The sequence below is a fragment of the Thunnus maccoyii genome, chromosome 4, assembly GCF_910596095.1.
Source record: "Thunnus maccoyii chromosome 4, fThuMac1.1, whole genome shotgun sequence".
Lineage (NCBI taxonomy): Eukaryota > Metazoa > Chordata > Actinopteri > Scombriformes > Scombridae > Thunnus > Thunnus maccoyii.
The window spans coordinates 3210023-3466348 of record NC_056536.1 but is presented as its reverse complement, the minus strand read 5'-3'; the positions used below and the strand labels follow the sequence as shown (position 1 = coordinate 3466348).

At 40.8% G+C, this 256326-nt stretch overlaps 14 protein-coding genes across 19 annotated transcripts; 4 read left to right on the top strand and 10 right to left on the bottom strand.

Moving 5' to 3' along the window:
* Window positions 1–22735: 22735 nt before the first annotated feature.
* LOC121895054 lies at window positions 22736–28726 on the top strand. Its single transcript, XM_042407873.1, has 5 exons — window positions 22736–22903; window positions 25694–25793; window positions 26701–26865; window positions 27713–27844; window positions 28334–28726. The coding sequence occupies exons 2-5, from the start codon at window positions 25694–25696 to the stop codon at window positions 28465–28467; spliced, it is 531 nt and encodes a 176-aa protein (XP_042263807.1). The 5' UTR covers window positions 22736–22903; the 3' UTR covers window positions 28468–28726.
* Window positions 28727–33647: 4921 nt separating this feature from the next.
* On the bottom strand, window positions 33648–59390 carry bcl2l1 (BCL2 like 1). The gene is made up of 3 exons (XM_042407872.1): window positions 59253–59390; window positions 55049–55814; window positions 33648–34670 (listed from the first exon to the last, which is right to left on the bottom strand). Exons 2-3 carry the CDS (start codon window positions 55601–55603, stop codon window positions 34527–34529), a joined length of 699 nt encoding a protein of 232 aa, XP_042263806.1. The 5' UTR covers window positions 55604–55814; window positions 59253–59390; the 3' UTR covers window positions 33648–34526.
* Window positions 59391–60621: 1231 nt separating this feature from the next.
* Window positions 60622–88313, bottom strand: arfgef2 (ADP-ribosylation factor guanine nucleotide-exchange factor 2 (brefeldin A-inhibited)). The gene is made up of 39 exons (XM_042407848.1): window positions 87752–88313; window positions 85326–85356; window positions 84781–84904; window positions 82830–82976; window positions 81463–81642; window positions 79886–80192; window positions 79636–79782; window positions 78576–78703; window positions 77844–77977; window positions 76491–76725; window positions 76286–76385; window positions 75564–75703; window positions 75188–75296; window positions 74854–75043; window positions 74589–74700; window positions 74286–74491; window positions 74034–74118; window positions 72595–72766; window positions 72280–72431; window positions 72066–72194; window positions 71812–71970; window positions 71548–71695; window positions 71111–71207; window positions 70978–71018; window positions 70717–70886; window positions 68635–68786; window positions 68239–68411; window positions 67875–68035; window positions 67637–67767; window positions 67029–67158; window positions 66684–66819; window positions 65724–65862; window positions 65421–65478; window positions 65106–65214; window positions 64839–64978; window positions 64540–64717; window positions 64300–64438; window positions 63162–63279; window positions 60622–62456 (listed from the first exon to the last, which is right to left on the bottom strand). The coding sequence occupies exons 1-39, from the start codon at window positions 87921–87923 to the stop codon at window positions 62292–62294; spliced, it is 5544 nt and encodes a 1847-aa protein (XP_042263782.1). The 5' UTR covers window positions 87924–88313; the 3' UTR covers window positions 60622–62291.
* A 2297-nt stretch (window positions 88314–90610) lies between these two features.
* pard6b (par-6 partitioning defective 6 homolog beta (C. elegans)) lies at window positions 90611–111247 on the bottom strand. Its single transcript, XM_042407861.1, has 3 exons — window positions 110862–111247; window positions 108926–109148; window positions 90611–93727 (listed from the first exon to the last, which is right to left on the bottom strand). Exons 1-3 carry the CDS (start codon window positions 110922–110924, stop codon window positions 92796–92798), a joined length of 1218 nt encoding a protein of 405 aa, XP_042263795.1. The 5' UTR covers window positions 110925–111247; the 3' UTR covers window positions 90611–92795.
* Window positions 111248–126439: 15192 nt separating this feature from the next.
* adnpb (activity-dependent neuroprotector homeobox b) lies at window positions 126440–135406 on the bottom strand. Its single transcript, XM_042407851.1, has 4 exons — window positions 134713–135406; window positions 131709–131825; window positions 130301–130393; window positions 126440–130143 (listed from the first exon to the last, which is right to left on the bottom strand). The coding sequence occupies exons 2-4, from the start codon at window positions 131814–131816 to the stop codon at window positions 127138–127140; spliced, it is 3207 nt and encodes a 1068-aa protein (XP_042263785.1). The 5' UTR covers window positions 131817–131825; window positions 134713–135406; the 3' UTR covers window positions 126440–127137.
* A 1322-nt stretch (window positions 135407–136728) lies between these two features.
* On the bottom strand, window positions 136729–139858 carry dpm1 (dolichyl-phosphate mannosyltransferase subunit 1, catalytic). The gene is made up of 9 exons (XM_042407871.1): window positions 139681–139858; window positions 139393–139492; window positions 139100–139133; window positions 138935–139011; window positions 138703–138728; window positions 138412–138507; window positions 138217–138285; window positions 137994–138108; window positions 136729–137225 (listed from the first exon to the last, which is right to left on the bottom strand). Exons 1-9 carry the CDS (start codon window positions 139809–139811, stop codon window positions 137121–137123), a joined length of 753 nt encoding a protein of 250 aa, XP_042263805.1. The 5' UTR covers window positions 139812–139858; the 3' UTR covers window positions 136729–137120.
* Window positions 139859–140688: 830 nt separating this feature from the next.
* Window positions 140689–177420, bottom strand: LOC121895044 (collagen alpha-1(XX) chain). 2 transcript variants are annotated; one of them, XM_042407850.1, is made up of 43 exons: window positions 177278–177420; window positions 177072–177176; window positions 175483–175617; window positions 173156–173260; window positions 169846–169989; window positions 166009–166191; window positions 165117–165314; window positions 163464–163631; window positions 161951–162070; window positions 161701–161865; window positions 161239–161397; window positions 160919–161091; window positions 160301–160430; window positions 158879–159024; window positions 157735–157864; window positions 157130–157269; window positions 155326–155452; window positions 155008–155147; window positions 154793–154925; window positions 153947–154092; window positions 153632–153761; window positions 152161–152277; window positions 151883–152029; window positions 150926–150982; window positions 150199–150237; window positions 149927–150065; window positions 148819–148961; window positions 148063–148172; window positions 147246–147404; window positions 147037–147114; window positions 146644–146730; window positions 146479–146532; window positions 144951–145046; window positions 144750–144803; window positions 144618–144671; window positions 144439–144492; window positions 143570–143641; window positions 143445–143480; window positions 143257–143323; window positions 142928–143116; window positions 142684–142761; window positions 142318–142479; window positions 140689–141497 (listed from the first exon to the last, which is right to left on the bottom strand). In XM_042407850.1, exons 3-43 carry the CDS (start codon window positions 175601–175603, stop codon window positions 141469–141471), a joined length of 4779 nt encoding a protein of 1592 aa, XP_042263784.1. In that variant the 5' UTR covers window positions 175604–175617; window positions 177072–177176; window positions 177278–177420; the 3' UTR covers window positions 140689–141468. The 2 variants fall into 2 exon arrangements, with proteins under 2 accessions (XP_042263784.1, XP_042263783.1); XM_042407849.1 differs by lacking the exon at window positions 177072–177176.
* Window positions 177421–178191: 771 nt separating this feature from the next.
* slc35c2 (solute carrier family 35 member C2) lies at window positions 178192–185646 on the bottom strand. Of its 2 annotated transcripts, none has more exons than XM_042407864.1 (10): window positions 185544–185646; window positions 184322–184531; window positions 183951–184101; window positions 183477–183540; window positions 183287–183359; window positions 182514–182682; window positions 181879–181962; window positions 180973–181148; window positions 180513–180642; window positions 178192–180063 (listed from the first exon to the last, which is right to left on the bottom strand). In XM_042407864.1, exons 2-10 carry the CDS (start codon window positions 184430–184432, stop codon window positions 179930–179932), a joined length of 1092 nt encoding a protein of 363 aa, XP_042263798.1. In that variant the 5' UTR covers window positions 184433–184531; window positions 185544–185646; the 3' UTR covers window positions 178192–179929. The 2 variants fall into 2 exon arrangements, with proteins under 2 accessions (XP_042263798.1, XP_042263799.1); XM_042407865.1 differs by lacking the exon at window positions 185544–185646 and adding an exon at window positions 184829–185217.
* A 26-nt stretch (window positions 185647–185672) lies between these two features.
* Window positions 185673–186499, top strand: taf13 (TATA-box binding protein associated factor 13). Its single transcript, XM_042407875.1, has 2 exons — window positions 185673–185752; window positions 185893–186499. Exon 2 carries the CDS (start codon window positions 185894–185896, stop codon window positions 186263–186265), a length of 372 nt encoding a protein of 123 aa, XP_042263809.1. The 5' UTR covers window positions 185673–185752; window position 185893; the 3' UTR covers window positions 186266–186499.
* Window positions 186500–186906: 407 nt separating this feature from the next.
* Window positions 186907–190342, bottom strand: LOC121895055 (troponin C, skeletal muscle-like). Its single transcript, XM_042407874.1, has 6 exons — window positions 190236–190342; window positions 189277–189328; window positions 188696–188839; window positions 188135–188249; window positions 187870–188006; window positions 186907–187420 (listed from the first exon to the last, which is right to left on the bottom strand). The coding sequence occupies exons 1-6, from the start codon at window positions 190236–190238 to the stop codon at window positions 187389–187391; spliced, it is 483 nt and encodes a 160-aa protein (XP_042263808.1). The 5' UTR covers window positions 190239–190342; the 3' UTR covers window positions 186907–187388.
* Window positions 190343–191435: 1093 nt separating this feature from the next.
* On the bottom strand, window positions 191436–211841 carry LOC121895051 (troponin C, skeletal muscle). 4 transcript variants are annotated; one of them, XM_042407869.1, is made up of 8 exons: window positions 211756–211841; window positions 206909–206985; window positions 206628–206768; window positions 195868–195922; window positions 195394–195537; window positions 194698–194812; window positions 193650–193786; window positions 191436–192486 (listed from the first exon to the last, which is right to left on the bottom strand). In XM_042407869.1, the coding sequence occupies exons 2-8, from the start codon at window positions 206960–206962 to the stop codon at window positions 192455–192457; spliced, it is 678 nt and encodes a 225-aa protein (XP_042263803.1). In that variant the 5' UTR covers window positions 206963–206985; window positions 211756–211841; the 3' UTR covers window positions 191436–192454. The 4 variants fall into 4 exon arrangements, with proteins under 4 accessions (XP_042263803.1, XP_042263800.1, XP_042263801.1 ...); XM_042407866.1 differs by lacking the exon at window positions 211756–211841 and having other exon boundaries at window positions 206909–207200; XM_042407867.1 differs by lacking the exons at window positions 206628–206768; window positions 211756–211841 and having other exon boundaries at window positions 206909–207200.
* On the top strand, window positions 211544–212719 carry LOC121895261 (olfactory receptor 14A16). The gene has a single exon (XM_042408260.1). The coding sequence runs from the start codon at window positions 211544–211546 to the stop codon at window positions 212717–212719; it is 1176 nt and encodes a 391-aa protein (XP_042264194.1).
* A 6630-nt stretch (window positions 212720–219349) lies between these two features.
* si:rp71-17i16.5 (phosphatidylinositol 4,5-bisphosphate 3-kinase catalytic subunit gamma isoform) lies at window positions 219350–236674 on the top strand. The gene is made up of 12 exons (XM_042408259.1): window positions 219350–219571; window positions 220236–221515; window positions 221887–222550; window positions 223822–223887; window positions 225260–225485; window positions 228413–228507; window positions 232528–232671; window positions 232787–232877; window positions 234299–234429; window positions 234811–234922; window positions 235099–235256; window positions 235703–236674. The coding sequence occupies exons 1-12, from the start codon at window positions 219350–219352 to the stop codon at window positions 235958–235960; spliced, it is 3447 nt and encodes a 1148-aa protein (XP_042264193.1). The 3' UTR covers window positions 235961–236674.
* A 6666-nt stretch (window positions 236675–243340) lies between these two features.
* On the bottom strand, window positions 243341–254415 carry dnase1l1 (deoxyribonuclease I-like 1). The gene is made up of 9 exons (XM_042407914.1): window positions 254348–254415; window positions 250101–250294; window positions 249734–249822; window positions 249490–249579; window positions 249256–249368; window positions 249041–249153; window positions 248753–248910; window positions 243657–243753; window positions 243341–243522 (listed from the first exon to the last, which is right to left on the bottom strand). Exons 2-9 carry the CDS (start codon window positions 250266–250268, stop codon window positions 243409–243411), a joined length of 942 nt encoding a protein of 313 aa, XP_042263848.1. The 5' UTR covers window positions 250269–250294; window positions 254348–254415; the 3' UTR covers window positions 243341–243408.
* Between the last annotated feature and the right edge of the window lie 1911 nt (window positions 254416–256326).

Below are 256326 nucleotides of genomic sequence, written 5' to 3'. Positions count from 1 at the left end.
TTAATGCATTATTACTAATATAATTATATTGGTTAAGTATTTCACATCTAAATAATCAATATATGACCAATAACATTAAACGCAAGTTCAAACCTGGGTGCTTTACTGACTAAATACAACCCAAAACAGCCCTTTATATTGTTTATTTATTTAATTATTCATTTATTTTATTTGTATTTATGTATTTATTATTTACATTTATATTATACTAAATTTATACAACATTGTGGTAAATGAAATGTAGTTTTTATTTACAGTTGTTACTTTATCTGTTTTTTATGAACATGATATTTCATGCTGAGATCTGATGCTTAGAATCATTTTGTTAGAAATTGCTTGTTAGAAATTTTGTACGACAACAAAACTGCTTTTGTAATCTGAATGTTGAAAATGAAGTGAGTCTCATCACACCACACACACATCTTACCACAATATAGACATGGTGAATACATGGATGTAGTCTGAAATAGTCAATCAACTGAATCTGGTAAGTGTAAAGTCTGTTCATCCTATTAGTCCTTTGTAATCTTCAATGCTACTAGTATACTCTCACATAATTTCTACCATAATATTGTTATACCTGTAGGGATAATATGTTTAATACCCATAATATACCAATAGGGAAGCACACTGACTTATTATAATATTACTGTAAGCCTTGATGAGTGAAAACTCATTAGGGTATGCAGGAATAAAACATGTTTCAACCTATAATAAAACAAATCAAAACAAAAAATCTAGAGCTGAATGATGGGCAGGAAAGGTTACAGATCTCCTGCAGTTATTCCTAAGTGAAGGCATGATCTGTCTCCTTCATGTTCTCCTTCTCTAAAAGAGGGGGCCAGTGGAGGGGCTTGGATTCAGCTAATGACAAAACAAGCTGGGGGATGATCTAATGTTTTGGCAACAACCTGCTTTAATTAACTAATTCAGGATGACCTCAGCTCTAAGAAGAGAGGAGTGTTTTTCTCTCTTTCTCCACGTGTGTGCAGAGGAGGATGCAACACTTAATGCACTGTTCCCAGGAGGACAATAATTGTTTTCTTCTCAGAAAACCCTCCGCACATCCTCCTTTGAGTCAAAGAAGAGAGCCTAAACGTCTGGATAAGTGTCGATAAGAGTGAGAGTGATGAAATGAGTAAAGTTACCACACATCAAAGAGCAGCCAAGAGCTGCGTGTGAGGCGGTCACAGCACCATCACATTATAACTGCGAGTGTTGTTTAGTTTCCATGGATTGAACGGAAATATGTTCAAGTGTGACAAGGATTTTGTTCACTATATGTAAAAAGAAAACAAAACCTCTGACCTGTGAATTGTTATCCTTTATCCTGTGTTATTATCTTGAGAAAACGAGCATGTACAGTGCTGGAAAGATATATGAGAGGAGAGAGACAGACTCAGTTGATAAGTAGTATCAGTAGTACAGTATCACTTTTCCTTATTCCTTGTTAAGATTGAAAGAACATTAAACCAGATCCATTAAAAATGTGTCCTTCTTACACACAAATCTTTTTGTGAATCCATTTTTGTACTGGTGGATTTAGCACACATCAATATCACTTATTTCAATCAACTTTCAGAGTTGCTTTACTCTGCCCACCACTGTGTGTATGGTAAAGAACAGGCAGGTGGAACAATAAGGTGCAAAGTTCAAAGCACCTGCCCACCCACAACCTGCACTCCCTATAAAGCTCAAACACAGAGGCCATTCTGCCTTCATAACAAGTTATTTTACTTTTGATATGAGTACTTTTAGCTAATAATAGTAACACTTTGGGCTTCTACTTGTAGAGGAGCATTTTTACATTGTAGTATCGCTACTTAAATAACCATTCTTCAACAACAGTGTAATTCTATTGTTATCAGAGAAGTAAAAACTTTCTGGATCAGATTTCATCCTCTTGGATGGCACCTGAAACAACATGCAGCCAACAATGTTTAATTGAGTGGATGTTCACACTGTCAACATATTTAAATGACTGATCAACAAAAGCTGAGCCAAGTTCTACAATTTTTGCCAGTTGGTTCTGTTTTTTTGTGTCAGTACCTCTTTAATTTGAAATTAATGAGGGGCCAATGTTTTTTCAGTGTTTTTCGCAGTGCTGTTGTGTTTCTGAACGCAGCCTGAGGTACAGTCACATTACACCTGAGAATATTTGCTTCATCTACTCACTTCAAATGAAATCTGCAGAATGACGATGTTTTTCCTGTTTTGGTGCGAGGCTCTGGCAGACTCACAGTTCAGAGTTCACATTTGTTCAACTTTGAGCATGCGGATGTGCAAAGTCGAACAATAAAACACTGATATACCTTTTTTTATAAATGGAGAAGTCATTATTCTAGCATACATCATCAGACTGTTTAGTACAATATTACTCTACTAACCGCAACATTGCTCTCACACATTGTTTACAGTTTGTGATCACTTTGATCAATATATATTTATTACCCATGTCTGAGACTTTTTCAGACTTGGATACAGGTTGTAAGATTATGACACACAGACAACACTCTCATGCGATGGTCACACTACAAAGTGACATTCACTCATGAACACAAAATAAGTGGGGCTAGAAGCTTAATGTAGTGACTACTCACAAGGCTAGTTGGTGAGCTGCTGTAGCTGTCGAGCTAACTACTAACTCCCTAGCTAGCCTGGCTGGGCTAGCTCTGGTCAGTCACAATTGCTCCCAGAGCTTCTCTCTATTTTTTTCTCTACTGTTCTGGATTTTTGTTCATTGTCCAAAGGGTCATTTGTCTATTTTGTTCAATGAAAAGTGATTGAAGAGGGACAATAAAGCTCTCCAAGCTAACATATTTGTTAAACGTCGGTTATCAAAACCATTAGCTCATTAGCTTGGCTCGGTTGCTAACAAGACAATAAGCTCATACAGTTTATGCAATAGTCATATTTGAACCATCAACTTGTGTCTCATAACTTTCTGCAAACTCCCTGCACTTTTGTGGAACAATTTTTACTCTGACAGAGGAAGTTAAGAATGGTACAACACAGCTAAGCTCATGGATATATTGTAAAAGCTGGATACCAGATTCAACATGGCACCCATTCAGTCCTATAAGAGTTGCTCAGCTGGCACATACACCAAAAAAAGTTTCTGGCTTCTGGGTTTGCTTCTGCGTTGTGCAGCCCACTGAATATGCACAGTAGTGTTTCCCCCACTGGTCCCGCCCTCAAGTTCCCGCTTGGCCCATAGGCTTTACATTGTGATGACGTCACAGACTTTTTTCAGCTCGAGGAAAGTTTTACAAATATAAAACCTCCATGGATAAAAAAATCATAATGGAAAGAGTCATAATTGATGTTGTTTACAGTTCGAGGTGTCCTGTCAACAGTTTTACAGATGTCTCTTTTACAATGGTGGTCTATGGGGAAAATGCTTTTTGGGCTGCAGGGGGATTTTTCGTTGCAATACTGCGAGTGGCCACTGGGAAATATTGGCTGCAAGGCTGAGCGGTGGCGCCCTATCTTATAATACATTCATGGCTAAGCTACAATAGCTTCCTCCATTTTGTTCTCCGTCCACTTAAAAGTCAGCACTGTCAAGATGGCTTGCTATAGGAGGTCAACAACCCATATTTACAGGTCAAAGTTCATCAAAGGTTACACAACAATTTACTTTGCTGCATATTCACAATGTTAAATGCTGGTGTGACCAAGCCTTGTGACTGATGTATTATCCATAAATGACTTAGACACTCATACACAAAGATGATTTGAAAACAATACTGCTTTGTCTTTCTTTTCTGCATATAGCTGGCTGTGTTATTTTGAAAAAAAAAAACTTTCAGCACTAAAGTCCAAAGTTATTATCAGATGCCTGGAAACACAAAACCAGCATTCAATCCAAATATCAGACATAAAAAGAAGTGAAATGAATACAAGGTAGATAAAGCAGTCTTTTATATTTCTGCTTTATACACAGTCTATGGTGCTAAAAACAAAGCCTCAGAAATGAATTCTTTCACAAAACAAAAGCTCTGGTGTCTAACTGCAGGATTCTTTTTTCAGTAAGTCCGGAGGAGGGTTGTGTACTTCCTTCTAACTTGTGCACTGTGGGGGCTGGTAGGTCCTCATTTCTCTGGTTGCATAATTGCCTTATCTCTTTTATCTGCTACCTGAGCCCTGGGCATCAAAATACACCCCCATACACCACACCTTAAAAACACAGACTCTCAAAGTGCATGTATTTAGAAAGTGAAACAGCTCTGAGCACTTGGCTTATCTATGAATGTTCAGCTTGAGCATTTGCCAGAAGGCTAGTAATTACTTTCATAAACATTGCTGTTTCTCTTCTTATGTAACGCAACAAAAATTTTTGGAGTCACATATTTTCCATAACGTCACATTCAATAAAGAGTCTGTTAAACAGAAGGCTGACTTTGTTTACAGCACCTGTGCCACTTGATTGTCCTTTCAATGACTTCCAGTTAAGGAGGAGGAAGCTCATGATGGTTCAGACTCTGACTTTCATTCTAACCACTGGACTTCAGAGAAGAGGAAATCATTCAAGGAGCCCCTGGAAGACACAATGGCATTATTTGCTAAGGTTGTTTTGGTTACGCAGGGTATAACACACAGTAAAGCAGGAAGTAGAGCAGATGAGAAAGCTTTTACAGTTTATTCTTTAATTAATTTTTCTAATCTATCAACACCAACATATTATCATATATATCACATATTATCACTTTGCAAATATGCTATATACAGTATAAACTTACTAGCCAACAGTTGCCTTTTTTACATCTCAAGCAGACAAGGAGCAACATTATCATTCATTTGGAGTTGTGCTTCTTGCCACCTGACGATTGTAAATCCAATATTCTCTCTCTTTTTAGCTCTGGTTTACTTTCCACCAACTCCTGAGAAAAATATCTGACTTTTTAAGTGTTAAATGTGTCACTATGTTCACCAGCTAGTCGCTAACCATGTCTGTGTTCGGTTCGGTGCTGGGCAGGTAGTAGACAGTGGGTTTTTAGAGCTTTTTCGATATAAACAGCTGATAAGAGCTATGAGAGTGAACCGAAAACCAAAACAATGAGCTGAAAGACACTAAAACACTTTGTAGAGCTGAGAGGAACTGCAAAGTTGGCTGATAATTCTCTTAGCGTTTATCATTACAAGTAACACCTTTCACATGCATAGTCATTTGATCCATTTTTAATATAAAAATATTGATTAGGGCAGCTTTAAAATAGCATGCTAAAAGCTCAAAATGACCTAAGACTTTAAGTAGAGCATTACGATATTTATATATATATTATATATATATATTGATTCATATTAGTTCTTATCTTCACATCTTCATCCCAGTTTCAGTTCAAACTTGTTTTTAGTCTTTAAATCGAGGTCTTCTCTAGAATACAAATGGAAAAATTGACAAAGGTTTGTGGAAACTCAAGGAAGTAAACAAGCTTTTCCCTCTGAGAGTTCAATTCTTAGAACTGTGAGGGAGGAAAACGCCATCACTACATATGACACACAACTTGCCCTGGTAATTCCTTGGAAGCACTTAAGGAGATTCCCGACAGCCAATTGATGCCCTAACAAGCAGGAACAGCACTATCATTTGTATTAGTCAGGTGAGAGATGATATCTCACCGTGTCACAGCAGTCTAAATAAAGCTGCTCAGATGCTGATTTGTTTTTATATCAGTACACTTCAGACAATAAAAAGTAAGTTCTGCTGATGTGTTGGAAATGTCCAATCAGCTTCTTTTATGGCAACATATAACATTTTCTTTGTGGCTTGACCATATATGTTGATTTGTGTTGTTTTTATCAGCTCTCTCCATCAGGCATAAGACCATAGAGCTGTTTATATGACTGGTTTCCTGCTATTCAGAAGCAGTGGAGCTGTTGTTGGAGAAAGCCTGGCATGGATACAGGTAGTCTGTCATAGCTGACAGCTCCACTCTTCCACTTAATTCATCCAACTCCTCATCTCACTCCTCATCAACACTGCAGTTTCCTTCACAGACCTATTTACGGAACTTGTTAGGAAGTTCTAAGTTCAAAAATAGTACCACATTGATTTTGTTGACTTCTTATTGGAAATCATGTAATCATGTTATTCAAACAGATTCCCCATTTTTCCTGGATATTGTTCTGTTGTTGTTGTTCATTTGACACATAATAAATCAACTACAACTATATTATTTACACACAAAACTAAAAATGGAAACACTGTAAGGCAAAACCAAACCAGTGATCCAAAAGAAAAGTGAGAAAGTGATGAACCCCTGTTGCAAAATAATGACAGCAAAAGGGGAGCAATAGTCACAGAAACAGGATCGGGTGAAGTCTCCAGCAGCAGGATAAGTCTGGTTTGCCTTGGCACTCCAGTTAAAACGTGAGCTGCGGACAGAGCAATTGCCCGGGCAGCAGACGTGACTTCCAGCTAAGCCAACCACAGCGTTCCTCTGGGTTTTATAATGGTAGTGTACAGCTGTGTTACCTCCACTCCCTGGAATGTGAGAAAAACGGAAAAACTGACACACACGTATAAAAAGGCAGTTGCTAAATAACTACATTCAGCTCCTCCGTGAGCCCGTGATAAAGTCGACAAGTTTCTACTCACATGTGGCAACAACCACCAAGGTCATTCTGGACATGCTCACATGGTGCCTATTATTTACTGGGTATAAAACACATTTTATTTGAAGACATGATTACAATGGAATATACTGCATATTAAATATAAAGTATTGACAGAAACCCACAACGCATTTATGCCCCTTTTGACTTCCCATCTTCCCAAAATGTTTCTTTTGGAAAAGCCCTATAAAGGGTCATTTCACACAAATCACACCAAAAACATGTTCTCTCTTACTCCTCTAGAGATAGCAGTTAGTTTTGAGATACCACTTCTGAAATACAGTACAGTGCCATGGAGGCAAACAGAATGGTTATGCTACTGAGCAGCACAGCCTGAAATTTTACATTTGAAGACCAAGGGTGTACAGCCACAATGGCTGCTCTATGAGGCTTTGTAAATGAAAACAATGTAATAACTGGCAAGAGAGTTGTCTTGGAATAGTGTGCTCTAATTTTGCATAACTCATGCAGAACCTTTTTATCTTAACTTAAAATTCAATTCTTGTTTCAATAGTAATCCTTACATACTTACAGTTAATACATAAAATGAATCTTTTTTATTGTTTATGTATTATTTATCACTATTTTCAATATTCAGTGGAAGGTGTTGAACGCAAGCTCTGAGGACTAACTAGTGACCAGCACATTGTTTATGGAGAGAAATATAGCTGTTGACATTTTCAAATGCAAATATATTTGCTGATATAAGCTCCATTTTCTTCCATTGTATTAGGATTTTGGAAGAAGTCTCGTGGTGAATATCTCTAAACCTCTGCATGGCTAGATATCATTAGTGGTGAGGGAGAGCATTTCTTAAGTTCTTTTCTTTTCTTCAGTTTTTTTTTTCTTAAAGAAATTTGAGTGAACCAAACATTTTAACTTAGTGGAAAAGTGGAAGGATATATATGGAGGATATATAAAGGCAGTAAAATGTAACTGGTGGCAGATGTCAAGCTGCCAAAGCTGTTAATGAAAAAAACAAACAAACCCTGTGTCCTCAAGAGTACTCAGTAGAGAGTTAGAGAGACGGGCTTTGAAGTTCATATGATTATATATACAATTAGTCTTCATGTATAGGCTTATGTGTTCAATATGTTGTGCATTTGTCTGTGTGTGTGTTTGTGTATGTGTGTGTAGGGTAACAGGCCAGCGGGCACGTGTGGGGGTGGAGGGCTAAAGGTCAAGTTTGACAATTTCAGGTCAGGTGATCACACAGTTGAGACAGATGGTGATTTACCACCGTTTGGCAGCAGGTTCCCTCAGGGACTTCACAGACACTCTTGGGTGGGGGGCGGGTGCAAGTCAATGGGCATAAAGACATGAGGGAAAAAGAGCAAAATTGTGAGAGAAGATTAGGAAGAGATAGGAGCCAAAAAATGAGTGGCAAATACTGAGTTTATCTAGTATAGCACCTTTCACAGAAATAAAATTCACAAAGTGCTTCACAGGAATAAAAACATACATACAGTAAAAACATATGCCACAAGTTGAAGTTAACAAAAACAAAACACAGGCAGCAGGGTACCTCAAGAAGACACAAACGAACATCACACATCACACACAACTCAAGATGACACAAAAACCAATTTAAGAATATGGGTCGATAATTGTTTTTTAAATAAGAGGAGGAGGAGGGTTTTCCTCTTCTTTTTCTTTTGCTGGCATGTCTCATTTATATGACCCATTTGAGTTGACAGGGATATTGATAGACTTTGATCATTGCACTCTTTACTATTGGCTGCTTGTGATGGTCACATTTGACCGTGTCATGTTTAGGAAAGTATGTGTCGCAATTGATGAGTAGGTCGATACCACACTCACGCCTGTCCATTATATATGAAGCTACAACCAGTAGCTGGTTAGCTTAGCTTAGCACAAAGACTGGACAGAAACAGCTAGCCTGGCTCTGTACAAAGGTAAAAAAAAAAAAAAAATGCAGATACTAGCACCTCTAAAGCTCAGTAATTACCAGGTTACCCAGTATCTTGTTTGTCCAATCCATATAAACAACAGAAGTGTTGAACTGGAACCATGTCTTAGTTGAGCCAGTTCCTTACTTTAGTCTTTTTAATAGTTCTACTATAGACAAACAAGACATAACATATTAATTTCTGAGCTTTAGAAGTGCTAGGTAGGAAGAATATGTTGCCTTTTGGATTTGGATTTTGTACAGAGCCATGCTAGCAGTTTCACCTCTTTCTAGTCTTTGTGCTAACTGGCTAACTGGCTAGCTAACTGGCTGTAGCTTCATATTTAACGGACAGACATGAGAGTGGTAGTGATCCTCTCACCTAACTCTCTGAAAGAAAGCGAATAGCGAATAATATTTCTCAAAATGTCAAATTATTCCTTAAAGTAAAAGAAAATGACAACAAATTGATGTTTCTTTTGTAATGCCTATTTGTCACTGTGATATTAAAAACACACACTAGCAGTTGAGTGTACAGAATGGTAATAAATCTACAACTAATTTGCCAAAAAGACCGCTGAAGTCAAAGACATCTGACAATAGAAATCTGTGCCAAAGGTTACAGAAAACTCATAAATAAGATCAATTTTCCATTTTGTACGCTTCTCTCCCTCTTCCCTACATCCACGCCTTTACCAACTCCACTTCCTTTCTTTGCAGACAACCAGCTGCTGCTCCACACCTCCATCTGAGCGGGGGATGATCCCCAGAGAGGAAAAGAGGGGATGGAGGTAGATGAGAGGTGGAGGAAGAAGGGCTGGCAGGATGGAGGGAGGGAGCGGATGGGCGCGACTAGACGCTTTGGGTCGTAGGTCAGGCCTGCATGTGCCGGGATCTTTTGTGTTGAATCCCCCTCCGTCACCACCACCGCTGTTGTTATAACACACACTCATCGTTTGGCGTGAACACACACACGTTTTCTAATGGGCTCTGGAGGTCTCTGTCACACACCCACCCCCCTCTAACTGCCTTTGGGGGTCCCAGTCCAACAGACCCCCACCCATACACTCATTACGAGGTTTAACCACAGACGTATGATATAAGGTTTGGGTTTAAACAGCAGAGTTGGGGTCAGAGCCCAGGGGAGAGAAAAACTCCCGACCCCAACCTCTCCACCCTTGACACACACAGGAGATAAGTCATAATCACTCTACACCATCAGCCCTTCTTTCTCCAAATACCCCCACTCCAAATACACCTGAAATATTCCTCTTTCTCTCTCCTCTCCGTTATCCCTTTTAAGGTTGTATGCTTTTTTTTTTTTTTTTAGAAAAGTGCTGCCTCAAACACATTTTATGCAATTACAGAAAAGCAGGTCACACAACTTCACTTTGTTTCTACATGGGGCCACGCTGCTGCCATTAGCAAATGGTAATAATGTAAAAACACTTACAGAAATTTCCAGAACACCGCACTAGGATAACGCTACTGTTTGGCACATTAAAAAGAAATGGCCTCATAAATGTATACTTCTGGGAGAAAGATAACAGATTAAATTGCTGTATAGTGGGAGTGAAAGAGGATTTAATAGTTTGATAAAAGCATAGTACTGTCAACGCATCGTTTATAAAGAAGAGGGCAGGGGAGGTGTCACGCTCAAGGGAACTTGAGAGGCTGTTGATGGAGACATTGCAGGAATCAAAATTGTGATATTTGGGAGAGTAAAGGAAAGACATTCTACTTCTACTTCTTCTACTTCATGAGCATACAAAAAACTATACTTATGTCATTGATATCCATAATGTTAACCGACACTTTCCTCTAATGTATTCTTTCCAACTTTTTATTTCCGCTGTCTAAAAACGTCTACATCTAAACAAATGGACTGAACAACGCAACATATTATTGAGAAAGGCTCTGTTCCAAGCCTGCACTTTTAGTTATTTGAATCATTACAAATGTCAGTGGGATTTTGAATGAGGTTTTCTTACTTGGGGAGCAGAACCCAGAACTTCTGGTTTGACTTCATCTGAACAATCCAGCACATAACCCCTGTAACACTACAACTTGTCATTTTTACACTTTGGTTTTTGTATGAATTAAACATAAGTCATATAAGGTGTTACTTAGTGAGCTTTAGAGGTGCTGGTAGGGGAATATTTACCTTTAGACAGAGCCAAACTAGGTGTTTCCCCATGCTTCCAGGCTTTAAGCTAACCAGCTCCTGGCTGTAGCTTAATTTTCAACAAACACATATGAGAGTGGTATCTATCTTCAAACCAGGGACGTGGCAGTTACGTGACATGTGCAGTAACCATTCAGCTACTCGGTTGCTCCTAATCATTGCTGTTGACATTGTCAGGCTCATTTCCGCTGGTCTCTGCCTCATCAATAATGTTCTGTCTCTTTATGTATCACAGCTCTGCAAAATCACCCCCTCCCACCACTAAATCAGCACACTCATCACTCACTCATCACCCCCAACCCCATCTTTCTCCTCTTTCCTTCATGTTAACCCCCCCAACTCCTCATTCCTGATAATCTGGGACAGATGATGCAGAGTGTGGCACCAGTCAGACTGCAGCAGCATGCAACCCCCTGCGGACTCTCAGCTGTAAGCATATAGAAACACTTCAGCAAAATATGAATTATGGATCATATGGAAATGAATAATGAAAGGAAGATAATAAAGCTAGCTGGTGCTGGAAATTGTGCAACCAAGAAAAAGGAGCAAGACATGAATTATCCCAACAAGGCCGTCATTAGATTTGACACGATTGTGATCTCAGTGTGTTTCCCAACAATCCCACTTCAGCATTATCAGCAAAAAAGTAAAATAATTTGAATATCTGTGGTTTGATAGTCTTTACTGTAATGTCCCATGTTTGAAGCCCTGTCTACTGATGATGAATCAGATGCTGTTATGGGGATATGATACACTGTCATCATTGTCAAATCAAAATGATCTCAATATCAATTTAAAAAGTGTTATAGATGTTTTGCACAGAACAAACTACTGAATACTGATACTGAACTTACCTCTTATCTTGCCATGGTGAGTACAATATAAATAGAGCAAGTTATTTTCGAGGTTGTCTGCACCATAGGAAAAAATGGGAGTGTGAAGTAAGATAAAAGAATGTAGGAGACAGGAGGAAGTAGCACGAACGAAAATTAACAAAATACTTGCAGAATTGGCAAAGTTGACATCATGGCAAGTAAATCACCAGAGGTCAAAGAAAGTTTAACAGGTTATTTGTGAGAAAGCAGAAAAGAATCACTTCCATGTTGAGCCAAACAGTTCTCCGTATTGCTTAAATAGAAACCTTAACCCTATGAAAACAATCACATGGATGAATTGCAGAGCTGCTATTAAGTCTTTTGGATCAAGTCCAAGTCAAGTCTCAAGTCTTTGAGATGTGACTTGCAAGTCAAAAAGTAAATCTTTCCTGCCTGTCAATGCTAATTATGCCGCAATGGAGAAAATCACACCGAATACTTATTTTTTAATAGAAATAGCGCATTTAACATCCAAGAAGTGAGTCAAAGCATCTCTATGTGTCAAATAATTCAATGAGACCTCTCAGAACAAAGGTATAAATATGTTTAAAAGTGCAAAACCCCATGCTGAGTTTCTGTCTGTTTGGAACATTGTCAAGTTTTTTATACATCACTGCTCCCGGTTTTCACCTTAACTCATCCCTGCTTCACTTGAAAACCAAGATCAATAATTGATCGTTAATAATTAAAGCTTTTATAGCAGAAGCTGTAATTATTAAACATAGTGCGGGAGGGATCAGACTTGAAACTGTTTTACTAGTGAAAAGTTCAACATAAGTCGAGCTTAACTAGCGCAAACAGTTATTCAACTAATGAATAAATCAAACAATTTTAGTGGTAGTTCAGTTAACTCAAAAAACATCTAAAAGATCAGGGCCTGTATTCATCAAACTGCTCAAGTAAAATTTTGGTTTAGTGAAAGATTTAAGTAAAGATCCTTCATTTTACTCCTAATCAATTATTTTAACCTAAAAATGTACATTTTAAGTTAAAATAATAAAGAGAGCTCCAGAGGTCTATTAAGTTGGTTAACAGTACATCGTGCATGCAGCCAATCATACCCTCTCTGTGTAATTAGCTTAGCTAGAGCAACAACAAGGCAAAGTAATTCTGAATCAATCAACTAGAGGCTTTGTTTATTTAATATTGAACACTTTGATTTCAGTGTTTGGAAGTAGGGAGCCCCACATACTCAATCAATAAACAGGCTAATCTAATCTTATTTTTCCCATCTAATTATGTAATTGTATTTATTTACTTTTTTTGTCTGATGAAACAGTTATTAACTATAAAAACAGAGATACACAGAGACCTGGGGTAACTGCACTCCATTAGCAAAATATGTATCTAGATTAGAATCTGTATCTATCAGTGAGGACGTCCATACTCCTGTAATCTTCTAGTATGACGTGTTTCATCATGGGAGGTTTGATATGAAGCAAGAACACTGCAACATGTTAAAGGAGGTGAAATCTAACTGGTCTCATAGAGCTCCAACAACATTAGGCTGCTCCATCCTTCACTTATGGCTCTCTTCAGGTCATCTGATTGGATACCAGGATATGAAGGCATTCCTTTAGAGAAATTCTGCTTCTTTTCCTAGGGTGGGTTTTGAGAGTGTGTGTGTGTGTGTGTGTGTGTGTGTGTGTGTGTGTGTGTGTGTGTGTGTGTGTGTGTGTGTGTGTGTGTGTTTGCTGAGTGCTAACATGTGTCTGGCTGTGTTGAGAACTGTGGATTAGTTGGATTCACTTCAGAAACACACACTCTGACATGTCCTGGGGTTCTGCCCTGCAGCAGAGTTTACTTCAAACTGACAAAGTGCGCAGTAACCGTACATGTCCTCTATCTCCACAGGGTTGTGTTTGTAATTGAATCAACCATATTGTTCCATCTGTGAACTGTTGCCCCCTCGGAACAGGGGTTTATATACACTCCGAGATGAGTCCTCAAAAGTAGTTAAGAGAGGAATTTTGATGTATAAACACTCAAAATGCAGCATATTTGACAACTGACACAGGATTAAATCTTAGAAAATGTACTCTTTACTTCTTTGTGTCTTTAATATCAAATTATAATTTAAGAGTGGATAAAATGCTATTGTTCTCATCATTTGTTATGTTGATTCCTTTAAGGTAACTGCCATATTACCTCAATCAATGCAGTCTTTGGCTGATCACAATATGTTGCCATGATGCTCTGACCTCATCTACCTCTACAACTGATGAGCACATCTGGAACAGCTAATGACTAACCAACATTCCCCTGTTTGTCTGTTGTCTATGGGAGAAAAATCATTAGCACCAATTAAGTAGAATAGGAGCTGATTCATTCCTGTCACGTTTGCTAGAGGCCCTGGGCGATTTAGGCCCCTTAACAAAATAGACAGAGGTGACAGAGGAGAGCACAGTTTTGTAGATAAATTGGTATTAAGTTAATTAGTGTGTTGCTGGGAACGCCAACGGGTTGGGACCCTGGTATTGTGTCTACAGGTGATCCATCACAGGAACTGAGGCCTTCCTGACAGACGGAGGAAGGCTCACAGCTTTCAGGGCATTGACTAAACCGACACTTCGCTGCCACGGTAACCAACCAACACAACAGAGCTAAAAACAACCCCACAAGAATACTAACAGAGCAAGGAGAAACAGAGAAAACCAGCTAGTTTGGAGTCTAACTAAGATGTCTAGGTACTTCAGTTCCATCTTCCACCAGTGTGCAAACTTATATGGGTTTTTAAAGTGTTTCCTATTCATGTCAGTTGTAAAAGTCACTTTTACTTTAGCTGAAGTTTTTGAGACAGTAAGGACGGGGTTAAATGAGGCCTCCTTGTTGCCTTGGGTTTGGTTAGACTAACAGTATCACAACCAATGTGCTTAATCAAATGAATTATTGTCAGATAGTAACAAGATTTTCAGGATTTTCCCCATCATATAAATGAGAAACTTAGTTTCTTTGATCTGGGTAAGGGATGAAAAGAGTTAATACAATTACTACTTACAATTGACACATTAAAAGAAAATCCTGAATAAATGAGAAATGCAGATGCTTCTATACAGGGCACCAGGTCACTGAATGTTTTAATGAGTATGAAAAAGATGTAAATCATTTGCTGTAGCCTTCGCAGTCACCACATCTCAACCCATGGAAGGTTTTAGAGCCTCTTGTCAGACAGAGCTCTCCACTATCATCATCAAAACACCAAATGGGGGAATATCTTTCAAAGGAATGCTAATTTTTTTTAAATTATTTTATTCATTAGTCATACCTTCCATCATCACTAATCTGTAATTTCCTGGCTGTGTATACACTAACTTGGATTCTGACAGGATTACATTAGAAATATTTATGACAGGGAATGTAATCCTGTGACGGTGTTGAGGGACAAAGACAGGATCATGAATCATAGCGTCATGTTCCTCTACAAAACAAAAAGTCTAAAACTGAAACTGAAATGAATTCAACAACGCTTTCCTGGATGAAGGAAAATACCAAAACTGCAAACCAGGGGTGAGACATTTTACCCAGTGAAAACATGTCGAAAGTCTATAAAAACATACAATGTTATCACACTTCACCAGACCTCTACTACAGAAACTTACTATCAGTAGAGGAACTGAGAGGAGACATGAGAGGGAGAGAGAGAAAAAGTGAGTGGGACAAAACAAAGAGGAGAAGCCTCAGTGCTGATTGAGCACATATTATCCAGGTCAGCAAAAGAAAAACAAACAGTGGAAGTCTTTCTCCGGGTGAATGGACATATGGAATATGACTTGATAATTAGAATGTGTGCCACAGGGTGTTACTGAACAACCTACTGATGAACACGATTTCTAATCTAGAGTTCTAATCTGGAGAGTTACGCACACAGTTTGCCAAAGTTTATCCAAAAGAAAATTCCAGAGAATGTTTTTCATTCCAAAACTCAATCAAATGTTCATCCGACGAAAATGCTGCAAGACGTTAAAACTAAGATGAACCACTACGTGATATATAGCCTTCTCCTGTGAAAACTCATGCCAGGGTGCTGGAAAGGAGATGTCGCTCTATTGCGGAACCTCAGATTCAGGAGGAGCCTTTACTCTTGCAAGGGTACTGGAAGTGTCATGGGAGTTTGCCAATCCAGTCTACATGTGTTTTGTGAAATTGGAGAAGGCTTATGACCATGTCCCCTGGGGTATTTTGTGAGGAACACTGCGGGAGTATGGTACTGGGGCAGTTACTACAAACTATTTGGCCCTCATATAACCTCTCCAATTCTGTGGGATTTTTGGGAGGGTATGGTGGCCTCAGGATTGCATCACCTCTTTTTGTGGATGACGTGGTCCTGCTGGCTTCATCAGACATCCAGTGCACACTGGGACAGTTTGCAGCCAAGTGTGAAGCTGCGGGAATGAGAGTCAGCAACTCCAAGTCTGAGGCCATGGTACCCTGCCAGAAAATGGTGGATTGTTCCATTTGGATTGGGAATGAGTCACTGCCACAAGTGATGGAATTGAGGGAGGGTAAATGGGAGCATGATATTATATACAGTACTAATGGGGAAGGTGTACCAGACTGAAAGCTCTCAATTTACCAATAGGCATAACCCCCAGCTATGGTCATGAGCTATGGATAATGACTGAATGAGTGAGATCAGGGCTCAGACATCCAGAAGGAGCTCAGAGTAGAACCAGTGTTCCTTCGTGTTCTAGGAGTTACTTGAGGTAGTTCAGGCATTTGATTAGCATGCCTCATGGACGCCTCCTTGTGGAGGTATTCCAGGCACGTCCAAATGGAAGGAAACCACAGGGCTGACCCAGAACAGGACGGAGGGGTTACATTTCCCATCTGGCCTGGGAACCTTTTAGGATCCCCTGAGAAGAGTTGGAGGATGTGGTTAGGGAGAGGGACGTATGAGATACTTTAGTTAGCCTGCTGCCACTGTGACCCAAACCCAATTAAGCAGTGGAAAATGGATGGAGTGATGTATTATATACAGAATTAAGCATAATGAAATGGTGAGTATTCTGCATGCACTGCAGTAAAAGATCAAATAATGACATGTAGGCTGTATGTTTGGCTACTATTATGGATTATGCATGCAAACGAGCTCTTGAATCACAACCACTTCCCAATCCCTTTCATCCTTAGTCATGCATCGGTGTTCTCTTTGAGGGGATGCCAATAAGGGGGCGAGGGCAGAGGACCCACCAATACAACACAAAGCAGCAGAGCAGAATATGGCAGGAGTGATGGGGAAGAGGATGAGGAATGATGAGGAGGAGAAGAGAAGAGGAGGAGGAGCAACATCGTTAGCATGGGAGTGACAGGAGCATGACCCAGTTATGCACAATGCCTCAAGGGTGGAAGCGGAGGGGACAGACAATCGGGCAAACTCACATGCCAACACACACACACACACACACACACACGTACACACATACAGTCATATTCTGCCAAGGTGCAGACAAGATTTACAGGAGGGACAAGGCCAAGTACAACAAGCCCGGACATGCTGAGGTTAGGAAGTGACAGATAGAGCCAGGCGCAAGTCTGAAGCTTTCATACACACAAACACACAAGAGCATCAGGCCAAGCGGTGACACAAAGATCTGAGGCCACACACCATCCGGTTGGGTTTTTGCTTTCTGTGACCTACATTCACCATGTTAGAGGAATTAAGGGTTTGTTACAGACGCTTTCTCGTGACTGACAAGCACACGCTCGGTCCTGCCTCCTTCTGTTTCTCTGCCCTGCGGTTTCCCCTCAGCTGAGTAAGCTTTAGCACTGTTATGTATGCTGTATATGAAGAGATGAAAGAGAAACTTGAGAGAAAAACTTTCAAAGCACAGTGGACTGAAAGGAACTAAGTCACCCTCAGAATCACTTTCCTGCAGGGCACACTAAATTTAATTTATTAAAACGACGTGACAAAGTGTTCATCTCAACAAATGAAGTTGGTGAAGGATGGAAAAGCACTCTCTAAGACACTTTCTTGGCTGCCATCAATACCGACAGGCATCAGTGTCACTGTCAGCAAGCAGTGGGCTGAATCTGTCTTTTGTCGGGATGTCAGATGGGGTACATGTTCGAGTAGGTTGCTGAGAGATCTGCCGTTAGGGCTGTTTTAAGGAGGCGTATTGCTGTGTGTGCGTCGTTCAGTTAATGTGCCAGATTGACTCCAAGCTGACACTCGGAGGGCTGATTCCCTCCCTTCAATCCTCAATCCTGCTGCTTTATTGTATAAAAGGGACGATGGGTGAGCACTGAACAAAGGGGAGAGGAGAAATGACGGATGGCAAACGTTTCCTCAAGAGAGATGGAGAAACATCTCCAATTCTAATGGGACAGGAGAGGGCAGCTGGGGGTCAAAGTGGGGTGAAACACTGCAGGGGATTAAGGACAAAGTGTGAGGGCAGGAGGAGGGAAGAGGTTGGTAGATTTGGGGTTATTTGCACCGTCACGGTCCTCACCTAATTTCCATAAATGAATCAGGGACGCGTGCCCTCCTGGGCTTGTGTTGTACTGGCAGCTGCTGTCTTGTTTGAAAGATGCAAAGTCTTCACTGCATGTCAGCAAGGGAAAAGGTTCAGAACATTTATTTCTGTCCAGGGAGATAATGCATTTCATTAAGCTTGACTTTCCATAATTTAATTGTTGGTGAGGTTGCTTTGGATGTATTTCTGGAAAATCTGCTGCGCGCCAATCATGTTTGTGTTTCTTTGCATCAGATGCCTTCTCAGAAATGAAAACTGAAACTCAACTGGTCGAGCAGCATGCGACTAGTTAATGATATTGACAGAAAATGGCTCTCACAAGAAGTTGGAGTGCTCACTGACGCATCTGTGTTAACCATTAAATCCATGTAGAAAAACAGGACAGGCAATGTGCTTTGAGGAAACATTTCACTGAATATTTTTGAGTATGTATTATTAGAGTTCAGGAATTATCAACCACCAACATTTGAAGTCTCAACTATGCAGTAAAAAGTTTACTTTAATAGGTCTAGAGATAGGTTTAAGCAGTTACATTTATTTAATTTTGATCCATTGTGCAAATGGTCGTACCTCCAATACCAGATGTACACCCTGATTATGTTTTATAGCTTCTTATTTTTCATAAATATGTTATTTGGCTGGTTTCTACATATTCTGTGGTCAAATTATGTTGTGACAGACAACCTAAAGCCTGATCATCACTGTGCATGCCTGGGTGTTAGAGGCAGATTGTTTCATGAACTGGTAACATGGCAGTTATGATTTTTTTTTTAAAAAAGCAAATGTCCCATCCCAGTGAAATATGGCCCGGACCAGTTGCAGCAAGATCAACGATTGGCTTTGTTTGGACTCTCACTCAGTTTCAACTGCCAAAGATATTACTGTTTAGTTTTTGGATTGCTTTCATTTTTTCAATGTGTTGCAATCTGAGGAGATTTTGGAGATTTTCTGCCTGCCACCAACACAAAACATTGTCTGATACTGCCATCTAGTGGTAATATTGGTACTTTCAACTGATTGAACGTACCCATGTTAAAGGGTCAGTCCATCCAAATAAAAGTTTCTCATTTACCCCTCATAGTATCTAGCCATGAAGAAAGTTTTTGGTATTTTTGTCAACAACAATATTTTTGTTAACAGTGGCTCAAACAACTAAACATAGCATGAAAAGTAAAGAAATTTGTGTTTGGTAGATTATTTCTTTGTTGTAACAATGCTTTTTGGCAATAAATCTTATACCGTTGGAAAGCCTGTTTAAATGGTGCCACATTTGTAAGGAACATGCATTTATGGGATGAGCAGCAGAGCTTAGTATATGGGTTGTGCCCATGAAAAATTTACCAAATCTTCTCTGTCAATGCCAAACAGCTTATTTTGTCATTGACTCTTGTTTGGTGTTTGGTGGATTGGATGATTGAAGTTTGAAGGAACAAGACATATTGGCAATTTAACAATTTATTCATTTAACAAACAGGAGCCTCAGTAGCGTGTGGAAGAACCATACACAGCCACAACAGCCTGGCACCTCCTCCTCATGCTGGTCACCAGCCTGGTCACACACTGCTGTGGGATGGCATCCCATTCTTTAACCAGCATTTGTCGGTTTGTGGGGTTTATCAGAGTACCTTCAGAATTTGGGAGTGGAGAGGATGGAATGACCTGCCAGCAGTCCTGACCTCAACCCCAACCCCCAAACACTTGTGGGATCAGCTTGGGCGTGTTGTTCATGCCAGAGTGACCAACACAACCATGTTGGCTGACTTGCAACAAATGCTGGTGGCTGTGTATGGTTCTTCCACAAGCTACTGAGGCTCCTGTTTGTTAAATGAATAAATTGTTAAATCGCCAATATGTCTTGTTCCTTCAAACTTCAATCATCTAATCCACCAAACACCAAACAAGAGTCAATGGCAGAATAAGCTGTTTGGCATTGGCAGAGAAGCTTGGGCATATTTTTCATGGGCGCAACCAACATACTCAGCTCTGCTGCTCATCCCACAAATGCATGTTCCTTACAAATGTGGCACCATTTAAAAGGGAAATAAACAGGCTTTCCAACGGTGTAAGATTTATTGCTAAATAGCATTGTTACAACAAAGAAATAATCTACCAAACACAAATTTCCTAACTTTTTTTGCTATGTTTATGTAATGCAATGTGAAAGGGGTCACTCCTCTTGAACCCACAGAGCAATACCACCGACTCTGCAGTTCCTCTGAGTTCAACTGAACTTTTTTTTGCCTTTTTTAGCTCATTGTTTTCTCTGTTTTGGTTCACTTTCAATGCTCTCTTCAACCCAATTTCCAATATCAGACCTTTTATTAAAAAAAAAAAAAAAAAAAAAAGGCTCTGATAAACCCACTACACACTACCTGCCCAAACAAAGGTAGAAACTAGCTGATGAACATTTAGGAGCTAAAAATATTTCCCACAGAAGCTGGTGGAGTCCAAAAACTGGATTGAAAGGAGGGTGAATATTAGGGGTGCAACGGATCACAAAACTCACGGTTCAGATCGTATCACGGATTTGAGCCATGGATCAGAATCATTTACGGATCAGCAAAAAAAAACGGGGGGGGGGGGGGGGGGGGGGGAGCGACAAATAAAACTTTGCTTTCCATAAATTCTGTCAAGCACTTACAGCAAGGAACTTATGCCCATGGTCTTAAATGAAAACAATATTCAAGATGTCCAATGTTTAAATAAAAAACTGAAATATATAAAATATATAAAATATTCAATGCTCAATTGTAAATTAAATTGCAACATGAGGCCTGATACCTTCCTCTTTTAAACATGGTAGTGAATGAAACAATAGCCTGTGCCATCAAAACTTGATAACTTACAAACAAACATGAAACATGAAATGAGACATTAAATTTTGCAATTAATCCGCGGTTCACATGCGTGCCGAACCGTGAGGGGCGATCACGGATCAACTACGATCCGTTGCACCACTAGTGAATATGGGTCTTACATTTATCAGATGGACACAAACACAATCTCAAATGCTAATGTTGCTCTGAGTCTACTAGGTGTGTAAATAGTTTGTTTGCTACAGTCACATGTCAGTCATATCAACTTTATAAGTTGATAATATGTCAATGACAGACGTTATCTGAAAAATATACTTCATTATCAAAAATAAAAGTTTTAATTGTAGGCAGAACAGTCCCTGTCATTGTTATAATAGTATACTATTGGATTGTTAATACTGATTATATGTTATTCAGTAGTTTAACTTTTTTCTGAGATGAAAATACACCAACCATCATTTTTAGAGAGATGCTGATTAAACTTAATGCTTACTTTGGAGGCTATAGTTTGAGGTGCTGTTGAATTGCAGTACTAGGAACTTTTTCTAATATTTTGCCCACCCCATTATTATCAATGAGAATAGACTGCATTAGTTTAGTATAACTAGCTGTCAGATAAGTGTAGTGGAGTGATATAGTATAATGAAAAGTACAATGGAAATCTCAAAGTACAGTACAGCAGAACTGTAAAACATACTTTATCTGCTTAGATGCAGCATAAAAAACATAAATGAGATGATAATTTACAAGCATTTGTCTGTCTTTGCCAGATAAAATTGTTATTCTGAATGTACTTTGGCCTCTGTTGGAGGAGGGGAAGCAGGTGAATATGCAGATTTGAACGCAGGCAGTGTTAGTGAGCAGTAGCACATATTTTTAAGGTTATATAAGTGTTGAATAGTGACACAAAAGGGTGACAAAGCGGCTGCAGTCTGCTACATTCCCCTCTACATATTGAATAGTACAAGCTGAATACTGAGAACTAATTTTAAGTGGAAAACCAGATCGCACACCTGCTACTTGTATGACAGCATAAAGTTCTATTAATATTTAGAAAAGTCACAAAAACAACATAATAACGAGTCAAAGAACATTTGTTTGAGCTTGCTTTGTGTCATGTCTACAGAGTTATGGGATTTAAGTTTAAGAGTGTATGAAAGCTCAAACTAAACGAGTACTATTAATAGGAGTTTTTTTTCTCCCAACAATTATAACTGAAAAATGTATTTTTATTCTAAACATTTTAATTCTTTCCAATGAGTGTTTTGGGAAGCTTTCACAAACAGTCAACCAGTATGGGGTTACTGTGAACAAGTGTGTCCTTATCCGACCCCTGGAACTCTCCTCCCTTTCTCCTCCTCTCTCTGCTGTGCTGCTGATGACCATTGGCTGCCTTGTGCACCACATATCACCCACAGGCAGTCAGCTCCTGGGCTAAGGGACAACAGTGGCCTTGGGCCAACCTGCAATTGTGGAAGCTTTAGTGAGGATAAAATGTGGCAACTTATCTCTAGTTGTGTCTCTGTCATTTCCACAAACCTTCGTCTCACCACACACACGCACACTCCCCCATTTCCTGCCTACTGTAAAATATAGTCCTCTCCTCGCCCTAATGTAACCTCACCTAAAGTGACCCTGACATATCTGCTCTATCTGAACAGTACAGCTTCAAAAAGAGCATGGAGAAGAATGAGGAGAAGGGTGAAAGGAAGGGAAAAAAGTACCTTCTTTCCGATCTGCAGCTAAACTTAACCCAGTCTCTCTAACTCTGCCAGTCCTATCACATGCTTTGCTAGATTGTTTACTTGCACTGGTTTGGTCTATATCCCTTCTGAGCTCCCTCCCTCTCTCTCTTTCTCCCATCCAGCTTTCCTCTCCCGCCCACTAGTTGGTTCCTGCTTAGTGTTTGGTGTTAAGAGCAGAGACGAAACCAGAAAGAAGGTCTCAACAGCCCTTTTCTCTCAAGATTTGGTCTTTTGCTGTTGCAACTTCTAATCCTGCAGTTTCACTCTCTTAGGACAACCGTGAGTATCTGTCTTCGCCGAATCAGACTATATTGGTGTTTGGCAAAAAGTAGTTGAGGAGCTGACGGAGGGATAGACCCCCCCCCGATTAACCCACACAGCTAGGGAGAGTGGCGGACGTGCAGAAAAGACAGTTAACCATAACACAGATCGAGCAGAGAGATTTCTATCTCTGTGTAAATGTTTTCATCCGCAGCAGTTATGTTAGTATGGGAAGCTAAAAAATGCTTGTGAGACATAATGAAGTACGTCAAACCTGATAGTTCTACAGTATATTTACAGCGGAATAAAAAGAATGATAGAGTAGTCTTTACTCATATATTGCCATGCAATTTTCATCCTTCTGCAGGAATAAAACAATTTTCATCACCCTGCGGGAAAAAAAAATTAAAGCACGTAACATTAAGGCTGAATGATATTCCTTGTCATAAATATTGCACTTTCCATTACCTTTTCTTATGCAAAAAAATGGTTCAGAGCAAAGTCTAAGTGTTTCAAAGTAGGTCACTTTTTTTTTTTTTTTTTTAAAGTGGAATTAATAAAAAAGTTTAAATGTTTCTGTTTGCTTCTGACCCTCTTGGAAGGTCAGCTCGGACTCTTAATTTGTCAAACTGCCAATCTCCGCCATTTTCACTCGCTGTGTGTGTGTGTGTGTGTGTGTGTGTGTGTGTGTGTGTGTGTGTGTGTAATAAGCCACAGAGCGACAGGTAAAAGGACAAACACAAAAGCAATATGAGACAAACTCAATCTTCAAACATACCTTAAACATTATTCCTCACTTCTTAAAAACTTAAAGCAGAACAACTCTTTCCAAAACCAGTGCCAGCTTAATGCAGCGTTGTACCTGTTAATTCTCAAATCCATCTGGTACTTAAACCCAGGATACATTTTTGCTTTTATACCTAAATATGCTTCATTTTACTGTAATACCAATATCACAAAGACCGAGAATCTGTCTGTGTCCCTGCAAAAAATCACCTGGTAACTATTACTGTGACCTCAAAGTGATCTTAATTTCATCTATAATGGAGCTACATCAGCTTAATTTTTATATTTTTTGAAGGATTTGTTTTATATTCATACTTAAATTTTATTGTAGTGTCCTCATTTTCATTTTATGTTGCACTGCAGCATATTTAATAGTAGAAGATAATGAGGCGGCCAGACTGGCAAGAACGGATTTGGCATTGATCCAGGCCACCTTCATAAAACTAAGCATAAAGAGATCTTTTGATTCACTGTTGTGAATAACAACAAACACAGACATAATATGTCAACTGTTTTCTTTTAAAAGAGCATCAATGTCCAATTAAAGGGCCAGTGTGTAGGATTTAGTGGCATCTAGTGGTGAGGTTGCAGATTGCAACCAACTGAATGGTCCTCCCCTCCCCTCCAAACATATAGGAGAACTACGGTGGCCACAAAAATCACAAAAGGCTCTCTCTAGAGCCACTGTTTGGTTTGTCCGTTCTGGGCTACTGTAGAAACATGGCGGTGCAACATGGCACCCGCTGTGGAAGAGGACCCACTCCCCATGTAGATAAAAAGGGCTCATTCTAAGGTAACAAAAACACAACAATTCTTATTTTCAGGTGATTATACACTAATTTAAACATACTTATTAATATTATATTCCATTTCTGCGAAGCCCATTTCTACACACTGCACCTTTAAATTTTCAGACTAGTGCCAAATAAAACATAATGTGCAATAGATACTTACAGGTGAACAGCTATACGTCAATGAAGTGTGCGCATATTTGTGTGTGTAGATTTTTTCAACAATGGATCAATGTCATATTTCTTGACTTGAATTGTTAGTGTGTACTGCTGCCTTTAAGTGCTGTTATGTGAGTGTTAAACACTACTGCTGTGCACTGGAGTGTGTTTGTCCTGCTAAACAAAACAATTTACTTTGTAACAAAATAATACTGCCTGTGGGCTTCGCATTTACTGACTAAAGTTAGTAGCTGTACAAGTTAGCAAAACTATAAGTCAAACAGACAGCTGGAAGCAAAAAATAGTTAGAACAATACAGTCTATAGGTACTTTACACTGATTGGGCATTTGCATTCAAAATAAGCCCCCTAAATTGTACATATATATTACAACTATTTCCAAAGTGGTCTCATTGTTCCCAGTAAATTAGTGTTGATATTAATTTTATTTTTGTTTCAGTACCTACAGTTGAGTGCCATGGAAGAATGTACAAGCTACAATTTAATAATTTAAATATATGTTACAGCCTTTGAAGGCAGCATAGTGGCAGCAGCTGACATTAATTACTTAATTAGTCCAAATAATCGTTAATAACTTCCAAAAAGGATGCAGATTTTCTGCTAAAATATACAAAAAAGAAAGAAAGAAAGAAAGAAAGAAAGAAAGAAAGAACTATCAACCCCTGTCAAGGAATTTGCCCCAACAACACAGGCAGGTTTATTTGTCTTAAATTTTTTTTATCCTTTGAGAAATCTTTAACGCCATATCCAGTAATCATTAAAAGTGGGTCACAGCTTTTTGGCTCGAGGCTTGGGAATTATATGCAGCCCTGGTTGTTTTTTCCGTCCATCTTTGATAGCAGTAAACATTTTTAGTAGGTGGGCCCACCGGTATTTATATGTCCATGTTTTTTTGTGTTTCTTGTTTATACTACATTAAATGACTCATGGCTAATTGTGCTAATTAGAACCAGTTTTCCATGGTTACCAAGTATTACACAGAGAAATGTCTGGTTGTTTTTTTTTAAATATGTCATAAAGTTACATTTCTGTGACCGTTTGCTTGTTCACAGATGCTCCGTTTGACTGCAGGACGCGTGAGAAGCCTCCTGGCCGGGCGCGCGACAGCCGCCTTCTCCACCAGCAGCGCGAGGATGGCGAGCCACGATCACGGTGCCATGGCATTAAAGTGTTTTTCATATGCGCCATTTCTCTGACATGCATACGTTCCTCATGTAGGACAGTCGTTCTTTACTCAAGAAACTCTGAAAGAAATAAATAGTATAGTAGTAGCAGTAGCAGCAGTAGTAGCAGTAGCAGCAGCAGTAGTAGTAGTAGTAGTAGTAGTAGTAGTATAGTAGAGGCCAACTGCCCCTCTGCAGGTGTTTCACCAAATTCTGCGACCCATCGGATTCTGTGACCCAACAAGAATTTCGGCTAAATTGCAACCGCTGAAGTTTTTAATCATAGACCTTATCAGAAACTTGGTTTTGACCGCAGCTGTTACCAAAGCTGGTGCCTCCATAGTTTTTAGATATTTTGATAGCTGTAAAGAAGAGATGACCAAATACAGGGTCACGAATTTCAACGTCACTACGTGTATACGAACTACACTTGTGACTACCTGGTCGACCCTTATTGGTATTTTTCATAGGTTATATCCTCTAATGTCACAGAATCTGGTGAGTTACAGATTTTGGTGTAACGCCTGTACATATTTTCCAAAATGCTTTCCTGAATCTCGCTTATGTGGACAGTTTCTATATTTAGTACAAACACCGAAAATACTGCAAAGCACAGTACATTAGTTTTTTGTCCAGGAAAAGGTCTCTGTCCATAGAGAACTTGAACCAGCAGATGGCGCTGCTGTGTCATCATGAGAAGACATTTACTCATTTTTGCGGTTGCAGCAGTTCACTTCATTTTTTTGAAAGGGTTTGTTGCCTTTTCATTCTGATGTATGAACATGGTATTTGACCATAATTATAATGAGATTAAACAAATCGTTTCACTCCAGAAGTGTCAGGTGGAAATATAGCCTGTGTTCTCAGTCTTTAACCTTGCTGTCTCTGTCCCCCAGAGGTGGCAGAGTCAGTGGACATGTCTAAGCCATTGTACTGGGACCGTCTGGATACACCTCTGCCTGACAGACCCTACAAAGAAGACCTGACCGCTGCTGACAAGAGCCTGAAACAGAAGGAGAAGGGACCCTGGGGCCAGCTTACTAAAGAGGAGAAGATTGCCTGTAGGTTGAGCTATCCCACGAGCTGCTGAGGTGGCACAAAATAATGCCAAAAACACACATTAGTCATTTAGGATTAATTTTTTGTGCTCAATATCCAGACAAGATCATAATTCATGATAAAGAATTTTATATAATCTAATACATTACATGTAATTTGATCTTGTACAATGTGGTTATGGGGATGTTGACAGCTTCCACTGAGGTAAAATTATGCTTGGCATTAATATTTTTGGACAACACACCAGAGGGAGTAATAGTGCACCTATTATGAATGCTGTGTTTAAACTGTATCACGTCCTCTGTTTCATTCAATATGTTAGTGGTTATGCATGCAGGAATTAAGGAATATCACTGCCACTATACATAAAATAGAGAAAGGAGTTTCATTTTTCATTAAAGGACTGGTTCACAATTTTTCAAGTTTGTCTTAAAACAACAGTCAGGTGCCCAAATGAACATTGAAACATGATTTTCTTGTCATAGTCATTCCTCCTGTTCACACTGACCAATAGATGATCCCTTCATAATGCACTTACAATGTAAGTGATGGGGTCCAACATCCACAAGCCTCCTTCCTTGCAGAAATGTATTTAAAGTTTATCTGAAGCTAATATGAAGCTTCAGCCGTACAAATGAGTCAAATCAAGTCAATGTCTTTCAATGTTACAGTCTTTTAAGTCCCTCTTTTTTCTTATATACTTCCACCGCAGCTCAACAAGGAAAGACTGTCTGAGGAAACACAAAGAGAGAAACCTCTTTCAGTGTTCATATGGGCACCTGACTGTTAAGACAGGTACACGTCTCACCCATCTCTCCTGTCCTTCACTCTTTATCTCTAAACCTGCAGTGTATCGGCTAATGTTCTGCCAGACCTACTCAGAGATGAAGCAGCCGTCGTCAGAGTGGAAGACTGTCTTTGGGGGTATCTTCATCTTTTTGGGGTTTACCGGCCTGGTGGTCTGGTGGCAGGCGCTCTATGGTGAGTCTGCCTTTGTACTCTTTATGCTTGAATCCATCACTGGGAAGTTTTCTACAAACTTGGGGAAATCCCTCACAGGTATTTTTTGAGTCATGTTTGGCTGTTTATGGAGCTGAAAGTGGCTACAAAGAATCTCAACATCACAAAATTTGTGCCACTGTCTCTTATTTGGAACAGGCCTTTTTTCACAGCAGACATTTTGACTTGTCATAGCAGAAAAAGCACAGCTGTAACTAATCACATTAATGATGGCTCTGTTCTTTTTAAGTGTACTGGTAAAGCCATACCAGTTAGCTAGCATGCACAGTACTAGAGCCCTGGAACTGGCTGATCTAAATGGATTGCAGGTTTTATTGATGTTATGAGTCACATACTTTAATTTTCTTTGTGGAGCATCATAATAATGTACAGACATGCTTTTCTATATTGATTGCACCACAGAGTTCTTTGACATGCTATGTATCTCTCCTTGTTCCTTCTTTGCTCTAGTCTATCCTCCGCGTCCCAGGACCTTTGATGACGAGTGGAAAGCCAAACAGCTAAAGAGGATGTTGGACATGAGGGTCAACCCCATCGAGGGCTTTTCCGCCAAGTGGGATTATGAGAAGGGCCAGTGGAAGTAAAGAGACTGTGGCTGAAGCGGTACAGAGGTTGGACCGGTCACCTCAGAGCTGTGCAGCTACTGTTGAAGTAGAACTGAATTTGAATGTTGTATTATCAATGTCAAAACCACTACAAAGATTGAGTTCCACTGTCAGCAACTGTGCTCTGTGCCACCTCTGACTTGGTCAGTAGCCTCTTGTCCAATCACTGCAGCCTTCTGTCATGGTGATAACTGTGTCAGTCCTGTTGTAACCACATATTAATAAAGTTTTGCTTATGTCTCTGTTTTCACTTTTATTATGCGGAGTACGCTCTGCTCAGCTGCCATACTGTTTACTGAATTTTTTTTTTTTTAATCATCATTAAATCAAAGCTGAGCATGTGACCATGACGTCATTACATTTCCCTAGTGCTGTAAAATGACTAAATACATTTATTCAAGTACAATTGTGATGTACTTGTACTTTACTTAAATATTTCCATTTTACGCTACTTTTACTCCATTATATTTCAGAGGGAAAAATTGTATTTAATAGTCCAAAACATTTATCTGACAGCTATGGTGTAGTACTGAGTACTTTTGTTTTTGATACTTTTAAGTACATTTTGCTGACAATAATTCTGTACTTTTACTAAAGTAAGATTCTGAATGCAGGAATTTTGCTTGTAATGGAGTATTTCATAGATTGTTGTATTGCTACTTTTACTTCAGTAAAGGATCCAAATACTTCTTCTACCACTGTATTACACCAGCCACAGTGCTGGAAAGTGCATATAAAAAACATCCACATAAGCACACGGTGAAAAAACATGACAAATAGTAAATGAAAACATTGTAATGGTATTAATTCATAATTATAAAAGTAAACCAAAGAGCAACTAGTTTTGAATAATAACAGGTTTTGAATTTAATGTGTGATGGTAAATTATTATGGTTAATTATATTTAAACAGAATGCTTTTTTACCCATTATATGGCTGTAAAAACATCTTAAATGCATTAAAAATTAATTCATTTAAAGATTAATATAAACCAATGAAATTGTCCTCTGGCATTTGAAGACAGTCAATAGCCTCATACATACATAGATATCAATGATGATATAAATGATGGGTATGAAATGGACATTTAAAAGTAAATTGACAAAGTATTGTAAATAACATTTGAAGATCCCTTCATAATGCACTTACAGTGTAAGTGATGTGGGACAAAAGCCACAGTCCTCCTTCTGTGCAGACAAACAAAAATTTATCTGAAACTAATATGAAGCTTCAGCTTCCCAAATGAGTCAAATCAAGTAGATATCTTTCAGTGTTACAGTCTTTTTAGTGCCAAAGTCCCTCTTTTTGTGACTATACTTCCACCACAGCTCAACAGGAAAACACTGTCGGAGGAGACACAAAGAGGGAATTTGATGCTAAAAAGACTGTAAATGTGTCAGATATCAATTTGATCAGTGGATATCCTTGAGAAGAAAAACATATTTTTGAGTGGAGGGGGACTTGAACTTTTAATTCCCATTTCCTCTCATCAGTTGAGCACAAAATTAACTTTCTTCTGGCTGATTTCAGCTTCTGGAAATGCCTTTAATATTTAAGTAATGTCTTAATGGGCAACTCTTCATGCATGCGTGCCATCCAAGACTTTGAAAAAGACAAGACAGACTCAATACATCTTCCAACATGGGCTTTATTAGGTTCAGTGTAATTTTAAATGTACAATGGCATTCTAAGACATACAAACAGACCATTGAATTTGGCTGTGATCTTTAATTCTGAATTCCAACAAAAACGCACCAGAGACCTAACTTTTTGAAAATATCCTCTTGATTTGTTTGCATTTTCTTGTCTAGTAGCAGTCCAATAATCCTAAAAAAACAAAACAAAACACAACGAATGACAATGCACATCAATAAAAAGATGGAATTTAAGGCCATTTGAAGGGGCACAATTATGCTTTTTACACCAAATATAAATAATGTTTAAAAGCCATCAGTTCTATTTTTCTTAAATATGTTACTAAGCTAATGCGCTATTCTAATCAGTTTAAATAACTAGCATATATATATACATATATATATACACATATACACACACACACATATATATATGTATATATATATATATATATATATATATACATACATATACACACACACACACACATATATATATGTATATATATATATATGTATATAGGTATAGGATCGTGCCAATGCTATCACACTTCCTTCATTTGTGCCTCCTTCAAGAAACATTTTTACTAAACAGAAATTCTCTCTCTCTCTCTCTCTCTCTCTCTCTCTCTCTCACGCACACACACTCACACACACACACACACACACACACACACACACACACACACACTCACATATGTGTGGGAAGGGGACTTTCAGTTTCAGTGAGGGCCCGGCAGCTTCTTGGTGGGGGCATACACTAGAAAAATATATATATACTGTACTGGAATGTACGACAGAAGACCTTGGCTAAGAAGATGCTGAAGACACAAGCATTAAGAGGATGATATTCATGAATAGTCATTGCAGTCTTTTTTTATTTGGTGAAATATATGTTCCAAGGATGACAATGAGGACTTTAGAAAGAGAAATCCATGTATGTAAATGTCTGCAAACATACATGATTATATGAACTGTGAGGATGGAAAGAAGCAAAAATCAACACTGATGAAAAGAGATGAGTCCTGCTTTGAAGATGGAGGCACAGCTGGCAGCTGGACCCTCTGACTTACAATGCAGTGATGGATGTTTCACGCGTAAATCCAGATTTTTTTTTCTTTTTATAGACCCCATCCCTTTAATGTTTACTCTCTGTGGTTTCACATGGCTCAATTTGGTGCCGAATCCTTCTTTGATGAGAAAATGGCACCTGCGTGTACTGCACCAAGGTTGTATTGTGCTTTATTGTGCTGCTGTAACACACATGAATGGAACCTAGGGTACACTGGAGTCAGTAATTGGAATAAGATCAAGATGGGTGGGGGGCCCTCCCTCCCTTCCCAGTAAATCAGTTGAGCTGCCAGTTCTCTGTGCGTGAAACACCAGGCGACAAACATTCCTCCGACTCCAGCTTCAAATTAAAGATGGAAAGATGTTTAGAGACAAAGACGAGGTCTCCTTCCTCTTGTCTCTTGTGGACTACATCTGACTGGCAGGTGTGTATGTTATAAGTGTGTGCGTGCGTTGAGGTGTGTTTGCGTGAAGCAGCAGGTGGGCCAGCTGTGACTGACACACGTGACTAGGTGCACTGACAGCCAGGGGACTGCAGAGGAAGGGGTGGAGCTGGGTGGAGAGGGAGAGAGGAGGAGAGACGGATGGAGATTTGACAGATATGAGGTGTCTGGGGAGGAAGGGGAGGAGAGGTGGTGGGAAGAGGGTTTGACTGTGAAAGCACTGCATGGATAATGTGGAGTGAGTGTGTGTGAGATAAGATATGAAGGTTGGGGTGTCTAGTTTTACGGTCCTACAGCTCCTGACAGTTGGTGATTTGCTCAAGATGGTAAACAGAGACAATATGACACATCTCGAATCAAATTGAACTCAAATAACTTCTGATGCAGAACTGCATTTTCTCCTGAAAGACAGCTGCTCCATCAGTTTGCTACATAAATCTTCAAAAGGCTATGTTGTTAACTGTGATGGTGACAACATGAAGCATGATAAATGCTGTTGATAAATGTCAGATTGGACTAATGGTTCAAAAATAAGGAATGATTGTTCGATTAGCAAAGTGGGAAAAAAAACTGTTAAAATAGTTTTGTTTGAACATTGCAGCACATGATTAGGACTTTATTGCAAGATGATCACAGAAAATGACTCAAACACTTTATTTTAACCTCCCTTATTGAGCAGAACTGTATATAAACAATTTATTCTCTTTTTGATTACTCTGTAAGTCTTTTAGTCTTTAAAAGGTTGGAAAATAGAGAGACATGTTTGCCACACAAAGCAAGGCGATGTCTTGTTTAGTCTGATTAACAGGCTAAAGCCCAAAGATATCTCATTTATGATTACAAAAGAGAAAAGCAGCAATGCTGGAACCATTTTTTTGGGTAATTTTTGATTGATTATTGATAATAAACAATCAATTATCAAAAGTCTTACAGCTTAATTTTATTGGTCAACAAATTGTCAAATTGTTGCAGGTCTGAGTTAAAAAAAAATCAGTTGTTTTGAAGACATTATAATGTAGTTGTTAGAGGAGACGACATTTTCAAGTGTTTATTGATGAATTTGTCAACAATTACCAATAATTCCTCCTACAGAGCAGCCGTAGACGTGCATGAACACAAAATGAACTGCAATCATATAAAATATATCTTCACATTCATATGAATATGAAATAAAAAGTGTTCATGTAATATATCTATTAATGAAGTATTGGTAACACTTTCCTTAAAGTCCCCCATTTAGCATTTATTAAGCAGTATATAATAACAATGTAGTTGTAAGCAGATATGAGGCCATTTGAAGAGTTCATTAATGTACAGTATTTGTCAAAAATTGAAACTTCTATGAAGACATATTTCTACTTTATAGTGTGTAATAAACCAACTATTAATTGTTAATATATTGCTTATAAATGTTTAAAGTGGGAATTTATTTCCAACACCTCCTTTACTCTCCATGACAACTGAGAAGGCCATGACACGCACCGCAAAGCTCTGGAGGAACCTTGAGTGAAGATTGTGTCAAACTACTATTTCTGGGGTTCATATTCAACATGTATTCATGAGTTCTGAACATTTTGAAAGCTACCTGTGAATGATTTGTACATGTTATACACATATTTTAGAACACACTGGAAGGATTTCTTAATCTGCATCTTTAATGTGTCATAAACAAGTTATTAAGTGCTTATATACTGCTTGTAAATCTTAAATAGGGGGGTTAAAGTAAAGTGTTAACACAATGACAACTTTACATCCAAATATCCAAATCATAAAACTGAAGATCTGGTTTTGTGCTGCTCTATCTGTTGCATGTGTTGCTACAATATTTGCTGCATTCTTCAGCTACTGTGTGTAGTAAACATGGATGGTCTGAGCCATGGCGCCCTGCTTGTATGAACTGCAGTTTACACAGACTCTGAGAACTTGCCACACACAGTGGTTTGGCAGTCAACAGGCTGACTAAACACAAACGGGATTAGAAATCAAGGCCGAGTTCACCATAAACCACAAATCAGCGGGAGCAGTGGGGTTTTAATGGTTCAGAAATCCAAAACCAAATGCAAAAAACAATCAAGCAACAACAAACAAGCAGAGGGTTTAGTTTCCCATTGGGTTTTTAGTTTAAGACTCCCATGATTCGTTAGCTAAAACATGTTCTTAATTCACCTTTCATACAAAACCAATAACATGAAGGACAGGCGAGACAAAACAATCAGTGTATAGAGTAATGCAGCATGATGTTATACTGTAAGTGTTGATTTCCAGAGTGGCTGGCAGGAAGTGGGAACTACCAAAGCTGTCGAGGGGCAGGTGCTACATCCTCCCCTGCTTTCATATGGCACATACAAAGCTATTGTGGAGCTGACTGTGGGACCAAGAGCCTGGCAACAAAACAAACTTCAAGACAAGACATGTAGAACAGCCCAGGCCCCGCAACACACTTGACTCATTATATCAGACGGGTTTGGGGTAAATCGTAAGACCAGCATCAGTTTTAACCTCTTTTGAGGAGGAAAATGGGAAAAGAAATTTGTTAAAACTAATATATACATACAGAACGAAAAATGATACAGGAACCAGTGGAGAAAGGAGTAAAAGGAACAAATGGTTGTCTCGCATTTTTTATCAGGCGTGAACAAGGTGAACACATGAATACTCCTCCTCTTCTCTGTCATTTTCCCAAAAGTTCAACTCGTGAGGATTCTCAGTCCTTTGTAGGATGCGTGAACGGGAAGAAAAAAAAATAGTAAACATCATCAGCAGTTCCGACGAGACAAACAGGACCTTCATTTTAATTTCCGTGGTTGTGTGTATGTTGAGGGCAGTGAAGGAGGCAGGTGGAGAGGGGCCAGGGTGCAGAGTGTGAGGAGGGTTGTCTCGTTATCTCCCCTCACAGGCGTTTCTGGGCGATGAGCGACCCCACCACCACCCCGGTCACCAGGGTCATCCCCGCCAGCAGCCACTTCTTGAAACTCTCCTGAGACCGCCTGCTCTCTGCCGCCGCGTCCTGCCCGAAGATTTCAGCAAAGCGCTCCTGGAGAGAAAAAAAAGAAAAGGGAAAAGGAAAGGTTAAACACCGAAGGCGCTTTTTGCTGACTATGTGAGATGTATTCAAATCTGAGAAAACCCACATGAATGTTCACTTCCCAAAATTCCCCATTCAAAAAACAAAACAAAACAAAACAAAACGAAATTAAAAAAAAATAGAACAAAAAGAGAGTCAGGTAGATTCCCTTCTGTAAAGGTCTCGAGGCCTCAAACAAGCAGACTGCTGCTTTGCCACCCACAGCTGGGTATCCGTATGACTGTCAGAGCCCACACGGTCACATGTGGAAATTTCCATCCACCACAGCAATCATACAGGTAAGGTGACATCATGACCACAAAAAACCCCAAAAGCCACCTGCATCCACGCTGTGCACAGTAACAACAAGATCTGATTGATTAAAGGAAAAATCCACATCATTAAAGCCAGTGTTAGAACCCTGTCACGGCACATCTCACTTTAAAAAAAATTTCCAACAAACCCCTCTCCTCCCTCCCCTCCCCTCCCCTCCCCTGCCCTTGTCAGCATCCCACCAGTTCTGCAGCAGATTCCTGTTGCTGCTGACATTCTTTCCCACTGTTGTCCTCAGATTGCAAAGCCTGCGTAGCCGCCCACTGAAATCATTTCCTGGAAATGAGCTACAAGGAAAGCCACCAACAGCACACAGTGTTGTGTGCTTGCACCACAAGGAGGCGCCAGCACACTCAAATCTCAAATACAACAATACAACAGATCAGCTGAGATGGACATGGCCCACTGAGTCATGATGATGATGCTCAAAACTGTCAAAGCTTTAACTCTGTAAACATGATCTGTAAGCCAGGAGGGGGGGGGCTGTTACTGGAAACTCTGTTGATGAAGGGGACAGACAGGAAGAAAGTGAAAGTAACCACTGAATCACAGAAAGAATGCAAACAGGGAGGGAGAGGTTGGGCTGTTGCTAGAAACAGTAATTAAGTAGAGGATACGATCGTAGGAGTATAAAAGGAGTTATTGGAAGCTGGGGGTCTGTTCCGGGAAGCAGGTTTATCAAAATCTGAACTGAGCTTGAACTCTGGGCTGACCAACCCTGACACTTTTGAGTCCAGAACAGCGTTCAATCAACTCAGTCAACAGAGTCTTGACTTTAATCCAGTGAATCCAGTGTACACATATGAAGAGATAAAGTGGAGAAAGAGTCAATAAGTTAACACTATGGTCCACTCATCCATCATTTACCAGACATGGATTTCTTTAATGGATGATTTACTGTACAGTTTAAAATGTATTTATTTAGTTGTAATCAAATCTGTATCCAATATTGGATCTAATAGAGCGACTCCAGTAATAATGATCTACAGTAAGTTGGGTTTTAGTCTGAACTTAGGAAATAACTCCTGTCTCAGCCAATATTTACTGGAGCTCCAGAGGTGTAGAAGCTGTTAGAAGTCCATAAAGGTCATAACTAGGCTCTCCATTTGATATTAACATACATTACAGCTCATTTATTTGTTTACAGCAAACATTTTGTTGACAGCGTTAAGTAGTTTCAGTTCTGTGGATGTGAAAGGCAGTTTGAGGCCTCTGAGAGGGCCAAGCCCCCGTCTCACAGTAGCTCTTTTCATTCATGGTTTAGCTCTAAATAAACACACATGCTTCTACTGTAAAATACTTGCAGAAGAGAGCAAACATTTGTGAGGGGCTGTTACACTTGTGTGTTGTTTCCTTGTCAATGAAAAGGGCCTGAGGAATCTGTAAATATGTAACTTTGAAAAGCCTCTTATACAAGGTTCACTCAAGGCGAGAATTTTGCCTTCAACCCACATCATTCCTCATCTGTTACTCACCGGGACAGTGTGATCTTACTCTCTGACTCTCTGTCCTGCTCCAGCGAGGCCTCGCTCTGACTCTGAGGAATCAAAGACTCTTTTTTAACCGACAGCACGTGAGGAAGCTGCCAAGAAAGAGTAAATGTTTGCCTTCGACCTCGCCTTGACTTCCTGAAGGCCTTGATACAGCACATGAACAGAAAGAAACATCCGACCAAAATGAACCATCCCAGTAACTTATGACATAGTTGGAAACATGGACTGATACACAGAACTCAAAGTGAGACAAAACAGATCAGAGTCTGTTTATAACAAGAGGCTGGGTTGAAATATCTGCTGCTTTGAAGCTCAGTGATGACGGAGCTGCGTTAAGCAGTTGAAACTAGCCACAGGGGGATTGATAAATGGTATTAAAGTTAATAATGAGATAGTTTTATTACGCTGCACTGTACATCATGTAATCTGAGTCAGTGTTTTATTGCGGCCTGACAAAAGGGGCGAGTTGACCACCGCCTATCCCTTCCTGCAAACAATGTGAGGAATGTGGGTGTAGATGACATTACAGCACCTTGTGATGATGACTGACATCTGTACAAAGGACAAGTAAGGACATGTTATCGTTCATGTCGTTCCTCATCAAGCAAGGCATATTGATTATGTGGTGATTGAGTGCCGAGGGATGCAAAGGAAAAGCTCTTTCAAAAGCAGTGGAATGTTATGTGGATGCTTATATTATATATTCATGATAGATGTAACAGCCAAGCAGAGACGCTCACAGCTAAGATTCTGCTTATTAAATAAGAATTATATAGCTGCTTTAATGATCATTTATCAACAGACACTTAAGGAGATGCTGTAGTTTTGCTAATTTACACTTTAGCTGAAAAGTTTAAGGACGAGTTCACAATTCTTCAGGCCTGTCAGGTTGCCAAAAGAGCACTGAAACAGGTTTTTCTTGCTATAATCATGTTCATGTTCATACTAAACATTAGAGGATACCTTCATAATGCACTTCAAATGTTAGTGATGTGGGAAAAAATCCACAGTCTTCCTACAGTTCCTCTTTTTGTTAAAATACTTCTACTGCAGCTAAACAGGGAAAAACAAAGAGGGACTTTGATGCTAAAAAGACGGGAAATGTGTCAGATATCCACTTGATATGACTAACTCAGACTGATGAAGCCTCATATAAGCTGAACATCAACTTTTACATGCATTTTGGCAAAAAACTTTAAACCTATGCTTTAATGTCTACACTTCCTGTATGCAAGACCAAGACTCTTCTTAATAATATCTGAACAAAGCATGAACAATCTCTACCAGAGTCCACAACAAATGTGTCTGTTAGAGGATACATCTCTCATGCTAGCAGGGCTAAAACAGTCCACATAGACCAAAGGATACATAATGGCTTTAAGGATCAAGCTGGTGATTATCTATGTTTTTGTTATTGTCAACAGGTCACATAAAAAATCCAAAAAAAAACAAACAATCTCCTTTCTCTTTGACCTCCCCAGTCTGTCTCTAGCACTTGAACATTTTTAGCAAACATTACTCAAACAGGAGTAAAAAGTGAATTTACTGGGGACTATTTTCAGCTGTGGATGAACACACATATGGTGCTCTAGAGAATATTTCCAGAAGCGGTTGAGAGGAGTGTGTGTGTGTGTGTGTGTGTGTGGGATTGATTTCAAATAAACTACAGTGCCCATGTTCATCTTAATGAAGGAACATGTCACCCAGTGCAACAGCTCTGCAGCTCAGAGGAACAAGATCTATCAGACATCGCATACATTAACATCCTAGAGAGGACATGTGATATTAGTTTCCAAAGGGACATATCTGTGTAGTAGTGATTCCATGTGTTTGTTTCTCTTCACACTACCTGTTCATGTTCATGTTGTATCCAGACTGTTCCTGACACTGCCTTGTTTACCATGCAGGTGATGTGCTTAAAGGCTACACATGCTAACATGCTAAATCCAATGGTAGGGATGATCTTTAGCTTTGATATCTATTTCCAGAGCCAGTTTTTTTTTTTTTTAAATATATTTTCAGATTCAAATGAGATGTCTCACACAAACACAAATCACTCAACGCTGCCTGCAGCTTTCCAGTTCCACTCGCGCTTCATTTTTTTGGAGCATTTGTACACATAATTCAAAATAATAAAAAAAAGAATCACTTCTCCGTTTCATTACCTCCATGCTATCTGCTCATAAATTAACTTCTTCACTTGGGAATGCCTGAGGGGGCCTTCGCTTTATTTCTTTACCGGCGTTACCAGTCAGTTCAGTATCTGCATGTCAAAGCAGCACAGGTGGTTTTGATACACTCAATCTCCTTTAGTCCCACCTGGCAGGTAAACCCATTCTTTATCTACCTTCCACCTTGCCTTTTCCCTTTCACACGGTCACGCCTTTATTTCTTTATATCTGCTCTGTTCCCAGAGGAAATCAGGTAGTCGGCAGCGGCCCGGAGAGCTCTTTCAGGCCTCGTCTCTGTTCTTTTTCCCGCTTTTCTACGTCTTAAACTTTCTCTTTCTTCGTTAGCCGGGGAGAGAAGAAAGAAAAGGACGAGGGACGGATTAGCTCATGAAAGCCAAAGGTTGGAAAGAGAAATAGCGAAGGGGGCACGGGGAAAGGAGATTCTGCAGTTGGTTGCCATGGCTACCGGAAAAGCAGCTGATTAGCGTGTGTGATGTGTGCGCGAGTGTGTCTGGGCTTGAGCATCTCTGTGGCTGATAAATGGCCCGATGCTACATGTGGAGAGAGGAGCGCATTGTAACCATCATTAGCAGGAGTTTCCCATTCATCAGCTCTGACTCGTTGGTTGCGCTGGTGTTGCACCATAACAAGCTGCAACACTCAAATCCCCTGATGGTGGAACCCCCTGACCACGTCGCACGCACACACACACACACACACCTATCATTGATTAACATCTCACATCCTTTTCAGCAAAAAAGGAACAGAAGACAGATTGAAATTCAATAAATTAGGGACACTTTGAAAAAGGACATTGTGTTAAAATGAGCAATTGTATGTGTAATCATGATGTCACACTGGATGTGACAATCATATATCAGGATGTGTGAGCAAAATCTCCTTAACTGATCTCCTTATTGATACATTTACATCATGTATTAGACAAAAAAGCCAAACATTAGCTGGTTTGTTCTGAAGATTTGTTGCATCATTGTGAAGACTGTTTCGTGACAGAAGCAATCTGAAGCCTCGCGGCCGATATTTGCTTATCATAATATATTGTATCTCCATATACGTCAGCTGATGTAGCCAGCAATTGCAGAATAGTCAACAACAGTCAGGTGTCCGTATGTAGCTTTGGCTTGGCGTAATCATTCCTCCTCTTCATACTGAACATTCCTAACATGCTTCTCATGTAGGTGAAGAGGACAAAAATCCAGTCTTCACTCTGTGTAAAAATGTGTTCCAAAGTTTATCTGAGGCTGATAGAAACTTACAGTCGTGTCAGTTAGACAAGTCAAGTCATTTTTTAAACTCTCAAATAAGAATATCATATCAGTGAGGGTTGGTTATCATGCTTTGCTTTCAATAATAAAAGGTAACATAACAAAAAATGACAACAGCGACCTGATATGAGAAATGTTGTATCCATCCTCCACTGTCTTATCTGTGATTTCTGTGTACTTCTAGTGTCTTTTAAAAGGAGATCAACTACAAATTATTTTATTTTGTTTAACTAGAAAGTAGTCCTAGAAAGTCCTGAGTCTACAGTCTTCCTCTCAGGGTTCTTACATCCCATCAACTGATATGACAGGCTGATAAATAAGATGGGACAGTCTGTACGGTGCCTGAGAGAAGAAATCCTCGCTGCTGCTGGTAAAGCTGGTTGATGTGAGCGCACAGTAACAACAGAGTATATCAAACTGAAACTGTAAAGATTAATATGTTTTGTTAAATAAATAATTTAGTTTATTTAGTCTAAAATAAACACCAATATTGCTAACAAGAATACTCTGATATTTCTGTCATTGGACGGGTTTCTGTCTCTGTGTCTGTGTGAAGATGCTGCAACATCTGATCCAGACAGCTTCCTTTCAACAGACAAAAGACTGCTTACTAGCAACCCACAGAGCACATGACATTCAGGCCACACTGGCCACATGCAGATGCTGGAAACTGCCAGAAAGATGCAGCGACCGTTGCTGTGACGAAACAGCGCTGAAGAGAACCATCGATGTCCCCATTCACATGCAGAGGAGAATCCAGAGGCTTCAGGAAAGTTCTGCACTCTTGTTAGAAAGCTGACAAAGGCTGTTCACCCCGGACACACATGCACTCTCACACGTAAGCCTCTTTGAGTGAGAGTGTGTGTGTGTGTGTAACACTCCCTCTGAATAGCAATGAGTTGACAAAAACAATCTAGATCAACCAGCTTTGAACCAGTCTCATCCAGAGAGAAGGGACAAATGAGCACATGAGGTTGTTGGATCTGTAGGTCATGTGGGGAGCCATGAATCATGAGAGAGAGATAAAGAAATCATTCAATGATGGCAGTATTTTTCTATGATGGGACGGAGAGATGTGGGAAGTTTGTAGCCTTTTAAAAATATCTGATTCTGCTTCTTGATTCCACAAACACATCATCTGTTAGGGGAGTGAATCTTTGGGAATCTCACCATTCAATTCTGATTCTTGGTGTCCATTCAGTATGGTATTATCAAGTCAAACCTGATTCTTGATTCTTACTGTGTGCAAAACCAAATACAAAATGAAACATAATTGGCAGATAAGATAAATGGTCTGCAGCCTTTTTATTTTTAACAAAAGTTACCTGCATTAATTAATAAAATAATTCATTTGAAAGCATCTTACATGTATGTGAATAAGAGACTGAGGGGGAGGCAGACTGCTCCGCTGTGTTATTAACATCATGTCTCCAGCAGTTGGAGAGCAGCCTCTCTGCTCTCTGCACCGTTAGCTCTGGTGGAAGCCATCGCTGTCCAAGACACTGAGCGGATGCAGGATGTTTGAGGTGAAACAGACTGAGCACCCAGTTATTTTCTTCACCTCAGAGTTGGTTTAGGTTGTTTTATGCTTCAGTGTGTCTCGTTTGTTACTGCTGGACTTTGCTGCTCCGCTCCACTAAACGTCTCTGAGTGACGCAGTAGAAAGTTCACAACATACTTCACATTCATCTCGCAAAGGTAATTATTTAGTCTTTAAATCAAAAATGCTTGCAACCGCTGCCTTTTGACAAGATGAACTACAAGAGGAGCTGCTGTGTTCAGCTGCATAGATAGGAAATACCTTGGCTGACAGGATGTACCACTCTGTTTTTGGTTTATAACAGCAGTTGGCAACCAGTGCATTAGCTTCATTACCGTCACCTTCTGCTGCAGAGTGTGGACCAGAGATGAAATCCCAGCCATGAATAAACTCAAAGCTCCACCCACTTGGCAGGTTCATTAAAGTTCTAATGCTGAGCTCCCGAACTCCAGTCTTCCGATGTTCTTCCTTCATATTGTCTTTCTTCATCATACTTAGTACAATCACGACTATTACACCATTGTACGTGTAATAGTCTCCTCAGCCAGTTGGAAAACAAAAGCGTGTACATATATCGGTGTCGACATCACCACCATATCAAACAAAAAATCCAATATTGTGCATCCTTAAATTGTTTTATCCCTATTCAAGTCAGCCGAAGGGCTAAATCGGAAGTTAGCGGTCTTGGCTGGCAGAAGTCACTAGTGAGCACGCTCTATGGGCGTATTGGGCGCATTGGGCCCATAGAGCGTGCTCACTATGTTTTCATCCGGGTAATTTGTTATAGCAGGAAGTGGCTTTTTTTGGCTCCATGCGCCATTGAGCAACTTTCATAAGAATGAACAGGGCCTCGCCTCACTGTATCCAGTTCTCGTTATACATCCATGCTTCATAGGGAGCGTCAGGAACATGACCCTGAATGGGATCCTTCAACTAAAAAAAGCTGTCTGTGGAATTGCCTGATTTAAAATCAGGATGTGGTGTCACACCGGAGAACATGGTTGTTCAGTGACAACATGTATCAAGTCCCTGTGCTTTTAGAAACATGTGGATGAAAAATTGATTTCCATTTACTAAAAACAGACATTGTAAAATTATGCCTGAGGTATTTATCATCATTTTTATGCTTTTCTTTTTAATTTATAAAAGTTGTGATTTACTTGCTTGAGACAGTCACACCATAGGTTAATGATGACAATACTAATTATATTCATTTTTATCTTGTGTGACAGTGAAAATGTCATGTCACGTCAACAATCCATTTTGGTTTCAATTCGGAACCCGTTCGATACCAAACCCTGCATGTGAAACTGTTTCAGTGTTCTGACACATCTCCAAACTGCACCCTGAACATTTTTTGAATTCCCCATGCCTGAGTTATGAAAGGCCATATCTGAATATCTATTCAGTGCGAGTGTGCTGAGTCATAACTAAGGTCACATCCACATAATCAGTCAATGTCCCGACAGAAAAGAAGGTAAGGAAAGGGAGAGATTAAGTTGTCCGGTTTTCTTTGAGGGCAAAATCTAAGGAAATCCTAAGTAGCAGGAAATGACGGCTGTGTTTATAATGTACTGTAGTCTGTTTCCTTGTACGGACAAAAACTGACTTTAAAAAAACCCCTAAAATGTAGCAAACATCGTCTGACGCACAATGGATCAAAATCCCCACAACTGTTTTGATAATTAACTAATCATTTAAGACATTTTTTTTAGAAAATAAATTGTATTGGTCGAGCTGTAAACTGACTGATTTGGGGTTTTGGACTGATGGTTGGACAAAACCACATGTGATGACGTCCACAAAGACTTTTTTTTCTCTCTGATATTTAATAGACCAATCAATGAATCCATTGATCAAGACAATGACCTCCAGTAGGGCCCTCAAATAATATCACCATATTTCAGGATATTTCTGTGATAATGATATTTGTATAGTTGTATTGCCTCCTTTTGATTGGGTTGTTCCAGTCTTCTTCTTCTTACACATTATGGTTTGTTGTACATCTGATCTTTTGTAACCAAACCACTTCCACACCACTGAAGTCGCTCCTCTTTTTGGAACTAACTCCTCCAGCGTGGAGCCGGTACCGTTGTTGTTGTTGTTGTGTGTAATGGTATGACGTCATCAGATCAACAAGTCAGAATATTGCCATTATCATGATATGAGTTTTTTTGATCATAATAAAAATGATACTGATATTATGGTGAACAATATGGCACACCCCTAGCCTCCAGATGAATGGATAATGACAGTAATTGTTAGTTGCATCATAAAAAAGTGGAAGACAAGCACTGAAGGATGCTCTGTTCAACCCCCAGCCAGTGAGGAGTTTTTTTGGATGATTAATTTACAAAAAATTCCAAAAAAGACACCCTAAACAAGACAGATTAGACAATGCTAGCCTTGTTCTGAGCACATTAGGAAAAGAGAGAGCAAGATCACAGTTCAGGAGTTCATCAGAAGCCAGTGACCTGGAGGCTGAAGAGTCTCTGAGAGTCACAAGGAGAAGACGCTGGTTCTTAGTACACTTAAAAATGTAAACTGGCTGCAGCTGAGCAACACTTCCTGTAAGTTGCAACACTTGGGATGTGTACACACGAACGCCGCATGGCTGACGTGCACACACACACACACACACACACACACACACACACACACACACACACACACACACACACACACACACACTGTGGTGTCCCTGGGCCCCGAGCGCAACGTGGAACACGCTGTGTTTTTGTTTATTGAGTCAACTCGCTGTTGCATCCGTGTGACTGATGAAATACTGTTTACGGAGCAACACGGGGAGGTGACAACATGATGTTCTGGCTGGTGAAATGAGATGATGTCACTAAAGCAAAGAAGCAAGTATGAAGTTCCAAGAACACTGGATGTTGTGTGTGTGTGTGTGTGTGTGTGTGTGTGTGTGTGTGTGTGCGTGTGCGTGTGCGTGATTACCTCTGCCTTACACTCTTCTAAACAGACCATGTGCAGATCATCAGATCACAGTGACTCAGCAACATCAAGGGAAACTGTAGATTCACTTCTAAGATGCAGATAAACGGCCTGAAGAAACACTCATTACCACACAGTAAAAACCTGCGTCAAGCTGGATGACAGACTGGATTTGAGATGTGAAATACAACATTAATGACAGCATGAATGACCTTTCTAGAGAATGAATATCGTTCACATCGGTATCCAGACTCAATCTGAGGTCAGGTGCATCCTGTTCGCTGCTTTGATTAATGATTGATTCCTTTAAACGTCATGCTTTGAGTCCACCTGTGGCAAATTCTCTTTAAAAAAGACAAGCGCTTGTCAGATCAAAAACCAAGCCAAAGGAATTTAAATTGTCTTGAGGCAAAGATCTGAACATTTCTTCTACTATGAAATAGAAAAAGTTTGGATCCACGAGGGCCAGAACTCCTCTGCGGAGATGGAAGAACCTGCCGGAGGGATGAGCAGAAGTTATTCCGGAATAAACAGGTATATGACAGCAGGCCTGGAGTTTGTCAAAAAGGCGGTCCAAGAGTATGATGAGAAGGAAATGTAACCTGAACTCCCTCCAGTGAATCCTGGTGCTGCTTCTAGTCAGAATGAAGGAATATGTAGAAGATCCTTGAAGAAACCTTTCTCCATGACTGGGGTGAAGGTAACTACACCAGAATCATACAGCCAAGACAGCGCTACAGTCGATTCGACTTTCTGAATGTTCGAACCTCTGCGGAGGGATCTGAGGACGGTGGTTCACAGACGCTCCTCATCCAATCAGACTGAGCTGGAGAAGATCTGCCAGGACGAATAGGAGAAATCTAACATGTTCATATGAGTGTAGAGTCTTACCCAAAAAGACTTGAAGCTGTAAGTTCATCTGCAAAGTACTGAATAAAGAGATTCCAGTGTTTTCTTATAAATGTGCAAAAAAAAATCTAAATGTGTGGATGTTTTGTAGCCCTCTGCTTTCAATGAATGAGCCTCCTCATTTATCCAATACTAACGTCAGTCTCACCACAGCTTCAAAACTTGCATGATGGCCTGGTTTTGATCCTTGTAGCATCGAATCTGTGTCTAGTTAAAAAAAAATAAAAGCAACAATGCGATTGCCTGTTCCTCCTTATCAATGTCCTCATCGTCTCCACGAGGTCCATCTCCACTTCCTGCTCCTCCTCAAGGCCTTCCTCCCTCTTTTTTTTCCATCCTTTTCATCCTTATCACAACCGCCATGGCATTTTCAGCAGTTAAAAGGGACACAGGCCAGCTACTAGAGATCCCATATGAGCGGGACAGGATGGAATTAAGGTGGAGCTGAGTGCTGAGTGGACGGACGACTTCACGGTTCGATCTTACAGCTCAGGCGTTTATCTGATGCCCTTTTATGAGCGACTGTGGTAGTTCACAGATTACTTCAGCTGGTGACAAGGGTGCTGGAAAAGATGAAAACGCAGCCACTGTGCGAGGAAAATATGGAAAATACGTATTAGAATTGCTGATGGCTGAAGAAGAGGGCGACCGTTTGAATCGTGTTGCTTAAAATGTGCATGTTTCATATAGCTGAAGTTCTTCTATGTAGCTATTTTATATCTTACGCTTGAATAAATAGGCTTCTTTGTGCTGGATGTGGTTCCCCTCTACTGCTAGGAATAATAAAACATTTGAAATGACGAGCTGACAGGCTGTCACTGGCTTTGAAATAAGTTCAGGGTCAAGTAGAGTTTTACAGAGAGAGTGGTGTGATCTTCATTTTTGTGACCTTTATGGAAAACTGGAGTTCAGCCAGAAAGCAGGACTTGTGAAAACTGTTCCAATCAGCACCAGGAACGCTTTGTTGCTAATCAGTAATTAAGCTATTTCCCAGTCCTTGGCTACATCACCACCACCCAAAGCATGAGATCCATGCTGGTGTTTAAGGGGGAGGGGGGGGGGGGGAGTGTGGGGGCAACAGAACTGTTTTGAAGTGTGATGGATCATTTCCAAGCAGAGAAAAATTAGCAAAATGAATCATTAAACTTCCCCTCAGTGGTGACACTCGCTGGTGTTCGTGCCAACGTCGATGTGTCTGAAGGTGGACTCTTTGGTCTTCTTTTGGACCTTGGAGCTGCCTCTGTAACTGTGTGTGTGTGTGTGTGTGTGTGTGTGTGTGTGTGTGTGGAAGTGTTGAGCCGGCGGTGAGGCCATGAATTAAAGAGGAGATTAATGAGTCAGGACATGGAGGCTCAGACTCCAATCTGTTCCCTGCCCCACTCTGGGGGCTGTCTCTCCACAAAACCCCATTCTGTCAGCACACACACACACACACACATATACATATACATATATATATATACACACACCAGGAAGTCCAAGCACTCAGAAGTGTGTGTCTGGCAGAGAACACATGCTTCTGAACGTGTAAAGACAAGAGAACTGGGTGGATAACCCTCCGCCCTGTAGGCCATCACCCCACCCAGACACCTCACCATGACCCCGAGACCTGCCATCTGTCTGGAAGAGAAACTCGAAAGAGAGGATTCAGAGAGACAGAATAAGTAAAATGAAAGAAAAATGAGAGAAAAGTAGAACAAAAGAGCGAGGGTGAAGCAGGCTGCAGGGTGGGGGGGGGGGGGGGGGGAGAGGCTGACGAAAATGACTGGAAACTGAAACTGGGGTGAAACTCAAGAGGAGCGAGCAGGGTTCCTCTCTCGCTCTCCATCTGTAGGGAAGTTTTCCTTGAAACCCTGCTTCCATCGCTTTACCCTACGTTTTCCTGACTCCGACGACATGAAAGAAAGTGATTTAGGAGATGAATATCTGGCTATATCCCACGCACAAGCCCTCTTTTTCTATCACCCCCCCCCCCTCTGTTATTGCAGAGCAGCTGAGGATATCTATCGTCTTTATTGCTTTACCCCTTCGGCCATTCAAACAAGCCTGTGATGAATATAACGATGATGGCCTCTGTGCTCTTTATCATCATTTAGTCCTTGTGCTGTATGAGATCTGGTGCAGCATTACCATGAAATACTCATCAACGCTCTCCATCCATCCCTCAGCTCTCCCGTTTTAATACATGCCATGAGACTCACTAATCCCATGATATGCCTCATAATCTGATCACAGATATGAGCAGAGAGAGAGAGAGAGAGACAGAGAGAGAGGAGAGAGACAGATGTGTTGAGAAGGATGGAGAGGGATGAAATGCAATCAGAGAGGAGGGAGAGAGGTGCAGGCAGATGCTCGGGGTTTGTGCTCGGCTGCGTTAAGACAGAAGGTGGGGAAGATTTTTTTTTTTTTTTTTTTTTTTTAAATGTGTCGCAAGAGAGAATGGGTAAGGATGTGGGCTGGAGAGAAGCAGACAGAGGGAGAGGAGAGAATGGAGAGGAAGATGAAAGGAGGAGGGGGGGGAAGACTCGCTTGTGACCTGATTTCACCGCTAAGCCTCCGAGAAGTGGAGCAGCACACGAACGCAATGTCTTTACGCCGCAAACATACAGCTGCTTAACATGCAACCAAAACCGCACCATACATGCAGTGGAAACTATTGACCTACATGCTGCGCACACACATCTAGCTGAGTCACTAGACTCTCTGTCCACCGTCTCGGCCGTCTGCGTTCACCTCTATCCTGTCGTCCCTCCTCCACGTGAAGGTGCGCTACCAGTCTGCAGCGTGCTGGCACTATAGACACACTCATCTATAACACAGCTGGATATCTGGCCTGTATACATAAACAGCATCTGGCTATGAAACATACACACATCTAGCTGCTGTGTGTGTGTGTGTGTGTGTGTGTTTCTAAATGAAAGAGAAGACACACATAGAGACTCAGATGCTGTCTAATAGTCACTACAGACTGTGTTAATGCCTCAATGTGTGTGTGTGTGTGTGTGTGTGTGTGCATACTGGATTTTTATGTCCGATGTTGATGATATATCAGCTGATAATCTTATATATATACAGAACATGTAGATGTTAATGATCCATCACATGTGGTCACCAACACTTGTGACAAAGATGTGAACTTCACTGATCATTATAAATAACTAGAAATAAAAATATGTGTACATATATGTTACACTTGAATGAAGAAAAAGGATCAAATACACATAAAATGCTGCCTGTATAACTTTAAAAAAAATTTAAATATATATCGGCCATATTGGACAATATGTACCATATATCTGTGATTGGCCAATATCGGCCAATAATATCAGCTGACTGATACATCGGTTGGGCTCTAGCGTGTGTGTGTGTGTGTGTGTGTGTGTGTGTGTGTGTGTGTGTGTGTGATGCTCCAGGGCTACAGGTCTTGTCTTGTCACATGACCAGCTAATGATTTGACAGAAGCTGTAAACACTCACACTCAGCCACACAGGGGAGTTGTTGTCTAAAGCCTAAAGATTTCCTGAGTGTTGTTTGTTCTATTGGCCTTTACATCAGTTTGTCTTAAACAGAGTAAAAAGCAGACCGGCTGACCCGGCGGGAACGATAGAGCCCAACTTCCCTCAAACGTGAGCATGTATCCACCTCCTGCAACCGTACAAGAATGCTTTGGCCCGGTCCGTCTCCTTGAAGGCAAACAAGAGTCTCTGTGCAAACACGTCGGACACATGTGTACCTCTAGGCATGAACACAACAAACACACACACACCTAAAAAAAAACAAACACGCAACCCTGATGTTCTCGTCATGGAGCCGGAGGCCACCGAATCACACAATCTGTTAGCTACCAAGCTGTTAATCTGACACACGCCATTAAGCACAAACATATACGTACACGCGTCGGATCTCACAGATAATGACAAACAAATGCATGAGCTTAAACGGATGCATGCATAAAAAACAATAGAGAGCCATCCTCGCTTGAACAACCACATTCACATGAAAACATTCAGAGATCAATCGGCATGGAACCGCCCACCTCACAGAGGCACTTATTGATGGCGCTCCAACAAAAGTGGCCGCCATTGATCCGATGCAGAGAGGGTTTGGGGGAGCATTGTGCGTGTGTGTGTGTGTGTGTGTGTGTGTGTGTGTGTGGATTTTATTTGTCAGTTAAAGAATGAGACAGTGACTGAGTGGCTTTTAGATCAGCGACAGTTCTGTCTGTGAAGCAACGACACACCTGTGGGCACAACTAAAAAGCCAGTAAAGCAAATTCCTCTGTGTGTGTGTGTGTGTGTGTGTGTGTGTGTGTGTGTGTGGCCACAGGTTCTTTGTCTGAGATAGTCACATGACCAGTCTGACTTGGTGGTGCCGCCCCCTCCCCTCTGCAGCACGCCACCATACAATAAAACCTTAACATATGGGACGACGACGACAACAACAACAACAACAACAACCCGTGCCACATGTTTTATCACTTCATGGAACTTTGCTGGATGAGCAAAACAGCCACCTTAAAACAAAACAAGGAAAACTACAAAAAAAAAACAACCCACCACCTCTGTTAATTAGCCACACGTACGCTGTTAGTGATAAAGGGAAGAGGAGGAGGAGGAGGAGGAGGATGGAGGCTGATAAGGAGGGAGGAAGAGAGGGATGAAGGGAGAAGATGAAGGGACATCTGCAGGGATGGGGGTGCGGTGGGGAGGGAAGGGAGGGAGCGGGGATCAAGTCAGAGGGAATCGATAGCGATGATGACGATGTCACGGCCGATGTTTGTGCCTGCGCCTTCGGTAAACAAACACAGGAGAGAAGCACGGGTACGCGGGGTTAACGGCCACATCCACGAGGCGTGTGGTAGCATGTCTGGTGTGTAATATGTTCAGCAAATAGAGTCTGGGAAGGAAGATGGATGGATGTAGACGTGGAGGGAAAAAGGGATGAAAGGGAGAAGGGGAGGAAGGGCGGAAATAAAAGGAGAATGATGAATAGAGCAGGAGGGAGGGACGAGGAAGAGAGCTATAAAAAATAAGGGACAAAAAATCGATCGGTGGCCGGGGAGGAGAGCGTCTAGAGGAGACATGTATAGAAGATGAAGGGTAGAGAGAGAGAGAGAGACAGACAGAGAGAGAGAGAGAGATGGAGGCGGACTGGATAGGTCCCAGGGGTGAGATTTCCTCCTCGTCTCTGGTAGGGCAGTCTGACAGACGACTCTGTGGATCTAACTGCCTATCCTATGTGCATGTTAATTACAGAGAGAGAGAGAGAGAGATAGAGAGGAGGAGGGGAGAGAGAGAGAGAGATAGAGAGAGAGAGTACATAAGTCAGCCAAGGAGAATGGCACAAAGGAAGCTCAGGTGTTTCCCTTGTCAAAACAAGTCAATGGTCTGGCCTCCGTAGGCCTTTAATTACAGCCTCAGAGTCTTACTCACTTTACAACACAGCCAGCCCCCCCGACACGCCCTTTATAAAACACCTTTATGTTACCTTTTCACTATTCTACACCACCTTAGTCCATCTCTCAATACTTTCCAAGTTCCCCAACCCGTCTGTGTCTCAGCTGGCCACTGTAGTTTTTACTAAATGTGACTTAAACAGGAGGAAAGAGAGAGTTTATTGGGGACTATTTTCAGCGGCGGAATGATCCACATTTGGTGCTTTAGTGAGTACAGAGGAATAAGATATATCAGGCTTTTAATAGGATTTAATGATAATAAGAAAAATATGGGATGTCAGCAGACGTGTTCTTTAAGTGCAGAAGTAACAGAGGTGATTAAAAAAAAGAAAACAAGGTGATGTCGGATGCTTCAGGACATTTTTCTTGTAGTTAACTTTCCTCTGACCTCACAGAGACCGTTGACAGCACGAAGCAGAGCAACCGGGCTAATGGTCTCTGTTTTTTTTTCCCTTTGTTTCTCTCCTGAATCCTCATCCAAGCTTCCCCAGACCGTGGCAGCGGTGCTTCTTCTAAATGAGTTTAGCCTTTATTAGTCTGTCAGAGGGGAAAAAAACATTGTTTCCCCCCAGTAGCAGGTTGAGATATTATTCATCTATAATTGGTAATAACCCCCGTACCCCCACCTTCAGGCGGCTCAATCTCCACTGAGTAATCACTGCCATCGCCCGCTCTGCTGGAAACAGCCTTATTATTAGGTGGATGGCAGCGTCTCTACCTCCGCTGTCTGCCGAGGAGGGTTTATTATCCGACGATATATGAGCGCTTCTTTTTTAGAAAGCTCAGGCCGCGGAGGGAGAATCCAGGCTGAGCGTATTTATCTTCTAACCCGAGCTACTAACAGATATCTCAGCATCCCGCAGCCTCTGAAATAAGCTCCAGAGGGATCGTTTAAGCTGAGACGTTATCAGTTTTTATGACGGCGAAGGTTTGCTGCGCTGTGCAAAAAAAAACACCTTTCAGTATTTGACTGTCACTGTTGTCAACTGTTTCACCAGTTCACCAGGCTGAGCAGGTGTGAGAGGTTACAGGGGATAACAGGTTTTCAGTAGCATGAGCTCTGCTTAAAACTGCTCTGTACACACATTTATTGAACGGCTTTATCATTTTACTCAGATTAGTAGGAGTATGAGTCATTTTCTCTATGATTCTTTGACATATAAACCCTGAAAAAACCCTGAAATGTCCCTTTATATTTTCTTTCTAATTCTGTGTAGATGTAAATAAATCTACACAGAGACGCAGACTGATCAATAGAACTGTGACTAATAATAATTTTCATTATTTACTGATTGAGGAAATAATTGGCAGATTAATAAATCAAATGTTTTGTCTGTGAGAAATAGTGAAAATGTCAGAACATTTTGAAAAATATTGACTATGATTTCACAGAGCTCGAGCAGATGTACGATGATGATGATGATGATGATGATGATGATGATGATGATGATGTACCCAAACCCCATCAGCTCCGTTTCATCGTTTTACTACAATATAAAACAAAGAAAAGCATCAAATCCTCACAGCTGAGAATTTGAATTTTATTGGCAGTTTTGGGATGTGATTCTGTTTTATAGTCACTTCGAAAGTGTCAGATTGTGCCACAAACTTTGTAAATTCCCAACATCTGGGAAAAACCCCCAGAGCTGAAATCTCTGTGTTCTACTCAGGTGATGTCGACACTTTTTTTTTGACTTACTTGAGAAAGTGACCTTGACCTAATATTTCATCAGCTAACACTAAAAAGGCACACCTGCCTCACAGCTACACCCAGGTTCCCACATCTGCCAACGGCTCTGAGCTTCATTCCTGGGAGGAGGCGCCGGGGGGAGGGAGGGAAGGAAGGAAGAAAGAGAGAAAAAGAAGTAAAAGAAAAACAGAGTCTCATGTGGGTTTACTCTCGGAGACATTGGTGCATCTCAGGGAAAAGTGTAGGTTGACTTTGAACAGACAGACCACAAAAGAGAGAAAGTGAGGCAGGGTGATATTGTGACATAAAGGGGGAAAGCAACAGAGTGATGGTAAGCCATGATAAGACACCTACTGCATCGTCTATTTCAGTCTGCCGCCGCAGCTCGGGACTACCCCTGCGGCAGGTGCGTGCATCGAGATGTGAATAACCAACATGAGACGCATATCGAGCCGCTGCTGTGTGTCCAGCAGCAGGAAACTGGATCCAAAATAGCAGAAAACTGAATTATACACAGAGAGGGAGGAAGTGGCATCATGTGCTCGAGACAATGCGATCTGTCAGGCAGGAGAAGTGAAACCGTACTAGTGCAACATCTATGCACGCTGATCCATTCAACAATTCAGATGAAGTCATTCACTTCTCCAAGTCCAGGTTACCCTGACATGCAAACTGCTAACCGCTAGCAGCTAAGCTGTGTTGACTGCTGCTATCAGTCCAACTTGTTAAGCTAACTTAGTCTGGTACAAGTGTGTAAAATGTGTGTGTGTGTGTGTGTGTGTGTGTGTGTGTGTGTGTGTGTGTGTGTGTGTGTGTGTGTGTGTGTGTAGTTGCCTTGGTTATTTTGACTATATGAGATCATGGAGATCAACCACATGACGGATGTGTTGATGACGCTGTTCTAATGACACTGATGGTAAAAATATGTATTTGTGGGCAGGATGAGAAATGATGTGTCTTCACTGTGAATGTGCCTCCAGTTTGTGATCAACACTTCAAAAACAGCAGTATCAGGACAAATTGATTCATTATAATTCATTATTTTAATCTCATCTCATCTCCCCTAGAACATGTGCAAGAACCAAAAACATCCGCTTCAGAGATCAGTAGCCTGAGCAGATACTGCTACTAAACATCAAAATGTCTTTACTATCACATCTCATGTCCCGTCTCCTGTCTGCAGGTTTTAGTCCAACACTGACGTAAATGAAATCTAGCAACAGCAACACCACAGTCTACCCAGTGGGATTTCCCTCTAGGTGTGCTTTTCAGCCATTGGGGTGCCAGTTTCCATAGGATTGACCTTTGACCTGGCCTTATACAGAGCTGGAGTGAACACAAACAGCCCCTCCCATCCCCTCACTCCCGCTCTCCTTCATACCATCAAATTGCCTGCACAAAGGAAGAGAACTGACATTAACTGTCCTGGAAGCACACACACACACACACACACACACACACACACACACACACACACACACACACACACACACACACACACACACACACACACACACAGACTGGGACTGTCAGTACCAGGATGGCCCACTTTGAGCTCACCCCAGAGAACACAGGGCTTTCATCTGCAGGCAGCAGCCTTGGTGAAGAACATAACAGAAGAGAGGACAGATAGTGGAAGAAAAAAAAAAAAAAGCAAAGCACAGAGCCAATCAACTGACCGGAGCAAAACAAAGGGCTATCTGTAAAAGCCCTGGACTTCATCCCGCCCTGTGATGAGAGAACTTCGATCCCCAGGCAGGCGGGCGGGCTGCAAAGCCCTGATGTAGCCTGTTAAGCTCCCTGTTCGATTCAGCTCATTGAGCTCCACGCTGCTGATCAATTAGAGAACAGCTGAACCAGCTGCTGACCACACAAACATTCTGCTTTTACTGCTTTTCAGCTCAGACGGTTCTTGTTTGTTTTTTTTACACTATAGGTGTGTGCTGCCTTTATCTATGTCTGCTCTGTTTTATCTTATCTTAAGTCTTTTGTCCCTCCCCTGGCTGTGCCAGGACACAATCTAGCAGAGGTTGATACGGAACTGTTGGCATGCTGGCTTATCCAGTCACAACATGTATATGATGGAGTTATTAAATCACCTCATCACCAGAGAGACAGAGAGTCTCTGGAGGTCAGGTCAAGATAGAAGCTGACCCACAGGCACATGATAAAAGCAAGATATCACTGGTCCACATCTGCACCAGCACATCTGCACCAGAGACGCCATCACATCAACAAAAACCTTTGCATCCATATTATATTCCAGAATTTATCCTTATTTTCTGACACTGACTGCTGTTCTCTAGTGTTGCATCTATCCTCAAGTGTCCACATAGACATTTACCATCCAGGTGAGCTCAGCTTACTTCACTCATCTAATTGAACCCAGTAATTAAAGGTGCTTGTATGAAAGAGGCAACACAAGGAAACAGCATCACACTGAAAGCACTCCAACACACTTTTCATTGCGTGTTTCTGTGTGTGTGTGTGTGTGTGTGTGTGAGAGAGAGACTTACCCATCCTCCTTGGCTCTGGATCCAAGGCTGAATGTGGTTGTCCAGGTAAACCGTCATCCACTCTATGATCCTGCCCACGAGCGGACTCATCTCCTTCTCCACGCACTCCACGCACAGCGCCCCGCCGAACGCAAAAAGCCCTACGACGCGCCCCCAGTTGACGCCGTCCCGGAACACCTCGTCCATCACGTTCTCGAAGCTTTGGTAGGCGGTGGCCGGCGTGATGTGCAGCTGGTTGTGGAGATCGCTGAAGGCGCGGGCGTACCGCAGCTCAAACTCGTTGGCTGAGTCCCTGAGGGCCTCTTTCACCGCGTCAAGGCTCGTCGTTGAAGGCAACCGTTGTTCTCGCAGCGGGGACGCTGGAGGGGTCCCGGGACTCGTGCCGTTAAAAGTCCCGTTGGCGTGCGTCGCTACCCGCTGCTCCTCACCCGACCCCGCCTCCCCCCCATCAGTCCTGTTGGGAGGCTCTATGAGTCCCATGTGGTTGAGAGGATAGTTTTTCTGGGAGAGTTTATAGTTAATGTAGAAAACCACCAGTTCTCTGTTTTGAGACATTTTGAATTCAAATCAGCTTCTTCTCTTTGCTCCGGTCCGTCTCCGCTCTCTCTCTCTCGGTTGAGCCTTGTTGTGTTAGAGTGAACACACACTTGTGCCAGGCTTTCTCCCCGCGTCCCCTCTCTTCAGACCACCATCGTCAGCTGATATCCAGAGGACACTTGGGGGGTAAAAACCAGACCTATACAAGGCTGACAAATCAGCTCAGGCCCTGTAGAGAGACAACAATGAAAGGTCAAAGTCTGGAGAGCCTATAGCACACGATATGTGTGTGTGTGTGTGTGTGTGTGAGAGAGAGAGAGAGGAAGGGGAAGTGTGTGGGGATGGCTGCAGATTTTCAAATTAAATTTGGACAGGTAGGGTCAAAGTGCATCTCTCTAATTGGGCTGTTACATATGGAGCAGATGGCGAGGATATTAATGAGACAATAGTGGAGCGAGCGTGTGTGTGTGTGTGTGAGACATAGAGAGGATGAGAAACAGTGAGAGAGACAGAGAGGAGGAGGTGTGAGGAAGGTGAGGTTTAGGTGAGAGGAGATCAGAGAGACAGTCTGGCTTAAAGGTCCACACAGACAACCACCATGTCCTGATCAGTGACCTCTTACCTTCACTCACACTAACACACGGCCTTGAATCTCATACAAAACTGACTTAACTTTGATATTTTACAAAATCCAACAAGTTATTATCTCATTATCAGTGTTGGAGGTTGGCCTGAATGCGGTGACTCACTTCATACTTAAGGCTTCACATCATTTCTCACATCCTGGGTTGAACACTGGTCTGACACTTCTCGGCATTGCGTTTCATTATTCTAAGATTACTATGTATAGATATTAGTTCTGCTTTTCCTCTCAACTAATTTGACACTTCAGTCTCATTCAACCGCCACTGAATGACCACGATATTGTTGAATTCCATTTCACTCAATAGAATGAAGTCTTGGAACGAACTCAAAGTCAGATGATCTATTAGCAAATAACAATATCTTATGTAATTCTGTGGTTCAGCAGTGATGTGAAGGAAAGCATCATCGCAGACTGTAATCAAACGGGGTCAAACGCAGGTTCATATGTGTTAAACAGCGTTCATCTGTGGATGTGTTATAAGTAACAAGAAATATATGGATACAAAATCATTGTCAAATTACAGTCGTTAAGAGATAAAAAGGATAATAATAACAGGAGAGAACAACAGAAGAGGTATGGTGGTAAAAAACACATTAAATCTACAATATCTACAAATACATTCATATTAGAGTTACAGTTTGATAACTGATGAATCGTTCTTAATCGATCTTTTGAGTTTAGAACTGTAAATAAAGCAATTTCAACACATCTCCTTGGGATGCTGGAGGCATTTTTCACTATTTTTTTGACCAATCAAATGATAATAATTTCCATGTTGACAAATGGCTCTGAAGAAAGTTATTCTGAAAAACATGGATTAATTAGTAGTTCTACTCTGCCATCTGCCTGCTGACACTATCTAAAATATGCTGCTGTTGTTCCCAGTGATTATTATGAATAGAAGATGCACTAATGTTACCTTCAGACAACAGCTTGATATTAATATGATGATCTACACTAAACATTTACTTCATTAAAGATTCATGTCAGTATCCTGTGGCCGGTAAACTCCTGAAGATAATGTGAAAGAGCCAGTCAGTCTGACAAAGACCACATCCCTCATCTTCGGCTGTCACCATCCCATTAACTGTACCAGTCACACAAAACCATGTGGGAGGAGTATGACCTACTGGTGATCCAAAGTGAACCTGACCTTTCCTGTAACAATACTGACATTTAAGCTGATAACTGGTTGAACCTAATAATAAGTGTGTGAGGCGGATGGAAGGGGAGCTCCATGCAAATAGTAGCGCAGGTGACATTACATAATACATGACTACTCCTCCAAACAGCACAATGGAAGCCCACTACAGTCAAACCTGGCTGCTGGCCAAACAAGCTGTAGTTTAACATCGAGCCCACAACTTCTTAAACACATATCTTCACGAGACTATTTCACTATATTTCGCGGTTAAAGACGCAGAAACAGACTCGTATAGTAGCTAAAAAAGACCCACAAGGCAGCAGTGTTTACAATGGCCACATGGTCCCCAGCAACCAGCACGTGGCTCGTGGTGTTTTACAAACCTAGCAGCACTGATGTAAACACCACACTGCTCCCGGAGCAAAAAAAAGTAGCACCTGAACGCCTCATTTCTACATAACAATCGCTCAAATATTAACTCATATAAAGCGAACCGGAGGCTGCATCGGTGTTTACCAGGGTGGAATCTGGACTGTAACTAACAGATAAAGCGACACTGTCTCTGTAAGGCTGCTGGTGTTGTGAGCTCGATCTGCGTACCGATGGAAACCGATGTAAACATTCACTTACATTGTAATCTGAATTCCAATTTAGAGTATATGAAGACTGAAATCAGCGTCTTACCAGCAATACTGAATAAAATCACATGGAGTATAATCCTCGCTTCGTTCACCGTTTCCCTCCGTCAAAATATCCCGAAGCTGTCAGTCAGTCAGCTAGTCTGTCGGTACAATAAACTGTCAAAATCCAAGAATGTAAGACATCCACTCTGTGTACAGCAGTGTACGTGTGTGTGTGTGTGTGCTCGTGTTTGTGTGTTTGCACGTATAATCCGACCCCCCCGTCCCTCCACCCCGTGCATGCCCAGCCCTCTATTACGTAACACGACGCCTTCAGAGATGTTCTTGGAGCATATCGAGACTCCTCATCTAAAACACCCCTACGATCAAATTCTACATAAACTGAGACAAAAATGATACTGTTTCCTGTGCTACACTACAGCACGCAAACAACCCGTGTAAGGAGACTTCATTTGGCAAATTATGTGTACAAAACTGGTGCGAGATGTATGTCTGTATTTTCACTCTTTGTTCACATTTAATCTGTCACAGGGCATATTTTGTGTACTGCATGACGTGAGATGTTAATAACACGCCCGATGCACTCCTCTTTTTTATGAAGCCTGTCACTGGTGTTCAAATGATCCCTGCTTTCATTCCACATCCACATTAGATATCTTGGTATTTCTAATCAGAAGCACACCTCTCCTACTAGTCGTTTGCTAAGGGACGGACTAGTTTAAAGAGCCTGAAGGCAGCACAAGCCCTTCTCCTGTCAGGGATAATAAGACCTTTAACCTCAACACATAAAAATGCCTCAGCGACACCACCCTCTGAACAGACTTCACCACACTTAGTAATCATCATTACAAAGCATTACAGACACAGCAGCTCTCCCTCCGCCTGCATTCACGTTACTGTGGCTGGCTGCTGAATATGGCTGTCACTGTCATTGAGGCGTGTTTGTAGTCGCATATTCGCAGACTGTGAAGCAACAAAGGCGTATTTATAGTGGAGAAACCATCTGATGCAGCTTACGAGTGTTTCTCCGGATCGAACAGAATGATATTTGGGAGGAAAAAGCTCGCAGGAAACATATTTATGGTTAAGCGTTCTTCCAAATCTGTCGAGCTCCTTCCTCTCTGGATTGAGAGGAAAAGCCTCCCTCTCTGTTTCTCCCTCTCTCACACCTCGTTTCACCAAGGCTACGAGCGCAGGCATCACAATTACATTCACACGATCACCAGAGACTCTTACTTGCAGGGTGGTCTCCATAAAATCATGTCTGGTGGTTCACAATCCACGGCACGGCAGGGATAAATCCAGCAGTCATTGCTAGCCTGTCAGGCTAAAACGCCGACGTAGATCACGCAGCGACTACTGGCTACATCCGATCCGCCCACAGCTACGTTTTCTACGTAAACTGTTCACTGTTCACTTCACACACACACACACACACACACACACACACACACACACACAGACACACACACACACACACAGCAGCGGCCCCCAACCTGAAAATAAAACATAAAGTCCATCGGGGACCCCCCCTCACATGTTACATTGTCCAGTTAAATTACGGATTATTGTCTTGATTCATGTGGTGAACGTTTTGTCCATAAAATGTCAGAGAATAGTGAAAAATATCCGTTAAAGTTCCCCACAGTCCGAGGTTACATCTTCAAATGTCTGGTTTTGCTTGACAGTCAAAATATTCAGTTTATCAACATGTTCCACAAAGAAAAGCAATAAATCATCACACCTGACAGACTGAAACCAGCTCTAAAACCATTATTCAATCATCTAGTTGATTAATCTTCTGTCGATCGACTAATCGAGGAATCGAGTTGCAGCTCTAGAAAGAGCTTATTTTGTTTTATTTGAATCACTTTTAGGCTCGAGGCGGTAAAATACAGAATTCCACAAGAAGTAAAGCAAAAATTAGAAAAAGGCTTGAAAAAAACAACAACACAAATTTGTGTCAAAATGTTTTTTTCCTGTATCATATCATCTCGCGACCCCTTTGATTAATCCAGCGAGACTTTGTGAGGGTCACGACCCCCAGGTTGACAGCTTCATCCGACCCGAAGAGCTTAGAATAAATGAAGCTTCACGTCTGACATAAACGTGAATTATTAAAGGTGCTGCTTGTTTTCATTGTTACCAGTTTATCAATTCGGGTGTTTTTAATAACAGGGGTCTACGTAGCAGCTGTCAAGCAGCTTTCCACGTTATTTGCCAAAACAAAGGATGCAAGAGGTCTCCATGGTAACCTTTGTTACCCCAAAACCCAGCGCACTTAGGCTGATTGTGAGTGCAGTGTGAGTGCAACGCCACCCTGTGGACATGTAATAGAAAGACACTGGAAATCCCTCTTCCAACTCAGCTATTTTACTTCTTTTCAAATAAACATGAGGGTCAGTGAGGCAGACTGATGAACAGATCAAATTAGCAAATATACAGGACTAAAACTGTCTTTAGTGCCATTGAGCAAGTCACTGAACCCTCACCTGTAGCTGACAGGAACAACTCCCAACAATAACCCATTCAGTCTCTTAACAATCATTTCATTAATAACCACTCATGACATGAACCGTTTAAATGACTTTAACTGAATCAATAATCAATGGAGTGGATCAGAATTCAGGTTTATTGATTACTTCACCAAATGCTTGGAAGATTACATCACAATATTATGTATAGAACCGTATAGCGCTTTCATTTCTATGTATCTTACATTGAAAACTTTACAGTCTGCATTTTTTCATTTACTGTATATATATATATTTATATGTTCCCTAGCGTTAGGGAAGAAAAGTAGACATCCATAGTTGCGAGGGAAGGAATGCTTCTCAAAAAAAAAATATTTAAATGCACTTTAAATAATTACATACATCCTTCTTTAAAAAAAAGGCATGAAATAAACGAGGATTCAGGATGCGGAGATTCCACTGTCTCTGTAGATGTGAGCTTTGGTTTGGCTCCGTTCCTGAACCCTTCCGTGGTTGAACTTTTACTGTTGAATGTGACACAACACTGATGGGCATTCTGACTATCCCGAACAAGTCGGTACACTGAGCGGTGTTAATACAAGACTGTCTTAACACAGTCAGCAACAGATGTGCAAAAGAGTGTGATGGAAATAGACGACTACTGTGTGTCACCTTATAGGGCCAATTGATGGATTAGTGAAGCGTTTTATGAGCCAGCTGTAATTCTGAAAGCCGGGAAGAGTTGACACCATGTTCAGTCCTTCAGTGTAAGGCTTACTAGGTCAACATACAAAGGAATGCATGACAGAGGGAAGTAACCAGTCTTTCAAACAACCTTTCATTGTAAACCAGCGATTATCCTCAAAAAAACAACAAAAAAACAAATTAAAGCGAATGAGCGAAATAAATAAGTAAAATCTCGTTGACAGGCAAGACTGATAAAGATGACGGGACGGTTGTGTCACAGAGAGCAGAGACGTCACAGAGTCAAAGCCGCGGCTGATCTTTGATAGTGTTGTAGGACATGCAGATTCTTGTCACCTGCAGCTGAGAGTTTGCCAATAGCCCGCTACCTAATAACACAGACATAAGAGGGAACATAAACATTAAAGTGACAAACAATGCTTTGGGATGGACACTGATACATGAGGGTCCAGATATTACAACATACTTTGATTAGATCACCAAACTCACAATAAGGGCGACACTGATGGTGTCATCATTTTCTAACAGGCACAGGTGGCCAATAGAGATTTTCACAAAGGGCAAATGTAAAGTTCATCCGATTCAATGGTGTTGTTCATTTGCTTTCAGCATTTTGATATACTTTTTTTTTCTTAGTTAAGTATTTAAAAAAAAAACAAACAAACAAAAAACAAAACCATCAAAATCAGATACAGGGTTTGCAACAATTTCAATAAATTATTTGTTTACAGTTCGTTTCTAGTTATTACAGGGGGGATGATGAATGACAACAGTCAGCAGAGAGCGCTGGTCACAGTGCTGTTCATCCCCGAGAGAAAGAAGGAAGAAAGAACAGGAAAAAAAAGACTTTTCTACAAGATGAACGCAGTAGAAAAGCTGAACACTTTAACGCTGAAGTCCTGAACTGAGACAGAAAAGCTACAGTCTTCATCGTCTTCCTCCTGACAGTGTAGCCCCCCCCCCTCTGTAAACTGCTTCAGTCCAAAAGAGGGGATAAGTCTCTCATCAGTGTCCGCTGTCATCCCCCCCCCCCCGTTTCTCCCGTCCTTCCTTCCACCTGTTCCCGCACACACACACACACGCACGCGCGCCCGTTCTAAGATGCGGGAATCCAGGCGGGCGGCCCGTCGGGAGCCGCGATGTGGAAGACGGAACCGATCCGCAGGAAGAAGCGCCTGAGGACGGCCCGCAGCTCGGGGATCAGGTCAAACTGCATCATTTCACACAGGTGAGGGTAGTAGCAGGAAGCGTGGGGCTTGAACTGGAAAAAGGAGGAGGAGAGAAAATGTAAATCAGCACCACGATTCAACCAAGTGACATATTGTACGTGCTTTAATCCCACTATTTGGAAATATAGAGAGAGTTCACAGCAAGGTATTAAAATAATGTCCTGAGAAGCCATTTTTGTCTTCACTGATCTATCTTTCAGCTGTATTTTGGTGTTTTTAAGTGCAATTTTATTGAATTACAAAATCGCATTCAGGCAAATAAATTTAATTTGTACCACAAAATTTCTTTTAACAACTTTCCCACAGTGTGAACTGTACAAGCAGACCTTGCACAAGAGAACGGTGCCAGCTGGTCCACTTTTACAATACTGTTGTGATTTCTGTTGATGCAGTGGTTTGTGTGGTGTTGGCATTTTCTTTTGAAGATGGCTGCATGGCGCCAATATTTCCTACTGCTTCGAGCTACGTGCCGGGTTGTTTTCGGACTGAGAAGCTGCTGTAGTTTGACACCCTGGAAAGAAACCCTGAGTAACGGGCAGCTATGAGTCATCGTGAATAGTGCCATCACACAGAGAATGTGTGATTCATAGGTGACAGCTCAGAGATGTGTTTATAATCACAAAAGAGGAATCTAAAGCGTCTTTTGAAGAGTTTCAAGGTCCTGGTTATGATCCATAAAGCTCCGTCATGTTGTAAATATAGATTGTGCGTATGTGTGTGTGTGTGTGTGTTCCTGCCTTGTCGTCAGGCAGCCGTAGCGTCCTGGTGAGCAGCAGCATCAACAGGCTGTTCCAAGCCTCTCTGTGGCTCTCCGAGGTCAAACTGATGAAGTAGGCCAGAGCTTCACTACACACCCTGAGAGAGACAACACACACACACACACACACACACACACACACACACACACACACACATTAGACTATTGTGCAATACTGATGTCTCTCCGACACTGAACAGACAGCATCGGTCGACCTGTATCAGAGCCGTGACCACACAATTATTATTATTATTATTATTATTATCATAGACGTGCAGGCCGAGGCAGCACATCCTGAGCTAACACCGGCCATTTAATCATTAACACCACACATACGTATTCTTGATGTAATACATGAGTCAACTGCTCCACTGCAGCTGCTCAGTGACAAACATAACAAGGTGATTTGTGCTCTCACATATTCTATGAATCACACACACACAGTGTACAGTTCATAAATATATACCGTGATGAGGTACGAGCCATGTGTGAGAACACAGCTCATACTCCACATGAACAAACAGCAGCACTGCGCTTTCTGCTAATGACACAGTTGCTGCTTCTTTATCTAAGGTTTAACATTTAACCAGGCAGTGACATACTGGAAACATTTGGAGGTAGTAGAGATAAGACTGTCGTCAACTGTGGATCGTTACTGTGCATTGTCTGTCTGTTAAGTTTGTAAGTCTGGTGATAGTCTAACAAATCCCAAGAAAAGACCAAAACCAACCATGAAGTATTGTGTGTTTATATCATTCCTCTGTGTCGTTGAGCTCATTGTTGTCTAAAAATGATCAAAAACATATTAAAGAGCCACAGGCCACACTGGGTGACATTCATTACCATGAACACACACACTGTTGTTTATTTTGAGCCAATCTGTAAAATGCACTTTTTACTTCCCACCTTTTTTTTTTTTTTTTTTAAATGAAAACTTTAGGAGCTTGTGGCTGAAAACCACTAACTAGCTGTGGAAGGCAGAAAGCATTAAGATACAGACAAATGTGTTGTTGGTTTTAGTCTTTTCATGAGATTTTGAAACAATGACAAAACATACAACATCCTTTAACGCAATGCTGTGGTGATGAAGTTGAGCGTGTTGAGTGTGTTGGACTCACAGCAGCAGGCGTGTCTGGATGTCAGGCCATGAGTCCTGCAGCTGACGATCAGAGTACATCCTGAACAAAATCCTCAGGCTGCAGGCGAGACTGCTGGTCTCCTGCTTCAACAAGTTGGGCTTGGATTTCCCTTTAAAGCCTGAATCAAAAGAGGTTAACGTTAGGTGGTCTAATGATACCATACAACTGGTCATACCCCCCCTCTCTCTTTCTGTATCTCTACTGTCTCTTTTTATTTACCTGCCCTCCAGAGCGCTGTCCTTTGTTCGTTGTTGGAGTTGAAGTCCTTGGCGAAGGTGTGCGACTCCAGCAGACAGTCCAGCAGCTTGAAGAGGTGTGCAGAGGTCATGTGTCTGTACATACCCTGATCTGGACCCGGCTCTCCTCCTTCAGCTTCCGACTCTTCCAGAGCATCTCGCTAACAGGAGGATGACGTGTTATTCAGATTAGTGAGCACAGATTCAACTGTGACATTTCCTTAAATACAAACTAAAACGGTGATGTTGAAATAAAGACTGACAGCAGCTGTTGTTATCTACCTGTGCCGCAGCCATGTTCTCAGCATCCTCTTTCTTGCTGGTTGTCGGGAAGAAGACGATGTTGTCTATGGTCTGGATCAGTTCGAGCTGTACCACGCATTTAATCAGCAGTCCCGCAAACAGCTTCTGGTCTGAAACTCCTGTAGCACAGAAAAGCACAAGAGGCGGAGAGATGTGAGCAGATAGGTGACATGTGAAGGTGGGATTTGAATTGACAGCAGATGTGAATGATATGTGTGTGTGTGCTTGTGCATGCTGTGCACTCACTAGCGTTGGACTTTCCCTTCCAGGTGTCGTCGCTGGACATCTGGCTGTGTCCTCTCTCAGACAGAGCTCTGTCGTAGCTGCTTTGGGACTGGGTGTCAAAATCAGCATCCTGGAGACGTGACAGCGACAAACGCCATGAACATTCACATGTTAGTGTCATTCTTCTTATATGGCGGAAAGATATTAAGGAAATATAGCAGTCCCTTTATTGGCTACATGGCTCTTATCATGTTTAAGACCAAGTATGAAGCATCTGCTGAGCTGCTGTTGTACATTATTACTGTTTAGTCAATGAGTGTCTGTTTATTTTCTTACAAAATGTTTGCCATCAGCAGCTTCCTCCTCCTGTCCAGCCGGCCGCCAAGTCAACAAACTGATGTGAAAAGCAAACAGAACAGCAGATCAGGGAAAAGTGTTGTGATAACCAACATCCGGTCATATAATTAGCTGTACTAAAGCAACTCATAGCTTTGACATGCATTTGCCTTAATTCCTTAATTCCCTTTGATTCCCTCTGAATGTATGCTATCAAGAAGACTTTCATAAGCAGTTTCATTAACATTTTTAAAACTGAATTGAGCTGATCTCTGGTTCGAAGTACACTGATTGCAGACGTACACGTGAGGGCTGGTGTTCTGGAAGATCTCAAGCATGCAGGAGCAGGTGATGTTCCAGACTGAGGGGCTGAACTTCTCCCCGTTCAGAATCACCAGGTTCTCCAGACAGTTGGTCCCCGACCGAGCCAGCTGCTCGTTGTCTGTAAGAGAAAAGTAATCAGCTGCTACATGCAACTTCACTGAGGGTCATGAGGTGCTTGCTGGAGACTGGAATCTAAGAAGATCCTGTTCTATCCTGTTGCTGAATGTTTTGCTTGCTTCATTCTTCATATTTTATAGCACAGTCCTGGAGGATAAAATTGTGTCATGTCTAAATTCTAATCCAAATCTGTTATTCAGGATTTCTTCTTTAATGTGCATTCATAGAACTATCACCAGGGTGTCCTCCTGGTGGCCTGAGGGGTCACTGTCCATGGTTTGAGTCTAGCTGGGACACCTTTATTACATCTCATTCCCCTTCTCTCTCTGCCCTCATTTTCTGTCATCTCTCTGCTATCTAAAAAAAGGGCCAAATAATCCTTTTTTAAAAATCTATTACTTAGGGACTGTACATAAACTATTAGAGGGGGAAAAGAAGATCAGACAAGGGATTGGGTTATGAATTTTTTCTTTTTACTTTTTCTTTTTTGGCAGAGTCTAAACATCTGGAATCTGGGGTGGGGTCTTATTCCCTTAGCTGGCCCGTCATAAATTCAGTAACAGTGATAAACATGGTTAATTTACTAGTGTTTGGTTTAAAAAAAATAGAGTAGCTGGTTAACATGGTTAACCTCTCCACTACAGTAATTTGTGTACAGCCCCTTACTGATATTGACATCCTCAACTACAAGCTAGCTGTTCAGCAGAGCACCAAAATTGTTTGTAACGTCACATCGGTGTTCCCTCTCTGTTTAAAATCTGCGTGTGTGGACAGATGAGTATCACAAGCGCTGTACTTGTCTACATGATTTTAAACACCCACCTTGCCTGACACACCACTGTAACTGTGTGAAAATGTCTGCCAGCAGGATTTCACTGAGAGGCTCGTAGAACTGGGTGAACACATCACAGATGGCATATAGTGCATGGTTGCATGTTGTCGTCATCCACTCAGTTTTCTGGAAGAAAGAAACGAGCAGATGTAATTTAAGTCACATTTAAAAAAACTCCTTTCCATCACTGTATGTGCACATACATTTTTGACAGTTTTTCAGTTATTCTGCCTCTTCTAGATCAGAAAAGAGGATTAACCCTCTCATATGTAAGTGACTTGTCACAATATAAAACAACTATGGGACTTGATGGCCTGCCATCGGTGACCTCTGACCTCTGTCTGCTGCTCAGGGAGCTTCATGTTGTCAAAGATGCGGAAGACGATTCTGAAGAGGTCGTGCCACCAGTGCTTCTCAAAGGTGTGGCCGTAACTCTTCATGATCTCAAACATGACTGTTAGACCTCTGCCAGAAGCAAAGACAAACGGTTTAGTCATCAATCTTGTTGCATTACGACTCAGCAAGAACAAAACAGGTACAGTATGGGATTACTAGCGATACGTTATGATGCTGCAATATCATTTCCTCCTCAAGTTCAGATTTTAGAAGAATTTGTTGTGTTTTGCGATTATTTGTGTGAAATGCAGGAGGGTAAAGCACAAGAGGAGACGAGACATTTTGGAAACGTGTGTAGTTAAAACTGTACTGAAAAACTGCACAGTAAAGTGTTGAACTCTTTGAACTCTTTGGTTTTCTTCAGTTTCCTCTGCTTTTATTTACAGGCCTGTGACACTACACGCCAAACTACACATGCCATGTGTTGTTATTTTCACAATCAGATGGGCTACTCAGAAATGTGACTGAGCTATGACTGAAATAAAGGGTGCAGCATGAGTTGGGTTTAAACTGTTCAGCTAAACTCCATGCTGAGTGGTTTTGCTACCTGGTTCGGACATCCAGCTTGCAGCGGTTGATGATACAAGAAAGCTCAAACAGGATGGGAAACCAGCCACGAACCCACACCCGATCGCCAGGGGCAACGTTCATGTCATCGCTGGTGTATTCCCTCAGCGCCTGGACAGAGACACAGCAATACACAATATACACATACCATTATTTTTGATTTTTTCATTATTTCTATTTTATTGAAACCAGCACTGTCACAACTCTGCTGTTCCCACCTGTGGCCTTTCGGAGACGTATTTAGCGCAGTGCCGTATGAGTCTGATAGCCTCCATGCTAGTGTCAGGAAAAGCTGCGTTGCACACGAACTCTGACAGACACTTCACTGCATCCTGGAACGAATCGATAGCAGCTGCAAAGTGCTCCTGGAAGGTGTTCACTGAAGGAAGAGTGATGAAGAGGAGAGAAGGAAAGTGAGAAAACAGGAAGGAACTAGACGTCGATTTGCAGTCTTCAATCTCTCCTCATACAGAAGCTACCGCAGTATGAGAATCTGTCTCACCGTCAGCTGAGCAGGTTGACAGAACACAACCTCTGTCACTTGGTTTTATCATCTGAGGGAACAGTAGCGCTCATACTCACTGACAATGTGGCCGGTGGTCTGGAAGGCTAGTTCCACTATGGTCTCGTCGTGGTCGGAGGCTGCCTGGTGAAACACTGAGAAGATGTTCTTCCAACCTGAACGGATGTTGGCTGCCTGGGAGTTTACCATCTGAGCCACACACCTGATCACCATGTCTCTGATAGTGGGGGACCTAAGGGAAGGGGGAGTCGTTACCATGGTGTAACGCTGCGTATCTTTGAGAGTTGATATCGTTCTTCTTCATATGTCTACTGTGTAACCCTTTTGTGCCCCAGTATTCTCAACCTTTCTTACTCCTTTAACCCTGTAGCAGTGTTTCTATAAATACCCCTGGAACACTTTTGTACTGAGACAGTCTCTCATCTTGTAGTATTTATTCTCACAGTATTCTCTACCTGTTTTTCTTCATGATGTGCTCAAAAGGTCTGAGGAAGTCTTTCTGGAAGCGGAAATTGGCCAGCTCTCCTTTCTCCAAGAACTTCATGGAGAGCTGCCTCAGTGAGTCCACAGCAAAGATGGCCACATCCTCATTGGGGTTACAGCCCACCTATAGAGAGACACAACAGTCATGAATTGGGGCTCAGCAATGCATTAAATTCACTCAGTTTTACTAAAGACAATCACGTTGATATAGCTTCTTTTCAGGACAGTTTGTTAAAGGATATGTTCACAATTTTTCAAGTCTGTCTTAAAGGGGCCATATTATGATAAACTCACTTTTTCAATGCTTGTGCATATATATCTGGGTCTCTGATATGCCTACTAACACACAAACTGTGAAATAAGACCTCAAAGTCAGTTTGGTGAGGGCTGGCTTGTTCTGTGCTCTTGTGATTCAACAAGCCATTCAGATTTGATGCCCCTTCTGATGTCACTTGGGGCTTCATTTAAACTACAGAATTGTACTGCCCCTCATCCATGCCTCTATCTGAGTCTCCACCCACTAAGTTTCCTGAGGTCCACCATGTTTTTTTCGCAAGCGCCAGCCAGGACCAGGCTAAAGTAAGCTAAGGGCGAAAAATTCACACGTATCGTAGGGCTGGACCAGGGGACCAAGCCGGAGCTAAGTTAACACTGGAGTCACACATCACCTCAGCTGCTGTCATCAATAATAATCATCTTAAATAGCAGTAAGTTTATATAATTTCAAAGTTACACAGTATGTAGATAGCTATGTGTATAAACAATAACGTCGCTGCCATATTTATGCCTTTAGATGACATTATTTTGAGTCTGGATGAGGCAGCTACAATGTTAGCATAGTCCTAATCAATCTGAACTTCATTCAGAAGAAAAGCATTTTAAAAGTTGGTTGTGTGTCATGTTGGGGACAGACCTGACAAGGCATGAATTCAGACTTTTTAAAAAAATCAGCATTATGATGTAGTTATTTCAGCATCCATTTGATCCATTTATTGTAATTAAATTACAACAAAATTTAAGTTTATTTTGGGTTAATTCAGACTGAGCCTCAGTAACATCACCATGCTGGTTGGGGACTAGTCGATGCCTGCTGTTGCTCACTGGCTGGCAAATTAATCTTCTAATGGTCAGTATGAACAGGAGGAATGATTATGGCAAGAAAAAACAATTTCAATGTTCATTTGGGCTCCTGACCATTGCTTTAAGAAAATTTTGAAAAATTGTGAACCTGTCCTTTAAGTTTATGTACTCAATACTCAAATCAATAATTAAAGTTTCACAAATGAAAACTACTGCTATGGCTGTAAACATTGCTGATGAGAGCAGTGAGAGTGAATCAAAACGGTAAAGTTGCAGGCTGGAAAACCAAAACAATGAGCTGAACGATGCTAAAATGCTACAAAGAAATGAGGGGAGCTACAGAGTTGGGTGATAATTCTCTGTGGACTCATTACCTTCACATTTCATCCATTGTTGATGTAATAATATCAATTATAGCAGACCCATAATATTGGGTCTAAAATGGCATTACTGACTGATGACCCATATAATACTGTGCCTTTGGGAAATAAAAAAATTAAACTGTCCACCTGTGCTTTCAGTGATACATGACAGTTTCAGTTCTAATTTTTTTGGGGGGTCCAAAACATACCCTACTCATGTACAACAAAATAAATGACAATGTCCAGTCTGCATTCTGCGAACACATAGCCTGTGTAGACATAATTTAAGAGCCTTCTTATGTCCTTGTAGCAGTGATAAATCAGAGTCCAAAAGGAGGCAATACAGGACAAAACAAAGTGTGTGAAGCGGCAGAGAGCACAACTGAAAGAACACAGCTTCATCCCACTAGTGCTTGCCATACCACCCTTTGCATGAGACTGTAGCTAAAACTTCTTCCTAGTTATACATTTTCAGGTGATATATTTTTAGAACACAAACTGTGAAATCAACTTTGCATAGTTTGCATACTCGCACGCAGACTATGTAAAAGGCCTATAGAGCACAGAATGCAAGATATTTGCCTCCTACTGTAGACCTTTTGGTCCACTGACCTTGTTGAAGTGGTCGCCTATGACCTGCCAGATTCGAGACCACTGCAGCCTGATGCGGTTCATGTTGTAATAGGAGATTTCCACAATCTTCTGCAGGCTGAACATCCTTGGCTGGTGTGCTGAGGCCAACTCATCCATTGACACCGCACACAGCCACCGCACAAAGTCCACTGGAATCAATTAAACAGCAGCAGTCTATCAATAACTTTCTTTGCAACATAAGACGAACAGAGACATGTGAGAGAAAGGTATAACACCAACCGATTGCATTTCCATCTAGTCTGGTGGAGCCAGTGAAGATCCTGCAAATATTAAAGCAGTTTTAGTATTTGTAGGTTACAAAAAACATTGACAAAGTGAATAAGCAATGTCCCGTCAATGTCCCGTATCTCACCTGTCCACAGCTACCACTACACTCTGAGAACTGGTCTCTCCTACTGACTCCTGGATGTGAGCCATCTGTCTCTTGTCCTGACTTCCCACCAGGTTTCCTGCAAAACACATTTAACACAAGCTGATGTACACAGACAAATGTATGTGACTTTTAGAAGCACAATGAAGTGGGTATAGATGTAGAATTTCTGTGTGATGTTATATGTGATGACTTATTTTCAGAGAGACGTAAAGAGGGAACTGATGTGGATTTTAGTTTTTACAATAAACAATGGCTGTTTGAGTTCATATTGAATATTCAATGGCCTGAGAAAGTTGACATTGACTAAAACTGTAGAAGGAATACAGCAGTTTTGATGTGAATACTCAGGCTACGGACAATTTTTGCAGTTGATTATATGAGGTAGGGGTTAAACTGTGAATAGTTAAGTTTCCTACCTAGTCCCAGGGGCATGAACTCTTCTGTGCCGGTGGGTAAGCCCTTGATGCCGCCGTCTTTGTCCCGGACCACCCCCGAGATGTAGCGTGTCTTCACCCCAGTGCCAATCAACTGGGCAAGCTCCAGCTGACTGATACACCTCAGGATCTACAGCACGTAGACATCAATCACAAAACAGTTCAAGTAAACACTGATATGCGGATGGTGTGGCTTCTTCTCTGCTACTAAACTTCATAAAATCATATTAGCATGTAGGGAGTCACCTCATGCCAGGAGTTGCCCAGGTAGTTTCCATCAGTGTGGGCCACAGTGATCAGGGTCTTGATGGTATCAATATTCTTCTGTTTCATCTCTGTGATGCTGGAACTGGCTGTCAGGAGGGTGAATCTGGCCAAGGCCTGGACATACGCATCTCGTTCCAACTACAGAAAGGCCAGTTAATACGTGCACCAAGAACACTGAGTCAATGAATAAATAAAATATAACTGAAGCGATATGTGACTGGACATCACTGTACCTGCATGTTGAAGATGCAGGCGATCCTGATGGCACATCGAATACCTTCCAGACACAGTGAGGCCACTTCTGGGTCATCGCAGTCCTGCAGTCCCACGCTGAACGCTGCCAGCAGGGGGGTCCACGCCAGCTGGAACATACAGAAATTGGAACCTTTTAATTCATTTTTTCATTCTTCCAAATACTTGTTATTCATATTTTGTCTGACATCATACCTTGAACATGGGCCTGACATGCTCCAGGTGCGTAGCACTGAAGAAGGGGGCCTGAGCGTGGCTGACGGCCTCCATCAGAGCTTTAGCCGTCTTCGCCATCTGCTCCATCTCCATGTTGTACAGCAGACGGCGTTGCTTCTCGCTGGCCACGCCTGATGGAAGGAGGACATCAATGTGTTTTTCAGCAAACAGAGAACAGTGTCAGGAAGATGATGAGCCGAGAGGACATCAGGCAATATGTGACGGACGGTGAAGTTCAGAGAGACGAGGAGAAAAGGTTTTATTGGAGCATTTTAAGCAATAAATGAGACTCACTCTGCTTGGTGGACTTGGGGGTGATTGAAAACTCTTTGCTCTCCTTCATGGCAATCTTCTTGCCTGCGATCTCATCATATATGGAAGATAGATACTCTTCCGGCAGGTCCTTACTGTCATTAATACCACGGTTCATCTTGATGTACTGCTCCTTTGTCATTTTGTTCTTCACCTTCATCGGTGAGGAAGATGGAAAAAGACATTTGGGAGTGATTATTAAAAAGGGAAGGACTTAGGTAAGGAAATGAAGAAAAACATTTTCTGTCAAGCTATTCAAGCGTTGCCTGAGTTTGCAAAAACCACACACATAAACTGCCCGATGTCTTTTCAGATGTTAGTTTCTATTCTGATCAATGTGGGGGAATTTTGGTAAAACTTTAAAGCTCCTGCCAAGTATTACTGGCTCCTCATCACGCTGCGCAGGACTGGAGCGGCTACACACCATCAAGTCAGGAAAAATACATATTCAAGCAGGAGAACACAGGAAAACAGGAAGGTAAAATGTAGGAAAATGTTGCAGTACAGGGTACAATGCATCTTTTAATATACTGTGATATTTTTTTACTGCTGTCAAGGAAGTGTTTTCATTGCCTAACGTCCACCATCCCTCTCTGTTTCCTCCCCAGCTATAGTCAGTGTGTGTGTGTGTGTGTGTGTGTGTGTGTGTGTGTGTGTGTGTGTGTCACACAGAGATCTGCCTTTCCCAGACTTTAAACTTTGGGCGCAATTTCCCCCGTCACAGTGGTCTGTCAGCCATGATAAATCAGCTGCAGCAGCTATTTGTACAGAGCTGCACTAAGACAGATAAAACCCCCTCGTTCATTTAAATGGGGATGAAAAAAATATACAAAAAACAAAACTAAACAAAAAAAACACGCAGGAAGTCTGGCAAAAAAAATTTTGAAGTGGCTCAACCTTTGATGGAATGCAAAGCAATGTCATCCGGCGAGGTACTGCTGCGGCAAATAAAGTAAGTGCAAGCACACATTCCTGGAAGATTACTTTGTAACATGAAGGCTGTATTTCAACTGTTTGTCTTAGGACTGGCTGGCAAAATATGTGACGGTTCCTGGTTACTCAAAGTGGACTTCCTGGATCGTATTTCATTGTCTTGAACGCCACACCTGAACGCCACCACCAATGCAAATGTTTGCATCTAAAACATAATTATCTATTTATTTTTTTTACATAGAGCTGTTTTTGAACTGAACGCCATAAAATACATATTGCCTGAGCCAAAAGACACAATTTTTATTTCCACCAGCCCAAAACCTTGGTGTGGACAAGCACTCTTTGACTGTTGTGCCTAAAGAAGGGCACCAAATCCTTAATAATTATCCCACTGACAAACAAGACACAAGTTAGATCCTGGATGGTTCAACGGCCCAGATATTGTGATCATAGTGACAAAACATAAAGTACTAATGAAGAGTTCTCACCTGAGGACTGTGCAGGTCTGTGGTGAGCATAATGATGGAGTATGCCAGCACGTAAGCAGTGTCTGCACTGGCAAACAGAGTCTGTCTGTAAAAGAAGAAGCACATCAGAGCGACAGTTAGCTCGACTGCTCATGCTGTATCTTTTCTTTTTAATGCGACATTAACTCTTATGGCTAAAGATAATAAGATTACCCGACTGTTGCTCTCATATTTCAATAGGAAATCTACGGGAGGAGTGAAGACGAGCCTTACCCCTGGTTGCACTCCAGGTATCGAGCAGCGAACTTCTCCATCAGTCTATCAATCTTCTGTGCCTCCCCCGGCAGCCTGAAGCCTTCCAGGAACGCTCTGAGTGCCGAGACAAAGTCCCGCCCGCAGAAGTCCAGCTGGTCCACGTAGCAGTACATCACTTCTTTGTTGAACTTGATGTTCTCACCCAAGAATTCACCCACTTGGGTCTGTGGATGCAGACGTAGCACGGTCGCTAATCAATTTTTCTGTTAGCATCGCTGGAGAGTACAGCATTGTATAACTGAAGCTTGTGTGATCCCTCACCGTGTCCAGCCTGTCCTCCTGGTGTAGGAACTGGGCGATGTCCTCAGCTGTGGAACCCAGCATGCCCTGGTCCTGCAGGTACTGGATACCTCGCTTCGGCTTCTTGTTGAAGCTGGGAAGAGAACATAAGAACAAATCTATCCTGTCGTCTCTAAACAAGAACAAACAGTCCCACGCTCTGAACTCTGAGAACTGTTACCATCAATAAAGACAGATCCTAACTAATCCTGATGTAAATCCTAACCAGAGGGAGAAAAGGGCTCACAGTTCGATGCCGTGCTCGATGATGTCCTTCTGCTGTTTGATAACCTCATACTGCTCCGGGTGGTCGGCCTGGGAGAGCGCAACACTGGAGGAGACGGTGGAGTCCAGCGAGCTGATGCTGTCTCGACGTCCCGCCAGCTGCTCTGGGAGCTTCAGCTCTCCTCCCTCGTTATCAGACGGATGCTCCTGGCCTGAGAACACATCACACACACACACACACACACACACACACACACACACACACACACACACACACATCACAATAATGATAGGTTTAGATTCTACCCCTCTCCTGTGCATTGTTCACATACATAACACACACTATACACACTTACCCAGGTTAGCTTGAAGGTTTGGATTGACATACATGTCTTTGCTCCACTCCACCATACATTTGAGGATTGACACCAGACACTCCAAACCCTTCTTACGTAGGCTCAGCTCCTGTGCATATTACAGCACGCACACACACACACACACACACACTTGTAATGGTGTAACACGCAAAACATAACTTAAGAAACTGTGCAATTTATAAGCTTATGTAGCTTATATCTTATTCTTTTTCAAAAAACTGTATTTAGTGAACAGCTTGATGAAGTTATTGTCTGTCCCTTACCAGGAAGATGTCCTATTTAACAAAGATCTGTGCTCCTATAGAGTCAGTCCTTACAATCTGCATCATAGTGACAATGGGGGGGGGTCCTCTACCTGTAGAGGAGTCATCCCGAGCTCCTGACCACTCCTGCCCATAGCAATCTTAGAGAGGTCGTTGACAAGGCGTTCAAAGATGTTGGCAGCGTTTAAGTCGCAGTCGTAGTTCACATAGATGTCGACGACACACTGAGCATCTGGAGGAGGAAAGAATTTCATCAAAAAACTGGATCACGAGGAAGAACATTTTTAAATGATACTGAGGAAATAAAATCCTCGGAACAAAAAAAATAACTATTTCACAGAGCTGAACTGATAATACACTGTTGGCTGAAGTGATCAGTTAATTACAATACAGCATCCATACTGGATTACTGGACACACATAAGTGATTGCTGAAATGTTCCTAACCTAACCAAGCTGGCGAGAATAAAATGCATCAGTGCCAACTGAAATAAAAAGAGCAGAATCACTGCAGGGCTGCAAAAAAAAAAAAAAGAAAAGACAACATGAAGAGATGATACACTAGCCGCTGCATCCTCATACCAGCCAACATCTGCCAACATTTGAAAAACCTTTTTGGAACGCTCTGGTGTTCAGTCAACAGAAATGTTTCACGTTGTTGCTTTGCTCTAGTTGTGGATGTGACTCATGCTGTGCTACTAGAGCAGTGCCAGTACAGTGATGGTAATATTTAGTAGCAGCTACAACTGGGAGAATTAGTGTGACTGTGTTTTTAACTTTGAGTGAAAAAAAGAGGAAAATGTGCATCAGCGGACCTGCGCAGATGCGTGTTAGTGTCTGGATGACCATCCACTTGTGCTCAAAGGAGCTGGTCGACGTCTCCAGGATGGTCAGAAAGATCTCCCGAAAAAACACCTGCGGCAAAGTGGAAGAGAGATTCAAGTCGATGTGACAGATGTTAAATATATCACAACTACCAGACCAACATGCTGACACCGTCTGTTAGTCCACATTCTGTACCTCGATCTGCATCTTCAGGTGGACTTTGAAGTGGGAGAGCAAGGTGAGGAAGATGGCAAGCGAGAGCTCGAAGACCTCAGGCACGGAGGAGACGCCGTTTTTAGACAGTGCCACACAAAGATACTGTTTGATTGCGTTAACGAACATCTCATGAGTGCGAAACACTGGCCCGGCGCCCTGCAGCACAGAGAGCAGCAGCTGCAGGGAAACGATCTTGGACCGCAACTCGTGGGACCTGCAGAGGAAAAAGGATTGGATGGGCATTAGTTATACTGGCTAAAGTGTAAAACAAGACAAAATACACAAAGACACTTAAGAGCCATATATAGCGACATGCACAGTAGAAATGAATGTCCTGTCTATAAATAATGTTCCACAGTCAACTGAATAAAAGATACTTAGGTATAATAGTGTTGCATGATGGTATTTAATGTAGGTCATTATGTGAGCTTCTATCAGGGCTCAGTTTACTCTGGTCTATTCACACTGGCTGGTCCAGGGTTTAATGTTACAGTAACTAGAGATGACAGGGCCACACCGGGATGGAAAAGGGCACATTAACCTGTGGAAACTGAAATTGAGTGCTGTTTGTGAGCCAAGGGCAGCTATGTGTGTTTTGGCAAATTGTAGTATGATAAAAACAGGAAACCAAATAAAAGAGAGAAACTGTATCAAGGCAGGTTTTCAAAACTGGAGAGCTGATGATTAAGGACTTATGTTACCATAGTGCAGTGGTAGGCAAATAGTGGCCTGTGGTGCAGAAAAATATTTGGCTCCATGATGAAAGTTTTGACTTTTACATAATTTTCACGAACCCGCTCTCAAACAAAGGCTCCTGTAAATCCCAATTAATGCCAAAGCCATTAAAACTATAGTTGCGCCATGTTAGTTGAACATTGCATGGTGCTGAAATAAACCTACCAGATATTATAGTTTAATGTGTGAATTCTAACACTTTTACTTTGTTCCTCACAGATACAAATGGTTGGCATTCAACCAGAAATGGTGTATTAATGCCATTTCCCCCCTCAGATGAAATCTTCAGTTCTGTAATGAATTAAAAGAAATAAGCAGAACATATAGGTTTGTTTACACTGCACTGGTTAATGGCCCCCATTGAAAAATCCTGAAAAAAACGGACCCCTGGTTGATCCTAATTGCTGCCATAGTGGTTTGTACAATCATCCTATGAAATGATTCTAGATCAAAATATCTTTGTGGTATGATTTTTGTCAAAACACATGCATCTTACTAAGATAAGTAAGACATGGAGGACTTGGAGAATTAGCTGGTTGTGCAATCTATCATGTATTTAGAGTTGGGGATAAAAAAATTTAAAAAAAAACCACTCACTTTGGGTCTGGAGGTCCATCTGCAAGGGGCTTCATGGAGAGTTTGCACAATGAGCGAAACACCAGAAATGCATCCTTCTGCAGGATGTGAGAGAAACGGGCGGCGTTGTGGGGTCCCTGCAGGGCCTCAGCATCCTGAGACAGATGAAGAAAGTCAGTCTCACTTTATGTGCAAATGGACAAAGAAGGAAAACAGCCTCTCTCTGTGGCAGGACACTTCCATATTGATTGCGGTTAATGGCAGAACTCCAGATGTGGAGTCAGGAGTTACTTAAATAACTCCTTCCTGCTGCTCACCTGCACTTATTGATCCCACTCTGTAGTTCAACAGTCTTACCAGAAGGGTCATTTGTGTCTCATTTTTAAATTCACCGCTTTACTCATCACATGTATTTCACTACTTTTCCATCACATTCACAGAACTTGAGTCGGCATTTCTTTCTAACCATTAAAATATTTCATTTGCCTTGGCTATGTACAAGTGTAACTGATGAGAGGAACTAAACAGTGTTGGTATTTAAATGTTTCTTGGTATAAATGAAGGAAGACACAAGTCTACACAAAGGAAGTAAACTTTCTGGCCATGTAAGAAGCGTACCACAGTAGGGGAGCTGTTTTTAAATTATTCAGCTTCCACAGAAGAGGCTGAGAACAAGACTAAAAAGGTCTTTGCATCAGTAGTGTTTCATGCTTTAATTCACTGCACTACAAGTTAATAAGTCACACTGCTCACCAGCATATCAGCTGAAGAAACAGAAGAGCGGTCCTCGATGATGCCGTTCATCTGCTGACCCTCGGCTCTGACTCTGGAGGGAACCACATCTGTCTGCTCAGTGACAGGGTGGGCTGGGTAATCGCCTCCTGGAGGAGAAACCAAAGCCTCTTTCACACATACTTCCCATAAATCTCTGGGATAACCTTTTAGACTGTTCACACATGCAGCTACATTCAGGAACATTTCCATCTTGCGCCTTTTCACACATGCCATGGCAATGCCGGAATAGATGGGACAGTGGGTGAGGGGAGGGGGGGGTGTAGGTTAGGTTGTGTGCGTAGCGAGTGTGGTCGACAGAGATAGAGAGAGAGAGAGAGAGAGGGTGTGTGATGGTGGCTGCCAGACCGGAGCAGAGAGTATGAAGCTAGCAGTATAACGTTAGCTGTGAACATCAGTGCCACGTGTGTACAGTTGAGGCTGTTTGTCAGTAAATAAATGCTCTTACTGTCGCTACATTTAGAGATGTTTCTGGTGGAGTGGCATGTCCGCCCGCTGAGCCCCGTTAATCAGCAGGAGCGACGAGTGAATTTTAAATCCTTAATTACAAACCAGTTTGCCGTCTCTTTTCCATGGATCTGACACCCCGCATCTCCTCTCTCCACATGCCTGCTCACCAAAACCTTGCTCTGTGCTCCACAAGAGTAGTTAATATTATGGATATGATTTGGATTGTGAAATGGAACATGCTGTGATATTATCACACCAAGCACACACACACAGACTTTTAAAAAGGGAGTCATTGCTTGAATAGAGGAGCTATTTTTTGTGTTAAATATTTTAAATAAAATGTTCACATTCTTTTGGAAATGTTTATTCACGTAACTATATTGCTGCTCTTATTCACACATGACCCCATGCAGGAAATGTTCCTGAACATTTCAGGGATAGACTGCATGTGTGAAAGGGACTCAAGAGGAAAATTTCAAGTCACGACTGTGAAGTAGAACACTGTCGCTGACATTTAGAGAAGAGACAGAGAACAGAAAAGAAAAGATAACTGAGGCCAGTGAATTCTGACCTGTTCCAGTGTGAATCTGTGTTGGTGGTTGCTCTCCCTCGTCTCCTTCAGGCGCTGCTGACTCTGCTGGATTGCTCTCTGCTTCTTCAGCCGGCTGAGCCGCTACAACAGGAGGCGTCTCTGCACCTTCATCTTCAAAAACTGAATCTGATGTAAACAAATAGCAAAGAGAGATTTCATGCTTCATTTCAAAACTGAAAACTGAAAGCTGAAAGTAAATATTTGCCTGAAATCTGGAGATGACAGATACCTCTTGATGGTGTGACTTGTTCTGCTCCTCCATTCATTGGTACATTGCTCCCCTCAGGCTCCCCATTAATTGATGGTGTGTCTGGCGCTTGGTCCTGGTCCAGGTCCGGAGCTGGGGGTGGGGGCGTGGAGCTGGTGGTGGTAGTGAGGTCTGGAGTACTGGCTGCTGGGGATGGGGAACTCTGGGGCTCTGGAGTAGGTGTGCGGTCAGACCGGGGGGAGCCGGACCTCCGGCTACCTGGGACTGGGGACGGGTTCTGCTGGGGCAGACGCAGCCGTTCCTTCTCTTGCTCCTGGGCCTCCAGAGCCTGTAGAGGCAGCGGGTGGTAAAGAGGAGCCATGTAGAGGAACAGTTTTATACAGTGAAGTGTAGCTGTAGCACTTAAGAGATTAAGAGTCAAAAAAAAGAGGTAGAACGCCTCTGAATCTCAGTTCACATCTCACATTTGTTCAGCTATTCCAAACAGGTCTGGTGATCATCATCCTACATACAGCTAGCTGGCTGAATGTGTAAATAAACAATTAGCTTATTACACATATGGAGCAACGTTAGCATTCATTTGGAGTCCTGTTTCTGGCCACATGACAACTTTTAGCTCTGTTTTGGTCTCCACTAACTCCTGAAAGACACATTTGTTCGTTAGCTGCTAAATGGACCACAGTGTCCATCAGCAAGTCACTAACTTTGTGTTTCTTCCGGAGTGTACAGTGGGTTTATCAGAGCTTTTTCACTCAATACAGACTGAAAACAACACTGGTGAAAGCAGTGAGAGTGAACCAAAGAGTACAGATTGTTCTAGCTAGATTGTTTTTATCTCAAGTTTGGCTAGCTGAGTTGCGTTAGAAGGCTTGTGCAAAACATATTATAAACGACTGTGATTCAACACTATTTCATATAAAAATGACAGAACTTAATCACTGAATGACATGTTCCTTCATTTTGAGTCAGTGCTGCCAACTATTTTCAGTAGGAAGTAGCTAAAGCCTGCAGGAAAAGTCGCTAATGTCGCTAGATGACGACACGTGCTAATTTGCATATCTATGACATCATGATGTAATAACATACAAGATTTTTAAAAATTTAAAGAAAATTGAGTTAAATTCATCTAAACAGACTGTAAATAGCTATTTCATTAGCTATTTTTCTTTTCAAGCAGCTCCTCATGTACATCTAAATCTATCTCTAATAATGATATTTATGCAGACTGTTGTATCAACTCTAACCGAAGTATCATGAATAGAAAGATGATCATGCAATGAAATAAATTCACTATTGTTCATGCTGTCTATTTTTGACAAAACAAAATAGTAGATAGTAAATTTACTACTTAGGGCTTAAATAGTAATTTATGTCCTGAATAGGAATGACTTGGTTTGGAGGTGAGTGCCATAGACAGAAAGTATTGAGAAACAGACTATCACTTTCAATGTTTTGGACTTTTCGTGAGATTTGTTGACAACAAAAAAAATATAGAATATTATGAGAGGCAAAAGCTATAATTCTCTAATATTTTGCCATCAGTTGTATGGATAGATGCCATGCAGCAATGTATCATAAAAACGTCATATTGGACTAACAGCCTGGTTCTCCATGCGTGTGAAGATAACGTTGAGCATCTGTGTGAGCGTGGCTTTAGCGGTGGTCTGGTTGATGAGGTTGCGGCTGGCCAGGTAGATGTTGTAGCAGGTCCTGACGGTGAGGAGGATTGTGCCCTCGTGAATCTCTATGTGCGGGGAGGTCACCGCCGTCAGCAGGGCCTAGATCCAGAGACAAGGAAGTAAAGAGTTATCAGACAGGATGTCTTGTTTAGAAGATGAGGCTGGCTGCAGCTGCTGAATCACCAACCAACTTCCCTACTTCTGTGGTACGTTAAAGCCGCAGATGTGTAGTTCTCATAATCTGTTACTGCATGCTTGGTGCAGAATTCAAGTGTAGATCATAATCAACTTAAAGAAAATGATAAGGCTGATTCATTTCAGTACTCTATTATATATTATAGTCGGTTTAGTATTAGTCAGCCTAAATGGACTGCAGTGACATTCAGGTCTCCTTCAGAGGTGAATGAAAGCCAAAGCAGATGTTAATAATCTGTCCTGTAAATCTTATGTCAACAGTCATAAAAGTCGGTGCTTCTTAAAACAAGAGAGACTTTGCCCTTCCAGCCAACCAGAGTGTGTATTTTATTCACAAAGAGGAAACCATTAAGATGCCAACTGCACAAACACAACTCAAGTTTTGAAGCCAAAGAAGTGACCAGGAAATGTGAATAAATGTGATGAGAAGTCAAAGAAAGATGGTGCAAGTGTGCACTCATCAGGACGTATTAAAGGGCGACATTATAAACTAAACCATCTCTAAAGATGCAAAATACTGGATATTAGATACTTTTTAAATATGACAGATATCTTGAAATAATCTTTGCAGATTTTCATGCCTTTGGATTCATACAGATGTGACAAATGAAGAATGTTAGTATGACAACCCTTCATTTCTGTTTTAAAAGAAAAACTGATACAAGAAATAGCAGAACTGGTTAGTGAAAAAAAGTGTCTTTTGTAACAGAAACCCATAACGTGGTTTCATTTTATGCTAAAAATGTTTGTGTGATCATAGACATCAAATATTAAATGATGGACATCAGTGAAATGATTCAGAAATATTCTGTTGTAGAATTGCAGGTTGTCAATGTGATCAAGGAGCAAAACAAGACATGAATACATGTAGTTCTATTTAAACATTCAATATTATATAACTTTTCCTTCCTGTTAAGTCACTACTCTTCACTGAACAGACACGGCATGTTGAAACTGATTTTTGCCACAGCTGTGAACCATGACTGAAAGCACTCGAGTATGGAGGAGCAACTGTTTGACCCGATAAACAACACCGATGACAGCTGGAGGATCTGAAGGCTGCCAGATGACGGGAGAGGCACCGGGCGTACCTTGATGATCTGTAGCTGGACTCCCTCATCAGTCTGTGGGCCCTGGAAGCAGTTGCAGATGGTTTCCACCAGCCGGTCGATCAGTCTCTTGCCTGGGGTTCTGCTGTCAGGGGCGTTGCCTGTGATGTGGCCGTACGCAATCAGCTTCTACGATCAGACAGTGCACAGGTTAGGGCAGCAGAGGCAACGTGGGTGTGAGTCACTTTTGGAGTAGTTTTGGGTTCCTGTGTTATTTGAGTCATTTTGAGGGTAGGTGCAGAATTCGCTGTGAATGTGTGTGACTGTGTTTGTTACAAGGTGTGTCTGAGTTGTTCATTTAAGCACTTGTGTGTTTTGGGATCATTTTGAAAAAAACGAAGTGCGTACGTGAGAAAAAGAGGAATTCTGGGTTCATTTGTGTGTGTCTAAAGCCCTATGAAGACTGGATCTATGTCTCAAGGTGAGGTGGAGTGATTTAATATTACCTGCTGATCAGTGATTTTATTACAGTCCAGTGCACATATGTGTAATTTCTCACCCCAACCGGAGTAATAATTTCAACCAAAACAATCTGTTTTTCAGCAAACTCGCTGGTCCTCCTGTAATTTAAATAACATTCAGAGCCACATCCTTGTATTTTAAAGTAGTATTGCACTTCCATAAAGTTGGAGAACAAAGAGATCTGACAAAGAATCGTTAAAATCAAAGCAGCAGGCACTGCAATATCCTGTTGTTTAGTCTTAAGTATAGGTCCACTGCCAAAAACACTGGATCCTACATTTCCCATAATGCAGCTCAACAGCATCCTTTGTTAGGTGCTCTGTTGGGGTCAATACAGTCTATAGTGCCAATATTGGGTTTTTATTTGGGTGAAATTATGTGGCCATTTGAACTCCAGGCCAGTAGGGGGCAACAACATGGTTATGGTGGTGGCCCTCATATTCCCTCTATATCTGGTGTTTGTGTGTTTGAATGGCGGGTGGCACGACAGTTCTTACAAGCGAAGACTACATGAAGAAAATGAGATCCATAAACAGAAAGCCTGTACTTCAAGAAAACATCATCACACATATGGTGTCTCAAGCCAACTCAACACCACCACCAACGGTCATCTACTCCAGGTCAGCGTCAACGTAAACAACAAACCAAACTGCCAGTTGGTTAGCATAGCTGAACAATAAAAATGTTGTTGTCAATTCGGCACCACATGTTCCCTGTCTGGTAAATTCCCATGTCGTTCAAACTCTGTGCCCCCAGTTTGTAACACAGCTATTCTATCAAAAATGTGTAGTCTCCAAGCCTAAACTAAAATAACTCTGATGACATCATCAGGGTCATTTTTTCAGACTTTGAGCAGTTCCCTCTGGAATCACAAAGGACATTATGCAACTGTTTTCACAGGCTGAGTATTACTCTACAACTAGTATACTGAACTTGATGTGTAAGATTCAGTGCTCCTTTAATAATAATAAAAAAAAAAAATCTACTTTATTTATTTTATTCATTAAAAACAGGAACAAGGAGAGAAGTAAAATATGGCGATTAAGAGTACAAAAAATTAAATGAAATAAAATAGATGAATAAAAATAAGTTTAAATAAGTTTTTTTAAAGTGTGTGTGTGTGTGTGTGTGTGTGTGTGTGTGTGTGTGTGTGTGTGTGTGTGTGCTCCTCCAAGATTTACTGACAGTCTCAATTGGCTTTTCATCAGTAGTGCACATTCAGTGCACTACTGATGAAAAGCCTCTACTGGGGGGGGGGGGGGGATGTAGAGCCATTGTTGTAACTGCATGTTAGACATGTGAAACAGGTGTTGCAAGATTTCACCCCTCCACCCCACAGGGGTAATAAAACCAAATAATACCTGCTGTGAGAAAGTGAAGGAGTAATGAAGGAAGCAGGAAATGTTGAGTTTATTTAACTGCTCTATATGTATGTGTGTAAGTGTGTAAATGTGTGTCAGCATATATTAACCTGCAGACAGTCCAAAGAGGTGCTAACTATCCGGGGGGACTTTGACTGACAGGCCAACTCGAAGGGAAGCACATATTTGTCAGCCTCGATGTAGTTGGCTCTAGGTGGGACCACTGTTCCATCCCTGCAGTGATGAGAGGAGAGCAAACAACATCTTATAAACACATCGTTTGTTCTAATATTAAAAAACACTGGAGCTACACAACTCCAGGATGTGATGTTCATAAATCAAATGCTGTGTGAAACATTTTACTGTACATTTTTATTTTCATGGTGCAGAATTTTACAGGGCATTGAACCTTTACATGTAGATCTTAGAAAAGCATTATAGCATATTGTTAAGATAACAGCTTCCTTGTAGGCTGTCTGAAGGCTGTTTGAATGACACAGTGAGCAGCGCAGAGGTTTACAGCACACGTCTTCGGGGCAAATCTTACCTCCACGTCTTACCTCACGTCACAAGACGAGGACAAAAAGCTCAAATCTACTGCTGTATGTTCACTCATTCTGGGTAAAAAAAAGGGTGTGTGCACGAGCATACTTACTTTTGTTTCTCAAGCTCGGACTTGATTTCATCTATGAAGGGAAACACAGGAGATCAAATGTTAGTCAAGTCTGAACTTCGACCCTTGCAGCTCACAGCAGCGTGACGTGATTTGACTCCATATCTGGAGGTTACTGGGCCAATCTCAAACCTGACCGCAGCAGGCTGTTTTGTTTGTTTTCTTGCGTTTTAGTCGGGAGAATATTTTCTATCCTGTCCCTGTTTTATTGCTGTTTACTTCAATTGAACAGCCTCCTTCTGATTTTTACTCTTTGTCATCCCCTGCATTCACCATTCCCATCTGCAACTTAAAATCAATTTCCATTTCTTCATAATTTTTTTTTTTTGTCCCACATTGATTTATCCATAGCTACACACACACACACACTACTCAGCTAACCGGTGTTGTGGCCCAGGCTACACAGAGAGTAACGGTTTATATTCAGCCAGCCAGATGTGACCAAAGAAATTGATTCGATTCAATGTGGCGGTGAATACCACAACTCTAACGGACTCCCCGTATCACAGAGCTGCACAGAGGAAATCAGCTTATGCAATACTCACAAGAAATGTCACAATCACCAGTGATGATCGAGTAACTACCAAGAATGTATGACCAGTCATTTTGATATCATATACTAAAAAGATATGAGCTTGCTTGCTTTCTCCATGGTACTGTATCAACACATTAGGGAGCTAAATACAGAGAGGCATTAATAACACCCATGCCCTTTTTATTTAGGTACCTGGCTAAGCTCTGATGTTTCACTGAAAAACAGCCATTAACAAGTAATCTCTCTTTCCGCTGCATGCTTAATTAATTAATCATGGATGCAACAGATGAAGGAGCCTGCGATCCACAGCATAACAACTTCAGTATTTGAACAGAGAAACAAATCAGCTTTCGGTGCTGGAAAGATGAGATGTTCATGGAGCTCACTTAAGTTTTAACCCAGTCACAGCACACAGTTAGTCAGTATGAGAATGGGACAAACACAACATAGTGCTACATCAGTAGTGTGAAGAGTCAGACGGAGGGTTGTGTTCTCAGGGTGTCATGAATAATGAGAGAGTGTCACTGGCAGACAAAGCAGCTTAAACACACTGACCTGTTTGCTCATCTCTCTGTGACATTTATCTCATAGCAGTCAACCTTATGCTCCCTTCACACATGTCTTAAAATATATATAAAATATTCTACGTTGAATAATGTATCTCATATGGTTTTTCCACAAACTTGTTAAAATCTATAAAATGGTTTCGACTCCTTCTCCCTCATTAAGAATTCCAGAATCTATAATATGCAAATATATTTTATTTCAGAAGTTTAACCTCTGAACACAGATGTCACCTACGTCACTGTAAAATCCATTCTCAGTGTTTGTGCACTAGAAGCTTCATGTTTCCACATCACACTTGTGTAAATTGAATATATGACCAGGATTGGCTTCCAAACTAGTTGTGATGTCACAAACTATGCTCCTAAGCCCGCCCCTTAAAATTAGATTTTCAATAAGCAAAGAGAAACTTTCCACTTTCAGCAGATGAATGTGAAAACAGCCTTCTACTGTCAAACTCTGCACATACGTCATTCTGCACAGTGAGGTTCAAACATTCAGCAATAGGAACAAGAGGAAATCATACTTTTGAATGGAGGAGGACTTCAGTAATGAAGCGCAACTTCTTGTTTGAAAGACAGAGAGGGAGGGGGGAGGAGGGAGGGAGAGCAAAAACACCCTGTGTGTGCCTGAGCAGGTACCCGTCAACTGAGAATCACGTGTTTGAAACTTAAATATTGTGCACCCTGATTTCCAGCTGTCAGATTCACCAGCCCCAACAACAATGTCACAAGGAGGGAGGTGGGTCACACACACACACACACACACACACACACACACACACACACACACACACGGGCAGGGCAGCTTGAGCCCAATATAATAAAAAACACACACAATGAAGTGAGCAGCCTGGTGTGTACGTGTGTGTGTAACACTATCTGTGATTGTGTTGAATGGAAAAGCATGGACGTCAGAGTATCCTGGAGTTTAGGTAGCCTGTGTGTCTGGTTGGGTGACAGTGATACGTACAACACAGGGATTGGTCTGTTTAGCCAGCTAACGACAGCTACCTGTTAGCATGTTCACCTGCCGTCGTTAAGAGCGGTGACTGCGATGTGATGTGAAGGCACAATAAATATTAGCACTGCTGAATGAGCATGATGCTGTGAAAGCGATGCCAACATTTAATGAGCTAACGCTGCCTGTAACGTCAACGGGCAGCTGAGCAGGCGATGAAGGCCAATTCACATGCTAACGCTAACTAGCTCTCCTCTTTCTCCAACAAGACAGACACGACAGAAATGTTTTAGTGAAGCTCCGCGTAGAGCATACTTACAAACCGACACACAAAAACAAACACACTCACCGAGAGCCACCTGACAGGCTTTACGCAGCTGGCTGTGCTGGCTCCTCTTCACCTCCTTATCCGAGAGGATTTTCTCCAGCGCCCGAGAAAGAAACATGCTCTTAGTTTTACTGTTTTCTGCCCTCTGCTGCTGCTGCTGTGGAGGCCCGTGTTGTTGCTGCTGCTGCTGCATCTCTCGGTCTGGTTCCTGCTCCTCTCTCAGGCCGTCATCTTCGGCCTGGCCCTGCGGATAAGCAGCAGGTAACAAGGAAAGCTAACGAAACCCAGGCTATCGATGTCAGTCCCGTAGTAGAGCTGCTAACCTCAGCTCAGCACCGCCATGCTTGGTGACACGTCATGTCACGTGATTCTCAGCTGTCTGGGGTGTTTTGACTACAGCACCCAGAGGAGTCATCAGAAACCTCCCAAACGGGGTCAAATAATCATATCGGTGATTGATGGCAAATTAAAAAATAGTTTCAAGCCCACATTGCAGAACGTGTCATAAATGTGCTCGAAACATTTCTACCGTGGAAACGTTACGAGATTTGAGCAACAGTTCTGTTTTCACCGTGTGGCAAACGGTGGGAAATCAAGCGCTCCCGAGGAGAAGAAGCGCTGTTCATGAAATGTCCTGCGGGTGGCGCTAAAGCACCATGAAGCAATAAAGCTAAAGCACGGGTTCACAAATTTTCAAGTCAGTTTTGAAACAGTCAGGTGTCCAAGATAACGTTGAAACAGGTTTTTCTTGCTGTTGTCATTCCTCCCTACGGAAGCCGAGAACGGCCGTGTTTGCAATTATTCTTTTATGTAGTTATGTCGAGATAACAAAGCTCGTTTTCTGGTGATAACAAGTTCATTACTCGGGATAACCACTTCTAGAGATTATGGGATAATTAAGGAGAACTCGAAAATGAATGAGTGATCACTGTCATGATTCATCCCTAATTCATCATAGATTTTATAAAAGTAGTAAGGGCTGAGGGTATATTCATACACTGAGACAGTTTTTGGTAAATAACCGTTATTAAATAAAATATGACGGAAAACATAAAACAGATGACAGAAGTGAGTTTACCTTATTTTGTCTTTTTCAGGACATCTCGCCCCGAATCCTTACATATAAAGTTGCCCAGCAGATGTCGCAATTTTGACTATCAAATGCTTCGAAACAGTGAACCACTGTTTCTCCCATCACTAATGCTGGTATAGTACCCCTGATCTCTGATAAAAAATTATAAGCAGTAAGAGTAAACTATCTTTTGTTTTCTCCTGATAACGGGTTGATTATCTCCTTATCTCGAGATAACAAGTCTCGTTTTCTCGAGATAGGCGTTAAAAAAATTATTGCAAGCACGGCCTAACTCCTGTTCATACTGACTTCATAATGCCTGTAAGTGACGGGGCCAAAATTCACAGTCCTCCTTCTGTACAAAAATGTATTTACCTGAAGCTGAAGCTGAAGTTTATCTGAAGCTAATAGGAAGCTTCAGCCGTCCAAATTAATCAAATCAAAGATATCTTTCAGTGTTAGTCTTTTTAATGCCAAAGTTCCTCTTTTTGTTACTATACTTTCACCGCAGCTCAACAGGGAAACACTGTCCGAGGAAACACAAAAAGGGGATTTGATGCCAAAAAGGCTGTAAATGTGTCAGATATCCACTTGATGTGACTACTCAGACTGATGAAGCCTCAGATAAACTTCAGATAAACTTTTAAATGTATTTTTGCACACAAGGAAAACCTCTTTCAGTGTTCATATGGACACCTGACTGTTGTTTTAAGACACACTTAAAAAATTGTGAACCTGTCCTTTAAATCAACCACTGTTTATATAGTATAGTTATCCAGGTTTGTGTCTTTTGACATCAAGTGCAGTAATATTAACACCAGACAGTGAAGATTGCTACATATTAGTTTATTTTATCCAGCTCCTCCAAATCAGCAATTACAGGTGTACATCTATTTATTCATACATATCTTCAGTTGAATCTTAAAACATCTTCATTATGTGATAAAAATGTACATCATATATAGCATCAATATGAAAATACTGACAATCTTCATTACAAATCTATACCATAGGATTTATCTGGCAAGCAAAAGTCGTTGCTCGATCACTTATAAAAACAAAAAAAAAATTCGGACTCAAAAGGAAAACATGAAGCCTGTTTTGAGGTTCTGCTGATAAAACCGTTTCTCTCCCACAAAATTATAATTCACAGTATGGAAAAAAAATAACAAGTGTCATGCCTTGCACAGACTTTCCTGTTGCTTTAGCCAGAACAACAAAAATCATCTACTTAAATCATCTCTAATGGGCAATAACATCTATCATGAGATTTATGACGAAAACAACAATCATGAATAAACAAAAACATATCAGTTATAAAAATAAAGTAATAAAATGTGTACAAAGAAAGAAAATATGCGGACGCATGATTAGAGAATAAATAACACAATGTTGCCGTGGTTACAATCCCAGTGTCCTGTGGTACAGTTAGAGAAAAAGAAAATAAATTAACATTGATTTCTAAAATGCTTCCATTCAGATTACCATTCATTACTGGGTTTAATGCAGGGAATAAAAAAAGAAGACAGAGTCCCACCAGTACCTGCTGTACCATAAAAAGGCCAAAAAAAAAGACAGTACCTCATACATATACAGTAGCTTGAAACACAATAGTGGACGCTCATACACCAGCTGTGGGTTGAAGTCGTTTCCAGTCATAGATATTCACTGTCTGATAGGCTCATCACATATTCAAACAATAAGCAGAACAATTAGTGTGATGGTGATCTATATGAATATACTGTGTGTTTCATCACAAGTGCACAGAGGCTCAAATGAAGCCAATAAACTAGGAGAGTGTCTGTGAATGTGTGTCAACCGTGTTTTAATGAGTGAGCAAAAGTCGCTTTTAACAGAAGGGCAAACGCTGAAAATCAATAAAAGAAATAATAGACCATCTGCTCTCACTTCAGGGAGGCAGTTAGCAGCAGCATGTGAGGGTAATGGATATACAGTCTACCTCCAATAAATGTTACTATCCAAGGACTAAAACGGTGCCAGAATTACTTCTTTCACACACATTTCTGAGTCATTTCATCATCAAATTAATTGAGGTTAAGTGCAATTTAATACAATTTAAAGCTGCAATAGAAAAAATTACATGATAGTGGATAAACTCCACTACCCAAAATGCAATCAAAAGTCAAATTGTATTTTTATATAGCCCAAAATCACAAATTTGCCTCTAACAGTTGAAACATTTCAGGGTTTTGTTGGGACTTTTCAAGGGAAGCAACAGCTTCAGTGGAAATGCCAAATCCAGACAAGAGCCCAGAGAGACATTGTACATAAGACAGACCAGCCTCACCTTTATCAAATATAGAAACTGAATAGATTTGTGTGGTTTGCGTACCTGCATGTGTGTTTGTTTCAATATGACTCAGTCTGACCACGACTTACTTGACCTCACAGGTGGGTTTCTCTTACATCGCTGTATGTACCAGCTCACTTCTACGGTCGATTAGTTTTACTCTCTCAATGTGTTACAGTCCAGCTATTGATGTGCAATTTAGGCCCGTAGTCAATATCTACTAACTATTTAGAATACAGTTATTGTGTTACATTCTTTCATAGTGTGCCATTCATTGAATTTAAGGAGTGAAGATATGAAAAGGACACGGTGCAGAAATACTGGAGAACACTTTTCATATGTGAATGTCTCAGGACACATCCCAGTGAACTCTGGACCCGGCTGGAAAACAACAGAGATGAATATACTGTGCAGCACTGAGATTAGATATTGAGTCGTGGTCCAGAAAGAATGGAGAGAGAGAAAAAACAAACAAACAAACAAATGAAATCACATTCACATTTTGTCATTTGTACACATGCAGCAGGGGAAATAGCCCTTGTCATGGAAAGGAGAGAGAGTGCAATATGAAGGAAATATGTGAGGCGAATTCATTCTAACATGTCCCATTGTCCCAGGTAGGATTAGTGACTCGAAGCTTGCCATTGGTCAGATGGAAGCTGGTCATATAAATCAATTGTGAGATACAAGAAAAAAAAAAAAAAAGAATCACAAAGTATTCAAAAATAGAAAGCATATGCCTAATGGTAAAGGGATTTTACAAGAGAGACAAGCTGCTCCCACAAATGATTCAAATCAACCATTCATGATCAGACAATCATTAACACAGCTAAGAACAGTGGTTAAAAGCATCTGAGCCGACGCAAAAAAGACCCAGACTTGTTTTAAAGGTGGTTTCTCCTCTAATAAAAAAAACAGTATTATTGCAGATCTCAGCATTTGGTAGATTATTTCGGTGCCTCGTTCGAGTACCGCAACTGTTTACCGGTTGCATGCTGTGGTCACCTGGGGGGAGGGGGGGGGAAGGGGGGAAGTGGTCAGAGTGTGGTGCAGAGGTGGGGGTGAGATACAAGGCAAAAAAAAACAACTACAGATTGTCAATGAGAGCTCGAGCTAAAATCCTGTTTCAGTGTGTGTGTGTGTGTGTGTGTTGTGAGGGAAGAACTCACTCGTTCACTTGTACCTTCATCTATTCATAGGACTGATTAAAAGAATCATCTTCATCCTCTAGTGGAAGCTCATGTTAACAAGAGTTTTTGGAATAAAAACAAGTGCTTCTAATTTTTTGGAAATAAGGTAGAGGGCAGGGGGAGAGAGGTTTTTGTCTAATGACATTTTCTTTCTCTGACGTTTCTGTGGGTGGGTGGGGGGGGGGGGGGGGGGGGGGGTGTCACCGCTATGGCACACGTGCAGGGTCACTGGCATGTAGAAGAGCGAATTCTTGGGTGCAGTGTTTTACGTGTAAATGTTAGGACGTACAAACATTTTAGTGTCAGTGTTGTTGTTGTTGTGTTGATTTAATATGTACACATATTGTGCTTCTCAGGTACAGTCACTGTATGGATGAACATGTTTGATGGAATGGGATGTGTCTCATCTGGTGGTCCATGACTCCCCCAAGTGTGTGTCAAAGTATTTGAGTCCATTTCAGGTTTCCAGTGTTTAGTGTGTGAACGCCCAGTCTAGAGGGTTATAACAGTGCCGTCTTCCTCCAGACTCCGCCTCTCCATTGCTCTGTCTGGCGACGGCGTGGTCGACGTAGCGTTGGCGTTGCTTAGTGATCCGCTGCTGGCGCTGGCCGGCAGGGTCCCGTTGGCGTTGATGGAGATGGAGGACGTGGATGTGGTGGCAGCTCGGAGGTTGAGGTGCGGCTCGTAGCGAGGCAGCGAGGGCATGCTGTAGTTGGAGGGGGCGCGTCTGATGGGCTCGGCGTCGCCTCCTGCCTCGATCACCAGGTCCTCGTCGTCCTCGTCGCTCTCCAGCTCCCCGACGGGGAAGTTCTGGATGATGTGCGACGGCATGGAGGCTGCTGCGCCGACCGTACCCTGCGATGAGTAGCCGTAGTAGCTCGCACCACTGTCCGATGAGCGCCCTGAGCTACCGGACGCCGCACCCCCTCCTCCGCTGCGGACAACATTGTTCCGCTGGTTGGCAGGCTTGACGGTGATGATGAGGTTGTGGCTGTTGGCGATCATCATGTCCGTCACCTGGTCCAGAGATTTCCCAGCCACCTCGATACCGTTCACCTCCAGCACCTCATCGTTTACCGCCAGCAGGCCGGTGCTCTCCGCCAGCCCGCCGGGAACCATCCGAGAGATGAATATGCCCGGGACCTTCTCCAGGCCCTGCGGTGTGACCCGCACGCTGGAGCCGTCGCGGATGTAGAAGCCCAACGGCTTCTCCTGGCCGTGCTTGTACAGGCGCACACGTCGGTGTGTCTCAGGCAGGATGTCCACATCAATGATGGAGGAGACGGGGCGGAAGTCTCTCGGGAGACTGATGATAACTGGCGGTTTTTTCCTGTTGGTGTCAGGCCGCAGAAGAACTGCCGAAAGCACCGTGTTTTTCTTCCTGGTCAGAGAGTCGGTACCAAACGTTGAATAATCAGCTTCCTCTGCAAAATAAAAGGAAGTAGAGAAAGAGAAGCAGAGAAGAGGAAGGCGTGACAGGGAGACAAAATGGGGAAAGGGTGGCAGAAAGAAGGGGAAGAAAGAAACAACACGTGTTATCAAATGCTGGTTAATTTTCCATTAATAACATGCTGGGGCTCATTTTATATCAAGTCGTTATTCAGGCTGACATTCTGTTGCATCATGTACTATCAGGAGAATGAACAATACTTTGCAATGGAACAGCTCTCAGCCGGAGGCATCCCTGCAGGGTGTCTGTGCTGAACACACACACACACACACACACACACGACGCTGATCACCAGAACTCCCCTCAGGTTGGACTGATGCAAAATGCCACACCAGCCAGGCACTCAGTCCAATTCTTAGTCCTTCATCAGCGCTCTCTGACATGCTGCCACCCACAAATTAGCCTACATATGCTGCATACAGCCTTGCAGGTGCATATGGCGAGCAGAGATGCTGTATTATAGATTTAATGAACATATGGTTGCTGTCAGATTGTTCATTGTTCATTCTCAGAAAAAAAAGGCCAATGAAGACCTTACTGCTAAATGAAACCAACTGCCTTTAAAGGAATAGCTTGACATCGGAGAAATACGCTTATTCGCTTTCTTGCGGAGAGTTAGACGTGAATATTGATGAGCTAGTAGACAATTAGCTTAGTCTAGCAAAAGACTAGAAACAAACAAGTGTGTTTCCCCAAATATCAAACTATTCCATTTAAAGATTTTTTGCCATCTCTATTTCAGATGAGAAATAAAGTCGAGTTGACATGTAACAAACATTTGAACTAAGAATATTATGGCCACATTTTAGCTGCATGAGTCAAAGGGATGCACACTGCCCTTTGTTATGTAGATTGTGTTCTTTACACTGTGTGAACACTAGACCGAGGGCTGGGCAGGTAAGAGGGGGAAAACCTGGAACTTTGGTCTTTAATAGTTAACCAGTGAAATACAAGAAGCTAAATATTAACATCTGTGTGACATTCATTCTATTTTTGCCAGTATCCAGCCTGTTTTTGTCTATTTCTGTTGTTATTTTTGACAACTTTCTATTGAATAAGTCTTCAACTTTTTCACCTTTTCCATATTTTGCTGTTTTCAAAGCACTTCAAACTCTTCTGTTCTTGGATGAAAGTGCTCTATAAATAAAGCTCTGGCAATCTTACAATGAATACTTCTCCTCTCGCTATTTGTCTCTCTCTCTTTCTCTCAGTGTGTGTGTGTGTGTGTGTGTGTGTGTGTGTGTGTGTGTGTGTGTGTGTGTGTGTGTGTGTGTAATCTGGGAAAATATCCACTCAGGTGGCTGATAAAGATTCCAGCTCTCAGGTTCTGACAGGTACGCACCCCACCACTCCCCTCTCCATCCCTACAACCAAAACAAAGGATCAATTGTCCTGAGAAAGAGCGGCGGTGTCGCGTTTCAGTTCCCATGGGGCACCAGTCTAGTGTATACACACTAACTATATCTTTGCCAGCTCTGACCTTACAGGCCAACAACACACAAGGAAAAATATAGAAACAACAGCTTCACAAGAGTCTGTGAGGTCAAAAAGAAAAAGTTTCATCAAGCTGTTTTCTCTCCATGCCGTGCTCTTTCCATGCACATGAACGCTGTTATAAAAAGGAGCGTTATGCTAAAAAGGGCGTACAGGTGGATGTTTCAAAGCACTTGCGCACGCTGACACGGGGCTTGTTCTTGTGGTGCAGTCATGCATAGACTTCTTTTCATCTAAACCATCCCTCCATCTGCAGCATATGAAAAGGCCAGACCTGACAATAGAGTTATAGTTGAGGAAAGAGAATAGGACGGTCCCTGAGGGCCACTCACTGGCTCACACACGGCAAAGAGATGCGGTTCCGGCAGCAAACGCTACATGTAAGCATGCAGCTTCCTGATCACAGCACACGCATGGAAACAACATATGCAAGCATCTGCAGAGCACACACATGCAGACATTCATTTAAAACACACACACACACACACATATGTATTAGGTTTATCTGTGGTTAGAGATGAGGCTTGTGCCCTAATGAACAGGAGCACAGAGAAACTCATAGCTACATTATAGCTCGTTAGAGCACAGAAGCCAAGCTCTCACTTTAATTGGCTACAAAGGCCTATAGGCAAGTCACAATATAAATATTCACACTCTTCCTCGTTTGTTGAAGTACAAATGGCCTTCTTTTATTTCCACTTTTCAAATTTAGGGCTCAAGAATAAGCAGCTGAGATGAATTGATCATGGAGGCACAAATGGTTCAATAGATGACATATTAGACCAGTGATCTTAAAAAGTTAGTTCATATTTGGGGTGGTCCTGGGACACAAACGTTAATGTGAGGCCTGCTGCACATGAAATATAGTAGACTATGGTCACATGCAAAATAGAACATGAACCTGCAGTATACTGGTGCTGTATATGATGTATGCTCATACAGTGTGTGGGTGTCATTGTGACTGCTATATAAACGAGCCTCAATAACAGTCACAAAAAATGTAAATAATTCTAAAATCTGTTCAATCTTATTTATTTATTTTGATCAGTTATTGCCATTTATATTTAACATTGTAATATTGATGCTTATAGCATCTGTAATAAGACACAATGATGTGCACACACACCAAGTGTTTGACCACTGTTGCAGTGTGAAAATATCAAAGCACCATCAGTGGTCTGTAAATGAAACCAATGGTGTAATAATCACAGCTGGCTAGCAGAGAATGGCTGCTTGTGGTCCATAATAGTGAATGACCAACAACCAGCTACCAGGCTTTGGAACAATATCAGTTACTCATTAATGTCAACATTTTAGGACAGGTTTAGCACTTTTTCACCACACAAACATGCCAACAGGACAGAAACATCTCAAACTGAGCCACTAAAAAAGCTACCTGGCTAATGGTTGAAGCTACAGGAAGCTAATGTCTAATTGTTTGGGGCCTATGAGACCTAATACTACATCCCACTCTTCCGGCAGTTGTGAGGTTATTTGGTGTCTGCTGTTGTGTGGGTTTGCGTATGTAGCACATATAATATATATAACATATATCACTTTTAATCCCTCACTGCTCAGTAAACACATGAAGCATGACTGACGTATGCTGTGGCTACAAAGCGTAGATGTATGCAGCTGGTTCAACTAATGATTGAAACAATCAGAGGTCAACTGTGGAAAGAAGATAGAAAAGTTTTATAATGCCAAGATTTGAGAACTAACAATTTATGGACCAATTTGCAACAAATCAATGCCAATATGACATGTCAGTGTGCTCTTACACAACAGCTTTTCTGTTAATTATACTTTTTCTTCGCAAAAAGGTGAAATTCTTCACAATTCCTTAAAGACATACTATGCAGGATTTTCCTAAAAAACAATGTATAGACAATGTAATCCCTCTCAATCATCACTTACGACCCACTAGAAGTGTGAGGCGGTGTCTGTATCTACAGAGACCCTCTGCCTGTATTTTCTTATTATTATTTTGCTGTGTTTGGAACATTTCTGGACGTCAACCTCTGGGCAGTGGGTGTGTAGCCCCCAGCCAATAACAGCACGCAGGGTGCACACCAACCAACAAATCCTGCATAGTACGCCTTTAAGTTCCCTCAAAATGACCCATGGCCCACATGTCCATTAAGGGGGACTCCAGGAGCCCCCCTGGCCAGATGGTTGCTGCACATGCCACGTGGCTGCAGCGTCCCTGGTTCAGTTCCAGCCAAGGATCTTTGTTGCATGTCACTTCACTGTGTACTGTACGATAAAAGGAAGAAAATGCCACCGATTGCCTGTCAAACTTTCTATTCTGGCATTTATAATAGTAACAGTGGCAGATTTACCACTCAAGTATTTCTCTTATTCCAGCGTCAATTTGCCAGGTGAAATCAAATCTGCTAGCAACAGTTGCCATCAGCTCTAATAAGCTAACGTTAGCTCCATGAGTTGGTTAAGAAACACTCTTTCCGGCTAACTTTTTTATGCGTCCAGCAGACCCGTTATAAACTGAGAACCCTTTGCAAGGCTTGTGAATATACACTTGAAGGCTACATGCATGATATTGTGCTAAAAGGCTAAAGCTGCACATCTCTGGCAATATCTTCACCAGTTGATGATTCATGAAGAAGACACATTTCTTGTGTATTGCAGTATAGAGCTAGTTGCTCCTATTATTATAAGTATGATGAGGAAAATGTGGGACTTTCTGAAGTGTAAAGTTCCCCCACAGGGCTGCTGACATTTCCCTCGGCTGGAAAGGGTTTAAAATGCTTCTTGGCCTTGGAAGGATCTGAGTTAGGCTACTACTGTAGGTAGAAAGCTGCCAAGCAGGACATGCTAATGTTTGCATATTTGCGCAAACAAACACACCGTTTAATCTATTTCTGACAGCTTTGCTCTTCTATTATTTGATGTTGAAAAGGCTGAAAAAAGAAACACCACCCTCCAAACTCTTGAGATAGAATCTCTCTTACTGCAGCTCTATGCACACTTTCTTGGCACGTTGACAAAGCTTGACAGGCCTGCAGAGCAAAGTCATGGTTACTAAGCTATGATTGGACAAACTCTGTTCGGGGCAGAGGTTTAGCGAACAGTCAATTTATTAGACATTGACTGTACTAAACATCCTGTGAAAACAGTTGAATAATCTCTTCAGTGGCTCTAAGGGAGCTTTGTCTTCTATGAAGACGTCGTAGTGATGTCATCAGGGTTATCTAGCTTGGGCTTGGAGACTATACATTTTTACAGAAAGCAAACTGGGAATGTGGAATTTGAAAGACAAGCACAGAGGGTCCAACAAAAACATGTTATTTGTTGCATTATGGGGAATGTAGGATCCCATGGTTTATGCTTGACCCATACTAGAGACTTCAGGATATCTCTGCCTCTGCTTGTTTTATTTGGACCTTTTCTGTTTTAATCTGTCCCTTGTGAGCGTCCTAACTTAATGGAAGTGCATTTCTAAATTACTGGAGACCCCTTTAACCACTGATACAGATTCTGTATCTACATCACCAAACCAAACACTAGCTCTGTTGGTTATCTTTTCCAAAGCTGCTCATCTCCTCAGATGACAACCAATATTAAAAGACACACCTGCAGTATATCGAAATCAGTGTTCAGGCATGATTCACAAACCCTGAATAAAAACATAATCCCCTGCCCAACACTTGCCATGGCTCTGCACAGGTTAGGTATTCCAACTATGCAGTTACTTCTTTGATTTCTCACACTTTGAATGGAGTCAGTGAGGAGCGAAAAAAGCGAAGCAATGGAGGAGAAAATGACAACCCAACATACACCAACACATGTGAGGACACACACACGATAATGCTTAAGTCATTCCTCTCTCTAGTATATAACCAACACACACATACACACACAGGGTGAACAACTAATGCATCTCCGTCACGACATTGACTTCACTCTAAGACAATTCCGCCTAAGGAGAGGAAACCACTTGAGCAAACCGGTAAGCATCGGTCGAACACGTCATCTCTCTCAGTGCTCTATTCTTCACACTCTCTGGGTGCATCGTGCTCCAACTCTGGACTCTGGCTTTTAAAAGAGCCGATGCTAATGGCTCAGAATAAGTGGGATGTGCGGGCAAAGCTATTGACACCATTATCTCTGTCGGTGACACTTCCTGTTTGCTTCTGCCAAAAACGTGAAGTATGCTTTTTACACACAGAACATCAACGTCTTTTACAATCAACACTAATATACTTCCTTCTATCACGCCACTCATGCACACACCTGCTCCAGCACTCATTAACAGAGGATTATTCATAGTACTCTACTACACCCACTTCTTCAGTAACCACTACACCCTAAAAATTACACTGATACAGGATGACGAAGCTCCGGCTTTCCTTGTAACAATGATCCCTGACGACAACGATGACTCCAACAATCCATTACTTCCTGGTACTTGTCCTGGGCGCTGTGTCAGTGAAACCTGATACTGTGTGCAGGTGACACAACACGATCAGGAACGAGCTACATGACAGTCATCAGCACTAACACTATCACTACTACTTCTAGTGTTACTAACACTACTGCATCCATATTTATATTCCAGCTGCTCTAAAAGGGATACAATGAATGTAAAAGTAGAAAAATCTTGAATTGTATGGTCACAAAATTTAAAGGGACAGTAACTCAGCATTGCTGTAGCTATTACTAGGCCCTTATAATTACAGCTACAGGGATAACAGTGACTGATTAGTGAGTATTATGAACTAGGTCAGAAAAATTAATCACTGGAGAAAATCTAATAATATACTGTACAGATGCATAAGTGCTGACCCCGCTAAAAGCCATTTATTTTTAATATAGTATATATAATATAATAATTGCTGTCCATGAAACCAGTCTACAGTATCCAAACATAGCACGTCTCCAGAGTCTGAGTAAGAAACAAAGAGAAAGACATGAAGTTGAAGGTTGTGGTGTTCTGGAAATAGTCAGGTTTACTGATGACAAGCCCACCACACAGTCTGTGCCACGGTGTTCCTGACACAGAACGATACAAGGAGGAGGAGGAGGAGGAGGAGGAGGGGGAATGAGTGTGTGTCAATGTGAACTTTTGTAGATGAGAAAAACCAGGGGTGGTGTAAAACAAAAGACAAGAAACAGGCAGGAAAGACGGGAATACAGCAAATACGGACAGAGTAGAGAGAGAGAGAGAGAGAGAGAGAGAGAGAGAGAAGAAGAAGAAAGGAAAAGAGAGGAGGAGGTGATAAAAAAACTTCAAACGAGTAAATTCCGGAGGGTTACTATTCCTGGTGTGGTGAGCATACCTCCTGGCACAGCCCAGATAAAAGCGCCTTAATGCTGCTGATAAGAGAGGGGGAAAGAAATGGAAGGGGTGGGGGGGGGGGGGGGGGTCAAAGGGAGAGCGTTGAGCGGAAAGGACGGAATAGGGACAGCGAGAAAACAGAGAACAGTGTACTGATAGGAGGCGTTTGGGAAAGATAGATGCTGCGGTGTAGAGACCTGCAGAGGTGTGAGGCAGAGCAAAAGACCGAGCCTTGATGTGTGATGCAGCTGACAATTTGAAGAATTGCTTATTAAATCCATAATTCAGAAGACTCTGGTTCATGAACATTAAGCCTGCTTCTAGGGCTCCTCATATACCTCATCTCACTCATGAATTCTCTATCTCGCTCATCAGTCCTGCTTTATTACCCTGTCTTGACGGCAGCTATTCATCAAATTATACAGAAACTAAAATCTACACTGTAGTTTTCATGTCGCTGCATGCAAACAATGAACACAGCTCACTACTGGACTTGATTTGTATATTTTATTTGTCTACACTCATGTACAGTACTTTCCTGTGTGCGGTGTTTGCATCTCCTCACTGCAGTATGAAGCAATTCCATCAATTCCTTTTTGTGCTGACACAGACACCTCTCTCCTTCCTGTAATACCTCCTCTCCTCACCCTCCCATTTTCTTCTCCCCTGTGCCCTTCACTCAATCTGTCACTTGGGGTCCATCTCTCAGCAGGAGCCTTTTTTTGTCTGTCCCTCTTGGTCTTGCGGTCTTTCCTCTTTCGGCCTCCGATATCCTTCTGTTTTTGCTCCCGGGCTAAACTGTCTGTCCTCTCTCTCTCTCTCCTGCGATTTTTCAAACCACAGCTGCTACAACAGGTTTATCAAGCACAGGACTCGGCGTTAAGACAACACATGTAGCACGTGGTTTGGAAATAAGGGTTTGTCTGGGACAGGAATGGTAAAACAAGTACAGATCTGATGAGGGAGTCATGCAGCTAAGAGTCAGCATGGGACATGTGCACTGGACCGGTAGTGGACGGACTACGGCTGGTGCTTGGACTCGGCATGTCTCTCGGCGTAGCCATGGGAACAGAGCTGGGAGCAGGGATGTGCCTGGGGCTGAGGCTAGCTTTGAGCTTGGGACAGGGTGGGGTAGGGGAACGGGGCAGGTCACTTGGGGATGTAGGTTTCAGTACCAGGTTACAAGAAGGAGGATGAGTCTGGGGTGGGGTGGCTAGATCTGGGTCTGATAAGCGGAGCATTCTACGCAGCCCCGCTACATGTAGCCTCCAGGAGGAGGAGGAAGAGGAAGGACTAGACGTTGGGGAGGGCGGGGGAGAACAAGGGAGGGAGGAGCAACCGCGTGGGTTGGGGGAGCCCAAGTCTAGCCTCACAAGTCTGTCACTCATGCGTCTGAATAGGGACTTTACTGGGGATGGACGGGCAGGGGGACTCTGTGCTTCTGGCTCTGTCCTGCCTTCAGCATTTGACCCTGGAAGACAACACAGCCAACCTGCAGTTAGATCTGGACATTGAGGCGTATTTCACATTGCCAAGGTGAACTTTTAGTCCACTGCACTAAAGCTCGAGGCACCAAAAGCCTTTATAGAATGACAAGAGTTGAAAGAAAAACGCACCAGTGCATCACAGAACACATTTTGACGTGTCAAATTAAGAAAAAGCACAAGTGTAAAAATTAATGACGCCTGAATTCCATTGAGCTGCGTCACTTTCAGGCTCCTGCTGTTGTGTATGCTGGCTCACTGTCACACTGTCGTAAATGACTGGGACGTCTGAATAGAACAGAGCCATTGTTAATGTTATTAGTAACACCTGCGCTTTTCCATCTATGACGAGTCAAAACGTCTGCTGTCAAAAGGGCTTATCAGTGTTTATTTAATCTGGCAGGGCAGTGTCAGGAGATTAAGTCGAATTGTTTAGCTTAAATTAGCCTGACGAACCTTGTGTTGATCATTCACTTAAAGCCTCAAATTCATTACTTCAAATCTGCACTTTATTGTTTCCAAGACAAACAGTCAGGAGACTTTTAACCTTGACAGTAACTCTTTACTGAGAGTCCCTCTATGTAGCATTCAGAAGCTGTATAGAAACATTAAATACATGCTAATAACACACTATAATGTTGTTGTAGGCAGATAGAAGGACATTGTTAAGTGTTCATTCATAATGTGCAGCATGTTGTCAACAATCTACATTAATTAAAACTTACACCTGCTTACAACTACATTACAGTGTGTTATAAACCATTTATTGACTGTTCATATAATGCTTAGAAATGCTACATTTAAAGTATTACCAAATTAACAATTTTCTATAGTTTCATGAAGTTGTAAAGACTGAATGTATGGCTAAGGAGCAAATACACTCGGTACAAACAGTAGTTACGTAAAGGCAAACAGTGTTTGGGAGCGGCGTGTCAAAGCCTGCTGACTATGGTGCATTGCTAGCCAGGGTAAATACGTTGGAATGGCATGCTGGAAGAAACTCACAGATAAGCGTATCAGTTATCATGTTTCATATCGATATCGCTGGAACACCGAGCCCAACAGACAGAAAGAATGTGTTTTAATTACAACACCCAGCAAGACACGCATCCGTCTGCTAGCAAAGCCAAAATAAAAGATAGGCCCGGTGTACGGATCGCACAGGTGGTGATAAGAAACATGAAATATTCATGTGTTTATACATGACTAGATACTCTTCTTTTTGTTAGGGGAAAAATCCATCTGTGGTCTTGTGGAACACTTTCAAAAACCAGTGACATGAACTGAAATGGTTTAATACAAGGCTCTTTGTTTGTGACGGTATGGGGGGGGTGGGGGGGGGTTCTCCAACAGCAGCAATATACTAGCAAACATTTATGACATGTCTTTTGAGTATCCAGCTGACAAAGTTCAACAGTCTCCGTTACAGCACATCACACCTGACCTGAAACAATGTGTGTACACTCCTTCCTTCCTTCCTTCCTGTTGTCCAAAGTACAGCTCGCTCTCTACCGTTCCCTCTCTCCATCCCACCCACCATCCTTCTTCTTTTTCAGTTTAACCGTTCAACCGTTATAGTCTGTAGTGGTCAAGAGTCCACTTTCTTTTTTTCCTCCCACTCACTTTGCCAGTTTGCACCCTCTCTTTCACCTCTCCCTTTCTCTCTGTCTGTCCAAAAAGTGTTGTTTCTTTCTCATCCAGTCTCTGTTTTTCTTTTTTTTTTTTTTCCAGATCTCCTCCTGTTTTCTTCCCTCCCTCTATCCATTCATCTTTCCTAACCGACTCTGAGCTGAGAAATTCTGACAGACTTTATAACAGAGAGCCTGGACTCCTACCATCCCCCCCCACCCCCCACCCTTCTATCCGAGCCACCCTCCCTACATCTTCTTGCAGCGAGTCCAGCCAGGTTTGGAGGGGTAACGAGTGATGTTTCAGCTTGCCAGGCTGTGCGCTCTCTCTTATTTTAAAAATGTTCTGTGCTTTCTTTCCATCTTTCTCTGCTGTTCACTCTCTCTTCCTCTTGTCCGTCTATCCCCGTTGTTGATCGAGCCGGGCTCTGTAGCGGAGGGTCCGGTCTGAGCTGCTGTCTTGTCTAATCTATCCAGCAGACGTGATCAGAGGCTGGCCACATTCCATGCAAAATGCCCCCCCCCCCATCTCTCTCTCCCTCTCTTTCACTCTCTCTTCATTTCTTTCTCTCTCTCTCTCCCACCCTCCCCAGCTAGGGCCTCACTCTGCATTCCTCCCTCACTAATACTATTCCCACTATCCTCCTCTCTCTCTCTCTCTCTCTCTCTCTCTCTCTCTCTCTCTCTCTCTCTCTCTCTCTCTCTCTCTCTCTCTCTCTCTCTCTCTCTCTCTCTCTCTCCCTCTCTCTCTCCCTCTCTCTCCTCTCCCTCTCTCCCTCCCCCCCCCTCTCTCTCCTCTCTCTCTCTCCTCTCTCTCTCTCCTCTCTCTCTCTCTCTCTCTCTCCTCTCTCTCTCTCTCTCTCTCGTTGCATTCCTATCACACTTACATGACTCCCTCTCCTTTCCCCGCATCTCTAATTACATGCCTTGCCTAAACAATGCCTTATACATTACTCCCTCTTTAATACTGTTTACTCTCTCTCTCTCCCTCTCTCTCATCCTTCCATCTCTCTTATTAGGCCTAAGATATGTTCATCCTCAATGCATTCCTCCTCCGGTGGAATCGCTCCCTCACTCATTACATTCAGCATCTCAGGGAATAATTCATGCTCTGTGGAAAACTTGAGAATCAGAGGAGGGGAGGCTGATTTCTATTGTTTTCACTGATCACGCTCCTTATCTTCTCTCTTGGGGGAAAATGACATCCATAACACCTGCCAGCACTACTCCCTCTAAATCCTTTCATCTCACGCCCAACATATAAATCTCTCTTTTCTTACATGTTGTGTCTTCTTCACATATTCTAACTTTTTATTCTTTGTCTCTTTAATTCAAACCTTTTTTTTCTTCTTCCTCGTTTCATCTGCCTCTCTGTATCTGTCAGACAAGTCATCACGCTCACATTCTCACCTACACTGTCTCTCCCTTTCGTTACATTGCTCAGTCTTACCACCGCTGCGGTTATCCTGTGCTTACTTTGCAGGGTGGGTAGACTTTGTCTGTGTTGTACTTTCACACTGCACATTTCCTTTTCTCTGACTGGATGACTCATGCGCTGGTTACTAATTTCTAAAAGGCAGTCCCTGTTGGGATATGCAAATACAAGCATTCCTGTCCCTCTCCATCTACCTTACTGGTGACTGAAACTGCGTACACAACATCACCAAACAAACCCACGCCCTGAGAGAGAATGAAAAGCTACCTACCACCACCGCATGCATGACAACCTGGAAACACTGTGTATGTGTGTGTGTGTGTGTGTACAATTGCAAAGAATGTTCTGGATGACTGATACAGGCGAACACGGTGACTTTCAAACCCAGGAGAATCTCTTCTGACAGCCATGTTTACAGCCAATCAAACATAAACCTGGGTGTGAATCACAAACCACACCTGAGGTGCAATAATCGTCATTTTCTCTCCAATCAAAGTCCACATTCATGACTGATTATATCACATTGTTTTTATGAGCAACAACACAACCCCGCTGAGTTCTTGTAATCCAATAAAAATCTGTTGCCATGTACGATGTCATATACAAATATAAGATGATTTATGAAGCACCCAAATCAAACACTGCACGGGGAGAGCATCTAAAACAGCTGATCGCTAATATGAGGATGATGAGAAAAAAGATTTTACAGACAATCTGATGTCAACATAAATCAACAGACAGTTTTGTCATCAACAGCTGATTGTTGTTTTCTATTTACACTGAGCTTAGCAAAGTGTGGCCCAGGAAACGGCTCCTAACATCTTTCATCTGTCAGTGAACGCTAATGTGCTTCCTGGATAGGATATCATTCACAACTTATTGATTATTCTAGTGTGTCTGACACATACACTGCTCAAAGTATGCACGAGAATATCAGACACATCCACATGTCAGATGAAGTTGTAGTTTTAAGTCTGAATGCTAGCAGCACTGCTCCCAGCATGCTTTGCAGCTCCCCATCAGCCTTAAAAAGAGACTCCAGTGCTGTTAATCCACCTATAAGCTGGCCTCTCTTCAGTGTTGCCGTGACAACAAGTAAACAGTGGACACCTCGCTGCCAGCTCGATAGTCATCGACACATTGTTCACAGATGTGGGGGCGGGGGTGAAGGGGATGCCCGGTGCACAGTGCTATTGGTGTGTGTGTGTTGAAGCAGTTTTCCGGTAGTCGCTATCTGACGCGCGTCACAAACACTCAAACACAAACACCCCGTTTTTCTGCAGTGACTGGTCAGCGATGTAGCGTTGATGCAGAGACAACAACAATGTGGGCCTTATTCAACAACCAGACCACAACAATACAGCGACAGACAGTCACAGCCTCACATCCATCCATATGTGATGGTACACGGTACCTTAGTCATCTGTGGCTTGTCTTACTATCTTTGTCTGCCTTGACAGATCACCACAATGGAAATAAAATATCTTTTAACTGTATTGTGTCCTCAACATTTTAAATGAATATGTATTTGTTGCAGTGTTTGACATTTTTATATATATATTTGTTTCGATATGTCAAATAAATCTAATCAAAGTCCAACCATCTGCACAACACTGTGAATGAAGCAAACCCACAGAGCACTGAGCCTGAAATAAAAATAGCCTATATTTAGTCTTCCAGACATATAAAATGCAGTGCTAAAAATAACCTCACATGACACTAGACACTCTTTCTTCTAACACACACACACACACACACACACACACACACACACACACACACACACACACACACACACACACACACATTAAGTCAAGTGAAATTGTCTTTTGTAAACCTTTACTGGAGGCTGAAGATCCAGACACATTTCCCGGATATACATGTATTACAGTTTCACTGAATCATTCCTGCAGGCTGAGGAAGAACAAACATTGGCCCACACAAGTCCTGCTCTTATGCAATAACAACCATTCACATCACATCTAACCACTGACCATCTCAGACATTTACATAATCGCTCTGTTCCGGTCTCAAAGCAGCCTCGTACCATTAGAAGCCAGCTTGTGACGACACTACAAACTATGCACTGATACGTTTTAGTGCTCTAACCACAAACTGGTTTAGTGAATTTACTCAGCAGTCAAGAAATTTGTGGTTGTGTAGCACAGGTGTGACCCTCCCACTATAACCTCCCACTGTAACCTTCCTCCTGTGCTGCTGATAACATGGAAGAGTTGGGACTTAACTCGCCTTGTCAAAAGAGGGTTTTAACAAAGGAAACGGCCAGGTGTAGGGTCATTAGTGCAGATATCACCATAACAACAAACAAGGTCATGAATGACTCATTATCATTTAAAAGATATGATCACTTTATCATTTACTCTACATTCCAATACTTTTAAACAAACAGCCCCGAGCATTCAGTGTTCAAAAGACTCGGAGTTGGCGTGACATACCTCGCTTGACCCCAACATAGAGAAGCCATTACCTTGCTACAGAGTCATCACTATTACTGCTGTCTGCAGATACATAATGGTGTATAAGCTGCCGATTTGCTGCATCTGCACACCGCAGAGCTTTTTAAGCTTGGACCAACTGCTCCCCACGCTTAGCAGTGAGGTACGCGGGTAAATAAATCAGGAGGGGTGATGGGGTGTGTGGGGGGTTGTAGCTGCGTGAGTGTGTGTGTCTTCTGAGTTGAGGTAGTGCTTATCTGTGACTGATGTGTGATGCCTGCTTGCCTGTGTTTTCGTGTGTGTGTGTGTGTGTGTGTGTGTGTGTGTGTGTGCGTGAGCAGCAGTGAGCACAGCGTGGGGCTAGTGTCTGGAGCGTGTAATTGAAACACGGTCCCATGCAGCGCAACACAGTGACCCCACTAATCTCCTCCTGACAAAGTGGCTTAGCTTCTATAGGGTCATATGGCACAGCGAGACAGCTTAAACACAACAGAGCGCGCGGCCTGAACTGCCCCGGCCAGCAGACCCCAGGTCCCCCCCCCCCAGCATTCAACAGGTCAGACTCAGCAACTCATTAGTTAAGATTCCCTTCAAAACCTACAGAAACATTTTTTATATATGCAGCCTGACAGAAAAGGACTAATGCTAATCCCTAAACATGAACAAATGATGACCAAAATGTCTTAGCGCTACGACTAACATCATCCCCCAACCCTGAAAAGATAAGTGATAGCATGTAATAGATAATGATTACTGGTAACAGCAGTGAGGAAGTAAAGAAGACACACAAGTAGTGAATGTGTTGAACTCGAAAGCCTTATTTCCTAAAACTGACCGTCAGCAGTCAGAACCCACCTCCCATCAGCCTGCCGTGCCAAAAAAACAGTGATAAGTACTGAGTGTTTATCAATCTGCTGAGGAATCTGACCATGTTTGGCCATGGTGTGATACTGACTATCTGTTTTTTTTATGGAACATAATTTGAGAGGAGCAAAACAGCAAAAATATGTCAGTTCTTTACAGCTCGTTATCCTTACTTTTTTGTTTTGTCTAGCTCTTGCAGTGAGATAATCTTTATAAAACACACACTGCTTCCCAGCAAGGTCACTGATCTGTAGATATACCAGTCAGAAGTAGGACACCAAAGGACGTGGCTGAGTAGTTTCCTTGCAAATACATAAGCAACATGCAGGCTAAAGTTTCATAACAATATTTAACATAAAAGCTTGTTGGACTTTTTGGATTATGTAGACAACATTTAACAGCATATCCTCCTGTTCAACAGCCTATCCCGTATGTCTAAGCTGTACTATTCTCAGCTAACAAACTGGTGGAAACTAGAATGCATTGTTCAAACACATGTTCTCTGCACTTACCTTTCCTCTGCAGGAACAGCCTGAGTAGAGGGCTGGCAGTGGAGATGGCCTTGTGGTAGTTGTCATCGTTGTTGATGGGCAGCAGGTCGCCGTGCACGTCAGCATAGCCCACCAACAACTCCACGTTGGGGATGCGATGCACGTGCTGTAGGAGGCCGTAGAACTCATCGAAGCGGCCCGGCTTCGAACGATCCAGAGAGAACCGACGAAACTCTGCACCAAACTGGTGGTGTGGCACAGTCATAGACAGAAATACACATGTGAGCACTTGTTTGAGGGAGATGGGGAAACTGATTTAAGAGACAAAGAAACCATCAGATAACTGAGATGCAGTAAAAAGCTTACACCTGCAATGCATGCACACAATATAAAGCAACATCTCCTTAAAGGGTCTGAGATTTGGGGCTGTGATTGATAAGCATACACTGGTACAGTAGCCTAGATGGATCCAAAACCACTGTAGGCTGTATGTATCTGTCAACCAAGCTAACACACCACATGTGATGAATTATTAATGAAGACTTTGAGATGCCTGTGTATCTCTAAGTTTCTGAGTTTGTGGATGCAGTATGTTCAAGACTGAACAGTGTTGTCTACTCCCGCTGCCTGACAGAATGTTTGGTATGCAGTTGTTGTAGTAAAGACTATGTGTCTTCAGCACAAATGCATTTCCACAAAACACATTGTTGGCTTATGAGTAACGTAGTAATCACTGTGGTCTGACTGGATCAATGGCTGCGCATGCCTAATCTGTAGGTAACCGTGTAGCCGAGACTGAGCACAATGTCCCATTGGTGGTGTTGATGAGGAGTACAAAGTGTTGTGGTTACTGTTGCCCAGCACTGACAAAAGATGATCTACAATCCACTGCCAACCTGGACACAAACCATCTTAAACACTGGTGAAAAGCTGAATTATATTAATTATAAGCTGGGAAACAAAACAGGCAGTCTGTTTCTGGTAAACATTAGAACATGAGCGGACAAAACATTTAAAATGACCCCAGACTGCTCAGTTTGGGACAGAGCTGAACAAAGTAAAATAATGATCATATGCTTATTTTATATAAAGTGGTGGGAAAAACTTATAGAGCTGCAGTGATTAGATTAGTTACTGATAATTAAATTAACCGCCAACTATTCTAATACTCAATTAATTGTTTTGAGTAATTTTTTTGAGGAAAAAAAGTTCCAGCTTATTATATGTGAATATTTTCTGGTTTATTTAGTCCTCTATGACAATAAACTTAATCTTTGGGTTGTGGACTGTTGGTCAGGACAATATTAGACATTTGAGGGCGTCACCTCGGGCTTTGGTCTACATTTTTCACCATTTTCTGACATTTTATAGACCAAACAACTAAACGTTTAATCGAGAAGTTAATCGACAGATTAATCGAAAATAGAAATAATCATGTTATTGCAGTCATATAATGTTATATTGTTTTCTTGAAAGGTTATAGCATCAACACATACAGTACGTTAAGAGTGTCAACATGTGCAGGTCTAAAAAAAAAAACTAGTTTTGAGCAGCAATAAGCGCCCTGAAGCTCCATCCCTCAGACTCAAACCTTGAGTCAATATTTGGGACTGAGCAGGGGGAGGAGGCTGTCACAGGTGACACTGGCTCACTGCGGCGTCAGCTGATAATAACCTCCACCTTCAAACTAACGAGCTAGCTGTCAAACTTACCAAATTCACGGTAAACATCACTGTTTTAAACACGGAGAGCCGCCAGACAGCGAGTCACAGCAACAAAACATATGTTGACCAAATGAGTTTTATCTGTTTGTATCTATGTAGGCTAGCTAATTTGTGCGACATCGTAACTTGCTACCAAGCCACTTAACAGGCTAAATTAGCCAGAGTGGCCATCACACGGAGAGGTGAGACTACAAATATAGCAAGTAAACAGGACAAAAAGTTGTCATATGCACCTTGCTCTTCACCTCCACGGCACTCAGAGAACGGTTGCTCGGCACTCGGTGGTTTTTGTTCATGTTTCGCCGCCAAAGCACTCACACACTCGCCCTGCTGCTCCTGCCGCCGCCGCCGCCGCTCTGTATCCAAACTGTACGTGTCCACCAGGTAATGTTACTTTGGAAGTAAAACAGGCTGCACAGGGATTTCTCGACGTCCAGCGTTCTGCGTTGTCTCTCCAAGTACGACAACGGCTGCCAACCAGCCTAGCTCAGCCTGTAAACTTGTCTCCTGTCATACTTGCCGCTGTGTGTCGGACTCTCCACCGCTTCTTCTGCTTCTGCTTCTTCTTCTTCTTCTTCTTCTTCTTCTTCCTCTTCTTCTTCTTCTCTCTCTGCGCCTGTAGAGCTGCCTGGCGACGCGACATTTCATAATAAAAGTCTCAGTCTCTGGTTTTCCCTCACCCTTGACTTCAAAATAAGAGCCCTCTATTTTCCAGTCCCATCAGATTCTTTATGTCAGTTGTTCTCAAAGTGGGGTCCAGGGTCCTTGAGGGGATTCCAGGGGGTTCCCAGCAAAAAGGGGAATAATTTATTTTCACTATAATTCCATCCATAAGTAACACAATGACAGAATGTGTGACTGTTTTGGTCATCGGTTTCATACACTTTGTGTAATAAAAGTAAATAAAAAGCAAAAGCAAAAATATTATCAGATGGGGGTCCATAGTCTAATTTGTGTCAGTTTAGGGGTCCTTGACGTGAAATAATTTGAGAATCAAAAAAAACAAATTGAATTGAAAGTGAATAAAAAATAAAGTGAAACAAAAAAGGCAAAACTTACAATAAAACTATACAAGAGTAAAACATTTGATTACAATATACTTTTTCTTTCACTGATCTGGATTTCTCTTTTGCAGTCACTTTTTTTCAATTTCACTGCTGAATTTTTGAGTTTCAGTTCTGAATTTTCTGTAACCAATTGGTGGGAGGAAATAATACAGTCATGAGTCATAAGTTGTACCACTGGTTCCAATTTGGACCATTGACCTGTTCCCCCAAAAGTAATTGGCCAATGCAGACGTAACACCTGTCCTCATGAGAGCATTGTGTCAGAACTGAAAAATTTAGAACTGAAAATGTTGTTTTTGAGTTTCTTGAGTTTTTTGAGGTTGTTTCTTTTGTTTCAGTTTATTTTTATTCAGTTTCAATTAAATTGGTTTTGTTTGATTCTTTTGAGATTTTGTTCAATTATTATGACACAAATCTAATCCCGTAATTCTGTGCCCTGACAGGAGCTAACAACTTCGCTCCAAATTGCTGGGTCAATACTAGAACAGGGAACATGTGAGATAATTAATCTAATATCTCATCTCAGTGGGCTATTTCCATAATTTGTTAAATAAATGCACTACCATCAGTGAAATTATTATAAGCCCTTTCAAGGTCTCCTTTAGGAATTATTCCCTTAACAGTTGATAGTATTACTAAATAAGAAATACCGAAAAGATATGCATCATTTATATGTGACTCACACTTCCATCATAGACTCCCACTTTGTAGCCCACCAGAAACCTCATAAGTTATTTTCTATGACTGTAAATATCCTAATTGTGTGCCAAAATCTAACAAAAATACACTTGGTTATATTTTACAATGTATGATATCAATTGCATATTGTTTACATGTGATTCAGGGTAAGTGTTTATGGTATGTAGAAAGCATTCTACCTTAAATTCACTATTTAGATGTCAAATGTAGATATAAAATGTATGTGGGTAGTAACTGTGAAACGTTACAGATGATTGTACCTTGTTTCTTGTTGTATAGTGACATCTTCTGGCCAAATGACATATCGGCATACTGCTGCTTGCTCAGAGTATGTGCACACTTCAAACCCTGCACATAAACCCTGTAGAGTGCATATGGTGGCACACACTGTGCTGTATTAGTACATAAAGGACAGTATTAATACAGTATGTGCAGTGATCTAGTGGAAGATGAAATTAAATTTGAACTATGCCCTACAGTCAGTCAGTGGTCATTATAAGGCACTAATGAAAATAAGTTCAGTGGATTAATGTTATCTTTTTCTTGAATAAAATATCATTGCAAATGAGATCAGTGTTATCTCATGTTATACAATGAATTAGACTTATGGCAGTCAGTCAGAAGTAGGTAAATAAACTGAAGGTTATATTAACCATTTCATATCGGGCAAATGATCCCAAACTTTTTCATGTACGGGTCACTAAATTGATACTAACGAGACCACAGAACCTCATTTGATATCATTTTATTTTTGTGTGACAGAAATTTATGATTAAAAGTGGTTCTTGTTTCATTTACCAGCAGCCTGGAGACTGAAATATCAGTGAATTTAAAGTGTACCCACACAGGTGTTTTAACTCAAACTGTCTGGTGGGACAGCATCATTCTTCACTCCATCATTTTTAAAACTTGAAATTTTCAAAATAAAACAAAACAAAACAACAAAAAACAAAATATTAAATACAGTAAAAAAAAAAAAATCAAAAAAATCCAGGAATTACAACAAAACAACAAGCGACATTGTATTTCTGAAAGAAAACACAGCATTTGTGAGTATAAAACTTTCACTGTGTTCCAATTGACAATGTGCTGAGATGAATTATTCTTGTGTCAGAAATACAGTTATGTCAAACAAACAGTATCCAACACATTAATCAAACTAAGAATGTGGGTAGACAAAACATTACAGTGAAAAATAGTGAAAAAAGGAAGAAAAAAAAGCTGAACTCTTTCTGTTGACAGATGTTTTTCACTGACATGCACAGGAGTAAATAATAAGTTAATGACAGATTAATACTATGATTTAAAATGGGATTTGGCAGTGTTTAACAAACCTGAAATGACTTTATTGACTGAATTAAATGATCTAAAAGGAGTGGGTAATTCAAATCTGAATTCAAATCAAATCAAATCTGAACCATAACATAACAAAATATGTGATCAATACATTTTAATGGCATATAACATGGCAGATGTTGCGAGCTAACAGAGCTTGTTGATAAAATAGTGACTTAATAACAGGTAATTTACTTGGGAACAAAACTAAAACCTCCAAATTTGTTGAAAATATGTGAAGCTATTAAGTTCCAGATAGGATCAGGATTGGCCAGATATTTCTTGTGCCAGTTTATCTTAAACATGTAGTTAATCTTATATCATTGTTATTAGTGTATGGAGATTGATGACATCATCCCAGCATGGCTCTTCCAAGCTTTAACCTGAGCAAAAATCCAATAATCCAGAATAAGAGTAGAAACACCTGTGAGGGTGTGTAGTATATTTAAAATATTCCTTATTTTGTTCGGGACACAGAACGCCCAGACCCCTGTTGGTCCCTGGACACCAGTATGGGAATCACCGCTGAGAGTTTGCAAAAGAAGGTGAGCAGTGTGAGTCAGATTTGATTGCACAGGGCCGGCGTTATCTACAGGAATCATAGAAGGCATTTTGATATGTCACAGGTGTAACTAATACAATTAATGATGGCTGAATTCCATTCATCTTCAGTTTGAAGGTCCTGGTGTTGTGCATGCTGGCTCATTGTCACACTGTCATGACTTAAGGGGACATTTGAATAGAACAGAGACATTGTTAAACATTATTAACACCTGTGCTTTTCCTTCTATGACAGGTCAGAATGTCTGATGTGAAAACGGTCTATTTCTACCCTGCTGGCCTATAGAGGCAGCATAAAAACATTGTGCATTTACTCGAGTACTGTACTTAAGTACAGTTTTGACTTACTTGTACTTTACTTGAGTATTTACATTTGATGCTGCTTTATACTTCCACTATATTTCAGAGGGAAATATTGCACTTTCTGCTCCACTACATTCATTTGACAGCTTTAATTCATTTTCAGATGAAGATTTGACACAATGGATAATATAACAAGCTTTTAAAATACAACACATTGTTAAAGATGAAACCAGTGGTTTCTAACCTTTTTGGCTTTTGACATCAAAAAGCAGTGTGTAGTCGGGGTCACATTTCACATGTCTATGAGTTGTTAACAGCTCCACCAAATATTGATTTTTCCCTCTAAACTTCTCACATGGTTTCATTTCAATAAATGTTCAAATGATCCAATATTTCAGCAAAAATCAAAGATTAGAGAAAAAGCCCAAAAACTGAAAACAGATTTGTGTATCAGAACTTGGTTTTTTCTTCTTTCCTCTCCCATTAATCATCTCACGACCCCTCAGATTTATCTGCTGACCCTTTGTAGGGGCCCGACCCCTAGGTTGGGAACCACTGGACTAAACTAGCTAACTGTATATAAAGTAGTGTAAACTAGCTCCACCTCCAGCAGCTACAACAGTAACATGCTGCTCTAACACTGATGCTTCACTATTAATAATCTAATGATGTCATATATAATAATATAAACCACTACTTTTACTGCAATACTTTAACTATATTTACTGCTAATAATTATGTACTTTTACTTAAGTAGAATTTTTCATGCAGGACTTTTACTTATAATGGAGTATTTTCACATTGCTGCTGTATTAGTACTTTTACTTAAGTAAAAGATCTGAATACTTCTTTCACCACAAACTACAAAAATAACTACACAACATACACAGGTTAAGACAACTGTCAAATGCTGCTAAAGAGTATAGACAAGGTAAGATGGATAAACAGTTATGAATTTCCAAAATGATCAAAATAAAAACAATACATTTAGGAGCAAAAACATTTATGAAGAGTAAAGTTTTCCAGATCTTTTAAAACTGACTGAATTCACCAAAAGCTATCAGCTCTGAAAATATCAAGTCCTTTTGTTGATTGTTCTAGGAGGAAAGGGCAGCATATTTAAAGTTGTTTTTTTTTTAAAACTATGTAGAACACTGTGAGAATGAAGGGCCCATTGATTTTGATTTATACCATAAACTGTATGTACACAGGCAAGGAGCAACCAGCCAGGAGAGATTTACATACTATATAAAGGCCAACCATCACAAGGCCCAGTAGTTTTTACCCCACTTGTGGCCCACCATCCTTCTCATCAAGCTGAAAGAAAACCACAATAACCATGACACACTTACTTAAGATATTTTACAAATATCACAGCAAAGGTTGAGAAGTTAAAGCACAAAAGGGACCCAATAATTCATTATTAAGTGCCACAGTCTGAGTCCGTCTAGGAAAGCTTTTTATTAGGGCAATGAAATGCCAAGTATGTAATATCATTATAAAACCAAGTGATGCATATTTAATCACATCCATTTGGAACTCAGGAATAGTGTTAGAGTGGATTGAGGTTCCCCTGTAAGAGGAGCAGAACGAGGAAAGCACCGATTTCAAGGTCATATGATTCTTCAAATTCTTAATCCTCTCCAGACTTCAGTCACACGTGTAGAGCTGGCTCTGCCATGCCAGAAGGCAGACTAAGTTGTCCAGCAAGAGTCCGTCGTGGGTGGCTGAGTCATAGACTTCCACCACACCTGACAGCCCAAACATATTGTCAGAACAATCAGACACATCATTTGCTGCTTATATATGACTGCCACACTATGGAGCCCTGAGACAGGCCAAACGTAAAAGGCTATCAGTCAAATCAAAAATACAGTATAACTCAATACAATACATACAATGAATAATATCATTAGATAGATCATTAAAATGAAATGGAAAAAAGAAATATAGAGCTATATAAAATATAAAGATTTATATTTGTTTATTACAACACAGTACCTCCAATGTGGGCATAAAAAAAGAAATGAAATGAAAAATAAATGACCCCATGTTGAAGTAAACATCAAGTTGTATGGTCAGAGGCAGCTATGGAAGACATTTAAATCCACTAACGTTTGAGAGTAATGATAGAAACACTCAAACATACTGTCTCCATTAAACTGAGATTATATCACTCTTGAAAGGCAGCCACTGTTGCCACAAGTGGTTGAATAATGTCACATTAAAATTGCCTTCATTTCCCAAGATTCACTCTTGCTATATGACATGGAGACTCTTGAATCAGCTGCTTTTAAGACATCATCGTGTTCGACCACTGGGTTTGAACACCCAAATCAATGAGAGATTTTCGTTTTATTCTTTGTGTGCAAAGAAGGCATAGCTGAAACGTCTGTGCTTGTATTGGACAAGTTAAACAAAATAAATGTCTAATTGATTTGGGTGCAAACCCTTTTTTTTCTTTGGACTTTGACCTTGGTGACAAGCACCCCAGCTCCTCAGTGTCTTTTGGTTGAGTGCAGTGTTTCTTACCCCTACTTTATAAGTGACATTTGAAAACGTAATTTAACAGGCACACAAGTAGAGAAAAAGAGTCATAAAGTAAGAGAAAATACTCATTAATGTTATTTACAAAGCATCTATCAAAAGTTTGCTAAGATTAGCCACCATGAGCTACTGGTTATACCAGACCAAGTAAGACTGTAGCAGCAAACATCCTGAGTGTAACCAAATGGGCATATGTGTGTTCTATTGTTTAGGAATTCATATAATAATATCATTTTTATGAGGGAAATTGTGATGCTCCTGCTTCTTTCAGTTACATAGTCTTGCCTTAAAGCAAAAATAATTTTACATTGGGAGGAAATTGAGATTCTTTTATATTTCCAGTTGTGACTGCTGACCCATCACCACCATGTACCAAACTTAACAGCAGTTGTTGGAAGTGATAGACATGATCTTCTTAAAGGAATAGTTTGACATTTTGTTAACTACAGTTATTCCTTTTCTTGCTGAGAGTTAGATGAGAAGATCTCACCTGTTTGCTAAATATGAAGCTACATCTAGCAGCTTGGTTAGCTTAGCTTAGCATAAAGACTGGGAACAGCTAGCCCAACTCTGTCCAAAGTAACAAAATCTGCCTACCAGCACCTCTAACTAACTAACATGATTGTTGTTGATGTTGCAGAGAGCTTTGTGACGCAGGTGCAGGTGAATGGTATTTGACTCAGGTATGTCAGTAGGTTGAAATGACTGATAGCTGTCCTCTGTACATCATACTGTACTTACATGCTCATGGAACCTGGGCTACACAACATCCTTTTCTATGAGTCACTGTGTATCTATATATATCATCACATAGTAAAAATGCTTAAAACAGTGGTACATTACCTGTCATTGCAAGTACTGGCCCAGTGTTTTTTGCTCTTTACCACAAATAATTTATACATTAGATTAGAGGTTCCCAAGCAAACAAACAAAAATGAGGGTAAAATAAGAGAAAATTAACATTTTTCTGTAACACATCTTTATTAATTCCCTTAATCATGAGTAATGATCCGCTGTCAGCCACTGTCAGATCACTGTCAACCACTTTCTAAAGCACACCAGACAGCCTATTTTGAGTCTTGAACATTGAATTTAGATCGTTTTTGTTTTCCTCCTAGACAGCCATTGTTTTCCATAAATATTACATACACTATGTCAATCAAACCAAGACTTCAAGCTTCAAGTCTTTTATGACTTGCAGAATCTTATGGGCTTTGCAGACTTTTAAAAATAATCAAAATCACTAATAATAACTTATTTAGGCAGCACATATCAAAATGGAATCATCAAGTACATACGGGCTGTACCAGAGTTTGGGTCTTTGTGATGGAGAATCCCAGTTACCTTCTAGTGAAAGAGCACAGAGAGCAACTCCCAGGGCAAAGAATAAAGTTATTCCTTTTGGACAAAGGGATGAAATGAGCCTGCTATTTGGAACGGCAGGGTCATATGGTGACTACGGACACAGAACAGGTAGGCTCAAGTACAATGTTGGCAAGCATCTATCCACCTGAAATATTCTTGAAGAAGACTCACTGCTGGAGCTGCGGACCTCTGTAAAGGATCATTTCCTTAAGAGAAGTTAATGTATTTTTATACAGTAAATATGTTCTCTGATTGGCTTGTGGAGCAGAAAGACATCAAACTGACAGACACGCCGTTCCCCAGACACTTACCAGCAGTTTGTTGCCCTCCCCGGTCACTGCCCCCCCTCTTTGATCTGCCTCTTCCCCGCCTGCACACAGCACTGTAGATAAAGTGTCTGACCTCCCAGCAGACTTCCTCCCTCCCCCTGCACCTCACCCCTCCCACCTCCCCTCTGCAATATGTGCAATGCGATGCAGCAGACATCCTCTTTCCACCTACAAGGGGCGCCAGTAGCTACCTCATTGTCATCATGCAAAGCTTTTCTCTGCTCCTCGTCCTTTCCATGGAAGTATTAGGCCCCCACTGCCACATACACACACACACACACACACACACATACTCCCCCTCACTCCCGGTTCCTTCCCTCCTACCTTCGGTGCACACAGGACTGCAGAGGCCCTCTGTCTACTGGGTCTCTCTCTCTGTCTCTCTGTGAGATCATGATGTCATCAGCTGAGTGTCTGCAGCTCTATTCATGCAACATCCTGGAAAGTTTGATTCACATTTTGACAAGCAAATTGGAGGCTATTTGCAACATGTTTTGGCTGTCACTTTGTTAAGGTGAAAAAATGCACTGCACTGCACAATCATTCTGTATCTCTATACCATACAGCAGGACCAATAGGAAGAGCAGTTATTCAATTCTTATGTATTGTATAAATACTGGTCATTGAAGACTTTCTCCTTTCTCTACAAAAGACAGATAAGTCACTCAGTCACTCTATTACTGTGTGCTATATAGCCAGGTGGCTGAAAGTCCTACCTGCAAATTTGTCTGCATTCCTGATATAAGATATGTGTGTGATTGTAACTTCTACTGCAGCTATTTTGTTACCCTTAAAGGATAAAGTTGGAAGATTGAGATGGATCCGACATCCGGCAATCTGAGCAAAAAAAGATCATCATTTTTAACAGTTTTTGCATCGTAAACTGCATGATTTCATCTTTCATCAAAGATAAATCTTAAGATGTTTTTAGAAAACATAGGTTGCATAAAAATATGTATTTTTCTCTCATCCTGCATTCTCCCCAAGCCTCCAAAAATTGTTACACCAAGTTAAATGCTCAATCTTTCCCCTCGTCAGGCCTATAAAAATCCCAAAGATAAATCAAACACCTTATATTTTCACCTCCTTAGGCTTCTAGGTGAGATATAGGATTCATTCACCTTTTGAGGGCTCATAAACTCCTTAAAATAGGCTAAATACTAGAGTCTTTCACCTCATCAGGCTTCAAAATCCTTAAAATAAGTGAAATACTGTAAATATTCACCTCCCCAGGCCTCTAAACATTGTTTAAATAAGTGAAATGTGGCCTCTAAATGTCCTTAAAATGAGGGCGAAAAGGTTGAAAAAGGTTTTTCATGACTTAAGTCAGAAGTCCTCTCTCTCTCTCTCTCTCTCTCTCTCTCTCTCTCTCTCTCTCTCTCTCTCTCTCTCTTTGTGTTTAAGGGCTGAGAGTAATCATTCCAGACTGGCTCTTCCTCTCTGTATTGACCCCGTCCAGCTCTGCAGCTGCTCCTGCACCTCACTGACACTGTGAGTGGATGTTGCCACTGTGCACTCATGGAACTGTAAAATGCTGGGTCGGTTGAGTTCTCATCACCTCTTTTTTTTTTGCCTTGTGGCTTCCTCCCCTCCTTTATGCTTATTCTGTCGCCTCGCATTTTCTCCTTGTTTCAGTCTTACTGTCCTCCCTGTTTCACCGCCATCGCAACTGATTTTTCCCTTTTAGTCACTCGCGTCTCACTCTCTTCTTTCTTTCTTTTCGTATCTTGTTTTTTCTCTGCCTACTGAATGATTCGATTTCACCATAATCTTTCCATGAATCATTTGCACTCTGTGTGTGTGTGCGTGCAGAAAGCCCACTCTAACTGCAGGAGGCGCTAGCAGTAGGATTGCTCTTCTACCATCTCTCTCTGTCTCTCCCTCTCTCTCTCCACCCCCCCCCTCCCCCCTCAATCCTCCCCCTCTGCTGTGTCTGTGCACCCACTCCTCCCCCTCCATTTCCCCCCTACTCCATTACCCTGCTCTGCAGAGGAGGCCTCTTGTCTCCCCCGCAGTCTGCAAGGCCTTTCTTAAGCTTCCCCCCACCTCCACCACCTAGTCCTCCCCTCACTCCCTCTCCCTTCCCCTCTCTCTCTCTCTCTCTCTCTCTCTCTCTCTGTGTCTCTGTGCTGGTGTTATTGTCCCACTTTGTGTGGCACCCTGATCTAGATGACCTCTAGCGACTTGCAGTATTCAGTGAATGTGCATTACACAATGAAATTGTGTACCAACAACATCACTGTTCTCGAGCGTCCCTTCCACTGGCACACACTGGAGCAAATTTGCCGTTAATTTATCTTTTCTCTCCGTTGGCCGAAAGGAATCTCATGCTGGCTCCTTCAAGTTTCCTACAGGGGGCACCATCAGTGACTCCACTGCAGCCGTTATTACATTACAACCTGCTCACGACCCCCTCTACACATCCCGTCCTCTTCACCTCACCTCCTCTTCCTCTCACGTCTCCCTTTCTCTCCCCCTCTCCCTGCAGATGGCATTGTGTCCTGAGGTTTTGTTGGGAGCCCTGATCATCATGCTATCACCGCTCAGGTGGATGCAGGCTGCAGGTCAGGTAGGGGTGAATGCTAAACTGACCTGTGGCCAGTTCAACTAATTAGCCTTCCTCGCGTTAAGTACAAGGGCTGTTTTGTCTCGGCAGCCTGTACCTCTTTGTGTCTGACAGCACACACACACACACACACACACACACACACACACATTAGGGCCTCTCTTTCTCTCCTCCAGCTACAGGGGGCGCCAGTCTCTACACCACCACCAGCACCTCCCCCTCCCTCTCCCTCTCCCTCTCCCTCTTGCGCTCTTCTCCTTCTGCCTCTCCTCCTACCTCCTACAGACACCCCCCCCCCGCCACCACCACCCCACCACCCCACCACCCCATGTGCCCCACCACTTCCTCCCCGCTTTCTACCTTGCCACTCTCTACTCCTCCACCCTCTCTCCCTTCCTCTCCTCTCCCTCAGCTCTGCTTCTCCACCCTCCACCCCCCCCCCCGTTCCTCTCCTCTTGCCATATCTCCTCCCTCGCCCGCGCTCCTGTCCCTCTCTGACTCCCTTTTTCCTCTCCTCCCCTCCCCCCAGCTCCTTTCCCCAACCCCTTCCCTTCCCTTCCCTTCGTCTCCCACTCTCTCTCTCTCTCTCTCTCTTTCTCTTTCTCTCTCTCTCGCCTCCCCTCCCCTCCCCCCTTTGAAAGGCTGTTAAGCGCTCCTTCTGCACACAGCACTGCAGATGAGGCCTCCGCCTCCCCCACAGTCTGCCAGGCCTCTCTCTCTCTCTCTCTCTCTCCTTCAGCGTCCCCCACCACTCCTTCCCTCCCTCCCTCCATCCTTCCCTTCCTCCCTCTCTCGCTCCTTACAACAGCATAGCAACACTGACTGACTAGCCAGCCAAGGAGACTCTTTCCTCTCTCTCTCTCTCTCTCTCTCTCTCTCCCTCTTGCACTGGGGTAATTTCCCTCCATTTTAGATTCCTCATCCCAGGGTGGCAAAGGATGGGATTGGAATGAAACACTTGGAGGTAAAATATATATAGTGAGCGTACGCATCTAATCTCACCCAATTTACCTGGGTTGGTAGACTCATTTGATTTAACTCAGATCTGATTCATCCCTTCTCTGGGAGAGAAGCTTTCATCCAATGGCACACCTCAGCAAAAGGTTAATAATGTAGTGTTCTATTTCTACCCAAGGCTTTCCCACATCTGATCATTGGTAAGATGCAGACAGGGTCCATTTGGTGCAGCTGTATAACCGGGCCAGAGGAGGACATATTGTAGCACATCATATATTCTCTTTCATGTTCTCCTAAATCCTCTCATTGTGCACATGGAAAAGAAGGAACTAATACTGAACAGTCACATTAAAGATCCAAAGGTGTAACCCCCGCCACCATTCAAGTTTTCATCTCAAACTCATTGAATCTTTAACCTTCAGTTTACATGTTCAAAAATATACCACTGAGGCTTCATCAAGCAGCGAGACCATCGCTCTGCTGTTAACAGTTAATACCGGTCAACCTTCCTTCTAATTCTGTTGGGCAACTTCATTTTGGTTACCAAGCAATGCTGGATATTCCTGGCCACTTAAAACAGCTCCTGCCAGTTTAAACTTCATATTGTTACTGTGATGCATCGATGTGCACGAGCACGGAGGGAGATCATTTCTTTCTTCAGAAATATGAACACATGGGAATAAAATCCCATCACTGCATCCTCAATCTACAAAGAAGTGCAAAATCTCATTAATGCTTTGCTGATGGATTTGTCAAGATATTTCAGAACTGATTGGTCAATTAAATATTCAAATAAATTACAATTCAATGAACTCTAACTAAGGATTATTTTCATACCTGGAGATTGGATGCTTTGGTGTCACTTGTAGACTCTCTGTAGATGATTATAACCTACAAAGACGTTGACTTAAAGCAGAAAAGCAAACGACAGGGATTTTTGTGGCGCAGAATATCTCATATTCATTATTTCTCCCAATGAAGATAAACATTTCTGTAGAAACTTGCAACACTACAGCCTTCTAATCATCTAATAACTGCCTTATTTACCTTAAAATGCCATTTAATTCTTCTGTTTATGTATAAATCTTTGCTTTTCTTCACAGGGAAGTTGACAGTAATTGTGTACCAGTAGGCACACATAAAAAAAATTAAAAAATAAAGTATTGTATTTATAATATATATGACACAAAGATCTCTCTCTCTACATCGCTGCCTATTCAGTGTAAAAGGTTTTTGCACTGGCTTGCAGTGTTTTTCTGGTTGGGTAATATATTTCAACAGTGAACAATGTTTTGCAAGAGAGATATTTGTTAACAGCTGGTTGGTGTCTTGAATATTAAAGCCGAGACGTTGTTGTTGAAAAGGCAACAGAGCGGTGTTGCACTACAGTAGCGGTTCTCGCTCCTTGTTGGCTTTTGACCCTTTAAAAATGAAGCAACATCTCACACACACAGGTTAGTGTGTTCATGGGTTGTGTGCAGTGATTTTTACTTCTCTGATTTGTCTCATCTTAAGGATATTTAGAGACCTGAAGAGGTGAAAGAATCCGGTATTTGACAAAAAAAAAAAGATCAATTTTCTGTCACAGATTTTTCTTGTATGTCTTGAATTATCTGGTGACCCAACCCCCCCAGATTAAGAACCACTGCACTACAGCCATCTGTGCATTTTGCACTATTAACCATACAACCTTTAGCTTCCACTGAGTACTCAAATAGGACTAGTACAAACATTTAATCCCTGGAGTTTTGGATTTGAAACTGTTTAAGCAGGAAGTTTAAGGACAAACTTTGTGTGTAGATAACTGGGGCATGTTTACAGAAGTTGCAGTCTGAAAGAAATGAAATCTTTTCCTTTCTAATTAGCACAACATTACAGTACATTCACAAGCATGAGAATCATTTATGTGCAAAATACAGAAGATATTTTTGCATGTCAGTAGGAAAAGCTTAGGTGTAAATAATCCATTCAAAGATCCTCTCCAGACATGTTTTAAGACTATAAACACTGCTTGGATTAATGATTCATTTGTGTCTGATGGTTTTTTTTTCCTGCAAAAAACAGTTTGATTAAATTGTTAAAAGTTGTAAATGAATTGAATGAAATGAATGAATATGCAGATATGGTTCATGTCCAAAGTTTACCTGCTGGATATGTCACACTTGTGTAAATTGCATCCCAGACCAGGACTGGCTCCAAACTATTTGTGATGTCACAAATCATGCTTGTACAAACCCATCTTACACACAGACTTAAAGTGAGCACAAAGAAATGTTCCCCCTTTAGTAGATAAATGTGAAAACAAACTCTGCACAGTAAAGCTCAATCATCCGACTGACGGAACAAGAAGCTAAACACATTTTTGACCCCGGAGGGCGACTTTAATAATGGCTGAATTCCATTTAGCTGCTTCAGTTTCAGGGTTCAGGGGTGCTTTCCTTTCTGATTATGATGCTTCCGCTCATCCTCAGGCTTGTGACCCAGAAATCGACCGAGGTCCGCCATCATGTTCCAATCCCTTCAATGTAAGAGAGAGGAGGCTCTCAGAGGAGTTTGGAGCAAGGAATCACTTTTTCAAGGCAAACCTGTTTGATTGGTTAACTGATCTGATGGGACAGTAAATATAATTACTGTACCTCACATACTGACAAGTCTATAGATTTTATCCAGATTATTTATAGTTGTTTTTATTGCTCTGCTCCGTTCTTTCAGTGATTCAAATATTTTAATTGTCTATTTATGTTGTTTCTATCAGTGATGCTCTGACACTGCAATAAATCTTTAATCAGTATCAGAGCAGCAGGCAGCAGGCATATGATTCTGATCTTATCTTATTCTTATCTGGGACTCATCTGATCAATCACTATTTTTTTCTGCAGCATGACAACGATCCCAAACATCCAGCCAGAATCCTATTCTTCAGTGACAAGAAGAACAAAGAGTCCTGCAACAGATGGTTTGACCCCCACAGAGCCCTGATCTCAACATCATGGAGTCAATCTGGTATCACATGAAGAGACGAGAGCAGCTGAGACGCCTGAATCCACAGAACTGTGATAACTTCTCTGAGATGCAGGAACAATGAACCTGCCAAGTACCTGAAAAACTGTGTGTAGGTGAACTGAGGAGGACTGCTGCTGTTTTAAAGGCAAAGCTGCTCACACTAAATATTGATTTGATTGAAATTTATTCTCTTTACTGCACTTTGGATGAAGCTAATTGATAATAAAAACTATTAATGGCATTATTTTTGAAAGCATCCTGCCTTTACTTTTACTTACTACTACTACTACTTACTGTATGTATGCTTTCATTATTTTTACACACTTGATAGTTGAGGTGCTTTGCGGTCTCCTAACAAATGATGCTGGAGTGAGTGTCCCTTATGGTGAATAAAATTCCATCATCCTTGTGCGTCTTCCTCACACCCTCACCGGGAGGAGCAAAGATGCGAGAAGGGACAAGAGTGAAGGAAGCGAGAAGGCACGTTATCCAAATGGGAAGCACCCCTGCTAATGTGCATGCTGGCTCACTGGGATGGCTTACTGGGATGGCTCACTGGGATGCTTGAACAGAACGGAGCCATGCTTAATGTTAGCTGTGACACCTGTGTGCTGTTCCTTTCTGTAAACAAGGAAACTGACATGGCCATCGTTTCTGTGAGAAGCACAATTACAGCACTTTATTGTTCATAAATGCTTAAGTGAAAAATGAAAACATAAAACAAATACACACAATTCAAAAAAAAAAAAAAAAAAAAAAAAAACATTAAACACAACTCTTTTTAAAAAAAAGCTTTCACTTTTGTGGATGTCAGTATGGTGGTTACTGTCCAGTCTTGTGGGTCAAAGAAAAGAAACATCAAGTTAAAACTGTGAAAACAGAGAGCAGTTACAGTACAGTCAAGGATGGTGAGCACAGGGCTGCAGAAAGTGGGTGAAATACTCCTTTATACTGTAAAAGAATGAGAATAGCTTGGCACCACTATTCATTCAGAAAGGAAATCATGAACTAAAAATAAAAAGGATAAAAATAAAAAAATAAAATCTAATCAAGTTAACAGCAAAAAAAAAAACAAATCAATTGTTATTTCATTTATATATAGATATATTATTTTGCCAAAAAAACTAGGTTTTTGTTAAAAAATAAACTTAAACATACAAGAAAATACCAGCCACCAAAGCGACACCTATCGTTAAGCATACCAATGTAGAACATATGAGGCTACCTTACACACAGGTAATAGCAAATATTTAAGGGTACATGTACGGCAACATCTGTCCAAACATGTCTAAAAGACTGTACAAATTTACACTACCTATTCTCAGTATGACCACATGAAAAATGATGGATTATCTGGTCAGATTAAAAGCTTCACCATACAACAACTCAATATTTTAAGCCACGTTTTACGAGTCCAGTGGCTAACTGAACATTAATCACTCCTTATCTCAATGTAGTAAAGTATACAGAAGGCAAAAAAAACAACAACTTTCAATTCGTTTGCACTTCCTCCCACTTGGGGAGGAAACATTAAACTTTGTTCACCGATCTTTACATCAATCCTAGCTGCTCGTTGAGTCCTGCCTTTAAATGTCACTGGATGGCTTGTTGTGAGTTTTTAACTGAAGGAGACTTCTCTCCTTATCGCTCCTCTCTTTCACAGATGCCTAACGTAACTGGGCAGTGTCCTTCGGTTCAGGCGAGGCAGATTTGTTGGCGTGGATCAAATCGAAAGTGTTTTCTCTGACTGTGTGAGTCTTTTTTTGATTTTTATCAGTCAGACCTGCTGTTTGCCCAGCTGCGCTCCGTCTCTCCCGCCTCTTGCAGATGAAGGTACAAACTTGGGAATAATGATAGGTAGCGCGTCTCTTCCTTTAGCAGCCTGTCTTCCTGAGCGCTCTGTGGGCCCGAAGCCGTTCTCTACGTGTGCCTCTTCGTCCTCGTCCTCGTCGTCCTCGTCCTCGTCGTCCTCATCATCATCGTCGTCGTCTGACATATCATCCAGATCTGAAACAATCTTGGCCCCCGTCCTCGGCTCCATTCTCTCCTTAGCTCCAGTAAGCTGTGCGTTACCATGGAGATGTACCTCTCCCTCTTGTTCCTTTATATCCTTCTGCTGCTCTTCCTCATCACTGTCAGAGTCAATGGCAATGGGCTCAGAGAGGTCTAGAGGCATTTTCTGTGGTAAGGTGCTGTTGATTGTCTTGGTTTGGTCTCTACTGGCACTGTTGGGTTTGGGGATAGACAAGGTTGCTTTAGAACCTTCCACAGTCCTGGTTGGTTTTCCCTTTGGTGGTGGCACCACACCACCGTTAGCAGCTACAGACTCCCTGTGTCTCCTGCGAGCCTGCTCAGACACCCCCATACATGTCCTAGACGTTCGCCTTTTGCTATGTCTGCCCTCACACACACTGTCCTGGACGAATGCCAGCTCATGACTCACTTTGCTGACCTCGTGCATACTGAACCCAAGCAGCACGCTGGCATTCTGGGTTTCGCATTCCTGTACGCATTTCCTCCTTCTGTTGACAAAGTGGCTGGAGATGTCTGACTTCCAAAGCCACAGACTGGCTGCTAGCTTCTCCACCTCTCGTCGTGTGGGATACGGCGCTCGGTTGAAATACTGTGTTAGAAATGCCTTCCTTGATTCATATGACTCGTTTTCATGTCCTTTGGGGTCAAGAGCCAGAACTACAGGTTCATCTGGGTTTTCTACAAATGTAGATGGACCGTTGCTATCCCGTGGATGAGCCCTTTCCCCTGGAGGTCCCGGCCTCCTTCGTTTTGGTGCGCTAGTGTCAGAGCTATCAAAGCTGGCCCGTTTGAGAGCACTGCTCTGGGCCTGGCTGACCCGAGAGGAATGGGCTGCCCTGCTGTCCTGCCCGTTCTGGGATTTCCCTACACCTCGGCAGTGAACCAAGTGTAGAGTGATGGTGGAGGCAGTCATGTTACTGGTATAAACTCCCAAGCAGTGAATACACTTGTATGTCAGTTTCTTTTCTACAGGGTGGACCGTTTGAATCACCTGGTGCCTCTCTCTCAGGTGGTGGGACAGTGAGTCTGAGATTGGGCCCTTGAGGATAGAGAAGCAGAGAGGACACAGTGTCTTACCCACATCCCTCTTGTAGGGCACAGATGCCTGTGGGGCACTCTTGGTTGGGGCACTGTCAGCAGCCCCTGAAGGTGTTTTGGGCGGGTGCTGAGGCATTAACCTCTTGCCTGATAATAGGGAGGCAGACAGGGCTGATGACACAGAGGTGTTGTTGTTTTGGGCGTGAAATGCCACCGACTCCTCCGGGGCATCTCTCATGTTGTAGGTAGTGACAATCAATTGAACGTTCTTGGGGTTGCCCTGCTGCAGAGTGAGGTCAAAGGTCAAGGGAGAGTCTGTGCGTGGGCCGACGCTCTCATCTGGGTGCGACAAACGCATGTGGGCCACCATCTTCTCCACATCGTTGAAGGTGGCACGGCAGTACGGGCAAGACAGACCGTGGATCAGCATGTGATTTAACAATGTGTCGCTGGGGAGATAGCGGTTGCAGTAGAGACACTTACTGGTGAAGTTGTGGATCTTCATGATGTAGTTGGCCACAGCGGGCACCTTCTCTGCTTTGTGTTCTTTCTCAAAATGAGAACTGTACACGTTCTCTGGGAAGAGCTCATTGCAGATAGTGCAGATTTTCCATTTCTGGGTGTAGGATGTGCCGAGGACTGAGGAGCCACTTTTCTTAGCTGTGACGGAGGCTACAGTAGTGGCCGCCGCCTGGACCCTAGAACCAAGGGGGTTGGATTTAAGTGAGGAAGAAGCACTTGCCACGATTGGACTCCGCAAGCTGCCACCAGAAATAAGCTGCTTTGCTGCGTGTGACTGCTGGGGCACAGACACCTGGGCGTTCCCTGGTAAAGTGACCCTAACCTGTTGGCTGCCGAGAGAAAACGGCTGGGTGCTCCCAGCCTTTAACCCTATTGCATCATGCTTTAACCCAGATAGAAGACTTTGAGAGCTGAAGCCCGTCTTTGATGCCATGACAACTCGCCCCAGCTGCTGTGAGGCAGGAGACCTGGTAGTAGCCATGACTGCACCTTTGGGGCCCATCCCGATGATGGTCTTGTCTCCTTGGGTTTTCGGGGGGATCATGATGATGGGTTTGGGACGGGGGACTATCACACTGGTATGTCCAATCATGGCGGTCACCTGATAGCCGATCCTCTCGTGGTCCTCAATGACGTGTTGAACAAGTGCCTCATAGGTCCTTGGAACAAAAAGACACTTCTTGCAGTGAATCTGGTTACTGTTAATATTGTTTGTGTTATTACTCTCTGTATTCCCTGTGGCTCCTGCAGTGCCACCATTCTGAGTGTTTGTCTTCTCTCCTGGTTTCACAATATAGGGCTGGGCCACTTGCTGGAAATGTTCCCGGTAGATGTGCTTTCGCACTACATTGTACAAAGGGTCCCTGTAGGTGCACTTCTTGCAGTAGTACACTGCCTGTTCCACACTGTCCCCAGTCCTCTTCAGCACCCCGTCCTTCATCATGATCCCACCAGCTCCCGCCACCATTCCACCCGGGCCCTGCCGTACAGTGCTGTTAGGCATATGGAAAAGTTTGATGTGCGTCTCCAGCGTCTTTTTGTTACCATTGTAAGTGCAGTAGGGGCAGTTGAGCAGGATGTTGTTCTCAAAGTCCTCGCTGTGGACATTGCGGAAGTGGCTCTTGTATGCAGAGAAGTACTTGGATGAGAAGAGGCAGCCGGAGCAGCAGAAAGGTTTGGATCTGTAGTCCTGGAGACACAGAGGTGGAGAACATGCTTAGACATCAGAGATATTCAAATATACCAGAACAATATTAGAACATTTTTATTGTACTTTAATCATTCTTTCTGTGTTTGTGGTGTGAACTAAACTATTGATTGAAAAAAAACAAAATAAAGACACACACCTGGACTTTGGTATGTGATGGTTCCCACATGCACACATCGTCCCAGGTAGTGTGCTTTATATACACCTCTGGTGGAGTATAGTCTTTATAGTCCTGTTGAAAACAAGGAAATTAAGATTAATAAGCATGTAATGATAAAACAAAGAGAACATAATTTATGATATGATTTATTTAAGGACTGCAGAAATAAAAGAAACCCAATGGATAACACCTTAAAGTGAAAACACTCATTTCCAACATGGTACCAAGATGTTGAAAAGACAAAACACAAGACAACATAAAACTTCCTAAATGACATCACCCAAAATTAAACAAGAAGCAGAATGAGCTAACTTCTATAAGCCTGTCTTGTTTTTAAAAACTGGATGTGTAACAGAAGGCTGTTCACCAACATGGCACCACTATCAAAAACAAAAAAAAACAGAAGATCTTCTGGCGATATTATTTACTGAAGGCGCTTTACATGAAAACACACTGACTGAACAACAAGGACAGTAAGATCAATGTGTCGGTAATGATGAAACTAATCACAGTAAAAAGGCTAAGACATGATTCTGTCATATGTCTATGTAGGGTTCTTGGTAACTGTATGCAACAGATTCACTGATGTGCACGACTCCAAACATTTCTGTCTGCTTCCGGAGTGTCAATCAAAAGCTTAATGGATGAGCGTGCAAGAAAGGTGCAGACAGATTACCTCTTCAATTTGTTCTATTATTCCAAAATTGTACCTTTGTCCCCAGCTGTCTACTACCCTCTTGGACACATGTTTACTTTATATTGGGGCTGTAAAATAAGTCAACATTATCACTCATGGTCTCTCCATACGATCTCATTAAAAAAAACCAAACAAACTGGTTTGTAATTCTCAAGTCTAAATCTGGATTAGGAATTGTGACATAGTTCTAGAGAGTCTAAAACCCCAACAAACCCCACCAAATCTGTAGAATTCTTTATATTTGTGCCCAGGCATCCACACAACTGGATGCTTCATTATGTAAAGTCTGCTGTTAAAGCTTGAGAAGCATCTTTCTCCAACATTAAATGAGATATAACAGAATAAGGACATGGTGTCAATGAGGGCGATCACATAATACTGCATGCATTATGTTATATGAATCTATTTCAAACCCTCCCATCGTACATTCTCTACATTCTCCACTGCTGCACCCTCACTTCCTGCAGCGAGCCAAATGGAAGAGCAACTCAACTCCTCAACTGACCTTATTATTTACCCAAAACATGCATCCAAGAAAAGAACCATTCTCAAACCTTAACAGGAAATTAAAATGATACTGGTGATGCATCTCTCTGGAGAACGCACGCACTGTTTATTCCTCTTTAGGTACAGATATCAACCCAAACATACAGCATCATTATAGAAAGACCAAAGTCTAGGCACGCTCACCTCTAGGTGATCTCTACAGAACTCCAAGCCGATGTCTCCCAGGACCTTCTTGACATTTTTCCTAGCTTTCCGCAGACTGCCCAGGTTATTGACAGGGAGCTGGAACATTCTGCCAGCCTGGATAGAAAAGACACATAAAGCATGTTATCAACAAGTGTAGGGGAGAATTCGGATGGTTGTCTGTTAGCTGATCCCAAAGTCAGGAAATAACAGTTAGCTGGAGAGGACTGTTTACATGACTTATTATAACACCTAAAGAGGAAGCTATGATCAAAAATGCCTTTCAGACAAAACTTCAACATCTGTCAAAGTAACAGACATAACTGTCATGATTACAACATCTGTTCAAGCTTTATTCAGACATGATGACTGATGGGACAACTTGTTATTGTCTTGAGGTTATTCCTCAAACCAAAGACCACAAATACACAGTAGGCCTTTTTCACAGCAGACATATTTTATTTTGAAAAGGCAGAGGTGTTACTGATAACATGAATGATGTTTGATTGTCGTTTAAGTGTCTGAGTTTGAATCGTGACACTTTAAGCTAGCAACATGTATCCAAATAACCTTTAAGAGTGCACAATAATGAAACTTAAGCTACAAATTTGCAAGTCAGTGCTCAATGGTTTGCCATTTAGAAAAAACTAACAATTTAATTTTTTGCATTGTGCACAGCTGTGTATTATATCAGAATAACAAAGCTGTTGACTTGACAGCTGTCACAGCCTGTTCAAGTTGAAAGAAAAAGCAGAGAGATTGCTAATAGAAATCACTTCCATACAATCAACCATCCTCCTATTCACAACATTTTTTCCCACCAGCAATCAGTGAAGCCACTTATATACAGGAGAAGTTCAAACTGCTTTACTTCTGTTTACAGCCCAAAGTTGCTGGTCGAGTGTCTCTATTCAAATCAAAGCTCCCTGTAGTAAGGTCAAAGGTCACTGATGCGCGATGACATAAAGGCAGCTCGATGGCAACAAACGGCACGGTCCCAAACAATTCCTGTGAAAACCTCAGCTTGTTTCCCTTCTAGAAAACACAAAAAAGAGAGAGGGGCAACTGTATGTGTGTGTGTGTGTGTGTGTGTGTGTGTGTGGTTCCACCAACTGTTGGCCCAGTGAAGACCTGAGAGAACCAGAGATATTTCTGTCAATCTGTCTGTTGTCTGTCTGCCTCACTGTCTGTCTCACATTCAGACAAGCAGAATGGGTAAATGTGCAAGTGCTGGAATGAGTGAAAGAGAAACACACCCTCACCCACTTCCCCTCTCTGTCTCCCTTTCCTGCTTTCTCCCATTAGTGGTAGATGGCGCTAGAGAGGGGCTCCATTATGTAAGCCTCCCTATACTCTGCCTGCCCCCTTTTTCCTCCCTGCCTCGCAATACCATCACAGAATGGCGCCTCCTATTGAGTCAGCAGCAGCCTCTACAATATGTCTGCAGTGGAGGGGGAGGAGAGGAGGGAGGGATGTTGTAAGGGAGGAAGGGGAGGGACAGAAGGAGTGAGAGAGAGAGATTGAAAGGGGGAGGGTGAGTGTGGGAGAGGATGAGGTGGGGTGGGGTGTAAGGGAGGGAGCTGGGAGGAAAGAGGAGGGTGAGGGAGGGGAGGGGGAGAGATGAGAGGAAAGGAGAGAGGACAGAGAGTGAGCGACGGAAGTGGAGGGGGAGGGGGAGGGGAGGCAGGGAGGTCGGACAGACAGGCTCAGAGGAGGGAGAGAGAGAGAGAGGGAGGGTGAGGGACGGGGCGGGGTGGTGGTGGGCTGGGGGGGGGGAGAGAGAAAATGGAAGAGGGTGAGAGAAAGAGGGGGCGATGGATAGGCGCAGAGGGGATGGGGGAGGGAGGAAGAAAGGGAGAGAAAAAAAAGCCAAGGAGAGGCTGAGTAGGAGGGGAGGGAGGGAGAGAAGGAAGAGGAGATGGAGGAAAGGCAATAGGAGGCTGCTGGCAGAAAACAGGTTTCCCCCTTCTACTGAGAGAAAACAAGAGGCCTACAAACCTTCCACTAGATATTTCCTCAAGCAAGTCCTCCACTGGGACATGATAACCTACTACTGCTGATTACACCTCTCTCTGTCAATGTGGAGATGTCAGCTTGAGGGGAAAGGGGAATCAGGTGACATTAATATTAAGACTGATGCCAGAAAAGTTTGGGGTGGCCTGCGTGTCTTTTCACATTGGGGTTAGTTGTGTCACCAGTCCAAACACCTGTATGTAACCTTTAGGAATAAGGAGGTGGAAGGCTGTCTGTATGTGTGGTTGATGGCAGTGACCATAATCATTATCTGGCACTTGCACTGACCTACTTGACAGCCCTCCTCTCTCCTCCTGGATCAAACACGAGGTATGAGTGCATCACCAGCCCAGTGTCACCTGGCTGAACCCTGATCGTGTCATGATCACATTTGACTTCTCATTTAAAATACAGCTAAGGCACGATCCGCCTGTGGTTGTGAATGTGTAGCCGTCCGTGTGTCCCCCCCAAGACAACAACTCTCTGTGCAGTAATGTACTTTCTTCACATTCACAGACATTTTCTTCGCAATGAAGACGTAGATATGTCGTGGTAGCTTTCAGCCGTGGACACAGTGTTTAACAGCAGACTCCCGTGGCGTGCTAGTGACTGAATCTAATCTTTGATCCACATCTGGCAGTATCCAGATCAATAGCTTTGGCAGGGAGCTGCTGCCACTGACAAAGAATGGGGACACACCGCGCTAAGTTAGCATGCTAAGCTAGCCAACTCGCACCAACAACACAGGCTTATCCAAACTAATGCTGGGGTTTCTGTACATCATTTTACACACAGGACATTCCCCTGGAGTGTGTTTTACTCGGGCGGGTTTAAATAAAACCTGCCAGAGAAGTCATTCAACTCGGGATTACGTTGAACCCCCCTTCTCCCCCCAACACTCATAGAAACACAACGTTAGCTGTAGTTCACCATCACGGCTAACAGCAAACTATCTAATGTTACTGCCCAACATTATGACACGCAAGTTTACCTGCTTTCACATCCACTGCTCGCGTCTGAGTGAGATGTGTCACCTCAGAGTGTGACTGAGGTGATGTAAAGACACTTTCACTTCAGCTTTCTCGGTAATATCCTTTCAGGTGAGCACTTAGCTCTGTGAGGGGAGAACCAGCCACCCGGCCGTCGGTCGACTCTCCTAACCCCGACTCCCCCTCGCCGACACGGGCTATCCTCTTCCCTCTGGTCGGCAACAGAAAGCCTCCGAGCCTCATTAGACAGTTAAATCCTCCATTCCCCGGAGTGCTGAGGGCACACACATGTCCTGTTGTTGCGGTCAACTACCGGCGTTCCCCCGCTTTCAGATAAATCACCTAAAGTGCGTTTATAGTTGCTGGGCAGCCGTTAACATTTTGCCCCATTCTCCTCTCTGACAGACAATACACATCCAGCAGAGAAACTGCCCTATCCAAAATGGCGCAAATAAAAGGGGCGGAAGTGACATATACTTGATTAGCATAAATAATCTCATCGCGAGGCCAGCTCATTAAAACTCCTGATTGGTCTGCCAATCAATTTGGCCAATTAAGCAAAACGCGTATTTAAAAATAGCAGCCCTGTCCTTTAAAGCTCGCGGTGGGCCCTTGGTTCTGCGGGGTAAACAACCCGGCGCAGTAATTGCGGGGTTTGGCCGGCAGCGGGCGTCCTGCGGATGCTCGGATGTACACACTGCCTTAGCACTCAGCTGGAGATGTATTAACGGCGGAGCCAACGACAGGTGGCGCTGTAATCTGCTGTGCTGTTTTCTAACGGCTGAATCCTACCACAACCGGCCGGGACTACTTTCCTACATGGTGCCTGGTGAGTGGCAACCCCCGGGAAACAGTAGGCTGCTGGATGGGGGCTCTTCATCCAGGGTGACACCAAATTTAAATGGTTAAAGTGATGGTAAAAGTTCTCCATAAAACGGGGTTAATGTCCTCCTCCTACCTCCCATCATCATCATTCATCAAAGTAACAATGATATATGGTATATATTATTAATAAAATGCATTATGCTGGTAAATCAATGTGAAAGCAGTAGCTGCTCGAGGTGGAGTTTGAACTACTTTATATACAGTTAGGTAGTTTAGTCCATTGGTCCCCAACCTAGGGGTCAGGCCCCTTCAAAGTGTCACCAGATAAATCTGAGTGTTTGTTAGATGATTAATTCTGATACACAAATCTGTTTTCAGTTTTGGTAATTTTTCTCTAATCTTGATTTTTTTGTGAAATATTGGATCAGTTGAAAATTTATTGAAATGAAACCACATGAGAAGTTTAGAGGGCAAACGTCTCTTCGGTGGAACTGCTAACCACTCATACACAAGACACAACCACATGATTTTATAGAATTCACAAGATAAAATGGCTTGAAACCATTGGTTTCATCATTCATTCATAACAATGAATTGTATTTTATAAGCTTATCAAGTGTTTTTTATGTATAATATTAATCTGAAAAGTAACTAGTAAACCGCTAAAGCCATCAAATAAATGTAGTGGAGCAGAAAGTACAATATTTTCCTCTTAAATGTAGTAGAGTGGAAGTATAAAGTTACTTTCCAATGCTGATTTTGACACAGGGTCCCTCCTCAAGACAGATGAGCTATTAAAGGACTCAAATTAAGACCCTTATAAAGCCACTTAACAGTTCAAAACATAATGCCTGGAGCTTTCAGGGCTTTGAGGCAGTCGCCTCTTTCACTCTGTTAGTAATCCAGACTTGAACATGACACTTTCATATTAGACTTTTTCAAATGTAGGATCAATCTTCCACCTCATCCTCAGCCATGAGAATATATTCATCCACTGTGACAGGGTAAACAGTTCCAGGAAAAGCCAGTAAGTGGACCTTGATTTTTGTTGTTGTTGTTATGTTAAACCTGTTTGACCGTGATCAATGACTATCAATGAGAGAAGTTGGTCTCTGTGTATTTTTTTTGTCTGGACCATGGCTCTCAAATGAGGACTTTATCCTTTCAATAACATCATCAAACAACATCAGAAAAACAAAGACAGCAAACTCTTTAATTTTATACAAACAATCACATGTAGCAGTTAAATGTGTACTTAAACCCATCTGACAATGGTGTTAATGCTGAGTTTAATCAGCTGTCTGGATTCGGAATGATGTGCTTCCTTCAGGATTCATTAAGGAGGATGACGGGAATGTAAAGCACTATGTTCCTTCAGTACTGCGGACGGCTACTGATCGGGAAATATTTTCTATTTACTGCTAACGGGGGAGAGAGATGTCTCCCTTTTCATTTGCCGTCATGTTACCGTCTCTCTGTCCCTCCATTACAATTCTGATACAACTACTGTTTTAAAGACAGCAACTTTAACAGTGACAAAATACTATATGACCCACAGAGATGTCCCATCTGAGTACATCACTGATCATGTCGTGGCGAAGAGAGTGAGCAGTCCTTTCACGAATGACACGATCTCGTTCCCTCCCAGTTTGGATTCTCCATAAACTCGATCCACAAAGGAGATGGGTACCTGTTGTTTGGAAGAAGAAGAGGAAGAAGCAGTTCACAGCCAAACCCATGGATGCAGGGTCAGAACAACCAAGTTGGCTTCAGATTCATAGATTAAGGGGAAAGTTAGGAAACTTAAATGATCATATTTCTCCTTGATTTTCCCTTTTCATATAAATTTGAGTTGTCATTGTAAAAGCCTTAGCACTGTTTAAAACCCACTTTCAGATTTGTGAAAGCTTTTTCTTATTTATAAGGACAAAAAAGGGCGATTTCACAGATTTTTCTCCATTCACACCACATTAGACAGGCTCTTTCTGAGCTAGAGCTGGCACCACAGATCTGACACTGAGGGTCTGGTGGCCTAGTGGTAAAGACAAATACTGCATGCTGTGATCCCAACATACGGGTTTGATTCTGGCTGGGGGCCTTTGATGTCATACTCATCCACTCCTCTCTCTCCCTCACCATTTCCTTCCTGTATTATGTCCCTCTATTATGACCTATCCAATAAAGACAAAACACCAAAAAATGAATCTTGGTTTTTGATTAAGACCTAATGGTGAAATTGCCCCTTTTTCCACCAATCGCCATATTTTAAACAACTGTAATGATGAAAGGTGTGAAAACAAGAGAATCTGCTGAGAAATATCATGAGTAATATATCATTTAAGTTTGCAGTTAATTTCCAAATCAGAAGCCTTAACTTAATGTGCATTGAGTAAATATTCCTCCTCCCCAATAAAAACATCTATACATGAATGAGTGAGGGAATGAATTAGCGCCTCACTTCTCCAATTGTGTAGTTGAGCTGTCTGGCTCTGACGATCATCTCCATCTGAAACACGTAGCCTTTGGACACGCACCGCTCCACCAGACTCTCCAACACCTTCTTCTTGTACAGCCTGATATGAGTGAGAAAAACACAGCAGGAGTGTGAGAAAACACAGCCGCATGCACGTGCAAGTGTTTACTAAATGTCAGTTGTACTTTTTCACAGGAGCGTCACTGACCTGAAGCTGCCCGTGAGGTCTGATGCACCCGGTCTCAACAACACTTGAGTCAGGAAGTTGGCCCCCCGACTTTGAAGCAGAGAGGGAGAAAGAAGAAAGAAAAGAAAATGAAACCTCAGCCTTTTGCGTTCAGGGTCAATGCATGATGGATGAGAGGAAATTGAGGACTGTATACTGTTGTTGACTAGCAGTTACCTGATGAGTTTCCTGCGCAGGTCCCAGCCGTATACGCCTCCGTCCCCTTGGTAACGAGTACCAGACACCAGGTCATAATTACCTTCCTTTTGCTTTCTGTCAAACAAGACAAAATGTTTTTTCAACTCGAGGATATATGTACAATTTCACTTTCAACTATCATTACAGGCAAAGTGAGTTTATATTTTTGTTAAAATACTCAGAAATATATTTTTTACTGTGTATAAGAACTGAAATGTAGTCCAGAAAACAAAATCACAAGACAGGAAATGGACATTTAGAGAGACTTACTCAATAAATTCTGGGATGAATTTGGGCTGAAAAAAAAAAACAAGACAAAGAATCACATATCATGCTGTCTGACAGAATCTGATATACCTAACATAACACTGCAATTATTTAAAAGACTAATTCAAATTTTAGGGATGACAGAGAGAAGAGAGTAGATAAGGTCCAGCTCCATGTGTTGTGTGGCAATCTACTGTTATCATGCCAGGTAAACAGTGAAGCAAGCTCCACTCACATGATGAGAAAGATCAGCATCCATTATGATGATGTAGTTGCCAGTAGCATGTTTCATGCCATGGATGTAGGCAGTGCCTTTGAAAGGAAACAGGAGCTTATGCAGATTTATTTCTATGATATATATGTATATATATAATTTTTCAATTTTTCGTTTTGAACTTACCTAGGCCTAATTTTTTCGCCCTTGGTCGTAGGAGCTGAAACACAGAAAACACAGAGTCAACTTAAAAATCCCATGCACCATTCATCTACATGTTACAGGGGGATGGTAGATACATAGTTTAACATTGTAAATCATTTTCAAACAACCAGTTATTGCCTCCATGAGGATGTTACAGCATGTTAATTAACTCTCACACTTATGTTATATAATAATAATAATAATGACACAATGAGAAATGCATTATTTGTTACTTATCCAACTTTGAGGGCGGAAATGATTAATTCTCAACTTACTATCTTGTCCTCTCCATAAATGTTCTGCAGCTGCTCTGCCACTTCCAGTGTCCCATCTGGGCTTCCGTCGTCAATCACAATAATCTCGTACTTGTATCCACTGTACAGCCAACAAATTAAAATTAACGTTGTTTTAGTTTTATTCAAAATGTCCAACTCTCTCTCTCTCACACACACACATTCACACAGCTGTAACTTTCTGAATCTGGTTTAGTGACAACTCATCACTGACTCGGTGACGTTAGCTAGCAGTTAGCCGAGCAGCTTTGCTGGTCCCCCAGAACTCACCTTTCACCGAAATATTTTACCAAAAGCCAAACTATCAAAGGTAAGTTTTCCCTCTCGTTGTAGGTAGGTAGTAAAACAGAATATTTGTCCCCATTGTCCCGGTTTGCTTGCGAAGTTGTTCGGCTTGCCATGGTGACGTGACTGTACCGTAATCACACTGCGTAAAGTTCAAAGACATACAGACATTACATCCTGTTTGTCATTTACAAAATAAACTATCTTCGTAATTATAACGGCAAAGAAGGCAGATGTCATTACTTTAGATTTTAAACTATAATTTCAGTCTGTTCACGTTAGCTCTATTGACACATCAAGGGAACCTCGCGAAAATATAAAACACAATACAGGCTGACCATTTGTCGTATTCAATAATATCAATCTCAACAAAATTAAATGTCGCTCCGTAATGTCCTCGCGCGCCTCTTGCTATTATTTCTTTTTCATTATTATGCTCCAAAATAATCCTAGACGATCCATTTCTCGACTCAGTAAATACGCTTGACCTTTATTTTGAAAAGTAAACACCCATTTGAGACAAAACCGGAAATACACCGGATCACTGATGCTGCCTTGACGAGCTGACTATTTCCACTGTGCTCTTCAAAATAGACACCACTGGAAACAATTATCTATTCAACATGGTTCCGACAAAAGACTGCACAAGTAATCCTCATCATCATCATCATTATTGATTCTTCCTGTAGCTAGTTATTTTCTCTTGACCTCCACTAGGATGTCAGAGGAGGTCAGGTTCACCATCAGAACAACAGGTCTGGAACTTGTGGAGATTGTCTTGCTCAAGGACACTACAGCATGAGACAAGTTTGCTGGAATAGTCTTCCAGGATAAAAAAAAAACAGTCACACTTTATTAGACACTTAGACACATATTAATGCCATTTTATTATCAAAATCAAAAACATGCCTAAAAACCCCTCTCTGACACACACACACGCACGCACGCACACACATACACACACACCACACACACACCACACACACACACACACACACACACACACACACACACACACACACACACACACACACACACACACACACACACACACACCATGTAATGATTGTCACCCTAACCCCAGGAAATCAGAAAATGTAAACATGAATTATCAATGGGAATACATACAAAATATACATGAATAACTGCATACAGTAAATATAATAAAATATACAAATTATCATACACATGACATTCTCACAGTATCATTTATACCATGGAACAAAAAGAAGCTTTTACACCATGGATTATGTATTTTCATTATTCTTGAGGCAGTTAAGGTTAGAAAGGCAAATGAAATAGGCAGAAATGTAACACAGATGGCTAAACTACTTGGCATTGACACAGTGCATGAATACATAAACATAATAACAAAAGGTTTCAGTGCGAATATGGTTTATAATAATCTAATCCCAGTGGGAAAATATTTTCCTTAATGATGCTATCTGTTTATCAAAACACTACTCTATATTAGAAAGCTTTCTACTTATTCTTAGTAGTTACACCAGTACATCTCTCAGCTGTTTTTATGTCCAAATACACCGTATCAAGAAGACAGAGAGAGATCCTTCTTGTGCTGTTTCCTGTTCACACGTATGATGAAGCTTGTGCAGACCTGCATGAATCAGTGGCAGGTCCAGCTCACCAAACCTCTTCAGTGGTGCTTTTTTCAGCTCCATTCCCAGTTTATCATTCAGCTTCAAAGGTCATTTCAGACAGTCGTCAGTCATGATGTCATCACATTACCACCACTGCCTGCTTGTCAATATCCACTCAAGGTTGGTAGCCATAATAAGGTTCTTCTGGGTGAAGAGGGCACACACAAAAAGGAGTCAACACTTAAGAGTCAAAGAAAAGAGTAAAACAGTGATTTCTGAACATTTTTAAACCACTGAGCATGTATCAGCATTTGTTTGACCTGAGTGAGTGTACCTGGAAAAGCCAACAAACATAACGGATTGACTACCTACTGTTCACTGTGATAGATGACTTGTCTAAAGCATGTTTAAATAGAGGAAGAAGAGAGAAGAATGGCTGTCTGTAATATAGAAAATAAAAACAATGATAAATTTGTTTGTTTTCACTAGATCATTTACAAGTGGTCCAAAATGCTGCTTGAATCCAATTCAAAGTTCTTGTGATCACCTATAGAGCTTTGCATGGTCAGGCACCTGCCTACATTAGAGATCTACTGCAGCCTTATGTCACCAGCAGGTCTCTAAGGTCCTCTAATCAGTGTTTGCTGGTTGTTCCTTGAACTGTGTTTTTGGGGTTATGGCTCCTAAACTTTGGAACTCTCTCCCTCTGAACATAAAATCTGTGGACTCTGTGGACACCTTTAAAAAGTGTTTGTGTTGTATCAACTCTCAGATGTATGTCGCTTTGGATAGAAGCATCTGCTAAATAAAATTGTAAAACTGTAAATTTATGCTTTATTTACTAAAGTGAAGGACTTTGTGACATCTCTGCTCTTGAAAGGTGCTACATAAATAAAATTATTTACTTAATTACTTAGTGAAACATGTCAAAATGAACATGAGCGGAAAGGATCCCCAGTTGCAGATTGTAGTATTCCCAGGCTGTATGTGTATTTGAGTCAGTGGCTCTTTCCTTGCAGCTAACCTGTTTGCTGGGTAACTCTCTGACAGCCTCCACTGCCTTCGCACACACCCGGGGGTCCGATCTCACCCGGCTGGCCGGGAGGTCCAGGGATCCCTGGCGGTCCTGGTTTACCGTCCTCTCCTTTGGAACCTGGGCTTCCAAGCTTGGCCTCACCTGGAAGACCTGCAGACACACACAGTGCATGACACACATGCATCATGACCAGACATCAAAGAATGTCATGTACTGATCATTTATTGGACAGATTTAGGTATTATATCACAGAAATCACTGTCAATATTGTTTATGTTGAAATTCTTGCATCATTTTTACAATATTACTATATTAAGGTGCACAATATGAAACAGATGGCTCATAGAGAGGTACCTGCAAATCCTTTGACCCCTGGGGGCCCCTGGATATTGGTCCCTGCATCACCTTTCTCCCCTAACATCCCTCTCCTTCCTGCAGAGATAAAAGACACAAATCATCAAAATCAGATCTTATAATATAATCACAATGGACCCTAGAAATGAGGAACAGGTGACAAATTCATAATTTGTAGATGTCAGACAAACCAGTTTGTTGTCATTTTAGCTGGAAAAAACACTTCTACCAGACAGAGTCTTACCCTGTTCTCCTGGATATCCAGACCTGCCAGGTCTCCCTCTTGGGCCGACATTCCCCTGGGTGCCCCTGGAGCCTGGTGGACCCTTGGGCCCTGGTATACCAGGTTCCCCTGGGGGCCCCACCGGCTCCTCAATAGGAGCTGGCTTACGACTTATTTCATTAATGAACTTGTCCAGCTTCAACACCTCCTCTGAAAAATACAAACAACTCTGGGTAAAGAATATGCAGGAGAACGTGTTTGCATTTGTTGTGGGCTTTTTAAAAGTTAGAATGAATGAGAGAAATAAGAGAAGTTCAAGTTCATTACATGCTTGCTAACAGAGTACGTACTATGCACGAGTTGTTCACAGGCCTGTGTGACCAGCTGGTAGATCATGGTCATGGACTGAGGTTCCCCCTGTGTAACATCAGCAGATTAACCAACCATGGTTCCAATGAAATGAGAAGAGTCATTTTTAAAAGTATCTCAGTGCTGTTACAGCTGCAAGAAGAAAAAGATTGAAAAGCTAGAAACTCACCTTCTCTCCTCGTTCCCCTTTACTCCCTGACAGACCCTGTAAAGCATAAGATATGAGTGTAAAGATAAATAAGAAAAAATGTGGAAACAGATATGACTGATCCCTATTTGTCCTTCTGGTCTTACCATAGGTCCCACAGGTCCTGAGGGGCCCCTCTCCCCTATAGGCCCTGGATGTCCCGGCATTCCTTGGAAACCCTGTACAATACAAACAGTATCCTCATTATGTACAGACAAACAGTATATAGATACACTGCAGGTCAGGAAGTGATAAAGCTGAATATTTATGAGTGCAATATCTAACAGTATATGTTTCTATTATTAGCATTTTAAAACTGGGAATCATAATACAGACCACACACTGAGTCCATAAAATCACTTTATGTAACTTTCCATAATTAACTCAGAACACATTTATCGTCTAAAAAAAGTAAACATATAAAGCCAAACTAGCCGGTCATTACACCTTACAATAAAAATGTGACAGATGAAATACACAACGTACTGGCTATTCTTAGAGCCTTACCAGCAGTGGTTTGTTGTGAGTGTGGCACTACACTAGGTGATATAAAAAGGGTTTATTTCATGGTCATTTGCATTGTATTCTGGAAATATTGTACACCAGGTTGACATTTTGGTCTGAGAGTGGTGATAGATGAAAGTATTTGATGTGTCCAAAATGGAAAAAGGTACTGTCTTGTTAAATTTAATGTTAATCTGCCCATTGCATTTTAATATTTAGTGTGTTCAAGTGTAAATTGTGCCCTGATGGTGGACTAGACAAAAGGTCATGGGTAACCAACATTAAGATTCTCTCGGGACTGTAAATAAGTAAACAGTAATTGTTGTAGCAATAAGGTTGTTTTACAAATTCTTTGTCATGGACAAAAGTGTGGTCGAGGTGTTTTTTTGACACTAATTCTGGGGGGCACCAAAGTCAAAAAGGTTCAAATCCTCTGCATAGTGGCTTTAAACAAATTAAAATTCAGTCTTACTCTGGGTCCTGTGATGCCGGGTACACCGATGTTACCTTCGACACCCCTAATGCCCTGCAAAACACATACGAGGACAGATACAGAGGGTTAGGGAGGGAGGGGTGTCACTACTTCAGAACAACTGGGTGAGGAACTGCTAACATTGACTGTTCTGTATTGGCGGGTAGCAAACAGCTCACCTTGGGGCCTGGGATCCCCTCCTCCCCTTTTGGGCCTGGAGGTCCTGGTAAACCCTACAGGGACACAGAACAGGGGGGTTGGAAGGACAGTAATAAGTGGCAGACAGTTGGGTGAAGTGAGTTGAAACTCACCTGGACTCCAGGTCGCCCAGGAAGTCCCTTTTCCCCCCTTGCACCGGGTGGACCCTGAAAGGAAAGATATGAAAACAGACAGCAAGTGATTTTTAAAATACATCGACTAGATTCATATGTCCTTAGGAAACAGATTTTTGAGGTATGTACCATGGTTACTGCTGCTGTACACAGGTACATACAGTATTTAAGGTTACTCACCATTTTGCCTTGCATGGCCATCCCTCGAGGTCCTGCGTTGCCCACGAGTCCAAGACCTCCTTCAAATCCAGGCTTTCCTGGAGGACCCATCTCCCCCTGAAACACAGATAAAATGAACACCAGGACATCAGTTTAGTGCCCCAAGGCTTTCTTTGAGTAAACATGCACTGTAAAAGATCCTGGAGTATTTTTCCATAAACATCACTCTGATAATCTGGATATTCAGGATTTATTAACATATCTGTAACATTTTCTACAAGTGTGAATAAAAACAGTCACGTTGCCAGTAACGAGGCACTCATTGTTGCAATATCTCTATGGATGATGTTTTTGTGGATGGCATGGCGCTTTAAAAGGGAACACATCAAGGTGTGTTACAGGTATTGGAGAGTACTACTGCATAAGTTAAAAAAAATTAATAAACAAAAGCTTTTTTTGGCTCCAGAGAGAGCTGATATGTTTTCTCAAGTGAAGATTACGAGTTTGAAAATGAAAAAAATATGGGGTGTGGAGTCAGAGAGAAGTGAGGCTACCAGACCTCTGTAGCCTGCTCCTCATCTCTTCTTGAGGCTAGCAGCTCCAGGCTAAATTAGCTGCTACTAGCATAACACATCTGAATCTCTGACCAAACTGTTGACAGTGTTGCATTGTGGGGAATGTAGGCGCCAGGATTTGACCATGAAGAAGTGCGTGTGGACTGATCATCAACTTCAATACTTTTTCTTTTTGAATGTCCATCATGAGTCAAACACTGTTATAGAAGTGCAATGCTACATCGGTGGAGTACTCTCGAAGTTGCATCTTGATCATTTTGAAAAAGCAGATTTAACTTTGAAAAGACTGCCTGGAAATTTGTCATAATACCAAAATTAGAAAACTGCCCTCCCTCCAAGATGAGGTCGAGATAATAAATAAACAATCTCTAGTCTTGCAAATGATATATAACTTCCTGTGTTGCTTAATTCTTTCGTGCCAGATACCAAATATCATGCAACCATTGAGGTGTTATCTGTGACAGTCCTGTCATGTGTGAGCAGGGTCAATACAAACCTTTTCCACAGTGGAGAAAATTATGGAAAAGTTGTGTGAAAGCCCAAAAGCCATTACTTTAAAAGATAGCTTCACCCATGTTTAAGAGCAGACCTGTTATTATAGGTGGACTTTGTCTATGTACACTGCAGTCAAATATCTGCATGTGTATTTTCTGTTACAAAACGGCAGGAATTACACTAGGTTGCAGGTATTGGGATGTTGTGATTTGAATACAGTGTGCTGCTTTGCTTCATTGACTATTAAGCCTAATACTCACATCAGTAACAGGTGTGTCAAAATGGACAGTAGAAATTGTTAGAAAATCATATCAAAAGATACTGTGAACTTTGGATCAACAAAATGTGAAAAAACATATTCAGAAAAAAAGAAACTAAATGAGTTGAATAACCAAAGTGAGACTGCTATAAAATGAAATCTAACTAAATAAATTCATGATTATGTCTTTTAAAAGACTGAATAAATACTTTCATATCACCTTATGCCCTTGCTCTCCTTTTTCGCCTTTCTCACCACGAGGACCCGGCTTTCCCTGGGAAAATGAATAAGACTTAAATGGCAACATGTTATACAAACCACTTGGTCACATGAAACATGATCTAACAGGTACTCTGAGCTTATTTGAGGCCTCATGGTGACGTACAATTGGCCCGGGAAAACCGGGAACGCCGGGGATGTCGGAGGAACAGGTACAGGTGTACACTGGGGCAGGACAGCTCTCCTCATCTCTCTGAGGCAGACAGACAGACCGACATTAACAAGAAAGACATTAAATCAGCCCTTGGATACACTTAAATGCTCTCTCATAAAGCATCTCTCACTATTGCATCCACAAGATGAATGAAAGTCTGCTGTTAAGTCACAGTCTTTTTCTCTACAATGGACTTTCAAGAGCTACTGTAGTAACAGAAACCTTCATGTTAACAGTCAAAGTAAGCACTCAGCTCATTGTGCTTCATATACTGGTTTAAACACACAATAGGATTACATCAAAGTGGAGTAGAACTTGGGTAAATGTATGTAATAGTAGACTGACCACTCCAGGCAGGTCGCAGCAGGTGTCCTCTGAAGCCCACGTGGTGTTACAGACGATCTCAAAGGACTGCAGCTGGAACTGGATACAATGAAGAACACAGGGTACAGGTTGACCACAGGAAACAGGAAGAGATCACAATAATTTAGATATATCCAGGGTGTATAATTTATTGAAAGGGCAGAGTGGGCCTAGAATAAAATAAAATGTACTGGAGCAGATCCGCTGTTTGGTCCTCTGGTCTTCACCAGTTTCCCCAGCATCTCAAAGCCGTCAGTTGGTAGGTTGCCTAGAGGGCGAGCAGGCCTCTCACCCACACGCTGGCAGTCCACAGACAGAGACACGCTCACCTGGTTGACAGACAGGTGAACCTGCCAATCACAGAAGAGAGAGGACACAAATGGAACCACAGATTAACAGATTTTTTTTTTGTCATATTAGATCAAGTTGTCAGGGAAACTAGGAAAAGTGGTTTGATTGCAAGTGTCAGTATTTATAGGATTAGTTCAACATTTCATCAGCACATCTAAAGCTCACCAGCCTTCCAGCATTATTTTTTTTGATCTTTGGACAGAGCAAGGCTCGTTGTTTCCCCCTGCCTCCAGTCTTTATGCAAAGCTAAGCTAATCAAATCCTACCTCTTATTTCATATTTGGCACAGAGACATGAGAGTGGTATCTACCATCTTATCTAAATCTCAGACAAAAGCTACATCTCAAGTCAACTCATCACAATTATTTTATACATTTAGAATCTAATCCAATGTAACTATTATATTACCTTCTCTTATTGTAAATCTCTGTCTTCCTTATTTGCATTTTCCTTATCATGTCATTGTGACAGCTGTTACAGACCTAAGATTACACGTCTCTTGACAATTGAGTTTTATTAGAGTACAAAAGGGTGAATGAGTAACAAGGTAAACAGGAGGAAACGAATTAAAAACATAGCAATGATGTTTCATTTTCTGCCAAGTAAAAGAAAAGCTTTCATTATTCTCTAGGACTTGCTTGTGGTGTAGTATTTCACCTTGTGAAAACTGCCGTAGAACAGCCTGCGGACCTGCGACTGGTCAAAGGTCAGTTCCTGCACCTCTCCTCGGTAGTCCAGACTGAAGTACACCAGATGCTTGGTAGTAGCTGCAGAAAGCAAAAACAACAGAAGAAGATATTCGGTGGTCAGCTTATAACTCAGCTTGTGTCTTGACAAAAACCACAGGGCTCTGCAGACGGCAACGTTGGCTGCAAGGTCTGTTGCTTTACACAGTTTGATCTAGAATGGCCTCTGGTGGCATTTTAATACTCGGCTCTTTTATAAATTAAGTCTTGAAAATCCAATGTGTCCAATATAATCTCCAAGCACAGTTAGAGACCCAATCTCCATTACCCTAAAATCCTCACAGAGAAAAAGTTTTGTCAAATCAACATGACTATGAGATAGCTGATGTCACTGATGGCATCTTATGATTCCAAAAACAATTCAGCTAAACATTTACTTGTTAAAGTCTTGTGAGACTATATTTTTCTTGTCAGTACATCCCATGAAAAGACCAAAACCAACAATGAATTGATCCAGCTGATCAATTAATCCACTAATCATTTAAACTTTCTCAAAGTCTTTAAAACGATATTAAAATGTGACTTCTCAGCTTATCTCCTCAAGAGAGTCAGTCCAGTATCTACAGTAGAGGCTTTAATGACAAAATAAGCTCTTATGACTGCACACGAGGCCGAGGAGATTATGAGGCCGCTTGCAGTGTGGTAGAGGTGCAGAAACGTTACTCACGATCGAGCACCACTCCCATCTTGGGCTGGAAGTCATTGTCAGTGAGCTGCCAGAGGGCGAAGGGTTCCCTGGGTGTATCTTGCAACAAGCGGAAGGCGATGCTGATGGTGTGCTCCGGAGAGAAACCTGCTGGGTGGATGAACCTGGAGGGAGAGAGGGAAAGATGGAGTGATTTTATCAGTTTTGCTTTTCAGTTTTGCTCTTAACTTTGATTTTTTCACTTCCTAGTTGAACTTATCTGAGGTATAAGGGCAATATAAAACAAATATTTTAGAGGAAATCCCCCACTGGAGGATTTGAAAATAAGTTAGAGAAAAGAAGGTAACATGAGAATAAATTGTAAAGTCTGCAGATGACTCTTGCTCTCTTGTTGGGTGACAGGAACAGGTTGCATCACATAGTTTGAGTGGCCAGTAAAATCATTGGCTTTAAACTGCCTTACCTGTCTAACATATTGTGAAAGAGAGCTATTTCAAAGGCTTCCTTCCCTGTATGGAGAGTTTGAGCTTCTCCCCTCTGGACAGAGATTAAGACTATGTCTGTCTAGCTTTTAAAATGCTGTTTCCATGTATAAACAACTTGAAACAACTGAACAATATGGGCATTTAAATGAGTGATCAAGTGAACGTTGGAGGTGACTAAAGGTTTTCTTCTTAACTTTACTGCCACACAGCCCCAACCCTCACTGGACAGTTTACCTCATTGTTTTGCAAAAGCTGTTTTCCAGCACACACCAAGCTGGTGTTTAGAGATTTACACCCTATGGAGGCCGTTTTGAGAAACTCAGTTTTTAGGCTAGAAAAATGATATTGAAAGGCAGGCAGCTCTTAAAACACCAAATATACAAAAAATGCACCGGGGTTTGATTGCTCAGACCAAATTTGGAAGTGGTCATGTGACTACATTGGACTGGTTGGTCAACAGCAGTCACATATAGCATGATAGACCTCCTAAAAATAAAAGGCTATATGGTGGACAGCTAATAAGTAATTCTTCAAGTATATCTATTTTTAAATGTAGGTAGGTGCGATTGTATTAGTGTGTAGATACAAACAAACATAATAATAGAAGCAGAGGATGAATTAAAAGCAGTGAAAGAGTGTCTCACTTAGTGCTCTGTGTCAGTTGGACGTTTCTGTACAGAGTGTAGGTGGGGACGGTGTTGAAGACAAAAGGCTCGGCTGCCACGCCCTCCACGGACGAGTGAGCTCTCTGAGTCAGACCAAATGCTTCCATCATGTCAAACCCTGAGACAACACACCCATGACAGAGATAAAGTAAGGTTTATAATTTAAGATTACATGGGATTTGATTAAATTTGATATTTTCAAGCCTTTCATGAGAGACTTTGCAGTGATGTGTGAGGACTGCTTGTCTCACCTGTAACGATGCTGTTTCTGATGGTTACTTCAGGACAGACTGTGACACAAGAGGGCAGTGTTGAGTCATTAGAAGCAAGGCACACAACTCATCAGCTGAAATTACTTTTTTTCAGCATTTTTCACCCAGACACAAATAGAAAAGTCTCACTGTGTGCTTCATGTACATTAGAACAAATGAGCAGTATGACTGAGGACCATTTGATAAGACTGAAGGAAGTTGTTATTAGATATGATGCATGAAAGAACTGTGTCACTGGGGAGAAAACATTAAGACAAACCTCTGTCACAGTATACTATATTACTTATTTAACATCTTTCTGTAGGATCATATTGTAGTAATAATGTTCAGTTACACATCTGTGCAGTCTAAATTGATGTTAATGAGCAAATTTCATTTAAAGTGACAAATGAAGCATGACGGCTGTCCTCATGATTACAATGAAATGACTTTCATCCAAATCAACAAAAACAATTGTTACACATTCACACATTGCGTTAATGTCTACAGGATGAGAGAAACATAAAAACTGATGTGCTGCTCATTTTGCTGGGAACCTGCTGGAATCACCTAACCAACCTTTGAAATTTCTGGACTATTTCCAGACTACAACATGTTTGCATGACTGGAACTGAAATGACAGCCCAAAAAGCTTGCAAAAATGATTCATGTGCTAATCAGACTTGATTCTCGAGAAGACAATGAGTGCGATATGATGATGACTTACCTTCGTTGTGGATAGGGTACATCCGTGGATGGATAGGAATTCTGGCTGGAGCCGTGGCTGTAAAAGAACCAGTTATAACCAACCATGACACATTTAACCAACGAAATATGGTATGATTTTTACAAATTTTTGTTTAAAAATCATGTACTGTATCTATCTATCTATAGATACACTTGCTATTACTACCAATGAGTGATTTGATTTAACTTTGCAGGTAACAGTGACCTAGAAAATTATTTATTTCACACATTTTATATGTAAATTATTCATTTAATGAGGAAATGTATAAAAAGCAGGGGCCTGTATCATGAGGTGAGAATAGCTGGTTATCTAGGTATCTTTGGGTTTAACTCGGGTTTTCTGGTATCATGAAGCTGGCTCACTTTTAATCTGGGTAAGTCACCATGGTAACCCATGCTGCACGGCAGACCTGCTGCAGAGCAGTCAGAGGATCAGATCAAAATCTGTCAACAGCCAAACTACTGACCAATCAGATGACTGGAAAATTGAGTCATCATTCTTACAGGATCTTAACAAAAAACTGCAGAGTTTACAATAAAGTGACGAGTAATAAAAAGCAATAGAGACATTTTTATAGATCAGTAGAATCACTTTGCTGCTCCAGGCTTTTGAAGTGAGGATACCACACTAAATACATAATGAAAGACGATTATTGCTGCATTTTAGCTGCAAGTTTTTCTTATTTCCCAACATGATTCCTTGCAGTGTAAATAGCTTTTACACTCCATCACTGCAGCTCAGAATAACATGACACGACCATGTGATTAATGATACCAGTCATCCAGAAGCACCAATGTTAAGCTCAGTGAAGCCTGATAAGCCAAATACTAACTTGAATTTGCTTCGTGATACCAGGTCCCAGGTCTTAATGTTTATAGCAAATCAGCTGACTTCAACATCTAACATATTGTTGGTGTTACTGTGATCATGTCTGACCTGTTGGATGCAGAATGGAGACGGCGGCGCCCTCTGCTGAGCCCAGAAGTGAGTGCACGCTAATGCGATACAAGGTCTCTGGTTCCAGGTCAGTGAAACAGTGACTGCTGCTGGACTCATCGACTGTTTCTTCCTTTGTGTCCTTGTCTATACACATGTACACACATTAGACAGGACATACACATGTACACACCAGAGGGTAAATTGACAGGGCGTTAGTGTGGTTTCTGAGACAGCTTTAAGTACCCACACTTACTATAGATTGTACTATAGATTACCTTTGACAGCTTTAATGACAATACGATATCCATCGACAGCTGAAACGGGTCTCCAAGACACACAAATACTGGAGTGGTCAGACCTGACCACACTCACACTGCTTACCCGCAGGCTGGCTGCAGATAGAGAGAGAGAGAAAGAGAGAATTTTAGAACTCTCCTTTATTATTTCTAGATGATTTATCTACATTAAACAACAACAAAAGATCACAAGCACAGTAAAAGAAAGATCCTATAACAACATTAACTGGAGTTAACCTGCCGCTGACCCTTGATCTGGTTTATTCTTGTCTTCCATATTGACAATTTAACAAGCCCAGACGGCAGGTTTATCAGCACATAGAGGAGTCTGTTGCTTGCACTGTGCTTAGGTTGGAAAATAAACAACTCCGTTGAAAAATCTAGTCCCTAATCCCTTGACCATGGCAACATTCCTCTGAATATGTAAACACCTCTCCCAGCGTTTTTTCCCCCTGTGCTGTGTGAGCGGTCAGATGGACAGAGAGCAACACACAGAAAGGTAAAAACGAAGACCGATGAGCAGAAAGGAAGTGACCGGTTCAGTGGTCAGTAAGAACAGGCAAACAGAAGCATGAACATTGACTTAAACAAGGACCTTCAATAAGAGTAAACAAAGAGCATTGAGCATTTGAGATTAGAACCACATTTTTACATTTGGTTAGTTTAAGAAGTACATAATAGTCATCTTTGCTAATAGCTGATAAGTACATGAATTTATTGGCATTTAAATCACATCTTTGTCAGTACTTCCCAGCTGTATGTACCAGCAATTCCTCCTAATATAATTAATCAATTGACGTGAACTGAACCCAGATGAGGCGCAGAACACTGATGGATTAATGCATTAAAAAATAATTAATATATTTAAGTGAATTCATATTTTCTGCTACTCTAGCTAGCAGTGGCAACAGTGTCTGGTCTGAAGGTGCTGACTTAAACTCCATAAAAACCCCTCCATTTAACAGCTTCCTGTATGCACAATCCACTGTCACATCAGTCTGACTTGTAGTTTATAGCATAACATCTCCCAAAAGCCCACAACCACATACAAAAAAAGAATATATGGCACACAAGAGAAAATATTCGAGACTTTGTAAATTAAATTATGAATTAATGAAAATACCTTCTGAGGTAACACAATGCAATGATTTTATTTTTTTAGATTTTCCAAGACTTGCAGATACACTAGTTTTCCCACCATCTTTACTGTCTGTCAAACCACAATAAGTGATATTTCAGATGTTCATTTACCTTTCCACAAGGACGTTAGTGCTGCAAGGACAAAGCTATGTCATCTTTGCATTTAAATTAGACATACATGCATGCTAACATTTAGCATTAGATCTGACAAATTTGTTGAAATTTGATCACTTTGGATGTAAAGCTAACATTGCTCTGTTTACATCGCTTAATAAGTATGTTTTCCAGCAGGTCTGTGTGTTTGACTCACTGGTTTTGCCCTGAGCTGAACCGCTGCCTCCTTCTCTGTTGCGGTACTCAGCGGTGACCAGGATGCTGTAGCGTGTATCTGGCTGTAATGACTCTAGCACCACTCGCTTTTCACCACCTGAGACCAACACCTGTAGATAACAAACACACCTTTCAAAGTCAAGCTGGCAAGTAAAATGTCCATCTGGTGACACAGGTGGAAGAGCTAATTTGCAGTTCTGGGAATTCTCTGTGACCCTTGAGAAGCACTATGATTTACTGTCCAGCAGGATGGCAGACACAGCAACTGCATAAGCGACAATTACAGCCCACTCACAGTGCTGTCCTGGTTTTCAGCTCCAGTTAGCGCAGTGTAAGACACACGATACTGCAGGACATGAGCATTGGGAGGAACCCAGCTGATAACGAGGCTGACTGCGGTCTCCTCTGAGACTGACACGCTGGATGGGCCTCCACCAGACACTGCAGGGACAAAACACAAAAAGCAGAGCTATATAGACTCACTAAAAGGATTGTTCAGTTCAGTTTTCATCTTTATTTTCCCACAAGAGGAAATTCTTTTTGCACCAAGGTAGCAAAAAAAAAAACACAATAAAAACCCAATAAGACAACAGAAGACATTAAAAGTGCTGGTACTACTGCACACACACAATACAGAATATAAAAAAGCAAGCATCATCACACCACTGTACAATGTACGATTCACTGGAATGTTTCAGTCCACAATACATCTGACAATATTGGAATTAAGATGTAAACGATTATCAGTTTGTAACCCAAAATCTAGGGCTTTAATTGTCTATGCTCAGGACTAAAAGAGGACTGTGTGTCTGGGGTGTTACCATGTGACTGGAATCATGTACTGTGATATTCATCATAGGACTAGACAGTGTACTCACTACTAGGATTGTCTTTTTCCTTGGATTTTCAATTAAAATGTTCAGTAAGTGGTGCACTTTGTCTGTTCAGCCATGTAGAATATCTAATAATGTACATGCTACCCAGTTCATCTTTCCCTGTCAATCATCTGATTATTTTAAAAACATAGCAAGTTTATTATTAGAACACAGAAAACACTCTCACTTCTCACTCCAGTGCATCTGATAGTATCTTTTTTGTGTGTGGTGATATATAAATGAGCATGTGGGTGTGTGTGACTCACAGGTGCTGTAGCGTATGGCAACAGCTTCACTTTGAGCTCCATCTCCATAAAGTGCAGACAGAGAGATCTGGTATTCCTTATCGTCCTCTACCCCCTCCAAGATCGCCCCTTCACTGTCACCACTCACCCTTAACTAAAATACACAGACAGAGATAACGTTAACTACATTTGATTAACATATTATATACTCCATCCATCCATTAACCCACACCCACCTGTCTCAGGTCTCCTCCGCTGAGGGAGATCCACTTGATGAGGTAGGAGACAACATCATCAGCTGCAGCCTCCCAGCGTACAGTGATATCACTGCCTGAGAAATTGGTCACCCTGAGGTCTGATGGGGAGGGCACCTTCACTAGGAGAGATGGAAAATGTTTAAGGAGAGGAAAAAAGAGAAATTGTCTGCTTTAATATTCTTTTTAAATCAGCATTTAATGTTGTTGTCACACAAGACAACTCCCTTGACACATCAATATATAAGATGATACCTTCAAGCTCAAAAAAATGTGTGTGTGTGTGCGTGTGCATCTTACGTGTGGTGATGTTACTGGTGAGCGCTACAGACAGGCCTTGTGGGTAGTGAGACTGGACTGAAACCAGGTATCTGGATAAAGAGGACAGGTTCTGCACCAGCACTGAGTTAAGTCCCGTAACCTCCACCTGGAAAGAGGTTCAGTGTGACTGAATGAGTGTGGCTACAGATACAGTACACGGTACTTAATCGATCTTATTGATGAGTCCCACAAAAGTCTTTCAATTTAAGACTTTTTAAGACCTTTTTAATACCACATAGAATTCAATTTAATACCTTTTTCCACAGTTATAATGATACGGTGCGGCACCACTGCAGCCAAAACGCCCACAGCCAAAATGCACTACCCCCATTCAAATGAATGGGAAGAACTGAACTGCCTGATTTAGTCTGAATACAGCCTAATGGAGAAGGATGATTTGGCAGTTTCCAAGTGTGTTGATTTAAAAACTGCTCATCCAGTGGCAATCAAGATCCACAAAGGGAGTAGAGATTCCTTCATTCAATGTGAAGTGGACATGCTGCAGGCCATCAGGACTCTTGAAAAGAAATGGACAATTTCAAGTCTCAAGGCCTTTCATACTTTGCCTTTGAGATGCTGGACAAGAGCCTTTGGGACCTGATGAAGGAGAGAGAGTGGATGCCATTGACATGAAATTGCCCGTCACACATCAGCTACTTGTGGCATTTGAAGCCTTGAAGGGTATCAGCATTCTTCATACAGACTTAAAACCTGAAACATTATGCTTGTCAGTCACAAAGATCAGGCCTTCAGGGTGAAGTTGATTGACTTTGGCTCGGCCCTTCCCGTGTCCAAAGAAAAGGTCAGAATGACTGTGCAACTTTGTGGATACAGGGCCTCAGAGGTGACCTTGGGTCTCCCTATATCTGAAGCCACATCGCTATGTGGGAACTGGGATGTGTCATTGCATTCCTGTACTTTGGGACCAAGCTCATCCCTGGAGAGAGCGAATACCACCAGATGAAAGTTATTTGCCAGCTGCTTGGCTAACCAGGAGACCACCTGCTAGGTGCTGGCAAGAACAACAGACAGTATTTCATGAGGCAGCAAAGCTCTATCAATTCAGGATGGAGACTTAACTCGCCAGATGAACAGGTGTCAAGCCCCAAATTTCAAGAAAGTGTTTGGATAGAGCTAGAGATTTGGAAGATACAGTGAAGAGATCCAGAAAAAATGGGGATGGTCTTGAGTTTGAGGACAGGATGGCATTCTTAAGCTTCCCTAAGCAAGCCCTAAAACACACTTTTATTACAATGGCTCACCTGGCAGACATTGACATGGACATGGACACCAGCTCCTATGCAGATGCTGCCATTGATCACATGACCAGAATGAATCAGAAGATTCTGTCACAGACATCGAAGAGAACACAGAGCCCATCGCTGACTCAAGTGACGAGGTGTCAGACACTGACAGCTCCACCTATGAAGGTGATGACCCTGCAGGAGGCTGTTATAACTATTCAAACCCAGCTCAGGAGACTTGGTTAAGGAGAAAGACAGCTCCAGTTATGACCCCCATCACTGCCTCAACTGATGAAGTCTCAGGCACCTATAGCTCCAGACATGAAGATGATGACCTTGGAGCAGTCCATTACAATTATTCAAAATAGCTCATGAGACTGGCTGAAGGAGAGACAGAGCTCCTGTCTCTGGAGGTGAATACTCGTACTTTGAGGAGAACAGCGATGAGGATGCAAGCTATGAAGACTTCTATGATATAGGTTAATCTGGGGCTGTGCGATATGACGATATATATCATGTGACAAAAGATAGATAGTTACCCGTTTGACGTCACTGCCGTGGCTGGTGCTGTAGGTGATTCGATGGCTGGGGACGTCCACAGCTCCGGGCACCCAGCTCACCCTCAGCATACTGTGGGTGACCACTGGGAACTGAAGCCTCACTGGCGATGGGAGAGGGACTGTGGAGAGGAACAGCAAAATATGAAAGGAGGGAAGAGGAATATGAAGAAGAAGAAGAGATGAAGGGCAAATTATTAGTAAGTGAACTGCGGCTATTTGTTTAATCAGTGAGAAGTTGCTGTACTGCAGATGCTGATAATAAAGAGGGAAGATGGAATAGTGAGCAAGGAAGTTCTGTAAGAATTTATTGGGCAGAGCAATGGTGGAAACAAGAATTGACAACCAAGCCAGCCACTCCGTGAGGTGCTTTTGCTAAATGCTAAAGTCAGCATGCCAACATATGGTGTTGAAAGAGGAAAAGCAGGAAGATTGAGTTACTTGTGTGTGAATTTGGGAAATGAAAGAGAGAATGGAAGAAAAAATGGTAGAAAAATGAGAAAGGGGCAAGTAAGAAAGTGGGGGAATAGAAAAGGGATAAGTGAAAATAAGGGATGGGAAAGTTTCGGGACTTCTGAGTGCCTTACGTGTGGTGGCAACAGCAGTGACAGGGTCACTGGGATCCTCCTCATAGAGGGCATAAAGAGTGACAGAGTAGTCTGTCGCTGGCAGTAACCCTGCCAGCTCCACCACTGTCTGGTCTGCACTGAATTTCTCCTGCAGTGATACAGGAGAAATCTGGAGTTAGCAGTACGTTAGATGTCTCAAAATGAAGGACAATATTTCATCCTGAGCTGGGATCATCTCTCCCTATGAACCCAACTGCTCTATGAAAACATATTAGTGAGAATTACTGCTGTAAATTTACATCACAGTATATAATTGGAGATGAGCGCTTACGTACATTCAAGGATACATTCATACTTTACAAAGAAGCATTTTGTTTCTAATGATAAAAAACTAATATTATGTTAAGACATAATGTCAAGATAAAGTGGGTCTACTTGTTCCCTTCACTTGTGTCTTTCCTTCCTTATTAAGTGGGAGAAACTAAGACAGGAAGTGATGCAAGAGGAATTGAGTGAAATACTCATGCTATCACTGTGTTTCATAAAATATTTCATTTTTTATAAAACAGTTATAAAGTTCATGCATTTTGGATTTGATGATTTATTTGTTAGATTACTAATATAGAGGACAACCGGCATTGCAAATAATTTTTCATATTTGGTCTTTTATGTTTTATGTTGATATAACGATAAATGGGAAGAATGATGTAGTCACTCTTAATAACCAGGCATACTTATATATATCCTTATATTAGGATACAACTTATATTATATCCTTGTTCATATAGTATCTATCTACTGTATCTAATTTAGGGATGATGACATGAAATTTCATCACTTATCGTATAAATACAGGTGTGTTCATGTTTTCATCATAAAATAAAAAAGAAGTGGATACATGACAGCAGTGTGCAGGTTTTTTGTTTCTTTCTTAAACTTTTTTTAACATTAGTGATAAACAACATATCCATGCTGCTAACAGAACAAAAGTGGCTTTTTCACAGTGTCTATGTGTGACCAAATGGAGCGTATCTGTAATTTAAGAGCCATTATACAGATAAGATTTAGATATTGCACATGTTTAAAACATTGCACAAGTGCCTTTCATTCCCCTGCCCACACACAACGCAGGAAGAGAGAGAGAGAGAGTTCCAGCTCTCACCTCTTTGGCATCATCAGGCTCTCCGTGGCTGAGCGCTGAGTACAGGATCATATACTGTGTTGCACCCGGTGCTGCACCCCAACTCACTCGCAGCGTGCTGTAAGAGGAAGGAGTCACCTCCAGGTTGGCAGGCATGGCGAGGGGCACTGAGAGAGGATGGGAGGCAGGAGGAGAAAGACAGGAAGGATGATGTGAGTAGAGAAACGTCATTTTGGGAAATGGCAAGAATGGAGCCTTGCAGTAGTTCAGGCATCCTCCAATCATGTATATCCACACTACAGTACCTCTCACAACAGGTAGTCTGGATTCAACAATGCTGAGCTCTGCCCTTGCTGTTACACTGCCCCTCCCCCCACATCCCTCCACATCCCCAGCCTCATCCTGGGGTTTATGGTCAATTTCGTTAAAATTCGGTGTTGTCAGTGCCATGTAGTCATAGTGAGTGAGCAGGGCTTCAGTGTTGTGCTAAAAGATATATACAAATCTATAAAAAGACACAATATTGACTGTTGTGGGGACTTAATCCATTCCCTGGTGAGTCACAAGCTTTCTAATCAGGAACCCAACTTGCCTCATGTCCACTCATTATCTATTAATCAAAACATATTCCTTGTGGCAGATGATCTTTTTAAAATACAGTGACCTTGTAAAAAATGTCATGTTTTTGTTCACTAATAGGGCCAAACCACACTATAGCAACACTGTATAACAGCGGAAATTCAAGATTTATTAAAATAAAATGTGTTTTGTTCAAACAAAATTGTAGCAGGTCTGCAACCCACAAGTTTCATCATGTATTAAAATAGTAAAAGTTTTTTGATTTTTCATGAATCGTTCATACATAAGAATGCCTGTCATAGATACATAGTGACAGTATATAAAGAAGTAAAACGTATGCAACCTACTCCTTGCATCTGTGAAACTGTAACCAGCAAATGTTTGGTATTTCTACTTGATAAATAGGCCTACATTTTTGTTACTGTCAACGAATCCAATGAAAAGATCAAAACCGGCAATATGTTAGTTATTTCTCAATACTTTTTTAATTAGTTATTACTCAAACAGGAGGAAATGGAGCAATTATTGGGAACATTTCCTTTCAAAAACGGAGCTGAGATGCATTATTTCAAATTTGATTTCAAGTGACTGAGATACTGTGAGTGATACACTGACAAACAAAAACATACTGATTCCTAAAATACAGCATACAACTAAAAAAAATTGAATGCATGTGATGAGTTGAATGATTTCTCCAAATGAAGCCAAATTTGATCAGTGTTATGAGACACGTGTGACTAAAGAACAAACAAACCAACTAACAGACTGATTCCTAAAATACAGCACTTCAAGGGATAAATGACGGAGTCATCTCTTGCACATAGTATCTAATAAAATATTATTTAGTCATGATGTTAGTCTCACATGTAGTGACAGTTCCTCTGAGTGCCAGGCCAACATTGTGTTCATACACGGGGAAGATGGACACATGGTAGAGTGTCTGAGAGGACAGACCTTCCAGTAGCACAGTGGACTCTGAGCCAGCCACCACCACCTAGAGACATGCACAAAACTCCGAATGAAATCCTAATAATATGTAACCAACAAGGCACAAGACATTTTATCATCCCACACGGAGACAGAGATGGACACTTCATACAGTAAATTGCAAGATAATGTAATTTTAATGTCTTGCATTAGCAGTGATGCTGTTGTGTCTTTATTGTTGCTTCTTGAGACAAACAGGATGTTGCTGCCATCTCTCCTCTTCTTTCCTAGTTTATTTGTGCCCTACTGAAGAGGACACACATGATAGTAAACATGTTCTACATGTTTTGATCCTTTTGTCTTCACTGACAGCTTTAGCATTGCCTGCTCTGAATTAACTTTTGTCTTTTTGTCGTTTTTTATTTATATAACTGTGCGCTTATATCTCAAACCTAATGTAGCAATAATTTATGTGAACATGCTTCATACAGCACTTTAAATGGATTCATGGCTAAACTGATGTATTTGCAGGTGAGGTAGGGTAGTGTGTCTGACCTCCTGTGGACTCTGACCCTCTGCGCTGTGGTAAACCACTCTGTACTGTTGGACCGGCTTAGCAGGATTGGTCCAGTGTAGCTTCACCTCTCTGGAGCCCAGGTCAGAGAACCGGAGGTCAGCAGGACTGGGGTAGGACAGGGCTGGGTCAGCTGTCGGTCCAGGCTCCATTCCTGGATGGAACAAAGGATTCGCACAGTAGAGCTCATCATGACATTCATCTTTGGAAAAACATGATGCAATGAGTTAGCTAGAAAAGAAAGAAATACAGTGGGCCGATATACAGACAGACAGATGCAGTGGTTAGATGGGTAGGTTACGTTTTGTGATGCCTCGATCCTCTATCCTCCCACACAGGATGTGGACCAGTCGTGCCACCAGTTTGCTGAGCAGAGGGAAGTCATTGACGTTGTAGACGTTCAGATCCACCGGCTCCGTAGCCACCTGCCTCAACTCTGCTTCATCAGCATTCTTCACACCTGAATAACATTCACAAAATTATAAAATAGCTTAACCGACATAGCACAAAAAAATAAAGGAAATGCCTCTGAGCTCCTAACAACGAGAACACAATAAGTACCGTAATGATCATAAAACCACATCAAGCTAAAAATGACTACACCCCTCTTAATCTCCAGAGACTGAAGAGACAAAACAAGTGTCCGATGGTGCAAAGAAATGTGGGATGGATGCGACTAGATTAGAGAGAACATGAGCCCTAAGAAACTGCAGAAAGGTAAAGACATTTAGGCTCCACACCACCTCCCTCGGTTCAGTCTCACCTACAGCGATGATCTCCACTCCAGCATTCTTCAGCCGGTTTGCTGCTGCGATGGCATCATCCTGAGATTTCCCATCTGTCAAGAGCACCAGGAAAAACGGTGTGTCCGACCTCATGCCCGCCTCGGCCCTCATGTTCTCCTCCATGATGTGGAGCAGCGCCTGGCCTGCAGATGAATACATGGTTATTTGTTGTTGGGCTAAAACACAGAAACAACACTATCAAAGGTGAAATATTTAGTGTGTGTTTACCTGTGAAAGTGTTTCCTCCTTTATATCTGAAATTCCTGACTGCCTCCAGCAGCTGGTCTTTAGTGGTGAAGTTGTTGAGCTGCCACTCTGTCCGGGGGTCTCCACTGTACTGGGTCAGGCCTGGGACCAAAACACATCATTATACAAGATGTTTTTTTGGAAGTAAAGGCCATCAGGATGGAAACCCATCATAACTTCAGTAGAAAAAATTAATATCCTTGTTTTTTGTCTTCATCTTTTATTGCTCTTCCCTCATGACTACAGAGCACATGATTTAGAAAGATTGGCTAGCTGGGGTGGCTGCCTGGAACATGAACAGGGGATTTTTCTTGGTAGACAGTAACTGTAAAAGCTTTGGCTAACAGACTACACATTGTTTGTATTATATTTCTTGTTGACAGTAACACAATGACTATTTATTTACAAGAAAACAGTGCCGATTATTTCTATTACAGCCTATAAAATGGCAATGCAGTGTTATCGCTAGCTGTAAAAGTAGCAAATGAAGCAACAGTTGAAGGAGTATGAACAGTAGAAATAATAGGAATGAGCTGAAGGATGAAAGAAATGAACAAGTGTAAGCAATGAAAGGAGTTGAAATAACAGAATACAAGCACTGGACTGAGCTTAAGTATACAGAAAAGGGTTGAAGTGTCTCTTAAAGTTTCTTAGCTGAAATATCAGTTTCAGTCTGATGGCCAATCCACACAGACAGAATACACATGTATCAATCCTCAGAGACTCTGAGATACCTGTGTGAGATGCATGTCACCCTGGGTCCCCTCCATGTTTTTTTTATGCTCCGAGTCTCAAACAATTTTTTATTCTGAATTTATTAATGGAATCTATATTGATTGATCAAGGTTCTCAGTGTGGCTATGAGCTTGCTGATTTCACTGTAGGCAGAGCAGGTGGGAAAATAAAATCAATCAATCAATAAATACAAACACTGTGATTTCCTCCCCTGGAACCTACATGCAAACTATTTTGTTTTGGTTCAATAAATTTCTGTTGTCAGTCAGCTGGTGAAGACGGTTTGGCTGGATTCTGTCCTCTCAGCTTGTCAGGAGCTGAGAGGACAGAAAGCTGGTCTGTGTCTGGTGATGGCCAAACGAGGTCGGAGACGGTGTGGATTGAACAGACAGAATGCTTTAATAGTGCTTCCATACTGCACACATCTCGCTTTTGATGTGGATTCCCAGTAAACCTTGAGACCAGTTGAAATATACACAGTTTATGCTAGTTGGTTGCTATGGCTTTGGTTGCTCAGGGGTTGCTAGGGCGTAAGCAGACTCGTACGTGTGCAGTAACCACAGAATGACCAGTCAGCAGAAATGAAATAAATATTAGTCAACAAATTCAGCTGTAGCTAAGCAATACAAATGTCATACCCATAGTTACGCATCATACGTCACCACTTACACCGCTTAATGCTTTGCACCTCAGTAGCATGCAGTGTGAATGATGACGTGAATCTCCACCTCCTTCCACCCTGCCCTCAACCAATACTCACCAATCTGAATGTGGTTCGGCCCGATGTGGAAGGGTGTTATCAGGCCCTCCAAGAAGTCTCGAACCCGTCTGAAGTTGGTGCGTCCGATGCTCCAGGAGCCGTCCACCAACAACATGATATCCGCTGCTGCATCACTGTCGCACTCGAATGGTCTCCTTGGAGACATACCTTAAAGTACATATAAAGGAAAATGAGAGATTTCTTTTCAAACACATTATACATGTCAGAAAGTAATTGCTGAAGTTAGAGTGTTTAACTGTTTTTCACCATTTCTGTGTTCAGGATTTTTTGGGCAGGCCTGAAATGGTGGCTCTATGATGTAGAGGGGTGACTAACCTGATGACCTCTCCTCCACTATATCAACACACATGTACTAATTGTTACTGTTCTTACACTGGGTAGCTTTACAAACTTTCATTGGAGACAATTGGAGGTCACTTCGGATAATTTGCTGTTACTAGTGAATGAGGCCATTTTTGGTCAACATTAGCGCTCAAGGAATTAGCTGAAGCGTCCATTGAAGGGTGGAGCGGCCAGCAGCTCGGCTTTAGCACCGGCTGTGTGGCTGGAAGGTCCCTGGCAGAAGGAGAGCATTTGCCAGGCAGCGCTTTACCAAAAAGCATAGTATGAGAGGCAATTGCTCCAAGAGTGACGGCCACAATGAAACCACTTTTCAGCAGAGAAGTGAGTAACGGTGAGTGCATCAAACTCCATTGAAAAAAAAAGACAATTTAACATGCAGATAATTGGCTTGTTAACTAGTCATTTAAGGTACATTTTTACTGAAACAAGTCTACATTTACCTACAAAATATGTGCCAAATTAAAAAGTGGCTCCTAATGTTACTTTATTTTTAAAATATTATCCATATTGCTTGCCTTAAACCTACAAACAAGGACAAATTTTAAAATGTGTATTTTTATATGTGAGTTTGGTATGAGTGTTGTTACCTCAGCCTTCAGCGGACATGTCCTCATCATTTCAGAGCAGAGAATACGTTTGTTTGTTATTGCTTTACATGGATTTTAATAAAGGAACACATGAAGTGTTTTAGTCACTTGTATCATAATTACCATGGAGCACTGAAGCTGTTCTGGATGCTGGAATAACACCTCACTAAGACACTTCGTATTGTTTTTTTCTTTCATTTGTCACTCATCTGTATATTAGTGATCACATGGGTGAATGCATGGTTTTAAATGAGGAAACAGATGGCTCTATGTACTTACACAGGCAAAGGGTGTGTGTAGTAAGTGTACATGTGTCAGCATGAAACATATGAACATGAGTTACTCTCCATGCATTTCCCCTGTGTTTTCCTGTGTTGGATTATGAGGGAGAGAGAGGACACATCTGCCCTGCAGCCGAACAGGATGGCCTGTCATTATCCTTTCCTTTACCTGTCCTTACCTTGTGTAAACACTGTCATCACATTTCAAACTAACACTTAGTGCTTTCAAGCCTCTTGTTCTTTATTCTCATAAGAAGAGCCGAAGAAGATGGTGACCGAAGGTTCTTTAAGAAAACCTGCATAACTTCCTGCTTAAAGGGAGTTGCTCTAATCACTGCCATCACGTTTTGGTTCGTTAAAATAACAATATTTCAGATCTGAGCTTGCATTACATTTTTGTTACACAGGGGAGCAGACGTTACCTGTAACTGGCTGGGTAGGGAGGGGTGTCTTCCGGGGTTTCTCCTCAGCCGGCTTGCCCTGTGTCGTCCCCTGCTCCTCCTTGTTCTCCACCTTGGAACGATCCCGCTCTTTTTCTTTCTTCCTCTTCCTCTTCTCTTTGGTGGTTTTCTCTGGGGCCTCATCAGGGAGCTGAGGGGGGGTTTCTGTAGCTGGGGGCTCTGGAGGAGAGAGGTAATAGCAAGCACATGGGTGGGGTTACAGCAAGATAAGCAAAGATTGTTTAGGGGACCAGTTGAGGCTGTACGTGACAGGAAATCCACTGTTGACATTAGATCATCTGACTTCAAAAGTATCAAAGGGAAACGTGGCGGGAAACATTATTTCCCTGTTAACACATAAACATTCTTTTTTTATGTTTAATCTGTAACATATTTAGTCTTTGCTTGATAGATAAAGCATCAGCAGTTGCTAACAAATCCCCAGGCCCACCTTACTTGTCCTCCTTCAATCTTGTCTCTTATTTCCTGAGTTCCCTCTTGTGCTCGCTGTCTAAAGATGTTTACACCACCCACTGTTGCTGGGCTGTCATTGTCATGCATGTATTTGTGTCAAAGCTCTATTGTGTATGCCTGCATAAATACAGTATACAGTTCCCACTGTACATGTGTGTGCTGTTTGCTTGCATGTGTGTGCTGGCAACATTTCCATACTTTGCCCCCTCGCTGATGACAGAGGCCATGGAAGATCAGAGCAGAGAGATCAACATTTGGAAATGTGCTTGAGAGAGTTCTGTTGTAGGTTTTCATCTTACAGTGCAGTAAATACAAATGATCAATCGTGTATCAAAGCTTCTCTATTTTTATGTAGTTATGACCGCTGTGAGTGTGTCTGGTATGCAGTGTTATTATCTACCTGCATTAGTTGTGGCAGCAGCAGTAGTGGTGGTCATGGGGTCAGGATAGAGAATTGTTGGCAGGCCCAGCAGAGCCTCCGTTGCATCATCCAGGTCTCCTGACCCTGACCCGCCCGGCAACGTCTTCTTCTTCTGCTCTCGGCTGCCACTGCGGATCATCTCCTCCTCCCGCAGACTGTCCACTGGATGAGAGAAAAAGCAAAAACAGCAAAGGGAATCACATACCAATAATAAATTAATATTCATGTAACACATCATGTGGGGTAGAAGTGTGATGCCTTCCAGAGAGTCAAATCTTGAAAAATAGAAGCTACATTCAAACGTTTATGCATATTTAAAAATCATTGTAAATATAGCAATGTACAGCAAATATGGTTATCAAAAAACTGTCAAACTGTTATCACCAGCGTCACACAAGGATTTCATACTGATCAGACCATATTAAAGTGGCCCTCAATCAGGGTCAACACTGATGTTTAGCAGGTATAGTGTTCACCATGTTCATCACCTTAGTTTAGTGTGTTAGCATGCATATATTTGCTAATTAACACTAAACACAAAGAACAGATGATTTTGTGCCAACCCGTATTGTACTGTTTCATTGGATAAGTGAAAACTTTGACCTGCTAGTGGCTCTAGAGTGAAAGTCAGGGGTTCACCAAAGTCATCAAGATTTATCCTCTATGGACTATGAATGTCTGCACAAAATTTCATGGCAATCCATCCAATAGTTTAGTTTAGTATAAATATTTTAGTCTGGACCAAAGTGGTGGACCAACCGGTTGCTGTACCTAATAAAACCAAATCTGTATTTGAATATTATGTCTGCATAAGGAAAATGTGTAATTCCAAGGTGAACAGTGAACGTGCACATCACATACTGTGATTAGGATGTAATCACACAACCTGCTGTGTGTATGCATTAGCCACAAAACCACAACAAGACATCATCACTAAGGGTAGAAACATTGTGCTGAGGTACCACCCAGGATAATAAAGCAGTACATGGACTGCTGCTGTCATTTCCATTACTTTCTATAACATAGCTGTAGATGGGAACTGATGATCAGTAAGTTCAGTTTGCACTCACTTGTTTTTGTCAACAAGGAGGCTTTTTAAAAATTGACTGCAGGGCTGTCTGAATGCATTAACAGTTATTTATGATTGGTTACATGCATGGCTCAGTACTGAGTACGCATCTTCAAAACTCTTCACACAGTCAACACAACAGTAACAATTATGGACCAAACTGTGACTACATTTGCATTGCTTTCATACAAAAAACATCCAACTGTGCATATGTTTCAATACTCACTTAAAAAACTCTTCAGTTTATGTTGAACGACTAAAATGTATTCATATGGACATCAGTTTACCACTTTTGTTGAGGATGGAGTAAAGTGTGTTTTTGTTTGTTGGAGCTTTTTTTTTTTGCAAAACTTTGGCTGAATCAGAGAATTTGCAATATTTGTTTGTTTTCTTTACAACAATATTCTAATTTACTGTATTGATATTGTATTACAGTATTACAGTATAAATTACTGTATTTTGTATTTACTTCATGACAAGAAAATAAAAACTGTCAAATAAAAAGCTTATTGAAACCTTTCCTGCTGCCTTTCTATGACTCATTACTGAATACACTGTAGTACATTCTATAGAAAGGTACAAATCTTACTGTATTTTGTAATGAAAATTTGTTCACACAATATACACATTTCTTACACTGCCAACAATTAAAAAAGAACATATACACAATAAAAAAAACTACTAGAGATCACAAAGTGATGTTCTACTTTAAAGATTGATCATGTGTTGCCTGTTGTTAGTGTTTTTATCTCAGCGTGTTCTGATTGACACATGAGCTGTTGTCAGTTGAATTCAAGCGTCATGTCTGATGTAAGGATTTACTTTTGTGTATAAAATGAACTGCTGTGCCCAGCAGTGTGTGTAAAGTTGACTGTGTAAAGAGCTTTGAAGATGTCAACTCAGTATTGAACCATGCACGTAACCGATCATAAAAAACAGCAATGAAACATCATGACTGGACTGATCATAATCTTTTGCAGTTTGAAGTTTAGTACCAGGCAGGTGTGAAAATTGAACATGCTAAAAGATAAGAGCATGTTCACTGTTGGGTATATTACTTCGCTGGCTTGCCTGCTTCACCAGGTCCTGTTGGCAAATCCTTGCCTGGAGTTAAGGTCAACAACAGCAAATTGAGGGTGAAATTTCCAAGGAAGAAAGAAGTACCTCGACACAGTTACCTGCTATGACTGGCAAGGCTTGAATAAGTACAGGGCCCAGAGGGGGCTTAAAGCAAATGGGGAAGGGAAAGACACATCAGGAAGGAATTCCCAGACTGCCATCATTCCAGCATGTCAGCCTGTGTTACGATTTTCCATGTCGACGTGTTTTTCTGGCCTGCCTAGACACGCTCGACTCGACACAGTAACCTACTATCATTAACACAGTTCACAAGCAACCACAGGCTAAATCCACGACCCATATGAACCCCAGGAGAGTATCAATCACAGTCAAACAATAAAATGTCAAAAGTGAAAGGGGCTCACAAATCAAGGGGAAAATGTCAGACAGAGAGCTATGTTGGGATTCACCGTCACTGCCGTTAAATAGCATCGTGCTGGAGCCAGAGACAGAGATATCTGAGGCATCCTGGGAGATGAAATGTGTTGCCTATTCCCACAGAAAGACGAATCCTCGAAATACAGGTGACATTTCACCAAAATGTCCCCATCCTACCGACCTACCTCGGCTGAACTTTAAGACTACCTGTTCTGTACATCCTTACACACAGTCACACAGTATGTAGTAGAAAGCCATTACTGGCTATGTAATTTAACATATACAGTTGCCTTTGTGAGCCATAGAAAAACAAATGTTGGTGGGTAGATTTACAGCCCAGGAACACACCTAACTCATGTAAGTATATAGTACGTTCAAACACGCCTCACTTTTGGCTTGTAATTCGGCTAGAGTAGCATTTATACTTACCCACTGTGTGGGTGGAGATTTGGAGGAGCCACTGTACACTCAAATGAAGGATTAAGAATGTCAAAAATGCACCACTTCCTATAATATGACTCTACTGGGCTGTCATGTCTTGCCAATGTTATCTCACAGTACCAACTGAGTCAACAGCAGGGCTGTTGGTGTTTCCTTTCATCTCTTGTCAAAGCTGAACATCACATCATGCTGGTGGATTATTTACGTCTTCTGACATATTTCCCAGTTAATCAGATTTATAGATTGCAGATTTTTAAAAAAATATATACACTAACTTGTATAAGATGGCCCAAATAGATATGTAGTCATGCTCCCTCTTGCTCATACATTTATACACATGAACAACCTGCATCATACCTCTTAATCATTCTACACCCTACTCATGTTCCTCCAAGTTCATCTTCTCTACCTCTACCAAGCTCTACTGCCCACTGAGAAAAACAGCTTGACTTTTTGTTGTATTGATTTATGTATTTTTTTTTCAAAACAGAAAAATACTATTCTCCATATAATTAACCAGCTAAGGTGCATATCTTAAAATTGCATATTTCCTGTGACAACAGACAAATACATTGGTTGCAATTTACAACTATGTGAGAAGCTATTTTACATTTTGGCAAGTAACCTGCAAACCCGTAATGGACTGTTAACATCTACCATTATTTTCTGACTCAGCTGAGTCTGCTATCACTCTCTAGAAAACCTTTTTTTCCCTCTCTGCTCATCTATCTCACTTTGTCCTCTGTTCTCTCCTTTCTTGTTTCAGCCAACCCTTCCATTTGTCCCATCCACCTCGCTGTGTTTCTTACTGGTGAACCGTCGTTTTGCGAGAAGTTTCTCTGTGGTCCCGTTGAGAATGAGGACTTGGAGGGTGTATTCCTGACTGGAGTCCAGTCCTGCCACTGTTGCCCGTCCCCGTGTGGTGGTCAGCATCAGCTCCGGCTGTGGCACCTCTGGAAAAGACAAGCATTTTGGTTGAGTAAGACTGCATAGGTGCTTTAATCTAAAGGGACAAACAAGGCCCCTCAAAAGTATTCAGAATAAGAAGAGAGCCTGTATTTCAGTTTTGTTCTCAGTTTCATACTAATTTATCACTGTATGTCTTTATTTATTTCATTTTTATTGCTCCTAAGTATATTCATTTAATTTCTAACAGGCATAAAGGTAATAAAAATATGCGACAAAGGATATGAACAAAGGACTGCTTAAATCTTGTAGTTTTAATCATTCATTGCAATGTTCTACCCCCATGGCTCAACTCAAACTTCTGGTGAAGGGGATGAATTTAATTATTTTTGATGCCATGTATGTTATTTTAAGTGAGGTTCTATTATAAAGCTTTTCTAGTGAAATCTGTCCAATACTGTAGTTTGTTATTATCCTTTACAAAATAAATTCCCAAACACGCAGATCAAACTAAAAGTTAATGCATTCACATTAACTTACATACTGACTTGTAAACAAGTTGTTGATTCATCCTAAACTTATATAAATGATGCACAAAAAATGTTAAATGCTGAAATTTTTTTATTTAAAAAATTGCTTTACTTTATTAAAAGTTGCTGCACAATCAGTAAAAATTCTGAGATACTAAGACAAACTTTTGACTTTCTAAATTATTGGGTAGTCGGTCAAAATTGTGACTTTCTAAAACAATGAGTAATACGACAAACGTTTGAGAAGTTAAATAAATTAATAAGTTATATAAGTTATGACTTCCTAAGTCAAAATCATTACATACTATGTTGAAATTATGAGATAGTTTTGACTGACTGAATCAGAAGTTTTACTTAGTATCTTGTAATTTTGACTTACTATTAGTAAGTCTAGTATTCTTATTTCTATCATCTAGTTTTTTATTTTTCTGGCGGAAATGGGCTTCCATAAATAATGAGGTACTAATGGCTTTCCCTCTCCATAGTCTACTGCCCTTAAGTGTCTGGGTCAGAACCATTACTGCAAATATGTTTTCCCAAGAGTTAAAGGTGCAGAAGTCAGTAAGTAATAAATAAGTGAAAAAAAAGTCAAAATGTTCAAGCTTCATACTGCAGAAATACTGCAGGTCTAACTGGAGCCATAGAACTACCTCATTAGATTAAAGACACTTTTCCTGACAAATATATAAGAAGTGCATCCTTTCTACCTGTATACGTAAACTTCTAGTAAATTGAGCCTAAAATGCAAAATGTATACACATTTCTGGGCAGGATAGAAAAAGCGACTCCACACACATACACACACACACACACACACATTGGTGTGCTCTTGCAGCAACAGCCAAAACATCAGTGGGACAGATTACTCTCTACTTAGCTCCCCTGAAGCAAAATCTTAACAAGGGAGTTTTACGCAACTCATCTGGTCTTCAGCAAGCTTTTCTTTTCTATACAAATGATACAACACTTCCCCGTCTGTCCTCTCCCTCACAGATGTTGCAACCTTCTGCAATTCTTTTTTATGTATTTTTCAGAATTGTACTACATTCCCCCTTTAATCTATATATCTCTCTATATCTATACACTACTTTTTCATCCTCTTACTGCTCCACCTCCCAGACCCTGCACCTTGAGGCACAGCAAGTCTCGTGTTGGACTGAATTCGTCCCTCTGTGTGTCTTTTAGACCTGCCTGGGCTTAGCTGCACAAAGTGGGTTGAGAGATAAGAGGGTGACAGGGAGAAAACAATGTGAAGGAAGACGTTAGAGGGGCATGACGAATCATAGATGTGGAGGGAGGCGGGGAGGAGAGGGAGCTGTGTTCTTATCCGATGCATTGCCTGTGAAGCAAGAGAGCTGACACATTGATGGCAGTCTGGATTACAGTGAGATGAAAGGCAGTCGGCCATTTTCACACCACATTTATATGCCATTTCCATCAAGAGATAGGGGAATCAAGGCTTGAACTTCCATATGCCGATAAAAAAAGTTTGGGGTCAGACTGGGAATGAAGCTTGGCTGATCCATTTTTTGATATCAGATGTTTACTCTACTTTTGTAAATGGAGGAAAAACACAGTACTACAATGACTTACTTCTTGTGACGCATATACAAAAATGCAGCCTATTTTGGCCATTTTTAAAATGAGTTTTAACAACCTTATCATACAATTTCTCAGAAGTCAACATCTGTTTCAGCCCAGGACAGTTTCTCCAGGACATGACAGGGTATCAGGCCATTTGAAGGGAAATAAGTCAAGCAGTATTTTATCTGATGTTGCAATGCAACATCCAGCAGGTGCTCCTGCTCATCATGACATCCATGATTCCAAAGCCAAAGAATCTCAGATGTTTACTTGACACATCAGGACCCATATATATCAATTCTTGCCAAGTAGGATATTCTGCTCTTTCCAAAACTCTTAGAGTGACCTGTTTTTAGGAGTATAAATACACACATTTTTGTCAAATGTCTCAGCCTTGAAAAGTAATCCTGTCTCCAATAGGATCTAGGAAAGCTGCGTGAATAGATAGAATAGAATAAAGCAGCTATTCTATCTATTCTTTATTCTTTATTCTATCAAAATATTCCTCTAGTTGTGAAAATATGTAAAGTCAAGCTTTATTTTTTTAATAACAATGACATTCTGAATCAAAGGTTTTTAACCAATATTTATTAAATTAAATGTAGTGACTCATTTTATCCAGGATGTAACAGTTTCATTTAAAAAATCTGTGCTCACAGCATAGAAAACATTTTTTTTTTTTTTTGCAATTTATACTTCATTGGCAGAAAAGAAACACAGTTACAATAGCAATAATTGGAGTCCCGCACAACTGTTATTACATTTGTTGCAAATCAGAACTCCAATGCCATGCAACAATTTCCTTAATATGTGATAAAAATAATATTTTCACTTACTTTGTTGGCTCTCTTGCACTTGTCAGTGTCATTGACACATTGTTAATGCATTTATTACATAGTACAACATGGATAACTGGTTATGGATGCATGATACTTGATAGTGTGGCCAAATGTGAGCCCACTTAATCCCAGTAAAACTTTCAGTGTGACTCCAGGTAGTGATTCTATGTCAATGGCAAAAAAACACCTTTGACTGGCTGACCATCATGGGAGGGGAACTTTCACCACATTGTCCACAAGTACAGCTAGGAGAGTCTCACCTGAGATGGGTCTCACTCGGACCTTGTATCCCTGAACGGGTCCATCAGCCTCCTTCCATTTCATCTGCAGTCTATCCTCAGACAGGACTGTCAGCTTAAGGCGACCTGAAAACGCCCAGTGACAGAGGGGAGAAAACAAAAAATGTCAGGTTTGTGTGTGAGTGCATGTTGTCTAGTCAAGAATTTGGGTCAAGAGAAAAGGGGAAGAACATGACAGTTTCTGGCTTTTCAAAGATCAAAGAGACAAGCTGTGATACTTTCTCCATTTCTCCTGTTGTCCAAGATGGCCTAACCCCTCTCATTTCCTTCTCCCCCAAATCAAATCCATCTCTTGTTTCGACTTCATCTCCATAATTTCCAGCAGGGGTTTCCCAACAAGAAGCGTCTTTCATGTTTCTATCCTCTCGCCCTCCATCCATCCCTCTCTCCAGCTGCCCCTTCATCCATCAAAGCACGCCCTGTCCTCTCGTCTGGTATAGAAACAGGAACAGGACACTGGATTGGGGCTACAGGGTCAAAGGTCATGTCAGAGGGACGTCACAGAGTTACAGTGTGGTTGGTTTTGTATGTACTATGTGGCAGGGTAATAGATGGAGGGGAAGAAGAGGGGGAAGGGGGAAACGGAAGCGAAGAAGACAGAGGAGTGTAGACATGAACAGCATGAATCACAGAACTTTGTCTTCATGGCTTTTGTGGACGTATGACCCTCAGCACTCAACAGCATGCATGCATGTATGTATGCATGTATGTGTGTGTGTGTCTGTGTATTTGGGTCAGAGCCTCTGGAGGGTCCTCATCTTCTTGGGGTGCCTGGCAGAGGATCAGATAGGGTCTGATGGAGATTTAGAGAGACTGGGGTCAAGGTCTAACAGACCCACTAACAACAACAACTTTTCCAGACAGGCGGGCAGATCCGCAGACAAGTACAGTGACTGTGTTGTGCTCCCTGATTTGTGGGGTATGAGCAGCTGGTTGTGACTGTCATGTTTTAGTTTAGCACAGAAATAATAAGCCCTTTGACTCTTTCTGATTGTTGCTTTTATGAAATGTGGCATAAAATAACCACTGTAATAAAAGAAATCCCCAAATTCTCAACAGCAGGTTATATTATTGAAAAGCACTGCACTGATTGATTGTTCTTACAAACCAGCTGTAGAAAAATGCTGAGCATTTTAATTACATATTTATTATTAATTAGTAATAATCCCATTGTCATGATAATGGAATGTTATTTAACTACCAAGTAATACAGCATTGGTATCAGTATTAGTAGTTTATTAATATTTAAATTTCATGTATAAGAGTAATAAGCTTTGCACATTGTATTTTCCTTGCATGAAATATACAACATTAAGATTGTGCAAGTTTGCTGAGCTCACATTTGGCTTTGAAATTACTAAGTTAATTAGAATTAAGGACAAGAAAAATCTGCTTTATGGCAAACTAGTACAAGCAACTCTAAGTCATGAGCGACTGTAAACAACATAGTAAATATTTAAGGTATCAGGGTGCTGTATTAGGGTATTAAAAGTATTAGGCTGAAGTGAATGGTGTTCCATGTGTCAAAATACATAAAATGATTGGCTTGTGTAAGATGCTATGGCACTGTGTATGCTAATGATGAGGTAAAACATTTTATTTTGGGATCCAGGTAACATTAGCTAACAAGCATTTTGTCACCTGACAAAGAAGAATAAGACTATGGCAATTCTACATGACAATTTAATTTCCTAACATTTCACAATGAATTTGTCAGATTTTCTGACAATGTGTTTGCTAATGTTGCTGATAATGGTAAAACATTTTATATCCTTTGGGATGCAGCAAGCTAACAAGCTAGCAAGTATTGTAAGCAGTTTGTCTCCTTAACAAAAAAGAACAAAGCTATGGTAATTCTGCTTCACAATTAATGTTACAGGAATACCATGGTGGTATCAATCAGGAGCGCCAAAAGCAGGAGGTCCGAGGGGCCATTGGCACCATTCTTTTTGAGTTGTGAATCACTCTTACTTATAACACAAGGGCAATGTTAACATTCCTATTGCCTGCTAACTGAGCTGCAGAAGTGTTACTGTCCTGTAAAGTTGTAGATTTGGATTAATTGATCAAAAAAGCTTGTATCTAATCCCACAAGCACTAGTCAGCTTTGCAAGCAAGCTACCGTTACTCCGCAAAAGTTTAGTGAGTCTATCTACTACTACACATGCACACGCACGCACACACACACACACACACACACACACACACACACACACACACACACAGAAACTTTCTGGCCCCTGCACTTCTGAAATGAATCCAGCAATAGTCATCAAAAGGCACTTTACCTTGGCCACGGACCCCAGAGGACAGCAACAGAACACTGAGCAGGAAACACAGCATTAGCAAAGATGATGATGATGATGATGATGATGATGACGATGATGAAGCTAGGAGGTGAGGAGACATGAGACAAGTGGAGCCTGAAAAGATGAAAAATAATGTTATGAATATTTCAATATGATTATTATTATTTATGTAAAATAGAGTCAATTGACTTGACTGGTGTGTGAAAACCTTGTGTCTGTTGTTGATTGACAGAAATTGAATCGGTTGATAATTGAGTAATAATTGAAGAAAACACTATTTGTAGAATTATGTGTTTTCTTTTATGGCACCAACAAAAAAGTTATCCTGTCACTCTTTCCCGTGGGAACTCTTTTATAGCTGACTCAGACTACAGGTGCTTCAGTGTTCATCCCCATGCAGACTTCACACAGCTAATGACACACACAGGTCTGTAATATTAACAAACACACAGTTCTTTAAAGAGGTCATAAAACTAACAGGCCTCTGTCTGAGAGGGACAACATTTAACAGTGTACACCAAATCCACTGATTTCTACTGTCTCACTACCTGCAGGTTTCAATCATTTGAGTGGGAGAATGTGTAAATCTAATCTACATAATTAGAATGTTTTGATGCCTTTTGACTTTTGATCCTTATTTACTTATTGAAGATAGTCAACAGCTGCTACAAAACATCTGCATACAGACATCATGACTCGTATGCATTTGGCGGTCATGAGTTAAAAAGTTTAAGGACAACAGCTCATTATTGTATTTCAATTGGATTTTAAAAGCCTGACTCCTACAAAAAAGCTAACTGGATTCTATCATTTTGAAATACACTGGAGATCTGCAGGGAAATGATGTTAGGTTGTGTGGGCAGGTGATCTTTAGAGAACAAAAGCAAAAACGCTGACATTTGGTCCTTGTGAATAACAACATTGTTCAGCAAAACGCAAGCTGAACAAGGCTGTAATTAATTGTCCGGTAGCGCAGCTATTATACTGAAGGCTAGTTAGGCCAACGGATACAGCCTCATGTGCAGTATGTGACGAGACTATGTTGCTTTCTTTCTATGTTTTCCGATGCTTCACATGTGCCTGCTTGCCTGAATGTTGCCATGACTGAATTATTCTCGAGTCATATGTTGTGCATACCTGCCTGCCTGTCACACACACACACACAGGAAAAAAAAGGTATTGTTATGCAATGCCGGTGGATATACCTGCCCCAGAGGATTGAAAAGTTTCCTCTTTGTCTGACCCCTTTTTTCAATTTCTGGGTGTTTGCAATTAAGTTAGGAAAGCAATGAAACAGTAGGTACTTTTGGATTTAACTGCTTTTACCAACCACCACTGAGCTTTTAAATCTTTTTTTAAATCTTTTTTTTATGGAACCATACAAGTAGGAGACAATTCTTAAAAGGAGAGGTATTTTAATTTACGTTGATTTTAATCGATAATAATTTAACACTGACGAGTATTTTTTAATTATATAACCATATTTCCCTGAGAGGTAGCAAATGAACCGTTGCCAAGCGACACATAAGAAGCTGTAAGCTATAACTGGTCTAGTCTGGTTAACCTACCTGTCCAGGTAATGTTTCTGTGGTCAGTGTCCCTTCCTCAGGTATTTTACAACAGTTCCGAACAATGGACGGCAACAACAGTTTCTAGATGGAGCCTGTTTAAGTCTAGACTCGCATAAGAGAAGACCACAAACAAAAACGCTGCTTAACCTCAGTGATACAGCTACGTTTCCTCGCCCTCTCGGCGGCGCCAGGTGAGGTGTTACCTGGCTGTTAGGTGAGTCGGTCCAGGTTAACCCTTCACAGCGTTCCAGAGGTGGGATGTCAACACGCACCAGTTCCGCTGAACTGTGCAGCCAGCTCCCTTTCACCAGGTTGTATCGGAACTTCTCGGTGTGAAATCCGAGACTTATCTGAAGCAAGGCCCTCCTGCTGCTCCGGCATGGGCGTGGTGCTCCGGAGAAGGCTATAAAATCTCTTGAGGAGCAAACAAGACAGACAGACGCAGGCATATGCTTTTTAATCCCGCACAATACCGTCCTATGAGAACTTGTCTCGTGCCATCTATAGGACGCAATAATTTTACGATTTAACTATCTCAAAACCAGGTGAGACATGTAGCTGTAGAGGCTTTTTTTGTCAACACTCCATCAGCAATGTCTTTGAGAAAACACTTCTTTATCTTATTTTTCCATAAAGACTGCATTCATGTAGGCTTCAATAATTCCCAAAGAGCTGTGTTGGAACCTGACCGAGGCTACACCACATGAGTCTGGGCTGGCAGGTCAACCAGGTGCAGGGCTGCCAATGAGTCACAAGTCATTTGTGTTGAATTTATGGCTGTAAGCAGTATCACAGGCAGTAATATTTCAGATTTAAAGGATTTTGCAGGATAAACCAAGGAGTAAGTGTATAAATTTCACTGCTCTTTAAGTACCTTTTCCAGCCATAAATGCACAGTAGGAGTGCTCGATTAGCAGTGGATTAGATTAGAAACAGGCTTTAGGAGATCTGTGCTCCCTGTAGGACTACAGTTAATCTAGTTAAGTGTAAATAAACTCAATGTTTGCAGTGTATCTGGGTAAATGTAATCCAATGAATGGCCAAGAACGCAATAAAATCTTGAATAGATAAGGAAAGAGGAGATGGGTATGACATGATAAAGTGTGCTACACATATGAACATTTGAAATTTCCTTCTTCTTCCACTTTATTTCTCTGTATCACAACAATGCTGCATTTTACAAAACATGACCAAAAAAAAAAAAAAATTCAAAAACGTTTTCTTCCATAAATGGCTTTAAACGCAAGAACAAGAGCTACATCATTACTGATAGACAGCTACAGAATCAATGATTCAATCATAATGGCTTTTGAAAATAGCTGTTTAAAATAGTCTTCTTGACTGCTGTGGTGTTAAAAAGGCACATTAAGGGAGTCATTTCACATCACTTCAAATAATGACCGTTATCCTACAATTTCAATAAATAGTCTCTGACCCTGCCACTCATGATTTAAATTCATTGGAAGCCTCATTTTCAGTTAGCAGAGCTAGCTTTTGAAGTAGTAGATTTAATTAAAACTGACTATAGTCTCATGACATGTCTCAATATTAGGACGAACACCGTAAAGTCACATTCAGAGCCTTTCTGTCACCTGGTAACCTTTGCAATACACATACAACATGTCTATTTAACTCTCAGGACTTCACCTCTATTTAGAAGTCTTACTCATACAGCTTGATATCACTTATTTTTTTCACACTAGGGGCCTCAACTTACTTATGATTACATGAAGCAGACCTCTAGAGCTGAAACAGTTAATACATTTATCCATCTGCAACCATTTTGATCATTTATCAATCATTTAATCTTTTTTTCAAGCAAAAATGCCAAACATTACCAAGGTCCAGCTTCTTAAATGTGAGGTTGTGATGCTTTTCTTTGTTTTGTGTGATAGCAACTAAATATCTTTGGATTTTGGACAAAACGAGGAATTTGAAGAAGTGACTTTAGGAAATTGTGGTGGGCATTTTTTAAATTTTTTCCTGAATTTCATATATAAAATGATTATTTGAGAAAATAATATGCAGTTTAATCAATAATGACAATATTAGTTGGAGCCCTACAGATCATGTTGATGTATTCATATTAAATTGTGTGTTAGCTTTAATATCTGCCCACAAAATAGACATCTGCAAAAACAGGAATGTGAGTAACTGTATCATAGAACCACTGTTAATCCAGGTTTATACATAAACATGATTTAAAGATGTCCTTTTCTTGGGAATTGGCTTTATACTTTAGGGAAAGAAACCATGTAATGTGAAGTTGGATTAGCACAGCTCTCAGTCTGCATCACAGAGATACCAGGACACTTTCAATCTAGTTGATTTTTCTCTACCAGACACTCTCCTGACAGTTTATACTGTAGGTACGTGTACCACTGGACTGTTACAGATACACACATACAGTATGTATATACTCTATAACAGAGTAAGAAAAACATTTCCGCAGTGTGACAAGTATACAGCAAAGAAAAATGACCCACTACGATTCAAGTGTCAGAAATATCCCTTTAAAGCTGTAATACTCTCTTTCCATACATCATACTTTGTTGACACTTGCATGTATTAGCAAAAATCTTTTGAGTTCCCCTCAGGCAAAAGATCATAACTTGTGTCAAGTTCACAGGTAAAGTACAGCTCATAATGAAGACCTGGCCTGGCCTAAACACATGATCTGTGGAAGAAAAGAGCTGAAGAGAGAGAGAGAGGCTGTTCCCTCTTTTGTGGCAGTTTGTTGCAAATAAAACTGTTTTTTGGAAGCTCTGAAGCATATCTCTGATGTCACTGTTGAAACAGTCTGAAGAAGTGTAGGATGAGACAGTCTGGACCTCACTGGCTCGTATCCTGTGATGTCAGTGCAGAGTAATCTCTTGTTCCTCGTCTTCATCGGCGGCTGAATCCTCTCTTTCGTCTCCGTTTTGCCGCAGTAATGGCAACTCAAGCTCTGGGCTCTTACTGTTGAGCTGCCTTAAAGAAGGGCCCTTATCTGAAAAACATCACAAAAATCCATATTGTAAAATGATCATCACTTCTTAAAAGCCCCTCCTCCAGTCAGAAATGTGTTTTGCTTCTTCAATGTTTTGAGTTTCTGTGCAGAATCATGTGCAGTTTGACACTAGAAGGCCCGACAATAAATTTGTGACATCACAACTTGTTTGTAAGCCAATCATAGTCCAGTATGCAACTTATACAAAAATATAAAGTGGAAACTTGAAGCCTCTGGTGTACATTCAGTGTGTTTACATGCATACAGTTGGCTTTCTCCAATAAGATGATTTCTTCACTGTCATGTAAACGAAAAACCTGGTCACCTTCATTTGAGTAGGGAATTTAGAGAGACTTGATTTCCCTGAGCTAGACTGCAGACAGGAAAAGCATGACACTGCAAAAACAAATTGTAACACTTTAATGTACAACAACAAAATGTACCCTTACTTTTGGAATAATATGTCTTGAGTCCCACGTGCAATGAAATGCCACACAGACACACGACGAATCCCAGCCACTTAAGAGCACTCATTTTGTCTCCCATCAGAGCTGCTGCCAGAATGAGAGTACACACCTCCTACAAGAAACCAAAGTAATAAGAGGAAAGTAAGAAAGGGTGTATCAGATGGGTCTGAACAAGACTCAAGCATTGTAGCTCCATGTAGGTGGAATGCTCAGACTTTGAAAGGTCAGCTACAAACAAAACAGCATGTTCAATTAGATTACAGCTGACCCAGAAACTGAAACAAGGCGGAAGAGTCTGCTCAACCTTTAAAATGAATAAATAAAATACTCTTCTATTTTAAATGCCAAAGCAAACACAATAAACACACATATTAAACTCAGCTGAGTCAGGTTCTGTAGCTTTTTGGCTTCGTTTGACTACAGACAGAATTTTAAAAAATACCTTAAAAATCCCTGATATGGATAAAGTGAGGCTGGAGGTTCGGGAGACTAGCAGGAACTCTGAGAAGCCCAAACCGAAGGCCAGCACACCACCAATACTCAGTAAGAAGAGTGAATACAGGAGAGGAAAGAGCTCTGTCACCCGGAACAACTTCTCTGAGGTACAGAGGCTCAACCCTGGAGACACAGAGACGGGAGAGAATCAGGACAGATGTTATATTTACATGACATTAAAAACATATATGTTAGTTTAAAAAGTACTGATTTAGCATTGCACTCCTATAGCACTGTTATCTTTTTTTATTCCACACATTCTTCTTCCAACTAAGATTAAGCAGTTACAATTATGCTTATAGGTCATTAATATTCCAGGTGTTTCCAGGCTGATTCATTGTAAAGCATGTATAAAGAGGTTAAAGAGGTGACGCTACTAGCAGATAGATCATTAAACCACTGAGACCAGTCACAATAATAAGCTGTTATGTCTTTTATGCACAGTGGGACCACATTCTTCTAGATGGCTCTAGTTAATTGCTTTAATTATAGTACTCATTGTATTACTGCTTCAGTTCATAAATGTGTGTTTCATCTGGTTTTAATTGTAATGCTGTAGGGTTAATCCAATTTAGATGTTCTTTAAGTGAAAACGGATTTACACCAATAAAGCATCACAGCACGATTGAGTCGTGTGTACGCACGAGTCACAGGGTGTCCTTGTGGTGGTGGGCTGAGTCTGTTAAGAGGGGTCTATGACATCTTTCAGTGAAAAACCCTGAAATGCCTTAATTAAAGCTATATGGTTTCGTTTACTGCATTGACAATGGATGAGAAACAACAGAATGAGGATAACTAACCACAGTCAAAGATGACAACAACAACAACAACTACTACTAGCATTACATCTCACCTTCATTATAGAGGAAGAGGGGAAAGAGGCCAAGGAACATGATAGGTTGTAGGTGGTACATGGCATCTATTGGGTTCTGAAGACCTGGAGGAAGTTGCAACATGAAAAACAAGTTTCAGAAGGAGGAAAATTGGGGAAAGACATTTTAAAAATCAATTTCTTAGAGATATGGAAAAACAAATACAAATTTGTACTGAATAATCACTTTATATTGTTTCTTAGCTGTGTGTTGATTTCACCGTTTTCATATTAAACAACATACTCATAATTTTTCATTTGTACTCTGCAAGGCTTCTTTCAAAGCTCATCTACTCGTCTACTAATTCCTTCAAGCATGCAGGAATGTTCATTTCTATTCAACACTTCCTCTTTCAAATGGTGTGTTGCAAAATGTGTGGAGGCTATCACTTTGTCTACACAGCAAGTGTGTCAGATGCATTTTTCATGTGCATGTCACACGCAACATATACGCTGTCATTTTAATCTATGCAGCTGTCTGCACCGGCTCCATGCAGGCTCACATCTCATGAGCATTTCATCGCAACCTGAAGTGTTCGTTTACTCTTCAGGTCTATTTTCCTGCGTTTTACGCACATCGCTACGGTCATGTGTGTTGGGCTCTAAGCGACACTGACCCAGCTCTGCTTTCTGCATGAGGACCTGAGTGAGGGTCCAACGGATCCCCCCTATAAATGACGCCATGAGCACCATGGTGAAGCCCTCCAGGTTGAACTGAGTCGACTTAAATGTAAACATGAAGAGACCGCAGGAGATCAGCAGGACCACCAGGATCAGGAATGGGTTCTGGTTAGAGTGAGAGAGAGAGAGAGAGAAAGAAGGAGAGAGAGAGAGATTGAGAAACAGCAGCAGAAAAAGAGTGGAACATTAGAAAAATGAGAAAAAGAAATGGGAAAGACATGGGATGGGAGAAAAATTGAAATAAATAGAAGAGCAAGGCTGATCAATAGAAACAAAGCAAGACAACAAACTGAGTTGAAAACATTGATTGTAGTTTCTGATATACGCTCACTATGACATCACTTCTGCATGGAGAAAATATTTCCCTGCATTAAATATATTTTATACACGCCAGGAGATTCCTGTAGCAATTTGTGATAACATGAAGGTTTGAAGAAATACAACACTTCAATATGTGTACTTATCTGTGCACAGTTTTAATCTAGAGTGATATAAATGAAGTGAAGTGAACAAACGAAAATGATTAAAACTTTCACTTCCTGTTATTTCCTCAAGGTTTCTGAACTTCCTGTCCCTCCCTTTGCATGACTGTGACATCCAGTAAGCACAGCAAAAACATCTCCTCCTGAGTGCACATAGCATTAACTAACACTTTATTGTCTTTTGATTTACATGATTCCCACTAAAGTTGGAAAAAATGGTCACTCACCGGCTCCTCTAGTTTAAAGACCAGAGAGAAAAAGAGGATGAAGAGAACTGCTGAAGATTTGGTCATGGTGTACCTTGGATGACACAAAACAAAACCCACACATTAGGATGGAAAAGGCCAATAATGAGTAAATGCAATACTAACAACTTGAAATCAAATCTAAACAGGACCCAAATATACAAAGACTTACAAGCTAATGGTGATGAAGAGGAAACTCCAGTTGGAAAGACCGATATCCAGTGCTGTTGCCAAGGCTGGGTGAGAGAGGCAGGACTTTTAGAGGCAAACACCTTGCAATAAATAATATTTGTGTAACACTATGTGGTAACTTTGATTGTGAATAAGAAGCAAGACAATAATCCAATCCAAAGTGTCTGCACAATTTAAAAAATGTGATGTGATGTAAAAGGAAAATTTGCTCATCCATGATAGTTAACTGGTGTATTTGTTTATTACTATCCCATCTAAACGGGACAGTCTTTAACTTCCCACTTAGGTATGATGTAATGTATGTAATTATCAAGGTGGACTTTAGTCAATGTTTTCTTCCATGACGGCTCAATCAATCAGTGAACGTGATAAGTGCTGACTATCAGTCCTGCTGTGAATACTTTGAGCTTCCATGCGAACAGTTAGTTAAAACTCTCAATAGTCAAGATCTCACCTGTGGGAGCCACTTTTCTGAAGCAATCTGTCCAGCTCAGAATGATGCGGGGTTTCCCTGTCCAGCTCTGCATGGCCCATCGAGTCAGGGCCGACAGGCAAAATATGAGGGCGAGGTGAACTAACGTCATGAAGAGGGGATAGTGGAAGCCCTGAGAGAAAGAAACAGACATTGTCATCTAGATCCTAGTGGAAGTGGGTCGTCACCCAGTGTCTCAGAGACCAGGACCCTGAGATACAAATATATGGCGTAACCTGTGTCCCAAGACAGCAAAAGCAGAAATGCAGCTTTGATGATTTTCATTAATGATCCAAAATAAAAGCAGACATTTCCTGTGTAGGGTAACAGTATTGTTGCTTGAAACCCCTTACCTTCATTAGCCATTTGTTATAGAAGGTGATGCCTATTGAGAAGACATAGTAGAGGAGAACTAATCCAACAGTGCGAAACGCCCTGCAGATGAACTGGACTGGGCACGCCATACAGGGCTGCCAGGATCAGCTGTCCAGTGCAGACAGCTACTGTAGAAAGGTCATCTCCAAACTCAATCTGCACTCCTTCCTAACACCCATAACTGATTTCTTTAAAAAGAGGAGGAAATGGAAAAAAAAGGGGAAGGTGGGGAGAGATACACCAGGTTAGAATTTGGGTGCATTTGTGTTTAATCATGCTACAAATGACGCACACAGTTGGTTATCAGAGTTGAAAATAAGAATGACTGCTACTACCAGCTAGCGGTTAAGCCAGTGTTAAGATGACGTAACCTAATGTTATGTTAGCCATACTTAGCCAACACATTATTAAACAGGAACTGAATAACCGTTAGTTCACTGTTTATATATTTATGTAGAAAGCCTCGGCTAACATCAGTAACTCACCAGTACGGTAGCTGAGGAAACGGTGACACTCACCAGATGGTTGTGTGGGTAAGTTCCAATCTTGGCTAACTACGTTATATATCCAATCTTGGCTAACCCCATTAACTAGTTGACATTATTGTTGACGTAATTATCGTATTAGCTATAATATGCGATAGTAAACCAACAGCTCATTCCTTGAACTTTAAACACCATCAGTCTGCAACTGGTGACGGACTCCACATGTCCACCCGCGACGTGTCATTTTCATACGGCGACACCAATATACTAAACTCCACTTATCAGTCTGTCGTCCATTAACAGTAGCAGTGTTTGTTACAAGTCAAATGAATTATCATTGAAGACCTCGGTCGAGTCAGTGGGAACCATTCTTTAATTCGGCATTCACATAAACCACTGAGAAGTAGTATGATATCATAAATGTTTGGCTTTTCTGTCTGGTTGACATTGCTCGCTACCAAACTTCATAGATTATTTCACTTAATTAGTACGCACAAAGCGCCAAAAAATCAAATGGAAACATGGGTTAACTAGTTTATACACACGCGGACGTAGCTCCGTTAACGTAATTGACAGTTTAGCTAGTTAGGTAGTAACTCACAGACCCTATTATTTTCAATATTGTTATGTTTCTGAATGAATTTTGGCCTCACTGTGTCTCCAAACATTGCCAGCAGCTCACAAAACAGAAACAAATAAGAAAATTGAAACCTACCGTCTGGCATGTTGACAATGGATGAGTAACAACTGCAAACTTTGTAGTGTAACGGGGACCAGTGAGGGGAAAATAACCACCAGGGGCAGTATTTTTAAATACGGTAGTTTTGTTCTAAGCATATCACTTCCGCAGTCAGAGGAAATAGCGCCGGTGAGGTCGACAGACACGAAAGACTGTTTTGTTGTGATTCAACGCTGAATTTCAAGGTAATGTTATTTGTTTCACATGCTTTAACTACACAATGTAACACAGCTATTGTACTGTTAACACATGTGTTACTGCACAGTGGTAAGCTGGTTGAAACACCCCTTGTAAATTAAAGCCGTGTCCGTACGTTTTCCCGCAGAATGGCGGATGAGGACGAGGAGATGGACGAGCAGGAGCTGGAGGATGGCACCGGCGGGACTGATGTCTGCCACGGGAGAAGAAAGAGGCTTTTCTCCAAGGAGCTCCGCTGTATGATGTACGGATTTGGAGACGACCAGAACCCGTATACGGAATCTGTGGACATCCTGGAGGACCTGGTGATCGAGTTTATCACGGAAATGACCCACAAAGCGATGTCCATCGGACGCCAGGGCCGTGTCCAGGTGGAGGACATCGTTTTCCTCATTCGCAAGGACCCCAGGAAGTTCGCCAGGGTCAAAGACCTGCTAACCATGAACGAGGAGCTGAAAAGAGCCCGGAAAGCTTTCGATGAGGCAAATTACGGCTCATAAACTCACACTGGAACACTTTTTTGACCTAATATATAGACGTCCTCATCCAATTCGGCGGTTTATTTCTTTTAATTTGCTGCATTCCATTGTTCATTGACCTGTGTAAACTCTGTAAACGTTTGTGCAGACTTGTCATTCACATTATTTTACCTACGAGCAGTGACGCAACACAGTGACCTGATATCTTGCTGTCTCAGACCGTTTAAATAAAGTAATTTGCTAATTGTTTTACCAGTATACTGGTTTATTATTTAAATGGAGCACCAGAATTCCCAGAGGAGACATCATATCAAAATGGCACCATCATATTGCTTTTTTAAAAATGTTTTCAGAACAGCCAACACACTTGAAGTCGCTTTGTCAAACCATAGCCCTTAAAATTATACATGACCCCTGAAAATGTTCACTGATGTAACAAGGATGTGATTCTGTTGGTATTATTGTGAGGCCTCTTCAACTGTAGACCTCTGTCATGTTTTTAAGATAGTGGAAGAGTCTGAATGCTCAGCACAAGAGCTGGCGATAAAGACAAAAATGGCTGTGGTTCAAACAAAATGGACAAAAAGAAGAAACAAACATTTTATTGATATTCCTCAAAACAAAATTTTACACAACCATAAATATGACAGACCGACTACAAGTGAGCATGTGTTAGTTCATTTATTCTGTTCAAGCAAATTACTTCTTTGTACAGTGAGTGGTTGAATGAATTGGTCTAAGCAGCAGGTAACAGGCTGCCGTTCTGTCTAGACTACGTCTAGATCTGATTTTTACCAGCAGGAGGGTCGCTGATGACATGTTATGCCATGTATACCGCGAAAGATGTGTGCAGTGAAATTCCCCATGGCAGCCTTGCCATCCTGTCACTGGGTACAGTTTCAGCGCAGCATCCATGGGCTGTCTGCAATCACAAGCGAGCTTGGGAAGAGTGTAGCCCAGCCAGCGACCCCCCCCCATCACCAGGTGCCCTAGCTGTCTGTTGAGGATGTCTATAAGGATGGAGTAGAGAGGCAGGTGGACAGGAGGGAGGAGGGGGAATTTGAGTGGGTCAATGGGGGAATCAGATGTATTCAGAATGGGGGTTCACAGGGGAGAGGAGGAATGTCCATGAGTCTTTCTGGTTTTACTGCACATTCTCCATCATCTTGAGGAATTCTGGAAGAGAAAAGGAAGATGGGGCTGCGTCATTGAGATGCAACATGTCAGTGACCATCTGCAGCAGCAGCTAAAATGATCTGTACCCTAGAAGCTGCGTTTTTGACAGTAGTTCAACTGAAGCATGCAAATGACACCTGAAAAAGAAATCAGGTGTCATTTGATAGTAAGATGAAGCTAAAATCAATTAAATCGCTTATAAAATAAATAAAAACAAAACCTACTAGTAGTCAACTTATGATATAGACACTAGAGATATGCAGGAATATTCTATGGCTGTTATAAGATTTGAAATGTGTTATTATTTAAGTTTTTTTTTTCATTGTTACTGCAAATTCTCTAGGCCCCAAGTTCCTTATTGGGTTATTTATTGACTGGAAAAACAATGTTTTTATATTAATTTATATTTTTATGTTATCCTGATGTTCATCATCATTATCATCACGTACCGTCAAAGTCCAGCATGCCGTCGGCGTTTTTGTCTCCATCCTTCAACAGCTCATCAATCTCTTCCTCTGAGATGGCCTCCCCGGTGCTGCGGATGATGAGGGCGAACTCCTCTCTGTCGATGTAGCCGTCGCCGTTCCTGCGCAAAATAGAGAAGTATATGGTATTTCATAATAAACGCATGCGTATAGATGGAAAAACTAACAGTAGAAATCAGTTTGGCACAGTAAGTGACCCACGCTGTGTGCAGTAACAGTGTGAACATACTTGTCGAACACACGGAAGCACTCTGCCAACTCTTCCTCGCTCTTGCCGGCCTGGTCCTCCTTTAGCAGCCTCACCATCATGACCAAGAACTCCTCGAAGTCGATGGTACCGCTACCTGAGGGTGAAAAGAAGCCATGTTATTGATTAACAATGACCAGCCCTCCCAAAGGCCCAAAGTCCTGCGCTCCTTGTGGGACATGACATTGAGGCTCGTGCTTGCGCACAGTTTTATGCATGAACCGCACTGAGATGAAACACTGGAGTTAATTGGGCCCAGTTTAGAAATGGTCTATAAAATGTAATGACCTCTGACATTTAAAGCAAAATTGTCCATAAAGACAATAATGTCTTGTTTGGGAAACAGGTTCATGCTGGTGGGGCATTTAAGATCAATGATCTCTGTGCGCATCTATGCGCCTAAACCTCCCCTAACCAATGCCTGATAGTCCCTCACAGAGGATCTTTATGCCATATGATGATGATGATGATGATTATGATGTATGATACTTATAAAATACGCTGTGCTTATGTCAGAAATACATTGTATTATCTATTGCTCACCGTCCTCATCGACCTCCTCGATGATCTCATCCAACTCCTCTCTTGTCGGGTTTTGACCCAGCATCCTCATCACGGTACCCAACTCCTTGGTGCTGATATCACCGCCACCGTCGGTGTCGAACATGTCGAAGGCGGCCTTGAACTCTAGAGAGAGAACATGATCTGTCACTCGAAAGCTGGCCTTTGTATGTCTTTGTAGGAATAGTAATTCATTGTAGTAGGACTTTTATGCTACATCCAAAAATTCTGTCATATAAAGGTTATAAAACGGGGGAAAGCCTTCGTGTGGATCATTTTAAGAAACACATTGCGGTAGTATGCTTATCATCCCTCTGCTCCTTAAAAGCCTATTAGTGGGACTGATTCCATCCAGAGGATGGACGTTTTTTCGAATCAGTTCATTCTGACAGGAAAATATAGGTGGAATTGGATGCTCATTTTATATTTATATTTAGATGAGGGATGGTTGCAAATAACAAAATCCCCTAAGATCTGATTAGTAACTATAACCAGCTACTGTACATTACTAGTTCCTGGATACAGTAACGACATAGTAACGCGTTACTGTAGTCTGTACTCACCAGCCAGCATATCCTCGCTCAGGTAGGAGCGGGCCTCTTGTTGCGCGTCAGTCTGGAAGAAAACAGGGGCCACTTTGTCACTTCATCAGTCACTGCAGGCCTCATTGTTGACTATTCACATTAAAACCCTGTAGGTTGAGCCTCGCCAGCTTGTTTAATTGGCTATGGTATTCGGGCCAAATTGTGCCATGATAGACGGCATCAAGTTCCAAGATACACAGGTTGCTCCTGTGATTCATTTTTACAAAAATTACAAAAAAAAAAAAAAAAAAAAAAAAAACATGATACAACGGGAGAATAAAAAATGCCTTTACGCACAGTACAGTAGGATGCTTTTTTCTAACAGCACGGGGATATACTAGACATAGACCTATTATATTGTATATTTTAAATTACTGTGAGTTGTGCTATATATATAGTGGATGCGTCTCAAAAGGATTGTTGAGCTTGGTGAAAATTAGCCCGACTATTTCAGGCTCAACACATTAAGGCTCGCTGTATATGGCCCGCAGACATCCAATCCCTGGGAATTTGTCGCCTAAGCAGAATTCGCACCTTGCCAGCTGCGACCCACCCTGCTCCCCCATCAGGACCAAATTCTAACTACAAGAATGAATTATATCCGGTTAAGATATACAATATATGGTTAAGATATACATTTTTATATATTTTGTAAGAATTCCAATAAAATGCAACTAAAATTCGGTCAGTATTTGACCTAAAAATATACTAAAAAAGAAAAAAGGAGTTTAACTATTTAAAGAGAAGCCAGCAGATACACATATAAACCTCATCTACTGACGGAAACATGCTTCTCAACAATTCAGACTTTCACATGCTTTTATTACTTAAAAATCACTAAAACTGTACTTCTCTGCATGGCTTAATAACTAATGGCTGGTAGACTGATCAACTTGGAATATTTCAACGGGTCATTTTGTACAATTGATTGGTCTTACCATGCTTGTGGATTAGCTTTTCCCCCCTAAATATCCAAGGAAAAAAAAAGCCCAAAGGAGTGGTCAATCCGTGTGCACCCCAACAGAGAGACTAGACGTCAAGTGAAGGTTGAGACACACTTTAAACGGGACAGCCAGGTCCCGCCCCCTGGCTCTCACAGGCCTCCAGATTTAGTATCCTGAACTTTTAGGGTTCTGGGGCCAAGGCAAGCCAATCACACTTTGGAGGGGAAAGCTCTTGTTTCTTGAAGTTGCAGAGCTGAGAATGTAAAAGACGTAAAGCCGGGGTTTTGGGCACTTTTGTGATGTAGGTCAAGGTACAAACAAATCTACATGAAAAGAGTGAAGATGGAAAAGGAATAATGCAAAGATGCAGAGAGTATTTTAATGTGTCTGTCACCTGGTGTGTTAAAACTGAGATTATCATAGGTAGGATGTGAGCAAGAACTGTGACATACTATAAAATAATTCATACTGAAAAACAGAATACACTTAAGTCAAAAGAACACATCAGACCACTCAGCCCTCAGATGTGATCTCCTAAAATAATTCCTAAAAAGAAACAAACTGAAACTATAGATCTTGCAGCTCATCACTGCACACTATTTAGACCTTGTAAACATAAGGAGGGGTAGCCACAGATTTTAAAGTAGGTTACGGGTTTTGTGATGATGGTGTTTCAATCTGAGTGTGAAACTCAAAACCAGGAGAAAAATGCTGCAGGACTGGCCCCCATCTCACCCAACCATTAGACCCCCACCCTCTGTCTCCTCCCCTTTAGCTGTGCCCTGAATAGCAGGCAGATTTCAGGCTGAGTGGCACAGGCACGACGCCGGTGCCACGTCGCCTGATAAACACAACCTGGTGCTCCTTATATGGCAGGCGGTTCCTGGAGGGAGGGCCTGAGAGGTGAGAGAAAGGGACAGGAGGGGCGTGATGCCGAGGAGAGAACAGCCATGAAGAAATGGGAAGGATGTTGTTTTCTTTAAAAGTGGTGGGGGGCTGCAGGCTATACTCAGAGGGAAACCTGCGTTTTCCAACGAGAGAGGGAGAGTTAGCTCATCTGCTCCGACTGCATGTCTCGGGCCTGGCGACAATTTGCTCGGCTTCACTTCTCACACTGGAGCTGAGCCACTGGGGGGCATTGATTTCTGTGCTGGGAGACCGCTGCCTGAAGATCAGTGACAGAGTTATGACAGACTTAGGTAGAGAAGAAATTGGAAAAGATCAATTTAAACCAGATAATTGAACATTTCTTCTTCAGATATGAGAGGTTTCTATTGTTGAACATGAAAGAGATTTTGGTATTAGGCATCATGTACAGTACTAGTCAAAAGTTTAGACACACTGTTTCATTCAAGGGAATGGGAAAGTGTCTCCAAACTTTTGACTGGTACTGTACGAATGCAAGTAGAGGTGTTTCTGAAGTCCAGTGATGAGGCAATTTGAAGTTGAGATCTGGAATAGTGAGATAAGACCAATTGTAGTTAAACAAATGTGTGTGTGTGTGTGTGTGTGTGTAAAAGGTGGTTACACACAGCGGCTCTTAAGTATACATGCATGTGATTGCGTGTCGTTGTGTGTGATGACTCAATGTGTGGCTGTGCATGTGTGTTTATGTGTGTGTGTGTTTCTAAAAAAAAATTGTAATGCCAGGCAGATATTGGTCATCTAGAAGTCCCGCAAAGGCCATCGACAGGTAAAAACAGAAGAGCAAAAGAGACAGGAATCAGAGTAGATAAGACATGTCAGGCATGCAAGGCAGAATAATTTGCAAAGATGAACAGTGAGTGGAAGAAGAAAGTTGATTTATTTAGAAATCACAGAACAGGGTGGAGTAGAGATCCAGTTTGGAGGAGTAGGAGGAGGAGGAGGGTGGGGGTAAAGCTAGTAGGTGGTGTAACGTTTCTTGAGAACCAGCAGCTGCCAAGGGACAGCTGGGTGGCCGATGTAAGGAGGCGGCTGGGGGAAAGTGCCTTCGTCTTAAAAGGTTTGAACGGATATTTATAGATATCCTCACCATATGAGAAGGGGAAGGGGGGTAAGGGTAAAGGCATTCTTCAACTTCTATCCATTTTAACATCTCAAAAAGTACATCATATTCATAATTGTAAGGGATTTATAGCAGATTTCCATCACCCTTATATATATTTTTTCTCTCTCTGAACTCTGCGAGGAAGTCAGAGGAAGGGTCACCAAGGAATGTAGAGCTGGTCTCATTACTGGACGTTCTCCATCATCTTCAGAAACTCTGGAACGAGAAAGAGAGAGCAACAGCCGATCAACCAACCCACCACCGATCCATTAGAGTGACTGATGAATGATTCAACAGATCAATGAATTAGTCAATCAGTGTATAGAAACTCTTTATGTGAGATTACTGAGTTCAAGTCACGTCGAGACACTTGACAAGATGTGACTGCGATGCATAATCTCTCAAGTTTTTATTCCAGTCACTAGAATCATCAACTTATTTCAACTAAAATTTTAAATATATCATTGTCTGCTCTCTGTATGTGCTAATAGATTCATCCACAGGTTTCAATGCCTCATATGTTTTTATATACATAAAGACCTTACCCATGTGTACAGATTTGTGACAGTATAAACTAATTTAGCGAGGATACAATCATTCAACCTTTTAATAACACAAGGTTTAGGTCGCACTTGAATGGTGTGGAGATTGAGATTAGATGAGTTTACCCGCCACTCCATGCCTTATTGAAACTACAGGCATGTTGTATTTACATTAACCAAAAATCATTTTCATTCACAGGGACAAAAGAGCCTGTAAATGAAAGGAGTAATTTGAAATTTTGGGATATAAGTTTATTTGCTTTCTTGCAGAGAGTTCAATGAGAAGATTGATACCACTCTCAGATATCAGAGTGGTATTCATTTTCTCATCTAACTGTCGGCGAGAAAACTAATAAGTGTATTTTAAACACTGTAAAGGAGTTCAATGCGGACCGTGCATCTAAGGATCAAATTAGAGATGCATTTTACACTTCTGCTCAATATAAAGCTGACACCACCTTTCCTCATAAAAAATAGTTATATATATATATATATATATATATATATATATATACACACACACACACACACATATATATGTATGTATGTATGTATGTATGTATGTATGTATGTATGTATATATGTATATGTATATATATGTATAACGCCTTAGATTACAACCATTACATTGCTGATTACAACCAGCAATGTACAGCATAATTATTCCCAATTTACAGTGTCATTTTTAAAAAGTGTTCAAAAAATATTATATTCCTTCGGCTGTAATTGGGCTGTACAAGTGAAGATGTATGTTCTTCTCTCCCTCTGACAAATATAATAAACTTTGAAAAATGCTGCATGGACCACAGGAATGAGGCTCATGTGGCTTAATCTTACCATCAAAATCAATCTTTCCATCTTTGTTTGTGTCAGATTCCCCAAACATCTCATCAATATCTTCTTCTACGACTGGTTCTCCAGTGAGATGGAGTATGTCTCCGAACTCCTCTCTGTCGATGAAACCGTCTCCATTCCTGTGAATAAAAAGCATCATCAAAGTCACAGAGTGGAAACTAATCACTGCTGTCTTACATCACCACACTGACACTCATTGCTGTTCATTAAAAAGTCAGCTTTATTTTTAGAGTTCAGGCCAATTTTCATCATCAATACTTATTCTAGCCACCAAACTGTGGCTTGAGTCATAATTAAAGGCAGACCAATACTGGATTATGAGGCCAATACTGAAAGCAATACTAAGGGTTGAAAAATCCAGTAACATTATATTGGCAGGTATACATTTTAGCCATACTAGTGGCATAGATATAAGGATAGCAATGTCGATTGGTCCGCCACTTAGGACAGACTGAAATACTATTGGATGGACTGCTATGAAATTTAATACAGATATCTATGGCAACCCGAGGATATAATGTATTCTTTTGGTGAAATGTTTTACTATGGATCCATATACATATATATTTACATATGGATATGGATTTTACAGTTAAAAATTAACTTCTCAGAAAACGCATGCTATCTGGTGGACAAACAATGGAATGGCAACACAGTTTCTAAATGACCTCAATCATATATTTGGCTTTTCTGTATCTTAATTTTTTGTTAATTATAAGCCAGCGTACATGGCAATATGATCTATCTGTAATAAGGGGCTACTGATCAATATCCAGTAAGTCAAACTGATGAATGTCCAGTAAGTCCAATATTCACTATCCTTTTAGCTCTGTTTTGGTTTTTGCCAATTCCTGAGGGAAATATCTGGCTCTTTAGCTGCTAAATGTTCATCAACTAGTTGGTTAATTTGTCTGTGTGCCCTTTTGTGCTTGACAGGGAGTGAACAGTTAGCCTGCTGCTGCTGGAGGAGAGAATGCTGAGAGTGCTGAAACAGTTGTATTTGGCTTTGTGTTAGTATTGGGTGTCATACTTGTCAAAAATACGGAAGCATTCTGAAAGCTCTTCTTCACTCTTTCCGGCCTGGTCCTCCTTTAACTGTTGCACCATCATGACCAAGAACTCCTCGAAGTCAATGGTACCGCTGCCTGAGTAGAGGAGAGGGGAATAAATGAGTGCAGGGTTCGAAAAACCCATTATTAATATATGAGAGTCACAACAGAACACAATCTCCTCTTGACCCGAATCCATACTACATACTATACATCACAAGCTAAACGTGATGGTGTACTACATTAGCAGTTAGTCACTGCCAATTAAACTTCACAAATAGACAGCACAATGTTTTTTTCCTGACATTAAATACTTAATTTTTTTTATTTTCCAAGATTTTACTGGAGTTGTTTCACCACCACACACGATGTATTTCAATGTTCCAGCTGTGAGAACATCCTCCATTTCCTTAGTGCATTGTATTAGTGTGTGCATCAACAGGACATTCAAAAATAGCACTCAAACCAGACAGTATAGCCCACTGTCTACTTTGAGTATACATAATTTATAATTTCATAATTCTGTATAATTTTGCCTCTTATGCACTGAGAACAGGGACAGGGAACACAATGTTTTTTCATAAAGCTCGATCTCATCAATCATCCGTGTGGTCTATGCATTTAGATGTAAGATCCTTTGTCCCTTTTCTATTTGTTTGATCACACAGTGATCTCACCATCCTCATCAACCTCCTCAATGATGGCATCCAACTCCTCTCTTGACGGGTTTTGTCCCAGCATCCTCATCACGGTGCCCAACTCCTTGGTGCTGATGTCACCGCCACCGTCGGTGTCGAACATGTCGAAGGCGGCCTTGAATTCTGGACGAGAGAAGGACATTGTTTGAAAATTCAGACAAGGTGAAAATGATTTATAGACTTTGTGCTTGAATTTAACATTTTGGAAGGTTACAACAAAGCTGAATGACTTATTTACTGCATTCTGAAGAGAGTGGTAATATGTGATTCGTGACTTAGACAATACCGGAGGCCCCAGGGAACAAAAATCAGTTTCCAAACCATTTCCAGCTCATTTTAGAACCATTCATTTATCATCAGAATCATTACAAACAACAAGATATTCAGCAGAAAATCAGTGGAGGAACCTCATCAAGTGTAATGCACTGAATGACGCATACAGCACAGACTGACCTGCAATCATCTCCTCAGTCAGGAAGGAGCGGGCATCACTTTGGGCGTCAGTGGGCTTAAGAGAAGTGGATAAAATAAAGGGAGGAAGGGGCAGTGGTGGATGAATGAAAGGAGAGGGAGACAGAGGGACAGGAGTTATCATTCATGTCCGCCATATTCACCATTTGCTGCTGCATGATGAGGACACTGAACATGTTCAGAACCAGAACAGGATATAAGGAGTGATTATAGTAGAGTCAACAAGGTTAACAGTATCTTCAGCAACTCTCTACAGAACCACTAAGCTGTCAAAACATTTGTCTTTTTTATGTATTGAAATCTATCAGCCCCCTGTAGTCTGACAACCTGTCCTTCTGCTCAGCTTTATAAAAGTGTCACAATAAGCTGGTGGTTTCCAGCAGAAATGCAACATTTCACTGCAAATCATACACCACAGATTACTGGTGAGCACTATTCAAGACATACAGTGGTGTCCTAGATTTTAAATGTGTTTTACTGCCTTGCAAGCAGCCACTGGTTTACATTCACTGCATGAATCACCAGATGCAAATTGAAGTTTAGGTAATCCATTACAGTTAAACATCATATCTGTTTTTAAGTTGCATTACACAGTTCGTAACATTATTTTATCATTGTATTATTGTGCATGGATTGCCTATTTCAAGGAAGTTTCTAGTTTTAACAAATTTATTTTCATACTGCGTAAAATGAATGGAAATCAACACTTGCCTAAAAGGTAAGAAAAAAACGTGAAATCTAAAATCTTACAGCAGACTTCGGAAAATTGTTAGTTTTAATGCTAAGTATGTCTGAATTGCAGTAAAAACACACTAAAACGTGTTTTTGTGCATTTTAGTTGACACACATTGGTATGATCCATCAGTGGTATGCTCTGGTCACTCTACCTCCTTATAGTTAAGCCCTGTTGCTCTGTTGAGCCAGATGAAACCAAAACAGAAACCTAAAGCCAGAGATAGAATTATCATTGACAAAATGACAGCCAAGAACTGGAAATAGTCTTATGTCAGGTAAGACGTCATGTTTAATCCCCTGTCAGCTGGCTGCAGCTGTTAATGATGGCTCTTAAAGGGGAACAACACTCAATGTGAGACATATTATTCACAGATTTAGGACTGTTAAGTCAATATTTTTGGACTGCAACATTGTGAGATAGTGGTGAGTATTTGCTTGGTTTTAGTCTCTGTTGTTCCAGTCTGAAGCAACAAAGTTTATTCCCTGACACTCGCTCAAATTTGTTCTCCCAGTCCTGCCATCTTTTCAGTTTGTTCTTGTGTCCGGACTTTAAGCCTGATGACTGAAAGTCATGCATCCAATAGCAAACCATCTTGAAAATGCTGGCTCCTTTTTCATTTTCTTTACAATGCCTTCAAGTTCAGTTTTCAAAAAAAAAAGGAAAGACACAACAAATGAACAAATAAACAAACACCACTAGTGCTTGTCCCAAACATTGTTTCAGTTTTCTAACAGGTTTGTTGAGCAAAAATAACAAAGAATACTTAAATTGATGTTCTATAGATCCCTGTTCCTCAGTAGTTCAGTAGGACAGCAAATTATTTTCATTTCCCCTCTCTCCCTGTTTGCTTGACAAGTACGTATTAATCTTGACATATGGAAGGTCACACAAACCCACAGGGGTTAGTCATCCGTTCACTGTAAAGCTATTTTTAAGGTGAGAGTTGACAGAGGATTTGAGAGAGATTTTGTCAAGGTGAATGTACTAAGTTAGGACACTCAGAAAAAATGGCATGTCCTCTCACTTTACTCAGCTGTGTTCTTTCTATCTTTAGCATCGCTCCCTACAATCCAAATATCAATCGTATTGAGTTAAATGACAATATGATGGAACACAAAAGCAGAGTAAAATCACATCCGTCTGTCAACAAACAGCAAAGAGGAGTTGCAGAAGTTGAACATGTAAACAAGTTTTCAACGACAGGTTATCAGTCAGGAGAGTTAATTTTCCTGTCTAAAGCAAGCGTCATAAAAAAGTATAAACAATCAAAGCACTGTATGTGCCCCAAATCAATTCTATTTTCAGGAATTCCAAGAGATAGAACACCACTTGTAGACATCCAGCTGATAATCCAGCTGTGCTGCAGGTGAAGACTTGCTGGGTCACTGTGGATGAGCAGAAGAAGTTTCTTTTCGCTTCAGATAATAATCTCCATCCTCTGTCATCATGCTTTCCCAGTTCAAAGCAGAAAGTGAAAAAAACACCCAAATCCTTAAAGATTCACTTAAACTAAATTTCCTTCTCCTTGTGGTTTCCCTTTAACCTCCATCTCAATTTTCGGTTTCTTACCATGGTGGCTGGCTGTGCTGCACAACGAACACCAGTAAAAACGACACACGGCTGAGAAAGAAACTCTCTCTTCTACACAGTTCAGGTAGCACTGTGGCTTCACCCCCCTCCATAAGTACCCTCTCATCCCACTACACTTTTACTGAAAATGATCAGGATAGGGCAAGAGGCCCCCTCCTCAGACAAGAGGCAGCCAATCAAATCCAACTTTAGTTTGTGCCCTCTGACAAACTCCTGATGGACATCCCCTTGTGTGGCGCACTCTCAAATCCGCCATATTTAGATAACAGACAAGCCCAGTGACATTTATTTAAAAAAAAAGAAAACACAGTGCAGGCATTGGGCAGCTGGAGGTTATTTTGGCAGAGGATCAACTGGGCATCTCAGTGGACACTTGATTTCACATACACTATAAGAACCAGGATGCATGCACACTAACACACATCACATGGACAAACACGCACACAAAGATTAACACGTCCCTGCATGCACAAATTCTCTACCCCTTTCGCAATGTCCATTAACCCATCTATCCGCCTGTCTCCCTGTCCTCACAGCCTCTGACTTGGCCTTGCACTTGTGACATCTGTAATTTAAGAGGCGTGCAAATGGACTTTTGATCTCACACAGCTGTACCTCATCTTTAACCATCTTAGCTATTGGTTTCTCACTGCCTCACCAAGTAAACAATCCATATTACATAGCCACAAGCATGATTATGCAACCCATAATTAGTACATCAATCAATCACAAGGCTTAATCATATTGCACAAAGTGCATGTTTTTAATGGCAAATTAAAAACTCTTGATATACTGCAGCAAAACTCTCACCACTGCCAATCTTTAGTCGTCTAACATGGAGGGGAAGATGAGTCTTCAGCCATGGTAGCAGCTCTGTGAGTCTGTACTTAGCTAAATGCTAACGTTAGCATGCTAAGATGGTCACAAATGACAATGCTAATATGCTGATATTTAACAGGTATTTGTTAATGATCACCATCTTCATTTAGTTTGGTGAATTTGCTAATTAGCATGACACAGAAAGTACAGCTGAGTCTGATGGGATAGTCATTAGTTTAGCAGGTATTTGGTCATAAACCAAAGTATTGGACAAACAGAAATTTTGACATGAGATGGTGCTAGATGAAAAGTTAAAGGATCACCAAAGCCATTGGGATTCATCCTCTGGGGACCATGAATGTACAAAATGTCATCCATCAAATAAACATAGCACAAAAAGTAAGGAAATTTGTGTTTGGTAGATTATTTCTTTGTTGTAACAATGCTTCTTGGCAATAAATCTTATACCGTTGGAAAGCCTGTTTATTTCCCTTTTAAATGGTGTGGGTTGCACCCATGAAAAATATGCCAAATCTTCTCTGACAATGCCAAACAGCTTATTCTGCCATTGACTCTTGTTTGGTGTTTGGTGGATTGGATGATTGAAGTTTGAAGAAACAAGACATATTGGCAATTTAACAATTTATTCGTTTAACAAATAGGAGCCTCAGTAGTGTGTGGGAGAACCATACACAGCCACAACAGCCTGGCACCTCCTCCTCATGCTGGTCACCAGCCTGGTCACACACTCGGTTTGTGGGGTTTATCAGAGACTACCTCCAGAATTTGGGAGTGGAGAGGATGGAATGGCCTGCCAGCAGTCCTGACCTCAACCCCATTGAACACTTGTAGGATCAGCTTGGGCGTGCTGTTTGTGCCAGAGTGACCAACACAACCACATTGGCTGACTTATGACAAATGCTGATTCCATCCCACAGCAGTGTGTGACCAGGCTGGTGACCAGCATGAGGAGGAGGTGGCAGGCTGTTGTGGCTGTGTATGGTTCTTCCACATGCTACTGAGGCTCCTGTTTGTTAAATGAATAAATTGTTAAGTTGCCAATAAGTCCTGTTTCTTCTCATCTAATCCACCAAACACCAAACAAGAGTCAATGGCAGAATAAGCTGTTTGGCATTGGCAGAGAAGATTTGGCATATTTTTCATGGGTGCAACCCACATACTCAGCTCTGCTGCTCATCCCACAAATGCATGGTCCTTACAAATGTGGCACCATTTAAAAGGGAAATAAACAGGCTTTCCAACGGTGTAAGATTTATTGCCAAGAAGCATTGTTACAACAAAGAAATAATCTACCAAACACAAATTTCCTTACTTTTTATGCTATGTTTAGTTGTTGAAATATTTCAGTCTGGACCAAAGTGGTGAACATACAGACAATATCAATATGAACAAAGAATGAAGAGTTTTATTTGTCAGATAGGTGCAGTCACATATCAACATAGAAACTATCAAATGTACTTCAAGGGTTAGTTTCCACTTCAGACCACCAGGTCAGCTGATGGAAACAGATGAGTCTCTGCTGATCTTGGTCTACACTCTGGAATTTTAAGAAGCAAAGCTCTGCAGTGTGTCAGTTCTTTCACTGGAAATCTATTTATGCCTGTCTCATTGGCTTAGAAACAAGAGCAACTGTCGTTGCTCATCATTTCTGTCTTCTTATCTTCAGATCAAAAATTGCATAACTTGAACACAAGTTACGCAATTAGTAAGAAGCAATACTCATTATTGAAAGGCAACAGAAAAAAGAAAACACTTGGAGCTGCTTTCAGAAGACATTACAGATTGAGGCTTTTCCAGCGCTAGGAGAAAAAAAATGAAGAGAGACAGTAAGAGGACTTGTGCCAGATGCCCTGAGTCTGGGTGGCTCATTGTCTTGTGGAGAAATTAGGCCATTCAGTCATTCAGTGCTTTATAGATAAGAAGAAAGTGTCTTACTGTTAACACAACAGTGATTGAATTGTATTGCCATCTCAGTGTATCAAATGTTCTCATGACCATGACTTAATGTTATCTTAAAATAGCACATTTTAAGATAACAATAAGTAATGTTTAGCTGTCTTAACAATTAAACATTTATCAAAATAGTTGACCTAAGGCCACACTCCACCTATCTTCCAAAAGATGGCTGAGGCAGAGGGGTTTCACCTTACAAGATTGCACAGTGTTAGGTTGAGTAGTAGGCTCATATTATTAAGCTCACATTCAACTTTTCTTCTTTCTTTTTGTCTGGCTGGTGGTGGTTGGGGCTTATAAATTAACTCAAAGGCCCAGGTGTATGAAGTGTTCATGTGTAGCAGCACTGGAGTGTCAACTTTTGTCTGCTTGTTGTTTGCTAAGAAAAGTCAAGCTGACTGCCTCCAGATTTTTTTTTCTTTTTGGACCAAACACAAACAACAAAACCTGAACAAGAACGTCTTTGACAAACACCATTTGGACTGGCTGCTTGTGGGTTCTCTGCTTGAGCTAGCCAGTTCCAAGTTAATCAGGAACAACTCATGAAGAAAGTGGTGAGTATGATCAATTCACAGATATTTATGAACTAAACATTATCTAATTGTAACCCCTGGGTAAATTCCGTGAGTAAAATGGGCATAACAGTAGAAACCTTATAGTTGCTACAATATTAGGCCCTGTCATTTTAGGATGATAACCTATTCATAGTTTGTTTAAGAGACTCCTGACAGACCTAACAAAAGGCCACCTGCCAGCACAGTGAGAAAAGAAAGCCGCGACACATGGGGCCACCTACTTTAAGAAATCAGGGTCTTTTGGAGATCGGTGGACCCCAGCCTGCACTGCTGCCTTTCTGGAGATAATTTACTCACTCATGTTATGATGAACCAGGAGAACCCACTGACACACTACTTGTCGTTGTGTGCTGAGGGATGAAAATGTACCTCACCAGTGATGCAGGAGATCTTCCTATAACTTGGCGGTACAGTGTTCCAGGTGCAGTGAAAGGGGGACTAGCAGTAAGAAACTGACAGGTCAGCCCATCATGTCTCATGATGATAGAGTACTGTCTGATAGGGACATCCAGACATTTTGAAGGGGGAGGGTGTAACCCCTGGGTAAATTCCCAGAGTAAAAATGGGTATAGCAGTAGAAATCCTATAGTTGCTACAATATTAGGCTCTGTCATTTTAGGATCATAACCTTTTAATAATTTGTTTATAATGTATATCTCTCAACATGAGGTATGACCAACTATTCTGGTTATTTTTAGAGTGTTTTTCTGCCACTGATTAGTCCGTATAGAGAAACATCACGTTTCTAAAATTTTGATTGGTTAATGGGTGGGACTATCACGCAGAGCAGGTCGGGGTGAAAAAGAAAATGGGAGTGTGCGCTCCTCCGACACAGCAGTCAGTGTGTGTTCTACTAAGTAGCGACTAGCTACAACAGTTAGTTAAGTAGTAGTAGTAGCCTAACTCATTTGTAAGGAGTTTATTATATGGCTAAGAGTTTTTGCCGATGGTACTGTGTCTAATCTTAACCCCATAGGCTGCTCCTTCTGCTTAGCTATTAGTTAGCATGCACGCTAATGTGATGTATGGACTCTGAAGCCCGTTCTCAGGAACAGTACATTAGTACTGCTTTAAGTTGACACACACACACACACACACACGCACACGCACACACACTGCACCCAAGCTATGCTCAGGCCTGCAATGGGGGTTGTTTTATTTATGTTATTGCCGGCTTTTGTGGGGGGTTTTTTGTGGGCTCACAACAGTAACTTGCAGTTGTTGTTTTTTCATCCAGTCTGTTTTATTTAGAGTCAACAGTGGTAATAGCTGTTGGATATTTCATATTAGCTTAAAATTACAGGTTATTTTCTGCACAGTTAAAACTGCTAGATACCATAAATATTGTGGTGCAGAGATGTTATAAGTCTACAATCAGTCAGGTTTAAAGGGTATTTTGCCTGTCATTTCATTTCCATTACCTGGATAGAAAAAGGGCTGTATTTTTATATATATATATATATATATATATATATATATATATATATATATATATATATATATATATATATATATATATATATAGTTAGGTTAACTCAATTGATGCCCTAAGAGAACACCAAATGTGCTTTTGTTTTATTTTATTTCATTTTCAGTAAATAAATAATTTAGTTACCTATAAATTTCCTCTTTGCCAGTTCAATAAATAGGAACATTTAGAAGCTGAGGTTTTACAGTGAAAATAATTACAATTACACAGTCACACTATCATACTTAAATTTCAACTGTTCAACAGAACCATTGAAAGGGTGATACAAGTGATTAGTATTAGACTACACTCTATGGTATTAGGGTGTGGTTTAGGTTAAAGAACCCAGGGCACTGTATCTCACGGTAGTTAATACTGGAAAAAGCGCTACATAATGATTCAATAATATGGTATCTCCCAGTCTGTTCTCTCTTTATTTAGTCCTCAATTATGGGTTGTTCTGGAAGTATTTATTAAATATTATTATCAAATATTAGGTCGTTCCTCATTCCTTCCTTAATAACTATGCACAGTTTTTTGTACCATATTGTAAAGTGTTACCAGTTAAAGGATGCTGCTGGAAACATGAATGTCTGAACTTAATTTCGGGGCAATCCATCAATAATTGTTGAGGTATTTCAATCTAGACACACCACATTGATATTCCTAGGGACATGATAAAGCTTCAAATGTCATTTTTCATCACTGTGGGCACTTTCTTTGTATTGGGTTGATGGCAAGAATATCTCAAAACCTGGGCTCAAAAAATGTGATTACGCCTTGATACTGTGTCCATGGCTTCACTCATATATATACAGTACCAGTGAAAAGTTTGGACACACTTTCTCATTCAAGGGAATGGGTAGGTGTGTCCAAACTTTTGACTGGACTATAAAAGTAAAATAAAGTAACAACATTACTTTTGAGCAACATCATTAGAAGTTTTCTTCAAATGCACACATGATGTGTCAGCATCAAGATCAGGGCAGAACTGGTGAGAAAATGCTCACCAACTTAGGTTTATATTGCTCGCTCCTCTTGTGCTGACTACACTAATTTTCCTCCTCTCTTGCTGGGATGGGGCTTGTATGGGGCAAACATTTGCCTGCACAGTAGCTTGTTTAGAGAATTATCTTACTTTTGGATGATTCCTTGCCCGTTGGAGGCTGCCATAAACTCTTGTGGTGAAAGAATGGTTAATTACTGCTCATCTGGTGAGATCTCCTGCCAGAGTAAATCATGTAAACATACATATCACAACCTGCTGTTCACAAGTAATAGAGAACATTGAGATGTATTCAGCTGGCACCAACACTTTGTGATGAATGGGAGCTCACTGGTGATATAATGCAGTGGGGTCTGCAGGGGATTGGAGTGATTTGCTGGAGCTGGATTGGGGTTGTGATATGTGATCATGACTTAATTCAGTCATTTCTACATGTATTTTATTTTTGGTTTCTCCTCTTCTGACCCATGGATTCATTGTGGATGTCATGGAGAGTAGCAGGAATGAATCCAAATGCAGGCCACTACAGGCAAGGCTGAAGATTAACTTCTTTATTCAGGCAGTGCAGGCAGAGTTAAAGTGAACAATACTGAACTGAGCAGAACAAACTGAACAGAACAGAGGATCCAAAAAAACTGAACTGAAAACCACGACTAAAATAGAAACTGAACTAATCAAACAACAAGGAACAGGTGGAAAGACACAAGGGCAGGCTGGGAGCTGATTAGCTGGGGAAGACACAGGGAGCAGGGCAGGGCTGATGAGACTGATACGGGGCAGGTGTGAAGGGAAGGGCAGGCTGGGCAAAGACACTGAGAGCAGGGCAGGGCTAATGAGCTTGATGCAGGGCAGGTGAGGAGGGGAAAACAGGCTGGGGAGGAGTGCAGGAACACAGAAGGAAAACACAGAGCAAACAGAAAACCAAAAACCCAGAAAAAACAATATAATCATGCACAAACCTCTTAATATATAAATAATAAAAAAAAACATAAATCAAACTGTCTCAGGATTACATAACCTTAAAGTGCACAAGTCATATTGAGCAAACATTTGAGCAATAAACTTAAGCACACAACAGTGTAAGCTAAATAATCATGCAAGACAGTCCTTTAAAGATACAACCCAAATCATATGAACGAGCAAAACCATATGATCAAAAGGACTGGCCAACAGAAGTGTAATAAAGGAAACAAATAGAACAATAACACAAAGGGTCCAAAAACCATGTGACCATGTCAATGGATTTTATGTGACTGTGATCTATTCATTAGAATATAAATAGTATTTAGGAGTTAGGGCACTTGGAGTTACAGTTATTCTGAATGTGTAGTATACTGTGAGTAGTATGTATGTGTGTGTGTGTTTGCATGTATCTATACGAGTGGCATGGTTTTGTGTATTAGGTATGTACATCTTTATATGTAACACGTGGTACATATACTGTATTTTTAGCCATGCTACCGGCATGGCTATGTCGGTTGATTGGTCAGTACACCACTTTGGTCCAGACTGAAATATACCAACAGCTATTGGATGGATTCCCATCAAATGTAGTACAGACATGGTGGAAGAACCCTGATGACTTTGGTGATCATCTGAATTTTCCTCTTGCACAACCAGCAGGTCAAACTAGTTTGTAGTTTTGAGTGAAATATATCAACAACTATTGAAATTTGATACACACATTCATGTTCCCTTCAGGGTGAATGGAAATTATGATTGTGATCCCTTATCTTTGCATATAGTACCATCAGCGAGGCTAAATTTCAATTTGTGCAATTGGTTCATGAGCAAATACTTGCTAAGTTAATAACATCAGCCTCAGTCGCACTTTGTGTTTAGTTCTAATTAGCAAATATTAAGAAGCTAACAAGCTAAGATAAGATGGTGAACACGGTTAACTTTATACCTGCTTAGCATCAGCATATTAGCATTGTCATTGTGAGCATGTTTGCATATAGTAATCTTAGCATTTGACTAAGTACAATGTCACAGAGCTGCTAGTGTGGCTGAAGACTTTTAGTCTTTTGGTGGTGTTTAAATACGCAAGAAATGACCTATGTTTTCTTTTTTTGTGCTTTTTGGCTCAGGTGTTTTTGTCTTGATGGAGTAATACATCATCCATACATCATCATCTTGAATGTCTTTGACTATATCTAGAGCAGAGGGCTGTTGTGTAATTCAAGAGATTAAATGCATTTATTAACAGTACTGTGGAACAATCATTTGAGCAGGAATACCCTTTCTCCATTAATTTCAGTTTGGCCACCTGCTCTCACAAAACCCAAAACCACTTTAGGATTAAATTAAACTCCAGTCAGGGTGAGAATGTGAGCAGTGTGCTTCACTGCTCTCAGGTATTAGCAGGTTTAGATCAATTCCCCTTCTTCCAATACGTGGTCTCCCAGTCAACCTGTCCATTTCCCCCTGCTCCCTTCTCTTTCTTTTGTCCCATTATACCCATCACACTCTACACTTCTTTCCTATAGACAACACTCCTTCTTTATCCCCCTCCCTCTGATCTCCATGTTTTGATCTTCACCGTCTCCTCTTTCCATCATAACCTCCTCTCACCCTTCTCAGGCGTCGCCCCTGCCTTCCCCAAGGGCCACAGGGCGAGTTCAGCTTCCAAATGATGTCACCGCCTTCACTGGGTGCCTGACTGACAGCACCAGCTGATGTTATACACAGGAGAAGATTTTCCACACAGCACTCCTTCATTCAGCAGGTGGAAGACAAAGATGTGGAAAGGTGAGACGAGGTTGGTTTGCAGAGATGGAAAAAAAGACAGAGGGAGGAAATCACTTGTCTTCTTTTTAAAATATTTTTTTTCTTTTTCTCATTCTTCCTGTTACCTTCTCTGTCCACCTTCTTCTCCCTCCACTTCTCCTCCTTCTATTCTTGGACATTCCCCCGGGGGAGCAGCTGAAACCTGTAGACAAACACACCCTATATAAGGCTGGAGGTATGCCATCACTCCTCCCCCACCAGCACTCTATCCCTCCATTCTGGAACCCTCTTGATCCCTCATTTGCTTCTCTTATATCTCTCATATTCTCTTATCTGCCCTTCTTCTGTCCCTTTCCTCACTGTTCCTCTTGGTTGCCCCCTCTCTTCTATGCGTCTTCAACACCCATTATACTCCTCAATGACCTGCTCCCCTAATGCAGTGATGTATAGGGGTAAACACAAAAATATGAACACTTTTACAAACAAAAATAAAAAAAATAAAAAATTAATCAGGCCTGCAGTTCTTAATTTGTGTTGAGACTATGTCAGACCCATGATTAATTTTGAGGCTGTTGTGTGTAGTATTGTTAGTAAAATGCATCATATTGTTATTTGACTCTGTTATTTTGTCCACATAACGGTGGACAGAACAAAAAGACAACTGCAAAGTCATTTAATCATTTCCATATTTTGTTTTATTTAATTTTCACCTTTTATATTGATGACATTTGTGACAACAGGCATTGGTTTGACAGTCAAGGGCAGAAGCTTTTGGACTGTGAGGCACCCCTGCCACCACAGGGGGGCACCAGAGAGTGGGGTTATGGGGCCACTACTAAAATAACACCCAAATCACTGACCAAACTGTCAGTGATTGAGTTACATTGTGGGTAATGTGGGTACCAGGTTTTGACAAGAAGGAGGAATATGCAGAATCAAAATGACGATCGATCTAAATACTTTTACTTTTACTATTATTTCTCCCATTATGGCTGATTATAAACCAAATTATCAATCAAATTGATGCATGTATATGGCTAGTCTTCAGCTTATATTATGAAGATAAACCTCTATTCAAGATATACAGTGCATCATAAGGGACATCAGAATTATAATGTAATTTTGTATGGCCAAAGTTGTTGCACTATCTTTATTGGCACAATGCACAGTTTTAAACATAAATGTTAACATTTGATGTATTGCACCAGAATTAGCTTAAAACTAATTTTCATCTGCAGTCCCTTACAATTAAAACATATTAGCTTTTTACTTACTGAGTGAGTGCACACAAAGTCACATAATGGAGGAGGGGCCAAACCATTTAACATTTTATAAACTAGGCACAAATTTGAGAATAATCTAAAATTCTCAAAGCTCAGTAAATTGTATTTCTCCAATACCCTACTTGGCTTTTTGTCAAGAGATTTTAGAGTTTGTTTGTATAAGGACTCAAGAGGTTTTATGGCTGTTTCTCCAGTCTGCCCCAACACGTGATGCAATAAGACATATGGGAAAGAATCATAGCATGCAAAAATATCAATCATAGCATGCAACAACATCCCATTCATCCAAATTAAGCAAATTAGCATTTATTATACAGCATTTAATCAGACACAAGCCCCTGGGCCTCGTGCTTCTCTTGCTAAAAGATCTCTGAAGTGTTGCCCACATGATGTCTTGATGTTTGATGTTTTTTAAGCTGCGTTTTGAGGCAGTCAAGTGTGTTAAGAGGGATTTGCTCCCAAATACTTGAAACTAAAGCTCTACAGTGACATCAGCAATGGCATTTTAAATTGTCATGAAGGAAAAAAGTGTGAGAATAAGGCCTGAGAGAAAAACATATCCTGGATAAGCCTTTAAACTGAATACAATAAAACTTGGATCAAAAGAGACAGTTTATTGAACACTTGATCAATATTCGTTTTACTCTGCGTTGGCCTTTTCTACATCTGTATTTGTCCTGAAACAAACTGTGAGACTACTGTGGGTGAAACCACATCATTTATTCTCATTACACAAAAACAAACAAATGACAAATATGGAAAGAAATACATCAATCTGTAGCATTGCTTTCACATACCAGGTTTGTTTGTATTTAGCATTGTTTTGTTATAGCTACATCTGCATTTCTGGTTTAATCAAGACAGGACGTAAATTCAATAAGTGAACTTAAATACTCGTCTGAGTTTCTTGAGTTATACATTTACAACACTTTTAAATCTCTTCTTAAAACATACTTTTATCAGAAAGTTTTTCCTGATTTTTTTGTTTTTATTGACTGCACTTTTGCTGGCAACACTGCTATTGGTCTAATTTTTTTTTATTTACTCATTAACCAAAATGAGTCAGAAATTGTTTTTATGATGCACTTGTTTTGAAATTGCATGAAGCACTTTGTAACGTGGGATTAGAAAAGTGCTCTTTAAATAAAGATTATAATAATAATTATTATTATTATTACTATTATAATTCTTCCTCTTCTTCTTCTTCTTATTACATTAGCTTGTTGTGTTACTTACCATACCCACTATACTTTTCAAAATGGGGAGCTACTCAACCACTTCCTGCTCTCGATGACATCACCAGTGATGTCATGGGTTAGACAAAGTATAGGGGGAATAAATAAACAATATTAACCACCACAAATAGCATTGTTGTTTACCTGTTATAGGTGGGGAAGACTTAAACACCCTTGCAAGAAATACGGTTCTTCTTCGATAGATTGGAGGGTCTATTTACAGGGAGAGTTGTTAGTTTGGGGGAAAGCAGAACAGAAGGAGGATGTGTAGAGTTTTCCTGAGTTAAGCCAGTTAAGATAAGTTTGATTTGTTTGTTTTCATTTATTGGAGGTACTGTTTTTTTGGTTACACTGGTTGGAATAAATCAGTTTTTTTTGGTCATTCAACAAGCCTTCCTTGATGCTCTTGCTAAGCTTCCTCAAATAAACTTGCTATCTTTTAGATATGTTGTCATAAAAAGTGTAAAAAACATGGTGAATGAGGCTCATTCATACATTCAAACATTGTTAAATGTTGAACTAGACTCTATACAAAATAGGGCTGTATAATGTTTTCAGAAAGTTCAGAGATGTGCTGGTTACCAACCAGGGTAAGTACAACAGAAAAATAGCTTTTCAGAGGTTTGTATGATGTACATGTACAGGAAGAATTTGTGCTGTAGTGTTAACTCCATTAAAATTAAGCTTTTATTCAAAATTGAATCAAAATATTTTGAATGTATCTTATCTTATCTAAATCAAGATTAACAACATATTTGTATGTCCTTCATTGAAGTATGGATTCCCTACATCACATTATATCTCGCTAGAAGTCAAAGATCTTTAGTTGAATCGTTGAGAACAAAAAATATATATATTCTGCAGGAGGTCAACACAATAAATTAAATCATATATTCATCCCCTATTTAAAATGGAGAAACATAAATCCTGCCTCAGATCTATGAAGTAATTGTCTTCTGCTCTGCAGTTATCAGTCTCTAACACCAGGGGTCAGTCTGCCCCTTTTGGTCACTTGTCAAAGGATGATTTGCTTTGACAAGTAAGAAGCTTTTTGTTGTTGTTTTTGTTTGTTTGTTTTTTTAACTACATTTTTTTCTGTTGTGAGAGTTGAACTCTTGCTTATAGTTGACTCGGTGGTTTTGGTTTCAGTCAGAAAATTTACATTTTGGCATAAACCACATAAAAGGTTAATACAAGGCGGGGAACCCTCAAGTGTGGAGATATTTCACCAATACGTTTGAATACGTTTAATACGTAGCATATAAGCATTTCTAAAGTGACGTAGTTCAGATGACATCTATATGACTGTCTTATCAGGAGTCGCATGAGTCGGGTGGTTGGCTAGAAACTTACATGGAAGAAAGTTGGAAAAGCACCAAATCAGCAGAGAGCACTGTCGAGACCACCCGCTTCCCATCTCAACCGACAAAACCGGGCGTTTTTAACGAGACATCGGGACATTTGCAGTGGTTTCATTTTATTCTTATTTTTTATTTTAACCCAAACCATGATCTTTCCCTCACCCTAACCAAGTGATTTTTTTTTTTGCCTAAACCGAACCAGACCTTAACCACAGCATTGTCACATCATAAAACATCCTTATTCAACTGATAATTGCCAACATCGAAACGTAGAGATTCAAAGTATGAACGGAAACATTCAATGTATCCGTGGTTTGCAGAAACGTTTTGTTCTGGCGATGGGTTGAAGTGTGACATTATTGATGTTATTGATTAGCTACAGTTGGTGCCCATCATGACGAAAGTCTACAAGACGCGGATGAGAATTCTCAAATCTGGACCTAAACTTGTACATTTCTGATTAATGATGAAACTTTTTTTGGTCAAAAGAAATATGAATTAAAATCAATTATGCATTCAGATGAAATATTTTTAATCTGACTTTACAGAGAATCTGTCTGTCTCTCATAAACTCATTTCCCTCCTCATATTATGTAATGATTTTATTCTCCACAGTAACTTATGATGTTGTTCAGCAGGTGCGTAAAAGCACATTTTGGAGCGCTCCAGATGCATTATCCTGCTTCCAAATCTGCACTCAATGAAATACCTGCAGGACAATCTAGATGAATGTGTGTGTGTGTGTGTGTGTGTGTGTGTGTGTGTGTGTGTGTGTGTGTGTGTGTGTGTGTGTGTGTGTGTGTTGACCAGACCAGCGACATGCACATATATATCTGCCAAGGAAGAGGATGATTACAACAGCACAGGCTGTTCTGATCAACATGCCAACAGCAGCTGTGATGACAGCGTACAACCTCACCGGACAGTGCGACTGGGTCAGTGAGGAGACCCGAACTGAGCCGCGCGTAAGCGACGGTCTGGACGCTGCCGGCTGCCTCTTTTTATCTATACTGCCATATGGACAAGCAGCTCCAGCGCTAATATGTGTTTTTGTGTTGCTGACTCTCTTTTCGTTTCTGATTAACGGGCTTACCCTATTCGGGCTCGGACGTTCCGAGGATCTCTCCTGGGAGCCGCGCTTCGCTTTTCTTAAGAATCTAATGTTGAGCGACCTTATGCAGTCCGTCACCTTCGGTCCAGCTGTCATCCACTCACTGGTCCAACGCCGGACGATGACGTTCAGCACTTGGTGTTACGTCCAGTACTTTGTGGGGACCGCCAGTATTTTCTCCAGCCTTGTCACCATCACCTGCATGGCGCTGGAGCGCTACTTGTACGTGTGCCACGCCATCCACTACTTGGTCATCCTCACTCAAGTGCGCTTACGGCTAGTCTTGAGCCTCATTTGGGTTTACTCCATCTCCATCAGCATCGTCAACATGGTGTTGCTGCACATGGGAAGAGGAGACCAGAATGAGTATGTCACCGGGGGGCTACTATGCGAACCAGACACGGTGGAGCAGCACATGGGTTTCCCGCGTGCCTCTGCTGTCTTTCGGAAACTTGTGGGCTCCTTTACTTTACTAATGTGTCTGCTGGTCTATGCGTTCTCCTACACGAGGATGTACCAGGACGCGCGCAACGCAGTGATACCGTTCAACGCGGTCAACACCACAGCGCGCAAGACTGTGGTTTTCTACTGTGGCATGCTGTTCCTGCAGCTGCTGCCGCTGCTACTCAAAGCAACCACAGACGCGCTGTGGGAGGTCGAGGGGACCGTGGCTATGATGGCGTTACCCTCTCAATCTCAAGGCGTCCGCAAGGCGAAGCAGATCCCCTCGGTCAAGGCGGCCGTGCTCCACATGTCCCTGATGGTAATGCTTATAGTGCCACCGTGTATCAACCCGCTAGTGTACGGGCTGAGGAACGTGGAGATGAGACAGGCGCTACTCAGCCTGTTCCGGGGGTGGACGCAGAGGAGGGACGAGGGTGTGCGCCGAGTGGAGTGGATAAGAGTTGGAAACATTGTGCGTCAAAACCGCGCTCAGGCGGGGTAGGCTGAGAGCGCTGGCTAATGTGAAGATTTACAGTGATGCAAGTCGTCTGGGACAAACTGATTTTATGATCCAGACACAAAATGAACATCCACAACAAAAACTACTATTGTACAAAACTTTGGAATTTGCATACCATAAAATGAAGACTTTTTTTTCCTTGGCACTCTTTCTATTTTGATACTATTTACGTTTATCATCCACTAACGCAAGAGAAGATGCAATCAGCGAAACTGGAGAAGAGGAAGCCAGTTTACATATTATGTCTGTTTACAGTTTTGACAGTCAAGTTGCCTACTGCTGCAATATTTTAAAAGAATGCTGTGGAAAATCCTCGATGCTGCTGTAATTGTATTGGCTTGTTCGTATGTTTAAGTTGCTATTTGTGCTTTCCTGAGTTTGTCATTTAATTATATATGTATTTATATTTCAAACTAAAGATGACTTGCGTTGAGCAGGACCAACATGCTGCAGGGGCAACAGGAGATACTAAATTTATAGTTTATTAATATTTTAAACGTTTAGCCAGAGTGCCTCCACTTTGCCACTTTGCCTTGGCCTCTGGTGGGATCAGTCAGCAGTCAGCTAGTAAGAGCAGCAAATTCTGATTTTTGTGACCAATCGCAGGAGAAACACGTATTGAGATTAGGGGTGCCACGCTCTGTTCTAAACACTAGACGACTCCTTTTGTCTTCAAGTCTTCAAACTGGAATGTGAGTCAGAACACTGTACTTTTGGATTCTATTTTAAAAGCATTGAAGGGACTCTAAATGGATTATATGCTAAACTTGAACCTTTTTTATTTTTGATTTAACAAGTCTTACATCATTTTATCATGTTAGATTTGTGTATTTTGATTATTTTACCTGCTATGACTTAAATGTGCAATGTACAGTATAATGGTTTAAAATCAGGCAAGTATCATTAAGAATAGGCTGTAAGCAGGGGAACCCATTATGAATTCTTCTGATTGTTATTTCTTCTCCCAACTCAATCCTGCAATCTTCTTGGTGCCTTGAAACACAGACATTTAAATCTCCTCAGCACTCAGCAACAAACAGACAGACAGGTGTATGGAAGTCCAAGAATGACCGCTGAAATTGTTCAATCAAACTGATATCTAAAGATGCATTTGAAGGAATATGGTTTTTATATTTTATTATTATTCATTTTCTTGAAGAGAGTTAGATGAGTAAATTGGTGAATTATCTCATTGATGAATGAGATAAATTGATATTACTCTGATGTCCATGCGTTAACTACAAAGCAAGAGCAGGAAGATGATTAGCTTAGCTTAGCATAAAGATTGGAAGCAGGAGGACACGCCTGGTTCTGCCCAAAAGCCAAAAAGACACTTATAAACACCCCCAAAGCTCCCCAGTTACCATGCTGTGTCTCATTTGTTGAATACCTACAAAAACAACAACAGTTTATCCTCTTGCCAGTCTGGAAGCCATTCATGGATCATTGTCAACATTTTTCAATCACCGTTGTAAGCTGCTTGATATTCAGATCCTCAACCAAAGTGACAGCTGGGATTGAAATTCAACATTGAAACAATTATGTTTCGCTTGGGGTATGTGCTCAAAAACTGGACATGTATTGCGCAAACTTTGCCTGATGTCTTATTCTGTTGCTCTTCTTCTTATTTGTCATGTAAGAGTCCATCTCCAGTTCCTGATGGAGGCCTGATGAGAAAGTGTGTTTGCTGAGGGGCAGCAACTGCATGAATTGTTGATGTTGCACCTGTTCAGGACTTATGCAAGACCTGTCACTTCTTATTTGTCCTTGCTTATCTGCTTTGAGCAACAGCCAGATTAATCAAAGCACACCAAGGTTACTTTCTTATACTTTAAATATGAATAGAGATATACATTGCAGCAAACTTGAAGTCCTTACTGTATTAGTACTATTGATGCCCTGCACCAGCTCACAATCCAGCACAATATAATGGCGTGGCACAGGAATTGAGCCCAGCTCCATACCCTTCATCAGTACAAAAACCCCCGTTTCTGTCTTAGGACATAAAAATGTCATCGATGAACTGCTCAAAACCTGAACCAGTTTTGGGAATCAGACCAGAGTCAGTATTTAAATCAGCACATAACAGCCTCTGCTCCAAAACTGTAGAGCATAGCATAACTGGAACATGCAACATTGAACGATACAAAGGAGAAGGTGAATGTTGCTTAGCTATCAACTTCAACAGCGGACACTTGTCCTTCCAATGACCCTTCCCACAGCAGTAATTACACACTCTGGCAAAAAAAAATTGTGTATGTGTAATTAAAATTTGTGCAGGAATTTTTTCAACAGTGAGGTCTCTACGAGACAGACACACAAATTTCCTACCTGTGTATACAACACTGAAGCTACAAACTACAAGTTACAAATATGAATATTGACCCTGTTTTTACAGTTGAATCTAATTGGTCAACACATAGTTAATCTGTCCAATCAGAGGGCAGATGGTTCCATTGCATTCATCCCCCTGCAGGTCCTGATTTTTAAGATGGACGACAGTATGGTCTCTCCCACGACCCAGGTGGGTTTAATTGTACTTGAGGATGCTTTAGATAATAATGGTAGACAAAGCAGTTAGTTTGCTGTTATTGTAAGGCAACACAGTTGTCCAAATGCATATTTTCAATGTAGGAGGACAACCGCTTGTTCATTAATTGTGTTAATTAATCTTTGATTCCCTAATAAGAAAGAGACTCACCTGGATTCCAAAGTTGGTAAGAACAGACCCTCAGCCTGCAGAACTGACCTTTGCATCCCTCTAAGTGGGGGTTGATGAGTGACGCTCAACGGACTCAGAAAGACCTCCTAGGTAACGATTTCTGACCAACAATTTGAATTACGGCCTGAGCTAAAGGCATGAACTGACCCTAAAGGCCACTTGGACCCGAGAAAAACAACTCTCACCTTAGTTGGAACACAGCCTCTTATCACCAAAGCCATAAACTAACCCACATTCCTGAGGACTTTGTGAAGCCTCCTTGCAAATCTGAGGCAAACCTGAAATTCATGTAAATGTATAATCATTATGCAACTTATATCATGTTATTTGTCATGTAAATACAAGAAGAATGGTATAACTTTCATAGTTTTATGACCATCTACTAAAGAGATATAAGACTTAGATTTTATTAACTTTATACTACAGGTAACAATACTGCCCTCTATTGACAAGAATTAAATTCCCTTATGCAAAGAGTTCATGAATGTTTGATAGCCATTTATTTGTATTTTAAAATCATCCAAGTGTTTAACTTTCTGATCTATTGATCTATTAACCTCAGAGACAATCATATTTTAGTAGGTATATTAGATGAGTAGTTGTGTTGAAAGAATGAAGTTTCTGAAGTAACAGGAATGTAAAGATATGATGAAGATGAAGATTTGAGCATAGTCAGACTAAACTTTATTCAGTACTCAACTCAAGTCACTATAAGCCAACACTCGAAGCTGAACCTCTACCTGCTCTCTGAGAGCAACACTACAAACTAGAAGTGAATCCGGCCTAAAGACTCTTTCAGAGCAGCCTGAAACAGCTTGATTCTTTACTGGCAATCAACACCTCTGCACCTACGAAGACGTGCCACAGCCCGAGGCCTGATCTGGGCTCTTTAATGACAAACACCGCTGGAGATGACGACTCCAACTCCACCACGACAAAACACCTCAACAGAAAGGCATAACATGGCTTTGTGATCAAGGGTTGATGTCGAATAATGTGAAAATTAAAATTATTTATTTATAGATGTTGAATTAGCTTTCCCTTAGCATTTCCCGGTTCAATACATTAAGCCTTGAGTCACACACTGCGAATTCTCTTTATTATTTGTATTATCATTTACAGACCTTATTTATTTATTTTACTTTCTTTTATTTATTATTTTCTGTATATTATCTTATGCTTTATCACGTATCCTCAAGATGTTTAGCTATTAATAAATGTCTTCATTTATCCTAAAAGTGTTTGGTTATTTCTTTGAGCTGCATTAAACTGAGGAAACTGTTTGGGACAAGAACTTATGATTATGAGACTGATTCATTGATTAAACTGAACAAGGGTTAGTGCTCCCTCCTGGCACGAACAAAACCTAACCAGAAGGGAGGTGGTGCCCCAATAATGAGGTAATTCAATAATAAAGTATTAATACTCCTACATCAAGTACAGGAAAGCTGCTTTATGTACCCAGAATAGAATAGTAATGTAGCTTTAGGATGTTAGTAGCAACATCAATGCTGGCAAGGAACTTTTCAAGCTGAAGGAAAACCAATCACTTGGCTGTGTTACATATTGTTGCTCTGCTTTAGCATGTTTGATTAAATAATGTAAGTATTGGTAGGCTAACCATTAAAACATGCCACTGAGAAAAATTGCCCTGAGCAAGTTGTATCCCCAGATGGATCAGCAGTTGATGTTATTGTATGACTGTTATGTGTTGCCATTGATGATGCTGAACATTATTTCTAACTTCTTTCTAATAAGAGTAATATCCAGTTTTCCCTTGTGCCAATAAGTATATAATTCACTTTGTGTGTAGTTGCTAAATGCATCCGTGATAAGCAGCACTGTAAAAGCGGACATATCACTTGTATGACCTGATAATAACACCCATTTGCTAGTAGACATAAGTTGTCATTCTCATATTTCAGATACTGAAGGAGGCCAAAGACTACAGCTGGTAATAAAATGAGTGTTATCAGGGCCGTGTATTCCACAACTTTGATCCAGAAGGCCAGATAATCTACATCAACTTGGTTTACTTGGTCACTTCAAATTTTGATCCACATCAGGATTGAGGCAGGTCGAGGCTGCTGCACCAGCCTCCACCACTCAGGAGCCATTGTAGACGCACATCAGACTCCACTGCTTTTCCCTTTTTTTCTTTTGGTATGTAAGGATTAAATATGTGGATTCCTTGAGATTTTTAATTCTATTTTTTCCAGAGGCCACAGAGACAGAGGCTTGTCCCTGCATCAGATGAAGACCACCTGTGAAGTATCCACAGTCACCCCACTACATCAAGCTACATGTTTGCCATGTTAAATTGTCCTCCAGATAGCTGTTAATCTGTGACTTGTAATCCAACCTTCTGTATATATTTATTCTTGAGCCAAATAAATTCTTATAACTCTAGAAAGTCATAATTCATTTTGTTTCACTTCTTCAAGACTGCATGTCATGATTAACTGTTAATTAATTTGTCCATGCCATTAGTCTAAATGAAAGTGAGGGTCTAGTAAAAATAGTTAGTGGTACAATGATGTAACAAACATGTATTTGTTGTCACTTTATTTTAAATTGTATTGTTCAGGTGTATAGTCGCACGGGAATTTCTAAAACTGTCGAATTATGGAAAGGAACTGACTTATTGAAGGGGAAATAATGTACTAAGTCCTGTAGATTGTTAAGAATTCAAAGAAGAACTATAGTACTTCCTCTTCTAAGTAATACTTCAATGAGATATACTGTACACTACAAAGCCTTCAGTAACATTGCACTTCCCTGTCACACAAAAAAGGTAATTGTGAATGCAGCATTGACCCATTCACTGATCAGTGTTGAATCTAAGATCTTGAAAGTGTGGAACAAATTTAAAGCACCAGACTGTTCTTTTAGTCAACATAATGACCTGCCAAGTCAAAAAATGTTGATACTGAATGTATCTGCTAAATGTTCACAAAGAACATATTTTACTTGTTTTCCCTTCAATCATTGCTCTTGTAATACAGTATCTGCTCGTAGCAACTAAAGCATAATTAAACAGGTTAGGGTTTTATTCATACAAAGAAAACTGTACTATATGTTGGACACTGGTGTTTCTAATCACAGTGGCATGTAATAGGGGTAATCCACTTTAAATAAGTTATATGGTGGAGTTGCCTTTCTTACTTTTAATCTGGTGTTTTTGCTGCTTTTAGAATTTAAGTTGCATTCACATTCAAAATGCCTTCACAGGCTGGCTCTCTGATTTGATCACAAGCCAACCAACCCAAACAGGTTTGGCACATTACAGTAAGACAGTTGGCACTGCTCCCTCTTGATCTGTTTGATAATGAATTGCAATGCAAAAGTCACTAGTTTCCTCTTTTTTGACACCCCGTTTTTTACAAAAATACAAATGTTGACCAGTGAACCAGAAGAACCACATTTCAATGAATATTGCATTTATTGTTAAGTAAACCAGTGTCTAATTACTCTTTACCCGGGCCTCTTGTGAAGTGTGAAACTGGAAAAATGTCGGAAAAGGCTACTATAATTTGTTATTGAAGTGCAAAAAGGGAATAAGGAAGTCAAATCATTTACAGTAAATGCTGTCTTAGTATTTATCTTTGTGCTCATAATTCACTACACTGGTATAAAAGAATGAGGAAGTCACAAAAAGGGAACACACATTCTCATACAATCAAACAGGTACAGACCCACACAGTCTCCACCGTAGGATCTTAAGAGAGCAGCACCTATCGTAAGATTTGTTTAGAGTTTTAGAGCTTTGCCATACTATATTGGCAATGTCATATTACCATCCTGTAAATCATTCTCCAGGGTTACATTCATAAGCATAGAGTTTTTAAAAAACTTATTTAAATTCAGGTTTTGCTCTCTTAAAAGTATCGATGGATCCTGATTTGCTCCTGAATCAGCCTGTCAGACCACATGCTGCAAACCGTCTATCAAGGACATTGACTCAAAGCTGTTCTGAGAACAACCTGAAGTTTATCTGTGAGTTTAAGCCTGGTGATGAGGATTACATCGTCAATATGGATTTTGGGTCTGTGTCAGTGATCCTCCCTGCGCAGTGCAGTGTCCACCAGCTACGACTACGCATCTGCATGCAGGTAGGTAAACCACTGGGAAAATTGGGTGGCCTGTTGTTCAAAAGTGTGTTTATAATTTTATTGGGGTTTTTTTTTGCTCTCTTTCTAATGGTTTTATGAATCTTTTTTTTCTCAATATGCACATCATCCTTCAGTCCACTACTTTTGTCCAGAGTGAAATATTACAACAATTCCCCAGAGGATGATTCCTAATGATATGTGTGATCCTCTGACCTTTCATCTAGCGCCACACTCTGTGTGTGTTGTTATCCGAGTGTCTCTGTTCTGTGTTTTGATAGCTGCATGTGCATGTTAGTGCGTGTGAAACCCTCCATGTCCATTTCCAACGTGGCAGCTGTGTCACAAACTTTCTCAAATTACAGCTAAAAAGTAAATTAAATGTGTTGAAGGGTTTGTTATGGTATGTTTAAAATATGTAAGACAAGGGTACCTACTTTCTACCCTCTGTTTTCTTCTTGCCTTGGAACCAATGCGAGCAGTAGATCCTGGAGCCTTTTTTAATTTAATTCAGACTCTCAAACTTGTGTAAACTTTTTCCACTGCTTTTTTATATTCTAGTTGTGTGGTTCCATTATGTATTTTTCACTCTGCATTTAAGCATTGTCACTGTGAACCTGTTGGCATGCTGATTTTAGTATTTAGTAGAGCCTCACAGAGCTGCTAATTTGACTGTCGACTCTTAGTCTTGTTTAAACATATAATTAAGCTGCCACGATCAACATTTCTCAAACATTTGTTTCTATGCCTTCAGGCACAGGAGCAGAATTGCCATCCAGACCCACTTGCAATATTGGACCCAGAGAAATACACTCTGCTATATGCCAGGGGAGAAGACTGGTATGAGGCCTATGATGACTGTCAGGTTATCAGGACATTAGACATTCCATGGTCATGTGACGACTCTGGCCGTCTATCAGCGCACATAGAGGTAAAACCGTTGGTGGCAGTTGATTCAGAGGAGAAGCAGAAACAGCAGCAGTTTCTGGCTTACCTGATTGGACATGACCTAGAGAAAGAAGCATCTGACAGACTTGGTGAGCTCACATTCACCCGCAGGAAACTGGCATCTCCGAGAAGACAAGAGCTAAGGAATCGGGATGACGAGTTATATGCCACAGAGCCTTGGATAACATGCACCCCTGTCCCAAACGACTTACAAGACAAGCTAAACAGAAAGCTCCCTGTCACCCTCCATTACATGAGCCAGATCAGCTTCAGCATTCAAGTTGATTTTAATGCAACACCTAATGTCCTTCTTAAGGTTTTTAGAAGAGTGATGGCAGACCAGAGGTGTGATTATGTCATTTCTGATAGTCTGGTGTTGAAAGTCTCAGGGAGGGAGGAGTTTTTATCTGGAAACTACCCCCTCAGCGATTTCCATTGGGTTCGACAGTGCTTGAGAACCAATCAGGACCTCCACCTGTCTGTGGTCCCTGTGTCACAGCTTGTCGAGGAAACTGTCAGGTTTGTGGACTGGCCGCTTGTTGACAGTTTCAGTGGCCAGTTCAGCTCCCACGAAGATCTCCGCCTTGAAGGGAAGGATGTGGAGGACATCTTCATGATATCCTTGTGGGACTGCAACAGAAAATTCCGAGTCAAACTGCTTGGCTTTGACATCCCAAAACTTCCAAACAAATGCCCTCAGTCTGTTTATGTAGAAGCCTCTATTCTTTATGGTAACAAGGTTCTCTCTTCAGTGTCTTCCATTTCCAAGGCCTTTGCAGACGAAGTACTGTGGAATGAGTGGCTTGACTTTGACGTTCTCCTCAGGGATCTGCCACGTGGAGCCAAGCTGGGTTTCACTATTAATGCTAGTGGTAATGACAGCTCCCCTGTAGCCAAAGACCCAAAGTCGCCATTGTCTTCAGTCAATAAAGCACCAGACCAGCAGAAAGGGAAGGGAAAGGTGCTCTACTTTGTCAATCTTCTCCTCATAGATCACAGGTCAGTTACTTCTTAAAAATATAAATAATATTTTTTGTTCTATTCTAAATGCTCTGCCAGCTGGCGGAGATGAAGACCCTTTTTCTCCATGTTAATAGCACAAAACTATTAACAATACATTTCATGCACCCCCCATCACCCAAAAACTAGCATAGAGTTATTAATAACAAAGGTAATGATACAGAAAGGTAATGTTCTTGTAACATCCCCAGTCACTGTAATGGTACTGATACAGAAAGATCCATATCAGACAAAGCATCATTAAGCTGTGTGGGGTTAATCATGGTCTATCAATAATTAAGAACAAATATTTTTACATTGTGAATAATTGTCATCTCAGGGATGACATTCAATCTTGTTCATCCCTGCAGGTCCGTCCTCAGCCAGGGCCCCTACACCCTGCACATGTGGTCCTACCTTGACCTGGAGGAAGAGGCCATTACCTACCAGGCAGACAAGCTGTCCTCTGCTACTAACCCAGACATATCTGAGTCAATGGCTATCAGCTTCCTTCTGGACCGCTACAGCTTCCCTGTAGTTCTCCCAAACAGCTTTAGCCCCTCTGAATGTTCTGATAGTCCCACCTCCAAACTTTCCCCAACCAAATCTACTGCATCATGTCCTGAACCCTCCTCCTCACCCTCCTCATCCCCATCCACCTTTCCTAGCCCAGATCCTTCCTCCCTGCATGTGAAACCTTTCCAGGGCCAATCGAAGGACAGTGTAACCCTCAGATCCCCATCTCCAGTGTTCAACACAAACAAGGCTTGCCTCAGAAGATTCCGGGAGGAGAGCGTCCGCTATGCCTCCAGCCTGCCACACTTTCTGCGCAATGTAGATTGGATGAACCGCGGAGTGGTTGAAGATGTCCACTGGCTACTGGGAAACTGGGATCCTGGTGATCTGGACTTAACAGTGGCCCTGGAGCTGTTGAGCATGGACTTTGCAGATGTGACAGTCAGGAGATTAGCGGTCCAGAGACTGGAGAGTCTGTCAAATGATGATGTATTGAAGTATTTGCTGCAGCTAGTGCAGGTATGTGTTTGTATCTGGCCAGAATTATTTGTCAAAATAGGAGTGGGAGACTTGGTAAAGGTGTGTGTGTGTGTGTTTGTGTGTGCAGAAAATATATAAATCATAAACTTTATTTACTGTATGTAGCACCTTTTACACCTGTTACAAAGTGCTTTACAAAGGAAAAACAAAATTCAGCACCAAAATATAATGCAATCCAGCAAATTAAAGTAAAATACATATACTAAAGACAAGATTTACTAAGTGATTTAAAAGATGCTACAGATTATGCAAGTCCGAGACTTTCAGGCAGAGCTGAGGGGCCCTGACTGTCTCCCTCAGTCTTGACCTGGGCCTGAACAGCCAGAAGAGCCCTTGCCTAATGATTTGAGGCTGCCTTCTGGCTCGTAGGAGAGCAGCAGTTCAGCAATATAACTAGGAGCCAGCGGATAAAGTGCTTTAAATGTAATCGACAAAATCTTTAAATCAACACTAAAACTGATGGTTAACCAGTGAAGAGAAGCCAGAATAGGCCTGATATAATCTTGTCTCTTTGCTGTTTATTTCATAATTATTTTAATGACATGGTTGTGCTGTCACCAATACCCACCTTATTACTGTTACCTTACTTTGTTGAGGTTATGTTTTTGGTTTGATTGTTAGGTATTTTAGATATTTATTGTAAGGCTGGATTATAAACTGGCCAGAATGCCCAATATGTCAATGTTGTGTTTGTAGCTTGTTGCATTGCCCCTATATGGACCAAAAAAAAATCAATGAATGCTGGCATAAATGTGGGTCCCAAACTGGGCTAAAATATAGTTGTGTTTTAAGACCTATATTATTTTACTTTGTATTGTGTTTAAAAGGTTCACGCAGTCAAATGATCTCATTTGATATGTGGAAAACCTGGTGCCATGTAGTACTCCAAGACTGTCGAGAAAAACGACAGTGTCAGTCACCTCAGCAAATGCCTGAAAATGACATTTCTTTATGTTCATGTGACAAAGCCTTCTATCAGTCGCACGAATTATGACTCTTGTCCATTGTGAGCAAGAAGGAAGTCTCTTTATACATTCTCTCTCTACGTGGGTGTGAATACATCCAATAGTATGGGAATACATTCTACCATTTGACTTTAAAAGCGAATACTGTGCATATTGTATGAGAGGCCATCTAAGAATATTTCAATTTATATTTACTAGAGGACTCATGTTTCTGTGGAGATTTTCTATGAGGTTGAGACTGCAGACTGGTGACATTACTTACAGACTTGTCCTGTTTATTCATAGACCCTCAAAGTGGAACCTTATCATGACAGTTTCCTCGCTCGGTACCTCATCCAAAGAGCTCTGCAGGTGAGTCCTAATACTCAGTGTTCGCAACACATATCATACTATATTAGGATTAGTATACAAGGATGTAAGTAGTATATCATTTTGCTGATTTTGTTGACATTTCCCCCCTTTACAGTTGTGCACTGTTGCTTTGTTGTTTTGAAAATAACTGATAATTAACGCATTGTGTCTTTGAAAAGCTTTGAGTACATTTTATTTTTACTGAAAGATTAAAATTGCATACATTAATAATTTATTGTCATTAAAGTGAATGGCAATTGACATGTTTCAGTAATGAGTTTTGTCCACTGTGTACAAGCATGTAACTAACCTCTACACACAGCCTAGTGTGTTGTGTTTAAAGATGATACTGTCTGTTTTGCACAGCTAAGTAGGTTACAAATACAGATTGAGCACTACTGGAAAATTTCATGGAGACATTTATTTATCATTAAAAAACAATCAAGCAAGCAAACAAACAAACAACAACAACAAAAACTCTGCAGGCTCTGCAGGTGTATTAAAATACCTCCTAAAAATGTAATTTCAGTATCAACTCTGCAGGTTAATACACACACTGTGTGCAAGTGTACAGAATAATTACAGTAACTGAAGACATAATAAGAGAAAAATACTTAAATAATATATGCAAAGATTCTTTCTTATGGATAGGGAATTTGGGGAGACATGTTTTAGGACATATAAAAATCCTCTGCATAGAATAATAAATCCTGTCTGACATGTTGTGCCACAAAAAATGTTAAGTTACCTTAAAAATCCTTAAGATGACAACTACTCCCTCTCCCTCATTGAAAAGTCCAGAATCTATGAATATGCAAATATTTTCCATTTCCTAAGTTAAAACTACTGGACACAAGCTGTCTCTTACTTCACTGAAAAGTCCATTCTCAGTGTTTCTGCTCTGGAAGCTTCAAGTTTCCAGATCACACTTGTGTAAATTGTATACTAGCCCTGTTGTGGTGCTTATAGGTACGCCCCTTAAACTCAGATTTAAGCTGAGCACAGAAAAACTTTCCACTTTCAGTAGACAAATGTGAAAACAGCCTTCTAGTGTCAAACTCTGCACATACATCATTCTGCACGGTGACGTTAAAACATCCAAATTAAGGAGTAATAAGCAAAACAAATTTTTGACTGGAGGGGGACTTGAAGTTAAAACATAAACACAGATATTCAACAGTGATCCTAAAATTTGCTAATTTGGGGGCCGTAAACTGCCATTTATTTCTCTTAAACCTCATGATGTGATAAACAAAAATATCAACAGTCCTGTCATTATAATTTAATTTCTCCAATGCTGTGTGACTCTATGGGTGTACTGTGGCACTTCTGTTTATGCAGTCCATGCTGACTGTATCCTCTTTCACTGCAGAGCAAGAGAATTGGCCACTTCTTCTTCTGGTATGTCCGCAGCGAGGTGGCCGGGTGTCCGTATTTCCGCCAACGCATGGCTGTGATTCTGGAGGCCTACCTGATGGGCTGTGGTCAGGCCATGCTCGACAGCTTCAACCAGCAGGTCCAGGCTGTGGAGGCTCTACAGGAGGTCGTTACAATCATTAAGAAACTCTACCCCGACAAGACCGACCTCCCTACTACAGGTGGGACACATCCAGGGACTTAACTGGTGTCAAAAAAATATAATTAAAGGGCTGCTCCATCGATTTAGTGTTGCAGTTGGTTAAAAGCATGGTTAAAATTGATGCATCAGAGGCTGAGACATCCTGATTTTTAGCTGCTAATACATGTGAAGCTCCAAAAACACTAAACTCTAGATTTCCCATAATGAAACGCACACACACACACACATGCAAAAAGACAAAACACAAGCAAAAAAACATCATCAGTTTGACAAATGCTGCAAAGTGAGGACACAAAAAGGACACAAAATGTGCTGCACATACAGAAAACACAACCAAAACATGCTTTAAAATAACATATAATAATACAAATAACCCTGTATTAATTCTATTAAACAAAATAAGGGTACATTATGATATTGAGGGTCCTATTTTCCTGAAATAGGGTGTTGGTGCAGATCCAAGTCTTAATTCCTGGCATATGGCATGTGTTGGTGTGGTCAACACATTTTTGCAATTTTTCCGATCATCAGCCAGGCGCGACGTGGAGAAAAGACTGATTACATTATTAGTCGGAGGAATGCATTATGCACAAGTGGAGTTGGGGCGGGCTTCAATAATGACTAATCACATGAGCTCCTCTCATCTTCTTTAAACGCAGCAACAGGTGAAAAGGGAGAGAGAGGCTGAGTGAGAGAGAGAAATGAGTTCACCTCTGTGAAGCCCCCGAACTTCCAAAATATACATTCAGGACACCCCAAATATTAATATCCACCATGTTTAACTATATATATTCAAATGTTACAGTTATGGCTGAAAATGACAACAGAAATAAACAACTTTGCAAAGTTCATAATCTCCGCAGTTCAAATCAACCGCCAGTTGTTTACCCAGAAGTGACTGTTGTTGTTAGCGTCTATAACAACAACAGTCTCATTTGAGCACGGCTACGTGTGCTGTCATGCTGATTTGAACACATGCTAAATGTCTAATTGACCAATCAGATTGCTTGGTCAGAACTACCTGTTGTATTATATAGGATGATTAATGCATTTATTTTGCAGTTCTACTCCTCCTCATTGCAAGACAACAACAGTTTGCTTGTCAGGGGCACATGAGCAGAGTATTTAAAGTATTTAAACAAATGCTGTTGTTTTTCTGGTAAAGACAGTCTCTACTGCAGATATGTTTAATATGAACATTTATCTGTTCTACACTGGTAATAAATGAAGTCTGGGCAATATCACATATCTCCCAAAAACTGTTTTACACAAAATAGCTGGTTACTTAGTTAGCATGAACATATTCAAAGGAGGTCAGGCTGGCTGACCCACAGTCACGGTCAAAGTCGCTTACTTAGAAAACATAGATCCACACTGGCAACAGAAACAGTTATCCATGGACGGTGCAGTATCCTGCATTACCTTACACAACTTAATTGTTTAAGACTGTGAGAATAGCCATTTCAATGGATTGCATCAGACAAAAACCTGCCAGAAACTTGTCAAGAATGTTGATGGGAGCTGCTGGATGATCACTACAGTTTCTGAAACTTTGGAGAGAAAGGGTTTAAACCAAGAGAACTTCACTAGAATGTGAAGGAGACCAGAAGATGGTTTCATACTTGCCACCAAAGCTGTGAGACCTTAAAGAGAAACTGGAGAATAATTCCACGGGACTGGACATTAGTCTTGACATGTCTACTGTTCTCTACAAGGAAAGAGAGGTGGTGGTTCAGTCACTGTGAGACTAAATGGGGACAGCAGATAATGCAAATGACAGTATCAAAGATTATATCTACAAGAAAAGGTGGCAACTCTCACATCTTGGACGATGTTATTAAATGCTAAAAACATTTTATATGAAGGTGGTGAAGTTGTAGTTTGTAGCTTCCCACATTTATATTTAAAGGAGCGAGACAGAAACAGAAAAGCAAACCTTAACTGAATAAAAGGTTAAGTCTCAATATCAGCATGAGAGGTCAAAACAGAAATACAATGGAGAGATGAGAGAGGTGATTTTTGTGCAAAAGCTAATCCCAAAAGCCAACCACTACTGTTAACAAATCCTGATGCATTAGTCTGCGTCTCAATAGACAGTATGTGTCTCTCCAACTTCCCTAACCTTTCTAACATGCTTTACAATGTAAGAGATAGAGGACAAGATCTACAGTCCTTGTTCAGTGCAAAAACACACTACAAACACTAAAACACACACACACACACACACACACACACACACACACACACACACACACACACACACACACACATAAAAGAGAAACAGACAAAAGAGGAGAGAGGGGGTGATAGTTCTCTATTTTCCCCAGGTGACATAAAAACGTGTATTTGTTTTAAAAATGTTTAGTAATTGTAATCTGATCCTGTTTCCATGGACCATGTGTCTATTCAAGCACTTATTATTAGTGTGTGTGTGTGTGTGTGTGTGTGTGTGTGTGTGTGTGTGTGTGTGTGTGTGTGTATGTGAATGTTAATTGAATAATACATAATACTGCTGAAATAATTATCTTAAGCAAAGAAAATTAAAACTAGTTTTGTTATAAAAAAAAAAAACTAGTTAGACAAACACGCACTCCTCTAGCCATCAATAATTGGCTGTTGAGCAGCAGGTGTGCAACACCACTTAAACCTGTCCTACATGTGGTTTTTGTTTCTTCATGTATATGAAGTGGTGCTGCACACCTGCTGCTCATCAGCCAGTGAACGATAGAAGAATGGGTTATCATGTTTAAATGCATCTTCTTTGAGTACTTTTGCAAGTAAGTTGTTCCAGGGAGTTGCTTCTTTTCCCTTTTCATGAGCTTCTTCATATTTAAAGACTTTTTGTTCCATGGCAGGTACACCTATCCTTGAAAAGTTCACTTGCTACATCCCTAAACTAATTAACACTTCATGTGTCTTTGTGTTCCTGTGTTGCCACTGTTTCAGCTCCCCTCAAACTTCAAGAGCTTCTTCGAAACAGTAATCTGCCAGATGAATTCTTGCTGCCCTTTGACCCTCGCATCAAAGTCGGAAGGATCTTGGTAGGCCTTGCCGTTTGTGTGTGTGTGTGTGTGTGCAGACTGGGAGTGTGTTAGCGTTCAATGAAAGTGTATTGAATTAAAAATGCAATTCTTGTTTCGTTATGTTATCGATGTGTGGCATGTTTAGTCTTTTGTGTGTGGTCCTGATGCCCCATTCAGAACATTTTGGACCACACACAGTATCTGTTTTTGGCTAGTTGGGGACGGTGTAGTTATAAGCTTAAACAGTGTATGGAATTGTTGCTCTGTCATTCACTTAGCTACAGTTTAAGGTTTCTGACGCATTTAAACCTGTGTTGTGTGGAACAAAATCACATGGTCTCCCCTTACTGTGCCCTCAGAGACTGAGATTTAAACTGCAACTGTAGCTTAGTCTAAATCCAGCTGCTATGTCCTGTAAAAATCACTACAACCATTGGAGGTCACTGTAAGTGAGGTTTAACTTACTGCAGACATTGTTTCAGAGAGGTTTAAGGACACGTCTACGCTGATCTTTAGTGCAGTCTATCTGAATATGGTGTGAAGCAGCAATGAGTGTGAGTCAAATATTAAACACATCCCAAATATGTCTGAACATAATCAAAGCCAAACAATTTTGACAATCATTTACTTAGAGCTGTTAATGATTAACCCCAACACAAACGGAGAAACAAACCAAAGTAAATGGTTTGCAATGGCTTCTAGCTGGAATGAATTGCTGGTAAAGTCAGGATTGTTGGGCCCAGCCGCAGCACTGAAGTCCTCAACTGGTGCTGCTTCTGATACTTCTACAAAAATGACCAGAACCTCACGTTTCTGCGCTCAACATTTTACTGAACAAGTGTGCATTATTACATCAAAATATCGCACGGCATTGCACTGCTTACACACATCTTGTGCTAACAAAAAGTTTCTCAAGCTTACTTCCTTTTTTCTGCTTGTAACTCTGATCATAAACATTACTGCCACCTAGTGGTCTGTATTTATCACTGTTTACAATTTTTAACTCCAAATAACATAAATACCTCCACATTTGTAATATTTAACCCTTTTAACTGTGCATTTTTAACTATATGAATTACTGTATGAATTATTGTATCATTGAACTAAAGATACAACAGCTCATACTGCAGTAAAAGTACCAATATGTAAAATCAATTTTATTTGTACAGCGCTTGGAAAAACAACACAGTTTAAGTGTTTCACAAGTGCACATGCAATACAACAAAAAATGACAGTGAACTGTTAAGCTCAGCAGAAATAATACATAATGGAGTTACGCAACTTGAATGTAAAAAAGAAGCAGTAGAAATAATCTACAGCTATGCTAGCAGCTCTGTGAGGTTATACTTTATAGGTGCAGTGGTGCTTTGAGCTAAATGTTAATGTGAGCATGCTAACATGCTTCCAATGACAATATTACCATGCTGATGCTAGGCAGACATAATGTTCACAATCACCAGAACAAAACGGCATTGAACGTTTCTTCAAACCACAGAAACGTTGAATATATACATTTCAACATGTGTAATACGTATCATATCAACATTTCTACAGATGTAGCATATTGACATTTCTGCCTGTTGAATAACGTTTTATAATGTGACAACGCTGTGGTTAAGGTCTGGTTAGGTTTAAGCACAAAGACCATTTGGTTAGGGAAAGATCATGGTTTGGGTTAAAATGAAATAAAAACGGCCGATGTCTCACTAAAAACACCCGCTTTTGTCGGTTGAAACAGGAAGCAGGCATTGGTTTCGAGGTGGTTTTGAACCAATTTCTAACTTGCTGCCAAGAAACTTATTAACCAACCACCTGCCCTTCCTCCTACTAATAGGAAAGATCGTATAGATCGCATGTGAACTACGTCACTTTAGAAATGTTGAGATGATACATATTTTGGAAATGCTGAGATGATACGTTTTGTTGACATTTTGAGATGATACGTATTGTTGAAATGTTAATATTCTACATATTACATGTGTTGAAATGTATTCAATGTTTCAATGTTTGCAGAAACGTACAATGCCACCGCGACCAGGCTGTTACAATATTCACCGTATAAGTTTAGCATGTTAGCATGCTAATATTTGTTGATTAACGTCTGCACACAATTCCATGGCAAATTGTCTAATAGTTATTGAGGTACATTACTGTGCAAAAGTTTTAGGCACTAAAAGTAAAGTGAGGATGGTTTCAAAAATAATCAGGTACTGAAAAGGCAGGTCAGTTGTTCCTGCATCTTGGAAAAGTTGCCACATTTCTTCTGTGGATTTAGGCCTCTCAGTTGTGTCTGTCTCTTCATGTAACCCTAGACTGAGATCAGGGCTCTGTGGGGGCCAAACCATCTGTTGCAGGACTCCTTGTTCTTCTTGACATTGAATAAAGGTCTTTATGACTCTGGCTATATGTTTGGGTCGTTGTCATGCTGCAGAATGAATTTGGGAACCAATCAGATGCCACATTGATAATGGATAAGAATCTAAACATCTAAAGTGCTTAAAACTTTTGCACAGTACTGTGTTTCAGTCTGGTTCAAAGTGGTGGACTCAAAGACCAACGTTGCCATCCCTAGAGCCATGCCACTAGTAAAAATCAACAGTGAAAACTATTTAATCATGTAATTATATCAGCTGTACTTATGATTATATTGTCAACAATGTTAGGCCCTACATAGCATATAGAGTGGATATGAAACGCGTATGGATTGTATGTGCTCTAATGCCTCATGATGGAAAAAACCAAACTGTTCTCATAAATATATTAAGGTGTTCCACATGTGTCACCCTCTTCAGGTGTGGGAGGGCAGGGTGAGGAAGTTTTCGATGGCTGCACTTGGGAAAAGGTTATTTTTATTTTCTTTTGTCGACTTTTTCACATCTTATTTTAAAAACACCCCCTTTTTTTGTATGTTGATATAAATGCCCCTGAAGCTAATGATGACTGAGTTAATTACTGGCATTTCATAAGCCTTTACTAGCTTAAAATGATCCGTTATTACATGGAATGCTCAGGAAATAAATATCCACCATAAATTCATCAGCTGCTGATGAATTCGGAGGGGTGGGGGGCAATTTTATATGCCAATAAAACAATTTGCTTTCAAAAACAAAAACCCTTGAGTAGTGTAAAGGCATTTAGCATATACATAAGAGGAAGAAGTGTTCATTTTAGCCGTGGAGTGGTTCAGAATGTGTCATTTTACCAATAAAGTGAAATCCAAATTTATAGTATTGTTCTATTGTGACAACAGATTTATGTTCTCATCAAAAACAGAGAAACAAGATATCACATGATTTACACGTGTTATGTATTTTCTTAGTATACAGAAATATAGAAAGTACCACAAAGCTTAGATCTGATACAGGTACAGATCAGTGCTGAATACTTGAAAGATTGAACACTAAAAACATTCACAGATCTAAAAGTGAAGGTTCACATCAGAAAGTATTAATGCATGTATCAAATGACTTACACACTCTTATCTATTATTCCCACCACCACTTCACACACGCTGCCCTTTCTCCTCCTGCCCTGCAGGTGTCGCTGTTGAAGCATTTTAATCAGAATTTCAATAATAGATTTTTTTCCAAAGAGAGAAAAAATGTTTTATAAATAATACTGAGATTTGGTAATGGTTTTTCAACCAAATATTCTTTTTTATATTTTGATCTCCCTCTTGAGGAGGACAGAGACACATCTTGTATGTGTTTTTGATGCACAAAGAGTCTATGTTCTTTGTATGAGTCCAGTCAATCCCTGTTGTGTTATGTGCCCTCTATTAAAATAAATAGTCATGACTATATAAGGAATAATTAATGTTAAAGTTGGGGAAAAACATCTTTAGGTATTTAGGTTTTTGAGGTTTAACACTCAAAAACTCAGAAGTCTCTCATGAGAAAAAACAGACTCTTCAAACATGGTGTGTTACTGTAGGACCTCATCATTTGTTGTAAGAAGCTGATTGATAAAACGTTCTCAGGGCCTTTTAAAATTCAGTAACACAAACAAATCTGTTCTCCTTATATCACTCTCGCCAAGCTGGACAAATGCAAGGTGATGGCCTCGAAGAAGAAACCTCTGTGGCTGGAGTTCTCTCCCATGCCGTCACCCACCTCGGCTACACCTATTGGAATAATCTTCAAAGAAGGGGACGATCTCAGACAGGACATGCTGGTCATTCAAGTGAGGGAATTTTTTTTATTTATTTAATTATTGCTTTAATTACTAAATTTGTTGTAGTGAATGTATTTCATGTTTGAGTTAAGTGACACCTGAGTCTATGTCTCTTTCTGTTCAGACACTGGTGTTGATGGACTCTATCTGGCAGGAGAAATCTCTGGACCTTAACCTTATTCCATATGGCTGCATCTCCACAGGACACAACATAGGTATCAACAGTAAAGTGGTTCAAGCCAGGGCTATAGCCAAGAGTTAAGAACAAGAGCAACAACTTATAAAGTCAACACAACTAACCAACTAAAATAAGGGACTCAGAACCCCCCAAATCCCCACATTCCCAGAAAAAATACAGTGGACACGACCTAAGTGTCTGTAATGGTAGCTATGGCCCTGGTACAAACTTTTTTTTTTTTTTTTTTTTTGAAACCAACAATTTTGGGTCTTGTGGGCTACAAATAGTTTAATATATTGATTTAGGCTATTTGTTTTATTTAAACCATTTATATTCCTTCATCATATTGTAGGCTTTGCACATATTGCACCTATGCCACCAAGGAAGTGCTTCCCGTCCTTTTTGTTTGTTTTCAGTTTGGAGGAAATCTCAAAATCTCGTTGGCAAATTTCAGTGAAATATGTTGTGAAGTTAAAGGGGTACTCCAGCCATTTAATATTACACTTCAATGAAGTTGAGAGGGCTTGTTTGAGATGAAAGTTTAAAAAAAGAAAGGTCAAAAGTAAAGTAGCAGAGGCTGAGCTATCCAGACATTTATAGCTGGTGTATACTCAGTTAGAACTGCTTGTCCCCCTCCCCTCCACACCTTCCCAATGTTGGACTGGGGGCTGCATCTGACAATTTCTGTAAGTTTATCTGGAACCATCAATCCATCATTCACACCAACTTCATGCCACAATTGGCTAAGTGTGCAGAGGTGAGAAAGGAGCTAGGGATTCTTTTTTTTTTTTCATTCTTTACACAACTTTTTCTGTCACTTTTCACATAAACAACCAAGTGCAACACTGTGAATGCCTTCCAGGAGAAACAGTCTGAAAATGCTCCTGTATCCATTATTCCTGTATTTAAATGATATCCTCTCACCTGAAATAATATAGGCTTCCACTTCTCCATGATGATAATCACCTGCCAGGTAGTTTTTTTGAAAGTGCCCACCCATTTCCAAACAGTTTCTAAGGACGACTTCTCAGATGGTTCTGTGTAACAAGCCATCTGACGCGTCGGGTTAAAGTCAGACAACATGTCGTACAAACTACTTCTTACTAAACATAACCTGGCTCTTAGTCTTTTGGTTGTGTCACACCTCCAAAACAATGGATCTTAAACTTCCCATAATGCAACTTGATAGCATATTTCATCTGCCTAATAAAAGCCAACATCTATCAAACTTCACAACTTTTTGAAACACAAGCTTTCTGCTGCAATTCCAGTCTTAAACTGAGTCAAATGCAGGATGGCAAGGGATGTTGGAACATAAGAGATTAAGAGGGAGTAAGTGGACAATGCTTGATGTACAAGCGCTGTGAAATACTTTGTGAATACCCCAGTAACCCAGGATCTTAGATCTGTAATTAATCTCACATTCCATGTGAATTTAATCAAATTTCTGTTCAACAGGTATGATTGAGATTGTGAGGAATGCAGTGACCATCGCTGCAGTCCAGAGGAGCCACGGAGGAACAACTGGAGCCTTCACAAATGATGCTCTGTTTGAATGGCTCAAATCCAAGTGTCCACTCCAGGAAATTGTAAGTAATATGGAATACACGGAAAAGATTTACCCAAACTCTTTTCAATTGACTGTAAATGGTGTCTAATATTATATTACAAGTAATAAAAACTCTTCTTATTTAAGAAATGTATGAAAAGGCTGAATCACACACTGGATCACAGGGGGCCATGCAGAGATGGTCATTCCTTCAAATACTGGAAACATTTATATTTTTGACTTCCCTCATACACAGATGGCAGTGAAACAAATTTTTTGTTAGCAAAAAACAATTCAACCTTCACCCACCTATAAAAATATTTTGTCTGAAAAGAGTGTAGACCATTTGAAAATTCTTTATTCCTTTTTATTTTCTATTATTTATTTCTATTTATTTAAAATGTTGTCATTTGCTCTCCAGCACTACAATACTGTGGAGCGGTTTGTGAAGTCTTGTGCCGGTTACTGTGTTGCCACTTATGTACTGGGTATAGGGGACCGTCACAATGACAACATCATGGTCACAGACCAAGGTATGCACCATAAATCCTTGTTCAGACACTGCATTTGTTCTTGTATTTGTACAAATGAAACCATCAATCTGTCAGTCATCATGTGTCATGTAATGGAATGTCGTACTGTAACTTCAATCCAGAGAGAATGACTGAATAATAGAAACTGATGCTCTTGTATTTCCTGGGTGTTTTAGGGAACTTGTTACACATTGACTTTGGTCACATCCTGGGTAACAGGAAGCACTTCCTTGGTGTGAGCAGGGAGCGCGTACCATTCGTCCTCACACCTGACTTCCTGTATGTCATGGGAAGAGTCAAAGGCCGCAATAGCCTCTACTTTCAACGGTTCAGGGTGAGAAGATCTGCATAGCTGTAACTGTGTTGATGTAGTCATAGTTTGTAACTATATCAGTGCTTTCCTTTGAAAAATAATGCAGACTCATTCTATATTTTTCTTATTGTCAACAAATCATATGAAAAGACCATATCTTGTTAAATAGGAAAAATACAGAAAATCACCAGGTGTCTCCACTGTAACTTTTTTTTTGAAATGTCAGTAAATACACAGTCTGACAATATCGGAGTACTGGAGTGATTTTTCTTTGGTGCCAATGAAGGCCATGTGTCTTGCTTGCTGTGTCTTGCTGTTAATGAAATTCTTCTCCAGTTCACAGACTAATCAATCATGTATACCTTGTGTAATAGTCATAAGGTATCCAGAAGATCCAAGGCCACTGTATAACTTGTTGTACAGGAAAACAAGTGTATATACTCTCGTCTTGCTTTGCTTTCTTTCAGGACACTTGCACCCAAGCATACCTCTCCCTGCGTTCCCACTCTCGCCTGCTGGTCACCCTTTTCTCCCTCATGCTGCTCACGGGCATCCCCGAGCTGAGTGCTGCAGAGGACATGCGCTACCTGCGAGAGGCGCTCCAGGAGGAACAGAATGAGGACGAGGCCAGGGAGCATTTCCTCCAGCAAATCTCTGCGTGTGAGCAGCTGGGCTGGACTGTACAGGCCAACTGGTGGATTCACATGGTGGCAGGCATCAAATAGACTGTTGGTGTAGTGCCTCAGTGCTGGAGGTGGGAAATGGAGAAAGTTCAAAAGTCTTTATAATTTTTGTTTTTGTTTGTTTATATATAAATGTATTGTCCAGCATCCCTCTCCTCACTTGAGGCAAGCTTTTTTAACATCATTTTAAAAGCTCTATTCCTTCCACCTTTTCAAACATTGGGTCAAAAACCATTAATACCCATTTATTTATATGTATAAGTCACAAATCCCTCATGAGAAGCATTACTGGTTAGCCAGCAGTGAGAAATGGGCAGAGGGTGTGGAGGGCAAAGTTCAAATAAAAAACTATAACCTGGAGGGGGTGTGTGAGAGAAAAATGCACATTTGTGAAGGAGAGATGTTCAATTTATGGAAATGTTCAACTTATGAGCTAAGTCTTTTCATCTACAGGGCCTGACTTTGGCCTGCAGGGCCTGACTCTGGCCTCCAAGGTCTCATACAAAAGATATTTTAGGTTCATGGCGCCAGGCTGGGAGATAAGGTGCTGCCTGCATTGTTTTCCATTTAGAATTTATTCTGACACCAAGTGCCCCTGTTGGTGGCGTGACCTGACCTGAGCAACTCTGTAAGAAGTGATTGTTTTCCTGTTTGTGCTAAGTTTTTGGTATGACTGTATCCATGTGTACACTGTGCCAAAGGCTTCTCTGATGTCAGATATTTGTTCTCAATAAACTTCATATAGTCAAGTAAGCATGAACTGGAGCCTGTGGAGTCTCTTCAGCAATTATTCAACAAGTACAACATTTTCCCTATCTGGTTGGGAAATTGTGGCACAGTAACCAATTACATCCGACATTTGGATCAACATAACTGCACACATCTGCAGGTGGCTGCATGGGGGATTCTGTATGTTTCCACGCTAAAGGAATGATCACATTAGCTTTCCATCCAATGAAAATGCCCTACACTCAACCCCGATAGAAGGTCGGGATGTCACTCTTCTGATGTGTATAATAAATAAATATTGAGCAGAGCAATCAGAGCACGTATTGCCAGGATGAAAGTGTGATGTGACCTTACTTTAAAGGTAGAAAAAAACCAGACGCAGAGAGATGGGGGAACTGCTGGCTTCCATTAATTTCTAAAAGAAGCAGCAGATATCTTTGAGGAACACGGTGGGCAGGAATATCAGAGGGCAATGTTAAAATAGATGAACTGACCTTTTTCAAACCAAATACTGACGTGGATGTTGGGTGTTAGCCTGGAAAGCATTGCTCAGGTGAGCTCTATGTGCATGTGGATGAGATTCGTTTATTGATTTGCGATAGAAAAGGTTGATTAATTTAGATCCCCAGAGTTATAAAACAAATGCAATACACTTTGCATATTTAATAGACCTTCAGGCCAGTGTGTTATATATTTGGGAATTGTAAATTTGGTTGTCATAGAAAATTTCACACATGAGAAAACTACTTTGCATCATGACTTCTGCAATCTGCATGTTTTGTGACAATGTTGAACCTAAAAAAAAGGCATATTGTCACCCAAAAATTGCATGTATGAAGTGATTTGTAAGTTTAAAGGGGCACTCCGGCAATTTTACATGTCAAGTTCAGTTTATTCGTTGTGGGGTTTTTTTTCTGCAACTTTACTAAACAACATAATTTTTACAACTTAAACAGGAGGCACAGACAAGAATAACATTAAAGCAAAATACATAAAATACACAGAGCAAAATGAGCAACATAAATAAATATATATTAACAGAAATCTAGATTTACTAAATTTACCTTCATATATGTAAAATGTAACTTAATAATAAAAAAGATTAATCATAAACATTTTGCCTCCATCTCCCACGAACGCTGAGCCTTTCTTTATTAAATAAAATTAGATATGTTGTGATGTGTCTATAACATTTTGAAAGCATGGACTGCTTTTCTCGGTCACTGTATTTTTTTTTTTTTTTTTTTTTTTTTTTTTTAGGTATTTTCACCTTTGCACTCTGTCGCTTCATTTGTCTGCGACCAAGGTACGTTTGAACCGTTTGTTTTTTCGGTACAGTTGACACAGGCAGAAACCAGAATACGGTCGTTTTTTCGTTTTTTAAATATTGGGCAAAAAGCAAAAAACTCAAATTCAGCTCGATTTCTTGTTTTTCTGTTCTTACAGACAGAACTAATTTACCACTCAATGTTTCGTATTGATTGGTGGGTGGGCCTTCAGCGCCCCTTTGTTTCTGATTGGCCAGTGTGCTCTATCAGTTATGTTTGCACTCTACTCTTCAAAAGAAAGGTTCCACTTCTTTCACTTTAGAAAGTGCAATGTCAACACGAAACACAGTGCTGCTTGAGAGTTTGTGAACTCTTTAGAATGTTCTGTATATCTGTATAAATATGACCCAAAACGTGATCAGATATTTACACAAGTCCTCCGAGTAGATAAAGAGAACCCAATTAAACAAATGAGACACAAAAAACATTTTTTTCATTTATTTATTGAGGAAAATGATCCAATATTACATATTTGTGCATGGCAAAAGTATGTGAGAGTATCTAGTTTTGGGACTTCTGTAAATATCTGATCACGTTTTAGGTCATATTTATGCAGAAACTTTCAAGCAGCACTGTATATAGACAGACAGACAGACCTTTAGCGTTTAATAATTGGTTATAGTTGAATAATAATTTATTATGACCCACAATGACAATAAAATGTTTTTCATATCAAATGAACACACTGTCTTTCATTTTCAAATATTCAGTTTGTGCATAAAGTGATGCAACAGCGTTTTATTGTACTGCAGGTTCATGTGCAGCTGAGTGACCATAACACATTTTGGGCCAAATCCACAAAGAATGGATTGCTCCCGCTAATAGCATCGTGAATTGCGCAACATTTCCACCTGCAATCTGCCCCGTTTTAAGGTCCTATTCACAAAAGATGCCACTGAGTGCAATATGCCCTTGTTTTGCGTCTGATTGAGTGAGCACAGTTTCCAATGTTTCAGGCTTTTCTCCACATTTCAGCACACAGATTGGTTCATAATGACAAAAACTGCAGAGGGCTCAAAAACCTCAATTTGCATGTCTTTAATAGGCAGAGGCGCGCGCACACGGAGCTCTCCACAATCACAAAACAGCTTTCATGTATTTTGCATCTTCTACTTCTCTATTATTTCGCATAATATAATCTACTCAAATGTCAAAATATAACTTAATGTGATTCAGGCAGGTCTAAGACGTGTTAGATTGATGTCTGAATCTTACAATAATGTCGTTCAGGTGTCACTGAATGTATCCGGGATGTTGCAGAAACATCATTACTGATGTTCTGCTTGTTGCCTACAGCTGGCTGCAGCATCACACAGCAGCTGAAACAATAAGTGCTTCTCCAAACTGAGAAAGAGGCTGTGCGTATTCACGCACGTGGCACAGCAGCGGTAACTTCATTAACACCGGATCGGTCAGGATCTGACGGTAATTAATGTTCAGTGTTCTGCTGCACATCTACACAGGTCAGCTGATTCCAGGTTCATACGGTGGGAATGTTTGTAATAAAGAAGCCCTGATGGATGAATCCTGAGCTCCATCAGCGCTGTTATTTTTATTTTTAAATTCGAGATAAGCTCACAACCCCACTTGATATCCCCCCATGTCTGACTGTATATATCGTCATTAATGTCATTCAATATCAATATCATTCAAGCCTCACAAGCTTGGAGAGAGAGAGACAGAGAGACAGTGTGAGTGAGAAGTGATTGTGTGCGCGCATTTAACACTATCTGGAGACGCTAATAACTCCACTCTAGCTGCGTTTTGTACTTGACAGATTTACTGCACAGTAGTTGAGGCTTCTTATGATGCTCACTGTCTCTGTAGATCATTCACTGCACAAACGCGTTTTGTTTTGTTTTTGTCTAGCTGTCAACATCTCCACATTAATATTTATTTGTTGAGATATTGAGTGTAAAAACATATTGATGAGGAGATTCACACAGTGCGACACCTGCTGGTCATTTTTTGTAACTACTTTTGGCGTTCTTGCTGTTAGTTCTTTGCCATCGATCCAATTATTGACAACAGACTTTAGTGTCCACAGTACATCCTGAGGAAAACTTACTACAGTGCTTTCATTAACAAAATAGACATGATGCGTTATGGTCACTCAGCTGCATGAATTGTAATAACATTGGTGACTCCATGATTTCTCATCTAGCGTCACCATCCAGTCAAATTTTTCATTTGTTCAGTACTTTGAGAGACCAAATACCTGCAAACTTAATGACATTTACTGAAACGCTTTGTGTTTAGTTCTAATTATCAAATGTTATCATGCTAATATGCTAAACCAATTATACCGTATACATTACACCAGTGGTTCTCAAACTTTTATAAACCACAGAACCTCTTCATAAGACGTTTCCTCATAGAATCCCTTCTTTCTACTGAGCACCTGAAAAACTTGCAAGCCACAAAACATGTGGTGTTATGACTTGTGGTGGAAGACGTAATCAGATCCTTTACTTAAGTAAAAGTATTAGTACAGAAATATAAAAATACTTCATTACAAGCAAAATTCCTGCATTGTAAAAGTACATAAGTATTACAAGCCAAATGAAGTTTAAGTATTAAAGTATAAGTATTCGTTTTGTCTCTCTGACTGATATATTATTATATATGACCTTGTTAGATTATTAATAGTGAATCATCAGTGTTAGAGCAGCATGTTACTGTTGTAGCTGCTGGAAGTGGAGCTAGTTTACACTACTTTATATACAGTTAGCTGATAGTCCTGTGGGGTCGGGCCCCTCCAAAGGGTCACCAGATAAATCTGAGAGGTCATGAGATGATTAATGGGAGAGGAAAGAAGAAAAAACAAAGTTCTGATACACAAATCTGTTTTCAGTTTTTAGACTTTTTCTCTAATATTTGATTTTTGATGAAATATTTGATTATTTGAACATTTATTGAAATAAAACCATGTGAGAAGTTTAGAGGAAAAAAATCACTATGTGGTGGAGCTGTTAACAACTCATAGACATGTGAAATGTGACCCCGACTACACACTGCTTTTTGTAAGATGTCAAAAGCCAAAAAGGTTGGAAACCTCTGGTTTCATCTTTAACAGCGTGTTTTATTTTAAAAGCTTGTTATATTATCCATTGTGTCAAATCCTCATCTGAAAAGTAACTAAAGCTGTGAAATACATGTAGTGGAGCAGAAAGTTCAATATTTCCCTCTGAAATGTAGTGGAGTGGAAGTATGAAGTAGCTCAAAATTGTACTGAAGTACAATACTTGAGTAGCTACTTTCCACCACTGACTATGACAACCTGCAATCCTGAGTTGTCATTAGTTGAGGTGTTACTGCATTTTTTTATTTTTTTTTTTACGTTTTTAAATACAGTGATTTTAATTTTTTTAATTCTGAAAATACATAATAAATAATAATAATATATTTGAAAACATCTTAATATATATTTGATTACATATAAACATAACATAATTAAATGTCACCTCAATTGAACATGGCAAAATGTTATTAAAAATGCAAAATAAATGTAGAATGACACACATTTTTTTGCAGCATCCACTTTGGGAACCAATGCATCGTACCTTCTAAACATCAGCATGTTAGCATTTATTGTCATTGTGAGCACGTTAGCATGCTGAGTGTAGCTCTCTTCATGACGACACACACACAGGTCGGTTCTTTGAAATGGGAGTTTATTGCTCAGGCAGGTTTTGTTTCTCTGATGCATGCACATCTTAGTCACGCCGTGAGAACCGAGAACAAACATAGTACAAAAAACATCAACAATACAGTGCATAGTGGAAATACAAACAGTGGACTAATGCAGTAGTGATTACAACCCTTTCAGTCACCTGTGTTCATTTTCTACCTGTTATACATCAGTATATTCCTGTACTGTACGAGACAAATGATTATACACTTAATCACATCAGATTTAAAGTTTAACTTCATATCAAATAAATTATTTATTTATTGTATGAAATTATGGATAATATGAATCAATTATGCATCATGAATATAGAGAATTTATGCAACATCACTTATACTGAGGATAGCATTTAGCTTGAACACCTGGCTGGCTAAATTAGTAGGTGTAGCAGAGGTAAAGTTGAGAGATAGATCAAATTTGTGTGCTGTAACATGAATAATATATATATACAATATTCCAACAGAAATCTTCCTTTAAACATAATATTACATTGGAATACTTCATCTATCTTATGGTAAAATATTTCATGTGTTTGTATCACACTTTCAAATGTTCCTGTCTAATTTCTGTTATTTGGCATGTCTCCATATAGCTGCCATACTAAGAGCGCTTGGAGCTGCAGTGGCCCGTGGCTAACCAATCATGATACTGCATGGTGTTGCTGGTCCCCCTGCGTCACCCTTTTGACTGTGTTGCAAACACCCAACAACAGACTGAACTCCAGAGGAGGGGCATGAGACAGGGAGATGGCAGGAAAGAAAAGAACGTGTGTGCATTACACTTACAGGTCAACAAACGGACAGAGGGAATGTTGTACATGTCAATGGCAATCATGAGAGAAATCTACTTATCAAAATAGATAAAAGAGAGCCCGTGTCCCCCTCCTTGTTCTGGAATAGTTTTTGGTTTAAGCCTGACTAATCATTTGGGTCTGGTATTGCATTATTAGTTAGCTTGTTTTCAGTACTTTAGTTTATGTAATGTTGAGACAGTGTGATTTATGCTGGGTTGTGATTAAGTGGTATTGTATTTTCTGGGTTAGCCCTGCCCTGCGCTATGCTTTCCCCACACCTGCCCTGTATCAGCCTCGTCAGCCCTGCCCTGCACTCTGTGTTTCCTCCAGCCAATTGGCTCCCTGTCTGTTCTCCTGTTTTGTCACCTCACTTCCCTCTCCTGAGTTTCTCCACCCATCTCCCCACCTGCACCTCATCTCCTTGATAGTTCAGTTGGTTTTTAAGTCCTGGTTTTCTCTTCCGCGGTTGTTGGATTATTGTTTGGTTTGGTTGCCTGCCTGCACTTCTGTGTCCTGTTCCTGTTTTAGTGAATAAATACATTCTTTAGTTCCTTGTGCCTGCCAAGTCTCTGCATTTCCATGACACCAACACAGATATGCAGGAAGATAAATGTGCAGTGTGGTGAATAAAGTGCGTCATTTATTTTGTCTGTTATTTTGCTGACCCTGAACCCAACATGAAGAGTCATGTTTGTGGTGTGTTATCAGTGATATTTGGACACCACATGTTGGCGTCCAACTCGCCAATATGTGAGTTGAACTCATCAGTTCATGAGGTAAGCTGTCCTAAGATTGTCCTCTGAGTGAGATGACAAAAATCCACATTTATTATGAAGCTACAGTGTTACTCTTTGGAAGACAAGACGGCTGAGGACAAACAAAGAAAAGGTAATTTCAGATAATGTTAAGGATGTACCACCACACACACATACACACACTGCATGTTGTCTCAGCTGCAGGTGAATGTAAAGGGGAGGAGGATGAGGAGAAGGCTGAAGGAGACTTTGGATGCAGTGTCCCTCAGAAGGACTTCCACTGGGTAATGGTCACTGACTTCCAGCGCCTGAGCAGAAACACCATGGAACAGTTTAACAAACCTCAACACACATCTATAGAACAGAATTTGTGTTTTTTGCACATTGCATTTACATGTTTACACCAACACGCACTCATACATAGATACACGCAGCTTGTTACCTGCTCCTCTGTGAGTCGGTATTCCACTTGGAAGTTAAATGATTTGGCTGAAGAAGGCACAACTGCGCTGGCAAACGTTTTCCCGTGCACGACAATCCTGTTGAAACACAATATGGACTCAATGAGTCACTGTTTCACTGCCCGTGTGTGATAAGTCATTAAATGATAGGTTCACAATTTTTGAAATCTGTTTTAAAATAACTGTCAGGTGTCCATATGAACACTGAAACAGGTTTTGCTTGCTGTAATTATTCCTCCTGTTCGTACTGACCATTAGAGGATCCCTTCCATATGTGTTTTGAATGTAAGTGATGGAGGCCAAAATCAACAATCCTTGTTTTGAGCAAAAATGTATTTAAAAGTTTATCTGAAGATAATATGGAATTCAGTTGTCTGAGTTAGTCAAATAAAGAGTATATCTTTGAGTTCAGATATTATAGTCAACCACTCAATGAGAATATGGGCCCAGTTTAAAAGATATTTTGGGCTGCAGAGAACCTCTATCCTCTCCCCCATTAAGTCAAACCACATGTTCACTCCCTCCTGCACAGACCCTGCATTTACGCTGTGATTTAATAAAGGGGTTAGAGCAATTCATAACGTATATATATGAGATACATTTGCATCTTTCTCCCAGTTATCCTAAATCTACAACTTACCTAGGACCCGCTTTTTCCATTATTTGCAGATCGGGAGCTTTACACAAAAGACATTTAATTCATTTCCAGATAAGCCCACAAATTTACATGTGGGTCATATCCTCTAACTGAAATCAGACCACAAAGGATTGATATCCCACATTTATGAACTTGTTAATAACATTGGCCTATACTCTACTGAACACTTCGGCACTCTGTCTTAGAAGGGATACATACTTCGTCCACGTCCACTAAACTTGGCTTACTTGGCACTTTATTCATCTTTAAATAAACCCACCTGTATTCAACAACTGGACAACCATTGGTGACTCTCTTTATTACTTTTATAATATTTTGCCATACTTTTTATTATTGGCAATGGCTCCCAAACCTGCTAAATTGAGTGTGAAAGCAGAAGCTGACGTTGTGTTAGCAAATCTGATTGAGTCAAGATACTGTCGGACCACAGGTCAGCTCTGTTCTCCAAGCTCAAAACATAATCTAACACTGAAACAGCAATCCCCATAATCCTTAATCTGTTGCAACAGTTTGGGGAGATCTTGGGTTATACATTAAATCTGCATAAAAGTGAGCTGTTGCCATTAAATCTGGACATCTACATCTCAACACTTGTTGTTACCCTTTAAAATAACTATAGACATACATCTCGGTATAAAAATATCCCCAAGACTGTCAGAATTATTCCAACTCAATTTCACTCCATTATTAAAAACATCCTAGTTTGAACATAGGTGCAAAGTTTTGTGAGTTTTTGTGCATCCTAAAGGCCTCAAACATGTGTTTGTCAAATGAAAATTGACAAATGAAATCCTGTTGGGTGAAAAAATTTGAAAAAATATGCATTATGTTGATAATGATGAGAGCAATGAACCCACTGAATTTCATGCACATCAAAGAAACTTTGTTCCAAAATGGCCCTGTGCTATAGAGCACACTGGCAACGCCCGAGCCCAATCACCACAGAAGTTTGCAATTTTCACCAGTTCTGACATGTGTGCCAATTTTCATGAGTTTTCGAGCATCCTAAGCCCTTCAAAAAAGCAATGGCGTGGAGGAATAATAATGGTAATTATATCTGCAAGCAGCGATGAACGAGCCCTTGCACCTCATGCGCGTCTCAGCTGTGTTATCGCTACTGTAGACCTATTTACACAGCTCCTAATTTTCCGGATGATCGCAAACTGTTTGAATGGGTAAAATATTATTTCTAGTGTGCAGTACATGGTGCAGGATATGAATTATTAGAAAATGTGTATACATTTGATGAACTATGTGTCATTTAGGCCTTAATCCCTGTTGCATGTGGGCAATACTACATAAGTGAAATATTAATACAGCAATACATTTACCAGGGGGCAACTGACATAGATATACATTCTCATGAATATTGGACATTGCATGTAGGAGATAACCATCACTTCCTGTGTCCACTATGTGGCACTAGAGAACACCCACTAATTATGCGTCATTTTACTGTATATCATGTGTAGACCACACCATGTAAATTTCATGTAAATCAGATGATGTTTGTTACATAAGACTGATTTCCTGTTGTCAGTAGGTGGCGCTGTGATTATGACTAAATATTGACATGTAGATGTGTTCAGGCCTGGACTCTAATAACACATGAGAAATCTGGGGTAGGTTGGACAATGTATAGTGGAGTTATGACAACGTCCTCTTTATTGCCCCAAACATGTTTTGGGTAAAATTCACCTGCATGCTACACCAAGGGCGTTCCATGAAATATAAAAAGCTTCACAATTTAGCATCGCAAGGGTCTTTAGATGGAACCTACCAAATTTGAAGTTGCACGGATTAAATCTCTAGGAGGAGTTCAATAAAATAGAACGCCCATCAATGGCTTCACTTTGCAAAAAAAATGCAAAGTAGATTCAAAATGTCGAACTTCCTGTTGGAATTAGGGTATGGCTCCAAGATGCTTTTTTTTGAGTCTGGAGATGGTACACCTGCCAACCAAATTTCATATACCTATGTCAAAATAAAAGGTGGGGGCTTTGACTCTGATATCAAGTTATGCCACTTCTGAGTTAGTGAGTTTTTAAGCACCACCTAAGAAATGCTAAAAGTAATTAGGGAGCGCTAACGAGCCAAATGCCATGCCCAAGCCCAGTTTTGGAACTAACTGAAGCATTTATTCGTTCGAACTTGTGTACAAAGTTTTGTTAGTTTTCATGCATCCTAAAGGCCTCAAACGTGTTGGTAAAATGAAAATTGATGCACAAAATCCAAAAAAGCTGACTTCATGTCGGCCGAATTTTTTTTTAAAGGTAAACATTATGTCGAGCATGATGAGCGCAATGAACCCACTGAATTTCATGGACATCAAAGAAACTTTGTTCCAAAATGGCCTTGTGTTTCGTGGTGCTATGGAGCCCGCTGGTGACACCTGAGCTCAATCATTGCAGAACATTGCAGTTTTCACCAGTTCAGTTAGTTTCAGTTAATAATAATGATAATAATAATAATAATAATAATAATAATAATAATAATCTTTACAAAAACAATAGGTTCCTCACACTTTCAGTGCCAGGGATCATTGTCATATGTGTCTCCATGATAGTCACCTGTATTGCACAAAAAAGCAATAAAAAATAAATAAATAAAATAAAACTATAGACAGCTACGCCTTCCTTGGAGTTACAGTAACAAAGAACTTTACAGACTTCTTTAAGCAAAACTGTAGAAAACTAATAATACAAACAATAATAATAATACAATGATACAAGATCTGGCTAATTGGACCCCTCTTTTCATCTCACTTACTCCAAATTTCCAATTTTATTCGTAATCAGATAATTTGCACTGTATATCATACTGGATACATCACATCTAGACAAAAAATGTCCTACCTGGATAAAGATGGCGACACATTCCTGTGGCTGTGCTTGCTTACCAGCTCTGACTGGCGCATCAGTGCTTTTACAATTGAATACGTTCAGTACTAATCCTGTAGTCAGTCACTTATTCAGAATCTACTCACATTTCAGAAAACATTTTAATTCACAGGGTATGTGCCTTTTAAGCCCAGTGGCATTCAGCCACCTCTTACCACCCTCACTACACGATACATCATTCAACGAGTGCCGTGGAAGGGACCTCGAATGCTTCAAGGACCTCTATAGAAAACAACAGTTGTCAAAGAAATTTACTATAACCAATTTTTTTTTTTTTTTTTAGATATTTACAGATTGGGCATTACATCAAGGGTGCTATCCCACAGTGTCCCAATAAACCTTTGAATACAATGATTGATGCCATCATGTCCTCTAACTCAACAAACAAGGGGCAATAAATTAGACTGCCCTTCCATGTCTAGAACTAGAACCACATGGGAACAAGACCTCCAAACAACAACTGATAACAGAATCTGATTTTAAAAAAATCAAAAAAAGATCTTTTTTGACATTCTTTGACAAATGCTTCACACAAATACAGGAATAAATAATGAAATCATCATGATTCAACCCCTGACACACACCGGGATATGGTTCTCAACACTCCGAGCCTGTACATACTGCTTCTGCTTGACCTCTCATTACAATGCGAATGCTTCTCATTCTTCAATTTAACTCTGCATTACCAAGTGCCTTGTATTAACTATGGTCTTTCATTATGTACACTTTGATATACAGGCATACTATGTTATACATTCCTCTATGAAGAAGAGCAAGTTTAACCTTACCGAGTGACAACAGGAGGTTGGGGATGTTCGCTGTGGGGTGGGAATGGTGTTCTTTTTACAAATTTATGTAAATTGTGAGACTTAATAAAAAGAACTGTCAAAGAATCCCTCGTTGTGTCTCAAGGGACAGTGTTTTCCTGTTCAGCTAAGTGGAAGGATTGTCACAAAAAGAGAGATTGTGACTAACTTTGAAAGATGTTGAAGCTTCATATAAGCTTCAAATAAACTTTTAAATAGATTTTTTCACAGAAAGAGGACTGTGGATTTTGGCACCCATCACTTACATTTAAATTGCAGGGCTCTCTTAATGGCCAGTATGAACAGGAGGAATGATTAAAGCAAGAAAAACATGAATGTTCATTTGGGCACCTGACTGTTGTTTTAAGACAGATTTGAAAAACTGTGAACCTGTCCTTCAAGATCTGCTTCACAGTTGTTACAAACATTGACTTTTACTGACAGTTGTATGTGTTTCTGTATCAAAAAATAAACATTTCCATGCCATTTTTCTCATTTAGAATACTGAGACATGTTAAAGGAAACGCCCGAACACACAATTTCAAACATTTCCACAACATAATAAAAGAGGAATCATTTACAGCCCATGTTGAGATAGATACAAATGCATCTTTTAAATAAACTGTGAACTTACTGTCTTTTTATCAACCAAGCTAACAAGCTGCTCAGATAAACTCTCTGGTGTGACCAGGCCTTAAGGAGTGTGAACTCACCTGTCGTAGGTGCAGGTGGTGGTCGATCGCACAGTGGTGTCAGTCTCTTCTGGAATGAGCCAAAAGAGGTTCTCCTCTGTTATCAGGCGCACATTCTTCCTGTTCTTCTTAGCGAGGTAGCTGCAGTCGGCATTGAAGTCCCCGAGAAGCATTACATTCTGTTCACACATGCACGCGACAGTACGGACGGTTAGTCTACAAAATCTTAATTGACTGCACTTTGACACTGTTATTTCAACTGCCCTACAGTTCTTATTACCATTAACATTCTGCAAAATGAGCTTTTACCTCAGTTTTCCACATTTTCCTCACATGTTGCAAAACGTCATACAGTGCATCAAGCTCCTTAGTGGCGTTGGTTGGAGTGGTGTGCTGAGGTATGAGGGTAAACTCCTTTATGGCTGAATATATAGATTTTGGTGGGAGGATGTAGAGTGAGGTTATTAAATGCATACATTTCACCATGCTTTTCATGATCTTAGATGGGAATCCTAAGAACTGACCTGTCTTTGGGGCTTTGAAGCGGACGACAAATGGCTCTCTGGAGAAAGCATCCACATCCCCCGGTAGATTATCAGGGTACTGATACTGGCCTGTGACTGTCACTGTATCACTCCTGCAACATTCAGAAAACACAGCACAACTTAAACACGCCCGCATATATTCAAGCTGTCTTATCATTTGGTGCATTACTGTAAGCTGAAAAGTGTCACGTTGAATGTAGGCAAAGATCTCACCTGTAAACAAACACATACTGCTCCTGGTATGTGTCAGACCTGCCCAGTCTCTCACTGGCCACAGCTTTATACTCATGTCGAATGTCGTAACTGAATATTGAAGAAACATTCAGAAAAGTGGATATTGCTGTGTTATTACTGCTGTTTGAACCAACTGACATCTCTGTTGCACTGTACTGGTGACTGTACGGTCAGCTGGGCTTATTGTGTGCGTGTGAGTGAGTGAGTGAGAGAGAGTAACCACCTGTTAAGGTTCGTAACCAGCTGTGGTAAAGCTTTTTGTTTGCTGTCTCTCACTTCCTGAAGCAAACACACATCACAGCGAGTGATGATCTGAAACAGATACCACAGCAATGAAACAGTTAATGGGGAGTCAAAGACAAGAGTGACAGAAGATTTCGATTTTTGCATGTGAGATAAAAGTGCCTGATTTTCTATTCATAAAAAACTGTTCACACAGACTACAGCCCAGCAAATGAAAAACTTACTGTGTACATTGCTTACTCCATACAGGGAAGAAGATACAGGGAATATGTTTAATATTGCTGAATGCTGTTGTTGGTCTGTTGACAGACAGAAGAACAAGAGGCATAGCTATGAGGATGTCTTACCCTGACAAGAGTTTTCATGACATCATCCTTCTTGGCCTTGGATTCCCCGAAGTTTTGGACGTTAAAGGCACAGATTCTAAAATCTGAACCCCCCTGTGCATCACACACACCAACAAGGAAGGAGAGGAGATGGAGGAGGAGGAGAAGGAGGAGGGGAGATGACCTCATGGCACAGAGCAGTAAGAGACAGTAACCTTGTGCACAAACATAAAAACACATAAGGTAGATCTGATTTGATTAAACATTTACAGTTTGGAATGTGTAGTCAGCAAATGTGTTGTCACTACTAGTATCTATAATGTGTACAATGATTGAAAATACTGTAGCTCATTGTGTGCAATTATGTGTCATTGCCTAATGGTTGACAAGCAAGAATAACTCTTATTCATGCTGTTAGAAATTAAGTTAATCATCATCCTACCTGGGTAATGGGTAGACATACTGTGAGTGGCAATGATTAGTCGATCAATGTGAATATTTTTTGGTTTCTTTAGTCCTCTATGATAATCCGCAAGCAAAGATATTCAGTTTACTGTTAGTTGGGACAAAACAAGACATTTGAGGACATCATCTTGGGCTGTGGGGAACAGTGATCAATGTTTTTCACCATTTTCTGATATTTTTATAGACCAAACAACTAATTGATTAATCGAGAAAATAATCAACAGATTAATCAATAATTACAGTAATTGTTAGTTGCAGCCCTAATTACCTAATCATTTAGGTCTAATGCTGGAAAATGATTTGTTTAGATTAAGGTTGTGATTAGGTAAGAGTATAGTGTGGCTAGGGTTAGAATTAGAAGCAACTTCATTTTTGAGTTTGTGAGTGATGGATGGACAAACTCAAAATGACCACAATATAATCCACTCACTCAAAATATGTCCTGATGCATGAGAGACAATGGCTCTGTGTGCCCAAACACTGTTATCTGATCAATGAAATAAAACTAGATTTGTGTTGTGTGTGTATAACTGTAAAGATTAGTTAAACCCATGCCCCATACCCTTTAGTTTCAGTCCTAGCTGCCCAATTGTATTATTCTCCTGTAGTCTCACAGGAAGTCAGCACTCACAGTGAAGCTTCCTGTTTTGCCAATGCTGATAGCATATGATTTTCCACCAGAATTAGTATTAATTAGAGTCAAGTCTGGAAGACTTGGGTAAAGTTTAGCTAAAAGCTGTTTTTGTTTTGCATTAAAGGAGCAGTTTTGAAAAACACATGGCAAATATTCACTTTCTTGTTGAGTAAGATGAGAAGATCAGTCCTTGGTTACTATACACTAAACTACACTAATACTTTTTTGTTTTAAAATGCATAACTTTTGTTACGTTTATGCCTAGCATCCACACTACTCCGGCGTTTTCAGACCCGTAAAATGGAGACTTTTGAAAGTGTTGCTGACCCCATTTTAGTTTGAAAACTCTGGGATTGCGTTTTAGTCTGGACGGGCAGAAACAGAGACTTTTGAAAATGATGACTGGATCTTATCAGTCACGGCAGGTCCTTGCCTGATTTGTCACGCCCCTATCATGTGACCTTTTTCTGGAAACAACATCAGCCTTGACTACCAGTGGTTAATTCAACATGGATAACGAATTACAGGCATTGCTGACCTTGTTGTCTATGCTAGCAGTTTTGCAGTTACATTATGCGTTTTATAATGCTACCACTGCCCACTGGAGGCAGGTTGTTATTCAAGCGATTTGTGACAACTCCCTTCTCCAGCAGTCATGTGATATGTGTTTTGAGGTGTGTTAGTGTGGACAGAGATTATTTTTTGAAACAATGCTAAAACAATTGTGTGGACAGAGATTGATTTCATTTTAAAATACTGTTTTAAAATGAAAACGTACTCTTGTGTCTGTTTGTGAAACGTGGTGCTAAAGCCAAGAGGCTATTAGCTTAGCTTAGCATAAAGACTGGAAACAGCTAACCTGACTCTGTGCAAAGTTTAAAAACACTACCAACATCTCTAAATAACACAATGTATCTTGATTTTGTTAACTTGTACATAAACAGAAATGTGAACACAATAAGTTATGGTTTTACAGGAAGCTACATGCTATCTGTTCAGCTCTGCTAACCACAATAGCTTCATATTTACAGAGAGTGGTATCAATCTTCTCAAACTCTAGGCAAGAAAGTGAATAAGTGTATTTCCCACAATGTCAAATTTTTCCTTTAAAGCCAACAAAGGTGAAAATAAATGTAGCTTTAAGAATAAAAACCTTTACTGGCCATTGAGTAATCAACACACACAGCTGTAAAGATCTCCTAAAAATGGTCGTATTCAGAATCAATCACCCAAGGTTTGTATAATGTGTTTCATTTTGATAGAATAAGGAATGATCAAGCATCAAGGAAACTTAGAATTGAAGAAAGATATTTTTTTTAAAAAGTATATAAATAATTTGAAAGTATAAAATTGTGCAATTCTGCAAATACACCTATATGTATATATATATCCCTGAACCAGGATGTGCAACAGACAACCATGCAGCGAAAGCTGACAGTTGTGGGCAGAATGTTAAGAGTTTATAGCCCGTATGGCTTGGGAGAGGAAACTCCTTCTCAACCTCTCAGTTCTTGCTTTGAGGGAGCAGATACATCTGCAGAAAGATAACCACTAGAACAGACTGTTATTGGGATGTTTTGGGTCTTTGATAATCCGGTCTGCTTTGGATCTACAGCGCCCGGTGTAGATGTCCTGGAGGGAGTGCAGAGTAGTACGAGTTATGTGCTCTGCACAACGTATCACCCTGTGCAACACCTTTTTGTTCTGAGAGGCGCAGTTACCAAACCAGGCTGTGATACAACAAGAGAGCACTGACTCAGTCGTATTAGTGTAGAAAGTTTTTTGCAGCACTGAGGAGATTTTGAATTTTCTCAGCCGCCTAAGATGGTACAGGCGTTGCCTTGCTTTCTTCACCAACATAGTGGTGTGCATGGACCAAGTCAGATCCACAGAGATGTGCACACCCAGATACTGATAACTGCTCACAGTCTCCACCTTAGTCCCACATATCTCAAGTAGTACATGCTGTGTCCTCTGCCTTTCCCTTCGCAAGTCCACCAACATCTCCTTTGTTTTGGAGACATTCAGGTCTAGATTGTTGTCTTCACACAACAATGTCAGCCCTTCCACCTCGCTCCAGTAGGCTGCCTCGTTGTTGTCCTTAATCAATACACCACCACTGTGTCATCAGTGAATTTCACTATGGTGTTGGAGCTGTGGGTGGCTGTACAATCATGTGTGTATAGGGAGAGGAGCAAAGGGCTAAGCACACAACTTTGAGGGGCACCAATGCTAAAGGTGTGCATGCTGTCATGTCACCTGTGCTCCGCCCGGTTTTAAAGGCATTAGTACACACCTTTAAGGCCCTGTCTATTGATTTGTCAACCCACGGTTTCTGGTACATAGATGTGCATTGGTCATAAAAACATCATTATTCCATTGCTTTAAACTTAATTACTTCAGTTACATTTTATTTATTAAGCCTTAGAATTACCTAAACACAACTGACATATTTTTAAAAAGCCCACTCACTGCTTCTGTTAGCCCCCTACAGAGATACACATCAGTTACAAGAGATTGTTTAATCAATAAAGCACATAAAGCCCTTTGTCTCAACCCTACATAACCTGGAAACAGAGATATGTGGCAGATCAGAGCAGGAACAGCTTCAGCTGCTGCTCTGCCCATTTTTAGGTCCTCCAGGGGTAAACCAAACATGATGTCAAAGTAAATATGGGGAAATGAAATTTGTTCAGCTGTGGGCCATACAGCTGCTAGTTACACTTTTGTTTTCCACCAGCAACTGCCACACATATAAGTAACTATTCACAGGATTAAATTCGTTAACCTTGCTTCCTGCATACTGTTCCTGTGAAGTGGAGGGCTAACGATTGTTACAAACCTGTTGAAATATAAATTCTGTCAGCATGGTTGACACAAAGAAAAACTGACACACTTTCTTGCTTGATCCCCTACTTTACAATGAACACAGAGTCACAACAGAACATATGTTTTCTTAGTACAGTGTGATCTCTCTTCACCTCTCTTCCACCACCTCTTTCCACCTCACCTCCACTTTCTTAATATATCCGTCACAAACACACACACACTCACACAGACACACACTGACATACAGACTTCTCAGGTTACAAAGTCACATTCCCCAGTGAGATGTTTTCCTTGACTCACTGTGGAAGAAGTAAGACAAAGTAAAACAACAGCAACTTACCAGCTTGTTGGTTCTTTGACTTGTGGGGTTGTTTTTGTTTCTTGCCGGCTTCTGTCTTGTGAAACCTGAAGCTGTCTTGTCCTATTTCCTGTGGGTGGGACTTCTTGGTCCACAAGAAGTCTAACTGGCTATAGCAGATACTGTGCTGGCAAGAGAGTTTATTCTAACAGCTGAATGAGTCGAAGATCAGTTTTTACTTTACTCGCTTTCCCTCTTTCATGCTAATCCAAATTTATTTGCACTTAAACAAACCCTCAAGGCTTCACTTATTGTGTGGCACTCATAACAAATATGTTCAGAGAAACAACTATCGTAGGTAGATAACAATTGATTATTGAGTGAATCAAGAGTGGTGATATCGACATTTGTGTGAAATGGCAGAAAATAAACTTTTATTACATTATACTTAATAAATTATAGTATACAAAGAGATTTTAATATTTCAAAAAACAGAAGGGACTGGAGCGCACTGATTAATTTGCAGCCTTTAATTGTGCAAACAGACTAACATTTCGACACAATAGTGTGAACTCATGTGAAAGTAAGATGAATTTACCCGTCTCTTTCTCTCACTACTTTTTCTCACTCTTTTTCTCACATTTTGACTGCTATTACATGGAAAAGCAAGTGTGACATTCAGTATGTCATATTGAGTGGAAAACTGTGTTTTTACACAAAAAGAAGCCAATGCATTTAGTTGTATGTAGTGTAATTTTGCTCCTGGTTTGACTTCTCTCCACCTAGTACGCAGTTTTGAAAAGGAGGTGGGGTTTGCAGTTGGGGTGGGGTAGTTGGAAGAGGAAGTGGGTGCAGTGTCTAAATATAACCTCTTAGTAATATGTTTCCATTTACTGCAAGAAGAAATCAAACCAGCACAGACAAGTTTAATGCTCAATGGACTGTACTTGTATGGCAACTTCCCAGTTTTCCGACCACTCAGAGCATGTTTTACACTACGAGTCAAATTCACCCATTCACACACATTCATACACTGAATACTACGTACACTAAACAGGACTCATGTAGAGTAACACAAACTCGGCATGTACATTTTATGAAGGTGGCAGAATATGGAAACCAAATAAGGAAATACTGTATTCCATGGTTTATGTTATACTGGCTATGCATGAACAAATATATTTTCTTTTTGTTGGCCAAAAAATCATATTTTTGGGGTCAGTTAGACCCAGAAATTCAAAGCCCATGTTATAAAACTCAAATGACAGAAATGCAAATTTTATGTAAAATCTGATAACCCAAACAGAAGGAATAGGTAATTTTCTGCAGCAGACTTCTGAAACATCAATTCAGAATCAAAAGCAAAACTCATAAAATTAGAAAGTTGTGAATGTATCAAGTTGATAAAACAATGTCAGGTCTGTCTTTTGAGCTGGTCCTGGTCGCCAGGATACCAAACAGAAAATTAGGGTTAAATTGATCTTAAAGGGATACATATCTGTGGCACAGAGTTGGATGGAGACTAAGATTATGTTCTCAGAATACGATAATTCAACTCTTTGCAGATGTAGAGCCACATTCAAGCATAGGTCAAGCTTTTTCCATGAAAATCTGTCATTAATTAGCATTTTGTTCCTGATGTGTTTCTTACTCATTCATTGCTGTTGGTATTCAGGAACTCTTCATTTCCATTGTGCCTTTGTAATGTTTTTTTTTGCCGTGACTGTCAGAGAGATCATGACACATGTGATCATCAGGGCTTAAGCTTCCGTTGACAACAATAAGCTCATATTCTCAGTATGTTTCTGGGAATTTCAAGGTTTAAGCAAATTTGGAGTTTAAATTACAAACATATACATCATGAGTATTTTGAAGAAGACATTTCAGTATTTGTTGATTCAATATGTTGACTACTTTTAGGCAAAATAATAGATGAATAGACTGCCTGGCATCGTGGAGAAGGGTTTGAAACAGCATTTTGAAAGTGCTTGAAAATTAATTTTACACAAAACTTAACTGAA

Coding starts and splice junctions, on each gene's coding strand:
- dpm1 (XM_042407871.1), bottom strand. CDS start 139,811: ATGGCAAGCCGAACAACTTCGCAAGCAAACCGGGACAATGGGGACAAA. Junction 138,729..138,934: donor ATGCTGATCTTTCTCATCAT/GTGAGTGGAGCT, acceptor TTTTTTTTTCAG/CCCAAATTCATCCCAGAATT. Junction 138,508..138,702: donor TTCATCCCAGAATTTATTGA/GTAAGTCTCTCT, acceptor CTTGTTTGACAG/AAAGCAAAAGGAAGGTAATT.
- LOC121895051 (XM_042407866.1), bottom strand. CDS start 207,106: ATGAGAGATATAAGAGAAGCAAATGAGGGATCAAGAGGGTTCCAGAAT. Junction 195,923..206,627: donor AGGGGCGACGCCTGAGAAGG/GTGAGAGGAGGT, acceptor ACTTCTCTTAAG/CCCACTGACGCCCAAAGTGA. Junction 192,487..193,649: donor TGGAAAGATTGATTTTGATG/GTAAGATTAAGC, acceptor TTCTCGTTCCAG/AGTTTCTGAAGATGATGGAG.
- pard6b (XM_042407861.1), bottom strand. CDS start 110,924: ATGAACAAAAACCACCGAGTGCCGAGCAACCGTTCTCTGAGTGCCGTG. Junction 109,149..110,861: donor CCGTGGAGGTGAAGAGCAAG/GTGCATATGACA, acceptor CCACACCACCAG/TTTGGTGCAGAGTTTCGTCG. Junction 93,728..108,925: donor GCTGTTCCTGCAGAGGAAAG/GTAAGTGCAGAG, acceptor TTTATTTTGCAG/AGGAAGCTGATTATTCAACG.
- LOC121895055 (XM_042407874.1), bottom strand. Junction 188,250..188,695: donor CGAGGAGGTCGATGAGGACG/GTGAGCAATAGA, acceptor TTTCACCCTCAG/GTAGCGGTACCATCGACTTC. Junction 187,421..187,869: donor CGGCATGCTGGACTTTGACG/GTACGTGATGAT, acceptor TTTCTCTTCCAG/AATTCCTCAAGATGATGGAG.
- si:rp71-17i16.5 (XM_042408259.1), top strand. CDS start 219,350: ATGGATCCTGATTTGCTCCTGAATCAGCCTGTCAGACCACATGCTGCA. Junction 225,486..228,412: donor GACCGACCTCCCTACTACAG/GTGGGACACATC, acceptor CCACTGTTTCAG/CTCCCCTCAAACTTCAAGAG. Junction 228,508..232,527: donor TCAAAGTCGGAAGGATCTTG/GTAGGCCTTGCC, acceptor ACTCTCGCCAAG/CTGGACAAATGCAAGGTGAT.
- bcl2l1 (XM_042407872.1), bottom strand. CDS start 55,603: ATGTCTCAAAACAGAGAACTGGTGGTTTTCTACATTAACTATAAACTC. Junction 34,671..55,048: donor TCCAGAGCCAAGGAGGATGG/GTAAGTCTCTCT, acceptor TTTTCTCTCCAG/GAGCGCTTTGCTGAAATCTT.
- LOC121895054 (XM_042407873.1), top strand. CDS start 25,694: ATGCTCCGTTTGACTGCAGGACGCGTGAGAAGCCTCCTGGCCGGGCGC. Junction 25,794..26,700: donor GATGGCGAGCCACGATCACG/GTGCCATGGCAT, acceptor TCTGTCCCCCAG/AGGTGGCAGAGTCAGTGGAC. Junction 26,866..27,712: donor TAAAGAGGAGAAGATTGCCT/GTAGGTTGAGCT, acceptor CTAAACCTGCAG/TGTATCGGCTAATGTTCTGC.
- dnase1l1 (XM_042407914.1), bottom strand. CDS start 250,268: ATGAGGTCATCTCCCCTCCTCCTTCTCCTCCTCCTCCATCTCCTCTCC. Junction 249,580..249,733: donor CTGGTTACGAACCTTAACAG/GTGGTTACTCTC, acceptor TTCAATATTCAG/TTACGACATTCGACATGAGT. Junction 249,154..249,255: donor CTTCAAAGCCCCAAAGACAG/GTCAGTTCTTAG, acceptor CTATATATTCAG/CCATAAAGGAGTTTACCCTC.
- adnpb (XM_042407851.1), bottom strand. CDS start 131,816: ATGTTCCAGCTCCCTGTCAATAACCTGGGCAGTCTGCGGAAAGCTAGG. Junction 130,394..131,708: donor TCTGTAGAGATCACCTAGAG/GTGAGCGTGCCT, acceptor TGTTTTCAACAG/GACTATAAAGACTATACTCC. Junction 130,144..130,300: donor CATCACATACCAAAGTCCAG/GTGTGTGTCTTT, acceptor CTGTGTCTCCAG/GACTACAGATCCAAACCTTT.
- LOC121895261 (XM_042408260.1), top strand. CDS start 211,544: ATGCCAACAGCAGCTGTGATGACAGCGTACAACCTCACCGGACAGTGC.
- arfgef2 (XM_042407848.1), bottom strand. CDS start 87,923: ATGCAGCAGCAGCAGCAACAACACGGGCCTCCACAGCAGCAGCAGCAG. Junction 76,386..76,490: donor ACCTGAAGATGCAGATCGAG/GTACAGAATGTG, acceptor ACTTTGCCGCAG/GTGTTTTTTCGGGAGATCTT. Junction 74,119..74,285: donor TACCTGGAGTGCAACCAGGG/GTAAGGCTCGTC, acceptor CTTCTTTTACAG/ACAGACTCTGTTTGCCAGTG.
- slc35c2 (XM_042407864.1), bottom strand. CDS start 184,432: ATGGCGTGCCCAGTCCAGTTCATCTGCAGGGCGTTTCGCACTGTTGGA. Junction 184,102..184,321: donor ATAACAAATGGCTAATGAAG/GTAAGGGGTTTC, acceptor TCTTTCTCTCAG/GGCTTCCACTATCCCCTCTT. Junction 183,541..183,950: donor CAGAAAAGTGGCTCCCACAG/GTGAGATCTTGA, acceptor TCTCTCACCCAG/CCTTGGCAACAGCACTGGAT.
- taf13 (XM_042407875.1), top strand. CDS start 185,894: ATGGCGGATGAGGACGAGGAGATGGACGAGCAGGAGCTGGAGGATGGC.
- LOC121895044 (XM_042407850.1), bottom strand. CDS start 175,603: ATGTCTCCTCACCTCCTAGCTTCATCATCGTCATCATCATCATCATCA. Junction 148,962..149,926: donor CAACTGACACAGAGCACTAA/GTGAGACACTCT, acceptor CTCTCCCTCCAG/GTTCATCCACCCAGCAGGTT. Junction 143,481..143,569: donor CAGGACCTGTGGGACCTATG/GTAAGACCAGAA, acceptor TATGCTTTACAG/GGTCTGTCAGGGAGTAAAGG.